At 41.9% G+C, this 231,662-nt stretch overlaps 5 protein-coding genes and 1 pseudogene across 11 annotated transcripts; 3 read left to right on the top strand and 3 right to left on the bottom strand.

Annotated features, from left to right (window-relative positions):
* Nucleotides 1-37,590: 37,590 nt before the first annotated feature.
* LOC128758191 (CMP-N-acetylneuraminate-beta-galactosamide-alpha-2,3-sialyltransferase 1-like) lies at nucleotides 37,591-48,444 on the bottom strand. 2 transcript variants are annotated; one of them, XM_053864091.1, is made up of 7 exons: nucleotides 48,380-48,444; nucleotides 44,154-44,480; nucleotides 40,492-40,688; nucleotides 40,238-40,405; nucleotides 38,750-38,777; nucleotides 38,525-38,644; nucleotides 37,591-37,925 (listed from the first exon to the last, which is right to left on the bottom strand). In XM_053864091.1, the coding sequence occupies exons 2-7, from the start codon at nucleotides 44,379-44,381 to the stop codon at nucleotides 37,758-37,760; spliced, it is 909 nt and encodes a 302-aa protein (XP_053720066.1). In that variant the 5' UTR covers nucleotides 44,382-44,480; nucleotides 48,380-48,444; the 3' UTR covers nucleotides 37,591-37,757. The 2 variants fall into 2 exon arrangements, with proteins under 2 accessions (XP_053720066.1, XP_053720067.1); XM_053864092.1 differs by having other exon boundaries at nucleotides 40,492-40,685.
* A 5,237-nt stretch (nucleotides 48,445-53,681) lies between these two features.
* On the bottom strand, nucleotides 53,682-62,009 carry LOC128758211 (CMP-N-acetylneuraminate-beta-galactosamide-alpha-2,3-sialyltransferase 1-like). Its single transcript, XM_053864133.1, has 7 exons — nucleotides 61,560-62,009; nucleotides 60,779-61,052; nucleotides 57,975-58,171; nucleotides 56,841-57,020; nucleotides 56,114-56,159; nucleotides 55,918-56,037; nucleotides 53,682-55,019 (listed from the first exon to the last, which is right to left on the bottom strand). Exons 2-7 carry the CDS (start codon nucleotides 61,025-61,027, stop codon nucleotides 54,852-54,854), a joined length of 960 nt encoding a protein of 319 aa, XP_053720108.1. The 5' UTR covers nucleotides 61,028-61,052; nucleotides 61,560-62,009; the 3' UTR covers nucleotides 53,682-54,851.
* Nucleotides 62,010-103,358: 41,349 nt separating this feature from the next.
* Nucleotides 103,359-171,665, top strand: LOC128758027 (CMP-N-acetylneuraminate-beta-galactosamide-alpha-2,3-sialyltransferase 1-like). The gene is made up of 7 exons (XM_053863779.1): nucleotides 103,359-103,562; nucleotides 142,702-143,294; nucleotides 145,710-145,903; nucleotides 163,591-163,770; nucleotides 168,437-168,482; nucleotides 169,256-169,375; nucleotides 170,539-171,665. Exons 2-7 carry the CDS (start codon nucleotides 143,010-143,012, stop codon nucleotides 170,710-170,712), a joined length of 999 nt encoding a protein of 332 aa, XP_053719754.1. The 5' UTR covers nucleotides 103,359-103,562; nucleotides 142,702-143,009; the 3' UTR covers nucleotides 170,713-171,665.
* On the top strand, nucleotides 121,535-126,676 carry LOC128757225 (uncharacterized protein K02A2.6-like; annotated as a pseudogene).
* Nucleotides 171,666-174,350: 2,685 nt separating the features above from the next.
* Nucleotides 174,351-182,408, top strand: parp10 (poly(ADP-ribose) polymerase family member 10). 3 transcript variants are annotated; one of them, XR_008414368.1, is made up of 12 exons: nucleotides 174,351-174,442; nucleotides 175,404-175,585; nucleotides 177,339-177,575; nucleotides 177,661-177,891; nucleotides 177,954-178,954; nucleotides 179,507-179,719; nucleotides 179,978-180,098; nucleotides 180,180-180,911; nucleotides 181,265-181,389; nucleotides 181,455-181,629; nucleotides 181,710-182,090; nucleotides 182,121-182,408. XR_008414368.1 is itself a non-coding variant. In XM_053862417.1 (11 exons), exons 2-11 carry the CDS (start codon nucleotides 175,405-175,407, stop codon nucleotides 182,015-182,017), a joined length of 3,321 nt encoding a protein of 1,106 aa, XP_053718392.1. In that variant the 5' UTR covers nucleotides 174,351-174,442; nucleotide 175,404; the 3' UTR covers nucleotides 182,018-182,408. The 3 variants fall into 3 exon arrangements, 2 of the variants coding, with proteins under 2 accessions (XP_053718392.1, XP_053718390.1); XM_053862417.1 differs by having other exon boundaries at nucleotides 180,183-180,911; nucleotides 181,710-182,408; XM_053862415.1 differs by having other exon boundaries at nucleotides 181,710-182,407.
* Nucleotides 182,409-182,743: 335 nt separating this feature from the next.
* On the bottom strand, nucleotides 182,744-227,158 carry fhod3a (formin homology 2 domain containing 3a). Of its 4 annotated transcripts, XM_053862799.1 has the most exons (29): nucleotides 226,686-227,158; nucleotides 219,429-219,538; nucleotides 216,509-216,576; nucleotides 204,546-204,613; nucleotides 202,043-202,148; nucleotides 200,454-200,548; nucleotides 200,208-200,319; nucleotides 200,036-200,130; nucleotides 199,668-199,811; nucleotides 199,338-199,573; nucleotides 198,299-198,415; nucleotides 197,729-198,109; nucleotides 196,311-196,370; nucleotides 195,778-195,912; nucleotides 195,609-195,659; nucleotides 192,997-193,220; nucleotides 191,998-192,315; nucleotides 190,916-191,595; nucleotides 190,467-190,607; nucleotides 189,517-189,675; nucleotides 189,252-189,434; nucleotides 187,833-187,952; nucleotides 187,605-187,766; nucleotides 187,123-187,313; nucleotides 186,849-187,053; nucleotides 186,732-186,755; nucleotides 186,376-186,577; nucleotides 184,972-185,136; nucleotides 182,744-184,396 (listed from the first exon to the last, which is right to left on the bottom strand). In XM_053862799.1, exons 1-29 carry the CDS (start codon nucleotides 226,848-226,850, stop codon nucleotides 184,320-184,322), a joined length of 4,794 nt encoding a protein of 1,597 aa, XP_053718774.1. In that variant the 5' UTR covers nucleotides 226,851-227,158; the 3' UTR covers nucleotides 182,744-184,319. The 4 variants fall into 4 exon arrangements, with proteins under 4 accessions (XP_053718774.1, XP_053718775.1, XP_053718776.1 ...); XM_053862800.1 differs by lacking the exon at nucleotides 186,732-186,755; XM_053862801.1 differs by lacking the exon at nucleotides 198,299-198,415.
* Nucleotides 227,159-231,662: the final 4,504 nt, after the last annotated feature.

Raw genomic sequence — 231,662 nt, 5'->3', positions numbered from 1 at the left:
TATAACAATAGTAATAATAGACAGTAAGAATGCTCCCAAAGAAAAGAAAAGCTTTTCTCAAAGAATATACAGTGCCCCTGAACGCACCAGTGGGTATGAGTGTGGCACTGCCAGCAAGAGATGGAAGGACGAAGAGCGATGGTTATTGAAACTGTAGTTCGTGTGTCTTCTTGTGATGAGGAAGTTGTCCTGAATGTTGTTCTCACTCTCCAGAAATGACACATGTCTGGAATTTAGCATTACTGTTTGGTCTTGCTGCAGCTGGAGAAGACATGGACAGTGAGATTTCACTGCTGAGTTACCATTGTCTCGTCTCAAAACACTGATATTACAAGTTTTCGCTCAATATTTTGATGTCATTGGCTAGAAAGCACCAGAATTCACCATTAGCACTGCGCTGCATTGTCAGAGCAGATGCTGATGCAGGGTTCCTTTTGAAGCTCAGCTTCACATGGGTGCTAGGAGTTCCTGCAGGAAGATGCTATGACTGGTTTGCCTGCTCCACAGAACCTGATCCAGGTCATTAATTACCATACCGCTCACCGCTCGGTGTCGCGCCAGAGATTGTTGAGGTGCTGACTGAAGCACGGCTCCAGGTCTGGGAGGAGGTTCCCTCAGGACATCATTCATTGTCTTCAGGACCATTCACAGGCATTGTGACTAGTAGAGAGTCCATACAGTAGTGTACGGTATTGTAGTGTTGATTCCGGAAAATCAGTCTCTGATCATATATTTTTTTCCACTTTTATTTTGAGTATGACTCAATATGTGAAATTGATTTGTGTTAATTATGGTGAAATAAATCCAAAATTAGAGAAATAAAATGAAATAAAATCATGATGTGTGACTCTTTGTTTCATTAGACTATGCCTCACAGCCTTGATATGATAAATATAACTGTGGAAGATATAGAATACGGTGCAAGATGTTTCATCAGGAAAGGAAAGGAGACCGTCTTTCCCTTTACAGGCAAGCAGCGGAGTCTGCATTCTGCAATTGTCCTCTTGACTCATTTAGACCATTGATTGCTTGTAACTGTTTGGACAACATGTCAATAGAATTCAGGAAATCCATTCACCTTCTCATAGGTCGAGCATGGTTTTGGTCTGTGCGTGCTTATGAATTAATGAAAAGAAAATTCTCGGGTCATCTCAAAACAACACGCTGCAAAGTTCAGTAAGCTTTCAAAAGCTGGTGTATTGACATGGCACAAGAGTAGAAGGGACAACTAGAGGCTTTGTCCATTGCTTCGCCTTATTGTTTGACTGACGTCAATTGGTTTTTCATTTTTGTCTTGAAATCAATTGTGAACTGATGGACAATAATTTATAGAAATTTGAACCTCGAAAATATCAAGAGTGAATGGTCCTGATAAGGAACATGACAGAGAATAAGAATTAATAATACACATCAATCACATGACTACAAATGAATTACCATCAACTTACCTGGCATTTTGAATTCTGTTGGAAAACAATTCAGAAGAGTCACAATCTACAGGCGGCAAACTGTCAGCAATAGCAGCTAAAGATTTCCAAAGCAGCGTGGTGTCATCATGGAGTGGGCACAATCCAAGGTCAAGGACTTGCTGGAAAGTATTACTGCAACTCTCCAGATGACTCTCATACAATCTGGCAAAGAAATGTTTGCTGATCACACAGGAAGTCGGTTGTGGTAACAGTGGTGGCAGTGCCCTGGGACAAGCACAGGAATCCCCACAGCAACACTGAGTAAAGGTCACTGCACATGAAGGAGCTGTTTACACACTTGAGGTGAGGTTGTCTGAGAGTGTGGAATGCAGGAACATGACAATAAGCAAGCTTTTTATTTCTCAGAAATGGGAAAAAACATAAGATATCTGTCAATATTTGTGCAGGATGCTGCTGTAACCTCGGGTGGGCGACTATCTGTAGGCTGAACGGCACCAGTTACATAATTGACTTTTTTTTTTAACAATTCTATTTCAATAAGCAGGAAACTGAGAGGCAAAACACCGAGTTAAGTCTTTATATTTATCAGCATCACATACACCATTCATACACTCCCATGTCTTACCTCTGCATGTGCTGGAGTAGCGTGACTTATATGAATTATATTAAGTTATTAAAGTAAAAGAGGTTAAACGGTTTCATTAAAACTGTTAAATGGACAAGTTGATTCCGCTGTGACAAGCACACAAAAGTTTGCTTCCAGCCTCCAGCCATGTTTACTATGTGTATTTACTGTGCGTACTATCATGTGACTTCTTGTCTAAGGCATGTCAGTGACACCTCCCCATCATACGCCACCCCCACTCACACACTCACTGATTCATCTGCCTTTTAAAGAGTGATTCACAGCAAAGAGAAGCGCATTATGAATCAGCTTACTTCTAATCTCCACCGGAGACCATTAAAAACCAGCTCAAATGTACTAATCGCCTTTAAAGAGGAGCAACTTATTTATAGATATGCTTACCATCTGTTACTAAGAGTCTTCATATCTTCATATCGCGGCATCAGAGTGTGATATGTGTGTGTGCGTGTGTGTAACTTTTTCACTCAGCTGTGTCTCTTCAATTTTAATATGCATGTCTTTCAGTGATATATCAGCCCATATTTTGTTTGTTGTAATTATCATAATGGTTATAAGTACTGTAATTATATTATAGTAAGTATGTAACTGACAGTTATTACCAGTAGTGTAACATGATCTTCCCCTGACTTTTTTTTTTTTGCTGCTTCATTCCCCTTCACCGCTGTCTTATGGCTTATAAGTTACACTTCTGTTATAGGCTTCATTGTTTACAATGGAGTATTTTTTTGTCAAGCTCAAATGCATTAAGGGAAGAAACTGATATTGAGTGACATGAATATGACCAGTGCAGTATCACAGGCATGAGCAAAGCTCAGAGAGATGACGGATGGTCGTAATTACACGCTGAAGCATGGCTGCAACATTGACAAAGTGTTATTTTGATCACCAGAGAAAGGCCGTGCACTTTGGAGCTGCCACTTCTGATGAGCGTGCTGGAACATAAAGGTGAACCGCTTTAACATTTCTTATTACAAATCTGGGATCTGTCAAGGTTTTATTTTCTTTGCATGGAATGTTGTTGTTGTTGTTTTTTTTTTTTTTGTTTCCCATTAAAATATACTTGATATTGTCTCTGAACGCCTCCAAACTGAAATGAGCTTTTTCCTGAGAAACGAACCGGTCTTGACCAAGGTGGATAACGTGCTGCTCCTGAGCGGTGTTTACTTTTTCTTTGGAATGGTTGTATCCACAGTGGCAATAGTGCCCCCTGGTGATGTTGTGCACACACAAATTAGAAGAAGAAATTATATACACTGCGTGTGTGTGTGTATATATATGTATATATATATATATATATATATATATATATATATATATATATGTGTGTGTGTGTGTGTGTGTGTGTGTGTGTGTGTGTGTGTGTGTGTGTGTGTATCACTGTGCCTTTAATCTGTATTTATTTATAATCAATTTCAGAATGATTCAAAGTCAAAATATTGGTGGGAAATCAGAGTTCAAAATGATTATGATCCAAATTTGACCTCGTTATTCTTCTGGTGGATCATGCGTTTCCAGAAGTGTACGCTTCTTAAAAGTGAGCTGATGACCAAGTGTTTTGAATGGCTTTGGAATGAATGGATCCACTAGATCCAGCTCCCTTCAATGACCCATTAATCCCATCATGAATGAAAACAGCTTTCTCTTCCTTAATTCTCTTCCACTAATTTCAAATTTCAACTACAGTATTTGTAGAATGAAGGTCATGAAGGTCAGAAGTCTTCAATGAGTACTCATTTGCGTGTATCCATTTGTGCAATGTATCATGTCAATGTGGCCAGCCCCAATTATATGCTCAACTGACTTGGACTGACTTGTTACCACTAACAACAACAACAATAATAATAATAATAACAATAACAATAATAATAATAATAATAATAATAATAATAATAATAATAATAATAATAATAATAATAATAATAATAATAATAATGCTGTAGGACGGAAGAGTAGCAGCTGGAGTAAACGGAGGAAAACTTCATAATATCTGGGGCAATAGAAATAATTCATTTTGACTTTGGTTAAGAGTCTTGGTTAAGGTTAGTCATTTGGTTGACTGGTTAAGTTTTGGAAAACAAAACAAATGTGTGTGTGAGTGTGAGAATGTGTGTGGGTGTGAGTGTGTGTGTGTGCGCGTGTGTGTGTGCGCACTGGTTGTGAGTACACAATCGCCAGCATCCATCAAACAAAAACAACCTAACTCAAATCACTGATAAGCGTCTGTCGTATCTGTGAAGTCATGGCGATATGAAAACACTGAAATAAACAACCATAAAATGGAAAATCTTTGCCGTTGATTGACAGTCACAAAGTCAAACCACGCTGTTCACCCTCGTGGCCCAGAAAAGGGAAATAACAATAGAACACTACCTTGAAAAACGCTAGCTGTAGCAAATAGCTGTCTCAAACAAAGTGGTGCTGTCTTCCTTCACTTTGAGTCCAACAATGCTGCCTTAAAGACAAAAGACGCCTTATTGTGGTGACTCAATGGAGTGCTCACATCCATTAGAAAGGCATTGAGCAGAATAATATTGCAGGTGCCAATCTGTGGCGGGCATTGATCACGCACTGTCGGCTTTGAAGTGCAGACTCTGCTCTCTCACTCGGAAGTGTTGTGCAGAAGAAATCTAATGAGAAAGTGTCAGTGGTGCACAGGTAAACAAATCAATGGCACCCAGCAGTTTCAGCAAGGTCAACGCACACATCCACACAAATACACACACAAATGAACACACGCTTAAAGGGAGGACGACAGTGTACTTACTAACAGGGATTGGAGAACTGAAGTCAAGGGTATGAAGATATGACTCTCAAGGATGGCGTCAAATGGCAAGGATGACTGCAGACATTATCACTTGGGGCATGTATTAATACAAAGATATCACAGTTTAAGAGGCTAGTTCACTAAAATCCCTGTTTGTGCCCACTAAATTGTGCGTGCTGTGCTTGCAGATTACATGTGATTTACTGAGATGTATGTACAATCCAAAACGGGTACCTTGAAGGAGACAAGCCAAATGTGACCTTCTGTGTTTCATGGTGTGCTGCAACCTCTGAGATACACAAGAGGAATTTGACCACACAAGGAACTGTCCTCTACTCCCAGCAAGGTCCTCACAGCTACTACGCAATGTTTGTGAGCAGCTTCCTAATATGCTGTAACTGTTGGCACGCGTTTCAGCGCATGGTTTGTCAGACATTAGTAGCAGTGCCGTTCAGAATCAGGAGTTGATCTTGCATTTGCTTCAACAGATCGTCCTCCTTGTCAAATCTGACATAATCCTCTGTAATTTCCTATCTCTTTTTTTATTGCCATGTACAACTGAACTTTTAATTTATTTTTATTTTATTCTGCACAATAGGTATTGATGTACTTTAACATGTGCCAATGTGTAATATTGCATTGGAATGATTTATTTTATATTATATTTATATATATATTGGCCAAAGGTCCAAGCACTAGTTCAACCTGACCTATAATTCAAAGTTAGAAATTGGAGGGGATTACCACTGAGATGAAGACTTACTGTAGCTGGTGGCTAGTTGCTGAACAGGTACAGTAACTAATGGCCTGGAAAGTCAAAACAACAACAGAAATATACTGGCGTTGAATGTATTTAACAGTAACTTTGAATCCAAATTGTCTGTGGATGTTTTCATCCTTCCATTCTTATTTCTAATTGTCACCGTACTGTAAGTGCTTCCTGAAACAGTGGAGCACGGACAGTACATGGTTCAGGTTTGTGCTGTAACAGGGAGACGACAGGAAGGTCACTGTTTCGATCCTCACAAATGTCAATATGCGTGCAACTCATTCAAGCAATAGGTCAGAGGTAAGTCAGTTGCCTCAAAATCTGATACCTTTCACCTGATTTCTCAGAGATTGTTTTTTTCTGGAATTGATAATTTATCATTGTTACTGCAAATACAGCACATAGCGAGGCAAACTTGAGCTGAGCTCTTACCTGAAAGGTTGTATATTAGGGCTCATTTTGTTCATTCTGACTTAGGAGTGAATGATTTTGGTGACGTTCTGTGGGTTCATTTGGATTGACACAAGTGTCCCCTTCTCTATTTCTATGGGTGGTCAGAGCAGCTGCCTTCATTTCCAGTGCTGGTAAAAATAAAAAATAAAAAAGAGCATAAAACGGAATACTTTGCTTCATAAAACACAAAATACAATTGAATGATGGGAATACACCTGAAATATAGATATTCAAAGATATCAAGTAGGGAAGATGTAATATGGCAACTTGAAGGAACACATGAGCGAATGAGGAGATTAACTGTGATGGCTTGCCTGGCTGGATACTGAAAACCAAAAAATTAAGCTTGGTATTTGTCACAAATAACAGAAATTTTATCTGTATTCGATTTGTTTTACATCTTATTGTTTTGGTTTTTTTTTTACATTTGATTGCATTTGGTTTAATTTGCCTATTCCTCATTTGTTTTTGTTTTATTTTGTATTTCATTTTCTGTTTTTTACTGCCATTCAACAAAGCACTTTGTGACCCTGGTGTGTCTGAAAGGTGCTCTATGAATAAAGATCTGTTATTATTATTATTACTATTATTATTATTACGTGTTTCTTACTCTAAATATGAGAGTTCAAGTAGTTTCACCACCATCTTATGTAGATGGTTGAATGTTTAAATATTTTGTTTTACTTCCAATTGGTATTCTACACTATTTGCGGCGGAAAATAAGATATTCTCTTCTTATCAACAAATAATAACTGCCACACAAAGCCACAAGCCCATAGTTCCCAACTGGGAGTGGAGATACACTGGTAAGAAAATATCTATCTTTCTCAAATGGTTAATGGACACAATGTCAGCAGAGGTCAAGTGATGGGGTCAAAACACAAACTGCAAATGTAATAATGCCAGTGAACTTTCAACCTGGATGTTTGGAGGTCTGAAAAATGATACAATTGAGTGATTTATTCCAGACATGTCAACCGGCCGACAAACATAATGGCAGCTCAGATTTCAATATCTTACTCTGCCGGTTAACCATGCCAAGTCCCAGGAGGAGTAGCGATACTCGTATGTCAATATAATTTCTATATCAGCTCTTCAGTCTTTACATCTCTTTCAGGGCTCTTCTTTATTCTGTTGTTTTATTGCAATCTCGTGCCTCATCTTCATGGCCACCTGTATCACATCCATAAACCTGAGTGGTTGTCTTTCGTTGCCTCGTACCTCTGTTCCTAACAAACTTGGTCCAACACGTTCCCTCTCTCCCCTCTCCATGTGTCGAAACCATCTGAGTGTGACTTCCCTTCCCAACTCTGTCTCCAATCCTTTCTACATGATCTGTCTCTCTGATAAACTGGTTTCTGATTTTGCCCTTCCAAGTCAGAGTTGAGTCGTGTTGTTTTTCACTTTTCAATTTAGTCTTTGTCTTAGTCCTGTGCCAAAGTTAACTCTTAGTCTTAGTCACATTTATCAACATCAAACATTTCATGTTCTAGCTGGCCAAAAGTCAATTTTGTCTAGTTTTAGTCAAACAAAAACTCATTGTATTTTAATCGTGTTTTACTCAGAATATTTTCATGCCAGAGGTGATTTTGTTTAGTTATTCCAGTTGACTTATGTTCCATAGCTAAAACATTGACTAAATTGTGGAATAATGAGCATCTTGAATAAACAGAATAAATGAATCCTCAACTTGCCACTTTGCTGCAGTGTTTGATTGTTGACTCAATATGCATTTACAAGTGATACACTTGTTCAGTTATTCATGTTTTATATCAATTAGAAACACCAACAAAAGAAAATAAAATGAAGTCATCAACTGGTCTAAATAAAATACATACTGAAAATGCAGGGTTTCTGCCAGGATTAATAAAACAGAAATAAATAGAACGGAACTAGGAAGCAGCCATTTAAGAAGCGAAGCAAAGTCTTGACATTTATTGAATCAGTGACAATAAAAAGGCTGGTTTTCAATGCAGTCTGCTGCATCTTCATCCCCTCCGTTTCTTCTTTAGTTCCGCAAGCATCATTTCCCAGGCAAATGAATGAAATTATCTTCAACCCCTAGCTCCAGCTTCTCCTCCAACTCATCTCCACTCTCACTACAGATCACTATATCCTCAGCAAGCATCATAATCTGTGGATACTCATCTGTCAATCTGTCCATGACAATACCATTCAAAAATGGACTGATCCCTAATAGATCCCTGCTCTCAACCTGTGGCCCTCCACTCTCTCGCTGTCCTCATACATTTCCTGCATAACCCTCACATACCCAACCTATCTTCACTCCCACAGCGTAATATATTGACGCCAGGGAATGGACTTATGCATCCCATACTGATGCCAACGGCAGCCTTCAGCGTTGCATGTTTACGAAGAGGCATGTCAAAGTGTTCAGAATCACCACCACGATAAGGTGATGGTTCATGGGAAGGTTAAGCCTCATACAGTTTTTTGTTTTTATTGATTGTATCTATTCAGTTGCTGCCAAGTCGTTATTCTCCTCCTTATTCAATCACGACTATCTGCTCACACTGATCCTCTTGATGTCCTCCATTATCACATTCATGAACTACAGAGGTTCTCCTCTCTGAGACTTCTGCCCATGTGTCCAAACCATGAGTCTGTCCACGCCTAACTTAACTAACACATGTATCTGCATGAGCTGTCCCTCTGATATACTGGTTTCTAATCTTGTCCCTCCGAGTCACTCCCAATGAAAATGGAGCATCTTCAACTCTGACACTTCTATCTCTGCTTCCTGTCTCTGAATCATAAGTCTGTTGTTACTAAGACAGAAATTCTGGTCTGTTCCTTGTGTAACAATATTAAGTGACAGAGACACATGAGGCAACGACTAAAGTTCAAAAACAGGATTGTCTCAAGATTCAGATAACAGATCGACACGACAGCATCCCACCTCTCTGAATATATTTCTGACTGCATCAGCTACATCAGTGGTTGAGGACTTAAATCATTTGAAACCTGCACAAATAGACACTATTTGGTTGCTCTCTAACGGAGACAGTGCAGTGGGACAGTGTTGGAGTGTGGGTGGAGGAAATGTACTGTGAGCATGACGGCAGACGATAATAAAAACAAACACCTATCAGAGTGAGAAAGACAGAGGTAGATCAGCAAAGCAACTGTCTGCCTTTTCATTAAGATTACTATCCTGCGTAGCATTGAAAACTGCTAGTCTGTTTTTAAGATGTCCGCTACGAATGTTTGAGGGTGTTGGATGAAAGATAAAGGATGAAAGAGTGAGAGAGATGTAGAGAAAATGTCCACGGACGTGGGCACCCATGTCATTTCTCTGCTTCACCTCAATTTTAATGCGACAGTGAATCCTCCTGATGCAGCGATCAAAGACTCAATTTCATCCCGGTTCAGCCATCCAATGTCAGAAGTGTTTGCTTAAGCCTTAGCATACGCTGACATCCACTGCTATGAGTACCTGCCCCTGATGATGTTTGCTGCGGCGGACATTATCATAAATCCTTATTCGATATTCCCAAGATTTGAATCTTTCTTAGAGGCACATTGACACCAATCCAACATGGACTTGCGTTCTGCCAGTGATTGCTCCATGACTGACCTCCAGCCTCTCCAAGGGCAGGAGCTGAGAGGTTGTAGGACTTGCTGACGCCTTCACTTTTTCCTCCATGATTATCTGCTTTAGCGTGAACTCCTGTTTATACAGCAGCTGCCGGAAAACCAGCACTTCTTCTTTTTTGTGTGGGTAGAGGTCAGGAGAGGTTCATGCGCTGAGAGGGAGGCTGCTGTTTCTGTCAGCTACTAAGATCAGAAACAGCAATATCTGCTCCATTGAAAAACCAAAGTAAATGTTTTCTTCAACATGCTGAGAATTGTAAAGAAACCAAAGAAACAAGTTAATGGACAACAGACGTTTGAAAGCTGCGCCCTCGAATGTCATGTTTGTATGTTCCCATAACACCCAAAATATACCCATTGTGGGAAGAATATCAAATCTAATCTTCCCAGGAGGCAGGAACATGCACAACGTACGAACATGTTCTTGCATTTGCAACACAGTTGAAGGCAACGAAAGGACAATGCTCTTAAGCTTCATATTCATTTGCAAATTGAGTGGCAAAAACAAGTTAGTCAATATGACACATAGCTGTCCAGACATTGAACAAGAAAATTGTGTAGTGGCATGGAAGCAAGAAGCATTCAAATGCTGACACAGCATATGGAAACAAACTGTGACCTAAGCTGAAGCAAGGTCTTAAAACTTGTTCACTGTGGTGAGGAGAAACTTTTTTTTTTATTGGTCTTTAACTTGTTTCATCCAATGAGGCTTCTAAAGATGCTGTTGTGGACGTATATTAAGGTTGAAAAGGCTAGCTACTGCTGTCAGATACATTAGCCAGATGCAATGAACTTGATATTGGATCCTAATATGTAAAAAAAAACGATTTTATTTGCTCAAACTGAGAGTAAAATTAAGAATTTTCATCCAAAAACAGTCGTTCAGAATCAGAATCAGAATCAACTTCATTGCCATGGTCAGTGGAGGTCCCACCAACTAGGAAAGTGCTTTGGAATAAAGTTCTGTCATCAATAAAATTAAGTTAAATTAAATTAAATTAAATGTAACTGACACTGACAATAAAAAAAATTTGGGTTGAGTCTGCATTCCATACTTGTTTCCTCTCAAGTGACCAAATTCAATTCAAGTTCAATTGGTCAGAGAGAGTGCAAAGAATTGTGCTGGTTATATCTTAACCATTTGAGTTTTTTCAATAATCAAAAATCAAAATATTCCACTTTTATATCACTTTTTCAAAAGCTTGTAGCTTGAAAATGATCAGTAATAAAACCATACTGTAAAAGAGCAGAATCCTTAGCTAGTGATGGGTCTAAAGCGACTCCTTGAATTTGTGCATTATGATATCACAAGGTGGCGGGAATAGTGATTTACACACATGTTTATCTGACGCACTGGAAATACAGTATTCTTACACATATCTCAAGCAACAACAATGGCTGGTGAACAACGCTGCAGCATTTTCTCCTGCGTCTTCTAATGCGTCTGGCACTATTTCCACGGTTTTCCACAGCACCAGTGTGTACCGTACCATTGGACTGTGTTGGCAAACAGACAGACTCACCCTTACTACATTAGCAGTATTCCTTCTACTGCAATGATACACTTCAGCAAGTGAGTGAAATGCTACTCCCTGAAAAGAGGATGGTAGTTTAATTTATCCTCGATTGTTCAGCAAAAACATCAATTATCGACAAAATGTTGAACACTAAGCGTTCACATGAAGAGTAAAAGGATTTCTGGAAATTGTGACTTTCTGTTGCTTCATCTTGACAGCAAAATTCATAGCTGAGCCACAATTAGACATCAGCCACAACAGATGAAAACCACTTACCAAAACACATTGTGTGTTAAATAATGCCACTGTAAACAGCACTTGCTACGTATCTACAGCAGTTATAAACAGCAATTGTAGCAGTTTTGGGTCATCAGCGCTTCCACATTGGGACACAACTTTGGAGCTTTTCAGCATGTAGAGACTTCTTGTTTAGCGGCTGATGTGATTTGTAAATCTTTGGTCAGGCTTCGTCAATGATGCATTATTAGTAGATTATTATTAGTACAATTGTAAGACATCATTTCAGGCATTTATAAACCTTTGCTGATCATCAGATTGTTTACCATCACATGTCAACTTCTAACAATGTTTCTTTAGAGCAACAAGTTGCAGTGTGACCTGTTAGTGTTGTTTGCAATGACATTATACTGCGTGGTTATCTTAGGGTTATGGTTTATGGCAGGAATGTCCCAATACCACTTTTTTGCCGACCGAGTATGAATACTGACAGTACTTGCAAAGTAATTAGTAATACCATAACAACCATCTTAAATGATTATTTATGTATTTTATTTTTGTTTTATTTTTCAGCATGTTCCCTGAACAAACCTGACACCACTATCACAGATTTCCCTTTTCAAGCTGTATATGTTAATATGGAATATCTAAGATCCTGGTACTGCCTACCGCTTTTTGTATACAGTGTTAGCTTGTTTATCATCGGTGTTGTGTTCCAGGACCACACGCGATAGTTGAAGCACCACTACGGAAGGTGCAGCAGTACCATAAGGCAACCCCAGGTTAGTGTGGGGTAGCACAATTCATCAAATAAAAGCAGAGTCTCTGTTACTACTAATGTCATTATTGAACGTTTTCTTGAATTAAACACATGAGCGTTGACAACCTTGTAAAAACTGCACTGAATCCACGGGATATACAGAGGAAACGTAGTGGTAGGCATCAGGTGCGGTCATGAGCAAGTATTTGACAAACACCAGTTGAAATAAAATGTCTTAATTGAAGTGCTACTGAATAACAACAACAATAACACAAAATACATTTCTTTATTTCGATATTTTCATTGACAGATGAGTCACATTTCCTATCATCTCTTATGTTAAGTAGGACAAACTACTTTATCGCTGGATATGGGAAAGGACATTGGGACGACAGACGGCAGATTGGTGGTGAATAGGGGGACAATAAAGGCAGACAGGGCTTTAACCCGAGACAATGATGCATTCTGAAAGTAAGTGTTAGGTGATGTCTCGGTGAAACCGAAGAATGCCAATGCACTTATCAGAACAGATGGTCCTCAAGGAGATAAATGAGGGATATTTATGATCAAGCATTTCGAGTGTTGGGAGGGAGTATTTAAGATGAGGACCCTGACGTGAGGGTGGCTCAAAAAGTCAGAGATGGGTCATAATTGTGGCAGCTGGTTTATATTTACCAGTGATGAATGCTAGGACAACGCCAAAGGAGGGTGTGTGAGACAGACTGAACAAAAGTGCTAATAATACTACACCGAATATACCAGAAGGAGAGCTTCAGCAACACGTGTTCATATTATACAATAGGTATTTATCAAAAGTCCATTCACTTACCAGTACCCCGGCATAATCTTGACAGCAACTGTTACATCCCCGGTATAAGGAGAGAAATTAATGATGGATGTCCTATGTTATAATTTACTTACCTCAGTACACTTTTGGAGAGCCATCAATAGTTTCCATCCCACTGCATGCACCATTTGTCACAGTTTTAATTTATTTTTTCTCTGCACTTTATTTTGTACTACATGTATGTACATATTTATGTACGTTGTTTTTATGTTGTTTGTATGTTTATTGAGCTGCTGGGCACCAGACTTTCTCCATTGTGGGACAAATAGAAGCAATCGTAACCTTGGTGAACAGCACCTGCACGGCCCATAGCCCCTTTGATCTGGCTTGTTATTTCCGCAGATTTCATACACGAATGGACTTTCAAAATGGACTGACAAAGCAAGAACACTGCCTGGCACTGCAGCACCTGATCTAGTAGAGAGACAAGCACTGCTGGTCATTTTTAGAGAAATGGACTGCTACCGGATCATCTCCAAAGTGTGCTTAAAGTAACTCCTGATGAGGAGGAGCAGAGATGAAGAGGGAACTTCTACCAACACCCACTACTAGTCCCACACTGAGACAAATGTACACTGCAGTAGTGGGAGTGAAGATGTGGAACTCACTGACAAAGGGAATGAAAAACCTAAACAATGTTGAGGGTTTTCAAGAAAATGGAGAAGAGACTCTGGAGAAGAGACATCAAAGATCACAGGTAACTTACTGACAGTAACAGACAACACATCATAGAAGACCTCAGGCAAACAGTAGCTTACAGAGCACCACTCAACCACTGTTTGGAAAAATTGGGAAAAGAGGGAACAAGGACCGAAAATAACCAGATGGGCCAGAAATAATAAGGACTGTTCTTCACTCTGCTCCTTTTCAATCTGTATGATGCAAGAAAAAATATCGACTCTCTTCTTTATGTCAGTCCTTGGCTTCGCAGCTGTGTAGGATTTTTTTGGTTGATGCATTTCGAGCAACATGAAATAAGTCATTGAATACATTACAATAAAGAATAACATTCCGGGGCAGTATCACATTACTTTCCTCATCTACTAATTATAAAGTTCTGCTGTAATACTGTGTGTGGCGGGTTGTCATTTAAATGTCAATATTGGTTTAGGTTTTTCCTGTCATGAACCAGCGCTCACAATATCTGTTACCCCTGTCCTCTTCAACCTTAGAGGACATTGTCCGTGTTTCCCTGTGAAAGGACATGACTCCAGCCTTAGGCTGCACACCCTCTCTGTCTCTGTGAGGCCTTCAGGGACCTCTAAGATGACAGCGTCACTCGAGCTCGGGTTTGAGGGCTTCCTCCAGCTTGGCTGCCTGCCTGCCCCTCTTCCACCGTGTGCTGAATGGACATTGATCCACCATCAGCGACACTGGGTCCCAGGGAGAGGAAAACAGATACACCTCGTTGCCCAGAACAATCATTCTGTCCCTGTTGGGACAGGTCTCTGTAAATTAATAGTGTGCTTGCAGCGACTAGATATTGTTAATGTATTTGCTATTGATGGAGTGAGATAACATGAGTAGCTTCAGCTTTACTTAACACAAAACATAAATCCTCCAGCACAGTGAGGATCAGTGGCACAGGTGCTTGGGGTTTTCAGGCTTTTAGCTAATTATATTCAACACGGATTTCAACATTCTAACTGTGTGAAATGAATGGAAATAAGAAGTAAAAACAATATAATTGAAATCAATAATGGTGCGCGGAGCTGGACGGGACTGGGAACAGGCACAAGATGATGCCGGCCATAACACATTTTGGGCTGAGGCAATCCAAATCCTTCATTCACTCCAGCAGTCCTTGGAATGCACGCAGGTCTGATTAAATGTGTTAGAACACAGCTTCCACTCAGCTGCCAGGCCTCATGACAAAGAAAGCGGCCCATAGGTTCATTTTCAAACTCACCGCAGGCTTGTCCAACCACAGCTGGACCCACACACCTTGCTTCTCCCAGGGAGACCATGGAGTTGCCTTAAGTTTCCTATCATTTACGCATAGTTCCTGGCATTTAGCGCCGAGTCGCCTGAGACGAGACGCTCACACCCCGCGGAGAGCTTCCCGGGACGAGGTGAAGCTCTCCAGCCGGGAAGTGCGTGGCCAAAACACATGTTCACATGTCAAACTTTTGAGCTGTCTTGAGTGCGCAGTGTGAAAAGCCCCTTAGATAAAATGCCAAATGTAAAGTGATGGGCTGAGTTACGTGAGAGAGGTGGAAGAGTCTTGGGAGAAGCCGAGTTGGGGACTGGGACATTTGCTGACACAGGCTGGAGTCAGACACAGATTTTAAATCCCACGGCTGGTACTGAAACTTTTCTGATGTGGGATGGAAAGTTGTGGGGCCACCTGTTCTAAGTGCTAGCTTCGCCATGTTAATGCAAATTAGCTTGTTAATAAAATAAATAAATAAATGACAAATTGTACACAGTACACACACTTAAGTAACATTTAAAACTGATGTGTGTGACCTTTAATACACAAGATGGATGTGTGTCTGCTACCTTATTTTTCAACACTGGCCCCACTGGACCACACTGCTATACATTCATAGGGTGTCTTGTATGTCATTTTAAGAGCCATTAGTTATAAGATTAGATTAGATGGTCTTTATTAGTCGCACAGGGGGGGAATTCAACAGCTTCAATAACTGTTGTTGAAGCAGGCGACAACTGAGATTTGTTTAAATGGATCTCAATATGCTTATCTACACATGTCTGGCCACAGTCAGTCACAGCAAAATTGCAGTGTGCCACCAAAGCAAAAAAAGGCATGGTTGCTATATAGTAATATCGATGCCTCGTGTTAAATACTTGTGGTAATACATTATGTAAAACTCATTCAAATACTTTATTGACAACATAAAAATTTCAACTGTGATTCTCTCTGTTACAGTCTATGACATCATCTCCAAGGCCCAGGGGAATCCAGCATGCAGGTTGGATGAGAGAGGACCTGCGTGGTCTGTAGAATCCCCTGGTGTACCATATACACCCAGGAGACTGCCAACAGCCATAGGAGAGAATGTTGAGGTTCCTACGACACTGACACATACCACCGTTAGCGTGTTCATAACTTTACATGTGCACTATGAAAGCTCTTGCTTTCCATCGAAGATCTATCAAGCAGGTGTTTGGCTGAATATCTTAGTCCAGCTGCTTAAATGGACGTGTATCATGGAAGCTATGCGTCCTTCTGCCCAAACGTATGAAACACAATTCTAAAGAAAAATTTACCAGTGGAGTACATTGAGTGATTTGCAAGAAACTTTGGCCAACGGACTGCACTGTTGGAGCCACGCTCATGCTGTAGGTGGGCACCAAGTGGCGCACCAATTGGGAAAGTGGGAATAAAGGGCAGAAATTATAAGAAGTGTAATGAGAGGAGATTGAAATACTCCTCTCATTACACTTTCTCATTAATGCAGTCGTGAGGCGGGGGCAAGCCAGTTTCTTCTTACGCCGGTCCCAAGCTCGGATAAATACAGAGGGTTGTGCCAGGAAGGGCATCCGATGTAAAAACTTGCCAAACTAAAAGATGCCTATCAGACAAATGAGTCTCTACTGCCAGGGAGGAGGTCGAGAGGAAGGTCAAAGAGGAGATTTACGGAGGTGGTGAAGGAGGGCATGAAGTTCGCAGGTTTGACTGAAGAGGAAGCAGTGGACAGGGTGAGATGGAGGAAGATGTTCCGCTGAGGCCACCCCTGAATGGAAAAGCTGAAAGGTTACACTTTATCATCAAAGCTTGTTTTGGTAGTCAAAAGAATGAACATTTCTTGTGTTGACTGACAGCATGTCAAAAATGTTCACTGCAAATGTTATCAGCAGCAGCAAACAATTCTTCACGAAAGGTCAAGGGCTTCATGGCTTTTGCAATGTGATCAATCGCAGAGAATCAAGCTGTCAGTACGGATGCATGCATTAAAGGTGTGACCCTGAGTAATCGCCTCTTCCTTCATCCTTTGTGTATTTTTCTGATAAAAAAAACTCAATGCAGAGTAATGCAGAGTGCTTTATCTCTGGAACGTGAAGTAATTGTTCGGCATTCATGACTATAGTCATGAATGCCGAACAATCTGTCAGTCTGCCCCACTGGTTATGCGGCGTGGATCATCTGTTGCAAAGCGTCAATAGTTTAAGCAGGACTCTTGGTTGTTTCTTTCAGATGCAGCTTTCATTCTGCTTCATGGACGGGTCAGCTGACTTCTGTGAATAGAGACGTGAAAGTTCAAATCCACAGGTAGTTTGAGCGACGTCTTTGTTCCCAAGAATCTGCCTCAATTGCATGGACTACTCTAAATGCCTCATCTCAATAAGATGCTTGATGTTAACACGTCTTTCTGAATGAAGTGGCCCAATGGGGCTCATTCCAAATTAGATTTCTCGCGGTTCGAGAGGTGTGGTTTATGTTCGTTGTCGGGGCCCTTGTGCATACCTGATCTGAGCTGTCTGGGATAATTTTGTGTAGGAAGTAGTGCGGCACAACAGTCTCTTCTGCCTGTCTACGCTCAGTGATACTTGCTGCATTAGCACACAGATCTGAAAGGAATTTCCCCGACCAGTGCATTCATTTAGACTGCGTAAAAGGGGCCCATGTAACCATATGAAACCACGTTCCAGTAGGCCTCATGGCTTGCGTACAGTGAGCCTGCGTTCAGGTTGGTTACCTGTCCAGGTGCTGGTGACCAGTGGAGCAGAGTTCAGATAGACAGCACTTGAGCTCAGGTTGCTTGTAATGCAACATTGTAGTGGTTAAAACTCAGACCATAAAACGCATCTGAATCAAGCCTTACAAGACTAAGATCCTGGCTTACGTACATCTAAACGTTCACGTTCATGACACATTTTGGCTATTGATGTTGATGTTGTTTCTTGTATTGGATAAGATTAGTAAAACTGAATGGCTGAATATAGTCAGACATTTCCTCCGGACTCCAGCTAGTGCTCACTATAACAATTCCAAAAGGCCTGACTAAACTGCAATCATTTTCATGCTTTAGAAACAGAGCCCATCAAGTCCAGCCCGCTAAAGCCACCTGACTGTCTTCCTCTATAGCATCACCCCATCTGATCTCATCTGGACCTAGTCAAACTGAGTCCCGCTCCACTGCACACAGAGATCACCTCATAATAGGTTGGGCCATTCCAGAACACACAACGACAAAGGAGTCGATGTTCCATTTTGTGAGTCAGAAATCAATGAGAGCTGTGGCGTGAATTGTGAAGTACAGTGACACTGTTCTCCATTTGATGAACATTTTTGCACAAGAATGCATTTTTTTTAGAAAGCACACATTGTGGACTTACTGTGAAAGGTCCGAATGAAAATTAAATGTTCTCAACTCACAAAAAAACAACTTACATTTCAGCCGCATTATTGAGATAAGGTGCGGCGGAGGGTATAGACTGACCTCGTGTGGTGAGTTTTACTATTACAATTTTCAAGTGGCGCGTTTTTATTTATTTATTTATTTTAATTTTTGTTTTTTTTTCTGTCCTCTTGCGTCACTGCCAGCCTCGAGGAAGCTGGTTTGTGCCAACACCACCTCACCATGCAGTTCCTCGACAGAGTCTACTCCTGTGCACTCCACGTCCAGAATCTTGCCAACAACATGACTCTGCTGTTGGTGGCCATGGACACAGACAAGGGGATGTTCCAGAGGGCTGCAGGAGCTCCTGCAGCAGTTCCAGGCGACAGTGGCAGCGTTCCAGAAGATGGTGGCCCGCAACATCTGGCTGTCCAAGATGGGCCTTGGACCTGACAGACCCTCGCTGGGTCACAGACGACACACTGTTTGGTGCCAACGTCCCGGAGCTGCTTGAGAAGCTGAAGGTGAAGATGACGTCCACGCACTTCCAATCCAAGCAGCGGGCCTTGTCAACAAGACAGAGGGCGGAGCACATAGGACAGAAATCTGGGTTACCTTATGTAAGCACAGTTCTGTGAAGATGCGCATAGCCCTCTAACTGGCTGCCCAAGGCCTGTCTTCTGCAGCTGAGTTCCAAAAAGGGCTGAGCAGCGGATGACATGGGGGTTATAGGTAGTGGGCGGTGCCTATGTGGGCGGTGAGCCAACCAATCACAGTGTCAGGCCAAGGCCAGTGCCTCGATGTAGCCCTTAGATGTCTACTCACAAATTCATAGAACTTTAAAAGAAATTCAACTGCTTTAAACTGCATACTGGGGAGCTGTTACAGGTCTTACATTTGCACCAAGGAGAAAAGGACTCAAGCAGCCGAATGTAGTTCTGCCATGCGTGTGTGTGTGTGTGTGTGTGTGTGTGTGTGTGTGTGTGTGTGTGTGTGTGTGTGTGTGTGTGTGTGTGTGTGTGTGTGTGTGTACAGCGACAATTGAGCTAAAACGGAAAAAAAAAGAAATAGTCTGTGTGATAAACTTGCCAATTATTCACAAAAAATGAGTCCTCAGACTAAAACTTTTTGTTTCAGTGTCATAACACTTTGTTGTCACTGGTTTTTTTTCCCATCCTTCAGATGAACTAATATGAGTCCACCATCTTTATATTCATTTTCTAGGATTTCTTTTTTAATTCTAGAGGTCTTTCCATCCCAAGCAAAACAGACGCAGGTCTTTAATTCAGCTCCGAAGTAACTCAAGCCAGTTCTGTCACGCAACTCACATACGTCATCCAGTGCGCAACAAATCGACAAGAGGCACCAAACCCGAGCATCCATCGCCACCCCCTGTGCAGATTTGTAAGAAAACAAAATGTTTGAACAAACTTGAAATCTCAACAGTTACACTGCCACCAAAATTATGTGACCTCATTACTGAAAATAATAACTCAGGTAACATGAAAAAATATTAAATTTACTACTCAACTTGTTTTCAACTTGGACCACTGGCTTCTGGACTGGATGCTCAAGAATAGATGGTTTTGTCAAGTGTTCACCTTTCCAGCACAGTAAGTTTGTAACCTTCCATTCATTTCAAGTGACATTGTCCTCCTAGGTGATCACCTCCTACTTGAATGTACCTTCGGGTGAAAGCCATGTACCCCCCCACCATGGAGGGGTACAGACATTTTCATAGTGAGGAAATGACAAGGCGTCAGTGGCTCCAAGCCTTTTGGGTCAGTGAGTGTATTCTGTTGTGAGAGGGCAAAAAATGTCCTTAGTGAGGTCTTCTGTTGGTTTGTGTCAGGACAGAACTCATTGCACTCCTCACTGTGGGTATCTGGCGTTCCCACACACCTCCCATGCAACCCAGTCTCACTGAAAAACGTACAATAACCCCAGTGGACAAACGTCGTTATTGTACGTTTTTCAGACTGGGTTGTCCCATGTCACTCGCTCCAGGAAAGTCAAGAAGTCACACTGTTTTCTTGCAATCCTTTCCTAACCTTAAACATGGTTTCCTTCCATCATGTTTCATATAAAAAGGACCAAAAAAACTGTCAAGCCTAATATAAGACAAAGGGGCCGAGGTATCTACTCGGCAAGGTCCGCCATACTTTGCTCTTTGAGTCGTCCACGCACCTTTCTGCAAGTGAGTTTTTTTATGTGTTTGGCTACCGTCTTGCTGCTACGAATGATCCAATATTTGCTGGCCCTGATCTCACCCAGTGTTTAACCATGATCCTGGTGTTGAGTTCTCTTGTGACAGTCATCCAGTATCAGACGTGTGAGAATACCTTCCCAAGGTAAGATCACTGCATGCTTGAGCTAAAGAATGCAGAAGATTTTCTTAACTGCCCTTCGACCATCGTCTTTGAATGGTGTTGTTGCTGCTTTTCTTCTCTCCTCCAGACTAATTGGCCCCCGATGGGTTCTCTTAGCCAGTCTTTTAATTCCAACAATAGTACAGAGAGCTGTATTCCAGTGGGAGAATCTTGATAACTGCTCAAGGAAGTTTTCACTCTCTCCGGCAACAGTTTTCATGACTTTGACCTCTGGGTCACCCAACAGGAAGCTTTGGTGGTCTTTGTTTTGCTTCTATCTCTTGTTGCCAGAGAAACCTGGGACCTGTGAGCCAGTTTGATTCACACAAGTTTGCCACCTTGAGACGCCTGGATGCATGGTCTGCTGGATTTTGATTTGTTTCAATGTAGAACCATTTGTTTGGGTGTGTAGTGTCTCAAATTCTCTGGACTCAACAGATTAATTTATTAAGTAGCATATTATCACCGTCTCTGATGAAAATATTGTTAAATATCAGTGGACCAATTATTTGTTTCAGTGTCTCACATTCACACCTTTTTTCTAAACGCACTTCTCCCTACGCTTCCGACATTTCTTTATAAAATTCTGTAGCTTGTCGTAACATTGTTCTAACATCGTTCAAGCTTTCAATATAGTTAATCAATCAATCAGTTAATCAATCTCTATTCTTATCGGGTTTTTTTCCCATCCTTCAGATGAACTAATATGAGTCCACCATCCTTATATTCATTTTCTAGGATTTCCTTTTTAATTCTAGAGGTCTTTCCATCCCAAACAAAATCTCTCACCAACGTCTATCTCTTTTAGAAATATTTCCCCCATTCCCCCCACTCTTAAAAAATAGACAATTTTACTCATGACCGAAAAGTAGCGCAATTTTCCCTTCATTTTCCTGGTTTTCCATACATCTAACTTTCTCTTTATACCATTCATGAGTTCTTCACATTGTAATTTTCTCACCATTCGTCTTTGTTTCCAAATATATATTCCTAAAATCTTCATAAAATCATTTTTTTTCTTTCAAACACAAGCCTTAAAATGCCTTATTTTTCCCATGCCCATTATTTCCAACTTTGTCACTACACTGTTTTAATTTTTCATGAGAAATGTAGTGTTATCTGCATATAAATATAGTGCATTTTAACTTCCACTTCTTCTATTTTACCTTCTATTTTATGATTCTTTTTCATTGCAACTGCTAAGGACTCGGTTGTCAATTGGCAATAAAGATGATGCTGATCTAGGTTACCTACTGTAACCATTGTTCTCTGAAGTGTGTGAAGCCCTGTAGTGAGGCTTCGCTATTGGATAACCCCAAGAGCAAAGCGAGGGGAGAAATGGAAAGGGGAATTCTGGTCTCATCTTCGCTGACCCAGCTAGGAAGACCCTGATCATTGAAGCAGCTCTTCATCTGTGCAAAAAGCACAGAACTATAAAAAGGACAGGGGCTCAGGAACGAAGAAAGAAGAAATAATGACTGAGTTCTCTGCAAACCAATTATTAAAAATGACGCCAGATGTTGGTCCACCCAAGTTTACACTTTGACAGCTAAGCTGATGAAGCCGAGTGGATGTGACGCCACCCTGGCGACTGTGGTGCTGTTGGATCTGACCAGTACGTGGACTCGACATAGAGAAGGTGTGAAGTGGAGTAGAGCTCTGTAGATTGCTGTCAACTCCAGCAGTTTGATGTGAGGGGGAAGATCTCACATGTTGAGCAGGCCCAGCCGGACCACTGCATGGGCCACTGCCATGTGATCCAGGAGAGACATCATGGTGTGAGCAGGGACCCCCGTTAGGCGTTCAAAATAGACAATGTCTGCTGTGTGATGGGGAGAACGTGGGCAGGGGGAAGGCAGGCCTGACCAGAGACTGAGTCCAGCATGCAGCCCAGGAATCTTGTGCTCTGACTGTGTGCTCTTCAGGAGGTTTACTCTCAACCCCAACAGTGCGATATGCTCCAACACCAAGCTGGTGTGGGCTCGTGACTCCTGTTCGGACCTGGCTAAGATTCACCAGTCTTCCAGGTACGTCAGAATCCACAAACCCTGTCTTCTAAGTGGTTCGAGCCTCCTCATACTTGACAAAGGTGCGAGACGCTAGAGCAGATGTGGGCAGGTTGAGAGGGGCCTGGCGAAAAGAGGGTAAGAGAATATTTAAAATAAAAATCAAGCGATGACATCATGTGTGATCAGGAAATTACACTTTAGAAATGCACAGAAAATGTCGGTTTGTTGTGTTTTATTTAGTTGAAACCACATTCCATTTAAAGATTATTTATGTTTCTCATACATTTCAAAATCTACTTTCAATACCGATGTATTTTAAGGGACAAGAAATACTCCTAAAATAGCCAACAGAAAAGACAAAAAGAAAAATAGTCAAATGAGAAAGTTATGGTTCAGTTGCATAATGAACAAAAAACAATGCACAAGACAAAAATGTCAGAGACAATGACAGTTTTATAGTTTTACTCTGACTCCAGGAGGGCCACATAAATATAGTCAAAGGGACGCATTTGCGATCGGGCCTCACTTTGCCCAGGTCTGATTGTAGATGTGTGTACTGAATAACCTGACCCTCTAGAAACTTCCTGTCCCACTGGCTCTTCAGGAACAGACTCACTTTCGTCAGCAGAGCTGTGATCAGAGGAGGTAGGGTCCTCAAACCCTGTGATAGTTGGGGCCAGAAGCAACCCTCAGGCTGCGGTATACCTTGATCTGACTCTGCAGTTCTCCTAACATGGAGACCCGAGGGACTGGTCCTGCTTCCCTCTGAGAAGTCTGGCGAGCTGATGAGAACAGAAGCACAGTGAGACATTGCATCAGACATTGCACGAAGGAACTGAGTAACAGAACATGCAGTGCCTATTGTGTGATCATCAGAGGAGGCTACTTTCGTGTTCCTGTGGAAAGTGGCGAGTCTGAAATACGACAAGTTAATGGCAAAATTGAAACTTGCTCCTGACTTCCGGCTGGAACTGGGATCTGTTGACAGACGGGAAAGAGTTATTTGACTTCTGTGTGCCTTATTGCGCCTTAACCTCCAAAATCTCTGGTGGAGTGAGAAAGGTTCTGTGATGGATGAGCCTGTCCACAGAGCCCATGAAGAGCACCATGTGGTTTGCTAGCACAAGGAGCTGGTTACCGCCTGCATAGACACCATTCCACTGCACGATGGTGGCTCTATCAGGGCCAGGTACAGACTTACTCTCCCCGCCAAACCTCACAAGAGGGCGTAGCACACCAAATTATCTTTTTCTCTATCCCAATGAGTTTCTTGAAAACATATGTCTGCTTTAGTTATTCTTATTAATTTCTCCAATTTCCTTTGAATCCTAACTCCTTTAATATTAAAAGAACCAACAATTGAAACCACATTGAACAAAAGGAAACAACATGAAAAAGAATCATAATTTTCTAACTTAAATTTCTCATTTCTGTTTCCCTCCTCTCCTAGCCACATTCCAAGTAATTTTCCTTTCTCTTTTTCTTTCCTGTCTTTCACTTATAATCTTTCCTTCCCACCCGTCAAATCATCCACCGCTGATAAACTGTCCTTTTTTTTTCTTCTGATCACTGCCCTCTTCATCCCGTTATTTGGTTCCATTTTGTTCCGTCTTCCTAATTGCAGGGAGTTCAAATACTTATTTTTCTCACTGTGTATTTTTTAGTCTTTAATTTTCTGTTTTCCATCTTCATCTTACTATCCAATCATATTTGTACCATTCATTCATTTTTTCTGTCCTTCACATTTAAAGACGGGTTGTTGTGATGGCTCCACTCCCTTTTCCTCCAATCAAATGTAATAAAAAGCATCCAACCTTGGCGTCCTTTGTTTCTTCGGTTTGAGCTCTTAGAACAAACGTTCTCTCCTGTCCCGCAGAGTGGTGGTGCCCTTCTGTCAACTCCTTTAAGTTTCAGCTTTGCAACCATACTGCCCCGGTTTCCCGTTTTCTGCTCAGGAAGTCTTGGGAATAACACCGTCAGATCGCTAGTCGACATAGTTTACGGATGGAACTATGATGGTATCAGACCGTCTTCGAACTTTGGACCCCAGTGGACACTCAGCTAAGAGCATCGATGGGGCGCCGAGAGGCAGGGGCTGGGACAAGCGGTGGCACATCTCACAGTGGACCGTCAGCTCCATCCAACTATGAGCTTTTTAACAGCAGCAACTTTATGATATGCTATTGGAGCTGGAATTAACAAGTACCTATTTACATATAGTCATCTTTATTTGTCCAATTACTTTTGAGACCCCAAAATGAAGAGTGTCGAAATGTAGTTGTTTCATTTCAAATCCAATGTGTTGGCCTGCAGAGCCCCATAATTCTGTAATGGCTATTCTACTGCATCCAATAATTGATCTTGACACTGTACTGTCTTAAATGTAAAATGTAAAACATTGTTCTAAAACCAGAAGGAGAATGTCCGATATGATATGGAGATCTGGTTTCCAATCTCTACTTTTCATACAGAGGACTGCGATACACCATTGGTGTTAACTTATATGCTTTGAGATCTCTGAACATAAAACTGGAAGTTCACATTTGTTCACTAGCCGCTGCTGGTTAAGGGCAGAAACCACTGGAGCTGCAACAACAGCAGACAAAAATGAAAAAAATGAAACGGGTGTCAGGTTTGCTCATGTCCAATAAGCAGGTGTGACTGTTGATCTCACTGTTGACATTAGCAGCTTATCTCCTGCATCATCCTAATGTTGCCACCACAAACAGAGACTGGAGACTGTAGACATATTCATGAATAGATAATGTGGTTGTAAGTGCTTTTTCTTTCTTTGGAGTCATTTGAATGGTTTACAAATTTATTGTATATATATATATATATATATATATATATATATATATATATATATATATATATATATATATATATATATATATATATATATATATATATAGTGATGGTCAAAAGTTTACATACACTTGTAAAGAAGATAATGTCATGGCAGTCTTGAGTTTCCAGTTATTGATTTTTCTCTGATATAGTGATAGGAACAGATCCTTCTTTGTCACAAAAAACATTCATGAAGTTTGGTTCTTTTATGATTTTATTATGGGTAAACTGAAAGTGCGACCAAATCTGCTGGGTCAAAAATGTACATACAGCAACATGAATGAGCAATTTTGGAGACTTTGTGTCAATGTTGTGTCAATGACATGAGCTTCATAGCATGGCCTCTTAACTTCTTGTGAGTGATCATGAGTGGCTACAGCTGATGACTTCTCTGAGGCCATTTAAAAAGAGCTCATTGGATAAAAACACCCGCAAACGCTACAATGGGAAAGTCAAAGGAGCTCAGCACAGATCTGAAAAAGACAATCATTGACTTGAACAAGTCAGGAAAGTCACTTGGAGCCATTTCAAAGTAGCTACAGGTTCCAACAGTGCAAACAATTGTTCATAAGTATAAAGTGCATGGCACTGTTTTGTCACTGCCACGATCAGGAAAAAAACGCAAGCTGTCACCTGCTGCTGAGAGAAAACTGGACAGGAGGGTGTAGAGTCAACCCAGGAGCACCAAAAAGCAGATCTGCTGGGACACAGGTGTCAGTGTCCACAGTCAAGCGTGTTGCCTCGCCATGGACTGAGAGGCTGCCGTGCAAGAAGGAAGCCCTTGCTCCAAAAGCGGCACCTTAAGGCTCGACTAAAGTTTGCTGCTGATCACATGGACAAAGATAAGACCTTCTGGAGGAACGTTGTGTGGTCAGATGACACAAAAATTGAGCTGTTTGGCCATAATGCTCAGCAATATGTTTGGAGGAGAAAAGGTGAGGCCTATAACCCCAAGAACACCATGCCTACCATCAAGCACGGTGGTGGTAGTATTATGCTGTGGGCCTGTTTTGCTGCCAATGGAACTGGTGCTTTACAGAGAGTCAATGGGACAATGAAGAAGGAGGATTACCTTCAAGTTCTTCAAGAAAACCAAAGGTCATCAGGCCGAAGGTTGGGACTTGGGCGCAGTTGGATGTTCCAACAGGACAATGACCCCAAACACACATCACAAGTGGTAATGCAATGGCAAAATCAGGCTAGAATGAAGGTTTTAGAATGGCCTTCTCAAAGTCCTGACTTAAACCCCAATGAAAACATGTGGACAATGCTGAAGAAACAAGTCCATGTCAGAAAGCCAACCAATTTAACTGAACTGCACCAATTCTGTCAAGAAGGGTGGTCAAAGATTCAACCAGAAACTTGCCAGAAGCTTGTGGGTGGCTACCAAAAGTGCCTAACTGAAGTAAAAATGGCCAAGGGACATGTAACCAAATATTAGCATTGCTATATGTATATTTTTGACCCAGTTGATTTGGTCACATTTTCAGTTTACCCATAATAAAGTCATAAAAGAATCAAACTTCATGAATGTTTTTTGTGACTAAGTATCTGTTCCAAACACACATATATATATATATATATATATATATATATATATATATATATATATATATATATATATATATATATATATATATATATATATATATATATATATATATATATATATATGTGTGTGTGTCTGTGTGTGTGTGTGTAACTGTTAAATGTTTTACTATTTTTCTAAGTTACTGTGTTTTGCATACTATAGAACATAGTATACTATGTATACAATGTTCTATTATTATTATAAATGGCAGCGAGAAATTAAGAGACGTACATAGTTGCCCATACTATTGCTATTATTAGACATAAATGGGTGAAATGACCGGGCACAAGCAGACTCGACTACATTCGAGGGCTGAAGTACTTCCCTTCAGTTTGTCGGAGTAGGCGGGGCTTCGTTTCCATGACAATGACGTCAATGTTGGTGTCGAGTAACCAAAGGTCAAAATAAAGACAAGTGAATGAAAATGGAAGGAAACTTCGCATGCTTCGCAGCCGTACGCGGTGCACAGACACCTCGACCCCACGTCCGAGTGACCTGAGTAAAGGGAGGACGCTGACACAGTGGAGGAGAGCCTTTGTGGCTTTGTCTGCTGGTGAGTGAACGTCAGACAGCAGGAAGGTTAGGGTCACCGACGAGCTAACGGAAGCTAGCTCTGTCATGGAGTTAGCGGTAGCTCCGGTCGTCGGCTAACTAGAGCTTCTGCCGTTATCTGTTGAGCAGAGGCAAAGTTTGTCACAGCTGTGAGCTAGCCGTGCTTGGTTCTGCATATGTGTTCGGCGGCGCTCTCAACTTTTATTTGTTCGACTTGGCATGTGTGGCGCTGTCGTCACGCAGAACACCGTTATTAGCGGTGTATTCGCACAGCTGGCTCGCTGGTTTGAAGTCACACACCACCGCTGTGTCCCCAAACCATGTGACCTCTGTGGCTAATAAACACGACTGAGCTAGCTGCAGCGGCGACCAGACAACGCCAACAAAGTTGGACCTCGCCGTCTATGGAATGTGTTTCAGTTTTAAGTTGATGTTGGCCAAATTGTGAGTATCGTGGTCGTCTTCAAGGTCCAACATTAGCATCCACATAAGGTCACATTGACTTTGTTTTTCTCTCTTTAGGTTTGAGTCTGCAGCTGATGTCGTCAGCTCCACCTGACTATGTCAAAGAACTGAGGATAGAACCTTGCAGCGTTTGATCACGCTTGGTCCTGAGTGGACTGAAAATCATCTGAGGTGAAGGTCATCAGCATCTTCTTGTCAGCTGCTTCCTGTGGTGTTTAGTCTGTCTGCGCGGGTCATTTTCAGTGCCAGTGGTGATTTGAAGTGGTTTGAGGCTGTAAACATCCCCGACTGGAAGCTTTAGTGCCAGCCAAGCTTTCAGTCTGATGTTTGCTGCTTCCAGCTATGTCCAGCTCCATTCAAAACACAATCCTGTTGCAATGTAACATCAGAAGCAAGTTATTGTACTTTTCTAGCGTGCTTCCTCTCCCAGTGGTTCAGACTCCGCTCATGTAAACATCCTACACTCAGCTGAAATCAGTCACAGTCGAGGCTGGGAGAAGGTTGTTTACTTGAGCTGGCCTGAGGTGACGTCGCATGGACACGACTGAGCGTTCTGAGCGTGTCTTGCCAAGGTCATTACAACTTCACATCATCATTTTATCATTTTATATTCTATGATGTTGTTAATCAATGTTTAAATGGCATTAAAAAACTGAATATGAGGACAAACCTTTTTTCTATACAGATCACTTGTTGTCGTATTCTTCATCCAAAACACTGAAGTCTATCCCAAGAACTTAATCTAAAATTGTTTCCCATCCTCTACCTCAAGTGCCATTGTCAACTCTAGAACTTACAATTAATATCTATTTTTTTCTATTTATTTTTTCAATTACCCAAGATAATGTACCTGATTTTAATATTCTACTGTGTTATTGTTTTAAGCTCCCTTGTATATACATTTTTTGACATATCTTGTAACTACTTCTTTGTATATACATGTTAAATCGCTGGACAGTACTGGTAAATGTTTTTGTATGAGCTGTTGTATTCTAGACTCGTTTGTAAATGTTTTGGGAATAAATAGAGGAAAAAGCATTTGCATCCTTTCAGCTTTTCTTTATTTAACCAACCATTTGTTTTAACCCTGAGCTAAATGAATGTTTAAGTAGACAGACCTGTTTTTATTTTCCAAAACACATTATGTCTTGTTTTCTCTTGACTGTATCAAGTTATTTTCAGTATATTTAGTTCATCCCTCAAGTGGAAGTTCATGTCTGATGCCTCACATTTAGCACACAAAATTCTCTTACTGTGCTCAATGTATTGAAATGCATGAGTCACCCTTTCTAGTGAGTAGAATAGCATTACTCCATTGTTACACAATGAGAACATCGGAGCAGTAATAGAGTTCAGACTGAACCATGGTAAAAATAAGAAACAAAGCAAAACTAAAGTTGTGTGACAGAGATGTGATGATTCTTACTTTGATGCAAACGATCATGTATGACTAAAACAAAGTCACCAGGGTTTAAAGGTTTTATCGATCTGATCTAGACTTTCTCTGAGGAAGCCAGTTATGAGTTGTAACTGAAACCATAGAATGCTTCCACACAGGCCTGTTCTTCAAATTTGACACAAAGATCAGAGGTACTGAATTGAACTTCATGATCTCATCTTTGGAATGATTTTATTTGTTTTATTTTATTCATTTATGTTTTTGTTTTTACTTGTTTTCCCACCTTCATTTTTCACCTTCATTCCTTGGTTAATTTTTTTTTATTTTTTTTTATATGTTCTGAAAAAATGTATCCGAATTCATTCGCAGTCCCTGACCTTCGTTCTCAACTGCACGATTGGTCTTCCGCCAGTAGATGTCAGCATTTAACTTTTTTTAACTTCGCACATACAGTATGACTGAAAGGTGAAAATGGTCAAATGAAATGGGCTTTATTAACTTCTTCTTTCCAGCACTAAGAAATACTGGTCTTGTTTTTTGACATTTTTTGACACAATTAAAAAGGACCAACCTAGTCTGAAATCTCAGCAGGCTTTAAGAGGTGAGTCTGCAATGGATCAGATCCAGCGATGCAATGTGTCATACAAGTTATTTCAGCATTTCATTTCATGTGTCACATGAGAAGAGGAGGGTTTTTGTTTCTGGAGACAGAGAGGAGCTAAAGGAGGCACAGAGACGGCTGAAGCCGAACATTCAAGTGTACAGGTTGTTGTTGTTGTATGCTGTTGTTGTTGTTGTGTGTCTTACATGTTTTTAGTGTCTATAATGTTGCTGTTACTTCAGTGACACATTGAATTTCCCCACTGTGGGACAAAAAAAAGGAAATTTAATCGAATCTAAACCTTGCTGCCTTGCTCATGGGTGTACATTTGTTTGGTGAGTTACTGCATTCCATAGACGCTTCAGTAGCATCATGAGCACCCCCTCCGCATATCTTTGTTTAAAGATGACACATAAGCAGGATGATGCACATCACCTTGTTTCTACTGACAGGGATGGGGACCTTTGGCTGCGAGAAGGGTTAACTTACAAGTTTTACAAAGCAGCTACATGTTTCTGCTCTGACCAATGCAACCCTGAGTGTGAACCTCACTCTGGTGTAATGGGAGTGAGGATGTTGAATGTTGACGCACAGGCGTTTCAATGGAGGAAAAAGGATTTTCTTCCTGTGTAGTGCTGCAGGCAGGAGGAGTATTGGAAAGTGTGAGACATGGGGATGTGGGATTTCTTGACTTCAATAGAGAGAGTTGTCTTTTATGAATATTGATTGAAGAACCTTTGCAAAGAGAGTGACAGTACATGTTCACAGTATGAAGTTGACGCTCTCACTGAGGGCTTCTCAGCGAGCATACACTTTAATCACAGGACAGGAAGGCTACACAAGCAACAACAAGCAAGAATGTAGCAATAGTCTGCACTCCGAGTTCTGCAAACAATGAGGACTGGTACAGCCAAAAACACTGAGGCAGCATCCACCCGTAACTTTCCATTAGTCTGAACAATGTCAGTAACTTTCTAATAATCTGAACAGTAACAATAAGAGCGCCACCCTATGGCTTACCTAACCCCAACCGTCGCCCACAGCAGCAGGATATCCCACGGACGGCGAAACATATGCTTCAATTGAAAACCTAATGCGTCAGTATAGAATGCAAAAGTCCTCTTTCCAGACGTCAATATATTACGCCATGCGAGTGCAGATGGCTTGACCAATGTGATTCCTTCAAATCATGGTCTCATGGCAATTGGTTCATCCTGTTACTAACATTTAATCTGTTGCATTGTGCACGTGGGCATGAAAAACGCTGTTTTTTCATTCCGAGGAGAACGGAAAAGTATAAATGGGGCTCCAATTGCGGCTCATCTCGTTCCTGCAAGAACGGAAAAAAAGTAATGTTGCTCGAATTGCGGCGCATTCACGTGCTCATTCACATGCATCGTACTGCTGCAATTTATCTGTGCCTCGCCAACCTCTGATATAACATTGCAGTCGCACAAGTTACTAATTTCACCACCTGGGTCTTTATTCACTGCTCTCCGCTCTCCAATGGATCAGCAACAACACTGGAAACTAACTTCGCGTTTTGTGCGCGGATGTTTCCTCACCACTTCAGAGAGGAAAACGAGTGCAGACTCATAACATGTTCATGGTTTTTATTGGTTTAAATTCATCTGAAACAGTTAGTGAATGCGGCACATTTTCATGGAAAAAAGTGAAACAATTTTTAACAGGCGCTGTCAAGGGCTACTAAGGTGCAACGCTCCACCTTAAGGACCACAGGCACTCACAACAGTTGTGATTACCTGGACAAGTGGACGTACTTCTGACCAGGACAGTTAATATGAATTATTTTAGTGCTCTAGTAGGATTGTCAGGCTTTGTATTTGTGTCATGTGCCAATGATGAGGACAAAGTGAGGACATTCTGCCCTGTCCTCATTTCTTCAACCTTCATTCTGAAGGAAAATGACTTAAACAGAACTAGGTTATTATAACAACGATTTTAACAAGATTAAGGTTAGCCATTTGTTTTGGATGGTTGGATGTGAACGCAGTATGTCGTTGACGGACGTTAACATAGAAAGACTAACGTGTATTTGTGAGTGTGTTAATACATGGTCTGGCTGAAGCACTTTTCTATAACTGATGCAAACTTTGTGTGCAGTAAAGGAGAGGCCTTCCAAGACTACCTCGGGACATGCGTTGAACATTGTTGAAAAAAACAAATCGCAGAAGTGCAGACATGAGTGACGGTGAGGTGGAAGATGTTCATGTATTCCTGAATTTTTGCTAAAAGGTGAGGTCACCGTTGGTGAGCAGCGGTATGGTTTCATGACAGAGCACCACAGATCAGAATCAATCAGAATCAGAAAACTGTATTCATCCCAAGGGAAATTGTGTTCGTAACATGCTCTGTACACAACATATCACAATAAATTAAAAAGAAATAATATTATTAAGTGCAAAAAAAGCGATACAAAAGAGCTTAAAAAACGGTGTGCAACAAAATGCAGTTCAAGAACAGAAAAACGTGCCAAAGAACCCTTTCCTTTTATTTTTTTCAGAGATTAATTGTACTTTTTTATTGCCACAGGAAGAAAGATGGGTAGTCTCAGTCTATTGGTCCACGTGCTTTTGTATTGGACCAGCAGCTGATGGAGGGGGTGGGTGATGTTGTCCAGGATGCACCTTAGTTCCAGGAGCATCCTTCTCTCCATGACCGTCTCTACGGAGTCCAGTTTCACCCCCACCACATGACCAGCTTTGCAGATGAATTTGTTGAGTCTGCTAGTGTCTGCCGCTGTTAATCTGCAGCCCCAGCAAACCACAGTGAACAGAATTGCACTGGACACCACCGACTTCACAAAACATCCTCAGCATTGCCCCGCAGACGTCGACGGACCTGAGCCTCCTCAAGAAGAAGAGACGACTCTGAGTTTTTTTGTAAAGGGCCTCAGTGTTCCGAGCCCAGTCCAGTTTATTGTCTTTGTGGACCCCAAGATATTTATAGTCCTCGATCATATCCACATTGACCCCCCGGATAGAAACAGGGGTCACAGGAGACTTGGTTCTCAGTAGGTCCACCATCAGGACTTTGGCACATTGAGCTGCAGATGGTTCAGCTCACACCAAGTAACAAAGTCCGTACATCCAACTATGGCAGAGTTGTCAGAGAACTTCTCAAGGTGGCAAGTTGAAGTCCGTAGTGTAAATGGTGAAGCGGAATGGAGATGTGGTGTTTACACGCTGGATGTTTATATCAAGGTACAGAGAAGGTCAGGAGTTACACTGGTCTTTGTAGTTCAAGAGGAAGCTTCCCACAGTTCCTAGAGAGGAAGTGTGGTTAATAGAAGAAGCATGCGAGGGCCACTATGAGCTATGCAGCAGGAGTTAGGGAAGGCTTCAAGTGGAGCCTAAGATTACACCAGGAATGGCGTAGTGAGAGGAGATGCTGTAGAAGTATGAGCTGGACAGGAGAGGAAATCTTATTATCTTATCTTAATGTCCTCACTTGGCAAATAGGTCCTCAGTATTGGTAAAAAGAACTGGGCGCTTAACTGGCACTAAGTTAATATGAATTAGCCCATGACAGCGCCTGTATAAAACTGAGTTGAGCGTGCTTGCGTGTGTGCGCATGCATACAAAGTTTCGTTTATTTTCGCGAAAATGTGGTGCATTCACTAAACTGTTTCAGATGAATTCAAACCAATAAAAACCATGTACAAGTTATGAGTCCGCACTGGTTTTCCTCTGTGAAGTGGTAAGGAAACATCCACGCACAAAATGCAAGTTTATTTCCAGTCTGATCCATTGGAGAGCGGAGAGCACTCAGGAACCTGTGAATAAAGAACAACAATCAAACCCAGGTGGTGAAATTTGTAACTCGTGTGGCAGTAATGTTGTAACAGGGGTCGGAGAGGCACAAATAATTTGCAGCAGCACAATGTAATAGCATGTGAATGCACCATAATTGGAGCGCCATTCTTTTTTTCTTTTTTTGTTCTCCTCGGAACGGAAAAAAGGCATTTTTCGTGACCGCATGCACGATGCAATAGATTAAATGTTCATGACTGCATGAACATTTAATCTATTGCCTTGAGACTGGGTTGGTATTTCCTTCAGAGTTTTCATGCGGTAGGTTCCTAAGGTTGGCTGCAGCATTCCATAGAGCTCCGATCATATTTTTAAAAGACTTTAATCCATATGATTGCTCCGCTTTCAAAATATCTCATGCATGTTAAGATGGACATGAAGAGAATAGGTGTGACTAGGGAAGAAGAGGACGATAGCTTATGGCAGAGGACACAGACTAGCTGTGGCATCCACTGGCGGCGTACGTTTGAAGACAAAGAAGATCAAGAGAAAAAGGGAATTTCAGTTTGAATGTGTCAGAGAGCGCACTATGGCTGTTTAATGACACTATAGATTAATAAAAAAAAAGCTTTTTGTTCCTTTCTTTCTTTGTTTTGTTTAATGCCCAGGAGTAGAATCACTGAAAGCAGTTTCGTAAGCCACTTTTGGCTCCTGGCCCATCAGTTGAGAGCCAATGCTCAACAGTATCTTAGACTCCTCTCTGACAGTGCTCTCAGATCATCATCACAGATGGTTTCTGTGTTTCTGTGTTATTCAGAAATCATGACACAGGCCTGAAATTGAGGAAGCTGTCTTGAATCAAATCCTGCGGTAAAGAGAGAGGGTAAAGAGAGAGGTAGTGTGACCAACCGTGCTGCAGAATTGCCGTGTGTAGCCAGGCAAAACAGTTATCTTACTTGTCCAACAGGTTTCACCACTTCACACCCCCCATTTTAATGAACCTTTTAGGTGTTGGAGACTCACTGAACAAGCAGGGCAAATAATTCTCGAGGTTTTGTCAAGAGTCTGAACCTACTCTGTTGCAGTATTGTTCTTACATTTTTCTCAGTAGAACACGGAGGGTTTAGGGTTGTTTTTTTTTTTTACTTTATATTCATTTAAATTGAATCATTTTATCGAGTTCCCCTTTTTAGTGACACAAATATTTCAAGAATCACCAAGGAAAATTCAGAAAATTCCATTTATTTCACCACAAGAAATATAAAACATAACGTTCTTAGTCTTATATTTTAAAAATGGATTCATAATTTTTAAATCTACTTTTTAAACCAAGTAAATGTGAGCACCTTTTAAAGCTGCCGATGGCCCAGTTTGAACATTAGTTGCAATAAAAATGTAGTGTGGGTTGTTTGCCCACAATTTCATTTCAACACACGGATGCAATAAAGAAGCAAGTGCACATTCACTGTCCTTCACTTCACTGTTTTTGCCATGAATGAGGAAGCGATACATGATGGTCTTCCTGGAATGGTGTGTTCCTGGCTGCATGCTACTTGCAAAACTACTATGCTGTGGTAGTTTTTTAATGATCTGCATTCTTTCTTCATGACCTGTCTAACTGCCTAATTCTTGTTTGCTTGTCCAAGGAGCCAGAGAACAACAGCACTAACAGGAAGAAGAGAATATGAAGCCTCTGCTTTCAACGTAATACAAACTTGTGAAGATTTGAATGGGATTCTGAGTAAGCCTCATCAGAAACCGCTGCAGCATGGAAGGCAGCTTTATGCAATTAGTCCGACATATTCATGTAGTCACAGCAAATACAGTGGTACCTACATATACAAGTATAATTGTGAAAGTGGATCATGAAGCAAACTAAACTGGAGCAGTGGTGGCTTGGGCAGTGGCAAGTTTACCGCCACTAAACCTCATGCTTTCATTTCATGCATTTTCATTAGTGAGTTTGCCCTGAGTGTTTTCTATTTGGATAAAGGTTCCACTATAGATTGATACACACTTGGGTGGACATTCACTGTCTGGCTTTCACATCCAGGCTCCAGTAAAGGATCTTCCCCTCTCCTGAAATGTAACAAACTGAAGCTCCGGTCAACAGAAGCCTCAAGATAAATAATCCATGTCCTTTTTGCAATGAGCAATGAAAAACAGCTACAAGAGAAGAGAGCCTGTTGATGTGCACTGGGCCAAAAAGAAGCAGAACTGTCAAACACTTTTTTGGCAAATGGAACAACTGGTTTGCTAAATTTCACATAAAGAGAGCGGAAGTAACCATTGCGCTGGACAGGAGGGTCCGATCGATAGTCGAACCTCGGATTCAAGAGGAACAATGCGGGTTCCACCCTGGCCGTGGAACTACGGACCAACTCTTTACTCTTGCGACTGTTCTCGAGGGTTCCTGGGAGTATGACTAACACGTCTACATGTGCTTTGTAGACTTGGAGAAGGCGTATGACCGGGTGCCCAGGGATCAGTTGTGGGAGGTGCTTCGGGAGGATGGGGTGAGTGGTTCTCTACTGAGGGCTGTTCAGTCCCTGTATTCCTGGGGCGGGAGTTGTGTTCGTATACTTGGATGCAAGTCCGATGTATTCCCAGTGAGGGTTGGTCTTCGCCAGGGTTGTGCTTTGTCCCCAATCCTGTTCTTGGTCTACATGGACAGGATTTCGAGGCGCAGCTCTGGTGAGGAGGGTTTGCGGTTTGGTGGCCTGAAGATCCAGTCTCTACTCTTTGCAGATGATTTGGTTCTGATGGCTTCATCATCGCGTGACCTACAGCTCACGCTGGATCGGTTTGCGTCTGAGTGTGAAGCGGCTGGTATGAGGATCAGCACCTCTAAGTCCGAGACCATGGTTCTCAATCGGAAACGGATGGGTTGCTCTCTCAGGGTAGGGACTGAGATCTTGCCTCAAGTGGAGAAGTTTAAGTATCTCGGGGTGTTGTTCTCATGTGAGGGGATTAGGGATTTGGAGATTGGTCGGCGAATTGGGGCAGCAGGGGCGGTATTGCAATCCCTTTGCTGCACTGTTGTCCATAAGAGAGAGCTGAGCCAGAAGGCAAAGCTCTCTATATACCGATCAATCTTCGTCCCGACCCTCACCTACGGTCATGAGCTTTGGGTCATGACCGAGAGAGCAAGGTCCCAGATACAAGCGGCTGAAATGGGTTTTCTCCGAAGGGTGGCAGGCGTCTCCCTTAGAGATAGGGTGAGAAGTTCTGTCACTCGGGAGAGGCTCGGAGTAGAGCCGCTGCTTCTCCACATTGAGAGGAGTCAGTTGAGGTGGTCCGGGCATCTCATCAGGATGCCCTCTGGACGCCTCCCTTTGGAGGTGTTCCAGACACGTCCAGCTGGGAGGAGACCGAGGGGTCGACCCAGGACCAGGTGGAGAGATTATATCTCTACACTGGCCTGGGAGCGTCTTGGGATCCCCCAGTCGGAGGTGGTGGATGTTGCTCGGGAGAAGGGCGTTTGGCGTGACCTCCTGAAGCTGCTACCCCCGCGACCCGGCAACGGACAAGCGGACGACGATGGATGGATGGAAGTAACCATTGTGAAAAAGAGCTAAAGAGAGATGAGACAAGGCGGATTGAAAGGGAGAAAGTGTAACATTAAATAATACAATACTTTACAATAGAAGACATTTGCTTTTATTAAAAACATATGACAGCACTCGAATGATAATTTTCATTGCACTTGTAAAAATCAAGCATGTGTTCAACATAACATCTTGAGGAAAAGACATTACAGACATTACAGCCGCCTGCTCCATCGTGTGTTCTTAAATAATTAAATCAAAATCCTTGAAAAAACTGCAGCTTGGCTTCGTCATGTAGCTGCAGGATCACATTGTACTCATGAGTTCCAGCATGTGGGCCCGTCTTGAGACGTCGGTTTCGCAGAGTTTCAAAATAATGATACCAGTTTCCGTGACTGTCAGCCCCAAAGCCGAACACACTCACCTGCCAGGACACAGATGCGTGTGAGGGATGATTTGGTCTCTTTATTCAGCGTGTCAGCACTTTGGAATGGCTGTTTCATTTGTCACCATTGATAGGAGTTGTAATAAGCAGCATCAGGAATGTGCAGAAATTCATTTAGATTAACGTTTAGCGTGTCTATAGCCATGCGTCATGGCAGGTTTCACCACTGTCCTGTAAAGTTTCCTATCACTCTGACCTCTCTTCTCTCTGTCACAGAGATGACAGACGTCTTCAGTCAACTATCACAGACGTACTTATCACTACTCCATCTGGTGAGTCATGGATGCAGCCAACATTCAACACCAAACTCTCATCACTCACTTCTGCGGTCTCTGCATTGGCTTACCCACTGTGCCACAGTCCATCATCCAATTTCTATTCTATTCTTAAATTATGTTGCCTTCTGCATTATTATTCATATTATGCGCTTTTATGAGATTTGTGAGACAAAACCCTGAGAGGGCTGACTGGATTCTTATTTGTTTTTCAGACAGTAATGATCAGTCACCCTCGTTCTTTAGGATCACTACAGTAAAAAAAAAAAAAAAAAGTATAAATGAATTGATTGATCACAGTACCTGGTCACACATTTGCATGCTGAAGGCCACTGACAGGAAGCCGGTGGAGGGGTACCTGCCCCTTTTCTGCAGCAAAGTTTCATGAACATACCTCATGAAGGCAGGGTTCAGGATCATCACCTGAGCGGAATCACATGTTAATGCTGGAGTGGATGAAAAACAACAGCTACTGTGCCACCATCACCATCGTAGTACTGCGTTGTTTCGCTCCCTTGAAACACTCACCAAATCCTTGTTGGCTCTCCACTTGGCCCTGTTGAAACGGTGAGTGATTGTTAGAGACAGAAACTTAACTTGAAGCTTTTTCAGAATAGCTAAAAAGTGCAGATCATTTTGCACCTGAGGGGGAATAACCTTGCTCCTTGATGTTATACTCACATTTCAAACGACCAAGTACTTTGTCGCACATTGAGGCAGTTAAAAAGGTAAGTTGACATTAGGGCCGGGACTTCAACATCTAGAAACTAATGATTAATATTCATCCCACATAAACTTTCAATTAGAGGCCCAGCACATTGTGCAATGTGATGTCATGATCAAAACATCCATGATGAAGAAGACTAAGGGAGATGAACCGATGAACGGAATGGGATACTGAGGTTTAGTCTGAACAGGTTCGCACATCACTGGAGCACTTCTCCCTGGAAGAAAGCCTACTGTACATATAAAAATTGACCTTAAATGTGATGATTCTGGTGTCAAATATTGAAATGTGCCGAATTGAGATTTGTGATATCAATCATTATTATTATTATTATTATTATTATTATTATTATTATTATTATTGTTATTATTATTAGTATTGTTATTATTATTATTATTATCATTATTATTAGTTGAAACTCAAGAGGTCAACAAGTTAACTGTTAAGTTCAACAAGTTCTTTTCCAGTTCCAAAGTTTGACTGGATACCAATTGTGTCTTTTTTCTTTTGTTAATACATTCTCTGGCAATAACAGTATACATTTAATAATTTGTAAATACACATCAAAACAATTTAATATGCTTACTAAAAGCACTTACACTTACTGTTAAACGACATTTTATTACGGTTGATTTGAAGGTATAGAAATAGGCATGTTCACTTATCAGTGCACTTTATTGAGTTGAAATGCTCAGAGGCACGTCACATCTTTGTCTTGTTAATAATTGTTTGTGATTTTAAAGACGTAACTCTACACATAAACACGATCTGGTGACCAGTTATATTGCACAAACATCTTGGTATAACGTCCGTCTAATGAAATATGAAACTAAAAACAATTCAAGTGAACCTGGTTATTTGACACTATGCCTCACATCAGTTCGTTCAATGAGCGACAGCGTTGAATGGATGTTGGTTGTGCCATTGGTATTTCAGCAGAGTCAGTATTACACAATCGCTCGCTGTACTCACGAAGCATGACAAAGGGGTGGGACTTATTGTCTTCCAAACAAAACTTGTTTGACAGCCCACATTTCACTGCCCGAAACTACATGGCAAACTGCCACTGTTGTCTCATGAAGCAGGAGCCAAACCTTCAGGAATTCCAGTAAATGAGCTAGATAAACCACTGACATCCATCATGTTCTCTACTGATCTAGATCAGGGAAATGATTAGGAATTCAGCCAATCAAATCATTAGAGTGAATCCTTCTTTCAACACTAGCTACTGTACCAAAGCCAAGGAATTAGCAGATTTGCATGCATAATTTTTCCAGTTACCCACCTACCCAGGGACGAAATTTTTCTGAAGCCACTGTAAATCCTTTATCTTGAATGGAATGAAGACCAGATGGGTGGTGTTGACCAGCATTTTGGCACTCTCCGGGTACATCACATGATGAGTTGTTTTCGAGCCAACATCCACTTCATAGCCTGTGGTTACCCCACGGTTCATCCTGCGGACAGTGTCGAGGAAAAAGACTGCAATATGCTGTGTATTACATGTAGTGGTGTCGATGAAGGCCAGGAGAGCATGAGCTACCTGATCACGATATCATGGGAGTCTATCAGGTGTCCATAATGGGAGCCTCTCAAATTACCAGAGTTCCCCACCACAGCACACGTCCTGCAGCGGTCTGGACTGGGCCCCACCAGATTTGGACTGGGCGGAAAGATCTGGAACAGCTCATCTATTTTTGTTGTGAAAACGGAGAAGGTTTTTTTTTCCCTTTGGACCTGCTGAAAAGAAAAAAAAGAAGAAGAAATGGCGTCGGGTTTCCATTGGTGTCACATTACATCTGTGTTTTATCGCAGATGTAATGACACTCAAAATCAATCTTTTTTCATGCTTTATCAAAGGCCTTCACAGTATTGTATTGTATTGAACATTAACCCCACCCACCACCTTTCCCTTCCACCTTTTACAGATGACACTTGCTGTAGCTGAATAAATTAGCTACATCGTAATGTAGAGCACACAATGCAGTGAAAACAAACTGCAGCAGTGGAGACAAAAATGTCAGTGTCACTGACCCAAAGCAACAGTTATTTTCAAATGATACATGTACAATCCACTGGCACATGCACAAAGAGCACAAACAAAAATCTTAATACAAATAATTAACCAGAGATATGTAATCAAACATTTAAAATTTGTCCTGAAACCTCACTCTCGGATCTCGACTGCTGTTAACAGTAGATTGTATGCCATCTTTTTTTTATCTGCCAAGACATATAGTTCTTTAATCCACCATTGAGCATGTGATGTGTACACAGTTCCAAATGTTTGGTAGCAAAAAATGCATTCAAAACAAATAAAGGGCCGATGGAGGCATGTCAACAATGTGCGATAATGCGCTGCAGAAGTGTAGTCATGCAGACGAGTCACGGATGTGGAAGAAAACTCCGCAGACTGAAATCTAAATTGTGTTTAATGTCTGTCATTGAATATTTGTTTGATTTTTGTTTGCACTGATACCTTTTTTTCCTTCAAATTGTCAGCATTTCATGAAATGGTTGATGTGGGTTTTTTTTCTCCCTTAAAGTTAGTGTAAAAACATGATCAATGTTTAAATAGTTCTGGGTCAAATAAATCAAACACCATACCAGTTTCAGCCAATGAGGCCCTCTGACCAACTGGTCAAGTGACAGTTAGCAATGGCAACCTGCTCAAGCAATGCAGCATCAGCCACTATTTCAACTCGGACAGGAACTTTAGGACATTCATTTTGATTTATTTAATAGCAAACAAAAACGTTTTTGTTTTGTTTTTTCAATTCCAAGGGCACCACATTTTACAATTTGGTGTCATAACCAAAACACCTGTGAAGGAGACTAAATGAGAGTTTAAGAAGTTTAAAGAAACTTCTCTTCCACCCTGAGGGTCAGGATTATGTTTACCAATTCAAATTAAATCATCATTGAAATAACTATGATCATTCTTGTGTCAAATACTAAGAGCTGATGAATAAGACTCACATTATTACCAAACCTCAAATCCATTACTTTGTTTTTGTGGTTGTTGTTTTTTCTTTTCTATATGATTCCCACTGCTAATTTAAACTCTTTTATTTACCTTCAGTGGAATCACAGTCACAGACATTAAAGTTGAAGCCATCATCGGCAAAATTTTCCTTCCAGTTGATTTGCTATTCCTACATGTCCTGTGCATTGTGGATTTATTTGCACTGATTTTTTTTTTTTTTGCACAACACACAAAAAAGTTATATAAAAAGGCTGTTGAGGTGCAAGTCTCATACCTCAGGCTCAGAAGGTCACACTCCACTCAAACCGCAAGCTGTAATTTCACTTGTTTGAATGTATTGTAGAAACCATTAGAGTCATATTCATAGAGCCAGTCTGCTAAATGATTATTGAGTAAGTGATGACAAATTAGTGACTTCAGCACTACTGAGCTGTGACATAATCCAGGACATGCCGTCAGGTTAGCGTCTCTTCAATCGTGACACAGCTCTGCTCTATTGTTAACTCTGGCACTGATGCCACATGCACACACTCCTCTGACTTTGTCCTGAGTCAAAACACTGCTATCTAACTGTCATCAACATTTCCTTAGGTGGAACACATGAAAACCTGAGCCACAGAATTTAGATCTTCACTAACAGGCCTCATCTTTACAACCCATAAAAAGTGTCTTGTTTCTAAAAGCCTGTCCTGAAGGAGAAGTCGGTGTGACAGAGGACCAAAGCACAAGAAATGCCTTACTGGACTCAAATACAGTTTTAGCAGTTGTTTACTGTATTCAAGCCAATTGTTTTATTCATGAGCACTTTGGATTTTCACTCATCCATGTGTTATAGTAGCCTTTAAACAGCTGAAACCTAATGTCTGGGTTAAAGCGTTCTTAATCAGTTTTAGCTCAACATCGCTACAGCTGTCTCGATCATTTATGACCAGGTGAAGTTTTTTTTTTTTTTCCAGTGTACAAAGTGATTTTTTTCTTTCTCTGCAGCAGATTCTTTAAGAACACAAGATGCCAGAGATCTCTAACAGTTTCCCTGGAATCTCAGAGATGTGTCATGGTTCGTGCTTTTACTTTGTCACTTCCTGTGTTCCAGTTCCTTGTTTTCTTGTTTGCTCTCACACCCCCTACAGCTTCATGGCAGCACAGCTGGTTCTCATTCCACTGATTGCCTCTGCAGAGATTTATACACCTGGAGAACCAGCGTGTGCTGCCAGATGATCGTTTTTTGTTCTCATGGTACGTTCGCTTGTGACCATGTTTATCTCTCTGTCTCCGCTACTTTAGTTCAGTCTGTGTGTTAGTTATTGCTTAGAGTGTTTGTTTTCACCTCTACCGAGTGTCTTTAGTTTTGTATTAGCCTTGTCAGTCATATCATAGTTTTCTGTTGCCCCTGTTTGCAGCGCTGTGTATCTCACACCTGTTTTCTGTTTTAGGTTTTTCCCTCTCCCTTCGTGTGTTGTCCTCCGCGCGCCGCTTCTGGTGTCATCGCCTGCGGTTCAGATTTCTGTCTATTATTTTGTGTTTATTGTAATAAATCTAGTGGTTAACAGAACTCTCGCTTTGTCCGAGTCCTGAGTTTGGAGTCATCTGCTCTTGGGTCACCTTACCTTAGCAGTCATGACAAGATGAAATTTCACAGGCATTTCTGAGATGCCTTGGCGTGAGCCACTGCTTGTACACATGGTCAGACCAGCTCTTAATGAGCACCATTGCATGTTTGTCCAGCAAAGACTTTTAAAATGCATGTGCTGTAAAGGGCTTATACAACCTGGATAATGCAGTTAACAGCTGGACTAAGCGAGCGTGCAGCAGAGAAGCTTGACTATGACCGGCCTGGCTGATGTGAGAGCTTCAGCTACGCCGTCAACGTAAACTAACTCATAGACTGATCATGGTCTAGTGATGTCTAATAACCTTGTATACAATGGAGCACTCGTGCATGTAACCTCATGTATGTGTGATCTGAGCCAATGTTTGTGGTGAACACCAACACCAAAGGAGAACATACTACAGCAACTTGAGTTGAAATAAGTGAAAAACGGCTGTGGAACCTCCTGTGAAGGGTAGTATTCAATTTGTACTTCAGTACTTTGTACTTTATCAAGCATCAGTTGCTGGCGATGGTGGTACTCATTCACTGGGTGTGAGGGGATCAAGCATAAGGAAAGGGGTGACCGCAAGTGAACATCAGCAGTCAGTTCCCACAAGGTGATATTTACCTTCCACCAGTTAAAGTCCTCTTCTGTTGTTTTTGAGCTCTTCAACAGAAACGGTTTGGGAGCAGTCCTGAGGACTTGACTGAACTCATCAGTTCCTTCTGTGAGACATCTCGGGCAGGCACAGTGAGTGTTGCGTCCACCTGGGAGAAGAGGCAGGACCAGGCCCAGGGTTGTGAGGGATGACAGGAGTAGAATGAAAGCTCTGGATTTTCTCATTCTGGAGAGCATCTTCGTTCAAATCAGGGATGAGGCAGCAGATGGATCCACTTGGAAACAAAGTCCTCAGTTGTGTTGATTCATTGACGAAGGAGACTCCTGTCTTGGACCCTGAAGCAGAGAAGAGACCAGTTATTTCAGGCAGTGGTTCTTCAAGTTCATGCAAGTCACAATTTCCACATGTTGCTGTGACGGCCAAAGACACTGAATCGCCGGCATTAATGAAATCACTTTTGTTACAGCATCTGTATGCATGTCCCCCCATAAGTCATATCTAGTATCAGCTCGCGACTGGTTGGGGACCAAACGAAACTTTTGAAATTACTGACAAGCTCTTCATCGATTGAAATCTGGTGGCATCAAATTCATCACCGCTGAATGCACTTGCCCAGAGCAGCTTCTCTGATAAGTCAGTTTGACAATAGCTGTGCTGGTTAGTGGCATGAAGGTACGCAAACAAGATTTTCACCAGAGAGGCGGATTAGTGAGAGCACTGATGGAGCATTGATAGCAGAAAACTGGTTTCTCTCTCATCCGATCAAGATCAACAAATCAGCTAACAGTATTTTCACATTTCTGGAAGTGTCATGACCTGTTACCTTCCGGGGTGACTGGCGTATCTGTTCTTATTAACCCTTCAGAGGACATGCATCGAAATACTTCTTGACTTGCGTCACCAAGAATTCAAGCAAAACAGTGTTTGACTACTGTCCACGTGGTTAGATTTGCGTACTGAATTCAACGTATGTTAAATGAGAGGACTGCGCCTGGTCACCGTTGTCTGAAGGTGCCTTTTAGTGAACATGGCCATTTGGCATTTCCAATTCAAAACTCAAACCAGTCCAGGCTTATTATGCATGGTGCTACTGAAGGGGAACATAACTGTCACCCTTTGGGTAAGTGCTGCAACATTCTCAAGGATTAGATTCATTCTTAACTTTTGTTTGTTTGTTCCTGATACGACAGCGTGGGTTAATGTAACAACGGTGAAGAGTCACTTAGAATGGAGACAGAAGCGTGCTGTGGGCTTCAAATAACCCCTGGGAGGAGTTGTGCCAGTTGATGATGCATCATATTTGGGTTTAATTGCAAATGGAATTTGAGCAATGTGATATGTCAAATATTTATGGTGACAATAACATTCGGTTGAGTCTTTTTATATTCTAAGTATATAATAAAATGTTGACAACAAATGAGTCATTTTTCGTCTTCCGCTTTGCTGGTGTCTGAAGCGTATCTTTGGCCCAGCACAGACAGTGCTGAACCCCAGAATACAAACAGTGAGTAACACATTCGCTCAACACGGAAATCATCAGCTCACAGGAAAGTTTTCAGAACGATCCATTTCTGATCTCTTGGCTCGAAAGCTAATCATTTGTTTAATGCAAATGAGTCTTTTGCAGCTTGGCTGTTGTCCCTAACAGTTGAGCGCACCTGAGATGGACCTTGTCCTCAATGACTCATACAGGCAGTAAATTATTTTACACCACAATTATTTTTTTTAAGGGGGCATCTAGTTAATGTTTGCGAAGTTAATGATCAACTTATTTAAAAATCAGGTGAAGCGATCCAATCCAAGTCGTGACTCCTCACTGCCCAACGCTCCACACATGCTGTTTTTGCTTGCGAAACTCCCAGCCCATGGATCAGACGATATACTGCCGCCTGCCACTTGATATCCAAGTGTAGCGTAGAGCAGTGATTCTCAACCATAGGGCCGGGGCCCATGATTGGGCACCCAGCGCCCCCTAGAAGGCCGCTAGAAGTTTTGTGTTTTACACCTGTGGGCCGTGAGGGCCGTGAGACGGTCAGTGTTCATACACTTGCCACATATGGTGGCAGCACTGTGTCATTGAATTGACTTGACAGCTGCAAATCTGAGATATTTACCAACTATGCAGAAGTTCTTGAAAAGAAAAAAATGATAAAGAAAGAAAGTGATGGCGATGGAGCAGTTTTTAAAATTAATTAGAACATTTTATGCCAATACTTTCATTTACACTTTACATAGCGTCTTCTAAAATAGTGTTTATTTATGAAAAAGAAAATATTTTATGGTACTTAGACATTATTTTATTATATTTATTCTATTCAGAATTTTGTTCATAATGTACTTTTTTTTGTTTTTCAATTTTCTCAACAGTTTGCATCAAGTGTATTTTTCTTCTTTTTTTTTCTTTTGTAGATGTGACAAACATGACTTGGACCTGGTTCTGCTGCTGGTTGGACTTTTCGATGACAAATATCTTTGCACTGATCACATGGTTTCATGTCGTCTCACTAGGTTTTGCATGTCTGGTTATTGAACACAAATGAAATCAGTCATGAATCGGTTCTATTCCTTGTATGGGCCCCGGTTCCATGTGGTCTGGAAAAAGGCATGTTCCTAAATTACGGGAAAGAAAACAAATCCAAGACTGACTCCTCCTTCACGTTGTCTTTGTGGAAACAATAGATGCTACTTTTATATACGCTGTGTGGTTCCTGATCAAATGAAACTTGCTTTGCACCGTCTTCGACTGGCAGAGCAGCAGAGGCGCATCCCAGGAGATCTGGCGCAGCAACTCCGACCTCAACACAATGTATTCCGGCAGAAATTACGACAATCTTCCGGTGTCCTGCAATGCTGTCCCGAACGCTGTATCCAACTAAATACTGCTACAAGGTAATCCACCACACCTGCTGATTACAGCTTCATACATCCTTTGTTCCCATCCTGGCCCAAAAAAGCTGGTGATTATGAAAGGGATTCGGCCTCTGGTTGCACAGGGCACTCATCATCTATGATTATATTATTTGTTTCCATCCAGGACCTGTGCAGCTGATGCATGTGAATATTACAGCTTGTTGATCCACAACAATACGCTGTAATATGAACAGTAGGTGAGTTCAACCTTGCAGTCCTGCAGAGCTAAAAAGACTGGCACCTTGCGTATGATGTTTGATTTCATAGTGACATTCGTATCATCTAACTATTTCACATGTATGTTATATATGTTATATATTTTAAGCTATTTAAAATGTGCATTTGTCATTATTAATTATCATACATTTGTACATAGTCTTAAAAAGTGTATAAATTCAGCACAAACGAAACAACATCAGCAAACATAACAAATCAAAACATAGATTAAAGCAAATATTCGAGCCAAAGGTCAATGGTAAGAGATTCCTGTCATAAGGCAATAAAAACAGGACACACACACACAGAGATGTTGGACATGACGTGGGTCATTCAGACATGTTGCCAGCCTCAACATTTACGCCTGGTTTTGTGGACACTTGAATTACACGTTGGTGTGTTTCATAGTGGTCAATGGAAATTACTTTTCTTTTTTGGTTTGTTTTTTTCTCTCAAAATTAAATTCACTTTAAATATTAATTAAATTCATGTTTTCTGATTTAGAGTCAATTCAATAACATTGAAATTTTGAAAAGCTAACTAAAGCATTGTTAATAAAAATGTACATAATATTTCAAAACTTTAGGGAGACAAATCAGAACACCTGCTCCCCAAAAGTATATCAAACCACAGCTTTACACAAAAAGATGTGTTGTGACTGTTGAGGTGAGAAGCAGCAATTGAGAACCGTAGCGTCTAAAAAACGCGGCGCTCTTTTTCGCAAACATTCAGTCTGCATGATTTTCAAATGAAGTTGACCATGAGCCTCCTCACAGCAGACTCAGTCTTTGTCACACTGGGTTAGCTGGAAGCTTGTTTCACAGCGTGGTGCATCACACCGTAAACAGCTTCCATAGCATCATAGTTCTCCTACCAGGTCGTGACAGATCACTACAGAAGACTCATCAAACAATTGAATCTATATGAACATTTTCTTTTTTGTCCGATTGTTGTTCATTTATTCTGCAAAATCATGTTCTCGGAACCTAGAAGTAAGTGGCCGAGTCATATTTCTACAATCAAAATGCAAAAAACAATAAAAAACAATGATTGATTTTTTTCGGTGAGATTACACAATTGGATTCAATATTTGAAAATATCTTCTTACCTGACAACCTGGAAGCAAACATGCAAGTTCTGGACTGCAGTGTTTGACAAGCAGGAGTGAGTATGACTCTCTTGTGTCACCTTGACTGATTCGTGGCCCCTCCTTCTTTGCCTCCCTCCCATTCTCCCCCCTTTTCATGAGCATGAGTGTGAGTGTGCCTGCGTGTGGTTTGGGCGTGTCACTTTGGCAGGTCCCTGAAAGCACATGATAGCTGGCTTTTGCTGGTTTGTCTGAATAACAGTGATCATGTGTCCAACACATCAAATAAACTTTTTTACCAAGAAGGAAATAAGAGAAACAAGCCACAAGATGAAGCAAGCTAGTATCAGGATGAAAAAACATCTGACTCAACAGGTTTTGCTGGTAGAGGTCTGGGTCTGTAGGTGTGGCTGAGTCTTGTCGCAATCATTACCGCAACTGGGGATGAAACCCACAATAAAGGAAGCAATGCCTTATTTACAAGAAGTTGATTTTTGTATTGAGTCACACGGAGATGGTGTCATAAACTTGAAAAAGCAAATTAAGAACTCGTGGCAGAGCATATGCAGTTCAATGTCCATTACCAACTCGGGCATCGAGGCCTGTGATTGGTCGACCAGAGCTCCACCAATCACGTGATGTCAGCTGAAAACTAGCTGACTGGTCTTCATGGTCAACATTTTCCAGTCATTTGTAATTTTCTACGTTTGTCCACTCCATCTCTCTCTCATTCTGTATAAAAAAATCTTGCTGAATTTAGCTTTTACATACATGCATCTTCAGTGAACCACCTTGTGTCCCTGAGGGAGGCACCTAACCCCAGTTTGCTCCTGGTGGTTCAGGTGATGCGCTGCGTCACAGCCTCCAGCTGCTTGGTCGTGTGTGTGAATGGTTGGTTGAGTGTCAACCGCTTCAAATGCTGGATAAGCATATATAATGAAGAGCCATTTTATTGACCTTTTTGCTGCCTCCAGGCAATGCAGGTGGTGCGGTGCAGAGCATCTCAGATGAGCACCGATGATGATGAGGAAGGTGCTTAGAGAATATATGTGTTTGGCCCCGCCAGTGGTAAGAGTTCATTTGTAAAGAGTAAAACTGGCTCGCCAGTCCTGCCTTGCACTCCACATGAACAACTCTTCACAAGGAAGGATCACGGCAAAATCGTCACCACAGGTGAATCAACCAGATACTTGTGAAGAGAATTGACTCATGATGGGTTGTACAAAGAGGAATTTGTCATTCAATCTACAAAGTGAATCGGCTGGGGGTCCGCCATGGATCTCTGATGAAATTCCAGGTGGAAGTAATAAAATTCAAGGTTCTCAGGCAGCATGGCCGGCACATCACGGTCAAAGATCAAGGTATAGGAAGACAAAGGCAAATGACGAAGACAAAGACAAACAAGAGAAGAAAAGAAGACAAACAGTGGAGGGAGGAGGTCACAGTTAGACTTGCATCATGGGCACAAAGGCGGCCTTAAAGAGAATGGGCTCGTGCCAGGAGTGATGGTTGCCAGGCGGCATAGGCCAGTGATGCAACAGGTGCGATCCACAAGGGACAGGGATGTGTTGTTGAGCGAAGTGAGTGTGAAAGACATTGAGGAATTGGTGAAGGAAGGGAAAGATCGAAAGGTGAGGTGGCAGGATTAGCATGTGCAACTGAGAGCAGCTCAGTTTCCAAGGTCGATGACTGAGGAGCCAGTCACGGTTAAGGGAAACCATTTTTTGATCCCTTTGGAATGAAGACACTTCATTATGAAATATTAATTTCTTTTGTGTGTGTGGTAGAGAGGACATGTGACTTGTTTTGATTGACGTGTCATTGTTCTGGCGAGACAATGTGAGCCTTAACCCAGTAACATCACCTGCATCAAGGGCAAACATTTACTGGGGCGTCTTAGCACTGATGGATTGTCAGCCTCTCTAGACCTTATCATGAACCGTGTGACCCATGACGTCGCACACCTTTGAGCAAATGAATAGCATTCCAGTTAGCACCTCTGCCTTCTGATGTTACCACAAATGGACCTGAGATGTTGAGACGGTACGGTACAGCGGGGGCCACCAACTCTCACACAACAGGGGGTCAAAGTCATGCAACTGTGCAAGTGAGAAGCCTCAATATGTTGGAGAGTTAGCAGCCCTGTTGTACTGAAGAACATCCCCAACGTTTGTTCGCACCCAATTCCTGAGATGACACTCTTTTCCCTATAGTGTGTTAAAAACTCGACACTTAGACGCCACGTCTGTCAACAGGCTAAACGCATCACACTGATTTCACCTGCTGATATTGAGAATCAAAATTAAAGTTGGATGTTGACAGTAAAATTTGGATTCTGTCAGGGCACCTCAGCCATTTAATCGTTGTGTAAGAACATTGTGGAGCATTCAGGAAACAATGTATATATCTCATACAACCTGATCCTCAGGTTTCCCCATCACTATACACAATAGGAAATGACACTGAATTATATGCTGTGCCATTCTGCTCCCTGGTGAGGTGCGCTTATTAGATGTTCTTTGCCCCGCTTCACCCAGATGAAGTCTGTGGGAAAAGTGTTCCAGCCTTGCTTTCAATTATTCACTTTCCACTCATTAGATTCATTTTTTTTGTTGTTACACTATTAGATATTCAAATGGTTTGTCTTGGTTTCCAGACAGATCTGCTCAAATATGTCGATCATATTTAAATAAAATGCAGCTTGATCTATGAAACTGAGGCATAATTGCACACATTTCTTCTCCTGATATAGATTTTTATTTTATTTCATTTTATTCACTTTTCCAAATGATGTAAGAAAGTGAATGGTAAACACTGTAATCTTCACTTCAAGGTGAAATGATGTCCCATTTTTCTTTATTTATCTATGTTACAGCTCTCATGGTTGGTTATCTCCTGTCCTGAAAGGTCGAATCATGATTTTCTTATTATGATTTAGCACTAGCGTACAAGAGCGCATGACAGTGTTCACATTTCAATATGATTCTGCGCGCACTATTGCGAGAAACGATTGTCTTGACAGTAGAAGTGAAGAAAGAGCAGGGGGCGCGCGGAGTGCTGTGAGGTCTCAGGGGAAGCTTCACCTCTGAGTCGGACGGACGGGGATCCTCCATATGGCGCTGCACCTCGGATCACTCGGTCTCTCATACGCGTTATTAGAAGTACAGACCTCCAACTCCTGCTTGTGTTATTAAAAAAATAAGCACGGTAAGTCACCAGTTCGTTTTTCTAATTCACTTGTGTATGTGTTTGTGAGGTATAACTGTTGTAATAAAGAGAAACAAAAGGAAAAACGAGGGGGATACGTGTTCGTATGGGTTCGTGTTCGCGAGGCATTGTTAAGTGCTGATAGATGATCCGGGTTTGTGTCGCGGGTTTGGCACCCCGTGCGTGTTTTCAAACCGCCGCAGGTCTTATCTCGCGACTCCGCGTTGACACCTGGGTCTTTCATTCCTGTCGACTCCTGTTACCGTTCGGGGCGTCATCTGTCAGCGCGAGCTCAAGGAGCAACCGTCGAAAAAGAACAGTCGAACAACCGTCTGGTGAGGGAGATAACATAACGTGTACCAAGGTACAACAGCGAATGAATGAAATTCACACATTTCAATGAATTTATGGTGCATTTTTAAGCCATGAAAATATTTTTTCCCCACACATTGAAAAAATCCCGACTTTTTTTTTAAATAAAGGGGTGAAGTTCGTACTTTAAATACTTTACCACTTTACAGTTTCACGTCCATCGACTTACTGCATTCACCCGGTTGGAAAGATTGCCCTCTAGTGTGGAGTAGCCGCCTCATGTATTGCGTGCCTGTACGTCACGTGGGCACTGTATCTGTCACATTTCGCCCTGTAGTCTTAACAAATGTGGTGTTGTTAACTATTTACTGACAAAGGTCAAATGCAACCAGTTCTTATTCCCCCATTTTTAGTAAGCAGGTTATTGTCCTGGCGTTTATTCTGCAGCAGCTCAATGTTCTCAAGAGAGATGTCAATTATTAGTGTGGCGTCGCTGGTTGGATGGGCAGATTTGACAACTCCAAACTTCAGTATGACATCTCTCTGACAGCATTAGGACAGAGGACTCCCTCACGTTCACCATCTGTCAGCAAACACAAATTCACTCTTTCTGTGCACATGCAGACGGAGAGAGGAGGATGCAAAGTTTCTGGAGCTCACGAAAAAACCATTCAGGTGTCACTGAGGAAACGTGGCCAGATATCAGAAAACACACTGAAGTGCCACGTGTTATGGGGCCCAAAGATTTATTGCCAGCAAACTTAGTGTCTGGATAAACGGCTGGCCACCAAAAGAACATGTTTGCACAGCTAAAAAGTGTTTGGTTGCTGAATGTTCTGTCAGAGATAGGGGAGAAGCTCTGACATCCTTTGGAGACTCAACTGCTGAAGTAGCTCTGCAAACATCTCAGCAAGTTTTTAACTATCATAAGCGAAACCATTTCTCATAACATTTGTTTTGGGTTTCCCATGGTAAATTCTTCTAGAGAAATTTAAGTTGTATCAAGCCTGCAAAGTGAGAGGTACAATTCAATCTAGACAAGATAAGATAGGTTTTCTTGCATGGATGATCTGCAACCAGTCACTGTTTCGATGCAGAACTCATCAGTTCTGAGTTGATAGAAATCCTCAAGAGACTTAAGTTTAACGTTTTTTTTTTTAAAGATCAATATGGACAGACTATTATTAAGTACATTTCTACCAGGTCTTTACGACGCTCAGAGTGGAGAGAAACTGGTTGAGGCGGCTTGGACACCTCACAGGACGCCTCCTTAGTGAGGTGTACCAGACATGCTCGTAAGACGTCTGTTACTTGACCTGGGAATGGCATCTTATTGCCCTGGAAGAGCTGAAGGTGCTTTCTAGGGAGACAGGAGTCTGGGCCTCATTTGCTGCCCCAATGACCTGACCTCATACTGTTTTTATTATGGCACTTAACAATGCGTTGGTGAGAAATTGAAATTCATCATTCCCTCACGGGGATGAAAAAAGAAGCCCGCAGACGTGCGGCATGTTGCAACAAGAAGCTAGCAATTCAACTGCTGAGTCAGAGAAGAAATGGAATTTCAGGGAGCCTTGAGCTGTTTCCTGCTGCCGACAGCACTGGAAGTGAAACGTCCTGCTATGAAAACTGTAGGGCAGATTCTCTGTTTGAACTGAAATCTGTTAATCTTCACATGCTCGTCACTAGTGACGGGGCAGTTAGAACATCTGACTTTGTGTGCAATGATTTAGCGAGAGAAAGTGCAACATTGTCAGACTCCAGTGTCTAAATATTTACTGCATGTTCATCCATTTTTTAAAAATGTTTCCACAATACCTGAAGTCGCAAACTTTATCAGTGGCACATTCCTTGTGGTACTCGGTGCCTTTGCCTGTAGCTACTGTGACATGTTGAATTTCCCCACTGTGTGAATAAAGGACATGGTATCTAGTCTAATAAAAGGCCAAATAACATCATTACCTTAAAAGCAAAGTCGTTTTTATAATTCCTGTCAGATTGTCAGTCAGCTGGAAAAACATTCAAATGTTCTGTCGCATTTAAGGTCACAGGTGATTTCCATAAGTCATGCAAAAAGACAAGCCCACACATTTGTGTACCCAATACAATGTCTCCATGAAAAAAAAACAAACATCTCATCCTCGGGGGGTCTGCAACCGTCCCCTCTTCTCACCTGCCCACTGAGCACGGAACCTTTCAGTAACAAGTGGTCAAACTCCTTTCAGAGGGGTGAGAGAACAACACCAAGACAATACAAGACACCATTTTACATGACACTATCCTTTCCAGGAATGAACAAGACCTGATGTTGTACCAACAACATGGCACTGTGTAATTACATGGATATGACAAAATGGACTGATAAAATACTGTATTGCACACATAGTTCCCAGTGTTGAACAACACCTGTATCACATTCTTTTGTGTATAGAATATTAGGCGTCATAACAGACTACAGAGTCCAAATAAGCATCACATCGCACCACGAATATCACACTGGACAACAATATTGTTCATACAGGAGCTCAAACAGAGTGCACTCAATCAGAATTTGGAACATGTGAAGAAGGCTAGAAGGCAAGAAGGCAAATCTTGGGACGACAATTCATTGTGGAGGACAAACCAATCTTCATAAATTTCACACATTTAGAAAGAAGGTTGCAGACCCCTGCTCTACTCCTATATTCCCCGAAATGAGCTTTTCATTCACAAATAAATAATCTCTTTCGAACATGAAAATAAAAATCTGTACATCTGTATTAAGGTCACAGCCAAGCGGTCGGACAGAGCTAGTTTCAAAGACCTGCATCAGAAAGCGATTTAACTCAATTTAAGGCTCATGTGACTGAACATTCCTGATTCTGACTTCCTGTGAGACGGCACTTGAGGGTGAAGGAGTCTCAAAGCCACGGAGAGATTGTCCAGCCACATCTTGTCTTTTAAGGCCTCCAGTGACCCATTTTCATTTGGTGGATCAGGAGCCTGTATAAAAGTGAATTTTGTTCTCTTTGTCCAGCAACCTGATGAGCTCATACTCGTGTGATCCAGGATGTATTCCAGTTTTAAGGTGCAGGTTTCGAAGTGGTTCCCAGTAATGACTCCAGTTTCCATCCTTGTCCGCTCCATAGCCGAACACGTACAACTGAAGGAGACAGACACAAGAAACATGACACTGAGTTCGCCCAAAATAGCATCAGAGTGCAAGTGAGCGAAATCACAGTCCACACGGGAAGTCATCTCCCAACGCATCTCACACATTCACATCCCAGGATGTGAATGATCGTGAGCACCTCTGCCCCGGTTTTGCTGTGAAAACAAAATGTAGTCCAACAGGTTTAAGGATGTCGTCACACTGAGCCGACTGGCTTGGCAGTCAGCTCCCTGCTTTTGTTTTTAGTCACCATGTTTTGTTGTAACCTCACAATAGCTCAACAGGTATGGGATTAATACTTAACATCAGTCGAGAAAAATATAGATATTGAAGGGTGCATAACTAGAATGAAGGTTCAGCATATGAGTAAGAAAAAAATATTACAGAGCAAAGCATTAGATTAGATGTGGCGATGAAAGTACAATGTATTTGAAGGCTCAAAGTTGGCACACGGTAAAAACAAAAACTAACCAACAGATTCGTGGGCAAGACAGAGGATTTGAAATATTCAGAAAAGTGTATAAATAACTGAACAAATATATCCAGAGAAAAAGGGAAGCTTCTGTCATTTGAAACTAATTTTTCAACACAATCCTGTCTAAAGTCGTTCTCATGTCCTCGCCAAGCCCTCTGCCACTCACAGCAATTAAAATGGTGTTTCCTTCTTGATGTTGTAAAGGTATTTGTTTAGTAGGAGGAGCTGCTCAATGATCTCTCTTTGATCACCAAATGGTCTTAAAGGTCATATTTGGTGGCATAAGTGCAAGGCGACAGTTAGATATTAGCACCACACCAACGGGATTCAGCGCCTGAATATTAACAGCTATGGAATGAGATGTTTAATGGGTGTTTGAAGGCTGAGTAACTGCGCACACAAAGGTGAGCTCACCTCATCACAGATGTGCAAAGAAAGGATCAATGCCATGAAGCCAGTGGATGGATACTGGCCCCTCCCATTCAGCCACACTTGATGAACGTACTTCATGAACGCTGGATCGATCACCATCACCTGTAAATTACACAATGCCTTTCCAAATCCGACCATGATGTGATGCCGTATGTTTCCACAATAAAGGGGTACAAACCAGATTCTTGTTGGCTACAATCTTGGATTTCACAGGCATGTACGACCTGAGGGGAAAGAATCATCAGCTCAAGCAAGATGAAGCAGACTGAACCAAGTCAGATACAATGGCAGAAGGATGAATATGGCAGGAATCTGCTGCGTTGACACGGTTCTCTCTGGCCCCAGAACAGGGCAGAATATGTTCACACAGTACCTGTAGAGCACCCTAGATCCTGGGGTTTACCTCACATACCATGTGTCATTATAACATAGCATCAACTGAAGACGCATAAGCCTTTCTGTCCACATGAAGACAAATTCATATTCCTTCCTTGTTACACTTCCTGTTCCCCGACAAGTTTGGTTTGAATCCAGCATTGTCATTATTTGCATTTGAATTTCATTGTGCAAATGCCTTTTGATTTAGGAAGCACCATGCAGTCAAGCTGAGACAAGTCTGCCTCCCTGTTGAGACCGGAGTTTCACTATGCACGTTTTTGTTTTTGGTTTTTTTCCCCAGAACAAAGCTTCATCTTTTTCTAAAGAAGGATATGGGATCAGGTGCGTGACAACGCTCTTCTTCTGGTTGGACAGCAGACACACCAGCTGGTGTGTGTAGTCTCTGAATTGCCAGGTGTATTACCCATAACCATATAAACTACATAAACAAGGGAGTGGCTGATTAGCTGGCGCTATTTTGGGAAGACCAAATCCAACTTGTTTACATAATGAATGAGCAACTTCACCTCCCAAAAAAGCCTGTGGTGAAAGCCTTGTTGGCCCACTCTATGTCCTGAATCTTGAATGGAAACAGGACAAGATGAGTGCTGTTGTCCAGGTCCACGGCGCTCTCAGGGTACACGATTCGATGAGTGGTTCTCCTCCCCACGTCTTCCTCATAGCCTCTCACCTGAGCGGAGTTCATTCTGAATAATTCACAAGACATGAATAATGAATGTCATTGTTGTATTGATTGAAACTTCACAACTTCACCATGCAAAGTGTCTAACAGAAGCAGAACAACCATTTTGAATACACAGTCTGGCATCCAACACACAGTTGCATCCAGTTTTAAGTTTCCTCATCCATTCAGGTTCCACACTTCCATTCACAGCCAGCTTTGTAAAAATGCTATGTGATATATAATTCGGAACCATTCAGAACACACAATGGCATTGAGGAACATTTTTCTGTGGAAAAAGTCAGTGTTGTTGCTTACAGCGCAAACACTGTACACAGTATAATAATTATTTCTGAAAACTTTGTGCACCACATTGATTCGGATGCTTGCCAATCAAATCAGTCAGTGTTATTGACAAATCATGTTATGGTTTAATAAATGCAGATAACACTGACTCATCACTGATCATGTTAAACAACACACAAACTTAAAACATCCAATTGTAAATACAAACATGCAATTTCACAGAGTGTTTGAAGCAATGCAAAACACAGCAACATGACGCTGATATTTTCAGCTGACACGAGGCTTTGTGTTTGTCTGTTTTGGCCCATGTAGAAAACCAAACAATTTGTCATTCCATTGTGTTGTGTTTGAGAGTGCGTTCAAACAATGACTTCTCAGGAGGATGCCAGCTCCAGGTGTGTAAGCAGGTGAGTCACAAACGTTGACAAGATTGAACATTTAATGAATACCTTTCTGAAAATCTAACATTACTTCAGATTTCAGGCACACACCTGGACTCTGTGTAGTTGACTGCAAGAACCTGGTCCAGAGGAGACATACATGCAAACCTTCTTCATCATTAATTAAAGACAGAAACAAAGCTGTCCAACAGGTTTCTTTTTTTGGTTATCCAAGGCATTTTCAGAGTCACCCTAAACACTACAGGCACGGGAAATGGATTTCACAGACTTGCCTTAGAACAGCATCATGGGAATCGATGAGTAGTCCATATTTTGACTTCTTTAAATTCACAGAGTTCCCCACCACTGAGCAGGTCCGGTAGTGGTTGGGTCCATGTTTAGTGACATCCGCAGGGGATGGAAAGAGCTTGAACAGGTTGGCCACAGTGTCCTGGTAGAATTTGAAGTCACGACGCTCATGCTGTAAACGCTGACATAAACAAGGCTGGTTAAAAGAAGCACAATGTAGATCCCGGTAGATTGAAGTAAAACAATATGGCATATGGCTGCCTAACGTTGATGTTTGAAGCCATTCATCTCTTTGGGTTTAGGACTGTATATATTGACATAAACTACCCACTCATATTTTTGACTACTTCCAGGATTTGCATTGTTTTCAAGGATGACATGCTACCTACCAAGTTTATTTTAGTAAAATGAAATGAACTGGTTGACATCAATGCTCCACTGTTTTCCAGGCAACAAAGACTGTAGACACAATTGTCACAAAAAGTACAGTGATGTGGTAGAACAAAGTTCATTTTTTACAACTGAAATAAACTCAACCTACTTTATTAACTTCCACGTTTACACGGATCAAACAGCACATGCTAATTTAAAGTTTGCAGAGAGGGCAGGACCACAGCTCGAGGGCCAATAATTAGGACTAATATAAGAGAGAGAGTATATACAGATAGGTGGATACTTTATTGGGATAGTTTGGAGATACTTTATTATACGTATGGGACGACATCTGGGATGCAGGTATCTTGTCTGATGCTGTCGTCTCACTAGTCATTAAGCAGTTCTCAACTGGTATAGACCAACCACCACTACATGACAAGCTGTGACAGAAAAGACAATAGAAAACCTCACATATAAGGGCTGTTCGGAGCACCGACACTGGATTCACAAAGCACAATGTCATTTTTTTTCTTACATACTTCAGCTATTTCTGGTATTTCATTCTACTGCTGCACATAGGTAACTACTTGGATCTTTTAATGGACCATGAAGCGCAGGTAACAAAGCCTTTGCAGCCAGCACTTCCCGCTGTAAACAACGGTTTCAAGTTCAGTGTCCTCCTCATGCAACAATTGGAACACAAATATATGCACATGCCAGTGAGATAGAATGTAGAGAAAATGTTCCTGTATGTCTCTATTCTACATGTCTCACATAAGTGGGTAACAGATAACTCATTCCTGCCTATGCAAAATGATGAGTTACTTTTATACTCAGTTTAAATTCCAAGCCGACTTTTCCTAGCGACTGGTATGTTACGTTGGTGCCTCAGTATGCAATATGTGTATGAAATGTGAATAAAAACCGTCCATGTCTTATTGTGTGATAGACGTTGTTGCTATATTGTTCACTTGTTTTACTAGTTTGAGTGTATCACCAGTTACCAACAAAACCATCATATAGAACCAGGGAGATCAACAAAGGCTGAAGCATGATACATTTTGTGAGCTACGGCAAAGTGATGTATTCTTTAGTGAGTGTTTAACCACTGAGAATGAACCACTAGCCTCAATTTACACATCTGACGCCTCACCACACAAAAGTGAATTTGAACACAGCGACATACATGTAGGTATGACCGTGTAATGTGTGTGTGTACCGATTTACTTACTTTGTGGCTAACTGTACTGTATTTAGGTAGGTAACAGAAAGTTTTATGAATCTAAAGTAACATGGCTCCTAGGAGGCCAGTTAGGATCCCTGAAGACTTTGCCCTACAAATGAGGACGGATGAGAGGGAGAGGCCATCGGAGACACTGACTCTGAATCTGAGACCTCAGGTGTAGAGGACCCTGATTGCTGTCCCTCCACTGGTTGAAAGTTGGAATACCATGTCAACTTTAATGTTATTGGACAGCTCTGGGTCACAACAAACTTATAAACAAACAAGAAAGCCTCATTCTTGTTTGATTCAGGAATGAAAATAAACATTTGCCTCAAGTGTTAAACTTACTCCTTCTACTAATCAAGGAGTACTAGGCAAAAATTGCTGTGGGAAGCTCTAGTTGAGCGAGAATCACAAAAGGGGAAAACTCTCAATTTCAGCTACAGTTCATTTTCTGTTACTCGCCCATCCCTACTGGAGATTGACTTTAATGGCGTCAAATATTTTGCAATAATCACTGACCTTAGGTCATGTCTCTTATCTGAGCCATAACAAATTCAACTGACCGGGAATCTTTAAAGATGTTTGCACACCGTGTATTTTGCCAAAGTAACTGAAGAGGCACAGGAGGTTGCAGTGGAATCATGATGCCTTACCTCCAGGTGTGCGTCACAAGAGAACATGAAGTACATAGTAAAAGGTATTAGTCTCAAAGGCCAGACTGGACTGCAGTGTTTCGGTCACTGTGTACAACAAAGTTCATTTGTAGCATTCAAAATGACACGAGTGGAATAACAATCTTGGCGTGGTGAGCTGAGATATGAAATAGCAGATTCGATATCCTTTATAAGTCCTGATGTGTACTGGTTAAGAATGCTAAAAAACACTGACCATATTTGTTGTACATTTGTTCTCCACACACCATAGTCAGTGGAACAGTCAACTGAAGAAGTCATGCTGTCAAGGTGCTTGCACTTTTTCAACTACTACTCCAGATGGTAGAATAAGTAAAACAAAAACAGGCCTTCACATGCTGAGTCTCAAAATAATACACTATAACAATCACATAATGTTGATTTATCCTTGGTGGAAAGCCTGTTACACTCTTTTTATTCGAGTATTGAACGCTTTTAAATTAAATTTCAGTGTACAATAAGCAGAATTGACCCACACGCTGTGCCAACTTACCTTCCACCAGTTAAAGTCGTTCTCAGACAGTTTGCTTCTGGTGGACAGTACTGGCTCCACAGACTTGTTGATGCATCGCCTGAACCAAGCGCTGCTCTCACTCAGACAGATGTCACAAGGGCAGGACTTTGTGTCAGCCAAAAAGTCAGGCAGAGGCTGGTGGATATAGTCGAGGACACGTTCTCGCACAAAATAGCAAACGGTGGTCAGCAGAACCAAGACGACGAGGACCTTCAGCTTTGTATTCATCGTGGTCACGAGTGTGCAACACTGTCTGCAACAGAATGATTCAGGAAGCATCAGAAGGTGGATGTGTGAGTCACAGATCCACATGAGTCACAGAGACAGTTTATATACACTGTTGTTCAAGTTCCATTATGTTAAAGCTCATTTTACTTTTGTCTACTTCAAACTTATTTAGGCCTTCCTGTAATAAAATAGTAATAAGTAGGTTTTACCACGTTAAGTACCGATATACTAACGGCATGCTGTTTACAGTTCTGGTGGCTGAAACCTTCAGCCGTCCATGTTTACCCTTCCAAAATCACTATGCAGAAAAGGACATGTGCGAACAGACTATATACATATCAGACCACATCTCATTGAAGCCAGTGGTCAACAAGGGTATATTAATCACCGTAAAACCAAAAGCACACCACGCCACAGCCTAAATGACACGTGAGATGTCTCCAACCCTTAAAGGGGATACAACCAGAGAGCTTCCCTCTACATAAGACACCAGGGAAACTGTCAAAACACTAGGGACCAAATAGTTTCTTACCTTTAAGGCGACAGAGAGGTCCGGTTCAGTTCGTTACTGTGGAGCAGGAGGCAGTTCGCATCCCATCGTGTGGCAGTGATAACTAAATATGAAGAGATCAAACTAAGCTCCCTGAGTTCCGCTTCATTGGGTATCAAAGACCGTGTGCGAGGCAACTCCCCACGAAGCGGAGAGACGCCGCCCTGCTACACTCCGACAAAGAACATTTCAATGTTGCAAGACTAGTTCTGTTACTTCAAATTGCGCCGACACGCCATGAGGACACTTTAAGGCTTAATTTCAGCCACGCGGTACGAAAAAAGCTGCAATTCTTGAAGCATTCTGAGTCAGTGACGACAAAGACGCACCCTTCAACAACACTAGTCAGTGCTGTACCGCCGTTACAAAACTACGCATCGATCGGAGCAGTGATAAGACTGAAGTAAAAGTGGTATCCGGGAGGAGGTAGTGATGTTTTCCGCTGTAGATGTCAGCCTCAGGCCTGACGTCACGCTGGCGTCGGCAGCTGATTGGATATCGCGTGACACCAAGTTTCTCACACTCAGACAAAAATATTTTCAGAGAATTTCAGCGGCATAGAGGTAAGAAAAACAAAACAACAACAAATTATATTTGCCAGTGTTTTATTCACAAACATTCAATAGGATTGTCGATTCTATTCGAATAAACTCGGGTGTTAACTCTCTTCAAAGGAAGGAAGGGGGACTGTGTTTGAATACTGGGCGGTGTTACACACAGCCACACAGAGAGACAATGGCAAGAGATCGTTGTCACTGCAAATATGGTGACCCTGAAAAACAAGTATGGGAACCTCTTAGGTTTCTGTGAAAGACCATTCATCTCCACAGCTGTGGTGGATGTTGAAACCTGTTCCATTTACAAGAAAACTGGATGGCGCTATGCATAGAGGAATCAGACGGGAGTGACACTGGTTTGCATGGACTGTTCGCCAAAGGCATTTACTGACAAGTATAGGAACTTTATGACACAGTCCAGCATAAAAAAAGATATTAAAAATTGCAAAATTTCTTCATTGTCTACTGAATGCAGGCAAGAAGAACCAGAAGAGGCAGAAATTAAATCAAAAGCAGGCAAAGTATTAAAATAAGACTAGTAGTTGAAAAAAAAAAAATATATATATATATATATATATATATATATATATATATATATATATATATATATATATATATATATATATATATATATATATATATATATGATAAATATGATAAATATATAAATATATATGGTGGTGGGGGTGAAACTGGACTCATTGGAGATGGTTATGGAGTGAAGGAACTAAGAAACTAAGGTGGGTGATATCCTGGACATCACCCACCCCCTCCATCAGCTCCTAGTCCTAGACAAAAGCACATGGACCAATAAACTGAGACTACCCATCTCAAAGACCAAGCGCCACAGCAGGTCCTTTCTTCCTGTGGCAATAAAAACATACAATTCGTCCCTGAAAAAAATACAACGAAGGGTATTTTGGCACATTTTCTGTTCTTGAACTGCATTTGTTGCACATTGTTTTCTAAGCTCTTTGGTATCACTTTTTTTTGCACTTTATAATATTATTTCTTTTATTATTATTTATTGTGATATGTTGTGTATAGAGCATGTCACAAACACAGTTTCCCTTGAGATTAATAAAGTTTTTTACTGACTTTCTGATTCTGATATTTATATAATGAGCGAGTTACATTGGACACTGGAGGCACTAGAGTTGAAGTAAAAAGGACATTGCAGAGGAATTCAATATTTTGTGAACATTATACGTGCACTAACCTAGTTCCTGCAGTCACATAAATGGTCATTTGGAAAACTGGAGTGGGAGGAGTCAGTGCCTCAAATCCATGTTCATAAGTGGAGCAGTTAAGGAGGACACTGTGGATGTGGTATCAAGTTTTGAGAACAAGACATGTGCCGGCATCACCATCAATATTGACACATACCGTGTATTTAATCTTGGTTGACCGCTTCTTTTTTTTAGAAAGAAAGGTCACCAAGGTCATCCCTGAACACAAAGAAATTGACAAAGCAAAACTTGAGTCACGGAAGACCTGTGTCAGTATAAACAATAATTTTGTCCAAAGACAAGACAAATCGGGAGATCAACTGCCATGTCATTGATGAGCATGTGAGAGGATATAACCGCAGCAGACATACAGATCTCAAAGCTAGACGGTTATGGGATCAGAGGCATAGCAGTACCTGATTGGATAAAAAGATACTAAAGCAGGGGTAGAGTATGTACAGGTAGGAAATATTTGATCATGAACGAGGGGGATTCAATTGTTTATGATATCTGTTGATATTGTCTATGAGGGCCAAGAACAAATGAGTGCCATTTTCGGTAGACAAAAACTTCAACCACTTTTAACCGAGAGCATGAACCGAGAACACCGAAAAGTAAATGGAAAAAATTCAAAATTGGCTGGACACAAAGTCATGCGTTCATTTTTTTTACAAACATAGCATGATGTGTGAGCATATATGGCACATCAGATGTAAAATTTCTGAATTTCTGTTTCGACAGCTCTAGCTCCCATTGAAACAGCACATAAACAGCAGAATGAAACTTTTGAGACATTTATGGATAGTGAAGGTTGTGGAGAACACCACTGTATCTAGATACTTCCACACTCATTGTACAGAGTCGAGGATTTGGGGACAACTACCAAAAGTACCCACCATAATAGTAAAATGAAAAAATAAAGTGACTGAAAAATGTTTGACAATGATTTACTACTGTGCAACCTGTCAGCAGTGAGCAGGAAGGAACGACAAAAGGGTGGATCAGTCTGTTGCTGAAGATGCTGCCTGGTGTCCGAGAGAGGTGGCACAGCACTTTCAATTTCACTTTGTCCTTCCTAAACTGAACATCGATTTCCCCTTTTGTTCCATCCACTTGTGCATCTTGTTTTGTATCTGCTCCTCCCATCTTTGTATTTCCAGGTTCAGCTCCTGAAGATGGGCTTTAATCATTTTGGTTTCTTTCTGATGTTTTTCATTCTTATGGTCTACTTCTCTTCACATTTGTCATCTCACCAATGGCCTTTTTGGGGCATTTGGCTCATCCTCATTATTTCCATTGTCACTGGTTTGTTGCTTGTGCTTGACCTGCTAGCTGGGTTAGCAGTGACAGCCCCAGCATTTTATACTTCTTTTTTATCCTGCATTGTTGGCAACAGTGGAGATCAGCATGATTCAATTGCCTGTGTTTTCATTGGTCATTTTCAGGTTTTGTTTACAGTATGTGTGCCAGATATATCCCTCCGCCAGCACCGTGGTGTAGGTTGACATTGCAGCATCATGTTTCTACAGCATCTATTATTTGACTGATTTAATGATGCAAATAGTGTGTTTGTTGAGTTTATTGAAACCTACATCTACGTCTGATGCTCGTTGGAAGAATCCAGCCCATCATCTGATAAGAAGAATAGCCATCTCACCTTCCGTGAGATGCTCCTCAGGCTGCAGTGGCTTGGACAGCTTATCAGGATCTCATTTCCGTGGTGAGATGCTCCAGGCATGTCCCGAACCAAGAGGGTGTTACTGGGTAGAGGGAGGTCTGAGTCTTGTGACAAATGGAATGGTTGTGTTGTGGTCAGACATTTTTCATTAAAAACTTATTGAATCATTTTAGTGCCTTATCTTACTAACTTCTCACATGTTTGGTTTGACTCATCCAGTGCTTGAAAACCAATGTGCCAGGGTTAATACAATAGCTCCATGCAAATCACCTGCCCTCAATATCACTTTGAAACAGGACCATGATCTTGACCTCAGGGGAGGGTGGCCTACTTAAATGCTGCTCAACGAGTCTCACCAGCTCTGTAGCGTGACACCTAGCTAGTATTTTAAGAGAAATAGCACAGCACTGAGCAAAGCCTTAACGCCGGCATGAGAAATGCTGCCATGTGAAAGTATCACTAAGGCAGACTTAGCAGAAAGATCCAGCACAGCCATTTGCACCAAAACACTTGAAGAAGATCAGTGGTGTCACCAGCTCACTGAACCCAGGTTCCAGAGAAGTTCTTAGAAGAGCTGCAGGCAAAAAGCCATACTGGCATGAAACAAGGCCCAGCAATGTAGGAAAACATACAGGAAGAAACAGGTTGGATACATGGGTCAGACAGATCGGTGGCAGTTCACAAAGAGCAGTTCAAGAATATATCTTTATTTATTTCATTTATTGAACTAAAAAGTTATTTTAATTTTAAAAAATCGAGCATTTTTTATATGAAAGTTAACTTTTCAGATATTTGAGAAATATATGCTTACTTCCCGGCTAAAGCGATAACGTACCAAAGAATGCTCTTGGTAAAATCCTTACGTAAAAAAAATCACAAGAACCAAGAACCACTTCAATATGAAAATAACATGAATTCACAATTAAGGTGTGGCCCTTTCATATTCCATTAAAGCAATGGTGGTCGATCATGCATCATGTAGAATATTAGATCAGACTAGTCAGCTGGTTCATTTTTCTCATTACGGTTTTGTGACTAAAGTAACCGTGAACTTCCGGTTAGATTCATTGAATTGTATTACAATGTTTATACAACACTGACAAACAGGGAAAATAACGATTCCCTCTACATCCACTAAGTGGCAGCAATTCCTCGCAGTTTACAATTCCATCATTACTAACTGGGTATTCAAACCCGACGCCCTTCACAGTGACATCATTGATGCATTGTTTGAAAGAGGATGTTTTTAATTGAGATACATTTCATTCCAGATCAAGTGCCGGTTCTTTGTGAATAACTCAACACAGTGATCATAGTTGTACACTTGGCCATGATAAAACACCTGTAAAATGTGTCAATAATCCTAAAGTGGAAAATGTGTGCACCATCCATTACAATTAAAAAGTACATAGATATAAACAAAAATAAACATTTTTAAATACAAACCTTTTTCAGTGACTGTTATTTATCTCTGTTCTTTCACATGTACAGTTTTTGGCATAATAATTTGTCATAATACTTCATTCTTGAGTTCCATGGAAAACACCAGCATTTAAATAACATGACTGCAAGAGAAAAATACAAGAGTTAATACTGATGTCAGTGACACATACCTTGCCACACAAAGCTTCGAGTCCATCTTCATTGAAAAAGGCCCGAACCCCAACATCAACCCACCCCACACCCCACACCCCAGCCTGGGCGTCGTTGGCTTCATCTGTGCAAAAATATATTCAGAATGAGCTCCAATTAAGAAGCCAATGCGCTGCCATGAGTGGTAACAAGATGCTCATGAAAATCCCCAGCTCATTATGGGATGGGAAATTGCATGGGCCGCCTGGTTCTGTGCGACAGGGAGAAATTAGACAGCTTGAGTCTGGTGAAGGGAGGTTGGGACTAATTCTTCTCATCTCCTACTCACATCCTATTGTGGCCATAATTGACTTTGTCCCTCACCGGCTGGCGAGATGCTCAGTCTTCAACCCGCCATGACATATTGATCAACAGTTTTAACAAAAAGCTGTCAGTGAGTGCACATCAAAAAGATTGCCATGAATGAAAGAGCTCTTCAGTCATTTTGTGCGAGTTAAAGGCCCAACATTTTGCTCATTTCGGGAGTGTTGAAATTGATTTAGGAGGTTTCATCCTGATGAGCTAGGTCCCAGCCATGTGGGAAGAGTAGGCAAGACACTAACCTTGTTCAATCTGACGCGTTTCAGTAGTGGCAACGCCTGCTGCTTATTGGCCTTAGATTGTAGAACAACACACAGAGTAGGAGCTTGCCACCCGTTCAAGTTAAATTGGGCACTTTCTTTCTTGTCTTAGTTATGTTCATTTTTGTCAAATTCAATTGGCATCTTCCAAGTTGAGCTGTCTCTGATTTCCACCATCACAAATAACTTCCATTCCTTCTGTCATTTTTGTAGCCCCAGTTAAACACCTACCAACAGTAATGGAATTCCACAGATTTTAAAAGCATTGTTAAAGTGCATGTGTGTCTCTGTCAAGCTACTGAATTCCCTTGGCTATTCTTCTCTTTGTGAGCATTGAATTGGACGCAACCTTGGAACACTTGTCTAAAAACTTGACTATCATTAAAATTCTGAGGAAGACATTTCCATAGGCGTCTTAATGGAAATGAAATCTCACAGCAATCCTTTAAAGAACAACTGGAGTGTATCGTTGCCCTTAGCATCCGTTAATAGATTTTGAAAGGCACTTTGAGTGAACACACTGTGATGCTTTATCATCATAAATATGGCCTCTGGTTTGGCTAAAAGTTTGCATCTTTAATAACCTGCGGCTCGTCACTAATGGCTTTTTGCTGCATAAGATTAATTACATTTCACACACAATCCGGCATCAAAATGGCAGTGATTTGCTTTCTGTAGCATAAGTGCTGTCAATAGATTTCAATTTTATTTATCAGACTTTGTATCTGTTCTCAAGGAAACTTAAAGGAAGATTTTTATAGAGCCTTGTCCAAAGAACCATCTGGTATGACTTGAAAAGTAAACTGTGCTGTTCAAACAACCGTCTCCCCTTGGCTGTATAACCAGAATCAGATAATAAATAAGATAAAATAAAATAAAATAAAATAAAGGTTCTGGTCTGGATCGACCGTAACATTCCTGCCAGAGGGAAGAGGAACAAACCGTCTCTGGGTCGTGGAGTCATACAGGTCCTGAAGAGGTGGCAGGCTGCCATCGATCACCTTCTCAGCAGAACGTATGATGCGCTGCAGTCTGCTCTTGTCCCTGGAGGTGGCGCTGTTGTACCAGACAGTGATGGAGGAAGTGAGAATGGACTGGGTGATGGCTGTGTAGAACTCCACCAGCAACTTCGTCGGCAGTTGTAGTTTTCGTAGCTGCCTCAAGAAGAACATTCTCTGCTGGGTGCCTGGTTTGGGCAGATGTTCTGGTTGACTTTTTTCAATTGTGATACGTATTAATTTCCTTTCCAGATTAAACTCCTTTAATTTACCCCAAAATATTACACGCCCACACACGTGACTCTGTGATGCTGCTGAAGTACAGTGGTACCTCGGTTTTCGAACGTCCCGGACTTCGAACAAATCGGAGTTCGAACAAAAATTTTGAGATCTTTTTGCTTCTGATTTCGAACGAAAATTCAGAACTTGAACGCCCCTGAAAAAAGCCGGAAAAAAACATAACATGCGCGGACCGATCAGCTGACCCACGACACGCTTTGTTATTGTGTATAACGCAGCCTCTGTACGCAGAGTGTCATAGCTCTCGACACCTCCGAGGCTGGAGTGCGCACTCCAGGGTTTGATGTCCTGTTGTCGGCTGGAGCTGGGACAGGGATGAGGCGAGTCTCGGACAGAGCGTTACTTGGCTTATGACTTTGTCACAGCCAAACCGCACAGAAGCGCACATTCAGAGCTGGACACACACCGGGCACCTCTTCACTTCTGGAGAGACGTCACTCACTCTGCAACCCCTCCCACATGCAGCGGCCACTCTACATTCACTCCTACAAAAGACTATTTTAAGGCTTGGAACGCATTATTTTTTTTTCCATTAATCGTACTGGGAAAAATCGATTCAGATTTTGAACAAATCACTTCTCGAACAGCCATCTGGGACGGATTGTGGTCAAGAAACGAGGTACCACCGTAGTTCAGTAGAAGTGGTAAACAAAGCAGACGAATGAGAGTCTGAGCGCAGTAGGACCGAAAATGTTTCTTCATGGAGTCATTCTCTACTGGGTCTTCTCGACTGGAGTAAAACTGCTTTCCTGCTGAACGAGCTGTGTTTGCTGTTTTCAGCATATCAGCAGACCTCAGGCAGTAATTTGAGGCCAAGATCACAGGGAGTGTGTTGGCTGTTACAGGTCGGCAGACCGTCAACTCACAGTAGCGACTGGGGAGCATAATTATGCACGGGCTGCACGGCGTCGCTCATTCCTCTTCCTCCTCCAGTCTGTAGCTCTGAAGGACATGAAAAAAATAAATCACACGCCAACAATGGAGACGCTCACAGTTCCATCACGCGGCAGCTTTTTCAATCCAGCTGCAACACAAGGACAGAGACCCATCTGCCACAGCCATCACAGCTCACTTCTCACTGCTGACACCTTTCTCAGTTTTCCTACCTTCTCCCGGAATTGAATCTTGCATCTTTACTGTTGGAAGGAATGAAGCTCACAGAATCAAGCAAGAGTGGACCAAGGTTCCATCCTGTGGAGGGAGGAAATTACTTCTCCATCAGGCTTGATGATTTATTGCCCCTAATGAATAAACATGAAGCACGGAGAATTTCACCTGGCAACAGTCAACCTTTTCTTTGTGCTACCAGTTGTAGTTCAATGTATGAATAAAGGCAATTTATTCTGCCTTAAAACATGGACCTGATTACTCATTTGAGAGTGCAATCACTGTGGTGAGCAGAAGCTCAAATGTATAATGTTTTAGAAATAAAATGTGGTGCACGAACTAGAATAATACAAACCTGGCAGAGTTACAGCAAAGCAAGTGCTTTATTGGAAAACAATTGTACAATTGTAGAGCAGTCATCAGCCAGTCTGGCTGCAGACCTCACCTCTCAGGCCCCAGTCCTGGAGACCTCTACCTGATCTCCCAGGCCCTTTCTTCCGCAGAACTCCACCGTGCCTCTCAGGCAACGCACGTGTAAAATAAAGATAATGCAAATCAATGACGTCATGTAGTCAAACTAATGAAACAAATTCCTTCTGTAGCTTCATACCCTTGGACACATTTCATCTCAAACCTTCACTGTTGCCCATGTCACCACCCGTCCTAGCCTTCCTGTTGCCTTTCTGCCTCCCTGCAGGTGGTTCATGACCACAGACGGACATCTTCATCGAAAACTGTGTCAACAAGTCTTCAAAGGAAACCTCAACTCGGACTAAAATGTTCAAGTGAATCATGAAAAATAAATTTTCCATGACTACATTACTATGAAATATCTGATGGGTACTTAGCAGAGATGGAATTATGTTATAAAGACCACATTTTCTGACATAAAATAAACAAGTTGTTTCATTACATTTGACTCAACTATTAAGTCAACATTTTATTTTTAAATGACACCTAGACATGGAAGTAATATGACAAGACAAGACTCAAGGTCAAGAATGCTCAGGTACTGTAGGCCTCCAGCTGCTCCAGCACTCAGAAGCAGGCTTGGTTACAAGAGACTGCAGATGTTAGATTTGACACTGGTCTTTGCATGCCCTTGTTTTGTTATGTTTTGTTTGTAAAGCACTGAACTGTTTTGTGGAATGTGCTACAGAAATAAATATTATTAATATTATACGCCCATCCTTAATTTTGGACGGTTTGTTACCATCACCATGGTAACAGTACCCAAAATGTGTACGACCGACAGGTTGTCTGCGACCCCTGGTGGAGGGGTGCGTCATCACAATCCAGAGCATTGTTCATGCGCCCACCTTATCAAAAAACCTGTCAGATGCTGTTCCTTTAGAAATCTCATAGCCAATCAGCATTTCTGTTTAAAAGTGAATGTTCTGCTTTCCTCAAAATTCAAATCACGTTGATCAATACACCACGAGAAAAGCCCTCAGAGAGCGCAAACCTACAGCAAGGATGTCATGATTCTGCTTGTATTTTGTCCCTTGATCCCTGTTTTGTTTCTCCTTCCTTCCTGTTCCTGTGGCACACGGCTGGAGCCAGTCACCCTCTGATCACCTGTCTATAAGAACACCTGGTTTTCCAGCAACGTGTGCCAGATGGACTCCTCTTGTTGCTGTGGTAAATTGGCTCTCCTCGTTCGCTTTGCTTTCTGTGCGCTTGTTAGCTTATGGCGATTACTTGTCTGAAACTCTGGTGCCTAAGTTAGTGCTCTGTTCCTTCCTCTGACTCCTCGAGTTTCCTGCACAGGCAATAATAATGAAATAACATTTCTGAATCCAGATCACACCCAAAATTGAATTATTTGTTGCACATATTTCTAGAAAATGTAATTCCAATCTGTCCTCAGTCACAAACAGGATCAGGTTCCTGAACAGCTGACACTCACCTGCATTCAAGTCCGTTATCAGTCAATATCTGAGGTGACGACGACGCTTAGTGCTAAGAATTGACATAGAAATCAGGTGGTCAAGCCAATGGTGGTAAATAGGTTGTTGCGTGGCTCATGAAGACTTCCTTTAGACGTGCTTCCTCGTGGGTCACAAACCAATGCAGAGCGCCGCCAGATGGGAAGGAAATAAGGGCATCGCCTGAGGTGCATAGGTTCGAGGCTGCACAGCAGGGGGCGAATCAGACTCAGGCCACCTGAGACAGAACCCGTAGCGTGAAGGCACCCTTCAGGGCTTTTCACGCTACGGGTTCTGTCTCGGGTGGGTCTTCGTCTCCATTGCAACTGAATCCAACCTTTGAGGCCAAGGTGTGAACTTTTCACACCTCTCCCAGGAGGCCCCTGGTACATTTCCGAAATCCACCAGGACCCTTTTTTTTATTTTCATCATTGTTGATGGAGGTCCACATGTCTGAAATAAGGTTACTGGTGCTTTCATCACAGCAACTGTAGTCTTCTCCTCTGAATCATCATATTTTTTTACCACCATCGGTTTCATTGGCGAACTTCAAGATGAAAAAGCAATAAACGCAATCCACAAGCAATAGTAGACATATATATTTATGTATTAATATACATGTTTTCGTATGACACACAGCACACACTCCAAACCACTTCCAGAATCAGTCACGTGGTGCACTTCAAAGTCTCGACACAGACCATAGCATCTCTATGAAGCACTGCAGTGATGACAGACAATGGAAACAGAGCTGTGACTTCAGCCCCGTTTAGATGTTAACTAGTTTTAGAAAAGAAGAAATATTTTGCATAGATAAGATGCGTAGAAATACTTTATTTTAGCCAAAGCCAAAAGAACTATGCTGCCAATTATTAGTATCATTGTGTTTACTAGCTCTGGCGATTCTTGACTGGTTGTTAGAAACATGGCGAATAGACTTGATATTTATAACTCGCTCATGCTATAATGCATTAATAATAGTAATGCATTAAATGTCCAAATGTCGCATTTGTCAACCACCGCTAATATGGGTAAGAGAAATCTTAATATCGGACTATTGGACAGAATTTCCTCATCTGCGCAACACAATGAATGTGACTTGAAAAAATAAAGGCTTACTCTGAAAGATTTAGCTTGTTTGCTTTCAATTTTTTTAAAGAACACAATCTGCAACAGAAACAAGTAACTTTTTAAGTTTTTCCAGAACCTTGTCAGTCAACAAGTGGACAGCCCACCAAGCTAGTGAATGTCAATTGGTTTTTTTAAGTTGAAAGAAAAAGGAAGCAAAAAGAGATTTGCAGCAAGAGACAAATCATCTGCCATGAGGGTCTTCCTTTTTGCTTTCTCGCACAGAACGCCGGCGAGCGCAAAGATGCTGATCATCTCCTGCTCGGCCACCTGATGGAAAGGGAAGAAAGTGTCTGAAATATCAGGTGATGGAACTTAACTCAAATGCAGTCATGTGCATTTCAATTCATCCTGAGCAGAGCAGGGATCTGGGGGAGTTGCCACTAGAGCTGCCGCCGGTGGTAATATTTCACTTAGAAGGCTTGTTGGGCAGTGGGAGACTCAAAACGCTGCCAGTCAGTCAGTGACCAGCTCACCCAGGCTACAAAGTCTTGCCACAGACTGGGACATGGCAGAAACAAACATTGTCCAAAGATAACTGTAAATGCATTGTTTCATGAACGTGGCACTACGACCAAACACTGGGTGTCAACAACAAGAAACAAATCCAATTTCTCATGTATTTCCGTATAAGGTGTCCCCGGGACCCTCTAGATGGAAGCAGCATTGAAAAATATGTAAAGTCAAACTGTTGTGCTACAATATGGGAGCAGGGAGGCAACATGTTTGGAACGCTAGGGTCACAGGTTCAATGCGTTTCTGTCACATTCAACAACCCTGAAAAGTCCCTTTCATCGGGACAGAAGACAAAAAGATGTAAGTGAAACGGTGGCCATTCCTGACGAGTTGTGCCACTCAGGTTAATTTCTTCCTGATAGCGACATCAAAGAATTGTATTGTGATGTGAGATATCATTGATGGACAAAGAAAATTGCACAACAGGGTTGTCATAAGTTTCCAAATAAATTGCACACTTTCTTGCTTGTTTTTCTCTCCATGTCTCTGAGTATTCAATTTCGTAATACACTTCACTAACACAAGTATGTTTGATTATGATTGAAGTTTCTCTTACCTCCTGCAACACGCACAGCGCAGCAATTTTCCATTGCTTGATCCCCCCCAACTTATCAGAAAGCTCAAGGACCTGAAGTAACAGAAAAGAACATTCACATGTGTCTGCCGCAGCTAGGCATTGGTGCCAAATCCGGTACAATGGTATTGACAGAAATCCGTCGGTACTACAGAGGACCAAATCAGATTCACGTAAAGTCAACAGTATTATGTTTCAGCAGTTAAACACACGCTTGTGACTGTGAGGGAGTGAAAGGTAAGTCATTTTTAAAGCCGGACCTGAACACACTATTGCAGGCTCTGGTGCAGGAGACTCAAACAGGTCCTCAGAGGGCCACAGTGGGTGCAGGTTTTAATGCCAACCACTCACCTATTCATCAATCAGGTGTCTCAAGACTGTAATCATTTGGTTGTCAGTCTGGTGCTGTTTGTTACAGCTGAACCTGATTGGTTAACCAATGTGTGCTTGTTTTGTTGGAACAAACACCTGCACCCTCTACAGCCCCTTTGTGGGTCAGTCAGTAGCAGCAGCTCATCCATTCCACACTTTGCAGCCGTTTAGCTCGCAAGCATGAAGCATCAAAACCTTTTACAAACACAGCTGAGTAGGATTAGTTCACTCTAATACACTCATCTGTGTATAGTAGAAGTGAGTCAGTTCAAAACCAAAGCGCCTGTAAATTAAGTTTTTGCCTGGAGAGCTGTTGCCTGTATGTTACTGTACTCTTTTGACTACTCCTTGGACACTGGTTGTAGTGATGGGCAAATGATACCGAGGCTTTGGAGCTTGTGTTGCTCTTCTTGACACGAAGTGATTCAATCTACTGTGTCTGACATTGAATGACAATGTTTAAAGGTTTGGGATCATTTTGATCTTGTATCACCAAATACGGTATAATGCAATTCATGGCATTTTACATTTTAGGTGTCCATAAATGAATTCTATTTTTTAAAATGGGTCTCAAAACTACAGTTGCTTGTAGGTGTGATGTTTGCTCCATATGCAAGACCTGTCTTACAGCACTAATACGCCATCTGTGCTGAGACTAGGGCTGAACGATTTTGGAAAATAATCTAATTGCGATTTTTCTCTCTCAATATTGCGATTGCGATTATTTTTCAAGGTCCTCTTCTCATGTATTTTACAGCAAACACAACTAATAAATCAATCTGTGTTATAATAAACCATATGTGATTCAGTATATATAATTGTTCTTCCTTATAGGCTACTCTTATGTTAAGATAAAGGCAAATGAAGCATGAATTAAAATGAAAGATGGTTTATTTGTCTACTTCAGTTTCAACTGTAGACTTACTAAACTGATAAATCACACAAACTAAAGTGCACATTACAACAATAATGCAAACCAATATGTGGCTTTACCACTCTAACACGTCCAACTCTTCATGTAAACGTAGATTGAACTTTTTAAGCACTGTCTGAACATAAACAGCCCATAATTAGTAATAAAAAAAAGCCGATTGGACAATAGACGTCACGTGACTACCGGGAACGCGCATGGAGTAACAGGCACGTATTGCCGCCACTTCTACGAGTGCGCATCAGTTTTATTTACAGGTGCGAGAAGAGGTGCAAAAGGGGGCATGCGCATACGGATCGTGTTCTACGAGTATGTGGAACTTATGCACCCGTTTTGGCGGTGGTTGAGGTGGAAAACTTAGCAATGTGTCACAATTGCAGTTTCAAGAGCTTGTGTTGAGCCACTTGTATCTGTGCACTTAGAAAATGAAGGCGAAATTACTTTTCGTGTTTGTATGAATGTAAATCTTCTTTTACACGCACGTGCCACGGGGTTTACGGATGCAAATGTGCAGTTACGCGTATGTGCCTCTGACGCATGGATACGAGTCTTGTGTTACGGGTATGTGCCACTTTTGCACCCATTTTACCTTCATAGGCTAAAGCCGTAATTTACAGCTCAATGGCTAAAGCTCACCGTTGCGCTGGGTCACCAACCTGAAAGTCACGTGACCAGTCAAATCGCAGCCTTACGGTTAGAAAATCACGCTTTATTATATTGCGGTATAATTGCAAATGCAATTAATCGTTCAGCCCTAGCTGAGACACTTGCGTGGCAGACGTGAGACCAATCATACCCAGCAAACCAGTGACCCAGTCAACTCTGGAAATCCTGAGAATAAGCTAAATATATACTGCATGCATGTATGTGTGTCTATTTGTTGTTGATATTGTGTGTCATACTCATATTGCAACCCCTCTCCCACACAGTGTCCCGAACACAGATGCTGAATGAGGCCTTGGGAGATATGATTGGAAAAGACAGTCAGCCTTTTTCCATTATTGAGAATGGAGGGTTCCAATGAAGGGGACCTATCATACTCCATACCAAGCCACAAAACCGTGAAGGCAATGTTGGAAGCAAGCTACACTGAAACCAAAGAGAAGGCCTTGGCAGATATTAAGCATGTTCCAGATGTTAGTCTGACTGCTGACATGTGACTCAGTAAATGCCATTATGTATCACACAGCCAATCTGGCAACTGTGTTTTTAGGTGTCCTGTATTTTCCTTTGGCCCACACAGCAGCTAACATTTCAGATACAATAGCAAACTAGATGGCTGAGTGGGGAATCAATGAGAAGTTTTGTGAAATAGTTACTGATGGAGCTCACAATACTGTGGCAAGTGTTAACCAGTTAAAAGTCAGACATATTTATTGCTTTGCCCACATGCTAATTGTAGTCATTAAAAACACCACTCTGTCAGACCGCTGAGGTGGAAAACACGCAGCAAATTAGTGGCACGCTTCAAGTCCAGTACACAGGCAAAAGAAAAGTTTTATTCAAACTAATACGGCATGAACCAAAAAAAGCTTGTTCAAGAGGTTGAAACAAGATGGAACAGCACTGATGCCATGCTCCAAAGGCTTTGTGAGCAGAGAGAACCTTTAGGGGCAGCCCTAGCATCTCTTGCTGCTCACATAGTGCCTTTCACAGCAGATGAATATGAAGCCATCAGCCAGTGCCTGACGGTGTTAAGGCCATTCTATGAGGCAACAGTCTGAAGAAAAGAGAATGTCTGGGTCAAAAGCAATACCTATAGCCAAAATGTTGAGGCATGTCATTGCGACTGAATGTGCCCAAATGGCTCCTTCAATTAGTGCCACTCTTGCCAACCATTTAAATAATAATCTCAATGAAACATTCAGCTGCTTGGAAAAGGTCACCTCTCTCTCAACAGCCACCACTTTGGATTAAACAGGCTTCACAAACCAAGGCAGTGCTCAGGCTGTTACTGATGAATGTGAATGTGCCAGTCTTATCGATGAGTCGGCTGAAGAAGATCGTAGGTATAGATGTTGATCACTGTTGAAAGATCTTTTGTTTTATTCAGTCATTCATTGTCTTGCTGTCGGCGTCATAGATAATTAAAAGAACAGCAGAGGCAAAGAACAGCAAAGCTCAACTTGCACTTTGCATCCCCAAACATTTGTTGCCATTTGTTTGCACTTTTTTTTACACAGTTAATGATTTTTATGATCCTTTTTTAATCCAGTTGATTGATTAATTAAAAACAATCATGGGCCGATGAATTGATTCTTAAAATAATCGGTAGTTGCAACCACACAACTAAAGACGAGCTGCATTGAAGGGAAAAAAAAGTTGTGACTTACAATCCTTCGAAAGGCTGCGGTGCCAATCATGTAGGTCATGTGCTGATCTTTTTTCATTTCCTTCAAGAGCATCACCCACTTGCCCTGCTTCGGCTTCGCTCTCACTGCCGCTGTTTGACAGAGAACAGAGAGTTCGAGAAGTTCTCCTCAAAGAACCAGCAGAATCTCCACAAAGAAATCAGTTACACAGGTGATAAAAGTGTCATGACAGCATTTTGAGGGCAGCTACCTACTTATGCAAACTGTATCACACAAATAAAGAAAATGAAGACATAAGTCTTGGTGTAAGCAGTGTACATACACATAAATGATCACAGATGGGGGATGCACCAAATGCTTGGTGGCCAAACATACTCAGGCGAAGAACACAAGAAAGCGACGCCGAAGCCAAACAGTAGCATGAAACACAATGAAACAATAAACCATGCAGAGCAGGCCTGAATGATGATTTCCGCTTCAAACCGCCAACACACAGTAACAGAATGTGTTTTTCAAATACAGAAATGGGCTGATCATACATCTCAACATTTACTTTCTTATAAAAAGGTTTTCCAGACTATCTAGGAAATTTAAAAAAAACATTCAAGCACTCTTGACTTAGTGGTGTAGTTGCAGGAGACGCTTTGCTTCACCGCCATTTTTGCGAAACAACTTTTTATGGCTACTAAATCAGTTGAAGGCGCAGATGCTGCACCGTCAGTACACTCCACGCTCATGCTCATATTCTCCACTCTGTATGTGCCAGCGTCTGTCTCACCCGCACATACAGAGTGGAGACAATGTATAGCGTCAATTGGAGGCAAATTTCACCATCAACTTTAAAAAAAAAAGGGAGACGGACAGAACGATGGTGAAAACCATGAACAGCTTCCATTTGTTAATTTGCAGAATCAACTCGGGCCACACTATTATAGCAAATTAGTTCATAACTGCAATGGAGAAAATATGAGCTAGATGGAGACATTTCGTACTTCATGAGTACTGTACATACTGTACAGAGACAATCGGTTGCTTGCTAGAAAGGTCTTAAAACTACAGTTTAACCAGCAAAAGAGTCACTCACTATAACCACTGACTACTAAAACAACAAAAGATCACATTTTGTCATAAATACATTGTTTTCATATTTTATGTGATGGTAGGTCTGATACTGAACTGAGTTTGGCTTTTGACAACATAACTTTCTCTGGGCGACTAGACAATGTGCGTGCCCTGGGAGTGACGTGGCAGTCACCAATGAGCTACTCATTTCACTGTGTATTTTAAAGTATAGTGTAGCTATAGCCGGCAAAACAAGTTAGCCCCGACATTAGCTGCTGGTCCACGCATATTTACTGGACAGAAAAGACAGTTAAGCCGCTTCAGGTGTCATTAGCAGTGTTGGACTATCTGGTTTGGACGAGTGTGACACGTTCTATCACAGCCGGGTTCTTGCAGCCGCCGCAGACTCCAGTGTTCTGGCGGCTGACCTACACCAAGCTGCTGTGAGCCGTGAACAGCTACGGTCCTTCCTCTAAAACAAGAGAAGGAGGCAGCAAATGGGAACAATGCAGCTTTACCACAGTTTGCTATTATACTCTTCTACCAGCAGCGACTGCAAAAACAAATATAAACAAATATATACAAGTAATGTTGCTTTCATGATGTTGTGAGGGTGAGATGTCATTTGAGAGAGCAGATGCTCGATAACCATCAGAGAGATGAATACAAGGAGAATGACACAAATACAGTTACAGTGTTCTCGCCTGGAAGCCACAGTTCCAACTTGTAATCGGTGGCCAACCACACTAATATTCCGAATGCATGAATCGAAGCACCTCAGTATAATAATGGCTAATTGTGTCACATTTGATCTGTACATTGAACGAGTGTTGTGGTTTTGAATTATTCAATGAATGACGTTGCACGCACCGTGTGTGTGTTGAAAGTTGGCTGCCGGATATGTGTGTTGTTCATAGTGTCATGTTGTGGCTAAAACAACGCGTACGTTTCTGTTGCTTCAATTTAAAAATAAGTCATTTTGATGTGGAACACAAATGCATGGCCATTACGAAGAGAGCACGGATGATACAATATTCACTATGTGACGCAATGCAGGCGATTGATCCGATTATAAAAGGCGTCGTTTAATAGTGCATCAGTGTTCATCTTTACGCACATATCCTTGTCTACTCACTAGGTGTCACCTATGAATAACAATCCACGTGTGTACTCCACCTGACGTAAAGCACCGCACATATCCATCGTCATTTCACTCTGATACAAGCGAACTTTGCCGTGAAAGGTGTCTGAAATGACACACCAATCAGTCCATAAAACACAACGACTCTGGGGTAAATGTGAGGTACGTCACTTACCTGGGGCATTGCCCTGCCTCACAGGGGGCCGACGCCTCGGGCTGTCCTGCTTTCTTCTTGCCATCTGGAACGAAAACGAAAATAAAGTATAATAATGGTAATAATAATAAAAGAAAAACAAACTGCACAATATGAGTAATGGGGAGACAAACGATGCATATGTAGTGCGTAGAAGTTTTATTTGAAAAACAATATCGTATCAAAGCAACAATGAATAATGCATAATCCAAAAAAAGGGGATTACAGCACCACGCAACCGTGAAATACCCTCACCACCGCCCGCCAACTCCCGCGACCTCCCGGGCTCTCGAAGAACGCACCAATCACGTCATCCTCACAATTGGTCGCTTCGCTTCGAACAGCGTCATGAAATAAACGTGAAATTACTGAACATTTAAAACTTACTACTTACTCGGCTGATGGAGGAGGTAGATAGAGAACAGTTTTCCGGCACACAGTTGAGGACGTTTTAACCGTCGTGGCGTTCGTCACGTGATTTCCAAACGTAACGTAGCTATCCAAAGTATGCGCGCTGAAACCACAGGCGCAAAATTCTGACCCGGAAGTAATGCGTTCATTTGGTAACATTAATAATTAGACGAAATAAAACGAATAAAATTGGTCTAATTCTTTCTTTCTTTCTTTATTTTGTCAACTGCTCTTAAGGTGTATGAAGAAACACGAATGTCATGCTGTCAATGATGAAATTAGAGATGGGGACGTGATTCATAGAGACTTGTTGATTCAAGTCTCTGTTTTGATGACTTGTAACTTGACAAAAAAAAAAGACTTGAGACTAAACTTGGAAGTTAATACTCGGAACTTGAATTGACGTCAGACAGCATCAGACCATGACATAACTTTTTTGTTTGTCAGTCTTCTATTTTGGGCAGTCATTCCTGGTTTCCTGTCATGTTTTTCTCTCTCTTGACAGTGTCAGGTGTAATTGGCATCTGCACATTGATCCCTTAAGGAGGGACACACACTTAAGGAGGGGCTGGAGGGTGTTGAAGAGCCAGATCGTTTTATTCCCAAGACAGTCTTTTGCCGATCATGCCCTGCCAACTTGTGGATTATTTAATTGGTGTGTTTTTCTTGATTTTTTGCCCTGCGCCTGAGTATTTTGGTTAGTTTGTTTTCCAATTTCTGCTCTCTCATTCTCAGTTCCTGCACCTCGTGCCTGGCTTGCCGAGTGATTTTCTGTTGGGACTTTTTTCACTGTGATCACCCCGTTTCTCCATTGGAGACTCAAATACTTCATATTTTTTGGGCAAAGTCGCATTTGTTTTGACTTTGCCTGTTGTATCAAATTGTGTATTTATGGACTTCGTGTCTGACACTTCCTACTTCTTGCTTGTGGGTCTCTACCTTCCTCTCAGCTGTTACCGTAGCATCTGGCCAGACAATGGATCCAGCAAGAAGTCAGGATTGGCATGTTGCTGCAGTTGTTTTTGGGCACCAGCATCTCCACTCCGGAGAATTTCTGTCATGACATTTAGAAGGTGTTTTCATCTCTGTTTTGACTCGATATAATCTGGCCTACAGATGACATGACCTATGACTTGGCCTGACTTGCCCATGAAAAAATGACTTGGGACTTTCTTAGGCCTTAGTTTAAAACTTGAGACATGACACATGCATGTGTGCAACTTGGTCCCATGTCTGGTTAAAAAACACTTTCATCAGAAAAAAAAAGTCCTCTTCATTTTTATTTTTCATTTTTCTTATTCACTGCAAATTTGTAGCAGGGAGAGCATGTGCTCATGCTAGAAGGTCCAAATATTTATGCAGCTAGTCACTAAATGTTGTTTGTTGACCATTTCTGTCATATTTTCCAGGCACCACCTGCAAGAACAAGTAGACAAGGCAGTCGCATAAACTTGAAAACTAACTTTACATTGTTTTACATTACATTACAAACATTTATTTCCTGATTTTCTACGGTTGCCCGAAACGTTGATGAGTGACATCTGCAAAAAACTCTTGTGTCAATGGTTCATGATGGTCGCTTGAATATAATCAGGTATTCATTTAATGAGACAAAGCAGAACCAGTCATGCTAACTTGTGAGCGAGGCAGCACTAGTAGAGAGCAGATCGTGCTCATGTGAATTCATCTCATGGAATAAAAAGTGGTTGGATACAATGGCCAAATGTTGATGCAGGCTGTTGAAGTAATACCTGTATTGGAGGTTACTGGGTGTCACGACTGCAACAGAGATGAGCAATATGTTTGTGGCTGAAGAAGAACCAGGGCAATGCAAATGACTTCATCACCTTAGGGAGTAGAATCCATGCAATCTGTTGACTGGTGAACAGACGAAGATGCTATTTATAAACAGGAAGAACTACGCGATTGCACTGGATAATGAAAGGAAACAAATTAGCCCGAATACAGATTCCATGGATGTTTTTTTTAAAACCCTACGTCTGTCCATACTTTTGACTTTAACATACATGAGCTTTACTATAAACTGGTATTTATTTGAAGGCACTTGTGTTATTACTTCATGTTATTTCTTAATCCAATGAGACGCTATCATGACAGTTAGGATGATATAAAAAATACACACAATGATGATCAGAATTCAGCTCATTGAGATCTAATGCCAGATTGTGTAACAATAACAAAGGCTGAACTGATGGGGACAAGAATAAATGAATGAATGTTTATTTCAATCTGCCATACACTGCAATTACAGTTGGCATTTGTATGACCTCTCCACATTGTTTCAGATACATTACATATAGTACTGTCTATTTTTCTTACATCCACAAGTATAAAATAATCTTGCTGTATCTCTGCCACTTTCTTGAAAAACCTCAGTGTTTAGGGTTTTCATTCTCTGTGTCAAGTCAGTTCCACATTTTCACTCCTACTATTACAGTGTACATTTGTCTCACAGTGGTTCTTGCATATGGTTGGAAGAGGTTCCCTGTTCCTTAACAAGCAGCTCATTCGAATGTGTGCTGTAATCTATCTATATTGTAATTACCGTCTTGTCTTTCCTTGGCATGTGTTTCCCCCCCACATCTCTACTCCATAGAGCAGTCAAGTATTGTACAAAGCTGTTTTGATATTTTTATTCTGTGTCTATGATGTGCTGTTTCCAAGTGACCTCTAGTGAAATCTGATCTAATCTCTTTCAGTCAATAGACAAAAACGAGGCACTGTCCACATTTCTATTTAAAAAAAAAACCATTAATTTAGTTTTATTCTACATTTAGGGAAAGTCTGTTCATATCGAGGCATTTAAAAACATTCTTAATTTCAGTGTTTTTGATCCTCTCCACTGTTGATAAAATGGACACATGGCTCATTTGGCCTGACACCTCACAGGTATCATTAATATATAGTGTAAGCAATTTCAGTCCCACAAACTGAGCCCTGAGGGATGCGGCATACCGTTACCTCCTGCTCAAGTAGTTTTTTTATCCAACCTTTTACTAGGCCTCTGATCCCATAACTTTCTAACGACGACTGTTGGTGTTATGTAACCTATTAGAACCTTAAGAGCCTTGGTGGACGATCTATCTTGAAACAATGTATCGTTTTTGAGCCATTTGTTTTTCAAGCATTTTGGACAATTGAGGTACTAGTCTGTAATTACTTTACACTACTAGCTTTTGCTTGTCACGTGATGACCTTTAAGACCGTCTGGCTGTCAGGAAACATTGCTGTTTGTAGTGAGAGGCTACAGATGTATGTCAAAGGCTCACAGATGCAGTCTATAGTCTATAGTTTACAATGACCATGTCGGTACTGCTGCGCTCAGGAACATGGATGAACACCTGAGGCTCTGACTTCCTAATGCTGAGAAACCTTGACTACTGCATATTTTTGGTGTTATGAATGATCAGAAAGTCAATGAGGCTCAAAATGTGTCACAATATGTTTGGAAGAGTAGCCAGCTGACACAGGCAACACTGATACAGCATCGCCTTTAGCTCAAGGCTGCAGATCTGCTAGCAAACATCCGTCAATCGCAACACGAACTGGCTCTAGCAGACAAATTATATTTGAGTGCAAAGCTTCCTCTGCAGTTTCAAACAAGAAATCCAATTTTAAACATGGCACTTTCATTTGCAAACCATCAATAGTATGCAGAAGAGCAATGAATGTGATTACATAGAAAGCCTTTCAGTGGCAATACCTTGTTAAACGACAGCAGGAATCCATTTCTGAACTCTGCACATGTTGTAATGAAAACTGTTCCACAGACAGAAACCATCTCGATTTGTCTGTCGAATATTTATTGTTGTCCACATGGACACTTTTTAAAACATATATTAAGAATAGGACGTAGTCAATTTCACCTCCTCATCAGCCATTTTTGCTTTACCAGAAACACCCTTCCAGTCTCACACAGATATCAGAAGATGGGTTGATGTATTTTTCACATGATCATCACCAGAAGGTGGGCTGTGCTCTGAGTGAAGGTCATAGGAGCAGAGTCGGATGCTTACAGATCCAGATCCGTATTCAAAGTGACAATGACTGAATGAATGCAGGATGTGAAATTGATGCTAATGGCACGGGAGTGAAGGGACGAGCCCTGGGAGTGTCAGAAGCTGCGCGCTAAACCCCAGTGGCATGTTCACATTCCTGGAAGAGCCCTTATTTGTTCCACTTTGATTGTCAAAAAAGTGCGGATTCAATTTAAACGGAAAGTATGACTTGGAGCTTAAAATTCTTCAAAGAGAAAATGTTGCCAAATTTAGATTAGGTTAATTACACTAATTCAGTGGTCATTTTTATCGAGAGTAACTTCCAAGGGAGGAACAACAATTCGAGCAACAGTTCAGTAAAGGAGCTTGACAGAAAAGAGACATACAGACAAGAAAGCCAATGTGTGGCTTGGTAGACATATAACGTAACATGTAGTGAACTGTACTCTACTCACTCTGTTTGAAGGTAAAAAGAAGGATGAGTGCCGTCCAAGTACAGTATTCCTACAGTGCAATACGTGGCGGAAACATCATGCTTTGGGGGTGCTCTTCAGCAAAGGTGACAGGACGACTGCACTGTGCTAAGTAGAGGATGAATGAGGCTATGTATGGCAAGATTTTGAGCAATAACATCCTCCCCTCAGTTAGAGCATTGAGTGGCTCTGTCGGAAGCATGTTAAAGTTTTGGAGTGACCTAGCCAGTCTCCAGACCTAAATCCAACAGGAAACCTTTGGAAGGAGCTGAAATTCTGTGTTGCACAGTGACAGTTGTAACAGACCTAGAGAAGATCTGTGAGAACGAGTGGGCCAAAATCCTGGTCAAAAACTCCAGAAAGTATTTGACGTTTGTCATAAATATGAATAATGACTTCACATACATATGTGCAGTAATAAAGCAAAAAAAAAAATTAAATCATGCAAGGTGATTCCTGGATTATTAATTGTAATTCCTTTTACACATTGCAGAATGAGCTGTCGGTGAACTTCATGTGTTCAGTGTTTCTCCAGTTTATTCATGTTTGTTTATAAGGCTCTGGTAATTAAGCTCACCTCACCCTGGCATGGAATGGAAAGCGTCAACATGGCAGCTGCTCTTGACATTGTACTTTATGGAATGGAAAGCGTCAACATGGCAGCTGCTCTTGACATCACAAAAATAAGAATCTGACTAAATGCATTTAAAGCAACAATGCGTAGCATTTAGACATAAATTATTTTCATATTTCCTGAGATGACAGGTCAAAAACAGTCAAAAATCCTGGATTCAGACTGTCGTTGCGTTCCTTTGTTTACAGCATGGTAGAAGAATGAAATCCCGAAAAAGAGTCAATATATGAGATAGAGGAGATGTAGCCTGGCAATAACTGAGAGCTACAAATTGCCTCTCCTCACTGGCTGCATGACAGAGTACAGTTCCTGATGTTGAATGAAAGATGCTTCTAGAGTCCCTTTGCAAGTTTGAGCTTGACAGTGTTGTGTATATTGCCACATGTGATTACATTTTTTGCTGTCTTGCCACAATCTTTCCTCATCAACAAATAAATATATAAAAACTTGTGCTGAAGATATTACAGCTGAAACTGACATTGCAGCTGAAAATACATCTTAAGGTTTTGTTAGTAGTAGTACTTATCTCATTCAAATCCTTACAAATATGAAGTAAAAGTTGCATAAACTTCTGTAAATAAAATATTATCAAATATAATCATAAAAACTTTCCAAATACTCTCTTCTCCATTTGGACTATCGCGGTACACAGCTATTGACTGCGGTGTTGAAATTTCAACATTATGTTAAAAATGTGAATATATGAATATATGTGAATGCGCCCCACACCAACAGCGACAGTGATTGAAAATATGCGAGACACCCTCGCCAAGCCTGAAAAAGTGGAAGAAGTTTTCACACTTATTACATCTGCAATAACAGAGCAAGACAAATAAGGGATGAATTAAATTTAATCTTGAGTCATTTCTACATCAAATTTGAGAGTGTTCTGTATTTCCAGGAAAGTAGAATAATTTGCAGTATAGAGCAGTGTATTGTTTTCTTGTCTTGTTCTTTCTTGTCTTGTTTCCCCACATTCTGCATCCCCACAATACCTGCTTGCCATTCCACCGATAATTTGACATCTCATTTGTCATGGCCACATCACTCACAGAAAGCAGAGATTAGACCTTAGCAAGTCCAACATTTTCAAGAAACAGCAACTACAGTAATAATGTCCATTTAGGGTTTTCTTTAGAAGTTTTTTGGGCCGTGAGGGCAGCGTGATGCTTAGTTTTAATGCATTAGCCACGGATGGTGGCAGTAGTGTGTCACTGAATTGACTGGCTAGCTGCATGGAGAAGTTCTTGAAAATAAAAAATCATAAAGAAAGTGATGCTGCTCCCCCCCAACAGTAAAAACTGTTAATGAAAGCACCTATTGAAGCAGTTTTTTAAATTATTTTGAACATTTTATGGTGATACTGTCACCACTTTATATCTTCTTCAGAGTTTAAATAAAATATATCATTGTTATTTTATTATATATTTAGACATGGTCTTATTATTTATTTTATTTAGAATTGTATTCAGTCTTTCTCAATTTTCTCAACAGTTTGCATTTGTTCTTTTTTTTTTCTTTAGTAAATTTGTTGGATATGACTTGCACCAGGTTCTGAGGCTTGTTGGATTTTTCAGTGACAAATAAATATATAATAATTACGATGATCACATGGTTTCATGTCATTTCACAAGGTTTTGGTTTGTTTACGCGTAAGTAGATTATGTATCATTGTTGATCACAAATGAAATTGAGCATTATGTATCAGTTCTATTGAATGGTCCCCAGGCCCATCTGTCCCGGGAAAGATGGGCCCCGAGATCAAAAAGGTTCAGAAGCCCTGATTTAGAGCATCCCCACCCCACTATGAACTCCTACCTTGCCTCACTTCAGCACCCTCATATGCGGGCTGAAGGGGTACATGCCAGCAGAGTGGACACTGTTATTAAGCACAACCTGCCGTGTGCATTTTCTTTTGTTCCTTTCGTTTTGAGAAGCACCATAGAACCCTACATAGCTGTGTGCCTTGAACACTTCCTTGTTTATTGATCTGTTTTGAACTCCTGGCTTCAGTCAGAGACCCCGGGAGATCTGTCTTTGTCATACTGGTTTGCGGCACCTGATGCAAAAACATCACTTTTCTTGTTTTGGTTCTCGTTCTGCGGATCCTCCTCCCCAGGGGACCGCGTTACTCCAACTGCACTTGTGGGAGAATTAAAAGATAAACAAAGAAAAGTCCAATTAGCACTAATGAGGAAGACTGCGAGGGGAAAGAGCCTTGACTTAGACTTTCCAAAGCCTGCTCTTCTTCTGCAGTTTATAGTGAGTATAATCCAACCGAATGAGACTCTAGTCGAGTAGGAGGTGTTCTTACAATGGACATACTGTAGTTTTCATCTCCAAGGGATGGATGGCAAGGCTGCCTAGATGATTCATTGCAGGTCTTTCTCTGCTAGGAAACGCTAAAATAGAGTGTATGCTTACTATCCACTCATTGCCTGGGGAAAACATTGACATTTATTTTCAATAAATGTCTTCTTTTCTCAATTGGTCAGTTAGCACCCCCTCCACAGTGCACAGTACGTACTGTAACGCATCAAAGCCACCAGCAGATTTAGAAGAGATTATTCTCCGTTGTGTTGCACTGTTGTCACTATGCAGTAATAATCTTTGTTTTGATTTGTTGGAGGTGGAGGAAGGACCGCAGCAAAAAAAAGCAACAAATGTCATTACTGGAGGAAATGGACACCATGCAGTGTTTTATGATCATTACAAATGTTGGTTTCCAGTTGTTCTATTTCTTTTCTGCTAAAAGTGGAGAGAGAATTCAGAGGAGCAGTCTAATCTTCTTCAAAAAGTTACATACTACACAGCGCCTCAACATGAAATGAAATCACCTGTACTTATTGTCTATCTTAAGTAGCAAGGAGACTTAAGTTGCCCACAAATATTGCCGCAAAGGGTTGCGATTCCGACGTGAACCATTGTGAATCGGTTCATAAATGTTCAAAGTCTAATTATTTACAAGTGTAATAGACAGAACTAAAAAAGCGGAACTCACTTGTGTCATCACACTTTCGCGCATTTCTGGCATCCCGAACCCTGTGTAACGTAACACCAGTTAGTGTTTTAATTTGTTGTATTCATGAGCACGTGAACAACTCCGGTCACACACATTTCCTCACAGACTCCACTCATCCAACATCCATCAGTCTGCAGCCTTGTGAGGCGCTGCGTAACAAAACAATGAGTACACATTGTCACCCCAGTAACTACACCACGGTGGAGTCCGTACCTAGTCGAAGTGGCAGAATTCTATCTTGTACGCTGTCTTGTAAAGAAAACATAGGTTGGTAGCTATGGAACTGACATAGACTTACAATGAACTACCTGATGAAGACACACAGGAGGTTTCTAGGGATTCTATTACCTGTATGTAGTTTCAGAGTAATGGTCCTTTGAAGATGGCCATGTGGCTCATCATTTTTATTTTTTTTAAATGCTCTCCCTGGACAGATGCCAAACTCTTCCCAGTTACGCTCACATTACTCACATTGTTTTTTTCCTTGATAGCTGATAATGCTAGGCTGAGATGAAGGTGGTCGATCAGCACAGCATTCTAGATCTGTCTCCATCGAGACAAAGGTTTAGGTCAGCCAGAAAGGTGATGTCCATGTTCCGCATCAGTACAAGGAGCCGGCGAGCAGGGCTGCGTTGTGTTGCAGCACAATCATCTTCACTCTGTCCTGACTGATAGAGTGACTGTGGCCCACCTGACCAGGGGATGATTGGGTATTTAGCTGCACACTGCCGCGCACTTTGAGGCTCCCTATGGACCCGCCGGGGGGATGACATGGAGTTTCCTGGGGAGGGCAGGCAACAATAGTCGGTGAGTCAGTGATCTGCTGCTGTTCTGCTAATGTCATATGTCATGATTGTTTTATTATATAAACATCTTCCCCGACATTATATGAAGGCTCCGGAGATTTGAAGTTTAGGATTTATCTAATGCACTGTGTTGCTCATCCATGAAGTTGTTGATTTTCATGGAACGTCTGTTTGTTCCATTTGATGTCCGCTTTCTTGTTTTTGTAAATTGGGTGTCAGAGTTGGGGCGGCAGTGAAATAAAGACTCTCCTTCAAAACATAGAAATCATGATGCATGAAACAATCTTCAGGGAACTGAAGGGACTGGGAGCTTTTTTTGTTCGCAGCGTTAAATCCTGAAAAAGCACCACTTCTCTGACTGTCAGAAGAAATTAACAGAGGGCTCCCTCACCTCTCCCTCTCCCGAAAGGAAAGGGTCTTTGAATCAATACGGGCAGATGCACACTTGGCAGCAGGAATAGAAAGCAACATGTAGCATCTCAGATGTCAAGTATATGCGAGAAAGACTTGTGTTTATTGATGTGTGAGGTTGTCTGAACACAGAAATACCATCTCTATTTTAGACAGAATACATTTTCATGAAAAAGGTGTGTTAGACTTTGACAACACAGCATGAGAGACTTTAACTTCCAGTGTGGGTCCAATTCTGAGAAGTCTGGAACAGAGAGCGCAATAAAATATTGTTGTTGGGAAGGTGGACTTTTGTATGCCATAGTGACAACAGCAGACTGCATGCGAAGCATGTTGGCACAAAGGCGTTTCAATAGATTAAAAAAAGTTTTCAGACAACTTATTATAATCATACCAATAACAAAGTGCCAGAAAATCTTGTGATTGTGTCCAACAGTTTTCATCCAACTCTTGACACTTTCCTTTGTCACAATATCCTACGTCCTCAAGTCATTAATTTTGACACTTCCCTCACTTACTTTCCGTCAACTGTGTGGCCTTATTATTAGCTTGATATAGCAAACTGCGAATGCATTAATTAGAAAAACAATAACAATGCATGAAAGACATCAGCTGGACGCCAACCGGTGACCTTGTGAATCACGAGGATGTGCTCTAACCCTTATATCATAATGATATGCTAAAAAGATTGGAAGAGGTCAATTTTTTAACTGACCACAAAAGTATGTGAAATGAAACAAAACATATATAAGTAATTTCATGGAACTCAATATTACATCAGCTTAACTGTACTTAACAGAATAAGCTTGTCACTATAATTTTTTTAAAGGTCTTCTTGCAGTTCCAAGCTGATAATAATAATAATAATAAGAAGAAGAAGAATTTGAAAAAAACATCATAAGAGAATCTTAATGTCCTTGTCATTATGAAGACCTTTCCTTTTTTCCTTTTATTAAAGACAAACAGTCATATTCACAAGGTTTAAGACGCTCTGATGTAATCCTTTCAAATACATGGATGCATGTGAGCTTTTTAAAACATGTTTCTTTTATCAGTTAATGGGTTCAAAAGGTGGTAACAGCTACTGACTAATGTGAGTTTTGTGTTTTGAACCTCCAGTTCAGGTCAGTAGCATTCTTTGCCACGCATGGAGGAATCCCACTGTGTGAGGGAGAAAAGGGATTATCGAGGCTGTCCCTTTACAGGCACCGCCAAGGAACAAAGAGGCATGTGCTGAAATACTGCTGTTTGATAAGGTGACCTTGACTCTGCCAGGGACCAGAGTGAGATTAGTGTAGTTGTTTATCTAACAGGTAGACACCACATACACCATAATACCAACAGTATTTGCTCACCCACCCATCCAAATGATCAGAATCAGGTGTCCTCATAACTTGGCCTGGCCACAGGTATATAAGATCAAGCACCTGGGCCTGCAGACTGTTTAGACTGACATTTGTGAAAGAATGGGGCGCTCGCAGGAATTCCAACGTGGAACTGTCATAGGGTGCCACTTGTGCAACAAGTCCAGTCATGAAAATTCCTCGCTCCTAAATATCTGTCAGTTGTCAACTTTATGATAAGGACATGGAAGAGTTTGGGAACAACAGCTACTCAGCCACCAATGTACTCTGCCATGTAAAGTGACGGAGAGGGGTCAGCGGATGCTGAGCACGTAGTGACTTTCTACACAGTCAATTGCTACAGAGCTCTAAACGTGGCCTTTTTTCAGATTAGCTCAAGTACAGTACGCAGAGACCTTCATGGAATGGCTTTCCATGCTCGAGCAGCTGCATCCAAGCCATACATCACCAAGTACAATGCAAAGCGTCGCATGCAGTGGTGTAAAGCAGGCCGCCACAGGACTATAGAACAGTGGAGACGTGTTCTCTGGAGTGATGAATCGCGCTTTTCCATCTGGCAATCTGATGGACCCCTCTGGGTTTGGAGACTGCCGGGATAACGGTACATTTTGGAGTGCATTGTACCAAGTGTGAAATTTTGTGAAGAATTATGGTGTGGGGTGGTTCTTCAGGAGTTGGGCATGGCCCCTTAGTTCCAGTGAAAGGAACTTTGGACAGTTGTCTTCCCGATCTGAACCTGATAGAACACCTTTGGGATGAATTTGAGCGGAGACGGAGAGCCAGGCCATCTCACCAACATCAGTGTGTGACCTCACCAATGTGCTTTTGGAAGACACACTCCCCAGCCTTGTGGACAGTATTCCCAGAAGAGTTGAAGCAGTAATAGCTGCAAAAAGGTTGACCAACATCATATTGAACCCTATGGGTTAGGAATGGGAGGCACTTAAGTTCATATGTGAGTCAAGGTAGGTGAGCAAATACTTTTGGTAATATAGTGTGAAGCACAATGAAATACAGCAAACTTTGAAAAGCATTTTGCATGTACGACACTTATATTATTATTATTGTTATTATTACAACACAATGGTGTTGTGTTTGATGCTTCAGCCTCATAGCAGTAATGATGCAGCTTCAGTTCTAACCTTTTCTAATTTGGCGTGAATATCTTCTTGCCTCACTTATGTGGGTTTTCTCTGAGTGCTCCAGTCAGTTGTGTGCCTGTCAGGGCCCTGCTGTCCAGGGAATTCCTACCTCTCGCCACCATTACGTGTGTTAAGGGTCCAGTCCACACCCATCGAAGGAATTGGGTGGTTGAAAAAAAATGAATGAAAGGAACGTCATTTTGTAATAATCTGCTTTGTGTCTGCTTTGATTTTGTTTTGTTCCTTGTTTCTTTTCCTTGTTTATAGTTAATGACTCCCACAATCACTGCATCTGTCTGAAGCGTTTACATTTCCAGATCATTCCATCTGTGTGCCATTATGGCCATTTGCATGTTTGACCATGCCATCATTTACCTGCTGCACAGGTGACAAAGTGGGGACTCCTGTGAGAATAACTTGCTTGCTGAAGCACATGCTGTAACGCTTCTCCCTGTAAAAGGATTGAAAAAAGCTTTATTTCACCTTTTTGATACTTCATTTTCTGCTTCATCTGTCAGTTTTCCAGTGAAACATGAACGCTTGTTGAGACCTTGTTTTGTCTCGCCATGCTTTTTCAGATAGTTTTCAGTAAGTTCTCACTAACATTTGCAAACCCCCAACACACAATGGTGATACCAACTCAACTAACCTACGTGTGTTGCTTACATTATTACAACTGGAGCTAAACTTGAAATATCAACACCTCCTGCTGGTCTTTCAACACTAAGGTACCAAAGCAATTGAACAGGGTTTATGGACCTCTGGTCATGTAATCCAAATAGTGCACCAAAGACTGCAACAACTCAATGATTGTCACTGGGTCTGAATTATTCAGTCTTCACAGCCAGAGTGGCATCATTTCCAGCAGTGAGGACTGGTGCCAGAAACCAAATCAAAGAAGCTACGGAGCATAACCTTGAACTTGTGAACTCTAGTGACGGCTTGACTGGGCCAGCACAGTGATGTCATTTTTACAATGGAAAGAAACCAAAATATACTTATGAGTCATCTGAATTTATCAGTATTCTGAATCAAGAGAAAGAATCTTCTTGACATAAGATGAAGAAACAATACAGCTTATTCACTGCAACTGAAATCATTGGACCCCAGTGTTCCATAAATCTGAACATGTGAACATTTTTAGTGGTGGGACTTTTGAGCTAATTACGATTAATTAATTACAACATTATTACATTTAATTAATTACAACAAAAATAATTTAACTCAATGTAATTTAATTTAATTTAATTGAGCAGTTTGCTCTCCAGACAACAGGGAACCTTTGTAAGTGCAGGAGTTCCTGGTCCACTGATCCACAAGACACGTCGCAGCTAGGATGATAACAACAACAACAAACATGGAGGAATCCCTGAACAAAAGCAAATAAAAGCAGTTTCTTTGCTTTTGTTCAGGGACGTTTTCGCAACACAATGGCCAGGGTTTCCACTACTCTGAATGTATTTGAAATTCTTATAACATTGAAATTCTCATACAAATATTTTCAAGACATTAAAAGAGCTTTACTTTAAATAAGGTGATATAAAAACTTATATATAGCCACCATCGTGATTCATTGTGCTTTTGTCAAACTGATGCAAAATAAATAATATTTTGTAGTTTAAATGTATGTGTGGGTCCATCATTTGATTCATTAATATACCAAATTCATTAAAATTGAAAAATGTGGCAACAGTAACATGTATATTCTTTATGCAAGGTCTTTTTTCAAGATCTTTTTTTATGTACTGTATGTACTGAAGTACAAATCTTTGTCATTGTTTTCAAATAGTCAGATTCTGTATTTCCAACTTTTCTGACAAATGTCCAACATTTGCGCATCCTTATAGACAAGTGCTATTTCATGCATTTCATGCCTGTCAGGGCCCTGCTGTCCAGGGAATTCCTACCTCTCGGCACCATTACGTGTGTTAAGGGTCCAGTCCACACCCATCGAAGGAATTGGGTGGTTGAAAAAGAATGAATGAAAGGAACGTCATTTTGTTATAATCTGCTTTGTGTCTGCTTTGATTTTCTTTTGTTCCTTGTTTCTTTTCCTTGTTTATAGTTAATGACTCCCACAATCACTGCAGCCGTCTGAAGCGTTTACATTTCCAGATCATTCCATCTGTGTGCCATTATGGCCATTTGAGAGACTGCTTCAATAGTAGCTTTGACCCAGGGTCAATGACCAGGTTGCATGTTTGACCATGACATCATTTACCTGCTGCACAGGTGGCAAAGTGGGGACTCCTGTGAGAATAACTTTCTTTAAACTCTCCTGCAGAATCAACAGAATCAGCACAGAGGAACTGTGGGGAAAATCAAATATTTTTTCAAATATTGAATATCAAATGTCTAACATTTGCGCATCCTTATAGACAAGTGCTATTTCATGAGGTAGATGTTTTGAACCTTGTGAATGGCTTGAATTTCTCTCCTCCTACAGAACTGTAGAATGAAGCATGCTGACCAGCTGCAGCTTGAGAATGAGACTTTGAGCAAAAATGTGTGGCAAACCTATGTGTTTTCTAATGAACTCACACGCATGATTGGTGCATGACCTTGACCAAAGTGTGGCAGCACCAACTCTCAAATCTCATTTCAAGCAAACTCTGTGAAGACTGCTTTTCAAATTATAATATATACAATTTTAATTTAGCACTTTTATTGAACGAAAGTTATTGCAGTCTACCTCAGGGGTTCAATATCTTTTTAATAAACCATGAAATGAGCAGGATAGGACCCCTTAAACTAATTTCTCCACGATTTCTACTTTTGCCTACACTTGGACTTTACTGCATTTTAAATACACACACACACACAGGTCAGAGAATCAGAAACAAGAGAAGATCAGTAAAATGTAGCTGGAATTAAGGTAAAACAATGAAAAAAAAGTACAAGGTCTCAAATGTCATTAAAAGCTGAACTAATCCCCCTTTATTTTGAAAGAACATTTCAACATTTCCCCCTTCCCCCCCCTGAATTATATCGAATGCTCTTTTCAAATTACAAAGAATTATAAAACTTTAAAAAAGTTGTAACATCTTTGCAAAATGGCTGCCTCACTCAAAACAGTGTTGACTGGTGATGGGTAGATGAGGCATCATGAAACAGTGTCCTAAATGTCAGGGACCAGTAGGTGGTGATCTTGCTTTAGAATTGATGTGAGGTTTCATTGAATTACTTGTTCAAGGCCAAACATTTTACAGTAGACAATGTAATCTGATGCACACTTGTTGAGAATTCCTCTCGCTGCAGCGCCGCTATCGTAGCTGCCGGCGTAATCATGTTAGTTACGCAAGTTCAGTCATGAATAGCAGCAACGGATAATTTATACATATTCATTTTTCTACTTATCGCACGTTCTGGAAGTCACTGACAATCTAAGTTTCAGTTCTCTCACATATATTGTAAATACTCATGGCTAACTTTCATTGTTGCTGCGTGTGTGGCGATGAGTGCGGAGCTGGCAATGTTCACTTAAACTACGGTTTGGTTGGTTAGTAAAAGTTACGGAGCAGTGCGGTCACCATTGGCGTGTTGCGCTATGCTATTTGCGTCTGTGTCCTGTGGAGCGGGGTGAAACACTGGTTTGTTTGGGATTGGTTACATGTCAAAGATGACATCTCCACTCGTTGTGGATGTGATCTGAATGACACAGTTTGCGCCCTGCACTACCTTTTATACAGTACTGATCTCACTATGATTATGTTGTTTATAGAAAGTTCCTGGTGATCATCACACCCATCTGTGGAAATAAAAGTTTGGATTTCTTCTGACGTCTCCAGTTCTCTGACCGGAACGCTGCAGGGGTCAATATCCCATTCACCAGCAGTCACAGGGTTAACTGTTTCATGAAGCCTCATGTACTCATCAATGCTGTTTACATTGAAGGACAGCAAAGGACAACAAATAATCACACGCATGTTTCAAGAGATCACAAACGCCAAACTCCGAACCGTCTATAGCAGCTTAAATAAATCTGTTTGTCATTGGACGTCCAACATGGAAGTTAGTGTAACAGTGACACCACGTGATGCCACATAAACTCCCAACTGAGATGCGAGCGCTGAGATGAACGCAGAGCAAACCAGAGAGATAAACATGCCAACGGAGCAATCGAGAGAAAACGTACCATAAGAACAAAAGATGATCATCTGGCAGCACATGCTGGTTCTCCAGGTGTATAAATCTCTGCAGAGGCAATCAGTGGAATGAGAACCAGCTGCGCTGCCATGAAGTTGGAGGGGATGAGAGAGCAAACAGGAAAACAAGGAACACAGGAAGAGACAAAGTAAAAGCACGAACCATGACAGACCACATGGTTTCAAGTCACTTCACAAGGTTTTGGTCCGTCGTTAACGGAACCTGTGATAAAGAATAGTTTGTGTTATAAAGACACTGTGTGTTATACAGACATTACTATATCAGACTTCATCATGTATGTCCCACAATCTGAAAACCCTCTACACAAACACACAATTAGATAGAACAGCTGTTTGGTGTGTAACACAATGATGTTTGAGTTCCTGGAAAACAGATTACTTTTGTGCAGACAAAGGAACTTTGACACATTACACTTTACTAGCCATTTGCAGGGTCGAAACCAAAGCAGAAAAGTTCTCAGAGTCTAGATCACAGAAAGAAGGAGAATCAAGGCATAGGGAGGATCAAGGCATAAGCTGAGGTCAAATGTTCATGAACAAGAGGCAAGTAGAAAAACAAATGCAGCATAAATTGCATCTTGACTTCCTGGAAAGGATTTTGAAACAGATGTGTAGTGGGTTCAGCAAGTGCTGGGTGATGGAAGTGGTAACTCAGGTGGTGTCAGGCACATTTCAAACTTAGAGATCAAATTTACGAATCTTTGTACTTTGCAACGAAGTGGACAGTTATGATGAAGAATAATCATTAAATGTTACAGTGAAGCCTCTCATTTTGGATATTTATCTGATTTTGTTGAGCTATTTTGTCATTATTTGGGAGCTGGCCAAGTCGTTCCAGGACAAAGCAGGGGACAAGAGAAGAAGTGGAACGCTTGTGTGAGCACAAAGACTGAAGAAGCACTGTGACCCCTTTTTCTCTCAGGTTTAAACCTGAGAGATTAATAAGAGTCTGCAGCTCACGAATTAGAGCGGGTTGTTATGGAAGCTCTGTCGAATGGATGCGGTCACGATGCAGATTAGCAATCAGCACAAGAGATGTGGTGAGAGGAGAGAGATACATTGGAGTGAATTGACCTTGGCGGTGTGTGTGACGGACATGACTCCAGGGCAGCGAGTCTCTTGCTGAGAGCAGGTCGGTGTGCAAATCAACAAATTGCATTTATTCGTCAGCCAAAGGCATTTTTACTCAGCAAAATAATATTTTGCATTGGGCAGCAAATAACCTTGTTTGATCTGGTACTGGACAGCATGGTGGCGCAATGTTTAGTGCTGCAGCATCACCTGCAGCTGGTGGATTCGAATCCTTCTCAGACAGCTGTGGGTCCACCCAAACATTGGTTGCTTTCCAATCTTCATTTCAGATGGTTAATGTAAGTCCCCAATCATGACTGTCTTGACTGAAACGGAGTGTCGTACCAAAACACAATGAATGTGTGTTGTTGTTGATATTTAATTTTCTTCCTATGGTTTGTTTTGTTTTGAACATCAACAACATCATTTAGAGTTCACGTTTTTCTTCTCCTGAAGTGATCTGGATGGGAAAGAATTCCATAATACTGAAGAACTAAAACATCACAATCAAAATCCAAATGCATTGAAACTGCTCCATATAGTACTCTAGAACAGGTTCTTAAGCTTTTTGATCTCGGGGCCCATCTTCCCGGGAACAAATGGGCCCGGGGCCCATTCAATAGAACTGATTCATTACTCTTGATTTCATTTGTGATCAACAACCATATTTAATCTACTTTCCCGTAAACAAACCAAACAACACCAAACTTGTGAAATGACCTAAAACCATGTGATCATCGCAAAGATATTTATTTGTCACCGAAAAGTCCAGCCAGCTGCAGAACCAGATGCAAGCCATATTCATCAAATTCACAAAAGGCAAAAAGAGGGGAGAAAAATACACTTGATGCAAACTGTTGAGAAATATGGAAAAACTGAATACAATTCTGAATTAAATAAATATAATGAAACCATGTCGAAATGTCATAAAATAAAAATAATATATTTTATTTAAACTCCAAAGAAGACATAAGTTTAGTGTAAATGAAAGTATTGCCATATAATGTTTTACTTAATTTTCAAAACTGCGGAACAGGTGCTTTCATGAATAGTTTTTACTGTTGGGGGGCAACATCACTTTATAATTTTTTTCTTTTCAAGAACTTACATATGGTTCAAACTCTATAGTTGTTCACTATCACAGATTTGCACCTGCCAAGTCAATTCATTGACACACTACTGCCACCACACATGTATTAAAACTGGCCTCACAGCCCAAAGGTGTAAAACCAAAAAATTTTTAGTGGCCCTCTAGGAGGCCACCTATGGTTAAGAATCACTGCTCTAGAACACTGTTGGCAACCGTCATGATTAGTGTTGTTTAATTCAATTCCCTGGAGGGGGATAGTAAACCCCCTCCAGCACAGGTTTGAACAATATCATGGCAGTAATTGCATTAACTGCATTAACATTAGTAAATGCAATGAGATGACCAAAAAAGTGTACCTGGCTAAATGGACATGTCCTAGTTGGAGGCAGCAGTCGATGTTCAGAGTATTGATTTGTCCTCTCGTCTGTTTCAGGGGAATAGCAGGGTTGCTAAAGAAAGAGCACCAATCCAATATTGGCCGATTTTGTAATTACAAGTTGACATTAGCCGCTACATTAAAATTTCATGACCTGAGGGGCAGCTACTCCTCAGCAAAAGACAAACAGAAAGTAAGAACGACATAGGCTGAATTGATAGAAGAAGAAAAATCTCACTTTTAAAAGTAGGTTCCAGGTCCACAAAAGAAACATTTGTGAGATACAGTGATATTAACGTTAATTTAGACTGATGTGTGAGGCCCTGCGAGTGAGGATGCGTTTGTCTTTGCGTTGTCCCTCTTTGGACACAAACACTTCTAATTCGCATTACATAAAGTTCCCTTTTTTCCACAGGTTCATGACATTGCTATTCTTTTTGATTATAAATTCATACAGAGGGGAATCTCAAGCGCTTGGCTCATTAAAATATAATTTCCATGTTTAAATGGTGGTGTGGAATAGAGGGGCACTGTACTACAAGATTTGCGGTCCGTTTGACATTGATTGTGATGTACAAAGGAAATGTGTGCAGATCTAGACAAGTCCAAGAAGTGTCAGACTGTACAGAAATAGGAATCCGATCAAACGAACAAGCATGTGGTGGTCCAACTCACACACGACTGAACACAGGCAATGAACACAAAACTAGCTGCTACAACAGCAACAAAAAGTTCAAGTACACAAAAATTTTGTGAAGCAGAACATGGAACAGTTGAGAGGCCAAGTTGCCAGCATGGGAGCAAATTTGATCTGGACACAGCTCACAGAGAACAGGAGCCAGGTTCACCCTGAGTGTGTTGCCTGTGTGTACCTATAACTGTCAAATATTTTGTGACTTTACATATTCTCTTCTCTCTAATGACATTTGACTGTGACAGTGGAATTATAAAGGGATATTTAAGCCGATGTCAAGAGGTAGCAGGCTATTTTCAGAGACAGTTTACGCTCTCTGTTTTAAAAAATGTCCATATTTCATGCACACATCCGTTTATAGAAAACATTGTTGCTGCAAGGATATTGCTAAACTGTAGGTGGCACTGTAAGAAGAAGCTGGAGCCCACAAAAGGCAATCAGAATCCTGAGAACAGCAAAAGCAGCAACCCATCTCTGCACCTCCATATGCAGTAATGGAGCAGCTCAATTTGCAAATGTGAACATGCATGATCAATTCTGCTGCTACTCTGAAAGAATCCACGAGATGAGAGCAAGTTCTGTCATATGCAGTGACGTCTACTGTCTGCCGTTTCTCCACATATACAAACATGCTTTTTTTCAACAACAACAACATTTTTCAACAACACATTCAACATCTCCAATTTGTCTGGCTGGAATTTTTGGATTTTTTTTCCGTTTCCACAGGCAAAGACTCTGTTTGTTTATAAATCAGGGGACATTTCTTTGTTACTAGAAGTTGCTAGCGACGTCTAAACAGTCCCACAAAACTGTTTTCACTTTACCACAGCTGTATTTGGAGCTGTGATAAAGTCTAAACTCAGACTGCTATATTGTTTCAAATCCTAAAATGATTCCATTGACAAATACATTTTACTTGCAAAGGTTAAAAACAGGCCCATTATTATTATTTAGTTATTTTTGGTCTTGTTAAATGCAGTTTAAACTCCAAGCTCTTAAATGGAGAATTAGCTGCAATTGGATGATATTTACTCAGATCTGGAAAACGGGGTCTGGAAAAATAAATCATTTACTGAGTTCCAACAAGATTTAGATACTTGATTTTCTTCAGCCTTCTGGCTCAGCTCTGCAAACCTACTCCCACCTCAGTAATCAGAAGCATGAGAGAGTGACCTGCTCTGCTGAGGAGATGCATGACACAAGAGGCAGGAGCTCAGAATAACTAGGTGCCACATCAGAGTTTAAACCAGGGGTGTCAAACTGGTCCTCAGAGTGCCGCAGTGGGTGCAGACTTTTGCTCCAACTCATCAGGAGCACATCTTAGACAGATAGATAGATAGATACTTTATTGATCTCCGAAGAGAAATTCCCACAAGCAGGTGTCTGACGGCCGTAATGCTGGATTGTCAGTCTGCTGCTGTTTATTTCAGCTGACATCTGATTGGTTAACCACTCTGTTTTTGCAGGGTTGGAACAAAAACCCGCACCCACTGCAATGGGCTTGACTCCCCTGCTTTAAACTATACTCTCTCTGTATCCTCTGTGCTGATTATGTGAAACCATTTACCTCACATTTACTAAAAAAGTGATCAGAAGTGCAGATGTCTTTATCTGACAGCCCAAAATGAATTGACGAAGTGGAGTGTGATCACAGAAAAACAGTCCAGCTTCAAGCACAGCTCAAGAGCGAGCCAATTTAACACCAATTTCTTATGAAATTTGCGCATCACATCCTCCTTTATTTGTGCAACACAGCTGAGGATTGGCTGTCGGAATAGCATCCCTGCTGGCCTGAAGCAAAAGTGAGATATGATGCCCAGAAGCATGGATTGGCCCCTGGCTACACGGACGCCGCGGGCTGTTATGCCTTTGTGCACTTCATTCTTTTTCTTTCACCTTCTTAGATGTTCCTCCGTTAATCTCCTGACTCCCGAGTGAATCCTATTAGTCTACTGGAGGTGTTACACTTATGGCAACAAGGACTACTGAGCCTATTAGTATAATATAGGGGGGGCCTGGGATCACAGCTGCCCTCTCAAACGGTTGGTTTCAGATAAAATACTCAGCCTTTTGTTAAAATAACTGTGAGTTGCTCTTCAATTACATCAAATGAGGTTTTTATATAAATCTTTGCTCAACAGCTTAACAATGAATTTCAGCAGTCTCTTGACTACATTGACATTCGTCCACGCTGTGCTACGAAATAAATGTGCTGGTAAAACACGCCATTTTGTGTGTTTTCAACACACAATCTTTTCCATACAGGAACTGAAAACGAGAGTAATCAGACAGGGTACTGCCTGATGGGTACTGCCAACACTCAATTTAAGAGTGTAGTGTAAATGTATTTGCTAGTGTGAATTGAAATGAATAAGTTTAAACGTAATGATGCTGTCACACAGTACATGTGTGGTGAACCTCACATGACATGAGCTTCACCATAAAGTAACTGGATGTGAAGATACAAGGGCATCTGGACGTCCAAGTATTTACCTTTTTCAGCAGTTGTCTGTGAAACTAAAATGATGTTTTTAAACAGTGATGGGGAGCAAATTCATTGGTGGGTCCTGTGTCATATGCCTGGCCACTGAGTGATTTCATACTCAGTCCTACCTAAATGAATGCACTTCCTAATACCATCAGTTAGACACCACAGCTAAGATACAAATGAATAAAAACACAACCGTAATATGTAACATGAAAAAAAAAGATTATGGAGAATAACCTTCAATCTAATCTTCATGTCATATTTACAAAACAAAAAGAGTTTTCTGAGCATTTTAGAGATAAGATTGTTTAATGACTACAGGATAACTACATCACACTTGCTGGTAATAGTATCATACCTCACCCATTTCAGTTCTCTCTGTACAAAGAAAAAGAGACTTCATTTTGGGTGGAGTCATTCAAATCTAAAGAAAATCCTGAGCCATGACAAAGAAGAATACTGGGACGAGACTGAACTCTAATGTGAAGAAACACCAGAGGAAGAATATGACGTTCCTTAAACACCAAAAGACCCTTCACTCCATACTGACACTGAATGCACCAGTCAATCTAGATCACAAAACAATCAGTACATGGTAAATTACCAGATCAAAAGACAAAGACAGACCTTGTTAGTCACATGCAGAGACAAAAATAGATCGCCATCAGAAAATGTATAAAGGAGATTTGATCTTGTTTGTTGTGCACGAGAACCTCAACCAACCACGCTGAAGCGTTCCAGTAACAGAGGTACAGATGTGGATGATGCTAAACCTCACTCATGTGGCTGTATTAAAAAGATGTCTTAAGCTTCATGGTTGTTTTGTAAAAGAGAAGTGAAGATTTATAACTGTGATTGAACGTTTTTCTTGCATAAGTACAGTAAGTGACACAAATAGATAGAGAAGACTATGGCAAAGAAACCAGATAGTCCACTGACCCTGTTGCCACTCTGCTTTTACGGAAAAAATAAACAAAACAAAAATGGAGTCAAGTTATGGACTCACAAAAGGAAATAAATGTGCAGGAACCAAAAGATGCTACATGTTTCTTATTATTATTCCATTCTTATTCCTTGTTTATATTGGTTTTCCCGACTGCAATATACTGTAGATGCGTGTATGACTTACAATAAATGATATTATCAAATGTCAATCGTTTAAAGAATAGGACATTTGGGTGATTTTTTTCCAGTACCTTTACAGAATTAGAATTGGAAAAGAAACGAAAGCGAGAGAAAGAAAAGGAGAGGGTGGGAGAGAGAATGAGGGATCGGGTAGGAAACGGTAAGATAAAGGATGTTCGAGAGAGAGAGAGAGAGAGAGAAGTGTCAGAAGGTGGCTGCAGCTGAGGGGCGTAGCATTGTGCAGCTCCAGAGCCGCATGCCTGGAAGCGCCAGCCCCACTCGTCCTTCGTCCTCTCAGCGTCAACTGCAAGGACTCGCAGATGACTGCATGGTTGTCGCAGGTCCGCGACTCGCTTCTGAACCTTGGAAGACACGGTGCGGGATACGCCGTTTGTAAATACCCGCGAAAATGCCGAACACTTAGCTGAACCTGCAGCTTCCAACTCGACTTAAGGTGAGTCCAGCACGTCACTCGAGCCTTTTAAATGCAATTAAAGTACCTTTAAACACAACTCCCCGGTCCAACGAGGGGTTTAGACGCGAACGTCTTTGACTTTATGTCCAACCGATCGTTTTGGTCTTAAAGTTGTGAACGCATCATTCAGCGTTCTTGATGCTGCGCAGTCCAACTCTATGAACCGCTTTTGTTTGTTTTTCTTTGCTCCGCTCTTGTTCCGTCTGCATTAATTTCACTTCATCTGTGCTGTCACTCAATCCCGGGGTAACAGTCCTGGCTTCCAGTTGCCAATCTACCCTACTTCCATACAAGTCTGTATTCTCTGTCGAATGGACTTATACTTCATATTTGGCTCACTGCAGAGTGAAACATTGACGAGACTAATTTGAAAGGCGTCTGCACTGAGAAGAGTTTGGTGTCTTGTTGTACGTTGAAGTGAATCCCTCAAGTCGGTCCATTTATTCTTAATTTTGTTTCAGCTTTGTCTTGTAGTTTCAGTAGTATACGAAACATCTGACTGCTTATACCCTTCGATTATGAAACATATCAATGTATTGTTTTTCTTTAAATGTCCTAGCTTTGCTCTTCATTTCCACCTTGATGCTACCGAAAATGAGTGACTTCATCCTCACCTCTCTTGATCTTCACTGAATAACACATAAGACACTGTGCAGTGTTGACTCCCGCTTGTTGATATTATTATACATTTTAGGAACCCATTTCAAATTGTTGCACAGCCAAATAAAAAACAAAAGCAAAAACCCAATAACTGTCAACAAACTACCTCCTTTTGGAATAACAAATGTAGAACTTGTAAGAAATATATGCATTTGTAGAAAAGGCACAGTTTGTGACATTAGGTGATAAAATTGATATTGAATTGGATTGAATTGGATAGTTGATAATAAATGGAGCTTTAACTGAACTGTCCACCTATGTATTCTCTGATCAAAAATCTAGCAATGTCCTGATACCACTTTTTTTGCCGACCAATTACAAGTACTGATGTTTGAGCACTTGCCGATACTGAGTTCAGATACAAGTAATTAATAATACCATAATAATACCATGACAAGCATTTTAAATAATGTTTTCTCACCATCCGGGACTACCCACTATAGTTTAAGTTAGGCCTGCATGATAAATCGTTAAAAAAAATACGATTTTGATTCATCCTTGTGTCTGATTTACTTAATTTACAAACTGACTGGTTTTGCATCACAAATGCTACTTTCTTTGTGAGTTTTACGCTCCAAAGTGGCACTGCAAGCCACTACGCCTAGCCAAGGACTAGTTACGAGATTCAGCCCAGTAGTCAGTCTAAAAATGAACCTGTTCCGAAAAAAAGGACGGTGCACGGAGGGCTTTCCGTGCTCATGAAAGGGAGACCACTCGTTCCTCAGCAGCTATTAGGGTTTAGTTGACGCTAAGCAACACCCGCCGGTCTGAGCGTGACATTCGGAACGCTAAGCAAATTGCCCAACAAATAATCATATATTTCACCCAGCCAGATGACCAGCCTTTCTCAGGTGTTGTTTATGCAGAGACGAAAACGAACGGATCCGTTGCTGTTTTGTAGTCGGGTGCAGCGTTCGTCAGCCACCTGAATCTGAAACGTCTGGAGTGGAAACTTTCATAGATGCAGTTCTCTCTGTTTCGGAGACACACTACAAGTGGACAGTATCTAAATATTTCACGGACATAAGTTAAGTCTCTAGAGATTCGACGTCTCACATCAAATTAAATGTTTTTCTGTTGTCCTTTTGACATAATAGTCTAGAACCTTTTGCTGCCGTAGCCTGGCCAGCGCGGTCACCATATTTGTTTATGGCGCAATCTCGCGGTTATCCACCTGTCATGAGTCGCTGCACCCGCTCCATTAGGAGGAAACCACAAATAAGTTCCGAACATGAAACAATCACTTACAAAACCAACTCATAGCTTTTTAATCAGAGGACTATTTTGGCATTGTTTTGGCATGAAGCTTGCTCCTCCCTCTCCCCACTGCTGTGCAGTGAATAACACTAGCATGTGAATGATCACCTGAATGCTAGCAAAATAGCTTAACAGTGATCAACATTCACATGGTTATATTTATTTAATCATGTGGCAAGCCTTTAAGTATATATATATATATATATATATATATATATATATATATATATATATATATATATATATAGACAGCAACATAGGCCACTGTCAGTGCAAGTAACGACACTGGTATTAGTGGTGGGACACTCCTATGTTTTTATAAAAGTAACACACAGTATATAACAAGTAAGTAAAATTCATTAGCCCTTCCTCATCTCTCTTGAAGGATTGGATGGTTTGACCTATATATATATATATATATATATATATATATATATATATATATATATATATGTACTGTTTAAATGAGTGAAAGTTTAAATATGTGAAAGTTTAGAAAACCATGACAGATGTACAGCTGGTACAACTGTATGTTTATCTTGCATAAATATATAAAAAGATGATCAAAAAGTAAGCACTTAGCATATAGTAAGGCAAAGAATCATAATAAAAATACGTATTTCATTTTAATTTATCAGGGTCAGTCAACTAAAACTGCTGTGGCGACCCATTGCATCAGAAAGTGTTGTGGCAGCAGCTACTGAGTTAATCTCTGTTAACAATTATTTGACTCAGATGTTTGTTTTTATAAAAAAGTAATTTTTGTCCAAATAGATAGCAACTTGTCAGTCGATGACCTGGCGTGTCGGGAGGGAAATGGGAGGCGAGGCTTTGGACGTCCTGTTTCATAATCTGAGCTAAAAGCCTGATAATAACTCAAGTCTGTTGCTCGCTAAACTAAAGTTGCGCATTCTGGTCAGACATACGAGGAGATGGATCGCTGCTGATCGGAGAGAGTGCACAATGAGTTTCGCTCTGCCGATGGAGCCGGTCCCGGACCTGCTGCTGTCTCCTGTCATTGCTGTGTCGGCAAAAAGTGTGTTCATAGGTACAGCAACATAGGCCACTGCCAGTGCAAGTAACGACACTGGTATTAGTGGTGGGACATTCCTATCTTGTTCTATGTTTTTATAAAAGTAACACACAGTATATAACAAGTAAGTAAAATTCATTAGCCCATCTCTCTTGAAGGATTGGATGGTTTGACCTTGAGGAGTGGAAATGTTGTATTGAGAAGCACTACAACCACATGCATTATCATGGAATAAGCATGCATAATGATAATTAAGTGGCTGTAAGTAATTACTGAAAGGTAGCCATAGAGAGCATCACGGATTTTAACCATCCATATTCATAACGTTTTCAAAAACCGTTTTGAATTGTTGAGGGACCTTTTCAAGGTTCCAGCTGATCATGGAGACGGGATGTACGTGAGCGGCGAGTCAGTGTGAATCATGGCAACATTTAACAGCTGCCGGGCACGTGGAAACATCTTGAGAGGAAAAGGAGCAGTTGTTGCGCTCCTCTTCAAAGCACCAAATTCATCCCTTCCAAAATCACAAGCCTATGGTGCCCCACGGGAGTACCATTAAACTTTCTTTAATGAGTCTGCTTCAAAGCATTACTTGAAGATGTTGTGCCCCTTTTCCGCACAAGTACCATGCTGCAGAAGTTGATCTGTCTTGTCAACATATACATGAACATTGAATTTGACTCGATGTGTACTTGGTGATCATTTCCTGTCAGTGACAGTTCAAGCTGCACACTTTCGCAACATGACCAAAGCTCAGGAAGGAGAATTTTTGTTATTCTGTAACTGGCAGTCATGTTTTCGTGGAACCCAACTTTCTTTCTGAACATGAACTTGCTGCGACATCACAAAATTTGTTGCCTACACTATTAATATGGTAATATTGATTGCTAGTTGACTACTGGTCGAGAAAGTACTTCATTAGATTTGCAGTAGAGCCATCATTTTAAATGTCTGTGTCGAAGATGATTATGTTAACTAAATTGTGGCAGCCAAAGTTGTATATCGTCATGCATTTCAGTGAATTGTGCTGTCCTTGTCTCAATCATTTCTTACTAAATAAACTGGTTGCTTTCATGATAAAGCCAGCTTGACCATGTTCAGTTATCCAGCAGGAGACATAGGAATTCCCTGACTCGCAATGGAACCTATCACACCGTGTCTAACCGCTTGGCTACCCAGCAAGGTCCTGATGCACTGCTCTAAGTGTGAAAATGTTTCCATTCCCTTGGGTGAGGGTCTGCATGTGAGTGAAGAACGTACTGTATCTTTCTTTCACTAACAATTTGTGTCTCCTGGTCGATATTCCAGACTCTGTCTTAGCCTCTTTCCATCTTTTGCTTCCTGAGGGATTTCTCTGTTCCTTTTTTTATATTTGCCCTCTGTTTTCACTTATCCGCTGGCGCTTGTCCAAGAAACACCTCAGCAATATTCTGTCTTTTTCTGTACACATGAGCTGATTTCTGAAACTCATTCTCAGATGTTTAAACCCTCTGCCACCTCTTTAATCCACTGAGTTTAATTAATTTGTGTGTAGGTATCCTCACTTAGTAAATCCATTTGAATCTAATAATTATGGAACGTCTCTGCCTTGAATCATATCAACTTTTTTCTAATTTGACTTTGTACCAATGATGATGTCAGATAAGCATCATTTACAGTCTTCACTGGGAAGATAAATGAATTAAAAAACAATTTTCCCAGGATAGGGCAGCATTTCCAATGGGAGGTGGAGGTGGCCATGTGTCAGAGTTTGATGACTGGAAAACATTGGACATCCTTCACCCTTCTCTTTTGGGTACTTTTAGTTAGTTTAAAGTTATGCTGGGGTAGGGGGTGAAATTCTAGCGAAGGGGGCCCCTAACCTGGGATTTTGCACTGGTGAGAACCCTGGTTTGTAAATGTGTGTGTGTGTGTAGGGTTTACGCCTGTTTTTTTTTTTTTTTTTTTTTTTTTTATGTGGCAGCGCCCCCGACCCTCCAGCACGAGGGAAAGTTTTGACATTAACTGAGTTGGTGACAATAAATAATTAGAAATAGACGTCCTCCAGTATGCAGCAGTCCTCACGCGGCCCATCTCTTCATATGTCTGGCCGTGTGGGCGATGTCATGGCTTGTCTAGAGAGTTTTGACCCAAAATTGCTGCATGTTCACAGATGACATGGAGAAGGGAGAATAAATTAACAATTTATTAAATACAATAATATAACACGAAGACGGACTGGAACGATAACAGAAGACGTCACACCCAAAACGCGGAGTGAGGGAACAACAAAAAAGGAGGACAACAAAAGACGCACTAAGAGTTAAGCTCGACAAGGTGGAATAAACGGAAAGTGCTCGGTGGTGGATCTAAATCACACTCATGCGAGGAACAAACTCTAAAAACCAGAAAACCAGAAAGCCAATTGTACTCACGCGTGCAACACCAGCGGAGAATAACAAAAGAGACCAGAATAACAGAGAGAAACTAAGAAGGCGGCTGAGAAAAGTCATCAGGCACACACGTAAACTTTTTAGATACAGGGCAACTAGAGAGCGAGAAATCAAAGGCGGTTAACTTGGGACGTAAATCGACCGTCTGGCCCCGCATCTGAAGCTCCGTTGTTTATATCCAGAATCGTCGATGAGGCAAACAAGCTCCAGCTGTGCGGCCATTAAGCTGGGAAAAACACAGGAAACGCAAACGAAGCAGGGAACAACAAAATAAAAGCATGGGAACAGACACAGAACATGACAGGCGAGTTGCAATGGACTTCAGTCAACATGCTGTTTGTTTCGGGATTCTTCCGTGGAAAACGCGCACAAAACCATCATGTTCATGTCCACCTCCATAATGCATTATGTGTTATCCGTTTGTGTGGATGTTACCACTTAAATCAATATCTATTTTTTACCTTGTGAGTATTACTTGTTTCGTGGACCTTGTTTTGTAATTCGTATCGTTTTGTGAGGTTGCTATTTAGTTACACCCCAATTAAGTACGTAATGTTCTCTTGGTACTGCTTCATCTGTTTGATTGACACATGGTTCGTCCTTGGTTTTCTTCTCTGTGCCGTCAACTCAAGATGAAAATTGTCCCCACACTGTCCAGATCACTTTGTGGTTCAATCAGTTAGGCTTGTGTGTACTTCATGCCCGAACGCTATGCAAAACCTCGAAGTGTATTCTCCTTTGGGCACTGCTGACAAGAGTTGACTGAGTGCGACCTTGTCAGGAAAATGTGCCCTTCATCCTTCACACACCTACACTCCACAACATGTGGCCATGCATAATCTCGTTCTCTGAAATATAAATGGCTGACCGGACTGAGATTATTATTCATATCAGAGTAGTAAAATGTCATTTTCCAGTTGTTTTGCTCATCTTTTCACTTGAGGGGTCCCTACATTCTGACAAAAGCTGGAATACTTTATAAGAATGAAACGTTATAGGATTTTTGCAGTTGCATTGCTTTTGTCAAAACACGGAATTGTGTTTAAAATTCAAATTCCATTTTTGCCGTACGATCTGAGCACTGTACCTTTAAAAACTAGTGCAATGTTGTAGCGTTGTAGAATGTGGACACCTGAGTCCACTGACACAAAAGCCTTGATGCGTTTTGGGAGGGAAAGTGGAACATGTGTTTTACTAAATTAAATGCCTTTCGCTGTCGGGCTGTACAATACAATCGTATTCTGACTGAAATAGCGATTTCAAGGAATGCAATTTTGAGACTTTTGACGCACAACTAAAAGGGGGCCACACCCATAAGGACTTTCAAAATCTCAAGTGATTTTTTTTTCATCTGTTCATCTGTCTAATCGCTGGTGCTTTCAAACACCAGTGATTATTGGGAAGTGGACAAATGCAAAAGAACAATCCCTTGCGCTCAACCTGAGATGGGGTGATAAAATCAAAGGCTCCTTGTCATTCATCATGTTGCAGAGACTCAGGAAGAGTGCTCAAATATGTTATTAAGTTTTATAATCAAAGGAGTGACTTCTTCTATCATGAAAAAATGAATAAAAAACTTGACATCAAAGCTTACGAATCAGAACCTCAGAAACATCTTTGCATCCCAGCCAAGTGCCTGCCCAGCTCGAAATACTGACTCCTGTCTCCACTGTTCTCTAAAGCCAGACCATGCAGATTGGTGTTTCTAGAGAGAAATATTTGACCTAATGCTGACTGATTTAATGTTGAAGACAGCTAAATCTTAAGTTGTTCAATAATCTTTTGAATGATCGTGATTATGATACAAATCAAAATAATCGCGGTTATCATTTTTGCCATAATCGCCCAGCCCTAGCTCTCACCACACAACTATTTTTGGTGGGGAATATTGAACACATTTCACATTTGTGATTGTCTGCACTGACCTTTTTTCAGGGCTGATTATCTTGACAAATTCACTCTTATCACACTGATTCTCTCATAGGATAAGTGACGATAATCACCATCCTGGCTTGGATCAAATCATCATCATTGCTCAGACTTTCCGCCTTTCAAAATCTTCAGTGATAATCTTCCAGACACTGACCTGATTCATATGCCTGACCCCCTCAACATTGACCTCATTCCTGTTGGTTGAGGCCATTGTACCCCTCTTGGGGTCGTCTTCCACCTCCTTACGTCCTTCTTTAAACCTGTTGCACCATTCAAAAAAAATCTGAGGATGACATTGTCTCATCTCTGTACACTTGCTGCAGCAATCTCAATGCTTCTGACGGAGTTGTCTTCAACCGTACCAGAAACGTATTACTTGACGACCTGAAACAGAGGGTGTGTAAATAGAATCGTGTGGGGGGAAAATGCTTGATGCTTGCAAAGAGCTATGATCACACTTACTTCACTCTTACCTTATTTTGTTGGACCTCATGTGATCGCAGTGTTCTGCCCCTAACTGGTTACAGTAATGACTGAAGTAAATTTGAAAATATTGTGTGTGCATTCTGTTGTCACAGGACAGAGACAGAATACATATAGAGTAGAGTACATTTATTAAACTAATCCTCGCAAGGGCGTGATCACACATGTTCAAATGCAGTGGAAATACCAAGCGGATGGAGGTAGGCAAGATTATGGTGGTTTTCGTAATGACTAAATAACCGGGACAAGAAAGTGGAGCATCCAGGCCGGACATATGAAGTGAAGGACTGGTGAGGATGGCTGCAGGTTGGAGAGAATTTTACTTCTCATTATTATAATGTCATCAATTCAAAAAACGTTCAGGAACGCTCTGGAGAAGCAGTACCTCAGTCAAAAACGATAACCAAATGAGCGACAAGTCAACCTGAAGACAGTTAGGACGGAGTACACGGAGTCTTCGGATATTGTGAATAAAAAAGGCAAGTCAGCAACAGGGCTGTTTGGCAATGGTTTGGTCTACAGATTGCTACCTTCTTGCTTTGCTGTATGTTTGATGCTAATAAAACTCAAATAATTCCATTCCGATATTAGAGATGCTTCAAAAACACATTCAAAAATGTTAAACACACTGTTCAAAATGATTGAGAATAGCATTGTGATATATATACATTTTTTATCACCCAGCTCTCCTTGATACGTACAAGTGCAAATAAAAGTTTGTAGCGAGAAGTCATGTCAGCTGTTAACTCTGCGTGTGGTCGAGTTACAGGTGCATCAGGTTTAAAAGCAACATGGAAGTTGTGCTTGTGCCGACTTGTTAGCTCTGAGTATGTGTGTGTGAGACAACATGCACAGTTCCCTCTGCCATGAGGGAGTCTGTGCATCGGTTCTATTGTGTTTCTGTATTGCACATCCCAAATGAGTAATTAGTTGAAATTCGATTATTTCCAAGAGCACAACTGATGGTGTCTCACAGCACACTAGTGTGCTGCTGTACACTGTTGGAAAAACACTCGATTAGGATGTGACAGCCACTACTGAAACAGACAGTAGAAAGCCCAAAGTCAATGCTAAAACATCTATTTAAACAGAGGGTTCTTCTTTGATTAATTTATGAAAATTAAGAAATGATTTTACTGAAGACCAACATAGAGGGTCCATCGTGTAGAGGGGGCACATCTATTTGAAAGGAACTAGAAAGTATACATCGTCTTAGACGTCTATCTGAATATAAATTGTCTTATGCGACTGGTGATGGCATTTTTATGAGCTCTCTGTGAGCTCCTGAATCTGATTTGCAGAATCATAGACAGTCAGATAAGGACATGCACTTCAGAAATGTCCCTGAAGGCAGTGAACTCATTGGGAGGCTGTTTTTAGGTAATAACTTTATTTAAGCAAGACTGTTATATACTAGTAGGTCAAAGTGAAAACAGGCTTTCTGCTGTCCTCCTCTACACACATTCTTGAACAAGTTATTCCAAGAATGTGCAGGCCTCAATGTAAGATTTCTTGAACATTAAATCAGAGTTTACTTTTTATAATTTCACTTGCCTGGGCACAAAAAAATGAAAAATAAGTATTTTTCCTTCAATTTTGTACTGTATGATATTGAATTTATTACGGATGGCTTAAATAATTTGGGTCAAGACCTGAGTTGACAGAGTTGTATACAGTAAATATCAGGGACCTACACAAAACAAAAACCTCGTCAGTCCAAGCAAGCAAGCAGACATGCACTTTCCCTGCTGCACGCTTGGTTGTTTAGAGATAAAAATACGCAGCGCTCCTGCTTTGGATCAGTGTGTTTTATGACACAATGACTGCTTTGTTTATTCACTGCTTCAGAGTAACTTGAGATTCAAAGTCTCCTTATAGTGTTGAACTTTGAAAATGTACTGGGTCAATAAATAACTTTTACAAAACATTCTTATTTTGTATTATTGTGTTCATGCCAAATCTGGATGACATTTGCCATATCACTTTTTTTTAGCCAGTGGGACAGGAGACCTAACGTGGTTTATATGCTGTACATATAGGCAGTAATATTAACAAATATGGGTGACTCCCGATTCAATACTGTGGCAATATTTGGCCCACGATAATGATAATACCAGGATACACAGTATCTGTGATAACCGATGTAGTGTAAGACATTTCATCAACGATATATCACAATGCATGTGACTGAAGCAGATAAAAATACCCTTAAAAGGTTTGGAATAATGCATTTATTCAATGTACAATGTACAAAGAAAATGGAGCTAAAAGAGATGTGCAAGTGCAAAGTGCGTGAAAATTCAAAACAACAACAATACAAAAGTTGGTAGCAATGGTTCTCCTGAAACCAAAATCCCTCATCATTTGCTGATATATCTGCTACTCCCACCTCTTCAGTAGGACTGCTCTGATATCTCCATTGACTTCATAACATGGAGGTTTGACCCACTTATGAGAACCAAGTCAGAATCACAACGAATTTCATGGTAGTATATGGAAACAAAATTGTTTTTATTTTTTTGTATAGTTAAAAACTACAGTTTTCATTGTCACCAATTCTATAAATGTCAAAACTCCCCTCTCTGCCTCCTTGTTTTTCTGTCGTGGGGTTTAATGGAGGGGCTTGCCACGGCTTTCTTCCCTTGTGGAAGGACAGATCCCCCTGACTGGAAAACAGAGATGGACTATGTTTCACACAATCTGTTAGCAACTCCCTTCCAAGAACACAGCACTCCTTTCAACATGACACACCAAACTCCGAAGAGACATTGCTCAGAAAGAGCAATGAAGTACAGACATTTCATAATCAATGACTTCTTTACTGAAGGAGCTCACAAAAACTGAAGTGCTTATATATATTCAATATACGCCTGCGTACCATGTGACCTGTGAAAGACTAAATCACAGAGACGACCTAGTGCTAGGGCTGCACCGATTGATTGGCATTAGGATGTAGAAATAACAAAAGAAAACGGGTACAGGCATTTCTCCAGTAAATTCCCTGCTTTGGTGTTTAGATGTAGAAGAACCACAGAACTACAGTATTTCATTGTAAAATCAGACAAAGATGTTGAGTGCTGAGTGCAACACGTCATATACAAGTGTCCTGTGGCAGCACAGAGTTGGGAAAGTTATATACGACCAACCTCATCGCGCATTTGAAGCAGCATCAGTAACACCAGTATTTTTGCAAGATGGCTGAGGCAAAGAAACTTCTGAGATGCTGCGTGACTGGAAGACAAAAAGATGGTCCATGTCGTTTTAAGAGAAAATGTTTTTTCAAGGTCTTCCAATTTATTTTTAATTTATTTTATTCAATTGTAGAGTACTGTAGATAGATAGATAGATAGATAGATAGATAGATAGATAGATATGGTGTTGGTTAAAATTCATTTGACAAACTGGTTAATAATTATTATCGTCAGTTTTTCCTCACAACTATTGAGCATGTCACGCCTGGACCGACGGGTGTTGCTAAGTGTTAGCTGTGCTAACAGCCTGCTACTTAGTAACCAACGGTCTCACTTTCATGAGCACTGTTTCTTTAAATGATGTATTTACTTTAAACGTGCTGTTTAAAAATGACAGATGGAAAGAACCTCCACAGCAGACATGCTGCTGCCGAGTGAGCAGCGAGTAGGGAGGAGCAACCAGCGGGGCTTCATCAGAATGCTGGCTGTCACAATTACTGTGATCGAAAATGGCAGGTAGTATCTTACTGATATCGGCCAATCATTATTGGCTAATCATGATGGGTGACCGATCAATTGGAGCATCCCCATTTTGAAGCACCGCTCCAGGACATATTAAAGAGAACATTTTGTTAAGTGATAGGTTCTTTTGCACTTGTATTTGTGGTAGTTGAATAGGGCCATACAAAGGCCTGTTGGTCTGAAATTATGGGAGTTGATTTTGATGGTGTAAAAAATAAAAAAAAGGAAAAAACAGTAATGGGAGGACAGTGTCCTCACTTTCTGAAGCTTCCTGTCAGTGCTGTTTTTATATGTTTATCTGAGCAAATAAATCATTTAACTCCAAGAAAATCTAACATTCAACTGATGTAAAAAATTGAAAGTACCTTTTAAAATGTACAAATAGGCCTTTTCTGAAGAGCTAAAAGAGTCCTACGTCATTCTGAGACACCGAGTGCCTTTTCCTGCATAATTAAGATGAAAGTGATGTTATTTTTAGGGTATGACTGTCATGCAACTGGACCAAGCTGGTCTTTAAATCCTCTAGAAATGAATGCTACACTATACTGCAAACTATTCAAAACTGTGTAAAAAGCAGTTACATTTAAAGAATTCAATATGTTTTTCGCTATTCATTTTTTAAGTTATTTTGCGCGTAATATACTTAATACATTATGTGGTAGTAAGACTTAAAGTATTTTCTCTCTGTTTCTTAATTCCTCATGATGCTGCACCGACTCACAGGTTCAGACTGTATTAGTAATTTTGACCAAATGGAACCAAGCAAGCCAGTGAAGCTCATTTCAGCAGATCAAAGCTCATGCTGCCACAGAAGCTCTGATCAAAGCTGAGGGAAGTAATAAAAAGTGAGAGAACTGAAATCAACCCCACCTTCCATTGATCAAATAGCCACAGTTGTTCGAGACAAGTCTGCTGCAACCAGCAAATATTAAATGATATTTCTAGCTCTAGTTTCTTGATCTTAAGAACCTTAATCTGTATTTTTCAGTTGGTCATCGCAGGGAAACTGATGATCTTGAAATGCAGCTCTCACTGTATTAGATTGTTAAGTTCACTTGTCGTTTTTGGCGAGCAAGACAAATGATTTTCACTTTTCTGTCAGAATAAATCGAATTAACTTGTTCCTGTCCTCTGTGAGTCTTGTGCGGAATTCAGCAGGTGCTCAATAAGATTTCAAGAACTGCAATAAGTAAAATGGGAATTCATGTTCGTAGGCTGTTTTCACATCAATGAGTAATGTCCAAAACTGTAGTTCTGCATTGACAAGAAAGATGAATCGTAGGCCATTTGCACATCCCACCCAAAAGGTTTGTATCCTGTTCATGACGGATCTACTTGATTATTTCAGTTTTTGTCGTCATATTTCATTGTCCCCGTCACTGAAACAACTGTCACTGATGACTGTTGACTCACAATCCTCTGCTGACTCAGTGTGTGGTCACAGATAGAGTTAGTTCGTGCTGTCTCAGCAGGAAGATTGAGACCTCATTTTATCAGCTCACCGTTTAAATTTAAACTTGAGACAGCGCTGGAGAGTGAGTTTGGATGGAGGTGTAGAATTGGAGTTTGGATTTTTGTATTTTATTTTAAATGCTTAGCATTATGAAGTCTCATTTGAAATTACAACATGCCTCTCAGTTACCAGTTTCTGAAAAACACTGTTGGATAGTAGCTTCTGGAAGAAGCATCTTAGCTGCATCAGTAGGTCTTTGGTCAAACAGTTATGGTCAACTTCCTCCGAAACAAAAGATGGGATATCTTACACTTAGTTTCCACCAAAAGGCTGATTTCACATTCTGCCTTGTCATTCCAGCATGACGTAGCAGGTGGTGCACAATATTTTCAGACAGAAGTAGCCACTAATTTAATGAAAATGTATAAAAACACAAGCACAGCCAGTTACCATTCTGAACCAAATGTATTTTGAATAACTCTTTAATGTCATTTAAAATAATAATAATAAATAAACTACAATTTAAAATATGCACTGATAGTCTTTGTTAAAGCACCAAAATGTCTGTTTACACTTTGTTTCGAGTTGACTGTGGAGACAGACGTCAGTGTTAGAAACTGGTCTTCTTCAATAAGTTGCAGAACTATTGCCAGGGAAGTTGAAATCTTGACCTTGGTTGCGTCTCTTGTTAGCTCCGAGCAGGTAGGTGGAGTAGAGGAGTCAGCTGCGGCTGCTGCAGACACAGTTGTGATACAACATGTTACACTTGTCCAAACCAGATAGTCCATCAACACTGTTAATGGCAGTGAATTAGCTAAACTCTTTTTGGCCTGAGGGAACAGACTTATCCACTATTGGCTGATGTTTCCGTTTTGCTGGCAGCACACTAAACTTTGATTAACACAATAAAATATCTAGCTGACACTGACACGTTAGCATCTGAAAATGATGTCCCCCACATTGGATAAGTACGGTGGCCCCGAAGGGCAAACGACAAACACAAAAGAAAAGTACGACTACAAACCAAAAAGCACATTTACAAAAACAGAATGGCAACCTCCAAAATGAAAATACATTTACAAAAACGGAATTGCAACTACAAAAACAGAATCGCAATTACAAAAACAAAATCGCAGCCCCCTAAACAGGAACACAATTACGACAACAGAATCACAATAACATTGATGCAAACCATAGGAAGGGGGCAACCTGCCATAAAGCCTGTTGTTGCTTGGACAAATTGCACAACAACAGTTGCGATTTCGTTTTTGTGATGGTGATTCCGTTTTTGTAAATGTGCTTTTTGGTTTTGGTCGTACTTTTCTTTTGTGTCGTCTTTTGCCCATCGGGGCCACCACAGATAAGACACCAAAGCTGTAAACCCAAAGAATGAGTTACCAGTCTGATACTAGGACTGTTTTTTCCGCATCTATGCTCTTCAGTCATCCTCGGTTCTCTTGCTCTGTCAGATTCACGCTTTCTCTACACTGCAAACTCTTGCTTCTGCCATGATGATAATGAATGATCGCTGCTGAGTTAGGCATAGGTGCCGTAAAATGATTTCCTCTCTCTCTGAACACGCCCCTGGCCGGGTTCGCTCAGGGAAACTTAGTAGTTGTGCCCAAGTTGCAGCATGAGTGATGAGTGAACCTAAGAAGTTCAACACCTGCAAAAGGTGATCTTAATTGCTTGCTTTTTATGTGCTCTTTAGTTGCTTTCCTTATGGTCCATGGCTTGGTCCGAGTGCCGCTGCCTCTGCTGTCATGTTGATACTTCTGAGTGACACATGTTTCAAAGTTTGTTTTACTTCTGAAATGTTTTGGAACCACTTTTTCATTGATGCTCATTGAATTACTTCCTGCTCAAACAATGCGAATGAAACCATCTCAAAGCACTCAGTGACAAGAATGTCGGAAAAAAAGTGTATTAGTCTAATCTAATCTTTAGCGCTACACCACGACACACTGGGACTTTGCTCAGGGACACTTGAGGGCTGGTTCTCTCCAAAATCTTTCACAGCATAGGCCGTACGGGGTCCGCCTCTTTTGAGGCTTGGACCACATTAATGTGGGCGCTGCACTTAATGATAAACCAAGGTTTTCGTGCTAGCAGATTGGACTGTTTTCCACTGAGCAGCTCTCAGAAAATAATTGTAACATCAAGTGTTCGTAAATCTTGTTGAAACTCGTGGAGTGACATGCAATACATATGAAATCAACTACAACTTATACGGCATTAACTCATATTGTGGCATTAACGATATGTATAGCAAGAGGTCGGCACAAATAGAAAACCAGCAAATGCGGGATATGGGCACTTTGTCTAGCATACATTTAAAGTACATGGTAGCATCTGTTTTAAGGGAGTGAAGAAGCTGTATCCAAATTTTCTCACCGCTCAAATCGAAGAGCCGGATGATATATCGGGGTTCCACATCAGCTGTGAACTCTTTTCCATCAATGTGCTCAAGTCAGCCAGTGCTTTTTGTAAGATGGGTTTTATATGCTCCTATTAGATGGAGTGGAATTACAAAGCATGCTTGATCTTTAGTTGAGTTCAGTTTGAATCCTTGAGCTATGTCAATATATAACAGACAACACAGGCTTCTCGCAGCAAAGGAATTGATGGATAGTCGAATCTCTAACGCTAAATCCCTAAAATGTTATTTTGTTGTGTTGTTGTGTGAGTGTATGCACTTCTAACGCAATAGCCACAGAGTAAATGTGTAACTATTCAGAATGTGTACAGGTCCTTGCAACCCAAGGACGAAAGTGTTGATATATTGTGTTTTGAAGGTCAGGAAAGTGCATGGATTTCTGATGAAGTGCAGGAAATTTTTATTGTTTTTCACTTATGTGTATTAGCTGTTCGGTTAACAGTTAATGTGTGTCTGTGTGTATGTCCACACATGGACTGAACCATTGTGATTAAAATGAAGGCGGCCCAGGACAGGAAACGTGAGGGACTGTTGCGCCGGAGGTGCAAATTTTAGATCTATAATACAGGACTGGTTTTGAGAATTTCTATTTCATGAATTGCATTTGGTTTGACTGACCAGCAGTGGGGATTTTAGTCACATTTTACTGTGGGGGTCAGATCCGGGCTGCTATTCACTCAACATGGCACAACAAAAAACAGCAACAACAACAACAAAATTATACCCAAAAAGTAAAAGCTTAATTTCATGAACTGTGAACCACAGAACAAATTAACATCTAAACTTTGCAGTGAAATTTCTACAAACTCAGTCACATGATATTACGTTGATCAATGATATGTGATGTTAGTTTTGGCTGATCTTTGCAAAATATTCACAAATTAACGTACAAATTACACACTCACTGTTTTTAATAAGAACCCACTCAGTGTAATGACTCCCGACTCAAATTTAATGTAAATAATCCCTATCTATGATGTGTTGTTTCAGTGAAAAAGTGGATCATTTCAGGATTCCAACAGAGTTATTTGCATGACACGAGAAAGACATTTTAATTCACAGAAAATCCATGAAAAGGATTCATTATTTTCATCGTGAGTTGGCAGTTTGTGTTGGTACCAAAGATACTGTCATCAGTGCTGGGCCCGGGGAGATGTCAGGTACCTAACTAACGAAGATCCAACCGCTTTCAAAAACGGCGGTCGGAGAGACTCCTTGAAACTCTGACAAAAAGAAACTGCAGATCAGAGAATTGTGAGTCATCATATTAATGCCGGAAAAAGCTGATCCTCACACACAGGAATGAGGCCATTGGAAAAATGTTCAGTGGCAAAATCTCGTAATTGATAGCCATGAGGTTCATCAATCAGCTAGAGAAAGGATGAATATTTACCCACGTCGAGTAGGTTGTCTGTTGTGTTTTCAGATTTGGATGCAATTTTCGGATATATGACAATGGGGAAGGAAAAAATGATTCTGTTTTATAGCCATCAATTCAGGCGTTCAGTGCAAAAGAGATGCAGACTTCCAAGGTCTCCATACTACCAGGAGATCTGGGGGTTAGGATTTAGGAATTTGGTTAAAAAAAAAAAAAAAAAAAAAAAAAAAAAATATATATATATATATATATATATATATATATAAAACACACAAGTAGTCTACTCGCTGCTCACTCAGCTGCAGCAGTGAAGCAGCAGTCTGCCGTGAAGATTCTTTCAATCTGTCATTTAAACTTTGCATCCTGCAGCGCATACACAGGAACAGGGATGAGCGTTAAAATAAAATATGCCATTTAAAGTGCCATCGGAGCACAGAGTTTTCCGGGCTCATGAAAGTGAGGCCGCTGATTTCTCAGCAGCAGGCTGTTAGCGCAGCTAACGCTTAGCAACACCCGCCGGTCCGAGCGTGACATTCGGAACTGAGAACTGAGAAATAATGATTCATATCACCGAGCTAGATGAGCAGCCTTTCTCAGGTGTGATTTATGTGGAGAAGAAACGACTGGATTTTCCAGCCCTTCATCCTCTCATGAATCTGGTGTTGTTCGTTTCAGCTGATGTCTGATTGGTTATAATGTGTGCGCTTGTTTGGTTGGTTTAGACCTTGATTACTGCTACTGCACATGTGGGTCAAGGACTGAAAGGTAGTCTACAGCGAACGGTGGAGTGGGACTTCTGAGCGAATGACTAAACTGAAAAGAAATGTGTTGTGTATGGGATCAATGGATGCTATGTTGAGACTAAACATTAGGGGGCGTCTGTATTGATTGAGTGTTGTTTGTGTTCTACCTGTATAATAAAAGAAGACCGAAGAAGTGTGCCCAAAAACAACAGCCGTGGTGTCGTTTCTCTCCGGGATATTTGAACGTGTGTTCCCATGAGGAATCAGTGTCGAGAGATATAACATAAATTGGCGACGAGTCGTGTAATCCTGAACTTTTCTCATCATCTGAACTGCCGGTGAGAGTCAAGTGTGGACGGACGTGAAAAGATCGACCACGCGCTGCATGAAGGCAAGCTACGGAGCTAAGGAGTGAACTTTTTTCGAGTTAATGAGCCAGTCTTCATCCGAGGAGTCCGTGGAGCTCACCGAAAGACGCACAATGGCGGGAATGATTGGAACTATGGAACCTTTCGATGAAACCAGAGAACCGTGGACAACGTATATTGAACGTTTTGAACATTACGTCCTGGCTAATGAGATCCGGTCCGCGAAGAGATTGCCGGTGCTGTTTAGTGTGATGGGGGCAAAGACTTATGGACTTCTCCGCAGTTTGGTTGCTCCTGACAAGCCGGGGGAACGGGACTATGACAATGTTGTGGATGTTTTGCGAACTCATTTCGCTCCGAGACCGCTCGTTATAGCGGAAAGATTCCGATTCCACAAGCGGAACCAGGGTGAAGAGGAAACTGTGGCACAGTATGTGGCTGTACTAAAGGGATTGTCAGAACATTGTGAGTTTGGTGCTTATCTGGAAGAGGCACTACGAGACAGATTCGTGTGCGGATTAAAGTGTGACACCGTGCAGAAGCGTCTTTTAACGGAGAAAGACCTCACTTTTCAGAAAGCAGTGGATTACGCAGTGTCAGCTGAGACGGCTGCGCGCGACATCCAGCAATTAAGCAGCTCGCTCAAAGTGAACGCCGTGTTGGCACAGAGAGGTGAAAGATGCCGCCGCTGTGGGAAAATGAATCACTCAGAAGAGGACTGCTGGTATAAGGATCGCGATTGCCATCAGTGTGGGAGGAAAGGCCACACCAAACGCATGTGCAGGGGTAAAGACAAAAGTAACCAAGTCAAAGAAAGGAAACCACAAAGACTGGAACAGAGAGGTAATACAAAGAAACACGGTGCAAAAAATAAAAAGAAAAGAATATATCATGTAGAGACCAGAGAAGGCAATAGTGAAAGTGAAGACACAAAATCTGACACAGACTGTGAGTTGGGGCTATATTCTTTGCCTCAGAAAGGCAGATATTCACGCATATCTGTGTTGCCTGAAATTCATGGAAAGAAAATGGAGATGGAGTTGGATACAGGAGCTGCAGTGTCATTGATTCCTTTGAAATGATACAAAAGTACTCTGAGTAAGCTGCCTCTACAACCTACAGATGTCATATTAAAGACATACACGGGAGAACCACTGGCACCAGAAGGGGTCATCAAAGTGCAAGTAAAGTTAAATAAACAACAGGCTAAACTGCCTTTGTATGTAGTGAAAGTGGATGCACCTCCATTGTTTGGCAGAGAGTGGCTGAGAGTAATTAAGTTGAACTGGAAAGACTTAAGAACTGTGTATACTACAGAGCAAGTAGAAAAAGAAAACTTGGAGACAGTGTTAAAGAGACACTCAGCTGTTTTCTCTCAACAGCTAGGCACCATGAAAGGAATTCAAGCCCGACTGACCTTGAGACCTGACAGTATACCAAAATTCTGTCCTCCACGAAACGTGCCTTATGCTCTTCGACCTCGAGTAGAAGCAGAGCTGAAACGTTTAACAGACCTGGGAGTGATTTCGCCAGTGGAGCATAGTGACTGGGGAACACCAGTGGTGCCAGTCAGCAAAAAAAGCTGGTACAGTGAGACTTTGTGGGGATTTCAAAGTCACCATCAAACCCGGCCCTCTGTGTTGATAAATACCCCATTCCACGCATTGAGGACCTTTTTGCATCACTATCAGGAGGTCAACATTTCAGCAAGTTGGATCTGTCAAATGCATATCTACAGATGGAGGTGGAAGAGGAGTCTAAAAAGCTGTTGACAGTCTCTACACAGAAAGGACTATTCAGATTTAACCGTTTGCCATTCGGTGTAGCGTCATTGCCTGCCTTGTTCCAGAAAGCCATGGACCAAGTGCTACTTGGACTGCCATATACTCACTGTTATCTGGACGACATCCTCATCAGTGGTCCTGATAAGCAGACACATCTGAAAACACTGGATGCAGTCCTGGGCAGGCTAGAGGAGTATGACCTGCACCTCAAGCGTGAGAAGTGCATGTTTTTCCAGGAGTCCGTGGAATACCTGGGCCATATCATTGATGCTGCTGGTCTCCACAAATCTCCAGATAAGGTACGTGCTATTGTGGAAGCACCAGCACCAGGTGATGTCACTCAGCTACGTTCATTCCTGGGAATGCTAAACTATTATGGTCGTTTCATTCCTGACCTAGCTACTGTCTTGCAACCATTAAATGAACTGCTGAACAAAGAGAAGAAGTGGCAGTGGACACCTGCCTGTGAGTCAGCATTCCAGAAAGCAAAAACACTACTAGTGTCACAAGAAGTGCTGACCCACTACAACTCAGGGCTTCCTCTTCGTTTGGCATGTGATGCTTCGCCCTACGGGGTTGGGGCAGTGCTTTCACACATCATGCCTGATGGTGCTGAAAGACCCATAGCATATGCATCCCGAACTCTAAGCAAAGCAGAGCGAAATTATGCTCAGATAGAGAGAGAGGCCTTGGCGATAGTCTTTGGAGTACGCAAGTTCCACCAGTATCTTTATGGTAACAAGTTCACGCTGCTCACTGACCATCGTCCACTGACCTCCATCTTGAGCCCACTGAAAAGTACACCATCAATGGCTGAGGCTAGGATGCAGCGATGGGCACTTCTCCTGTCAGCGCATGATTACACCATCGAATACAGGAAGGGTTCTTTACATGCAAATGCTGATGGACTGTCAAGGTTGCCACTTCCTCATGTCCATCACGAGACACCAAGCGCAGTAGAGGTGTTCTACACTGCCCAGCTGGACATGCTACCAGTTAGTAACTCTGAAATCAGACGTCACACCAAGTCTGATCCCATTTTGTCTCACATCCTAGAAATGGTCTCGACTGGTTGTTTTCCAGCTGCAAAAGATGCAGATGAGAAGTTGTCACCTTATATACTGCGTCGCCATGATCTCACAATACAGCAGGACTGTCTCATGTGGGGTGTGAGAGTGATAGTTCCACCTAAACTGCGCCCCCACGTTCTGAAGGAGTTACACGCAGCACATCCAGGTGTGGTGAGGATGAAGTCCTTGGCACGCAGTTATGTATGGTGGCCCGGCATTGATTCACAGATTGAGCTCCAGGCTAAATCCTGCCCCTCATGTCAGCGTGTACAAAAAGAGCCTGGGCTCGCACCTCTCCACCCACGGATGTGGCCCTCCAGTCCCTGGGAAAGGATACACGTGGACTTTGCTGGTCCATTTGAAGGACATATGTACCTGGTCGCTGTAGACGCACATTCCAAGTGGCCTGAAGTGCATATTATGGACAGTACCACAGCTAACAGGACTATTCAAGTGCTGAGGGAACTTTTTAGTCGCTATGGCACCCCCCACATTCTTGTCAGTGACAATGGACCTCAGTTTTGTTCAGAAGATTTCAGTACGTTTCTGAGGTTAAATGGAGTCAAACACATTCGATCTGCACCTTATCATCCTGCCACCAATGGTTTGGCTGAGCGTTTTGTGCAAACGTTCAAGCATGCATTGAAATCCTCCAAAGGTACAGCACCAGTGCAGCAATGTCTGGATTCATTTCTGCTGACCTACCGCAACACCCCCCACGCCACGACACAGGAATCGCCAGCCATGCTGTTCCTTGGACGCAGGCTGCGTTCGCGGCTGGACTGTTTGAAACCCAGTGTTGCTGGGGTAGTACACAGGTCACAGGAGGCACAACAACTACAGCGGCAACACGCTAAGGACAGACAGTTTGTTGTTGGGGAGTCAGTGTTGGTGCGTGACTACAGGAGGGGGGAAGAGAAGTGGTCACAAGGGGTTGTATTGGAAAAGACAGGTCCAGTGTCATACACATACATGAAAGTCGGTTTTCTATTTAACTTTGTAAAACTACAATAGACTAACTTACGCTAAGCATGGTGACCTACTGCCCTGCTAAAGTGGTCGTATGAAAGTTGGCTGCTCTGTGTTTACTGCTGCAGAATTCAGTTTTTTTTAGGCAAAACTACAATAGACTAACTTGCGCTAAGCATGGTGACCTACTGCCCTGCTAAAGTGATCGTATGAAAGTTGGCTGCTCTGTGTTTACTGCTGCAGAATTCAGTAACGTGTTGGTGTAATGTACTGATCCGTGTCATTTGGCATTATTGATTTCATCAGGAATGGATCTGCGAGCTGCACTATTTCGAAACAGATCATTTTGTTTGTTAAACTTAATACACTCAGCTCAACTTAAATTTGACTTCCGGGAAGTAGAGCAGTGTCTTGCTGACAAGAAATCATGATCTGTTATTTATAAGTACTCTCCAGAGGACAGTGCTGTCAGTGTTTTGCTGCTAACCCCAAGGAATGTATCTCTGTGCTCTGAGGTAGATGAGCCTGGATTTATGTTAAACAGCAGCCCTACAGGATCAACAAAGTGCCGCAGTGAAACCAAGTGGGCTTCTACCCTGGGCACCGTACGCTTCCAGATGTCATTAGAAATTACTTTGCCGCAAAGGAAAAGGTTTCTTTCTCTGAAACTAATTTAGTTATAGCTGCTGTGGTGGAGATATTAGGTTGAGTGAACACGAGACAAATCCCTGGGCTGGTGGGATTTAAACCTGTGACATTCCAATTTCCACATAGATATTTATTTTTGCCTTGTTTTATACAGTGAAGAAGAAGAAGATGTCATTATTATTCTTTTATTTCTTGTGATTATAACCTTAAACATCATAACCATTACGTAGAGATGAACCAGTGGGCCAATAGATGTGGTTTCTGATTTTGTCAGTCAGTCAAGGACCTCTGCTGTCTGTCTAACTGCGTTGCCAATGAAATGGACTGTGCAACTGTTGCAAGTGAAATGCCACACAAACATGATCCAACTGGTTGTTTTCCATTAACATGATTGATGATTTCACAAATACTTTGACCAAATGAGAATTTGTTGATGAATTTGGCCATAATCAGGGAAAGGATGACACAGCAAATAGAGGAGCAGATGTCCAACTGTTTTCACTGCTGTCTTTCACTAAGTGGCAGCATTGTGGGAGACCTTGGATGAGTTATGAACAAGGTACGACAACTGGGTCAGACAATGCACATATTATGTTATTAATTAATATTTTTTTTCAGTATTTACTGATGGTGGAGAGTCTCTTGTATTAAAAGTATAATGATGAACTACCATCTTATATGACTCACACGACAGGGTTGGCTTTCAAAAGCTGGAGTGCCCAGCGTGCCTTAATGGACTCCTCTTATTTGTGTATTAAAGCTGCATTAGTACTGTGAATGCACCGTGCAGTTGTGTTTATCACATTTAGCGTGAAATTTAACTTAAAGCAGCTGTAGGCAGAATTGAAAATGTTGTGCTTTTGGCGGCGCCACAGGTAAATGAGTGTAATTGCAGGCTGTCGTAAAACTGGGTCTCTGATCGCACGTTTGTTTATGAGCAGAGACTGTGACAAACGGCGAAAAATGTAATCACAGAAAGTCATATACCCAACACTGTCCAGCTTATACTTGCAAAAGCAACTTCTAGAAGCATCTATCATTCAACATCAGAGATGGAGCTCCGTCATGTGAGTGAGGACAGACAGGATCCAGCGAGAGGCAGAAGCAGCTGCAAGACCGACGGACCCAGATTATTAAACTTTACTTTGACTTCACGTTTCAGAATGACATAAAGGGGGCAGTTTGAACATTTACTGACCGGTATCTTATAGTATTGAATAATTGAATAATTAAATAATTTAGTACTTGAGTGTGAATATTTCACAAATGTTCAAGTGAGTTGAATGACTCGGGTGGGCTTGGTTTATTCACAGCTGAGTCAGTTTGAGCGTTAGATTATCTACTTCCACCACTTTTTTGGAACATCTCTAACAAGCCGTAATCACTGCTGTTGTGACTCAGAATAACCCCTGGTTTTCACTAGATGCATTTCAGCTGTGAAGCTAATGCGCTACGGTTTCACTGAGATTTCTGCCTGATGACATGTTCTGCCGGTAGACAAGTTCTGCCAAGGAGACAAGATCCAGTTGCACAGATTTTTTTATTTTTTATTTTTTACAAATGATTTGTAGCCATCTTTGTTGGAACAGCCTGTTGAATATTGATGTGTGTGTGATTCAGCATCAAAACAGCAGCACTCACGCTCTCTTTCTCTATGAGGTTCAACTACTGTAAAAGCTTTTATTGAGGTGTCAAGCTGCCATGCCTTCAGAATAATGATTTTTAAAGATGAACCATCATGCAAAAGATGGCAAGATAACTAGAGTTTTTATTCTCGCCAATTCCTTCTTAAATGGATGCTTTCCATTTCTGTTTTATTCATTTCGGTTTATTCAAGTTTTATTACCCTGCATTTTAGTTTGTATTTTTTCTGAACCTACTGATTTTCTAATAAATATAAAACATGAATCACTGAACAAGTGAATCATTTGTAAATGCATTGAGTCAACAATTGAAACACTAAGAGCAAAGTTGCATTGAAGATTCATTCATTCTGTTTTTTATTTTATTATTTTTTATTCAAGATGCTTATTATTCCAGATTTTTTTGTCAATATTTTAGCCATGAAACATAAATCAACTGGAAACAGTAAGCATCTCTGGGATGAAAAGAATCCCTAAAATGTTTTCAGTAAAAACATGACTGACCAAAAATATATGTGAATGACTAAATATATATCATATACACAGAAGGTCTCATCATTTTTAATTACAAATTCTTGGTCAATCAATGTGATCGTAGTGATCGGCATTCTGGCTGATCAGCATCTGTAATCGGCCGCAAAAATCCTGATTGCAGCATCCCTACTGAAAAATCTCCACCTCCATGATGTGTTATGTTTTCGTTGTTTCCACTTTGTTTAAATACGTTTCATCATGTGAGAGTACAAAAAAAGGGATCATTTTTCTGATAGCTTGGCGGGTCTCATTTAAGCTGTGGTGGTTCTGCTCATCCGTTTTGCTGGCTAAATCTACACTGTACTGTAGGGATGGGCGATTGTGTTGTGCGGTATATTGTTGTACACAATATACCGCAGAAACACAATCTCCACGATGACATTTCTGCATCTCACAATGAATGCCGCACTCTCATGCTCTGTGGCGTTTGACAGCAGACACCGCCGTGTGACAGTTGTGGAGAGTTTGGTGGACTTTGGTTCACGATCGTAGTTTTAAACATATTTTTGATACAGGGAACCTTTGATAACTACATTGGTCGACTCTGAGTCTCTGGATTGGGGTTTCTTTTGTTAGATGGGAGTAGTCCAAATAGGTAGGTCAGCTTTATTGTCAAATATGCTACAGTACAAGACATATAGCATGGATGAAATATCTGTTCTCTCAGACCCGGACGACATGACATCTGAAAATCGACAGACAGGAACAAATAGTAAATAGACACAGCAGGACAAATGGCAACAAAATCATCATCATCACATCAGTCCATCAGCCACTTAGCTCATGACAGCATGAGCAGCATGGCAACATCCTCTGCCCTAAACCCTCGCATCGGCTAAGGAACAATTCTGAAAAAAAAAAACCCTGTCGGGAGGAAAACAGAGAAACCTCAGGGTGAGCGTCAGAGGAGGGGTCCCACACCCAGGATGGGCAGACGTGCAATGGATGGAGCCAAAAGTGCCTGGTGCAGACCCGGGGGCAGAGCAGGAAGAGAGTTCAGCATCATGACAGCCTGGTGGACGAAACTGTCTTTCAGTCTGCTAGTTTGTGCACGGTGACTCTGGAACCTTCGCCCTGATGGCAGCAGCGTGAAGAGGCGATGTGACGGGTGGGTGGGGTCTCCTGCGATCCTCAGGGCTCTTTGAGTGAGGCGAGTCTTGTAGATGTCCAGGAGGGATGGAAGAGGGACCCCGATAATCTTCTCAGCAGTCCTCACCACACGCTGCAGGGTCTTGTGGCAGGCGATGGTACATGAGACGAACCACATTGTGATGCAGCTGGTCAGAACGCTCTCGATCGTACCTCTGTAGAAGGTGCACATGATGGGGGACGTAACTCCGGCTCTCTTCAGCTTCCGCAGGAAGTACAGGCGCTGCTGGACTTTCCTGGCCAGTGCTGTGGTGTTGGTGTTCCAGGTCAGGTCCTGGGAGATGTGAACACCCAGGAACTTGGTGCTGGTGACCTGCTCCACAGCGTCACCAGCGATGAGAAGCGGGGGATGCAGGACGGGTCGTTTCCTCAAGTCCACCACAATCTCGTTGGTCTTCTCCACATTCAGGCGAAGGTTGTTGTCATCGCACCTCTGGACCAGGCGGCTCACCTCACTCCGGTAGTTGGACTCGTCGTCGTTCTTGATGAGGCCCACCACGGTCGTGTGAGCTGCAAACTTGATGAAGAGGTTTGTGTTAGACACAGGTGCACAATCATACGTTAGCAGAGTGAATAGGAGAGGACTCAGAACACATCCCTGAGGAGCTTCAGTGTTCATCGTGATGGACCCGGAGGTATTCTGCCAACTTGAACCACCTGTGGTCTGCCTGCCAGTAGCCAGTTGCAGAGGTGGGGGGGTCAAGTCCCAACTGGACCAGCTTGAGGATGAACTGCTGTGGGATGATGGTGTTGAATGCTGAGCTGAAGTCCAGGAACAGCATTCGGGCACAAGAGTCTCTTGTCTCCAGGTGGGTGAGGACGGAGTGGAGGGTGGTGGAGATGGCATCATCAGTCGAGCGATTGGACCGGTATGCGAACTGGTATGGATCCAGTGCAGGAGGGAGGGAGGTCTTGATGTGATGCACGACCAGCCGCTCGAAGCACTTCATGATGATGGTAGTAAGTGCCACTGGGCGGTAGTCATTATGGCAGGTGGGAGACATCTTCTTCGGGACTGGAATGATGGATGCTTGGCTCAGTGAGGTTTTGAAGATGTCCGTGAGGACATCCGTGAGCACCTCAGCGCGGTCTTTCAGGAGCCTTCCCGGGATGTCGTCTGGACCCGAGGCCTTCCTCACGTCGATCCTTCTCAGTGATCTTCGCACCCTGCTCGGAGACAACGATAGTACCTGATCTTCAGGGGTCGGAGGGAATAATGATCACTGCTGAGTTAGCTCCGCATAGTTATGCATGTAAGTATGTTACCTCTTGTTGCTTTCAGTCCTGCGGCGTTTATAAGAAGAGGTTTAGCTTTGTGTCCAGGGCATTCTTAAAAATAAATATGAATGACCGCAGTCTTGCATTATTGTTATTATCATTATCAAGGATGTCTTGATTCCAGCACCAGCATCGGTGCTCGCACCAATACTTTGCTGTACTGCTGTCATCTCTCATGCAAATGACCCTGCGACCACCCTCTAATTCCATATTTACCCTTTCTCAAGTAATAAATATACTCTGAACTACTCTACTGAAGTACAGCACAGTGTCGGACCTCCACTGTGGAGACGCTTGTATTTGTGAAGACGGTTGTATTTGTGGAGACGGTTGTATTTGTTCGAGGATCATAGAAAATCCTAGGATCAGCCTATGAGAGATGTGAATCTGGGAGAATTCCATGCACTATGTGTAGATGTTATTCGTATTTTACTGTAAAAGATTAACCTGAACATGACAACATGGAGTACAGCTTGGTGCAATGTGAAACCTGGCACCAAAGCCGGGCCTGCTAGAGTTCATGATCATAATTTTAATTGTACTTTCAACACAAGAAACTCAACAGATGGTGTCCGCTACACCATGCTAATCCAGGGTTGCATTATGATACTGATACTTCCTTCCATTATATATAGCATTGTAATACTCAATACGTAAACCAGTAGGCAGCAGGCAGTACCACAACCTTAGATATTGTATGTCAGAATATGCAGAGATTGCACAGGCTAAACTTCAAATGGGGAAGTGGGATCTGCTACAGAGGAGCTACAAAAAAAATTATGATTTAAAATTGTTGTTATGGTATTATTACTCATTATCGGCAAGTACTTAAGTGTCAGTACTAATACTTGGTCATCAAAAAGGAGGTTAGAAGACATCCCGCATTATAGTCATTATATATGTATATATGATTATATTTTGTTTTAGTGTACTTGCCTACATCCTGTGCACTTTGAGCTGCTCAGTTGTGTTCATTTGTTCTGACAAATGAATCAAAAGCCTCAACAGTCGTACCCTTGGGGGGATTCCCATTATGACTAACCTGCTATGGTCTGATAACACTTTGGCAGTTGATAAGACGTGGCGAAGCTGGAGGTTCTACCTTGAGAATTTCAGGTTGTTAATACACATAGCCTACATCATTCACCATGTTACTGAAAAGTGAAAAATGTACATTTGTAGCTGTGCTCTGTAGCATATATATTTGGTATTTTTTTATGTTTGTATCCTCAATGAAGATGTTTATGTTTTACCTATTCGATATACATTTTGGAAAGAATCATATTGAGAAAATAAGAGATGTGACATGCTGATTAAGTCATGTAGTTGAAATTAATTTTTGTGTTGTGGGAGTTACATTCAGTGCTGATTTTGAGTGAGGAGCAGTTGGTTCTGGGGCACATTATCAACCTGAAACATAGCATAATGTTTCAAAGGTTTACTATTCGATGGTCCACTATCCCATAAAGCAGATACTTGCTTTACAGAACCTCAGTTTTCGAACGTCCCGGACTTCGAACAAATCCGAGTTCGAACACAAATTTCGAGATTTTTTTGCTTCGGATTTCGAACCAAAATCCAGAACTCGAACGCTCCCGGAAAAAGCCGGAAAAACATATGGTGCGTGGACCAATCAGCTGACCTGTATGAAGACGTGTCCTGTTAGCTACATTTACTAACTGTTTTTTCTTCATATTGAGGGATAAAATCTTTCCTGAGTGTCACAGGGGAGGTGCTCGCTCTCCACACCTCCGAGGCTGGAGTGCGCACTCCAGGGTTTGATGTCCTGTTGTGGGCTGGAGCTGGGACAGGGATGAGGCGAGTCTGGGACAGAGCGTGACTTGGTTTATGACGTTGTCACAGCCAAACTACACAGAAGCGCACATTCAGAGCTGGACACGCACCGGGCACCTCTTCACTTTTGGAGAGACGTCACTCACTCTGCAACCCCTCCCACATGCAGCGGCCACACACATAGAGGACAGCACACCTGCAGCAGACACTTTACATTCACTCCTACAAAAGCCTCTTTTAAGGCTCGGAACACATTATTTCTTTTTCCATTAATTGTAATGGGAAAAATCGATTCAGATTTCAAATGAATCGCTTCTCGAATGGCCGTTGGAGAATATTGCAATGCACCCCACATAGTTGCCCCAGCTATTCATGTTACCATTTTGGGAAATATTTTAATTCATTCAAAATCTCACGAACATAAGTCCTACAATATTGTTTCAAACAGTGTTTCCCTCTTACAGATGGCGCACCCCCTTCCTCATGGCATGGTCCGTCCACCGTGTATGATCGAATTAATTTAATTTTAAAAATTGTGCGAGATTACAACGGACGTGGTTGAAGGTCATCTTTCTGATGGAAGTGGTTTTTCAATTGTTCTTGGTATTAAATTGGGTGCACTGTCGACCCAGGTGATTTGGCCTAAAAATAAAATTTAAAAAATGGATTCATTATTATAAACTTTTTTTTTCCTTCTTGATGTTATTTCATTTTTTTCTTCTCTTATCACTTATTTCAGGACCAAAGACTGTTTTTTTAATTTTAACTTTTACTTTCTGATGTCTTGCAAGTCTGTAGTGAGCGCCACAGAGTCCACGTGCTGTGTTGAATGATTTTGTTGGACCTGTCACTTAACGCTTTGCCATTTTGTAGACCACATTGCAGAGTGTTGCGTGTTCCTACTGTGTTTAGCAGCTCAATGGTCACCTGCTCCGTGCTTCATCGACACCATAGGCGGTAGTCAGCTTGTATTTCAGTCCTGTAAGTTCCTCATAACCTCAACAGTTGCAAGCCACCTGAAGTGTGTACACTACTCTCTTGTTCACTGGAATCGTGGTGACTTTCTGGGAGTTTCAAAAAGTATCAGATACAGATCTGTGTGGAAGAAAGGCCTATCCGACATAGAACTTGTGCAGATACAGACTCTTGTCTCTGTGTGAATTAGGTCTGACTTGGCTCAAAATGCGAGCGTGCAAGAGGTAAGCCTCAGTTGCGTGAGTATCATTCCCACTGCGTGACACAAAAGTAGCTTTTTGGATAGCATTAGCCTGGTTTGAATTGAACTGTAGCAAAGGGTTGCTTAAGTGCTGCAGCGATGTTGGTTGAGCAGCCACTGTCTTGGCTCCTTGTCTGATGTAGCAGGTGTCACTATGAAACACGCCAACGAGTCTAGAGTGCTCCTTTCTTTGGTTTCGACGTTATGATGACTTTTTTTGGGAGACAACAAGGACTTGCGTAGGAACGTCCAGTAATTGGACATATGGACGCTCCCATCTGGGCATTGGCTCTCAGGATACCTGCTACGTTTCCTCTCTGTTAAATGGACTGAGGTACTGACTAAGTCTTTGTTTTAACTTCAGCAAAGATCGCCTTGGTGGTCGATGTAAATTCCCAATGTTGATGACAAAATTAAATTAAATTATGTAAAGCAGCTCTGGAAATACAGGATTGTGCATAATCTATGTTGGCAGAGGCAGCAAATGGAAAATCTATTCGCCTCCATCCATTGAATGATTAATGATCTCATTTCGGACAGAAAAGGTTGACGACAGCACATAATGATCAGCGCTGCTCCCCTGACAATGCAGCCAGTGGTAAGGATTTTATCTTCAAGCCAGAAGAAAACTAAGGATTAAATGTTGCAGCACCTCCATCGAAAGCATCCAGATTTTACCTGTGTACCTGAAACAAGATAAACCTTGCAGCGTATTGACTTTCCTGTTAATCTGCCAGCCTTACATAACTGTAGTTTTCGGTTCAATACTGTTGAATGTGTGCCGATTTAATAATGGACAAAGTCAGCGCTGTGGAGTTGAGAAGATGAAAATGAAAGAAAGTGATAAGATTAGCTGAGCTGTTGTTAAATTCAGCTCGATTAAGCTTGGCGGGTCATTTTAGCAGACAAACATGATTATAGCCCTAAAAAGTTTTGATTTGTGGGAATCCTCTTTTTATTACTTCAGCGCCAAGAACATGTTTTTTTTATTATCTTAGATTATTTATATTTATGTTATTTAAATGCTCAGTGCTTTTTAAAAATAAAACAAATTTTGTCAACATCTGCAGCATGGAACTTTTGTTTTTATGCTAAAAAGCGATTTTTTTAGACAAGCTAATTTACATGGGTCGGTTTTTCCCGTCATCTTCTTCCATGACCACAAATGATTGCAAATTTCATCGCAATTTAGAAAAAAAACATTTGGGCGCAACAATCAATAAAGTGTCAGAGACACCAGCATCAACTTAATATATAGATGAAATACATGCTGGGTTTTCATTCTGTGAATAAAAGACGTTATATTTTTTTCAGTTGGTCGAACACCGCCACCATCTTGTGACGTCACTGGAGTGATACCTCTAAATCTGTGTAACTTGTTGGCAAATACTGGCCTATAAAGCAGTCAATCCATGCAGTGTTCCTGCTAAATCTTTTTCTTTCCCTTGACATTCATTCCCTGCTTGGACAACAGATCACTCTCCTTAAGAGTTTTTTTAAATTTTCTGAGATTCCAACAAAATAGCCCTTGAGCAGGAAATTATTCCAGACCGTCATTCATATGAAAATGTAGTCCCTCTAGAAAACCGTTTGAAATGCTGAGAAAGAATATGTAGCTCTTTTCATCCTTATATTTTATCTTCTATTCTCTGAAAACTTCCACACCTATAGTCACAGTCACAGCCCTCCTGTCAGCGGCTCAGGCTGCAGTGCCAGTTCATTGTAGAGATGAGGAAATAAAACCTGCGAGCATGCACAATGCATGCTTTTAATAATTCCTGTCATCTAGTCATATCGTCAAAATCATGTTTTATAATATTTGACATTGGAGTAATTTGGTGGTTTTGCGCTGTGAATGAAAGATTTGGCTTTCTGGGTAAGACCTGGTCAGCCTGAGTTATGCACAGTAAACCTTACCGCTGGATACTACTGACTGGACACCTGTCAAGATGTGTGATGTGTATGAGAAGAGCTAGCACGTATACACGCATGCACACGCGCACGCCAATTTTTTTCTACCGTTATATGCTTTGATAAGGGAGATTGTTGTAGGAGACATGTTGGACATCTCTTCATTTATATCTTCTCCATCATGCAGTACCAGCTATCTATTGTTTCCCCGCTCCCTATTTCATGTCCACAATGCTCCATGGCACCTTTCCAGTGACATCAAATGGTATTTAATCATGCTACCACTTTGCTGTTTACTTTGCTCATAGTTTTGATTGGCAGGAGCAGGCGGCGTAACGCTGCATGTGCTTTGTAAACTGATGATATGGTGCAGTAAAGCAATATGTATTCATGAGCACTTCTCAGGCAGCACACCAGGGTTGCACAGTTTGATGCCTGGCATGTCCATATGATAAAAGATTAAAATGAATTTAAAGAGGTGTGGATGTGAGTGCCATTTAATTATTTCCGTACTTGATTGTTCCATGCTTTTCAAGATGAGGAATTGACTATAAAATTGACTATGTACAAAATGTAGTAGCCGCTATGATGAAAGGAAATAATTGAAGCACAAATAAAATTGTAAAAGGGAAAAAGGGAAGGGTAACAGGATGAAATGATTGTCTTTTTATTGTGATTTATTGGGACAGCTCACAATATCTCCAGCTGTCAAAGAAACAGTCGCAAAAAGTCAGAGCACCTGAATTAAAACTGGCTATCTCGCTAAAATTTGAGACAGGTTGGAGAGACTACATGAAACTCTGGAGAAAACCACTGGCTCAGGAGAGAACCATAACACATGGTAAATATACCGAAAATGCCCCCCCAAAAAAAAAAAAACACCGTCCTAAACAGCATCCAACACAGATGTGGAAGAAACCATCCAGTCTTAGGTGGTGGAATTAGCAATAATGGCCCAACCTCAGATTAAGCTCAGAACTGCAAGAGTGACTGAAATCTTTTGGACTGGCCTGTCTCATTCAAGCGTATTGGCAACATTCAAGCGTATTGCAACAGGTGTTGCATACTCGTTTTAACGTAGTGTGCAACTCATTTGAGCGTATTGCAAACCCGTTTTAATGTCGTGCAAGACGTGTAAGACAAATGAACAGTGACCTTTCCAATCATGCCGCAAGGTGGGGGCATGCGCCGAAGTTGTACATGGACATTATGCACGTAGCTGAGTGACGTACCTGTTGTGTTAATAAAGTTGGTATTCCTTCATTGATATTACTGTTATCTATTTTGAACATTCTCAAGATCATTCATCCTATCTTTCATTCATTGGGGACTTAAGGAACAACCAAACACTTAAGTTTTAAATGACATGTAGTTAATAATCATTAACAATTTCTGAACAGACAATTCAATGAATGCTACTAATGCCTTTTTTTAATGCATTGAAAGTATCAAACCTTCATAGCATCCAGGAGGTCTATGCGGGGGAACCTGGCTTGCAAATCCAGCAGCCTGTTGAGAGACTCTTCCTTTGTGGTGTCCAGGGCCTGCACAGGATCGTGCCCCCTACAGCCTACCGCATGCTGACTTGGGTCTCTAAGGATAATGCACATCCTACTTGACAATGGCCCTAAACCGCCCCAGTTTACCTCCCTCATTTTATCGATCATATTCATTCTATGTACTTCTGCTCTAAGCGATAAGAATGTAATGTCACGTTGCTGGAAGATGCAGGACCGGTGTTTTGTGGCATCCAGGACATTGGCTACCAGGTGGAGCCGGGCCACTGGCAGGAAGCTAGTTAGTTTTTGGTGAATTCCAATGGCACCAAGATCTCCTGCTCGGCGTAAACAGCCAGTGCCTGATATTTATGCAACACGCTGTCGACTGCCTTCCCTGTGCGCCTGAATCGAAGACATTCTTTGATTTGGACCTCCTCACCTCGGGCATCCACTTGAAATAACAACACAGGATGTATTAAAACTGTTGGTGATTGTTGGTCAAACTCGGTTGAAATGATGTACTTATTTACTGAGTGTCATATCTCACCAGAGACTTGAATTTCTGCCAGCCTGTTTGGTGACTGCATGACATAATTGTAGATGTTCCCAATCTGCAGGCTGGTGTTCTTGGCTGCATTATGTTCGTTGTCTGCGAGACAGCCAAGTGGAACCTGTGTCGCTCACAGAGTACTGCAATGGTAAAGGGGTTGTCCTGGTGCAGCAATCCTGTGACTCCACTGATGTCACTGGACATCACAGCTGCACCGTCCATCCCAAGTCCAAGGACCTGTTCGTCAGAAAGAGTCAAAACAGTGATCCGTGCCCGCAGCCTACATACATTTATTGAAGATACAGTATTTGAAGACACAGAAATTGCAAAGAAATTATGCTAATAATTCTAATTCATTGGCCACACGGCAGCCGGGTTGAACCGGTGGCCTTTCTGCATGGACTTTGCATGTTCTCTCTGCGTGCGCGTGGGTTTTCTCTGAGTTCTCCGGTTTCCTCCCGCAGCCCAAAGACATGCTCACTGTACTGTAGGTCTACTGCAGGTTGACACTGTAGGTGTACGTGTGAATGCTTTGTGTTCCCTGTGATGGAATGGCAACCTGTCCGGGCTGTATTCCTTGCCTTTCGCCCAATCACTGCTTGGCTAGGCTCCAACACTCCCTGAACAGGATTAAGCCGTGGTTACCTGAAGATGCATGAATGTACTAATTAACTAAATCAACTCGCCTTTCTCACTGGAATATTGTAGTTGTGGAGAGTGGCCAGCATTGTGTGGTTGATTGTTTCTGTATTCCCATCTGGCAGCTTCTCACACTTCAGAAAAGTTGTTACCAGCTCTGCTGTTTGAACATGGACATGCCGTATGACTAGCGCAATATGTTCCTCCCAACTCCTGCCCATGGAGTCATCTTTGCCAATAGCACCCCATCGGCTGGCCGCACTTCCCTTATGAGCTTTGTCTCAAACGCTTCATTTAGACTTTTAAGGAGGTCATTGAAGGTGGTGGGGCTGGTATGGGTCATGGCAGCATGGAGGTCTCGAACAGCTTCTACCCCCTGTTGCTGCTCTAGAAGACTACAGAAAATCAGTGACAGAAACAATCTCAGGTCACGTTTCATTTTGTGGATCATCACCTATCATCATATGACATGAAAAGCCACCTCTTCAATGGCAATCCAATATACATTCCTCAGTGCTGCCTCAACTGCCTTTGCTGTCTTGGTCGCTGGGGTTGGCAACCCCTGACCACAGACTACTGGCTGGGATCCGTGGTGGTCACTGTAGACCTGTGACTACTGGCTATGAGCTTCTGTCTTTTTCATGAACAGAAAAGAAAAAAAATTAATATAATGTGAGCATATGACAATAAATAATGGAAGAAAGGTGAAAACGACAAGTATCATATGCTGTCGTACCTGAAGATCTTTGTCCCAGCCTCTCATGCAGTTTCTCTGTGCTGTTCTTTGCACCACTTGCAGTACATGAGACTGCCATCCAAGGCCAGCCAAGGATAGCAATTCTGCCACTCTTGAGAGAAATTCTTCTCCATTGCTGTCTTCTTTGTTTTCTTCTGACTTACCCTCTTCTTCTGTTCCGTCTTCTTTATCTTTTGTCGTTTAGGGGCCTCTTTCTTGCACGTATAGTCTGATGGAGGACAGGATAGGATGCTCTCCTTCAGATGGCTGACTCTGATTAATTAAAAAATGAATAATTATTTCCCTTAGTGCAAGCTATCACATCTACAATTTTGTTCATCTTTTTTCGTATATTTATGCAAGATAAGCACAAAGTGGTATCAGCTGTGAATCTGTGATGTTTTTCAAACTTTCACGCCTTTAAACATTCAAACAAGAAAACAGTTCTCACCTGTTTTCCCTTCAGAAGAAGCTGAGTATCTTGTGTATTTCATTTTTCACACCACGTGTTTGTTTGGAAAATGTTTTTATATCCTTTACATGTAAAGGGTCAGCAACAACTGTAAATATATCTATATAACATGTGTACGCATTGTTCATCAGAAGCAATGTTAAACAAATTTAACAATTTAACTGATTTTAATATCTATCCTCTCTAGCTATCTATCTATCTATCTATCTATCTATCTATCTATCTATCTATATATATATATATATACACACACACACAATCCCTGTTCAGCTAATTCGCTTGCATTCAGCAAGAGCTATGTGAACCCCCCACCTCCAGTGCAGTTCTCGCTTAGTGACAAAAAATTAGGAAAATGCTTGACCGATTGCAAGACTTTCATGTTGTTTTGTAAACAATTGTTGAACTTACTTACTTGAACCAATCGCTTCCGTGCTGCGTCGACCAATCAAAATGTGAGTGTCGCAACTCACGAGATGTGAATTACTGCAAACACCAGCCCTTAAAAGAAAAAGAAATGAAAAATAAATGGACGTCCAATTTTTCCTCAGGATGCCCTGACACCGCCTAGCTAAAGTTTACAATGCGTTCAAACAAGTTTTGCACTACGTTAAAACAAATTCTTGCCGTGGAAATATGAAATATTGTCACAAGCAAAAGTTACATCTCACTTGAGTCATTGATGTGTGCATTGAAAAATGTTCTCACTTTTTTTTACATACGTTTTGCGTTGTAATGAACCCAGGCCCTCGTGGATTGTGCCAACTTGTGCATGAATGGAAAACATTGACATCATGACTCGACGCACAAAGTGGGCAGTCTTCAGTCGGCAACTCATTTAATGATTGATCATAGTTGACTACGTCAACTAGTTGGAGCACACCAAAGCCGATCTCAAAAATGCATGTTGAACAAGGCTAAACAAGAATTGTTTCATAAATAGTCGTGTTGTCAGTTGTCTTTGCAACAATAATCTAGCATGCGAAATCACTTTCTGCCACTGTATTTTCCTCTTCACCACCAAACACACATGGTTGATGAGCACTCATCTCTGTTTCTGAGCAACTTTGATCAGAAACGGGCTGTTATCCTTCAGTCAAATAAGGTCATGGGAGCAAGGCAGTTGTCGTCATGCTGTCAAAAGCCACCTGTGTAGGAATAATGCAATTCACTCCACAGTCTGCTTGGATTCTGTATGTCAGGGGCTTCAAAGCGATTGGAGTTAACAGCCTCGGTTACAGAGAAGGCCTGCTCATTGAAGTGTCAGTTCTAAGTGTCCCCAGGTATCGCTGTCAGACTTGGCTGCCAAAGACAATCTAAAGCTCCGCGCAAATCTCTAGTCAGCGGTGAGATACAGAACTCAGACGGACTGACGGGATCATTCCTAAGCCTTCCTGAGCGCTGGCCTGTGTCAGTGCTTCTGATAAGTGCTATTTGATTTCAGCTCTGAAAGGGTGAGGCAAATCAACAGGCGGGCCTCTGGATGCTGTTTCTCAGCCGCTTGTAAAAGCCTTTTTTCTGCTTCCCTCCAGAGGCATGTTTGAATGACCTGATCAATTTCTAATCAGGAAAGAAGAGCTCTGTTTTTCTTATTATGGTGTAGGTTTCTTCAAGTCTCCATGATGTTGTATTGACTGAAGACAGGCTTATTCCAATTCGTGTTAACATTTATTTCATTTCATTTCATGGAAGCGGTGAAGTTTTCATGTGCAATAAGCCGGGGGGGTTGCAGGTTTTGAAACATAATTTTTCTATTACACGCCGCAAATTTTGTCACCGGCTTGTTTCTGACCACCTGTGAAGGTTCCATCACACACAACAAATTGTGTTCAGTAAAGAAAGTAGCAATCTGTGAGCCTGCATTCACAGGCTGATCGTGTCTTTGTTTGTTTTCAATTAGTCAAGATTAATTCTGTTTGTCCTTTTTTGACGAGTGAATTCAGGATACATGAGGGATGTAAGGCAAGTATTTCCCCTTAGATATGTAATGGTGCACCCATTGCTGATTTTTTCTAAAGTGACGATTTATTGCACAAACGTATAAAATAATTATACTGAACAACACTGTAAAAACATTGCAACTTTTAAAGCAAATAACAACAACAATACAAAACGCCATGCTCTACATAATAAATAGCTTCCATTCCTTTTCAATGGACAGATCAAACCTTCAATGTGAGGTTCACTAATCACTTGTGAAATACCGGAATGTTGCCTTATAATCGGACAGACCGCTCCTATTTTATCGACTACATCAGGCCTGGCCAACCTGAGGGTTCCGAGCCGCATGTGGCTTTTTACAGAATGAGCCACGAACTGGCTACCATTTTGGTCAAGTTGCTATTCACATAATTGTTTATACAGGAAATAAGATGAAAAAGTAAGAGCTATTCCAACAAAACATCAAAATATTGTTCAAAGACTGTGACATGAGTGTAACTTTGGAACATAAACAATAAACCTGGCCGCACGTGCTCCAAGACGCCGCCCCCCGATGTGATCCACGGTCCTAAGACCGTCATCAGATCCACGATCAACATGATTTAACATGACCTAGTTCCACGTTTCACTTTGTCATTCCCTAAACTAAACGTATGGCATGTGTTTCACCTATTATTCGTTATTCAGTGGAGTGAAGATGAGACTGTCCAGTCTGCAGCGTCGGTCACATAACACAGACTGGGGTGATGTTATTGGTGACATGAGGCACGTAAAAAAAAAAAAAAATATATATATATATATATAAAAAATATAGAAGATAGCACACATTTCTATCGACGCCACTTGATATTCCGATTTTAAAATGTATGAATTTTAAAAATACATGCACAAGAGACATATGCCAGAAGCAAAGCAGCAACCTTGTGATACACAGGGATGTGCTTTAACCACTATAGAAGTCACGTGACCAGCTGTGTGAGGTGAGCCTTACAGCCTTACGTATTTGTAGGATGTGGCTCTTTTCAGCAGCACAGTAAAACAATGTGGCTCCAAGCCCACGACTGGTTGGCCACCCCTGGACTACATGTCAAGGGAATTTGTATTTTGGGTCCAGGTGTGCTATTATAATAGCTGCTGATAGCGCATCTCTGGTCTTCAATTCGGCAGAGTGATTTGAAGCCAAGAGACTTGTTTTAAATGCTCCATCTGACTCCATTGGGTGCACATGTTGCAAACTGTAAGTTGTTATTATATGTAAGTGTTTGTAAAGTGACCTTGAGTTTTTTTAAACCGCACTTCTGAACAACTTTTTGTACGTTGCTGTTAAAAAATAAATCATCAAGTGGTTTTGACAACTAAAATTAAGGTATAGAACAAATGTTTGTTTTGCATCTTCTAGGTGACTGAATGAAGGATGGACACTGTGGAAGTCAACGACCCGACAGAGTCAACACGAGGGCAAACAGACCAGGAGTCATCACCAAAGATGAACGAGGGGAGGTCTGTGACTGGCTGTTTCCGTTGAGGATTTCACAATAACAAGTCAAAGGCTGATTCTGTGGGGAGACAACTGCAGTGATATTCCTGGTGGAAATTACAGCATGCAGTCACAAGTGCTGCCTTCTTTCTACACCTTCAGCTGCAGCAGGCTGTTATTTTTGTCCGTTGCGCCGCTGAAGTTGACAAACAAGTGAATCTTGCTGCAACATGTCGCTACCGAAGCGCAGGAAATCGAGGACCTTTGCTCTGCTGGCTTGTGTCATTACGTTCACAACATTCTTGTTCAGTTACACCTTCAGAGATCCATCGCTATACTTCTTCAAGTACGCCTTCCATTTATCAGAATCTGCAAGAGGTTTTTGTGCCTGTGAACAGTGCATGACGGCGCTGGAGGACGACCCCTGGTTCACGGAGCGCTTCAATCTATCCATCCAGCCTCTCATGACCAGGGAGAACAGCGCCCTCACAGATGAAACCTTTAAATGGTGGCAGGTAAGATGTTATATTTATAGAGAGAAGATTTTTTTTGTGGCATGTCCGTGTTGGTTCAGTGGTGGAATTCTCTGAGAAACTGCGAAAACAGTCATCTGTCCAAGCAAACAAACAAAAGAATGACACCACGCCAGTCTTTATTTTTATTTAATTATTGGGTTTTTCTATTTATGCCCCTTTTATATCCCTGCTGATTCAGTTGCGTTTAAGTATCCAAGTGAAGAGACAAAATGTTCTTAAGGGCTTTTCAGGGCTAAAAATGCAATCTGCAATCTTTAAAAGTCTTTAAAGTCTGTGTCCATAAAGACCTACCACTGCACTAACTTTGTATGCAACATTCTCATGTGGTGGACATCGCCTCCTCATTCCACATTCACCTCACACCCTCTCCATTTACTGGCAAGAATATAAAAATTAGTGCAGCACACCTCCTGTCTCCCATTATCCTGCCTCCAGTCCAGGATGTGTCTCTCGAAGGAAGTCTGATGAGGTAACTGTTGGAGTCATAGTCCCAGCCAGATGGTTCACCTTGACGAGGTTCTGCGGATGGAGGTCTGTGTTGCAGATAACCATCAATGCCTGTGCTTTAAAAAAGATTGATAGCTTTGTTGCAACAGCCTCACCTGAGATACAATATATCATATCAACGGCCTGGCTCTTACAATTATGTACTGTACAGAGATTTAAAAAAAAAAATTAATGCACACATACACAAATACAGACATTGATTTCTGAACTGAAAAATATATGCAGCTTTTCAAGGGGCTCAGCAAGAGGACATGTGATTGGTGGCAAAAACATGCTACGCTTCGTCTTGTGTCGTAAACGAAAGCGAGCACAGTTTTTGTTTAGTTTTTATTCCTTGCAAAATGTGTTAGTCTTGTTTTTATTTGTCAGCTATAACGCATATTCACGGTGTCGTACGACAACTACAACTAAAATTAAGTCAACATAACAATAATACAGCACTGCTGCCAACTCACACGTTATTATACATTTGTTATGTGTGTCTTCGGTTATGCGGTGGTGACCATGCGCATCTGTCTATGGGATCTATAGGGATGACCATGCTAAGGTTGGCAGATCTGTTGCAGTACCTTCTTGTTAATCTGATCCAATAAGCTGGCACTTCATTGTGCTGTGGGAGATCTCTCGGGACGTTTGGCTCAGTGAAGGGGTGCAGATCTTGTGTAGTGCTGCAATTCAGAGAGAGAGTTGGAAAGCCTGACTTATTGTTCTCCTTATTCCACAGTTATACACTGGGGGGAAATCTTTGTCAGCACCATATAGTGAAATAGCCATCTTGAGAACTACACTATTGTATGTTCTAATATGTGTTATGGTTATTTGTATATTTTCTGAAGATGTTTTCTTCGTGGCAGCCTTCATCAAAATTATAAGAGGGAACAGCATAAGAACATTTTCAGGAGGGGAGTCCCACATTATTCAATGGATTTGTTAAACTGTACAATACACGAGTCTTAAATATGAATGAAAATACATGCTTTAATTGTCGTACGATCATGAAATAGATTGATTCTCCTAAACTGCCGGTGACAGTATTAAGACTAGATTGGGCCCTCAACAAGCAATAATGACGAGCTCAGATTTTACTTTTATTTTAAATTGATTGTAAAATTGTGCTTTGCAGTTGATCAAATTTTACTAGGCTTACTAGGCCGCGAATATGGAAACAAGATACACGTCATAAAATTGTTTTTGTGCTGTATGCCTATCTGTGCTGTGATGCACGGTGCGGCACAGGACACCCCGCCCTAACAAAAGCTGGACACACGTACATCTTTTGTTCCGTGTTGTCCTCCAGAGGAGGGTTTGTGTGGAGCTGCGCCAATCTCAGCATCAACGGACGATAGGCGGGGGACACCCTGGACAAGTCAGGCAACACAGATCTAGACAAACAGCTATTTTCACACACAGTGCTCAGTTACCTACACAAATAGTAGTTCCTCTTTAATTGTGTGTTGCTCACATTAAGAAGATAGACATTCAAGGTTTAGTCACGTAGGTGGGTTCTCTGTCTTTGGTGATGTGTGTGACTTGCTGAGAGCGCGACATTGTCATCCATTGAGGAGGACTCTTCCCCTTAAGGAAGCTTGGAAGCTTAAAAGCACATTATTTATATTTTTGTCACTGTACTCAAATATTTATGGACAGTTGAAAAGTCATCATTATTTTTTTTTGCCTTGGGTAAATATTGCAATTCAATTAATGTGGCCTTGAGTGAATGAATGAATGTGTTGTGCAGTGTCTGAGGTGATTCTCATTGAAGACATTGAAAAGAGTCTCAGCGGATGGAGCTCAAGGTTATTCAGCGGTGTGCTGTGTTGGATATTCGCATGTACTTAAACTGGCCCTAAAGACCTCCCGCTCACTGAGACTGTGCTCTGTCACCAGTGGTTGCAATCAGAGAAAGAGCCGGCCAACTTCAGTGACGTGGTGGACGAGCTGTTCCACGTCATCCCAGATGAGCTTCTCTACATGGACGCAAGCCCAGATCGCTGCAGGAGGTGCGCGGTGGTGGGAAACTCTGGAAACCTGAAGGGATCGCACTATGGTGGCATCATAGACTCCAGTCACTTTATTATAAGGTCAGTGTGGCATTCCTGAACTTGGACGTACTGTAAAGCAATGGTTTTCGCTCTCTTGGACCAGAAAGTCTATTAATGTGAGGTGAATTTGTAAATGATTTTCTAAAGCGTTGTCAATCTGGCATGTTTTAAATTCTTTTGCATCGGTGATCTCATGCAAAAATGATGAAGACACTTCATCAGTGTCTGCTGGGCAGACCATTGGTCTGGAACTCCATCGACCGGGGCTCACCAGAGGCAAAGTCTTGGAGAGGCAGACCACAGGTGAAGGGTCCTGTGGTTTTTGTGCCCATCATTGATTAGTTTGTTCATCTTAGCATGTAATTAAAGCCATTAGGATCATGAAACAGAAGGTACATATTTAATTGTATTAGAAATTCAGCTGCTTTCAGGGCTCATTTAGCAAAAGCATAACACCAAAAATCGAAACAGCACCAGGTATGTGACACAAAGTTGGCTTCCAACCCCATGTGTCACAAGGGCATCATGCTCATGATGCCAGCCTTCAATAATATGTCTCTCAAGGATCTTGTCGTAAGGCATCCCAGCATGTACTGCAAGGTTGAATGGCTGCATTGGCCTTCAGTTTGTATTGGTTTTAGTTTTGCTTTGAATGTGATCACATTATCAAAATCCAATTTAGTCATTTTGCATGTTTTTGATGAAATTTGACTGATTTGGTGGCTTTGCACCACAAATCAAACTTGTGCTTTCTTCGATAGTCTTGACCAGCCTGCATTGTACACATTAGGCAAGACCTAGTGTAGTGATGTTTGTGGACACATAGTATTGAAGTCATGAGTCCTTTCACCAAATATATATGTATCTGCACCTGCAATGTAGGAGTGGAATACAATCAACATCATATTCCATCTGTAGGAATTTACTTATACAGTGTTTTTCATCTGGGCCGTGCAATCGTGTACGTGAGTTTGAGACCCCAGACTTGGTCGTTGTGTGAAAGTAGTTCTTGCTGAGTTTCTTGAGGATTTATTTTTCATATATTAACCAAATGGCATCACCTTTTTTTAGCCTAATAGTCAAATAACACCAATTCAGTCGATGTGTATGCAATCTGAAATCAGAGACACTTGAAGACAATGCAATGATCATGCTGTAGAATGAACACAAAACAAAATGGTGCTGGAAGCCTTTTTGTGAAGATACTTGGACCTTGAAAAAGCCTCATTGCTGGAAAACGGTTTAGTTTCAATTTATAACTTTTATGTGACCTCTGGGTTTTGGACTGACAGTTATTGTTTGGAAACCCATCTTGAAGTTTACTATTGTACCTTATCATGTATAGTTTGCATTTCAATAATATGTTTATAAAATATGGTTATAAAATTGGTACATTTTAAAATGATTCTGCCTCAATAATACAGTACCTCCCAGTTATTTTCGCCTTCCTGCATTTCATGATGGACAAAATACAAAATCAGGGTAGATAGTCGTTTCAACCTACTCACCATTGTATGTGGTTTTAACTTTGCCGAGGTGTTGTAACGCAGGAAGTGCCTCACTCCATTTACTGGAGGTCATGTAGCAGCTGTAACCCTTCCAAGTGGAGAGAAAAATATTGACTTTGTCATTTCCAAAGAGTGTTATGGCCATTCTGCTTCTCTGGTGGAGTCCTGTTCGAAAACTTAAATGAAGATTGTGAGATAAAGTTGAGTGAGCAGTGAACTTTGTGAACCCTTGTGTTTGAATGACTAATAGAGTGAATTATGAATGTGAATAAGCTCACCCAAAAAAGATGGAATCTGGAATTTGCTCTTCTTTTAGACTGTGCTGGTGTGTTTGTACAAAGCAGTAGCGCCACAGTTTTACTTCACAGACTGGTTTATCTCCGCTGAAGTCAAAAATAAATCTTCTCTCTTGAATATTCAAACGTCTACTATGTGCTCGTGGCTGCAGGGGATTCCTCAGTGTTCCACAGTCGATGCCTCTAATCTTTCCCAGCAGCTCAGCAGAGAATGGACTGTGAAAGAGCAAATTATGTTCTCAAAGAGGATTGGGGGCGCACTCATTGTTGCGCTTTACTTACACGTGTAATGAAAACAAATGTGGGTGCTGAGTGGTAAACATTTGCTCATTTAATCACCTTATCTGGTGTCATGGAAGTTGATTTGTGTGCTAGAACTGCAGATGCTTTTGCAGACCTCATCACTTCCGAGGACGTCGTAACAAACGATAGATGCATCAGCATCATCAGGTAGATAGATTCCTGTGGAACAAACTCAATGGTGAGGATAAAAATGAAATCATTATGATGTTCCTTGAGTAGCTTTTGGGCTGACGGCTTGCAGTGCAGTGCTTGCTGTTTTGTTACGGAGCTCCCACACGAGGACGAAGACAGATGCACGTTTGGATGAAAGGTATAGGTGGGGAACGTTTGCGTGCCTGTGTGACCAGGTTGTTCAGTAGCTCATTTATAAAGCAAATGTAAACAGCAACTGGCGATGTGTTCCACAGGGTCGGGATATAGAGTGTCAGAAATGGGGTTGAGAGAGATGGATCTAGTGGTTAGCCATGTTTGTTTATGTCCCGCATAGTATTCAGATGATGGCACTCTGCACTAGTGAGTTTCCCTTTTTAGTGCCGTCTGTTGTACATTTCAGTCATGGGAATTTGGACGTTTATTCATGGCTTCAGAATCGTTCAAGTCTGAATCAAGAACCTTGGCGACAATATTTGTGGTCAGGTGTGAGCGTTTGCCGTTACACATGACTTCATCTCAATGAAGTGGTTGTGAATATGATGATGCACACGCAGTGTAACAGGGTGGGCGAAAGGAGAGTAAAATGATTGGTCTAGTTTGCAATTTTCTGGAGGGACTGATTCTTTTTTTTTTTTTTATAATACAGACTTCTACTGTCAGTTAGCGCACTTGGATCACACTTCTACTTTTAGAACAGATAAAAAATGTAGTTGTAATGATCAAATATTATATATTGGTGTGAATAACAAAAAGGGAAACTGAATGTCAAACCCAAGAAAAGGTTCAGACTGAAATACATTTCCACTCAGATTTAGTTTGTGCAAATGTGGCATTTGCTCAAATGTGTGCTGTCATTCCCGCGAACACATGCGAACGTGGCTTAGGTATGGAATAGATACAATTTCATTTCTGCAATTTTTAACTCTCATAACACACTAACCTTCAGTGGTTGAAAGTGTAATGCGTTTTCAGGTGATTCTTGACAGAACTAACAAAGCTCTGATTTTTTTTTTCCTTTTTTGACATTTCTACTGTCCAATAAGTAAAAATCTGTCTGTCTGAAGTTTGACCTGGTGGAGTGATAGCATCCTGCTTTTTAAAAGCAACTGTTCAAATGGGTATATGGAGTATAACTTGTGTAGTCCTAAACACTGTGCAGCTACGCCCTGTCTGCTGTGTAGCACCAGTTGAATGGACATTATCATCTAATTCTTAATCTACTCAAGTGTGAACAGGAACAGTCTTGCTGAATAACAAATAATGACAGACAGGATTGCTATTGAGGATGGAAACAATAGTAAAGATTATTGTTGTCATAGTAACGAATCCCGCGCACCAGGCTTTCTTCTGTCTCGCCACAATGGGGTTAAGTCACACTGAGCTTTTCTAGGTGGAAGAAAAAAAAAACATTGACAGAGTCGCATTTGCATTTAAGACAAATGACTGAACTTGTAAAAGCAGCTAAGAGGTAGCACTACACAAGAGACGTTGAGTTTGGCGCAGTAATAAAAGGAAAAATAAAATATGTAGAGAAGAAAATCTGTGTTACATACTATTGAAACCGGGAACGGGAACACTTAAAGCAAAATAACATTCCAGTAGTTGTGTTGTGATCACTGAATGTGTTTGACTCTAATAATTCTTTTCTAATCTAGGTAGGACATCACTTATAATGCAGTGGCGTTTAGTAATCGTTTAGTAAAAATAAATCGATCACTGTGCATTATGTATCAAACCTGCGCTTCATTTATCAATTATACTAGATAAGACAGGGCATCTGGCCAGTGGCAAGATGTGTCTTCTGACTCCAGGTGCAGACGTTAAGGTCTCACGACTGAGTCAAGACCAAGTTGTATACAGAAGCATAGGTTCATAGGTTATTATTGCAAAACATTAATCAAGAACTGAAATTCTATCTTTGGAACAGCCTATGTAAGAGACAAATTCTATTAAAGATTACAGGTATGTGCAGATTTTTAAGTAAACAAATAAAGCGTGTTGAGTGAGCAGTTCAAAGAAACACCAGGGGAACATTACTAGTCATGAGATCAAAAAGGCAATGTTTTCATGATCCTACAAGATGTGCTCAGTACAGTGTACATTGTGACGAAGTCCAAGCCACAGTTATCATGTGAAAATATATAAATAGTTTGAGTTTATCCTGTGATCAAAAACTAAAATAGTCTTTCAGATACATGTTTATCTTACATAAATAAATAACAAGAAGGAGGAGTGACAGATGTTTGTGACTCCTATAAGTGTAATGGTGATATCATGACTCAGTAACTCCTTACGTATTCAGAACATACACACATAGGCCTGTTCGAGTACACCTTTCAACTGCATGTGTTCTGACTTGGATGGTACTTGCAGAAGGATCACATCCATGGGCCCGTGTATTCAGTTTGTTTTAAATATTTCATATACTTCCCTCTAGAGACAAGCAGGCAAACTATCTGCTTCTCCCTCGGCATTGCATCATCATTTCAAGATGCACAGCCTCAGCTATTAGAAATTTTCAGGTGAGCTCTTTGTGATGTTAAATAAACAACACACACAAGATGCTGTTATGTCTGTGAACACAGACCTGTGTTGTTGCCTCTGTTGACATCAGATGTTTATCATAGAAATGGATTTCTGTTGGTCTTTTGTGTGTCTATGTGTGTGTACGTGTCTGTGTGTGCAGGTGTGCAGGTGTTCTTTTTTCTTTCTTTAATAATTGAATCTCACATACTCTTAGAGTAACTTAGTGACAAAATAACATTTCTGAATGTTTGCATTTGCTAAGATATGCATAGGAAAGTACACATCCTGCTCAATCACCTTCTTTTTCGCTTTCATTTTTGTCATGCTTCATCATGAATAAAATGTGATGCCATTTATAAATTAAGGAACGATACCACAGTTATTCTAATTAACTCATTCTAGTTAGACCTTGAGTTATATTTCACAGTCTCAGATTCCACCTTTGTAGCGGTTACTGTAGTCGACAGCTCGGTTTTGAACGCATGTGAGATCTTGTCTTGTTGTTGTTGAAAACATCTAATAAACAGAAACATATATTAGTATTTATTCATTAAAGGGCAGCAAATGTCCAAATCCAACTTTACTGACTCACTCATACTGTATGTTTCAAATATTGTATAGTATTAGTATTACAATATACAATACAGTATGAAAGCATTCTTCATTGACTATGGAGATTATAAGTAATGCAGCAGTTTCCTCCCTTGCTTGTTTTTTTTTTGAGTATTTTTTGAGACTAAGGACGATACACGTCCGCATGTTTAGATTGATGAGGAAGTGGGGCTGCAGCAGTGTCTGATTTTAACTTCCAAGTGTGGAGTTTATATGCAGTTTCAAAGTCCGACTTGTCTCGTGAAGCTTTGCGCAGGCGGTGAATTTCTCACCTCTGGTGACTCTGTGTTAGATGCTGGAAACTATGTGTACAGCGCGACTCCACACAAATGATAAATGTTATCCATCCCTTCAGTTTCAAAAATCCTGGCAGAAACCACATGAACGTGAACACTCTACGTTCATGTGTTTTGGCTTCCAACACGCTTACAAGGTGTTGGGAGTTTGCTTTTATAAACAGCTCGGTGGAAACACAGGGTTAACCATTGATTTTACTTTCATGTCTCTTCGAAGAATCTGTTTCAATTTCTTTTTCAATGGCTCCGGTCATAATTGGAGCATTGCTTGAAACGTGTCCCGCTTGATTTAGATTTCTTGTGCACAAGAGTTAGTTGTTTTGAATGCACTGTCATCTCAATTCAACATTGATCCTGCAAACTGTTAATGCTGAAAAGGCTGAAGAATTTGTAGACACTGCTGTTGTGCTGTTTGAAATAGGACCATCAGGCAAAAGACAAAGATTTAGGTGCTACCTACTATTGGAGCTCAAGTTCTCTGTTCCATGTATTGCCCAACTCCCGCACAAGCCTGATGCACATCGACACCAACCAAGTTGATCTGCTGAACATGTTCATAAGTCATTATTAGAATGCACACTTGACAATACTACTAGATCTGCTAGATCTGCGTAGGTCGCATTCATTTTACATATTCATGTTGTATGATAAGTTGTTCTTTCCATTGAGGTTTAATATCGTCCTATTCGGTGTCACTGATGGCTTCTCTCGAAAGGTTGAAGTTTAATATAGAAACTAACTGTTCTCAAATGTCAAATGCTTGTAATTTGAGTCTTTTTTCCATTTGTGTCATAGATCATGTATCTTGGTACTGCTCCCAATAATTTGGCTGCCGCTGCACTGGCATTTGTCCCAGAGTCCACAATGACGTTTGGCTTCCCTCTCAGGTAGTGTACTGTACAATGAGATGAACTTAACAAACTCCAACACACACACACACACACACGTGTGTGAGTGTGTTAAATTAGGCCAAATCCGGTCTTATTTGTGCCAATGGCAGCCTGGAGATCTTTGGCAAATACAGCACTGTCTTTGTAGTGACTGGGCAAGCGCAGGAACCAGACTATCTCCTGCTGTAAAAGAATATACAAAAAAAAAAAAATGAAATTCATGCTCACGTTCAAGCAGCAGTATCCACAGTAAATAATCTATCTCAAAAGAATAATCAACACATTACATTGTCAGAACTTTGTGGTGGGTTTGGACTGCTGGGCATATCCAGAAAAAGTCATGGTATGCTCACTTTGTGGCTGAACGATGGACTTTTTGCAAAACAATACAACAAAAAACTGGCATTATTAAACCAATGGGATCAGCACAACCCCTTAAAATTAACACAATGGTGGTTTTAGTCATAACGCTGGTTTCAAGTACATCTGCAGCCGTCAGTTCAGTGAGCAGACCATGTTCCAGTGATTTAGTTGTTTAGTAGAGGTTTCTTTCGAGATGCTTAAGTTTTTAAAAACTCATAAACCCACCATTATCCATTACACTTCCATGTTGTTTCCACTTTGTTTCATCGTGTATTCTGCGAGTTCTGGGTGGGTGAACAAGCTTATTGAGACCATCATGCACACCACAGACAAAACGATTTAATCTTCGTACAAGGTCTAAATCGCCTAAGATTTCGGAAATCATTGTGTGTGGCCATCTTTTCATAGCCAAATTCACAGCAAGCCATGAAGCTGAATAGTTGAAATCGTATCGATACTTTGGAATCCGCCACGACAACAAATGTCCGATCAAGTAGTTCATTGATATGACCTGGTGGCACTATTATGCCAGCCTTTTTATACTGAATTTAAAAGGCTACACGTTTTAAAATATTGAATTAAGAAAATATATTTTTATATATTTTTTTGAATAATTGGAATTAAAATATAAAACTGTGTATAAAACAATTCATTCATTTTGAAAATATTATAATTTTGAAATTCAATTGTTCAAAAAAAATAAAAAGCAACCTTTCAATAAATAAATTACTGAATTCAATTGTTCAATTAAAACAAATTTAACCATCCAGTGTACTGATCTCTCAATTCAACTATTCAAAAAAACATTTAAAAAAAAAAATCTGATTTGTTTGACTGACAGATTTACTTCAATGAATAATGCATGAGGACAATAGCCGAAGAGATAGAATGGATGGAAGATGCAGTTTTTTCCAAGTTACTGCAGATTACCAGACTATTCACTGATCATTTTTGACATCTGGATCTGTACTTCACTGATAAAAATCTTCTTGATCGTCAGTAGTCTCTCTCACTTTGTTCAACTTTATGTGAGAGCACCAAATAAGTTTGGGCTCGTGTGGCCCGGCTGATGACGATTTCCTTGAGAGGTGCTTCATCTTGGGTTCAAAAACAGCTATGTGGCACATAGTGCCGCCAGCTAAAAAGAAAAGATAAAGACATCGCCTGAGGCGCAGAGGTGGGAGGCTGCACAGCAGGGGGCGAATCGGACTCAGGCCACCCGAGAAATCCGCTGCGTGAAGAGCCCGTGAGCGAGCTGGTCCTTTTTCACAGCTGCTGTGAGCAGTGGTTGGTTGACGTTTTTTTCCTGACTGGGTGAACAATAGTTCAGCTTCTGGGAAACAAAGCTTTTTTGATGGACGGGGCCTATGCATGTTTTGTATTCATGGAAAGTTTTGTTTTGAACAGACAAAAACTGATATGTCCAATTCGGCTGTAATATTTTAAAAGACACTTGAAATGCCACATCAGTTCCTCTTTACAAATCAACATTGCACACTTAAAATTTCGATGAAGTGTGGCATCAGGCATCGCAAGACTTTTTTAAAATATTTTGTTACACCCCAAACCAGCTACAACTATGAAGAAAGATGGAGAACAGAACTCTGAGGTCTGAGGAAATGTTCGCTACCTTTGTTCCAGAATTGAAAAAAGAAATTCCACTCACAATGCAAATAAAAGAGCCACTTGCTTCCTGTTTGAAGTCCCAGCCTCCAATCAAATGAGCCAGATTGAGATTATTATTATCAGTAGATACATGTTGTGCATCTTTCAATGTGATCACAATGTTGTCCACATGATTTTTCACCCTGACTCACCTTTAGCTAGCTATTGTACATGTGGCAAGTCATGCATTTTGTGCTTTTGTGCTTCCACTCCATGGCAGTATTCTTGTCACAGAATTTGGATCCGGGCAGAACTGTGACCAAATGACAATTCTCTGTGAAAGTCCACATTTAAAACCACGCTGGGGATCGACGATGCAACAGTAAATGAGCCCCTTATTTAGACTAGCAGACAAACACAGGAGCTCTGAGTCAGCCCATCATTCACGGTGGCTTTTGTATTCATCATATTAGTCTGAAGAACACGCTGTGACGTGTTTTCTCTGCCAGTTGGGACCTCAACAGGACGTTTTTCAATGATCAGACGATGCAGAAAGCAGCTATTATTTTGCCATTAGTGGAGGGCACTAATATGTATGCAGCTCACTCTACCCTGACTGTGTTTGACTGTCAAACATGGTGAGATGCCAAATGCAGGATTGATATTTGAGCACCATTTGCAGAATCTACCATCTAACTAATATGTTTCCTGTCCAGCCAAAACACTGTGAGGCTGTTGCAGTCTCAAGTCTGCGATTGTCAGTCATATTTACCCTGCTGAATTGGGATCAGTCCTGCTTATGAGATGTTGTAATCTCTTTTAAATGACTCCATGGAAAAGATGTGGCAACATGTCAAACGTGTGCCCAGAAATACTTTGTATTCACACATTTATGAATCTAGAAAACAGATGGCTCTCTGCTCCTGCCTTCTACTGTTACATTGTTCTGCAGTATTACGTCCCTTGATTATCTGCAGTTCTTATAATAAAAAGACCCCTGCTCTGCATTTCATTGAGAAAATCCCACGTAAACTAGCAGCAGGCACTTGGAAGTGACATGTTTTTTTAAAGCTTTTCATTGTGTCCAAATCCTCCTAAAACACTGTTGTTATTTACAGCAGTTTACACTGTTCATCTGCCCATACTTGGAGCTTATGGTGGAGCAAGGTCACCATTCCTGCTATGAGGCCACACATTGTCTCTTATCACTGTCATATCCTTTATCAGAAACTGTGTTTTGTGTGTTCAATGCTAGGCATTGTAAGTACAACTGTGTTCTCCCATAGATACTAGATTGAACCAGCACCTGTCACCATCTCCACCTTCATCATCTTCAGTGGGAGCTTTCACACCACGAGAGAGAGATGTGGTCTGCCTTCAACAAACGTGAGGCCTCATTTAGCACGCCTCTTCTTTTTCATTAGCACTCTGAACATCTATTTAAGTGCATGAGATTCAATTACTAAAATGAACTCAGCGAGCCCATATGTTACCATGACATGGACATTAGAGCTTCTCTAACACCGTGTGAGTGTGGTAGGGACAAGAATCAGGTCGTCCATCAAAAATGCATCGCACGATATGAATTCAAATTCCGGCACCTTCTCTTGAAAGTCTTGGAGAATGAATAGGAAGACCGCTTTGATGGACGATCAGCGATTATTATTCTGACTTGCCAACTTACCAGCAGCTCAACCTCAGGCTGAAGAAAAAATCATATACATACTTCCATTCGTTGTTTATACTGCCTCGTGGGGACCAATTCCTGACAAAACACTATCCTCGTGGAGACTTTATGTCTTCGGGTCTCATCCTTATTTTGAGGATGAAGACTTCAAAATAACTGTGTCATTATAATTATGTTTCAGTTCGGTTCAGAGTCATGGTTAAGGTTAGCCATGTGTATATGTGTATGAGGATCTTCAAAGGGCTGCCCCCATGTTCATCCATTCGTTGGTGTTGTGTGCCCATCAAGCATGGGTCTTACATTATTGATTACCAGTCTGTTTTGTTGTCTACATCCACACAAAGGTGCATCTGTCTTTTCCTTGCTGACCTTCTTTCCTACCGGTTTCAATCAATAGTGCTGTGCTGTTTATATATATATATATATATATTTTTTTTTTTTTTTTTTTTTTTTTGCTAGGAATTATGATTTCTATTCAGTTTGTTTTTAAGGTGGCTGCCCTGCCTCACGCTCACTTATGCCATGAAATATACAAAAGATGATGGTGACATTTAAACACAGAAAGAGTTAATTTTATTTATTGTGATTCACTCTTTAACTGTGATGATGCATTATAAAGTATACATAGTCACTATATAGCTCACTCATCCAACCACTTTTCCACCCATGAGCCTCCCTAGTTTTTGCTCCTTGCAGTATTTTAATGATGTGGGAAGAAGAGGGTGTCATCACAACTCTGGGCTGACAATAGAATATCATTTTTACATCAGAACGGACTAATGTGCTTCCTTTGACTGTCGTGATATTGCCTCAGAGGTTGATATGACCTACATGTCTTTAGGGAAAGGTGATGCATACAGGAAACAAGAGCAACGACCCAAGAGCAAACCCCTTCAGTCCTGTTTTTCTCGTCTGCTGTTTTTCTCGATATGTCTAGTTGTGACAGGACCGCAGAGCAAACTCTGAAACAGATGGAGAACATAAACAGCTGGCAAAGGAGCCTTGGGGGAAATCCCTGAAGAATTGAATTGAATTACTCAAACACTGTCGGCACAGTGGGAGCAAACTGACCTGTCAGCTGGACAGAGTCATCATTTTTAGATTGTGAGTGTATTCATATAAAGGGACTACCAGGGACCTGGGAGTTGGAGTATTTTGAATCAAGTGAGGGACAACTAAATATACTGCCTGAAGGGCATCAAATCTAAGTCAAGATGCATTCTTGTTTTCAAAAAACATTAGGGATGCCAGCAATGTTCCCTGTATTTACTCATGTGTCCGAGCAAACACAGAAACTCCCTGAGCCGTCCCTTGGACCACTATGAGTGATCTGTGGCTGCGGTGATTCCCACTTTATTTACTGCTTTAGTGGGTACGAAATGCGAGCAGAGTTGGAGACAAGAGCTTGAAGTTGCACTGGCATCCTTCAAATCTCCTGTGTGCAAAATAAAAGCAGCCATGCCTTCAGAATTCTGATATTTTTATCTGTTTTCTTGAGATGAATGAAGCAATTATCACCATGTCGTTTTTCAATGGCTCATTGCATCTCACCTGAAATTTGCTATATTAGCCATACCAAATAATGAGCTTCCCGTGTTTTGAAATGTCTTGAAGTGGCCTTTTAGCAACCCATCATGCAGGGGATGGATTAATTCAGCGAATTTAAAGATGAATCATTGCAACTCTGTTGTGAAGGACTGTTGTCTTCAGCCTTAACATCAACTTTACAAAAGACGTCTTACATTGACAGGTGTGCTGCAAAAAAAAGAGAAAAAAAAATCCCACATCTGCTCTGTGATGTTTCATTGATGCAAAGTAGTGCGTGTTGGCGTGAGTGTGTGAAGTGCACTCATTGATGTTTTGAGGTCGGATCATCTGAGCCGATGTCTCAGTGGTATTAACCCACTGAGGACAAAGGATTTTGCTTTTAAGTCTTGTGTAAAAATAGTTTCCATCAGTGGAGGCTGGAGAATTAAAATGCAAGTCAAGAATCTCTCTCCCGAACAACTGACATTTTTTTTTTTTTTTTTGGCATTTTGAAAACATAACTTTGAAAGTGGAACTAAAATCAAACAGAATCCATTCTGTCTTTACAGAAAGAAACATGAAAATCTAAGTACTTTTCACATCACAATCACCTTCAAGGTGTAATGAAAGTGTGTGTTGGTTTTTCATGTAATGTGTGTTGTAAATTGTAGCGAAGCAGAAGTAATCAAGCGTAGTTAAACAGTTCACTACAAACCACACAGCGTGAGGTCAAATGAAACAAAAGCAACTGGCCATTACTGACCCATATAGGAATTCTTCTTGCACAATGGTATGAATATTAGATGATTTGTTTGAATGTGTTTCTGTATGCTGGTAATCATAGAATTCCGTGTATCAACTTATCAACTGGTAAGCAGATTTAGTATTGAAAGAGACCATTTAGGATTTTATTTTTGAGGGAGAAGTTACCTCTTGTTCTGGTTGGGCTGGCAGGTGGATCATCAAGGAAAAGAAGGGAGACGGTGGTGCAGTGATAAGGTGCAGTAGCATATTGGACTACTTGGAGTCAAGGCTCAGGCGATGAGAGAGGTTGCTAAGGCAGAAGCTTAGTGAGAGATCGATGAACTGGACAGCAAAGAATGAGAATGTATACAGGACATAGGGAGGAAGCGAGAGGGCAGGAAGAGATGTGCAGCAGGTGAGGTTAGTCAAGGACAGAGATGCTTTTCTGCCGACAACTGAAGAGAGTGTGCAAGAAATGGTTCAAGGAGGACACATTGAGGTGAAAAAGGCTGCTCTGGAGTTTAGCAGGGACGTGAGGGCAGCTCTGAAGAGGATGAAGGGTTCGTCCTAGCGACACATTGGTTGAAATGTGGTGTACAGGAGAATCCAGTGAAGTTTCTGACTTGGCGATATTACATAACGTTGATGCCTGATTACTTGCTGAAGTTTGACCCATTGTCATGTCCCTAAAAACCCAACCACAAAAGAATCTGCAGGTTGTCTGTGTGATCCAGGCTGTGCCCTGATGGGCCAGTATTTGAAATGCTGTGTCGTCCTTTGCCTTGTCTTGGTGTACCACATGAATGTCTCCCTATTTATTTACCAATTTATTTCCCTCTCTATCAAATGATCCACTCATCCTTGCACAGCAATAGACCGGCGGTTTCATTTATTTTCCCCTGTGAATGACTCGCTTTAACACTTTGCAGACTCATCACTCCGATTCCCAATCCATCTGCAGATCACAACAAAAGTCCTAATCACCCTTCTGAGATAATTCAGCTTCATCTCACGTTGCTCTCTTGTATCCTTGGATTCCATCGTCGTGCTGGGATGGTGCGATATTTAAGTTCTGAATACACCGCGTCATAATCCCCAGGGCCTGCAGCTCTGAGCACCATCTAGAATATTGATTAAAGCTATCTAAAATATTCCACCCCCTTGAGCAGGTAATGTCACAAGAGGAAGTGAATGTACAGTTCACCTCATTTTCTCATCCATTTGCATTATAGCTGCATTGACCCCTGGAGGGTTAATAATGTCGAATAAAAGACACAACCTAATAGTTTTAAAATGATGGAGCGCTGCTGCTGGAGCTGTGACAGAGGCTGTTTGTGACAATGTGGAATTCAACCTTCAGGAACCCAGTAGGCTCTCGTGATGTGCAAGTAACCTCCACTGTAATCAGCCCATGAGACACAAGTCTGTCTTTCACGGACCTGGACTGGTTACCTGTCTGTCCTTCAGCAGCAGGACGATCATATGAGGTTCCCTGCTCTCAAAAGCAATGTTCCATGTCTTGGACGTCTGCAATGCCTGCAGCTTGAACTGCTGGAACCTGAGGTTGTATGTGTCTTTTATATACAAGTAACATCCGACTTGCGACCGGGATTGGTTCTGACCAACCGGTCGTAAGTCGGATTGGACGTTGAATGCCATTCGAAATAGCCGACACGAGGGTTATTATAGGTACGACTGTAGTGGTAGATCGCTGTGTGAATGAGATGCTGGGATACTGTGCTGCCATAACTGTCGTACGCTTCGCCGGGCTGCTACGTGCTGCGGTGCCAGACATTGAATTAAAAAAAATATAAGCATCTGTCATAAGTCAGATGTTACTTGAATATACAAATATCCTTCTCCTTCCTTCCTTCTTCCTTCTTCCTTCTTGTGTTTTGGTAACTACTTTTCCTAAAATAATCTAATACTGATGGCAAATTAAATTTGAGCACTGCTTTGGTGGAAACTTGAACGTGTGTCCGTGGTGTCTGCTGACCACCAGAAGCTGGTTTGTGACCCACAACGAAGCACGTTTCAAGGAAGTCGTCATCAGCCACCCGGCATTATGCTGGCAAGCCGAACCTATATAGTATATACGATCCATCGGCTGGAACACCTTATTTCTCTGTCATGTCATAACACTACAAGCCATTGGAACTACACCACAGATATAACAGAATGTGCCGTTTCACAGCCAAAAGTATATGTGAAAGGGTGTTCTCATGTTTATTTAAAAATCTATATAATAAAATAGCAGAATCAAGCTGCTATTTAGTTACCGGGAAGAACAAATAATGTGAAATGTTCATGTGAAATCACACAATTTGTGGAGAAATGCAAGTCCCACCTAAATCATAAAGGTTGTGTCCTTATTTGATTGAGTCAATCTTCATGGCATGCTAAGATATAGCCTTCACTTCATAGTCAAGCTAGACTTCAATCGACTGTTATGCCACATTAAGTGATCTGGATCAAACCTGCTGCGGACAGATGCTCACAATTCTACATTACCGAAGGCATCAACTGCACCAAACTTCCCTCAAGGAATTATGACCCAATCTTGATTTTTAACTGAGTTTTATGGAGAGAGCTGCAGTGAAAGTTGTACTTACACAGACAAGAAATGATGACGCAGAGTTGGGCTATATGTCTCTGTCATGGACCCAATCCACATGAGCACACCCAGTGTGACACTTCTCATGGTTTTAGAGTTCAACAATATTGGAGAACTGACTGCAAATCTTTCCAAATTTTTGGAAGTGGGAAAACGCTGCAGAGCAGCAAACACATCTGTGACTCTGACCACCCATGTTACCATTAGTATAGATGAAGAACTAAATGGCCAGTGATAAACGTCAAATAAAGACAGTTGAGTGACTTATAAAAATGCGTTCTGTAATCAAAATTAGTGGCAGATTCGCATGAAGGAGCTAGTTGCACATTAGCATGAAGGACCCACTGAGTGAAAGTGTAAGGCCTGTTTAACCCCAAAAATGATACAATATATAACAGTTTTAGTTATTACCAACAATATTGTTGATATTGTTTGGGTAATGGGTCCCATTGCAAGTCACTCATGACAGTTGTATAGTCACTTTCACATCACTGTTTCAGAAGTCTATCTTGAAAAACAAATGAAGACATACAGTAAAATGGAAGAATCTTCAGCGAGACTCAAAGTTTGGGATGGAAGTAAATTGAGTCATCTAATTTGTGTATTATGATGTCATGTGGTGGTCACAATGAATGACCTAACTCTCCCAGATGCATCAACTGGAGATACTCATTCACTCATCTCTCAATGATGATGGCTGGTCATCGTCGTTGTTTACGGCAGGACCTCAACTGTAATCAGCAGCCTTTTCTCCTGCAGCTTATCTGCCACGTCAGATCTGCTGCTGTTTCTGCGGTGTATAACTCTCACTCCAATCTGCAGCCATCTGCAGCTTTTGAACTGTGTTCTTCTGTCAACACATAAGAAGAATCATCCGATGCACTTCTGCGTTGAGAGCTGTGTTTTCTACTTTGTGAAGTTTCTGTTTTGTTTTATCACGCATGATTTTGTGGGATTTCTGGCAGGGAGGGCGAGCTGCTCGCTTGGTGGCAGAATCTTTACTGAGCTTTACTCAACGATTGAAAAGTCACTTTTGAGTCACTTCAGATTTTGAAAAATCCTTATGGGTGTCACCCTTCAAACATTTCATATTGACAAGGATGCATACAAGCTGGTGAAACAGTTCATGTTTCCCCTACTAAAATGATTTGCCAGAAAAACTTCACTGAAAAAGCTGCTCAAATGTGCAGACTTAACCCGCTTTTTATTTCAACCAAGAAGTTGCATTTTGGATTTTGTCCATTTCATTACAAAATACAGTGGTACCTCGGTTTTCGAACATCCCAGAATTCGAACAAGTCGGAGTTCGAACAAAAATTTTGAGATTTTTTTTTATTCTGATTTCGAACGAAAATCCGGAACTCTAACGTCCCCGAAAAAAGCCGGAAAAAACACAATGTGCGCAAACCGATCAGCTGACCCACGACGCGCTTTGTTATTGTGTATAACGCAGCCTCTGTATGCAGATCTGTCCCGTTAGCTACATTTACTGAATGTTTTTTCTTCATATTGAGGTGTAAAACCTTTCCTCTCTCCGCACTGGACCGTGCTAGAGTGTCACAGGGGAGGCGCTCGCTCTCCACAGGGGATGAGGCGAGTCTGGGACAGAGCGTTACTTGGTTTATGACTTTGTCACAGCCAAACTGCACAGAAGCGCACATTCAGAGCTGGACACGCACCGGGCACCTCTTCACTTCTGGAGAGACGTCACTCACTTGGAAACCCCTCCCACATGCAGCGGCCACACACATAGAGGAACAGCGCACCTGCAGCAGACACTCTACATTCACTCCTACAAAAGCCTATTTTAAGGCTTGGAACGCATTATTTCTTTTTCCATTAATTGTAATGGGAAAAGTCGATTCAGATTCCGAACAAATCGCTTCTCGAACGGTCTTCTGGAACGGATTGTGGTCGAGAACCAGGGTACCACTGTAAATCTAATTATTAATGAACATGCCTTTCCTGACTGATCATCACTCATTTTTCAGTTCTGCCTCTGCAAACAGTTGAACTGCTGGAGCCAGTCATTACCAAGGTGGATGGAGTCATTGTTATGAGCCTGCAATTTGGCATTTTGAATGTGGGACAACGTTAAGACACATATCACAATGCCTGAGAAAAGTTGTACCTCAAAAGAGAAGCTTTCAGAGCTGTGTGGAGGTGCTGTTTGCAAGGCACCGTTCTGCTCCCGGTCTGTCTCCCAGGCTGAAAATGTCAAGCTCAGTTTGGCTGCCATGCTGGAGTCAGACGTAATGAGGAGGCTGATATTGCTCAGAATTCACAGGCGAGGTCATGACTCCTCTTTTCTCTGGCTCGCACTTTCAATAAGCAAATAGAGCCACGGCCACATTCTGTCCAATTACACTTCAAATGAATGTTGCTGGGCATAGAGCGATGGTTCAGTCTGCGCGGCCCGTAATTGAGCAGAAAATGGACATGGGCTTTTTCTCAAGTTGAATTTCTGTGGTCATTAAATGGGACAAATTGCACCTTTGTCTTCTCTTAGTGCTGTTTAAATGGGTTGTGCGTGTGTGATTGCAAATGAACCAAACAGTGTAAACACGGTGTATGTGTGCAACTGTTGCTTGTTTCGTTTCAGAATGAATCAAGCTCCGACCTCAGGGTTTGAAGAAGATGTGGGCGCTAGAACCACTCACCATGTCATGTATCCCGAAAGTGCCATAGACCTGGACAACAGCACCAGCCTGGTCTTGATCCCCTTTAAGACCCTGGACCTGCAGTGGATCATAAGTGCCCTGACCACTGGAGCCATTAAGCAGTGAGTTGACTTGAATTTGTTTTTGACTAGATTTTTAAAAATGTGTTGGCTTCAGGATCTGAGTGGGGCTGGGGTCGATGTGTTTCCATATCTGTATTTCCAAACGAAAGAGAAAAGATAGCCGAGTAGTGCATCACAGATGAGCCAACAAGAGGAGCTCAGTACAGAATAGCAAAACTATATATATACTCCAGTCAGGGTGACACAAAGAGAGGAAGCAGGGAAATTAAAAGCAGGGTGAGGAAAGTCATGCTGAGACCGAGACGAGTCAAGATAAATAAGATAATAGGACAGCTCTAGCAAGGCTACAGAAAGATGAGATGTCTTTTGATAAGTGGAGATGCAAATAGATGAGTTCTGACAAGGACAGCTAAGTGCAGTGCAAGAGGGAGAAGCTGTGGTGAAGCCAGATGTAGCCAGACATACAGCTGAGTTAAGACAAAGGCAAATGGAGACAAAGAGGAGCGAGGCTGGATGCGGAGAGGCAAGGGGATTAAGATATGCCAAGGCAAGTGAGGACAGAGACATATGCTGCCAAAGGAAAACAGTCGGTAAGTAGAAGAGGGACAGGTTAGGACAGTAATTGGCACAGAGGAAGGTTTCAAAATAAGACTGAGAAACAACTAAATGCACCCTGGTCAAGAGAAATGAGAGAAGGCCTCGTTCATCAGACGTGTTGAAACATTCATGCATCACTCCCCCAGTCCATTGATCATCGGTCTGCACCAACCACTGCATTGCACTGATCTGTTGTTGATGAATGTGTCGGCTGAAAACAGCGTGTCACGTGACCAAATATTCGTAATGAGCAAAGTGGGTGCCGCTGCACAAGACCAAATATGGTAAATGAACAAAGTGGGCGGTGTGTTGCGTGACCAATTGTGCGTAATGAGCAAAGTGGGCACCGTGTCACGCGACCAAATCTGTGTAATGAGCAAAGTGGGCGGCGTGTCACGTGAACAATATGGTAAATGGACAAACTGGGCGGCGTGTCATGCGACCAAATATGGTAAATGAGCAAAGTGGGCTGCGTGTCATGTGACCAAATATGGTCATGAAAAAAGTGGGCGGCACGACACCTGACCAAATATGGTAATGAAAAAAGTGGCCGTTATGTCACGTGACCAAACATGGTAAATGAACAAAGTGGGTGGTGTGTCACGTGACCAAATATGGTAAATGAACAAAGTGGGCGGCGTGTCACGTGACCAAATATGGTAAATGAACAAAGTGGGCGGCGTGTCACGTGACCAAATATTCATAATGAGCAAAGTGGGCGGTGTGTCACGTGAACAAATATGGTAAATGAGCAAAGTGGGCGGCGTGTCACGTGACCAAATATTCGTAATGAGCAAAGTGGGTGCCACTTCACAAGACCAAATATGGTAAATGAACAAAGTGGGCGGCAAGACACATAACCAAATACGGTAATGAGCAAAGTGGGCAGCGTGTCACGAGACCAAATATGGTAAATGAACAAAGTGGGCGGTGTGTTGCGTGACCAATTGTGCGTAATGAGCAAAGTGGGTGGTGTGTCACGTGACCAAATATGGTAAATGAACAAAGTGGGCGGCGTGTCACGTGACCAAATATGGTAAATGAACAAAGTGGGCGGCGTGTCACGTGACCAAATATTCATAATGAGCAAAGTGGGCGGTGTGTCACGTGAACAAATATGGTAAATGAGCAAAGTGGGCGGCGTGTCACGTGACCAAATATTCGTAATGAGCAAAGTGGGTGCCACTTCACAAGACCAAATATGGTAAATGAACAAAGTGGGCGGCAAGACACATAACCAAATACGGTAATGAGCAAAGTGGGCAGCGTGTCACGAGACCAAATATGGTAAATGAACAAAGTGGGCGGTGTGTTGCGTGACCAATTGTGCGTAATGAGCAAAGTGGGCACCGTGTCACGCGACCAAATCTGTGTAATGAGCAAAGTGGGCGGCTCGTCACTCGACCAAATATGGTAAATGAACAAAGTGGGCGGCGTGTCACGTGACCAAATATTCATAATGAGCAAAGTGGGCGGTGTGTCACGTGAACAAATATGGTAAATGAGCAAAGTGGGCGGCGTGTCACGTGACCAAATATTCGTAATGAGCAAAGTGGGTGCCACTTCACAAGACCAAATATGGTAAATGAACAAAGTGGGCGGCGTGTCACGAGACCAAATATGGTAAATGAACAAAGTGGGCGGTGTGTTGCGTGACCAATTGTGTGTAATGAGCAAAGTGGGCACCGTGTCACGCGACCAAATCTGTGTAATGAGCAAAGTGGGCGGCGTGTCACGTGACCAAATATGGTAAATGAGCAAAGTGGGTGGTGCGCCACATGACCAAATATGGTAAATAAGCAAAGTGGGCCGCGTGTCACAAGACCAATTATGGTCATGAAAAAAGTGGGCGGCATGACACCTGACCAAATATGGTAATGAAAAAAGTGGCCGTTATGTCACGTGAGCAAACATGGTAAATGAACAAAGTGGGTGGTGTGTCACGTGACCAAATATGCGTCATGAGCAAAGTGGGCGGCGTGTCATGACACCAAATAATTCATAATGAGCAAAGTGGGCGGTGTGTCACGTGAACAAATATGTTAAATGAACAAAGTGGGTGGCGGGTCATGCGACCAAATATGGTAAATGAACGGCACATCATATGACCAAATATGGTAAATAAGCAAAGTGGGCGGCGTGTCACGTGACCAAATATGGATAATGTGCAAAGTGGGCGGTGTGTCACGCGACCAAATATGGTCAATGAACAAAGTGGGTGGTGTGTCACGTCACCAAATATGGTCAATGAACAAAGTGGGCGGAGTGTCAAATATCCCTCGAGGTCTTCAAGCCCAATCTGGAGCAAATAGAAAGTCAACCCAAACCAGGGGAGAAATGTTCATTGTCATTGAACAATGAACAAGCAGCCTGACTGAATCTGTGTTTATCTTCATTTGGGAACAAAAGACAGAAATTCCAGTGTTGGCCTCTTTGCTGCCAGACTGTGGTTTTAATCACATCCACTTGTGTCTGCCAAAACAACGACACTGTGTCTCAGAAAAAGAAAATAAAATCATCTCTGCATCCGTAATTCTAAGTGGCGTGTCATTAAGCAGATGACTGGACTCTGGGGGAACATCACCAAGCCCACGATTGTCTGAGCCAACAATTCTGACATGCAGGATGTTAGATGCTCGAGTAAATCCAAGCAAATATCTCCTCAAAACACAACTGTGCCAAAGCAATTGTTCCGCATCATTAAGTTTCATTTTTCTGGCAGTTGCCCAACAGCTATTATATCCAAACCTTCCCCACTATTATGTCACATCTGCAAGTCTTTAATGCAAGCCAGTGTGTCTGTGAGGTCTTTTTTTTAACACCATAATTCATTGGCACCAGTGCAACTGTTGCCTATAAACGGTTTGTTGTTTTGCATTTTAATAGAGCAATACCGTTGATAAAGTCACTCACTTTAATTAGGCACATTTGTCACTATGTGCTATGAGAATGAAAAACATTTTGTGTTTAATGCTGTGGCTGCGCCCGACTTGTTATCACGGTAAAATAAAAAAACATTGTGAGTCTCTGGGAAAACAGATGTTTTGCGACAAGCAGTCACTAACCAACCCACTCCAAATGAATGGAATCAAAAAGAAATAAAGAAACATACACAACAAAACTTGGCAGCATAACCTGTTGACAGCATACGTATGCTTGAATGTCACACAGTCACGCGGCTAGTGTTTCATTTTCGTGCCTTGGGATGCAAGATCCTTCATGAGCAACTGTCAATGTGTGATGTCACGTCTACTGAAGAGACTGTAAACCGTTGCATGGGCCAAGACAGACAGACAGACAGGCAGACAGATAGATACTTTATTGATCTCACAGGCAGAAATGCACTTCCCAAGCAGGAGCTTGCTCAGTGTTGTTAACCCCGCCCCTCCCAGTTTACACAAGTGGTTGTGATGAGAGACTCTGCTTCAGAATTATGTTATTAATCAGCAGTAATGTCTAATAACTCCTGGTATTAGCTGTGATTTAATGTTGTCTGTTTTTCATCATCATTATAGGAAGACATAATTTATTATCTTTGACAGCATATAGAAATGCTTGTAAAGTCAACATGGCTCTCTGCCATGTGTTTGTCTATAAATAAGACCTCCTCTCTCATCTTCCTTCAGCACCTCGGCAGCAGTTTGAGTGGGCTTGGTTCCACTCTGCCACAGACAAACAATGACTGCAAAACATCAAACAAGGGATAATACGAACACAATGCAACAGAAAAAGCTCAGACATTAAGTAGATTCAATGATTCCTCAAACAAGGTTGCATTCAACAGTGAAACTAGACTTGACACAGACAAAACCCAGCACAGACGAAACACCCACCCACTGGTGCATGTTCGAAAAACATCATTGTGCTTTTCAAAATGATTGGAGTGATGCTTCTTTTCGACCTTTCTCAAGTTTTTGATACTCCTCCTGTAGCCAGTGTTGGTGAAAGACTGCACTTTGTTGAAGTCAAAAATATTCATCCTATTCAAGCGTCATAGCTTCAGTTCAGTTCAAGTGCAAGAGCAGAGCTGAGTGTCGTCTTGCACTTCTGAACTCCCAAATGGGAAGATGGATTTATTTACAGCTGCCGGTTCTTTCTTCTGTTGCAGGACGTACATTCCAGTTATTCCCCGGATAAAGGCAAATAAGGATAAGGTGAGTGCATCTTATAACACTGTATGCTGTGGTAAATGAAAACACTCAGCACACACCAGTTATATTGTGCCTCATTCCTGTTCGGTGGTGGAACACAAAGACTTGGAAGAAAAATGAGACAGCACCACTAACTAAACTAAGTTGATATTTGCTCACAGTGGCTGTGGCAGAGAACATGTGTGTGTCGTGACTGAGTGCTCGCCCTGGGGTTCCACACATCTCAGTGTTTTGGAGGTCTGGGGGAATTTCTGCAGCCCGCGTGGTGAGGTGGAGCACATGCACGCACTGCATGGCTACGCCAGACAGTTATGTTTTCAAATTGCATTTCACATCAACCTGTTGTGTGCTCTGTGTTCTTAGTCTCTTTACATCGCTCATCTCACTCTGTGGTCTCGTCTTTTCAGGGTGCAACGAGAGGGAGTGTTTCCAAATTTAAATTGCTTGCAATCAAAGTGTGAGAGAAAAACAAGCCAGTTGGGTGATGCTGAGCGGACTGGACATTTATCCAGTTTGCAGATCGACACTGAGCCTGAGTTGTTAGCTTGTTGTTGTCCCTTGCCTGGTTGGCTAGTATCAGAGTTCTGAAACCCAGGGTGGAGGTCAGTCAAGAAAGCAGAAGGAGTTCTGTTGTGCACCGCCTTCTGGGTTTGATGACTCGATGATCTTTGCTGCTTGAGAAAGAGCGTCCAAAGAGTTGTATAACATAAAGCCGTAGCCAATGAAAATAAAACTTTATTCTTTTAAAAATGCCTATTTTTTGTCTTGTCTTCCAGGTTCTTATTTATAGTCCTACATTCTTCAAATATGTCTACGAGTCGTGGCTTGAAGGACACGGCAGATATCCATCCACCGGCTTCCTCAGTCTCCTGCTCGCTATTCACATATGTGACGAGGTAAGACGCAGATGATCACAGGAGTGATCACTGTGAAGTCTCAGGAGCCCCAGAATTCAAACTAAGAGAAGAATGGAACTGCTGAGGTTGAAACAGTGGAGCTGACTATTAGGACTCATGGTGTGTTGCAGCTTGGTTTCCCAAGTGTTATGGAAGATCTTTTGAGATTCTCAGTGAGTCAGAAGGAGAGGCAGCCTCAAAGGAGTCACTGTCACGTGTGCCTGTTTTTTTAAAACTCAGTTGTTGACTTTTTTTATTCAGAGTAATGCTAAATCCAGGTGTCTCACTTAAAGGTCCCACTGGATCCTTTAAGTTTAAGATTCACTCCTCACTAGTCAAATCTCATACACCAATAGGGTAGCTTCAAAATAAAGTAAAGTTTGTGAATTTCGAAGTTATAATAAGTTAAAGTTTGCAAAATGGCTGCCTCACACACAACACTAAATACTACAAACATGGGGCATGAATACCATCCTGTTTCACCAGATCACACAGGTCAATCACTGACGCTTTAAAGCAGCTTTAACAATCCTGCTTGTTAGTCAAAAGAAATAAAGCTGACTCGTGTCATGTTGGTGAGACGTTGTTTTGGTGCGTGTCCAACTCAAGTTGACAAGTTCAAGTTGAAAAAGTTCCTAGATTGAGCATTGGTGGTTCTCACCACCGGTAATGCAGCTCCTCATGTCTGTCAACTAGTTCTCACTGTGTCTTATCAGTCCATAGAGTCGCTGTGGTTTGGAATGGCAAATACACTTTCCTCCTCTTCACAGATAAACACACTCTTTTTCGTGTGTTTTTCGTCTTTCAAGACAATATTTAGCTACAATTAAAATGTGACTCTCTGAAGTCCATAAGTGGCTGTGTTTACAGCACGTGGCACATCATCAATCCCTTGATTCTTTGCGGGTCACATGAACATGGATCTGCTTGACATCGCGGGCCGAACAGATCACGTCGGGGTAACATATTTTTAGAATGACTTGAATTACTCAAAAATTGATGAGCATGGTTCTTTCACTCTGATACTATTAGTTAAAGTGATATTTCCTCTTGCTAACACTGTAGATGACTCTGAGACCGTGGGTTAACATTCGCTCCCCTTTAAGTATCCATCAACATTTTTGAAAACATCTCAGCTCAAATTTATTTCTGCTCTGATTTAGGTCAGCGTGTTTGGATTTGGCGCGGACCAGTATGGAAACTGGCACCACTACTGGGAAGATAACCACTTGGCCGGAGCGTTCCGACATACGGGAGTTCATGATGGAGACTATGAATACAACGTGACCCTGCTGCTGGCCGACAAACACAAAATACGTATCTTTAAGGGCAGATGATGAAAGTGCAAGTAGCAGGTGATTCAGCGGCCTGTCCTGCATGTTCCATCTGGCCTGGGCTAAGAGGCAACTCTCCTCATGAAGCCAGATCATGAGCAGGACTGTGGTGCTGGCCGTCTGTGCTGCAGGCCAACTGCTGGTAAAAATAATACACTGGTGGTTTGTCTAAAAGACAAACGTCTGAATGTTGGAACACATCCGTTCATACACCACCTTTGTGTTAACTCACAATGTAATATCAGTGTGTTCCACTTTTTCCCTGTTGTGTTACAATGAATGTACTGTGCTTGTGCACACAAACTGGAGACATTTGAACGGAAGCAACCAGGAGACCAGAGAAGCATTTGTGGTGCAAGTGTGAGTCTGGGAATGAATTATTGTTTAAACCATTTATCATACATGAACATATATGAACCGAGACGCTTTTAGTATCCATGGATCTGGTTCTTCTGTTTGTGATCCAGGAATGACAAGGCCTTGTCACTTTTCAGTGGACTGTGGATCAAAGAATCAAAACAAAAAATATTACAGTTTTGCATTAATCAACTCAAAGTGTGTCTTTCATCAGTGAGATCCCTCACTGTTCTTGAATGTTCTTCAAACAAGCCGCACACACTTGCGCTCACACAACTACACTCTTCAGACATTTGACAGATGTGTTGATTTTTTTTTTTTATCACTGCTATTCTTAGGACAAAAAGGAAGTACAATTTGAAATGAAAAAGAATTTGTCTGAATAAAGTGAAATTTACAAAAATGGGGAGCTGTCTTCGCTTCAATACCAAAACTAGATCACTGACGGGGGAGGAGCGAGGGGTAGAAATGCCCCCTGCCCCTTTTCAATCATGCAAACCGATTGTATATTTGTGCGTGATGTTGTGCTCTAAATATTATTATTATGACAATGATTATTTACAAAAAACTTCAAATGGTTTCAGAGGTAGGATAGTTCAAGGACAGATACTAAAGAGGACTTTATTGGAGAAGAACAGATTGGGTTGTTTTACTGGCTGAGATGTAAAAATGGTTTCTTTACGCAAGACAAGACAAGTTTGGAGACTTTGTCCTAAAATGTGCTAAATAATTGCATAAATCAGGCTTCACCACTGGAATATTGTACTTTGATTCTGTTGTTGGTCTTCAGTCTCAGTTTTCACAGTCAAATTAAAACACCAAAGGATCATTCTTACATGAGGAAAAATCTCATTTTCCATGACTTTAGTCTTTTACAATATTGTTTGAAGTGGGAAATTGTGCATTCAAAATGGATCCCCAGATGTGTGAACAAAACTGTGGTTCAGTTAGTGATTGCTGCCTCTGTTTTGCTTACAACATATCTGACACCGGATTTGTCGCCAACGTCCCCATACATCATTGCCGTGAGTATCTTGCATCAACGACCACTGTCTAAGTATCTTGTCTGAGAAGAGGACAGACAGCACATTTCAAGGTATAGAGGAGGAATACATGTATTGGGGAGATGGCACTTTGAGAAACCAATTCTGGTGTTCTGATTCCCATTTGTAGTTCATTTATATGCGTTAAAACAAGATAATAATACAAATTAATATAGTGTAATTCCATAAATTCCATTTTAAAAATTAACATTTACATTTTGCTGAGAAGCCAAGGTATGGCAGTTGGCATACACAATTGATGGCCCGGGTCATCATCACATTTAATACAGGCTATGTTTAAACGGCGAGGCCACCACTGAAAACGCCAGGATGTGAGAAACCGTGATCAATTTTGCATCTCCATAGCTCACCTGACCTAACATTCCCTGTGTTGAAGATGTGTTATGTAAAGTGCAGGTGGGATCCTCACTGATACTGGCAATAAAGCTTTTTCCTATGATTCTGACCGGGGATCAATGAGCCATTACATGGGTTATCAACTGACTTTCTGCAACAGCTAAAAGAACATGATAGTTTGCTCTGGGTTTCATCTTAAATAGATATTAAACTCACCATGAATGTCTGCGATATTAGCTTTGATTATATATGTGCTTTATTTGTCCCACAGTGGGGAAATTCAATGTGTCACATGAGCCAACGCAAACAAATAGAAAAATCCAAAACATATAAGATGCCAAACAAACATCAAGGACATCTACAAAGCGCACAAAAAAACACAAAGCAAAAATAAATAAATATTGTGAATTCAAAAGCTGTCAACAACAACACAACAAATAAATACCCCTAGTATATAGAGTAATAAAATATCATGACAAATTTAATATTATATGTGTGGGTGTGTGTGAACAGAATCACAACATTAAATACTGTGCAATATAAGATATACAACAGATAAACCCGGAAGTAGTATGTTAAAAAAATAAATGAACATGATTGTATTTCATATTCGCTTACATTTACCGAGACTTTCCCGTGACGTCAATAGAAAAGACACACGTTGCGATCAAATCAAAGATTTTACACTACTATATACTAAATATTACCCTGCTGGCATCAACGGTGAATTTCAACAGATAGGCTCTGCAGTTTCTTGACTGTAAATGAAAAAATCAATGTAAAGATTAGAGTAGCCAAGAAAATAATTTACCTACACCGGGCAGGTTTTGACTGCGCTGCTTCTCTCTTGCGCCTTGATGAAAGATTTTTTTTTGTTTTGTTTTTGTGCCGATGGTGTCACTTGTCCCTCATTGTTATTAGTTGCTTCACCCATTTCTTATGAGGCTCTACATCAGCTGCTTACCTGCTCGCTGGCACTCAACAGTTCTGATACGGAGGGTGAAGAGCTTGTTTACCTGCACCTAATGCTGCTGAGTCAAACTGATCCACTAAAGAGCAGCACTGGGTGCAGGTGTACACACTGTAGGTTAATCAGTCAGGTGTCAGCTGAAACAAACCAACCATCTGATGACAGTCTCTAGACACCTGAGGGGTGAAAAGGTGTCCTCTTCATTGGTTGGAACGCACCCAGAGCCGTGGTTTAGACATCCTCATATTGCATATTTATTTTAAAGTCCAGTTGTGTTGTTGTTCCACACTCATGTCGGTGATTCTTTAACTCTAGTTTTGAAGGAAAATCTGGAAATACAATGACTGTGTAGTGGATTTTTGTTCAAGTTTAAGATATTTTTAAGTATAAATTTGGTTGCATGCACATTTGTGTACAATTGAAATGTAAGCACTGCTTCTGGAAAACGTTCGCCTGGATATGTGTGCAAAATAATGCAAAAAAACTCAAGAATTTTGGCTAAGTTTGGCGGGTTGTGAAATCATGAGTACACTTTTACATGCTTTTTAGCCTCTATTATTTGTAACCACTCTGGTATGACTTCTACCCTGTTTACATTCCCAGGCGATATGTATGATTTACAGGTTTAATGCTTGTTTCTAGCTAAAGACGTGCTTCTTCTGGCGTCCACGGAGCAGTGTTTTTGAATGTGAACTTCTGTAATATAAACATTGTGATGTACAATGATACAGTGTGCATTGGTTGCACTGCACCTACCTCAGTTACCAATACGTGTTATTCATTTTTTATTCAGTTTTATTCCACCAAAAGTCAACTCATCCGCCGATGTGGGATTTTGGATGCACACTATCGGTGAAACTGTACTTCATAAGAGAAGATTACGAGTTGACTTTTTGAAGTTCGCGATGCGTTTCCGTAGTGACGTCACCGTCCAGTAAACAGGTGGTCACAACACGGAAGTGCTTGACTTGGCGGAATATTTACCCATGTTTTTCACTTGAAGCAGGTCAGTGTTTTGAATAATTAATCTACTTTTAAAAGATAGAATACCTTGTAGCGTTTTCATGGTATTGCTCCAACAAATTAATACAATCATTTTACTTTCGTTTTAGATGTGCGTATCGCCGAAAACGTTGTTTTAACTTCCATTCGTTTCCATTAAAAACAACACGGTGCGATGTTTTAGTCTTTAAAGGGTTGTAATTTAAGATTGTGTGGGACACAGTGAATTCATGACATGCGAACACCCCCGCTGCAGCTCACCAGCTCTCACTGACAGAAGGGATATTGTCGTTGTAATGTGTTCCTGACGTAGCTAGATTAGCGACTTGTTATTTTCTTTCAGCTTAATTTCTCGGCCAAATTCTGAAGTACACACTAAGTCAAAACCATTGATATTGTGTATTTATTTTATATTTATATCAGTGTCCCTTGGCACAGTGGCTATAACACACTGTCGCTCTTAAGTGGGTCATTTTTTCATGAACGTTGCTACTGCGTTGGTTATAAACTCAAAACCTTAATCATTGTCAAATACAAGGTGAAGGAACCTGTCTAGAGTCCCTGGTAGTGATATGAACATGACTACCAACGCCATAAAGAAGTCATTTATGCTGCCTACTCCAGACAACGAAAAAAAATCCAACATTTTTATTTTCATTCAAGGTCGTAAAGTATGCTTGAAATGCTTTTCCTAATCAGATTATGCTTCCAAAATTGAACTGCTATTTCATGCAGAAACACATTAGAAACCAAGAGTTTTTCAAGTGCCTTTGAGATCTGCCTCAATCCTAAAATAATAGCAGCTGGAAAGAAATGACCTTTGCTCTGTTTGGCGGATTAGGAAAAGGTGCTGTGTGAAATGAGAGGGTGAAGATGTACTTATAAGAAGACGTAACAAAAGTTAGAGAACATAAGTTGAGACAGGTGACTTTCACCTGACCATTTCTGTTGTCTCTGTGGTGCAGCATGGCAGCAACCGGCCAGGAAGAGCGGTTGGAGGAGCGGTTGGTGGAGGTGCTTTGTCACCAAGTGAATGAAGACCTGCTCTACCTATACTTTGAGAATGCCAACCGATCCGGGGGAGGTACCCTGACTTCTGTGACTTGTAAAGGAAATTCCACGCTGCTGGAGTTTGCAGATGCTGAAGGCAAGTTACCTCAAATTTCCTGTCCTACTGAGTCAAAATTGCGTAATTGTGTTTGGATCAGACAGTATTCTCCAGAGACAATTTACCATTCAACCTTAGGATTTTTGTCCAAGAGCAATATTTGTTCTGATCTGTCCCGGCTGGTCAGGTAACAAGTAGTTTTCATTGAGGGAAAGTCCAGGCACTACCAATAAAACCGGCTCATTACAGCCCTGCAGTTGCAGATTTGCAATTAAAGCAGTGATTCTTAACAGTAGGACGGAGGCCTATGGTTGGGCCGCGTGCGCCCCCTAGAGGGCTAGACGTTTATTGTTTTACACCTCTGAGCCGCAAGATGCTCAGTTTTAATACATAAGACACAGGTGGTAGTGTGTCATTGAATTTACTTGACAGCTGCAAATATGTGATAGTTATCAATTATGGAGAAGTTATTGAAAAGAAAAAAATAATAAAAGATAAAGAAAGTCATGCCGCCAACAGTAAAAACTGTTCATGAAAGCACCGGTTGGAGCAGTTTAGTTTAGAACATTTTATGGCCATATTTTCATTTACACTTTACTTATCTTATCTTTACTTATCAGTTGTCCAGGCTTACGATTATGAACACATGAATAAATTTTTCGGTATGTTATGTCATGATTATTGAGATGATTTTCAAATCGAGGAAATGAGACTGAAATGTTTTATTAATGTGAGGAAAATGAGGAGTCAAATAGGATGCTGAAGTTTGGGCTATATGAGTTGTGTTTATATTTTGTTTTATGTTTGTTTTTTTTCTGTTGTACAACTTTTATTGTGTTTCAATAAAATAGAGAACCACGCAGAACTGAGGTTTTGTGTACCGTTACATCCCTAATACAGTATATACAGCACATCAACGTCCAAAACGTTTCACCTTCCATGTTTCCTCAGAGGCCAGTGAATGTCTTGTATAGCAACAGTTTTCATTTTGCTGCCAAAACTGTGGGTCTTGTGAGCAATCTTGTGTCTTGTTTGTGTCCAGCCGAAAACCTGATCTTTTTGGTCTAACATCACAGCTCTGACCCACAATGGGAATTGAAACAGAGACCAGAGCTGTGTCTCTGTGCTAATAGTGTACTGGCAGAGTGATGTGTTCACTAAAAATAGTGTCCTTTGTATTTGACTGCAGCATTGGAACTCAAAATGAAATCACAAATAGGAACGACAAATATACTGTCAACTTGTAAGCATTGGTGGTGGACACTCTTCAACTTGACCTAGGTTTCTGCTCTTGGAGAGATTACACACTTTTACTCATGTAGTTGGGAGTTGTGTCTGTTTGTGTGATATGAAATTCATCTGTGTTACTCTCGGTATACAGATGTTGAAAGTGCTATTATTTTGCAGTCAACATGCAGTTATACCATGCTTAGAAGTTTTGTTTTGTTTTGTTTTGTTTTGTTTTGTTTTGTTTTGTTTTGTTTTGTTTTGTTTTGTTTTGACATTTTCCCCCTTTTCACTTCCATGGAACTTAGTTTAAGATGGATGTAAGGAAAACATATCCAAACATTAGACTATAACAACACCTGAAAGAAAACTGAACAGGAAAATTAATAATATTGATAAAGGCATTGTGAAGAATCATTGTCCCCAAACAAGGCCATTCTTCTTTGTATAAACAACTTTCCTTACAAGACAAAGTCCAGTTATTACTACTTCTAGATAATTCTTCTTGCAAAAACCCAATGTCTATATCCTACCTTTAAATACTTCTCATCTCTGTGTCTCACAGCCGCAGCCCGGGTGCTTTCAAGAAGATGTCACAGCCTGCAAGATATTGAGTTCATTGTAAGAAAACCAGCCTCTAAAGACAAATACAAGCTGTTGCTTAGAGGGGTCACTGTCACTTGCCCTCTTTGGACGGTAGAGTTGTATCTTGAGAACATGATGGGGATGTCAGCCTTTACTTTGTGTCTTTTGTCTACAAGTGACCTAATCATTGTTCACTTCCACCAACCGTTCACAGAAGGTAATGAAAATGCTGTTGACCTTTGCAACATTTTCTGTCAGTGTTGTGTTGTCCTATTTCACGAATGCTGTACCATTTGCTTTAGATTTACCGAAGCTCAATGAGAAAATGTCCAAACGTTCACTTCAAGGAGCTAATTTGACACTTGAAGAGATAGAGCAAACGGACTCGATTTTGGTGGAGAAGCTGCATCCCGGAACCACTTCACAGCAGCTCTTGAACTACTTCAAAACCCACCTAAATGATGGCCATAGCATCGTGCAAGTGTCACTACTCTCCGAGGATTCTGCCACAGTGTCCTTTGTCAACTTTGAGAGTAAGTAGATTTTTCACATTCTCTGTAGTTGCTGTTCTTATGAACACGGTCTCTCTCACCAGGCGTTGATGCTGCCCTGAATATTCCACACCAGTCAGGTGACATGGATGTCTCCATCAAGCCCTTCTACAGCTTTCTGCAACCAACAAAGGACAAAACGTCGCAGGACATTCCAATGGACCGTGGGTCTAATGACAGCATTGAAGATTCAAATGAGACTCTAAGTTCCTGTGTTGCACGCAGCGCTGATGTGACAGTGTCTCACACGGTGACTGAGGCTGCCTCTGAATCAGCAGAGTTAGCTGAAGATGAAGTCTTGATGCACCAAACAGCAGATACATGTCTGTTCTCAAGCCGCATCTCTGTCACTGACTCAGTGAAGCTTTCCTTGTTGCAAACCAGCGGGCTTCTCCCAGAGATCGAAAAGGCTAATGCAGATTGTGCAGTCCAGATCAAGGATGACGGCGTGCACATCACTGGTCCTGCTGAACAACCAGTGAGGCAAATGAAAGTGTCCATTGTGGAACTTGTTGAAAAAATGGCTGTGGTGAATTTTGTCCTGGAGAAAGACATGGCTGATTTCTTAACTTTAGAAAATGTTGAAGAACGCCTGCGTGGTATCCAACTCCAAAATGGATGCCCTATGATCTACACCGTCTCCACGAACAATGTGGCTCTAACATCCCTGTCCCAGGATATGGCTGACCTGGCTGCTGGCTTTGTGAAAGCCCAGCTGTTTAAACTCAGCATTCCAGTGAGCGAGACTTTACAGTACATGTTCTCTTTAAGAGAGTGGCCGGAGTTCCTACAGACTCTCGACCTGTCTCTCGTGAAAGTCTCAGAAATGGGTGACGCCATCCACGTTGTCACTCTTAAAGATCTGTCCGATGATATTCATGGGCTCATCCAAAAGTTTTTGGCAACACCTGTCCAAAGAGAGGCTCACATTTCAATGGATCCATATGTCTTGATGTTCGTCCAGAACCATTATCATCAACTGCTGGCCGACATGGGCGAGGTCTCCATCATACCAATAGAGGACAAAGACATGTGCGGACTAAAGGTGTGTGACTATTCTTTTTTTTTTTTTTTTTTTTTTTTCATTACTTGACCTTACAGATAATATTGTGTTCAGCCCCTGCGTCCATGAGCCTTTTGGATGACTATATTGCTCATCCTGTCTCTGAGGGAGAGTCACTTCAGTCACTAGGCAAAGCTGCTGATCACAAGTGAGAGTAGGTGGAAGGTAGGTATATAGTACCTGCCGAATCAGGCGGGCTGATATTCAACCACACCATTAGGAGAGGACTGATCTTCTTCTTCAGACATGACATTCCATATCCCAAGACAGTATGGAGTCCAGGCGCGAGTGTACCAAGGCAACACACTCTCACTCCCAAGCCATCAAGTACCTACTATTTCCAAGAAGGCACTGTGCATGATCATTTCTGAGTGTCATTTTTACCAAGTAAGACGGAAGTGCCACCGCGTGGATTAAGCCTAACCTCAACCTTGGTCTTTGGTGGTGTATGCAGCGGTGACAGCTTGCTTTCATTGAACACGTATTGCTGTATTTTTTCTGAAATACAACTGTTGTTGTCCTTTGCTCTTCCAGATTTATGGCCCTGTGTTGGCTTGTCAAATGGCCGAAGAGGTCTTGCAGGGCGTCGTCTCTTCAGTCCTAACCAAGAAACTCAAGATGCATGCTCCTGGAATAGTTCGCTTCTTTTATGACACGGAGTGCAGCAAGTTAGTCGAGCAAATGCAGCAAAAGTTCAGGGTCCTGATCAGGTCAAAGCAGCAGCCATGGACTCCTCCTCCTGATCAGGTATGCGAGCCAGGCAGTGTTTTTGCCATGGTGGGAGGCAACTTCCTGCCGACTAAGCCATGAAACAATGTGTGGTTAATTGATCACTCTTGCCTTCTCTGACCCTGTGTTGCTGGCATAAACCACTGACACCCTGTTATGGGAATAAGTTGGACATTACCATTACTCAAAAAACTGCAGTTAAATACTCAAGTGTTTATTGTGGGATGTAACTTAAAACTTCATTTGGGGACAACTCTAATTTCCATTCCATTGTAGGACTTGTTTAAGGTGGCGTGGACAAAGATGCCACCGAAAAACTTTCAAAGACACTGTTCACGTGATACGACACCATCAGACTTTTGCGTGCTCGACTACCCAATGCTGGACTTAGAAGGAGGTAACGGCCTGTCATATACTATCAATAGACAGCCTGAGAGACCTGACCAGATAGATTATATTTGATTTGTCCTTCCGACAGAAGCTGTTTCTCAAGAGAGAGTAGACGAAGGGAACCTGGAGGAAGAGGCTCAGCTGTCACTTGCCATCCAGTACTCTTTAGAGTCCGTGACATCACCCAGTGATGAAGAGGAGCAACTGAAGCAGGCCCTGGAGATGTCCCGACAAATGATCCAGCAGGAAGTTGTTGTTGTTGCTGCTGCAGAAGCATCAGCAGACACAATTGAGATCGATGTATTTGCGGATTACCGCATGGACTTGATACGTGTGGACGTGGCTCTGGATAAAAGGCTGGGTCAGAGAAAGGTGAAGGAGACACTGGAGAGGAAGAGCAGGCAGAAGTTAAGCGACTACCAGCAGCAGTGTCTGGACTTAATCATGCGGAAACATGCAGTTGACATCGAGACAGAGGGCAACATGTTTATCATATCCGGCTTCGTAGACTATGTGAATGAAGCAGTGAGCGATGTGAGGCTGCTGATCCAGAAGGAGTCCAGCCATGCGTCGGACCAGACGACGCTGGATAGTGTCGAGTGGGTGTGGCATGACCCCATCACCTTGAAGCAGAACCCGTACTCTTGTGACGCTGCGTTGTTAATTGAAAAGTATTACCAGATGAAGTTGGAAAAACTTGATATCATGTTTAACCATCAACCGTACGTGCTGCACTTTGACACGATGGAGGAGTACAACGTGACGACAGGAAAGTCGGTGAAAATCTCACGCCGGCAGGATTACGTGGGGAAAGTGACAGGTAAGGATGATGTCTTCATTTGTGCTATATGCAGTTGCCGCTGCGAACAGGTTGACTGTGTATTGAGGTACAGGCTGAACACTCACTAGTGCACATCATATCCAAGTGTATCTTCAATGTTGCGCCGTGAAAAATCTAGAAAAATCGAACTGTCTTTTGTTCAATTTGGTGTAAAGTAGAACACTATTGGAATTTGTACACAGAAAAGCTACAGATGCACCTCCAGGAGAAACCAGCAGAATGTAGTTTCAGGCGTATGCTGTCCTCACAAGAGAATTTACCACAGCAGAACACAAATGAGTGCTTGCTGAAGCTACAGCAATCACATGTAGTGACACTGAACTTTTTCACAGAAGAAGAGCAGGATCAGATGCTTGGACCACCAAAACTCGTCCGGCTGCCCTGCGACTCTGAGGAGTACAAGAGTGTGGTGGAGAGGTTCCTTCAGACAAGTTCACGGGAGATCCATGTGGTCCAGGTGAGTATAGCTGTAACTTGGTAGTTTTGTTCTCGACCAGAGTAGTTACGCTGCTTTGTCTCCAGGTGGCGAAGTTTCAAAACAATCTATTGCACTGTCAGTACAAGCTGAAGAAGGCAAGTGTTCTGCTGCAAGCTGGGCAGGACAAGGTGGAGAGGACGCTGTACCATGGCACCAGTGAAAGTGCGGTCAACGAGATCCTCTTTCACGGGTTTAACAGAAGCTACAGCGGTAAAAATGGTCAGCTCCATCACTTTACTGTATTTTACTGTTGGTTTTCTGGCTCTCCTCCATTGTTTTTTTTTTTCCCTTCCACACAGGCGCCGCTTACGGCAACGGAGTGTATTTTGCCGTCAACTCCTCCCTGTCTCTGAAAAACACATACTCATCCCCAAATCTGAGAGGACACAAGTTCATCATCGTTGCTAAGGTTCTGACCGGAGCCTTCACTTTGGGTGCGCTTGATATGAGGACCGCTCCACTGAAGAAGACAAGTGGGGCGTCAGACACGCCCATCAGATACGACAGTGTCACCGACAACCTGCTCACTCCAACACTGTTTGTCATCTTTAACGACACTCAGGCTTATCCGGAGTATCTCATCACCTGTGAGGAAATCTCCAGCTAATTTCTTCTCTGGCTTCAACATGCCGACTCACACTTCTTGTCACTTTTAAAGCCGTATTTTTCTCTAGATCTTGCCATAGGTCGTGTTTCAAATCTGGCTGTTGGGATGCTTCCTTTCTCGCTTGTGAGGCAAACAAAGGTGTGCTCTTTCATCCAACTGATTTTATTTTGAAAAAAATGGGAAGACCACAGGTATTCATATTTTATTAAGTGCTATGTGAAATGACAAAAAAAGCTGAGTGGAATGCGGTTTCACTTTCTTTGAGTTTAATCATTCAATCCTGTTTGTGGTGAGTCCCTGGACACCTGCAGCAGTTTAAAACTGTGTTTACTGCATTTTCACTCGACGGGCTTGAAGGGCTTACCTCCAGCTGTTGGTTGTTTTATGCTTGGAATAAAGTGATTTCACAAAATGTCCTTGCCCTTTGTTCTGGATTTAGAACACCATCAAGAGAAATATACAGTCCAGTATCACGTTCTCCAACTCACAATACACTTATATTAATGGTAAAATTACATTTAACTCCGTCAACATAATATATTTAATTTCTCTAGAAAGTAAGTTACTCTCTTTTCCATCAATTCCATTCAAGTGATGCCACAACGAGAGACGCCCTTGACATCTGGACAAACTGTTCAATGAACCAACTCTCAGGAGATGAAGGAACACTCATGGTGCCACCGAGGCACCAGTTTGTGTAGGAAAAACAGACCCCTGTGACTGTCACTCAGTGGTTTTTATTGATGAATGTGTTGACACAGCATTTCAAGTGGAAGTAACAGACAACTTGTGGTATTATTTCAGTGATGTTCCCCGGGTTGATGAGCTCTGACATCACTTCTGTCCCTTCATTTCATTACAAGAATTCACAGAAAATAAAATTCTTTTCTGGTACCGTATTTCAGCTATAATACAACTTCTCAGCGAGATTAGAAAATATTACACAACATAAACACCACACCTCTACTACAGTACAGTTGTCGCAGCTGACAAGGGCATGTATGGACTCAGCTTTCCTTCATATTTCTCCTTAAATTATAAAAGCCTCGTTTTTCTGTCTTTTTACACTTTACAAACAGTAAACTTTGTTTGGAGTCACCCGTTCTCTTCTGCGTTCCACAATTTAAGGTGCCAAGTGTGTTTTGAAATTAAAAACAAAACAAAGCAGAAGCTAATAAATACTGTATATGGTGTCGCCAAGACTCCATCCTGGACGAGTCAGCTGGATATGAATGTGAACGGAGGAGCAGCAGGGGAGCGTAATAGGAGCCAGCCACACTGGAAAGGTGAGGCTTCCCTTTTAAAAGTACAGGCACACGTTTGTTTGGAAACCTCTTTGAGTGACAAAACTGTTCGCAGCTGACAAAAGGAGTTCAATCCCCTCAATTTAATATTTGCAAATCACGGAGTCATAGTGGATGTCGTAGATCACATGACCTCAACAACATCCTTCGAGTCCTGTGATTTCACAGACTGGATCCATGTTGCAGTTGATTCAGTCAGCCAAGTCTCTGCGCTGTCCACAAGACAAGTGAGTACCCTTCCTTTTGAAGTGTTTAAACTCCTGATCAATTTGACTTTCTTATGGCTGAGTTGGTTTAATAAATATTTTTTTTAGGTTCATCTAAAAATGTAATAATACTACTAATAATACACATTTTGTAACCTACTCATTTTGGTAGTATTTTCCAGAAGATGTAAAGATTGAAATTCAGTCAAATTTACAATATAAATTAATCCTTTTAAATTGTCATACATACTTGCTTGTTCAAATTGAATCATAAACAATATCCATTGATATTTGTCCCCAAATTTTAACTTGTTTTAAAGTAATCATGTGGAAAAAGTGAAAAACATTTTGACACTTTTAAATGGAGATGTGGAAATGGAGAATGTGAGAAAGTAAAAGGTCTTCAACCCAACCTTCTGCTAAATACAAAAATAGTGGAGAGTGAAGGGGGGGTCACCTGTCGTGTTGTCAACAGAGGGGCTGACTTAACTAACTTGACTTTGCCTGGGATATAACGTGCTGCAGACCTAATGTACGACAGCTACGTCCTCGTCTCATTGGCCTGCGAGTTGTTATTCGTAACTGTTTAATGCCCAGAGAGAGACAAGGTTGTTCACAGCATGTCTAAATATAAAGTCGAGGCAGCATCTGATCCGTCCTGTTTCATGACAACGCCCAGCAGATTCAGCACTCAGGCACCACCACAGACAGAGGAAGCTTCGGGCTGGAGCATGAGGAGAGGAGGCCAGCAGTGACGATGAGGCGGAGGCAGCGGCAGGGGCAGGGTGGCAGCTACGAATCTGGGGAGTCAGTCAGACCTAAAGCCAGAGCCTCCTCAGGGGTCAGACCGTTCTTCAGCGTCCGTCTCACTGCAGGAGAGACACACCAGTCAGAGCAGGTTCATTGGAAAACAGGTCATTTCCCAAGTTCTGTTTGATGCATATGAGACAAACAGCGCCACCTGCTGCCTTGATCCTAAAACAAAACTGTATATGACTGAGACATGAGAGACATGCATTGGAAGGTAAACCTCCTGGGTTTTTGAGTGGTCGCCGCCTCAACGTCTACCAGTCCTTTTCAGGCAAAAGTCTCAAAACCTATTTAAGATTTCCAATGATTCCTATCATTTGACTGTGTTGTTGTGCTGGCTCCCAAATACTAGCCCATTAACCATACATTCACGAGAAATTGGTAGGAAATCAAATGAGATTGTTTTGCTTAAGAAAACTTCAGAATGGCGGAACAAAAACCATTCTGTGCCACTCATCCAGCATTTCCACCCTGAGGCTTAAGCTTTTGTGTACAGATGCAACTTACACGTGATCAGTCAGGTGTTAAAATGTGATAACACAAGACTAGTTTAGAGTTTAACAGCGTTATTATTTTGACTGACTTTTTTTCATTGAAGATTTGGACCGTCATCCCCCGCCCTTCTGGCACTCACATGATTTGCGGTTGGCCCTGGATCGTCTCCTCTCTCTGGGCTGAGTTCTGGTTCCAGGACCCTGCGTGGCCGAACGGACGATTCGCTCCATAATCTCGTCGGCAGCATCGTCGCCGCAGGTCTGAGCGTCGTCCACAGGTGGAGTCCATGCTGGCATGGTCCGCCCTGCGGAACAAGGTACCATCTATTGTCAGCATGTGCGTTTGAATTCCGGATAAAAATGCACAAGATAACCAAACACCTGTGACCAACCTTTGTATCTTCCTTGATAGATAGTACTAGTGCAGCTGCTGTAGTTCAGATGAAGGTCATATTAATAGAAAAGCTTCAGAAAAGTGTTATGATAGTGGACTCCTGAGGACAAGGAGACTGCTGGAATAATAATATTTCAGATGTTCAATAATTTACTCACCAAACACACCACAAAGGTGATGCCATGTCATAACTGGTAATCGTGGTTGCCTCAGCCTGTACATACTGTATGAGGTAAGCAAACCCATCCTGGAATCAGACCAGGAGTTTGCAGTGTTGGGATGCTTGCTCTGTCCTGCCAACTGTTGTACACCCCGAGTGTATGTTAAGTTGCAAGCCATGATCATCAGCTTGATGGCTGTCGACCCACCCAGTCCCCCTTTTGGTGCTTCCTATCGCGGCACTGTTGTTCTCACAGTGGTGCCGTGCTTTGGGAGTATTACTTATGACTATTCTCATGCTGGGAGCCGAGTGATTTCCTTGGTGGTATCTCCATGTTGTGAGAGACTCATGTTAATCGCTCCGTCCCAGGGATTATCCAGGAAACAGCCACGTTTTAGTTTAGGAGAGTGGACAGCAGGAAGGCTGCTGGGGTGCACTGTGCTCAGTGATGTGGTGTGATGTCCAACAATAATCCCTGTGCCAAGGTCAAATGAGTACTTCCACCTCCTTGGTGATGACAACACTTCATGAACGAGGTCAACTCCTGAACTTAGCAAGTTTATTTTTAACATTTTAGACGTCTACAGACACCTGGAAGAGCCAAAACCGTGAGCCAGGCTTTTATTTGCTGATTTAAACAGCTTTTCATAAAATGCAGCCTCATCTTTTATTGCCTGTAATTTGAAGTTCCCCAGTCCCAGTTTGCTGTTGCTCTTTAAAAAAGACAAAGCCCAGCCGTTTGTTTCGTGGATGACCATGAAACCGTGTTCTGAGTCTCCCACACTGGTTCTGTCCATTTGTCCCTGCCTGTTCTCAAGTTTACAGCTCAGCTACAGAACAGTCAGGGACCTCCACCTGGAGCCAGCATCATGCATAGTGAAGACGTAAAGATCGCTGATCTCAGAACAGTGTTTGACTCTAGTCTAGATCCCTGAGTCAACACCTGCTGCTGTAGCTGAACATTTCCAGTCTTGTTTTTATCACTCTCACCTCCTCGTCCTGGTCGAGATCGAGTTCGTGTCCGCAGTCCTGGGACACCGCCACCCTCCTTGTCTCCACCAGTCAAGCTGGTCCTCAGCACCGCTTTCATCTGCTCGTGCTCCGCTGCGTCCTCAGCATGCCCCAGACCCCGAGGCTGCTCGCCATCCTGACTGCCACTAGGGGCGCTGTTGCTGGAAGCATATTTGCCAGTCTGAGGAGAACAGACATGCGTGTTAATGTGAGCAAAACAACCCACATTACAACTACATGCAGAGATAAAAGATTGGGAAAAAAAACGTGTCTCAGAGAAAGGGTTATTTGTTTCATGCACACGCACACATATACACAAACGCACAAAACGTCACCTCAATTTCCTCTTCATCATCAGACTACAGGTGGGAGGGGGAGGAAGCGGGAGAGGAAGAGTCAGGGCAGAAAAGGGAAAATGAAGGATCTGGAATGGGGTTGTGAGCCATGCTTACTGGATCGTTTACATCCATGATCATCTTTCCTCTGGTCTTGTTGCGTTCCCGGTGGTCGGCCCGCTTTTGTTTCTGTTGCAGTACTCGGTCTCGGGTGGTCCGGTACTCCAGAGCAAACTCACTGAGAATCTTACTGAAGCGGTGGACGCTGATTTCTCGGACGCCGTAGGCCGGGTGTCCCAGGAAGATGAGGAAGGAGTGGAACCTGGAGCATCGAAGGCATTCAGTATGCACACACCTGGTGAATCAGCCTCAGATTATTTTAGAGCATCACCTGTTAATGATCCTGCGGTGGACAATCTTGAGGATGATGATCCTCTCTGCACAGTCCTTCAGGAAGTCTGACATCTTCTGCTTCAGCTGAGGCTTCATCTCATGCTTGGCGATCATTTTCAGATGGTCCCATGATGCTTTGCAGCGCCTCTCCATTTGACACAAGTTCTCCTGAAGCTGGTCAAAGTCCACCTGAGGGAGGAGAGACGACAAATACTGTCTTCATCTTTACTTCAGAAGGTCTGTGCAGACTGCAGATGAGTTTTTTACCCACAGGACTAGCCAACAATCATCTGTTCCTATTCAGCGTAATAGCAGGGACTCAGCAACTTCCTGTCGTGGGAGTTTAAATCTGCTGAATCTCAGCACCTGGGCTCCACTCAGCAACGTGTCCTCAATAAGAAAACCCTGACCTATCTGATGTATGTCACGAGATGAAAGCTGGTGTTCAGGCAGACGTGTTGACTGGGCTCAAGCACCAACCTTTGCAGAGCGAGTGATGGCCCCGATCTCAGAGTAAAGGTCGGTGCTCTGCGGGAAGTTCTCCACCACCACAGAGCAGGCGTGATGAAGCAGAGACTGCTTGTGCACAGTGTCTTTGACCTCTGGAACCTTCTCCAAATATGTCAGTTCAAAGCCTTTGGCCTGAACATAAAAAAACATCTGTTAAAAAAAAAGTTCAGTTTGATGACTCCACTAGCTGTAACTCACATTCGTTCCATTAAGGAAGTTCCCAATTGACAGCAGTGTGGACAGAATGTAACCCAGAGTTTTGTTTTTCTCCAGCTGCTCCATACCTTCTTTCAAATCCTGCAGTGGCTCGGCGACTTCCTGGAGATAAGAGGCACATCATTAACTCAGACTGGCGAGACAGGTGTCTTCAGGCCATTTGGGTCCTAAGCAGGTGCTCTGAGGTTTCCACCATGAGGTCACTCAACTGCCTCAGACGTCCTGTGTGGCAGCATCGAGTTAAATGACTCTTCACGATGAGCGCAGTATTGTTCAACTTCCCCATGAATCCCTCACTAATTCAAACCATCCCTCATAGCAGAGCTTCAACCACTCTGAAGATTTGTGGTCAGGATACATGCCTGCAGTTGGCTGATGCTGTATCCTGCAGAAAGTCCTAAGAATCATAGGGAGTGTTTCATGCCCAAGACATGAACCAACAGTTGTCGTGAACTAGAAGAAGGCACAATCACTCAAACGCTAACTCCATTCCTTGGCGGCAAACAGATTCATCATGGTTGTGTACATAGACAGTCAAGACTCGGACAGTGGCACCTGGATGATGGCAAGAAGTTGGACTCCAGGACAGGCATAATGTAGGAGAGACAATAATGTCATGCTATTCAGAGCAACTCAGAGCATTTATGTCCAGAACTGCGGTGAGATGCATACAAAAGTGATGGAAGGAACAGTGCATCAAGAGAGCATGGACACACAGCTGACAATGCACGTCAATGTGCGGCCGGAAAGGAAAATGGCCGACACTTGGTTTGCTACAGGTGAGCCAAACTCGTGGCACAGTTCAATAAATCATGTTCAAAATCCCTCCCAAATAAGCACTTGTGAGGTGTTTTCAGTCTGTAACACAAAATGGGTTCAAAGTGAAGCTTTGCAAAAACAGCACATTGGGGAGGTGTAAATTACCACTCAAGTGAACTTTCAGGTGAAATGTAGACACAAAGTCAGCCATCCGCTTTACATGTTGATGCATAGATGATTCAAGACAGTAACACGTTTCTACTACCTTGTGATATTCAATTGGAAGGGGCTGGGGTTGGGAGCCACATGGGGGGTGACGGGTACAATCATCCCCAAATGTCAGTATCTCCATTCACATTGTGAATCCGCCCAATATATTTGCCCATTTTTGATCTATTGACCCAGTCGGACAGCGGGTGCTACTAAGGTTCTGGAGGTCCCACTACACAAGGACACTACACAAGTCTGACAGCAGCACAGTGATACTTTCTGCGTGAGAAAACCTTCAGCAGCGTTTGCAACATCCAGATGAAACGACAGAACACCAAAATCAAATCACTTCCAGCCCATTTCTACCACACCCTGAAAGTTGTCGCTGTGAGACACACCAGCTAGAAGTTGTGATTCCTGTTGAAAACAAACCTTCTCCGTCGCCTCATAGTCCATCTTGAAGGCCCAGAGTTGAAGTCTGGCTGACAGCTCACTGATGGAAGAGAGCGTGAGGAGGAACTGCTCTGCTGAGCCCAGCGGGATGTCAGGGTTGGCTAGCTGCGCCTCCTGGATCTTCTGCTTCTCCTCCTCCGTGGGAATCATCGTCAGGATTTTCTGGAGGGATGCAAACAAATCAAGATTAGCTTGCTCTGACGGTGCTGATGGTTGGTAGTGTACCACCACCTGAGTCCCTCACCTCGATTCCTTCCTTGTTGAGTGCATACTCATCGAAGTTGAGAATGGCCGTCTTGATGGTCCGAGGAGGTGGCAGCACCGTGAGTCCGATGTTTATTGCGTTGCTCCTCTTGGAATCCAGGACGATAATCTCCTGCCGCTTGCCGTCAGCCGCAGTTTTCTGGGAAACCAGAAAGAAACGCAGCAGCAGGGTCACTGCGGGGTCAGCAGCATCGCTCCTCAGCCCACCACTGGTCTCATGTGTGGCCCTGCTTTATGAGCTTATGAAGAATAGCATATCCAATCGCGCTGTGTTGACTACAGACGCCGGCGGCTGTATGTTGGTCTGTGCCATGTTTACAGAGGATGAAAGGGTGTTTAAGCCTTGAGACCAAGCTAACCATGTGTTGGCCCTCTAAGAACCACTTGAGCCTACATTAACTATTAGTGGGAAGAATTTAAAAAGTTCCACCACGTGAACTGTTACAGAGACGGGATGAGACTTGTCGCACCGCTAACGTGCACACTAGAAGGCGGCTACTTGAGAGCGCACAAATAGCCGTGCGAGCTAACGTAACTGAGCTAACTGTTGACAGCAAGTCCAGGTAGGTATTGAACTTTGGCCTGCTCTTCAAAAACAAGCCCAACAGCACAGCTCCACATATAGTACAGTGCTTTAGCGTGTGGTCAACACACTTCTCCTCTGTTTCCTGGATGGCACAGAATTGAGGGGAAATTTTAGAATATGCAGTTTTGCTATTCTTAATCAGGCCAAATATGTAGATTAGACAGCGGCAATTCCAGCAGCGTTATTTGAGTTATCCCTCTGATCAATGCTAGTTTCTTATTTGTTTGGTCATAAACGCTGCCTGTGAAGCTCGTCGAAATGTTCTAAAGTCAAATCCAGTCCTCTGCCGTGCATGGTCGATCAAATGTCTTGGTAAATTGAATTGCTCCTTCCAACTGAACTACCTTTGTCACTGGCATTTCCTTGGACTTGGTCTCGAACAGGTGCTCCAGTTTTGCTGTATCAATCTTGACTGAGTCCAGTTTGGACCAGAATGAGTCCCCACTCCTCTTGTAGTCCCGGTACTGTGCATCTGCCGGTCGTATCTAGGTGGGAATATGAGGATTAGAGCTTTCAGGCCCTTGACATTAGCAATCAATATAAACCTGAATATTTTTTCCACACGACATCAAGAGCTTATGAAGTAAGAAAGATTGAAGATTGGATTCACTGTATTCTGCTAATGTTTGGCTTTGTCTTCAATAAACCTCCTGGCATTAACTTGTATAATTTCTATCCAGTCTAATGCATAAATGTTGAATTACAGTGTGCTGCTGTCATCATTTGGTGCAATTAATTGAATTCATGACTCATGAAAGATTGATGTTTTTGTTTCAGTTGTTTTAGGTCTCACCTCACTCCAGAAAAGCCTGATGGTCTTCTTCTTCTTATTGAAGAGAGGAGGCTCTGGAGGAGGAGGTGCTGGCATAGGAGAGCTAAAACAGGGAGGAGGAGGCCTCATAATCCCAGTCAAAGGAGGAGGAGGAGGACATATTCCAAGAATGGGTGGGGGAGGGGGTAAGCGTGGGAAGGTGAAGGGAGGCGGCGGAGGGGGCGGGAGGTCACCACAGCCTCCCATGAATACGGAGTCTAAAATGTCTTTGTCGTCTTCATCCGTCAAGTCGGTGAAGTTGATATCACCGATGCGCAGCTCCCGAGGACTAGCCAGGAGCTGGTCCCAAATAGTGTCTGATTCTTTCTTGGGTGGCGGGGCGGGGGGCTCGCTCGCCTGGCAGTCCAAGTGAGGGTGGGGCGAGTTGAGGTCTTTGATCAAGTCTCCAAACCGCTCAGCAATGGGCTTGATCTTGCTGACTTTGCTGCTGTTCTCCTGCTGGTCGTCCACCGACTGCCTCTGCCCCTCCTCATAGGTCTCTTTGTCCCCCCCCTCATCCTTCTCCTGCTCCTTCTCTGCATCCTCCTCTTCCTCCTCCTCATCACAGGGCTTCTTGTTCTGGGAATACAGCATGTCCAGCATGAAGAGCTTACTGTTGAGGAGCTTGCTGCACGGCTCGGTCACCTCTTCTTCCTTGAAGCCTGGGGAAACGGCGAGAGGTGCCAGCATGATAATATTGTCTGGGCAGTTAAACGCTTGTCCTCCTGAGAACATCAAACTCATGTCCTGCAGGAGGAATCGCTTATTCATTCCGTTCCCATATTTTCCATTTAACTATCCCCCCCCCACAGAAGACCTGAAAGTACACTCGAAGCACATTGTCTGTTTTTAGTGAATTGGCTGATGCTTTCTGATTTCTCAGTAGTTACAGTACAGCTACAAGAAATGTCAGATGAGTGATCAGGATTATGAGACTGAAAACAAGTGCAATTATTTGGTTATTTAACCAAGACTTTTGTTTACCGTGTGACAACTACGTCATATCAATAAAGAAACCATTCCAAAGTAACACCACATGACAAGAGTGAGGAAATATGACTCACCATTCTCATTGCTCGCCCGCTCCTCTCTCTCCAAAGTGCTGCTGGCGGAGGAGATGCTGGAGGCCGAGCAGTTGTCCTTCTCATTCACCTCCTCATTCTGCCGCTCCTTGTCACTGAGAATGCCACTGTCCTCCTCCCCAGCCTCCTCTCTCTCCTTCACCGGCTCCTGCTCCTCCTCTTCACCTTCCTCTTCTGCTTCCTTCTGCACTTCCTCCGCCTCTTCTACCCTCACGTCGTCCTCCTCTTTCTCCTTTACTTCCGTCTCCTCCTCTTCAACAGCAGCTTCACTCTCCTCTACGTTCTCGTCATCAGCATCTCCTGCCACACAGATGTGGAGAGAATGTTATCTTTAAACGAAAAACAAACGTCTGTTCATACTCAGAGCCGTCCACTGCGACATGACCACGGTGAGCGTGATAACACAAACACGTGGGCCAGTGTAAATAATACAGCCACTACTAAAAGCTTGGCTGTTGCTGAAACCAGGAAATGAAGAATTAAGTTCCTGTTTACGTCAAAACAAACTCATGTACACGGTACACATAGCTACAGTCGGGCCACTGATGCCGGCAGGGTTAACATAACATGGCGCTCTGTGGCCTCCTGTTTGAACTACAGTGCCGCCGCTCAAGGGTCTCCCTTCACCCTGCGACAAGGCTGCACTCTCACGCAATATGTTTTGGATCCAGCACTCAAAAAGCCCTTTGAGAAGCCAACACTTAAAAACAAGTCCATTTCCCACACTTTGTTGTCTAATTTGACAGGTGATGATGATAAATCATTGTGAATCAGCCTCACAATCTTATGTGTGGAGCAAGCATTTAAAGCAGAACTTCATGTTACATTTTCATATCTCATTTAACATATATGATGGATAGATGGATAGACGAATGGATGGGCAGATGGATAGATACTATGGCAGCCAAAGTAAATGTCCCAACAACTCTCGTGATGCTACTAATGCCAAATCTATCTATCTAGGAGCTTCAAGTCACCTACCAGTCTCAGACACGGCGCATGAGGTGGCTTCAGAGACGACTTCAGCATCATGGTCAGCTTCTGCGTCTTCCTGTGAGGCCAGGGAGCAGGGAGAGCTGCTCCGGGACGATGAAGGCCAGGTGTCTGACGGCTCAAAGGCCGGGCCAAGGTCGGGGCGAGCCCTGGATGTTTTCACACGGTCCCTCTCAAACTCCTCAGCAGCCAGACGCTCCACGTTTTTATACCTGAGGGGGAGGATCACAGGAGACAGAAATAGAGTTTGCTTTTTTTCGCCGTCTGTGTTGGAATTTTCCCCATGGATCCAAACTTTGCTGCAATTGTATAAGAACTCCTGGTAAGATTGTCTATGCTTTGATGCCCACTGACTATTTGAAGGGAAAAAAAATACTGGAGAGCACCAGACAGAAACAAACAAAAAAAAAAGAAAATCGGATCAGGAAGTACTCGTTCCCTCTCTCATCCTTCCATCTCCTTTGCTTGAACTTAACTATTCAACCTGCAGGTCAGAGCCAAGGTTTTGGGGGCTGAAGGATCGACCCTCGCTCTCTCTCACCCTTGTCTTATTTTCTTAACCCCTCCTCTTTTCCCACCGCTAGTGAATGTGTGGAGCTTCTGTTCAGGGTTCATTAGCATCAGGCCACTTTGGAACGGACAAAGAACTGGATACTAATGTGTTTGTAAGGAATTAAGTAGAACCGGAGCAGAGTGGCTGACTGTGAGTCCCCTGCTTCATTTTATGATGCGCTATAGATGTAAATATAGAAGTGCACATTTGTTATACTCTTTCACTAAAAGTTGTAATATTTTGGCCACAAATCATGACAAAATACCAGGTGTACTCAGAACGACTAAAACCTTAGAGCAGATTTTCAATACAAAAGTTATAACAGAGCTTAATGGTATGTTATTGAGTCTTTACAAAAAAGAAGCTGTTTTTATTTGCTCCAGACTATTACACTTATTTCAACTATTTTCATCTATTAAAACATTAAAACATGTATTTGTCAATCATCATCATTCTACACTGAAATGATCAACTCTGCAACATATTTTTGTGGTAAATTATGTCCCATTTGTAGTCTCCACCAGTATTTTTTTTTTCTTCCTTCAATCTATTGTAGTGTCCAACTCAAAACCAACCAGCTCATTGCATGTCCACTGACAACGACAACAAACTCATGCTGTTGTTGTAACCCACAAAGTGTGCAGTGTTCATGCGATTGTTCTTCTGTAGAGACTCTTATGTCGCTCTCTCCAGACTGTATTTTACATTTTGGCCCCACTCAAACTCAAGAACGTACTGAAGCACAAATCCTTCAGATTTGAGATTTTAAACAAATCCCATCACACTTTGTGTTCATGACCAAACAAACTTATTGTGGCTGTTGATGAAGTTATTTTTCAGACAATATAAACAGATGAGTAATCTCATCATATTTTGGGGAACAGGCCCAGGGGCTGCTAAGGCAGCACATTGAGACCAAGACATAAAAGAAAAAGAGGGAGCAACTCAATGGCACCAGCCACCAGTGTAACTACAGCTTCATGAAACCGCAAGTTTTGATGGAGAGAAATTGATTGAAGTCAATTTATTTGAAAGAGTGAAAAATGCCATGTCAGCGCTCTAATTTCCAAATAGGAAAGGCATGTTGCCGTGGGGGGAACTATTTACGGTACCTCATTCTCCATTTCTGTAAACAGTGGGATTGTTTTGCAGTTGCGGCTGTCTTGTTGTTGTCTTTTATTTGCAGCTACATCCCTCTTCCATTAACACTTGTTTACTTCCACAGCTGTTATTTCCTACCTGCGTCTCATTAGTTTGATCCCTCTCAGTTCCCCTGCCAGCTGGCTCCCACCACTGCTCATGAGTTACCACTGGAGTATCACTTTCTGTTTTCAACCTCGCACAGATTTGAGCCATGTTACCGCCACTCGGCATTTATGCAGCGCGATTAGCCATTCACCTTTCCACTTAATGCAAACTTAGTTCCTGGAAGTGTCCAAAGTTACTTCATAATAGTTACCTCATAATAGCTAATTTGTATTTTACCTCCAGTAGCAAAAACAAGACATTGAGACCTGCTAATGTTCTCGATAACTGACAGCAAAACACTTTAACAGTGGACATAAAAGGTAGAGAAAAGATGCTAAGCTTTGAATTGTGCACACAAACATGCTTCCCTTAATCCGAAATGAGACTGCACATTTGACAAGGATGTTGCACATCGTAGGGCAGGTGGAACAAAAGAGGTGGCTCTCTGGAATTGTACAAAAATTCTAATCTAATTCTAATCAGAACATGTGTCAAAGTGTAAAGTCAAACCAATGTCCAATCTTCTGACTTCTTGGCATTCAGATGGATTGAGAAAATGAAACCAAGAATTTCTTCTCAGCAAGAGGCACAGCACCAAACGTAGGTGTGAGACAGTCATCTCATACAGTTTTGAAGTCTTTAGTCAAGAGTAAATGTACAGCATGAGTCAATGGTGTCGCACTTGGCCCTGCCAGCACAGAGACCACTTTCACCTGACAACTATTACAAGATTGAAAAACAACCATGACCTGAAACACCATCCAGTTTTTTGCTTAGTTTGTTTAGGGCACACCATTACCTCTCTTCCCGCGCCTGCCGAGCCTCTTCCATCTTATCCACAAAGTCGCGGCTGACAGATGGAAAAAAAATAAATAAATGAGAATAGTCTTCATATTGCAAAAAAAAAAAGCACAGGTGTTTCATTGACAAGGAACAAAGTACTCTCTTTTTTGAAAACGTCTGCCTACCTGTGCTTGTTTCTCTCCTCTCTCTCGATCCTCTGTAGCCTCTCCTCTCTCTCCACACGACGGCGCTCTCGCTCAGCTGCCAATGATTCCTGATGCTGTCGGTATGAGGAGGAGAGGAGACCTCCTAGTGCTGGTCTAGGGTCGTGTTGGTACAAGAAGATGTATCAAGCTGGTGAGCAGATGTTGCATCCAATAATTTGTGTGACTACAAATGTTGTGTGCCTCTCTCGACCTCTGACAGCCACATTTCCAGCTATGTGTCATGACCCCTACTGCACAGTCAAAGCAGTTGACTGAAACTAAGGTGTGTCACTTTATAGCAGAGTTCACCAAACTATTCCAGAAAGGGCCGCAGTGGGTGCAGGTGATTCCTAAATAATGTTTTCCACATTGGACACTTTATTCTGTACACATGTGCGACCACTCCGTGGTGCCACATATGTACAGATTAATTCATGTGTTTACAGCTCCACGGTATTTTGGGGATGTTTTGATGCGTGTGTTTGAACATGAGGGATGTAGAGCGCTCCCACCTGGGCATAGTGGGCGTGGAAGGAGTGCTGAGGGACGTGTAGGCTGCCAGACCACCATTCCTGTGGGACAAAATAGATGACAGTGAGTAACCCCGGCATTCAAGCAGTTACATGAGCCGACGTTTGCAGACCAGTCAGCTGAAAGAAAAGAATGTGACACCATTTTTTAGTCTTGACAGAGCAGTGATTCTTAACCATAGGGCAGCGGCCCATGGTTGGGCCGTGAGCGCCACCTAGAGGGCCACTTGAAGTTTGTTTGTTTTACACCTGTGGGCTATGAGGACTGCGAGATGCTCAGTTTTAAAACACTTGCCACATATGGTGGCAGTAGTGTGTCATTGAATTGACTTGACAGCTGCAAATTTGTGATAGTTAACAACTATGGAGAAGTTCTTGAAAAGAAAAAATGAGAAAGAAAGTGATGGCTCTCCAACAGTAAAAACTGGTCACCTGTTGGAGCAGTTTTTAAACAATATTTTATGGCAATACTTTCATTTGCACTTTACTTATCTTCTTAAGAAAAAGAAAATATTTTATACTCAGACATTGTTTTATTAGATTTATTTTATTCTGATTTTTATTCATGATGTACAGTTTCCAATTTTCTCAACAGTTAGCATCGAGGGTTTTTTTCTTTAGTAAGTAGTAGTTCTTTAGTTGCTGCTGGTTTTTGCTGGTTGCTGGACTTTTCGATGAGAAATATCTTCATCATCACCACTGACTGCGATTTACTGTCTCCCTTCAGAGGACAAATATTCAAAAACACTTTGCCGCACGTCTGTCTTGATATACAGTTGACCCAGCCGTTACATGGCCACTTTGTTTTCCCCTCAGGAGCATGTTTGAAATGAAATGTAACTCAGTTTGAATTTATAATTTGTTGCCTTGCAGCTCTGAGAAGAACTCTCCAAATGGACACTACGAAACTCAGCACTGAGCCATACTTATTGTTTCACTTTTGAACCCAAGCAAATTTCTTCTCATTTCCAGTTTCATGTTGCTCATGAGCAAGTCTTTTCTCACCTGATGCATTATTCAACAACTTTCTCCCTCTTGACAAAACATTGCTACAAACAAAAACACCCTCGACTTTGAAGGATACAGTGAAAGTGCTAGTTTAGCAAAAAGAAACCATCAGAAAGGTGCTTCAACAGAGGTTTGGTGAAGTGTTTATGTGAAATATAAGAAAAGCAACATAGTCGTGAAGGCAAGGCACTGAACGGTGAAGGATGTAAAAAGAAATGAGGAGAGAAGATATACTGTAGGTGTTAAAAAACATGAATAGAAGTGAAAAGCAGGGGTTGTGACAAGCATAAAAAGGATGGAAATAAAAGTGAAGAACTGAGCTCATGGTCAAAGCCAGAGAAAAGTGACGGATATAGGAGAGATGTCATCAGAGCTTCTGTTGTCCCTCTGACCTTGGAGGCGTCACTTTTGAATCCTCACTGGTTTTGTCCGGCGTCTGCTCATCCAAGTCATAGGAGAAAAGGTGGAAGGGCGAGTGGGGTTTGTAGGGCACATAATCTGAGGAGGAGCAGGTACTTCCACGCAAGGGGGGGCTGACCTCCTTCGTCGCAGGGACAATCACCACGGACCTTTTTCTGGCCAACAAAGAGGCCAGAAGGGAAGGTTGGGCCGGGGGGCTCTGAGGGGAGCTGATCTCAGCTGGGGACTTTGGTGAAGGTGGTGGAGAATGGCTGGTGGTTGCAGCAGTCTCATCTGTGTCATTTACTGTCTCGTTCCTGGAAGTGATGTTGACTGACTTGACAATTGTCCTGTAAACTATGGATAATGGATTGCTAGGAAAAGAAACGTGTTACACAGCATTAAAACCAAATAAATATTTCCAACTGTATTTCACGTGTGCAATGAGGCAGGACCAAGGGGTCAACAGAGATAGCACCCACAGCAGTTGAAACCACAACCTCTTAACTTCCCACAGAGCCCAGCGAAAGGAATTATGTAGCTCCAGACATAACCTGAAATACCTGGGCTTCCTCTGATCAGACACTGAGACATCCCCCATCTGTTCATCCCAGTCAGACTCAGTGATTGTTGGAGTCTCCTGTGACGGCGCCGCAAACACATCCTCACATTCCTCCTCGCTACGGTCAAGAGGATGGACGACATGAAGTGATATTGAGCAAGATATATTGAGATAAACTGAGAGTCACAGACACATGGCTTTCTGGTGTGGAGAATTAGTCAGCACATGCAAGGTATGTTTCTTCACCTTCAGTGAGACCTTGTTTTCTTGAAGTACCGGCGCCAACAGTCCTCCAGAGGAAAACAGTCTACACACATTTTGTGCTTCTCCAAGAATATAAACATAGGTACAAACTAATGGCTACAACTTCTTGGCAGTGCTTTTGTTCCGTATTCATAGTGCACCATGTTCGGCAGTGTGTGATGAGTACCAAGGATCTGCCAGTCTTCATGTGAGCATCTGTTGTGCTTGTAATTGTGATGGTCGTGGGAGATGAAATGTAGAAGCCTCAATTTCTGCACTGCAGCCTCAACATACATGGACATGTCTTGAGAACAAGCAACAATGTATTCAAGAATCAAACAGAACACGAGGCAGTGTGCTTTTTGCTTGCCAAACAAGACTGTGTCGGCAAAGTTACGCAATAACGACAAGAGAAAAGTAGCTTTACCTGATAACCTCTCCAGATCACCATTTTGCTTCAGAAGCGTGACATACTTGTGACTAGTTGAAAGCAGGTTTGCATCACACAACTACATTTTTAGTCTTAAAGACATGTCATCTGTTACCATGTCATTGTGGGCTTTAAGTGTCAACCTCTCAAACAACATGAACTTACATGGATGGAAGACACCCAGACAGTGCTCTGCAGGAGAACACGCAATCAGGATTGTCAATGTGCATATATACTGCTATATATATATATATATATATATATATTTACACAGTAAAAGGAAACGTCTTGCTGGACATTGGTAGTGTCAAATGAAAGACAAAATTTAAAAGGGTATATCTGTGTGGCAGGAGACAGCCTTCCTCACCTTTCACTCAAGTCCTCTATTCTCTGACTGTGAAAAGGGTGGAATCCAGCTCTCCGTGGTGAAGCCGGACTGGCAGGGGACGCGTGGCCGGACCGTCCAAGCGATGCTCTCCGGCTACGCCTCCTTTCCAGGCCACATCTCTTGTCCCCGCCTCCCAGACTAGCTCTGCGACGGTCTCTGCGTCCCATCGGTGGTGGCTGGCTGTCGTCGTCACCGTCCTCGTGTCGCAAGGTCATCTGGAGAGAAATTACATGAGTAACCTTTAATGGTCTGTATTCACTATGTGGTGTGAATTTACTAGGTGGTTTCATGGAACGCTGAGAATGTCACCTCATAGATGTTGAGTTGTTCGATTAAATCCAGATCAGTGCCCTTCCTCCCGAGGTGCCTTTGGGTCACAGTCTCCATGCCTTGCTCCTCCAGACCATCCACCATGTCGTAGAAGGAGTCCTGGTCCGGTAATGCTGCCAGTGTCTTTGGCAAAACACATAGATCCATGTTAGTGACAGGCAAAACAAAGGCTGAGATTGGGAGCTCAAAAAAAGCTCCTTTCCTCTTTCACCTCCGGTCGAGCTGTGCCAATAAATTTCCCAGATGACTTTCCATATTGGTAAAAAAAAGTAATAGCAATTAAACAAGTAAAATAAAAAAAACAATTAATATTAAGTTGAGTTAAAATCATTCAAATATCTCAGTACCTTATTTATGAGAGTCATTGCATAGACCAGCAGCTCTGTGTCCACCCCGTCTTTCTCATGTAAGATCTCCATAGCGTTGGACCACGGCTTGCAACCTGAGAGTGAGAACGCCACTTAGCCAACAAGGATCACACCCTTACTATGAAGCACTTCAGCCTTTAAGATTGTGTACTTTGCTTTGTGTCCACACTGCTGATGGCCTGGATGAGCAGCGGGGCGTTGGACTCGGAGTACTCAACGAAAACAAGCAGCAGCTTCAGCGCTGTTTTCACTACAAGGCGAAACTGATGAAAGACACGTCGTCAAGACAAGACAAGATGGATGGATCGACAGATGGATATAATAATCTTGTGCAAATGCACCAATAATCAAATCTAGAGAGAGAGGTATTTTGACATCAGGGGTGATGAGCGTGTACCTTTGAGCCCACCAGTGTGTACAGCCACTGGATCGTCTCTGCGTGGCCAATGACACCATTCATCCCGTCCACGTAGAGCATGATCTGGCCCAAAGCTGGCGGGAAAACACGTCAAAAGAGATGCAAGAATGGAAGTCAACAGAAACGGCTTTCACACTCTCTGACACAAGGGGGCGGTGATGCCCTATAGTGCACTCACAAGGTCGATCTACTAGGAAGAAAAATAGAGACTGCACTATCACTACACCATTAAAAAGAAGATGGATGTCCTCACTTTGAGAGGAAGAAACTTGAGTCGACCCTGAATCGTCAACATCCACGCTGCATTAGGAAATTACAATTTCTCTATAAAGAACCAACAGTCCATTGGTTCATGACCCACTTCACTAGCTATGGCTACGTACTGGCATGTTGTCAGTCTGACCCCAGACCCTTAGTGAGGAAAGAGTGTGCGTGTCAGTATTTTAGACACCCATTCCACAGAATGATTTTACAGAAAAATACAAATTTAAAAAAGTAACTAACAATCACAGTTGTTAGTTATACATTGTTCTCTTTTTTTTCAGAGATGGATTTGTTTTTTGATCTGAAGCAGGTGATGAAAATCACATTGACCTAAAACAATTGCATCGCTTTGACTCAGCTGAGTACTTACAGGAAACCAGCGTGGACTCTCATGACCTGTTGGCTCAGTCGCTCAACTTGTCATGGCAAGGATCAGATTCTCATACGAGCGTCAGTCAGTGGGGCTCACTGGTATCAAAGCTTAGCCAGAAATTTAAGTGGAGCACTGATTATTATTGTTGTTGTTGTTATTATACACAACTGTTTTCTATACTATGACGTAAGATGGTAATAATTTACTTCCAAACAGTTGCAGTTATTACATCAAGTCCCTTGGTCCCTTGTACTATGGTATGTTTTGCTCGTGGAAGGTTTCCAGAATTGTTGCATGATACAGTACTGGTGTTTCAAGTGAGTCCAGACTCAAGGCTGTTGGCACTAAATTCATGGCCCTTCACTGCCTCAAGAAAGAGCTAACATGGAACGTATTTACATTACTTTTGGAAGTCAGAGGAAACACTGACCTTAAAAAAAATGCACAGAAAAGAACACAAGAAAAGATAAGAACATAAAAGGAAAAGCAGAAATTATTCTCTCAAACTGAGTTATTCAGAGATTTGCAGCACAACATGTCACTGTCATGAAAATATCAAAAAGATGGTGTATAAAAACAGTTGAGCTGGTACTTTCACTAAACCTTAATCTGCCTGCTGCTGTGATGGACACAAGTGGCACACAGCGTGAATTAAAAAGAGAGCAAAAGATTTCTAATAACAGCTCAGCTCTTTACAAAAAGATAATCTAAATCGACATGGACAGAAGCATTATCTAAATCTCTGTTGCTCTCAGGAGGCTTACAGGGAGGTTTGATTTGCTCATGTTTACTTGCTTCGTGTTGTTTTTGAGTCATTTTTGATATTGTTTCTCCCCCATCGTTTATATATCAAAAAAATCATCTTAAATGCAAAACTTATTGGATCAGCCCTGTGAGTGATTTTGAAATATCAGGAGTAAAGTGACTGTACCTCTCAGTATATAGTTCTGGTAGTTCTGGTCCGCTTCTGCTCCCACTTTGATCAGACATGTCAGACCTTCAGCCATCACAAACTCGTGGACCAGATCTTTATCGTCCTGAAGCAACAGAAAACACACTGCACTTGCATTCGACTAGTTGCAGTACCACTGATGAACACCAGGGGCCAGTACCGAGCAGCATGCAGATGTGGGAGAAAAAAGTTTTCATCCGCCTCATACTTTCTAAGTACTTGGTGCAAAAGGTATTACTACCAGATATTGACTTGATAATGGGATGGTTCATTTACTTTGAGTTCCGTTTTGAACACATTCTTGTTATGCAAGTTTTCTTGTAAACAATAAACAAATGTAATCTGCATTTGTTTGTGTCTATAATGGAGCTACACCTTTTGAAACACAATAAAATATTTTTCCTCAGATTGTGTCAAAGTTTAAGGGAGTCGGGAACCTTACTCCGCTAGTGATTTAGCAGCAACATAAAAAAAGGTAAATGCACTATACATACATAGAGAGGGCAATCAAAGATTTACAGGAAAATTCAACATAATATACAACCAACCAAGCACGGCTGCCATCTTAATATTATTACGTAACCGTTACTACGACTATAGTCTGCCTGTATTTCTACTGAGCCGAATCCAAAAACCTCACATGAAAATGACACGAGTGAAGCTGGTTGTCTAAACAAAGTTGGGTGAGTCACCAAGTGCACTGTCAAAACATCCACAAGGAAACAAAGCTCCATTATAGCCACTGTCACTCGACAAGTTCTGAGAAAGTAACACTATATGACACACCTGCTGCTCACAACAGCCACTCATGCTCATTTCCTATCACCAAATATTTTAGGTTAGACAACATTAATGGAGTTTCATCACCTGCCAGCACTACATGAAGGTATACTGATGATCCTGCTATCATACTCAGGCTCAAACTACGGAAACTACAACTCCCATTCTTCAATCTGATGCTAACAGTAGACAGTATTTGAGGAAAACGTTCTCTTGCCTCGATTACAACAGGTGTCGATCAGGGCCAAATCTGCCTTGCTAAGTCATTTAGAGAGTCAAATTGTCTTCCTTGGCACAAGATCTACCACCAGCGTAAGTTGCTTTTGTGACTATGACGATTACGTGAAGGCTTCCTTTCAGTGGGCTGTTTTCTAGGCAGAGATATTAAATCTCAACAATTGATCTGGAAACTGGAAAAAATTGCAGCAGATGGAAGAGATTTTGACAAAAGATTGCAAACTATAGTTCTGCTTTCAGTAGATAAAACTGTGTCTTTTTCTTTGAGGCATCACACAAGTACAATGAATTTATATTGACAGCAACTACAGAGACGCTCAATGCAAAAGCTAGCCTTCAAAAATGAAAATATTTGTAATAATAAATCATAATTTAATAATAAATAATTAATAATAAATAATTTTTCCCTCCCTGGACTCATAGGGATTTTAGCCCTGTGAATGTTGAATGATTAAGTGGGCAGTGATATCTCACCACAACCAGACAATATTGGTGACTGGAGGTGGTGATGCTAAGCCAGGGGCGCACAACGACCGCAGCAAGTCAGGAACGGAGGAACAAAAATTCACATGTCCTAATGATTCCAGAGAATCCGATCATTTCTCACTGCTCCTGAACACAAACAGTTCTCGATCGTACGAGAGTATAACATCTCCAAACGCGTCATATGCTAAAATCAACGATATTTAATCTACGATCTCTGAGATGCCATAAAACAGCAACACACTGCACAATCCAATATGAGTTCGCCACAGAAATTATAATGTAAAAAAAAGCGTAGATAGAATATATATTTGACCTGGGAACTGGGGGGTGCTCTGACTCAGTCACTAATTTTAAGTCACTTTTGGTATTGTTACTTGTATTGAAACTGCTGTTTCTAAATATCTGTTTCGTTGTGGTTTTTTAACAAACAGTTCCCGACGTGGCCGATGTGTTTGCACATAGAGCAACATGACACATCGATGCACAGATTTTGACATGGACAAATGTTTGTCGTCACGGTAATCGATGACTTCAACTAATGATCACAGCCCAAACATATTTTATATGACTCAAGTAGCCACATCCGCCTTCTTAATGAGGGTCATGGAGTCACCTGTTGGAAAACCATTTCAGGTGATGACTTCACTTCAAGCTCATCGCGGGAATGCCAAGTCATTTCTCACTTGTTTGTCTACTACACAATTCCATAAGTGTTCATTCATAGCTTTGATGCATTCAGTGATACCCTACACTGCAAACAGCCATGTAAATATTTTTTATTCTTCTCTATTTTTGGTCAGTGTACCACGTGTTTAACACACAACAACATGAGGTCATACTACAGTTTCGGACGGGAGAAGCATCTGATTCTCATGCTGAATCATCATGCTGGGTCATGAAGCGCATCCAATAATCACATGAGAGAAACAGATGTTAATACACGCCAAAAAAACCTAGGTGGATGGATTTTCCTTGTTACCTGAAATATCTGCTTGAGCGAGAAGAGTGCCCGTCTCAGGTCACGTCCATTGGAGTTATACAGCCTTTCTGCACAGCAAAAAAGGGAGACAAACACCGATTATTAGAGAGAGAATCAATAACACAACAGAGATTCAGACTCTTCATAACGCTCACGAGGGATGAGCCACACCTTGAATTCCACCATGAATGATGTTCTTCATTTTAATGACTCAGTAAAATGAGACATGCTTTCTCTGTTGTTCAGAGAGGAGAGTGAACACAACTCTTCTGATCACCTGAGGTGACGGCTTCATCCCAAACTCTCCTCTTGTCCTCACAAGCACTGCAACACGTGCATGGCCTTGCGCCTTACACAAGCGCGTACGCACGCACGCACAGACACACACACACACACACACACACACACACAGCAGTGGTGATTAGAGTTGAAGCGGAATGTTAATGAGCTGCTGGCCGGTCTTCAACGGTGAGGTATTCAGGTCGCACAAAGAGCTAGGAGTCGCAACCAACTCTTCAATATAGTTACCCTTCTTACTTCAAATGTTGCACTTTGTTTCAATGCATTTGTTTTTTACTTTCAGCTGATACAACATAGAACTTCTAAAAGGAAAATTCAGACTGTCACACATTATTATTATTATTATTATTATATGTCCTCAAAAAATAGCCTTCTTGAATAAGTCTGCCAAAAAGAAGAATAAATATACAGTATATCACCAGGGCTGACATTTTGCTACAACTCAAGCTCATTTTAATGTTTGACTTCCGTCACATTTTAAGACCCAGCTTTGTCAGTGGGTCTCAACTCGTCTTTGAATCTTTCCTTTCAGGTGGATAATGCACTAAGCCTAAACCGTAAAAAAAAAAAGTTACCATGAACACAAACAACAAATTCTCATATCAAACTGTCAGTGTCATGTCATTTCTTAATATTATTTATTATTAAACTTATGCAGCCATGTCCTGTCTGTCTGTGCAGATGAGGTAGACCTGCAGCTAGTGATGGGTAGATGAGGTATCATGAAACAGATTTGCAGGTGGGTGAAACAGTGTCCTAATCTTCAGAGGCCACTAGATGGCTCTTTAGCTAAGAACTGACGTCAGGTTTCATTAAACTTTCAGTTGTTCCACGACCATTACATTTTTCAGTCGACAGTGCAATGTGGTGGCCTCTGAATATCAGGAAACTGTTTCATGAAACCTCGTCAACCCATCACTACCTGCAGCTATCATGAGGTTCAGCAGGACAGAAGGTGAAGGTTGGTGTCTCCCTCTCATGACCTGGGAACTTGGGGGTGCCCTCACCCAGTAGCTCAGTTTAATCAGGCTGAGCACCAATTTGAGGTCAGTTTTGGTATTGTTCCTTGCATTGAAAATGTTTTGTTATATTTACATTCCATTCTCATTTCTTCCTGAGTGAAGGAACAAGCTTCTCTCACTTCAGACTTCACCAAAAAGATTTTCTGGAAATGAATGGCTTCTATTGTTTGAATGGTCTGAATTCATCTTTGAGAATTATTCCATGGCCAGGGATAAGCCAGACATCTGCATACGCGGGTGCTTCCATTGGCCATTTGAGCTGCTTCACAGCAGGGGTGAAGACCCTCACGAGTAAATCCAGGGTTTGCGTGTTGGTTGCAAATGCTTTCGACTATCATAGGAAAGAGGACAAACAAGATAATAATGTGGAGGCAGAAGAAGGGATTAACAATGAAACAACCTCTAACTCAGCATCCTTCAACTTGACTTAACATTCTGTTGATTAAGGTTCATATGAGACACAGCTTCTAGACCACAGAGACACCTCGACCAGAAAGCCAAAAAAGTACTGAGCTATCTATCAAGCCACTCATCTCACATGAAAAACATCTTAAAAACAAATCGACTTACATGATTCAATAACTGTGTTGGCTCTTGGCAAAAGCCATGTTCCAGGATTGGACTATTTGGGGAAAGTGCAGTGTTGTAACAGCTATGCAGCTAGAAATACACTCTGCTGCTCAAACCTCAACAAAGTTTTTCCAAACAACAGTCATTTGTGATGGAGCAGCAGGAAAAAAGAAGAATCTTTTCTGTAGTTTTCAATCGTAGGAAGAGACACTTATCATTATCACGGTATAATTCAGTACAGCATATAACATTGGCTAAAGATAACTCACATCCATTGTAATAGTGTAATAACACATTCTGTATGTGAAAAAAAAGAATTGTGTAAAGAGGTTAAAAATGTCAGCGATGCAATAGCAAAGGACCTTTCAATCTTAAAAAAAGGTTTTCAAAACCATATTCAGCAGATTATCTGTCCGTCCATTTGAAAGAGCAAAGCCAGTTATTAGAAGCCATGGCCATGAGTGCATGACTCCCACATGCAGGTGCATACACTGTAGTGTACTCCTTTATTGCCGCTCACCCTTTGGTGGAGTCAGTGCTACTATTTCTCTTGATTTTCTGTAGGTGACGCTTTGGCCTGAATCACTCCCTGGCAAACTGGCAGTAACATGAATTAACATATCCAAGGGTGAAAAGCTGATTTGACCCAAGTGGCATCAGAGATGTCTGCGATCAATCAAAAACAAGTCAGTGACAACGATAAGGCTGGACTTGAGCGACCGCTGGCCCACTTCCTGGCCTCAAAAGCTTGGTCCCAATTCATATTTTTAGACTTGTGTGTCTGCCACAGTTTGCCATGATCACTGTAAAATGCTTCTAATATTCGCCTTCACTAAGAGAAGTAAATACAAGGGCAAATATCGCTAATATAATCTACAATGTGCGCTGCTATCTGGTGTCTCAACATTCATGTCACGTTTATAGAACACTACTGTACTCCAGAACAAGCACAGGTCTCTGGCCTTCACACACATTTTACAAGACAAGTTTCTCAACCTGAAAATGTCATATGCCACAGACATTAGTTCAGATTTCCTCTCAGAAATTGCTGGTTGCCTTTGTGCCTTCAGCAAAAACACTGTCGTCTGGAATGGATGGAGGCGTGAGATAAGGATTTGATCGACTGAGCTGAAGAGATTGATAACATAGTGACAGCTTAAATAGCTCTTGGTGGGTTAAATTCATGAAGACAAGCGTGCAGCTCAAAGGTGTACAGAAAGGCCTCCACCTGGAAAATAAATAATCCTGAATGTATTCAGTTTTTGCATTGTTGAATTCATCAAATGACTTCCAGGCCTTCCATATGTGACATATTGCGGTACAACAATAGGTGAAGCAGAGACACGACTCCTTTGAACTACACACCATTACACAACATAGAAAACAGCATCAATAACAGCAGAGTGGGCAGGAGTCTCATCAGGTAGAAACAGGGATTCCCCACATCAGTGCTGTCAGTTAAGTCGATCAGCCGTCCCTCCTTCTTCTCAGCCATAATGAGATTAGTGTTGTGACCCTTCAGCTTTAACTAATCCCAACATTTGCAGCATTTTCACATCACACAACAGATGCTGGGTCCAGATAAACCCCACAATCATGTTGTTATTTTATACATAGCTTTGCATGGAAGTCAAAATCAGTTGACTCACTCTTCTTCAATGGCTTGAGATGTGAATACAAATAAAGACTAGTCTGTGGCTGTGAGTGATACATCAGAGAATTTTGTGAAAATAATTTGTACTGCACAAATGATGCTGGGATTTGATTGTAAAAGACAAACAGGAACTAGATTGGGTTTACTGTTTCTGATGTTACAGCCTTTCAGCAGCCCAGATACTGAACCAAACTAAACACACTAATATATGACCCTCTGTTTTTTTCTTCCCCAACATGTGCCAAGACTGACATCTAGTGTAGCAGACAGCACTTACCTTATATATCTGAGCATACCTCCAGAGATGGAGAATGTTGATCACAAATTTGAATCTGGTAAACTTGAATCTCAATATAAATATATATCTGTCAACCTCAAATCATCAGTTGTTCAAATGGAAGGTGTCTTGCGACCGAAATGTAGTTGCTGTTTGCTTTTGTCATCCGCTCATTTTCCCATTTAATATCATCACGGGAGAAGCAACCTAAACAAAGAACCTCAGATGAACTTTTCTTTAAAATGCAGGAAAGAAATAGTAAAATAATAATGAGAAGAAATAATCGCTCCAATGTGTCCTGCAACACTTTTTTCCAATTGTCCACTGAATCACAATAAAAATTATTTGGGGATCATGTGAAGCCAGACGGCAGCCTTGTTCACACTCATGGAGGTGAGTCACAGGCCATGTTTTTCTGAGAGTCAAGTAGGAGGTAGGCGTGTCCCAGCTGCTTCTAAATCCCGGCTATAACCGCTGACTTTGATTCTGGAGGATTTTGATGTCCAAAAAAACCCACCCTCGAACCAAGCGGCTGTCCAGGCCAATCAGTCAGCTGGCTTTTAACTCCGCAGTGGAGATCTAAAATAAAGCCGCACAGGGGAGCAAAGAGGTGTAGTGGCATGTCGCTCAGTTGGATTTAATCCCAGGAAGTCTTTCCCCCTTCATGGTGGCAGCGCTTCAGTTTATTTGTCACTCTTGTTTGCTCTCAGATCAACTTGTAGCGCAGGCAATTATTTATTTATTTATTTATATAGAGCATGTGTTCATAAATCCTCTGTCCATCTGTCAGATATCTGGCAGATACTCCACCAATAACTTCATCTGAAGAGCAACAGAAACAGAGGAGGAAACACTGGCGTGGGTCTGAGGCCACGCTGCTGAGGACAACTGTCTATTTTCTTTCTGTTGCTCTTAGCCTTGAAGCTGAGCCTTCAACAGAAGTCATGGAGAGGGAGAGAGAGAGGGACTGGGAGCATTCTGGACGTGGGATACATGGGATTAAGAGAATGATGACAGATCCAGACCGATTACACACACACACACACACAAAGTGAAAATGCAATTACATCACCGGCTCCAGCGATACTTCTGATGGGAACAGCATTTTAAGATACACAAGTTTGTTATATAGTAGCAACAAACAAAACGATGTGATTTCACAAATAAATGATGTCAAAATAAAGCCTGTTGCTTTCAGACTATCAATGTTTTGTTCCCTTAGTCTGGGGCAACTGCAACTACAACATTTGTGAAGCTGCCTGAACCAAAAATCCTCACAAGAACTTTGTTTCAATAGGCTGGGTATATACAACTATAACCTCATTTAAATCTGCAGCATGTAAGATTGTCGAGGCATTATTGATTCATAACTTCATTGGAAATATAATCTTAAATGATATTGCACTTCAATAAATAGACCTTAGCTTTGACAAGACAGATGGCAGGTAAGAAGCGGCTACCCATCTGCTCACTGTAGTTTCAAGCGTGCAGGTGAGAAGAACACAGTATTGGCACCACTGTCTGATATGTTATTAGAACAAAACGTTTACATGCATGTCCGGTGAAAAAGCCCAAGATGAGACCCAACCCTGTGTGGACGAGAGCCGTTGAGAGTCAATCATTTTTGTGAGGTTCCATAATGCAGATTGAACTCTCTACTGTGGTAGTGGGGTGAATGGAGTTTTTTTCTTTCCTCAGTGTTGGACTGATGCGGGCAGTCTGCCAAGCGAGCTGTCTGGAAACAGGGAGTGCTGACAGGTGCCTTCCTTAGCAAAATCTGAGGCGTGGCTCTTCTAACATTATTTTGACAAAAGCTGGATTTCAACTCAAAACACCACCACCAATAAGTAATAACTCACGTTGTATGATGATGCAATGAAAAAATCATCATCACTCTCACTGTGATGGATGACTGCCTAGTGTTTTCCCTAATACCTGCCCAGCCAGCAGCCATTCTGTTTTCCACGCTGCACGAGACACTGTCAACGCCCTTCATTTCTATGAAATAAATAAAAGCTTCTCAAAGATTTTAAGGTTACTTGAAAATGATATCCTCCAAGGAAGGCTGTCGAAACAATCCGACACTAAAACATGACATGAGGGTCACAACAAGTGCAGAGAAGTAGGAGGAGAGGATGCTCTGCAGAGGGAGGATGTGCTCTACTGGCTGAGTGGATTAGCTGGTTCAATCTTTCACTGACCCACAAGTGAAATGCCTTTGTTATGGCCCTCTGTCGTCAGTGTCTGCCAGTGTGCATCCATCCGACAGCCAGGGAAATAGTTAAGGGGAGCAATGTTTTACACACACAGAGGTGAGGGCTGTCAGACGCAGTCACATAAACATCCTGTCAGCAAATAGGAAGCGCACACACGGTTTGACTGGTCAATGGCAGGGCAGCAGGTACGATAAAAACAGTGGGAAGTTACTGGCTGTCACTGGCCTCAAAGCAAAACTAATGACAGTTGATGGTGGCGTACATGAAAGTGTCTTGCATGCTGACACATGTACACACAATTTAACCAATGCGTTTCTATAATGGATAGGCACTCAGGGACACAGACATGTAGTAACTATGTTATACACTGTGCCGTGGCACGCACCAATTTTCAGTCCAGAAATGCAAGGCACAGTGGGCCAAAGTGAGCCGCACCTCTTGACTGAAACATTTGCAAGTGAATTTCCATCTTATCACATCCCTGAGTGTCTTGCTCAGATATCAGCATCATTGGAAGATTCCGCTGGTGACGATATTGTGCTGCTTTTAAAGTCAACAATCAAAGTGTTCCACTCACTCTTTTATTGCATTATGTAAGAGAGAAAATGATTTAAACAGAGCGGGCAGAGCCTTGTGTCGACACACAGGGGCACACACACACACACACACACACACACACACACACACACACACACACACACACACACACAGACACACACACACATATGGAGATCTAATTTTCCTCCAGCAAGCAGGAGAGCAAACCTCAAACAGCAGAGGACTAAGCCACAGCCACAACAGTTGTCAGCATAAGTAGAGCTGAGGGAAAACCCTGCCACATCCACAGTGAAAGCACTGGGCACACAGACATACAGCTCAGTGACACTTCCACACTCACAGACCCGTCAACGCACATTTAACCTCTTAACACCCAAGCTTTTCTTGAGTTTTCCTTTTGCCCGTTTGAGATCGAAACTTTGTCATCTAAGGAAAGTTGTTTTTGCAAAGAATGACCTTGTTTGTTTGCATTATTATTCATAATTCTGTTAATATTTGTCAGATTTCCACATCATATGAAGCTGGAGACTTGTTCATCTTACATGCACACTTCCCTTCTCAAAGCTTGTGTTGTTCTATTCTGGTCTGTTTTCATTCAGGTGTTGCACCAATCTTGTGTCTTTGTTCCTTCTTTTTTATCACGGACATGGCTCTCGGGGTTTCCACCACATAATGTATAAACTAGTGAGGTGATGGGCCCCGGCTTGAATGACAGCCGTCATGGCATCAGAAAAATGATCTCTTTTTAAAGATGAAATCTCACACGACCAACGTATTATAACATAGTGGAAACATTGAAACAAATGAATAACACTTAACACATTAAGGAGGTGGATATGAACATGACAGTTTTTACCGTGAAACAAACACCACAATGACTGATGTCCATTGCTCATGGAACTCAAGTTGCACATTTCATGGGGGATGAGGATATGATGCTCCGCTCGAACGTGAAAATCGGTGATACACGAATGTCATATCAGTGTGATCACTCTAACATGTCAGCGTACATGAGTGAAAACACATTTCATAGCCCTGTGAAGTGGGCTATACAGCTCATCGCATATGAGGAGAAACGAGAAGAAAGCTCAGAAGGCCACACAGCCTTTGCTCCAGTACATGCCAAACAGACTCACCAATACACACAGCAGCCTGGTTACACATGCAACAACATCGATACACTCACAAATACACACAGTCAATTATACAAACAACAAAGGAACATATACAAACACACTCTGCTGCTCCCACACACAAGCACAACATTTTTGGATACACACAAATAAACTTTCATAAATAACTGTCCGCATCAACAAGAACACACTGGAAAGAACACAAACAAATGACGCATGATGGAAAAGAGACTCACAAAAACACACAAGTGCACAGTATCGCAGAGTGGCAAGCACACAGGTGAACTTATGAAAGAAATGCTGGCCACAGTTTAGTTCTGGTGAAATCTGGATGGATCACAGCTGTAGAACTGATGTCACACACAGATGAACCAAGAGCTTCCACTGCTCTCTCCTCTGCACCTCCATCCCAGGTGCCCCATCAGTCCACTCTCCACAGCAAGCGGAGAAGGATGACTCATGTGGGTGCAATGCTAGCGTTTGAGCCGGTGGTGAGGGCAAGAGGAAACTATTCCAGTCGTTTTCTCTCTCCCTCAGTGGGAACGTCATGTCCAGATTCATGATGCCGAAGGGCTCATTTCACCGGAACTTCATACGCAGCGCAACACATTGTTACATGCGTATGCACTTTTCGAAGGGCAGGATTTGCTCTTTGCTTTCTGGAAATAAGCATGGTTCAAACTAGCCAAGACTTTCAACTGTCTAACAGAAACTATAACCACATAGCCACATTACCATTACCACTGTTGCACCAGACAGGTTCCAATTTCACCATTTTTTTTCTACAAGCCTCATTCGCCACAGGATATAGTAAAAACCGTCATCGATCGTGACTCAGCGTTGTCTCTCAGATTGCTTCCCAAAATGTTGCCACATGCACAGTATGCGCACAGTAAAAATGTTTATCTTGCGCCTAACCTTGAGCCAAAGCCACAGGTGTCTGAGAGAACAAAGAGACAGGCACATGATGGTATGTTGGTCAGAATAAATATAGATTGACAAAGTGAGAGGCCAGGAAAAGAAAGATATGCGTACACAGAGGTTGAACAGCAGCAGCGGTTTCTCCCGCCGAGCCGCGGAGCACGTGGAGGAGGATGGAGTGCAAGTACTGCTCGTGCAGCTAGTGCAGCGTGCATTGTAGGTCATCATGGAACCAAAACCGTGTAATGTGTCATTGCCATGCAGCCACAGATGTCCCACTCGAAAGCCCCGTCCGAGCTTACCCGATGCTAAACCTTATCTCCCTGTCACACCATGCCATTACCAAGCCTTATCTGCTTTAGCACAGGCTGGGGGGGTAAATCAGTGTTGGAGCCAGCTGTGGTCATCTCAAGACCAGACTGCTGTCATGGCTGCTGCAGCATGTTGAAGCTTGAACTTCAGACCAGTGCTGAGAGTGGCTTACAGGGATTTACAGACCAGCAAATCCTCCAAATATCTCCCAGTAAACACAGTTTGTAAATCTCAGCTTTTAAAAAGTGGATATCTACACTTATCGGAATAGGACAGTGCATTCCATTTTGGGATGTTAACCTTCCCTCTTTAGGGAAGATTTTACCTTCAGGTCAATGTGTGACGCTATATTGTCAAAGAACGGACTTCGGTGAACCAAAGACATGACGGACTGGTTGCTTGCTTCTTGCTAATTATGAATTGGTAATTGGTTTGTGACCAGTCCTGGGGAGGACTGAGGATTGGGCGTCCCTCTTTCTTCAGGAGAATTAGCACTAAATTTTCAATATGGTGAAAAACATTAGCCAAACCAGAAAAAGGATTTAGACAGTTAGGTTTTCTTGGACAAATATCTTCTGGAAAATTGTATCTGGAATGTAACTAACGTAAAATGTGAAAAAAAAACACAGCATGATGATTTAGCAAATATATAGTTAGGGGTGCATACTGTATTTATTTCCCATTTAATATCTTTTGGTGGGGTAATTGGTGGTCAATGTGGAGAAGGTCCATGGGAAAAAAGCTTAAAATTCCACCTCAGCTGATGAAAACCTTGAAACAGACTCCTCAGTCCAAGGTTCGGAGACTGAGCAGAGTCACAACTAGAGAACTGAGATGTGGGAGATGGAACGTTAGCACGAAGCAGTGGGGAAACTGATTGACTCGGGGAACAAAGGGATCAGGATAAGATGGTACTGATTAACAAAGAAGAGGTAGAAACCTGAGGAACTAAGTGATCAGGGAACAAAGTACTACATTTGTCATAAATATGACTGCAACCAAACACAGTTCAAACATAATGAGTTAGTGTTCCACGTCAATAATGTCAACCCGAGTGTTGGGATCTGCGCTGGGTACCTAACGTGTTTGTGTGCCGTCAACACTTTCTAAAGATAACAGCAACAATTCACCCCCCACAGCAGCTTTGGCTCGCAACAACCCTCTGTTGAGGTGCTAAAATTAACCGGGTGTTCTGGTCGGGAGGACGATGAGACGACAAGATCAGGTCAGCAGAGCTGCTGAACTATGGCCGGGAGGTCACACGCTTGACAGCCAAATGCGGATGGCAACATGGAACAAGACGACCACCACTACAGTAATTGTATTAAATAATATTGGTGAGTCAACAACCAAAGACGATGTAAAATGTGTAAACAATGACTGGTGACACATAGCAAAAGTCAACAAATGCATTTCATTGTGATTGACTCATGATTCATTTTTCTGTTTGTGCCGTGTTTTTTCTTTGTTTCTGCCGTGTTAATTATGCAGTTGCTTTGTCTAAGTTTACGCCTTTAATGTTTGCATGCTGCCCTAACAACCCAAATGTCCCCATTGTGGGAGGAATAAAGGCAGTCTAAGTCACGCAGCGACCTCTGAGACGCTGGGGGCTGGTGTCTGCCCAGTGCTGGATAGACAACTGCCACTACCTCTGGCTGGAAAACAAAGGAGGTTCATGAGTCGCCTGGCCTGGTGCGTCGGCTGCATACCTGATGTATGTGAATGTGGATGGTAGAGCTGAGGCAAATGTGCTGTTCCAAAGCCAGCGGTATCTAGAGAAGATCAATGACTGACACTTCTCACACCACAGGATCAGAGCGACGTTCGACCCTGTTTCAATCCAATCCCCTCTGTCTGAGCAAACAGCTTGATGAAGAGATTAGCAGAAGCTGGAAACAATTGATTGCTTCCTCAGCTGTAATCACAGGACAGTTATGGTCATCAACGTGCCGGACACCTGAGCGCTGACTAGTGTTCACCGGAAGGTTTTACGCCGACAAGCCCATCCACATCCCTGCTGGTGATGGACGATCCGCTCACCCAATAGCACGCTGACCATTACTTGAGTGATTCGCAGGTCAAGGCCCAAGAGGATTACTGAGCGTTAAACAGGCGGATGAGTGGACAGCTGAGGGGAATCACCCAGGCGTGGCCCGCAGGACTGCTACCAGAATCTGGACGCCGATGGCGCGGGTTTATGCAAGTGCCTGTTTAATGCAGTCAACCGTTGCATCGATCAACTTATCAGGTTCTACAGCATGTTCATTCATACCACACCAACCAGAAATTATCCCATCAACCGCAGGTCTTTACCAAAATATTCATCTATAGAATGAATGAGCAAATGTTTAAAACTCCTCAATTGCATTGAAATACCTCTTACACACTACACTTGCATGTCCATTAAATAGCACGGCTACATTAGTGTTACACTGCAGTGACATTTCACAGAGGTTGGAGAGGAGCAGAGTGGAGAACAGGTTGTATCCACCCACAAAAATAGATAGAAAAGCTCACAAATTGTATGTATTTACCAGACTATATATGTACTTCCCTTATTAGTTGGGTGCCATATTGGAAGTCAAGAACACGACAGAGGGAGGCAAACAATGTGTTTTTTAAATTTATAATCTAAATGGTTCAATTATGCAAGGGTGTCATTGAAAGAAAATCATTTTTCATGCACATTTTCTGCCCTCTATTTCCCAGCTGACCTTTCAGCTGCACACATATTCCACCAATCAGCAGAGCCAAATCCCGATTTAGCAGCAGCTATCACTGACACACACAGAATGTTGACAGTGCAGACAGCTCACGTGGGAAAGGCGACTGACTCATGGGAAGTGGAGAAAGATTTTCATGTTTAACTGAGTGGAATCAACATGGCAATTCAGATTCAGCAGGCAGTCCATTTTGAAGTAGAATATGCCACACAAGACACAGTCTTCACTGCATTTCGCTGCAGACATGCTAATGTGTGTGTGTCTCAAGAAAACTCACCAATGCAAGCGTGCACCCGAACTGTCAGCTGAGTTCGTAAAATAATGCTGTGCTTTTTCCCTCGACACCTATGGAAGAAAGAGAAAGTTATAGTCATGAACTAAAAGTGGGTCCAAGTGTAAACTCTACTGTAGCCCACTGGACTCAGAAACTAAATCATAGAACTGTCTTGAATCTTCAAATGAGGATCTACAGGCATTGTTTTTTAGATGCAAACAGTAACCTTACAGCATTTATGGTAAACATGATTTGATGACACAGGTTTATAGTAGTAGAAGCATGTCAACCATTGTTACTCCCACCTTTTCCAACATAACTTGGGAAGTTAAGATAAACTCAGGTTCTACTCCCCCATCGCTGGATCTCTTTTGCATGCAGGCAAATGGAGACAAATCCACACAGACTCAGATGTTGTGAGGCTATGCTGTGTTCAACATTATTGAACAATGTATTCAGCTGGATATGATGTCACCAATGTTACCAGGGTCATTCGGTTATTTACCCAGAAGGTTTTGAACCCTTGAGAAGAGTTGAGCTGCACATTTCTGGTGTCCATGAAATCATATTTATCCAAACGTTGAATTCACAAGCACATCTTGTGCCTACATGTTTGAAATTTCAAATGGTTCCAGGCCTTTCATTACACCAAACTATATTTGGAGTAGCAGTGGATAAATGTCCAAATATGTCTGATCAGGAATGTTTATTTTGGTCAGTTTCTCTCTTGGGCACATTGAGAGTATTGAACTAGTGAAGTTAAAGGAGCAGCCTCGTTCAATGTCCAGCTTTGCCACTTTCATCTAAAAGGGAATTAGAGGAGCCACAGATGATGACTGGAGTCTTGTGAAAGCAGTGATGGGTGCAACCACCCACTGATACTCATCTTAAACCAGATGATGATGGAGGCAGACACAACATCCAAACCCGCCCTCACATGGCTTGCAGCCCAAACTCGGAGTGATGTGAATGAAAATATAATGGCGAGTCCTTATCTTAGCTGTTATCACTGGAACTCTGGGTAGGCCACACCAAGACACTGATAACATCTGATCCATCACAGCAGGGAAAGTGTCTTCTGATAACACACACCAGCATCATACCCTGTTTTAAGACAACACTGTTCTGCTGGGAGCGAGAGCTGATGGAGGAATATTTTATCTTTACCGTTAATTACAACTATTGTGCAAGACAATCCAAGTCATCACATGATGCTCAGGGCATTCCTCGTCTACTTTTCAACACTGCATGGCTCCATCGTTTATGATCAGGTACGTCAACAGTTGTGGAAAGGTCTCAACGTGAAGTCAGACCATAAGTCAACAGCCTGATAAAAGGCTTAATGTCTTTGATAATATTTACCGTACCCATTCATCACTGGAACAATTCGACTGGCCTGTGTGGCTCAACTCATATGAAGCACTGGGATGGACGGCAGGGTTTGTTTTGACCTGTTGTGTCAGTGTGACACAATAGCAGCAAATGCACATGCAAAATAGTGGTCTGAAAACGGATTAGTGAGTTGATGCAGAGCAAATTAATTCTATTTGGTGTGCGGTAAAATTATCTACACGGCCAAAGTGAATGTTCACTGCAAAGAAACGATTAAACAGAAATATCACAGAATATCATGAAATCCAATTTGTTACTGTCCCAGATTTACATACTGGTGCTATATGAGGTCAGATCAGTGGTGGTGATGTATTGTGGATGGACTTGAAAGCAAGGTAGTGAATAAAAAAATGAGACTGACATGAAATGAGACTCTGGTTTACATAGCGATACCTCAGTCCATCACGCTTGGTAACACGTTACGTCAGATTTTGACAGGCCTGACATTTCAAACAGCATTCATGTGGTAGAGGAAGGTTCCGAAAGGCGTGGCATCAATCATCTGTTTCAGTGACCAGACCAGCCCTCTACTGTATTGTGACTCATCTCCAGCAGTGCTGAACTCGGAGACAGACCAGCCGGGATGGCAGTGCTGAACAACCTGTTTATCAGGTTCCCATCCACTTCTGAAACACCTGAGTCTGCTCACCTGCCTGTCTCCAAGGAAGTAGGTCAATGGCACCCAAATACAAACATATGCACATGCACCTGCAAACACCTGCACACACACGCATTAACAGTACACAAAGCTCTGGAGTTTTGCAACTGTCAAGAGTATTCACTGATTTTTCAAGAGCTTACCTATAGCTATAGAAAGGTGTGGTGAAGGACATGAACCTTCAGAGTTAATAGGAAACATGGTTCCAGCGCTGTGACATACAGTAGTTAAAGGCTTCTGCCTCACAACTTTAAGGTACACTGTAAATTTCCAGATAAAACCCAAGGTTTGGGGCGAACCTCACTCCTGTGTGTTCAGATTGTACTGTCTGTTCTCTCTGTGCTCATGCAGGGTTCCTCCAGGCGCACCAGTTTCCTCCCACCTGGTGGTGCTAACCAGACTCCAGCAAACATGCTTTAACAACAACAATACAATAGTTTATTAAAAGCATAAATTAGCGGTCTCACACTAGAAACAGAATGCTTTCAGTGTTTGGATGAAAATACTAAATGTTTGAACAATTCATTTAATTTTGAAAAAAAAAAGTCACAGGTTTAAGAGTCAGTTTTTGCAAATTTAAGCAACAGCCACAGACAACAAATCATTCAGTGTTAAGGAAATATTTGAGAATGCTGAAAAAAAGCAGGAGTGTCAAGTCACTTCATACAGTGTCATAGTCATTGGGGAAACTATAAGTTGTATGAAGTTGAATAGAATAGTTGTTTTGTTTCAGTACATAAACACATTACCGTGACCTTTTCGTTCTACTACATTTCTTTCCTACACTGACTTCCTTCCATAAACGTTAAGTAGAAAGCCAAACATTGAATGTGAAATCAAGCAGAAACTGCGAGTGTTCTTAGCCCATCTTACCCCGTGTCATCCTGCTGGAATCCCTCCAGCTCGTCTCTCTGCTCGGCCAGAGAGGACTCCAGGTCCAGGTAGGTGCCATTGTGGGACAGCTGCAGCGCACAGTCGTCAAGCTACAGCAATACAACACAACACAAGCAAGGAATTACTTGACAAGTCTTTGACAATCACACATATAGTGAAACTACAGGGCAGAGTTATGAATGGCAAATTAATTCATTATAAATGTCAAATGTGACTTCGAGAATCAGATAATGCAGTACAACATGATGTGCATGAAAACAAGTTTATAGCGATGTCAGTCCAGTTAGACTTTTACATTTTGCAGTCCAACAGAGGGATGGATCGTTCCCATGATCAACAAAATAACTCCAGTGTACAAAAAGAAAACCTTAGTTTTAAGCACACGTAACAAATGACGGAGCAAGTATATATGTATTAAATATTGATATGGATTCATATATAAAATACATGGACGTGTCCATGTACTTGCTTGACAAAATTCTTCCACTCACAAACCAAGTTTAAACAATGTATCTTTATTTTGCGCTACAGTCTTCACTAGTGATACATCATAATGACCTTTGGAGTCAGGCTCACAATTTAGCACAAGATATTCCGCACTGCAATGTCCTGCCCAGGTGTGACCCACTCTAGTAAAACTTCCATGAGGGCATTCGGACGAGAGAGAGACCCAGAAAGCAGATCACAAGATCTGCTCCCTGATCTTGACCTCAGTTTAACTCGGAAATGGAGAGACGGGCTGTCGAGCATGTAAATATAACCTTGCTATATTTAACCCCCTTGAGGCAGCATGCACACAAGCGCTCTGGGGTGGACACGTCCAAAGAGACGGGGACTGTTTCTCAGTTCAAATCTGGACTGCAGTGTGTTGTTGGATCCAACTGGATAATGACAGTTAAAGAGCAAAGTTATTCATTTGGGGAATTTATTGTCATTTCAAAAAAGCATACATTTAATTCCGTGATTTTACAGGGCTGTTTACAGTGACTGCTAATTGTTCATTAAATCGGTTACGTTCCTGTGATCTTAAGTTTGAGAGGCCAAATTGCATCTTGAACTGAAGTTTCTGAGTGAAAAAGAAAATCACTTTTGATACAGTTTATTACATAACAGGCTCCCTATCATCAATTGTCATCTCAACAAATCCCAAAATGAAGTCCAAAGGAATTACAGGCAAATAGGAAATGATGTTGGATTCTGCTCTAGTTCCCTCGCTTACTCTCACATCCTTAATCTGAATGAAATCCTAATCCACCACACACACCACACAAGCACTTAAATATCCCCACAGTCTGTTCAAATTCGGCCGCTGCAGTTTTTCTCAGTGACGACAACGGCAACTGGAAAAATGTAAACGTGAGAATTATTGTGAAAAACTGTGCACATCTTTTGCAATCTCACCTTTACACTCAGTCAGTGCAAAACGAACTACAATAACATTAGAGTTTTTTCATTTTAGAAAGCACATGGCTAAAGCCAGAGTGCCAGGTGAGACTCGTCTGATCAGGCTCTCGACACAAAGAGAGTCTGGCAATGAGGGGGGTCACTGTAATCACCCCGTGTCCCACTGCCCCGGTTTCAAGCGTAATTAAGACAAAAGAAATGGACTGTGAATAATCCACTGGCATTAATCAGCGTTTCTGTAATTCCACAACTTCCACTACTGAACTTGATATTCGTCAAGAACCAGTGTGATGAAGCAGCCACATAAACAGCCCTTTTCCTCCAGCCACTACAGGACAGAACAGCAGCTATTGCTATAGTTTGGAAACACTCTGGTGATGGACGGAGGGTAAACCGGATAAACCAGACTGCATAATGTCCCATTGACATTCCACACAGCAGAACAGCACGATGAGCAGCACGGCTCATTAATGCAGCACATTTTAATTGTATAAATGACACTCTAACTGGTTGGTTCTGGGGTGTCAAACTCAATCACGCAGCAGGACGGATGTGGACCAGTTCAAGTCCTGGGAGGAATGATACATGAGTACTTAGTGGACGGTTTATTCCTGGCATCAAGTCTAAACAGACTGTGATATTAGAGGCAAATTCTTGCATGAAACATCAGTGTGCAACCACAGCAGAGTGCAGCTCTTGACATGCCACTCCACATAAACACCCTTTCATCAACATCAATGACTCAGTTTTCAGGTGAAGTACAGTAAAAGACATGCTGGTAAAAAAAAAGGCCTGTTGCGTGCTTGACCACTTGGTCTTGCTGACATTTTTCAGCCAACTGTAGATGGTAAATACAAATACACCACATTAACCATATTCACTCAGAATGCTCTTGCGGACCACGCAAAATGGCAAGATGTACGCAACTCTGACCATAATAGTTACAGTGTTGGAGTTCCCCGTATGGGTTAAGATTGATGTAATTTAGGAATTCTATACTTCCAAAACTTGTAACCATTAGATTCGCCAAGTAATTTCACAATTTCAGTGTTACACTGTGAAATGGCATAGTGCCATAGTGAACGCAGCAGTGCCAAAGCTCAGTTTTTGACTTACTTCTTCATCCATAGTGACACGGCAACACGACTCAGCGACTGGCTGCTGTTCTTCTAGTATCAATATGTTTAGCCGTTCAGTCCAGGAACGTGAAAATAATGCAACAACAATGCAATGCTAATCATTGTTGACTGTACTCTTTCAACTATGAATGCTGTATAGCATGACTTGATAGCTATGTATAGCCTGGAAAAGGTTTGCAAATATAAATCCAGTGAACTTCACTGCCAGCTACAGTGTGCAGTGTTCAAGTGTACAGCCCATGTGATATGTGACATACAAACAAGTATCAAAACAATTGATATTTAATCCAATATGGATGGCAGTGAGTGCAGACGATGGGAACATCGTGACTTGCAAAGGTCATCCCAACATCTTCACATTTACTAGGCTGCGATCTAGCGTATTGATAATCCAACCACCTGATTGTCAGGTTTCTGCTACTTGCTTTATCTGTGACTAATGGGAGACATTTTTGTCTCAAAATACAGTGTCATTAAAGCTTTGCAGAAAGTAAAGAAGGACGACCTCTGTACTTAGCCAGTCAGGATCATCTTCATCGTACGGTCTGTGTTTGTGTACTTTGTCCCTTCTTCATTCTTCCATTAATTTCAGTTGTTCTTGTACAGTATTGTTCGAGGTGGAGCCATTCAACAGACAGACAAGTCTGACAAGTCATAATTAAGCACTTCCAAGTCAAGAACAGGTATGTGTGGCATCAGAAAAGTTAATAACATTCCTGTATTTAATTCACAGAGATGGCAAAAAGAGGGAAACAACGGAAGATGCAAGACAATTGCAAATAAACTAAACAAGTAAACTAACAGCCAACTGCATGTGCTCAGTACACAGGGATTTTAACCTCTGCAAGTTCCTCCTCACCTACATCTGTTTCCCTCTTTCAAATAAGTCTATGAAGTTGAGCAAAAACAGAATTACGAGTCATGGTGTGTATAACTAAGCCATGTAATGTCCCTTTGTTGCTTTCATCCGAACCCTCTGGAAATGGCATAAAGTTTCAGCGCTGAGACTGGCTGCACTCAGATGACTGCCAGACTGATTTAGCCAAGGCTCATCGGCCAGCATGTGTTTGCTTGTATGTAAGAACTGGTCTGATAGAGTGAAGGAAGGACTTAGTGAGAGGTCAGGGAAACCACGGAACAAAGTGCAGCAAGGATCCAGGCTTCTGGCCACAGGAATTCTGGGACAAGTGACCTATACTTTACATGCTGCCCAGCCAGTGCCCCGCCATCACATCAAAATAACACAGTCCTTCTCCAACACAACAGTGCCGGAGTCAGTGCGACAAGCCACTGCAAGAAAACTCAGGTTTTCCACCCATGTGCATCCTGAGCACATGGACAGCCAGATGAGTCCATTTGACATTTTTCAGTTTGATCCCTGTAATCTAAATTCAATATCCCAATGCCGTTGCGCAGCAGAAAGGCCATGCCATCTGTCCTTGAATAGGTTGTAATCATGAGCTTTGCTGTGATGCCAGCCATTTTTCATTTGTCCTGTGGCTTTTCACGATGAAGCAGCGAAAGATTCAGGAAAACCACTGCCGGCTGGTTTGGTGTTGAGGGTCTACGCTCACAATTTGGGATCAGAGTGTTTGTCTAAGCATGTCCACATAGTTTCAATGATTCAGACTGCTGTCTGGTCTAGACTGACAGGACCTGGAAGCTCATGAAGACACAGTCCTTATTGAAAACATGAGGGTTTGCTAGGGAAATGACAAACAAGTAATTCCACAACTAATCTCAGTGAGGTTCTGCTCTATGATTAGGTGAAAGGGCTCCTGTCCTGCTCATAAAAAAGCCTTTTAAATAATATTGGACCCTAATGGGGCACTGTAGTTTCAATTGACAATTCATGACTTAGGTGGCATGGACAACGAAAGCTTTAAAATTGTTCAATAAATTATAGGATCAAGACAAAACCAGCAATCTAGACCTCGCTGCCAGTAACTATGTTCAAGAGTTTTACAACCATCATGGATGGGTTTTTGTCAAATGACTGTGGCCAAAGTGGCACTGTGCATCTGAGAAGCTGCAGCAGTCCACGCTCAGAAAGTATTTCAGGGTAGCGGTGCCAGGAACTGGGTCATGAGCTCATTGGCACATGTATAGTGAGAAGGCATTGACGTCCGACACATAAGAGGTCAGATTGCCTGAGAAGCTCAACGTGGGTACCTGGACAGGCCCCCAAGTTGCCCCCTAATTAAAGTCTCAAATGTCAATCATACAGCCAAACTGTGATGCTGACGTTCATTCAAGAACTGTGGTGGCTCATGGCAATGATTTATTTTATATATTGATGGCCATTCAATTGTACGTTGAGTTTTATAAAGTCAGGGTAAGAACTTATAGCTGCTTCTGAATGGCAACGGTGGTGAGGAGCCATGCAAGTGAAGACAGTATCCCTCCTAAATCCACTACAATGAGCTGTTTTTGTTGTTACGCTACTGACAAACAGCCACATCGGGCTTTTCATATATTAACAAAAGTCATGAAGACTAGAACAAATGCTAGAAAAGCACTCAAAGCGCACCCACCTCTGCCAAACAGCTTCAGTACACTCCCCACACATGACTTCCATCCAGAACCAGGTTCATGAGCCTGGTCAGTGACTAACTGAAGCAGCCTTAAGAGCTGTCCACCAAAGCCACAGTCTGCAGTCTGAGAACACCTCCACGGAAACCAACAGCCAGCTGTCCCATTTGAATATTTAAAACATTTAAAAGTTACCAATGACAACACAACTTTCATCCACAGTGTCAAATGTGGCAGCCACATCCAATATTTGTCGGTCAGGGAGTGTTGGAACCTGCATGATGGCCAAGCATGTGTCAAATGTTGCCTTGCCTTGTTTTGTTACCTACTGGTTTGGCTGCAGAAGCGTTGGCCAACTTCATTAGAACAGATTTGTTTTTCAATCCTTGAGTAAGATGAGCCAGAGGGCAGAGTCTTTTTGACGTTTTCACGGATGTTTTATCGAGAGGGACTAATTCAGGGTTCACTTTCAAAGCAACACAATAGATTTTTCAGACTCAGAAAAATATTTTAAAAGTAGCTGAGACGATATAGTCATCAACATTAGCTGTTTATGAATGACAGAATCAAATTACTAAAGCTTGTTTGTCCAGAAAAGATCATGGAACAAACATCATTTTAGGAGATGTTTGATATTATATTTACTTATTTAAAGTTAGTTTATTTCGAGCTTTTGGAAGACAAGTAAGAACTAGATGCCCAATTTCATCACAAGAGAGAAGGGGAAAAGCCTTCAATTCTCCTGCCTAGCACTGGTGAACATTTTATTTATTTATTTATTTTCAAGCTTCAAACTAATTTTACATTGCTAAGCCATAGTTTGATAAAAAAAAAACTAGATGTTTTGCCCAAATCATGTCTTTAAATCCTTTTGGTGTTGTACCTTCTAGCGTCCATTAAAATATGACGCAGGCAGAAGATGATCCCCTCTCAGCTCTGGACTGCTCTGCTGTCAGCTATGAGGCATGAATGAGCCAACTCTGGGTGTATCTGGTTGCACTGATTCCTCTGAGACCACCTGTCACTGTGACAAGCAGAGGAGGCCACAAAACATGCACTGTATAATTAGCAGATATGACACTTCATCCCAAGACTCTCCGTGAGGCTCCAGGGTCAAAGTCAACTCACACGTGTTGCCGATGGTCAGTGCTCTGGAACCATTCCAGAGCACTGAACATCTGGAGTTTTCTACTGTGTATGACATGCAACATCATGTCATCATTACAGTCTGTCGTCATTTTCTAGAGCAGAATTCACTATCTCTACACCAGTCTACAGAGTGAATGCAGGTCAAAATGTTAAACATTTGTCTGGTGTTTCCCGTCAGAATTATTCCCTGCGACAGAAGGAGAAGGTAGCAAGATCTTCTAACCAGGTGGATATTATTGCAGACTCTAGGGTGTGAACGTTATATGAATGTTTCTTTTTTTGTTCAACTCATGACACATCTGACTTAAGTCCACCAAACACAAACAACTTTTGTTGGATGTGACACTGACTCACGGCAACTGAAGCAGAGCATCATTCTTGGATTAACTGTCTCATATTGCGTTGTGCATTTCCGACAATGATATGTACTTGAGATGAACAAAAGTTCCTCAAAATCCTCCAGCCATAGTCATCTTGCTGGTGTTGGCATCAGCAGTAGCTTCTCATTCAAACTCTCAAGCACTCAGTGTCATCATTAACACACAATCCTCACACTCAACAGAGTTCAAATAAATGGACTTAGAGGTGACACAAGCCTCTGTGAGATTTGGTCCAATATATTCGCCAATGAAACCAGTAGGCAAACAGGTAGTTGCGTTGGTTTTGTTTTCCCTTAACATGGTAAGTTCATTTGGTGACATTAAAATGAGAACTAAAATGTCATTGAGGAGTGCTCAGGTTTTTATAGAAATGGCTGGTTTATTGTTTGCCCAGGCACAACCTGCAGAAGAACATATATATATAGTGTACACACAGTCCAGTGCTTCTGGAAGCATGTTATTTCCAAAGCTTTACTGTCGTTCCTAAGCAGGTTTATACCGCCTCAGTCCTCGGCACCAGAGCCGTGCGGGTTAAAAATAGCCCCTGTGGTGGACAGGGCATCAGGCGGAAGAAACCTAATACTCTCTCCGTTTGGATGAAAGTTAGAGTTGACGGCAGTCTAAGGTCTTACCTTGTGCGGAGCCTTGAGCAGCCGGTGGACCCCGGCCAGCTGGTTGATGAGCGGGATGTCCTCCCTGAAGGTGTACAGCGGGGGTCGGGTCGGCTCTGGGAAGTTTGTACTGTTAAACGGATCGGTGTCATCTAAAAACTGAACCCTGCACACAAACGTGGCCATTGCGCATCCATGCAAGGGTCCCCCTCCTTGCCCCGTGGAAGCGAGTCCGCTCAAAGCGCGCTTATCTCCGGGTAACTACTCCAAACAAACCGGCGTCGTCAGGCGCGTCCAGCGCGGAGCCTGATCCGACACAGGAGACGAGCGGATGAAACACGGGATGTTTGAGCCTTCTCCTCTTATTGACTCACTCCTGCGCGTGTTTGCGGTGCGTTAGGAGAGGCAGGTGCCGGAAGACAGCAGGACTCCAGCCTGGTGCCGGAGAGTGACGGATTCGAGCAGCTTGGGACAGCCGGCCTGCTGTCTGTCTGCTCCCACTAAATCCACCCCCGGATCTATTTCCCCCGGTCATCCCGCCACCTCCCCGCCCCCTTGGTCCATCCCGAGCTTCACACGTGGAAGTTAAAAATAAAGAAAAGTCATCACTCAGAAAAAACGCATCAACAACTGTATGAAAAATAATAAACGCAGTGAGTGTAGTAATGACATCCGTATTACTGCGTTTGTTGTCTCGTTGGGCAACAGGCACAATACAAGCACAGATGAGCGCTGCACTAACCAAAACTAAAAGTGCTTGTTTACCTCCCTCGTGTGGCGAGAGGACGTCAATGCAGCTTTATTTCCCTCTGTAGTCCTTCTTCACTGATATATTTTTCATTTATTCCGCTGGGAAAATGCAGCAGTCTCTTTGCGAAGTGAAATAGAAATTTAATGGCGATGATATGGGAATTAGTAGATTCACTCACATGTACTACGTACCAGTCATTTAGTGGATAGATAATTGCTCCATCAAGTCATAATGGAGGTTTGCCAGGTATATTTCCTTTTTTAAATCCATTTTTTCACGGTCGAATATGATCTATAGATCTTTTTTCTTTCAAGAATTTAATATTCTGTTTCTTTTCCATCAAGTGTCAACATACCCCCTATCCAAATTGAAACATACTGTGGAATAATCTATGGATCAAACACCTCTTGTGAATTTTGCAGTGAGGCATTTAGCAATTTGTGAATGAAGAATTAACACTAACCTTAAATTCGACCCGACAGTCGAGAATCCCTCGTGTGGCGAGCAGACGTCATTACAGATTTTGTGGCCGCTTTTTAAAAATAGAAAATGACATCAAAATGAAATGATTTGAATAACCTTTCAATTATTGAAAAAAAAGAAAAAATCAATTATACTTCAGTCACAGGCGGATCGCGATGATCCAAGGGTCGCTCGTTCAATAACTTATTTAACCGTGATGATATTGGTGCTATACTGGCAATATACTGCTGTTTTAAAGACCAATTTAAAAAAGGTGGGTGGACTCCCATAGAATTGTCTTCTTTAAATGTGGAGTGCTAGATGAACCATTCCATGTCATTGCATTTAAAACAAATGCAGCGTTGTGTTTTCTTGCAGTCAAATGAATTATTATTATTGCCTAAAAGCAGCATCCATCATTCCAGTCCCGAAGAAGATGTCTCCCACCTGCCATAATGACTACTGCCCAGTGGCACTTACTACCATCATCATGAAGTGCTTCGAGCGGCTGGTCGTGCATCACATCAAGACCTCCCTCCCTCCTGCACTGGATCCAGACCAGTTCGCATACTGGTCCAATCGCTCGACTGATGATGCCATCTCCACCGCTCTCCACTCCTTCCTCACCCACCTGGAGACAAGAGACTCATGCGCCGGAATGCTGTTCCTGGACTTCAGCTCAGCATTCAACACCATCATCCCACAGCAGTTCATCCTCAAGCTGGTCCAGTTGGGACTTGACCCCCCCACCTCTGCAACTGGCTACTGGACTTCCTCACAGGCAGACCACAGGTGGTTCGAGTTGGCAGTAATACCTCCGGGTCCATCACGATGGACACTGGAGCTCCTCAGGGGTGTGTTCTGAGTCCTCTCCTATTCAGTCTGCTAACATTTGATTGTGCACCTGTGTTTAACACAAACCTCTTCATCAAGTTTGCAGATGACACAAGCGTGGTGGGCCTCATCAAGAACGACGAGGGAGGTGAGCCACCTGGTCCAGTGGTGTGATGACAACAACCTTCGCCTGAACGTGGAGAAGACCAAGGAGATCATGGTGCACATCTGGAGATCCGTCCTGTATCCCCCGCTTCTCATCGCTGGTGGCGCTGTGGAGCAGGTCACCAGCACCAAGTTCCTGGGTGTTCACTTCTCCCAGGACCTGACCTGGAACACCAACACCACAGCACTGGCCAGGAAAGCCCAGCAGCGCCTGTACTTCCTGCGGAAGCTGAAGAGAGCTGGAGTTCCGTCCCCCATCATGTGCACCTTCTACAGAGGTATGATCGAGAGCGTTCTAACCAGCTGCATCACAGTGTGGTTCGTCTCATGTACCATCGCCTGCCGCAAGACCCTGCAGCGTGTGGTGAGGACTGCTGAGAATCGGGGTCCCTCTTCCATCCCTCCTGGACATCTACAAGACTCGCCTCACTCGGAGAGCCCTGAGGATCGCAGGAGACCCCACCCACCCGTCACATCGCCTCTTCACGCTGCTGCCATCAGGGCGAAGGTTCCAGAGTCACTGTGCACGAACTAGCAGACTGAAAGACAGTTTCGTCCACCAGGCTGTCATGATGCTGAACTCTCTTCCTGCTCTGCCCCTGGGTCTGCACCAGGCACTTTTGGCTCCATACATTGCACGTCTGCCCGTCCTGGGTGGGGGACCCCTCCTCTGAGGTTTCTCTGTTTTCCTCCCAATAGGGTTTTTTTCCTCCTCCTTAGCCAATGAGGGTTTAGGGTAGAGGATGTTGCCATGCTGCTCATGCTGTCATGAGCTAGGTGCTCCCCCCGGTGATTGATGGACTGATGTGATGATGGTTTTTGTTGCCATGTATCCTGCTGTGTATTTATCAATTATTTATTTGTTCCCGTCTGTGATTTTTATGTTGTCTGTGATTTCTATGTCATGTGTCCAGGTCTTAGAGAACAGATATTTTATCCATGCTATATGTCTTGTACTGTAGCATATTTGACAATAAAGTTACCTACCTACCTACCTACCTAATTAGATAGAAAACACATGCAACATGCATATTTTACCTGCCAGGATGGGACACGGGGTCAACCTTCAACCTTCCAAAGAATTATGTACTGTGTTACCAGGATGAAACGTCAGCTTCACTAAAGGTTTGTGAAAAAGCCATGTTCATCCTCAGTCAGCACAACACATTACCTCTCGGTGATCCGTTTGGTTCGTGATGTCAGGCGGCTTTACATCACCAAGTGCGCTCATGTGACCCGAAAAGAATCGTGCGATTGATGGCGCACTGCTCGCTGTAAACAGTGTCACTCACAGAGCAACCTTTTAACCACTGTGAAATATTGTGTATTGTGTGAGAGATGTAGAAGTATGGTTTTATCTGTGAGGAGGAGGTGCATGTATTTGCCGTTCCTAAACACTACAGTGCTGTGGATTCATAAGACTAGCATGGCTGCCTGACAACATCTCAGCAGATGTTTTTACACCTGAGGACTGTTTGACAGACATGAGCGACTGCATTACCGGTATAGCACTCATTCAACGTTAGGAGTTTGTGTGGCGTCATGTGTTATTGTCGCTCAATCCATGCTCGCACCAGCCTCCTGCATTGGATGTCACTTGCTATATAGAAAACCCCTTGAGTGGCATCCGGCACTAAGGAAAGCGATAAGCCAATTACAATGAGGCGTATTTGTGTGTGTGTGTGTGTGTGTGTGTGTGTGTGTGTGTGTGTGTGTGTGTGTGCGTGTGTGCGTGCGTGTGCGTGTGTGTGTGTACGATGCTTGTCTCATCCTTATCATTGACTTAAAAGGCACAATATGTAGAACTTTTTTTAGCAGCATGACAATTGATGATGGTACGTCACCACGTACCAGGAGTTTTCAGATCTTTGGATAAAAGCCCTATAAAATACAGTCCATTGACTAGATGACAAGATCCAACAATAAACACCATCTGTGCAGGTCAGCTTCCTCTTAGATGATCCATTTTGGTCCAAACATCAACCTGCCGAAAGATATTCCATAACAACACCATGATGTTTAAATGATGGTTGAAATGTCACCCATTATTGCAAACAACGGTCGGTAAAATATTACGGGACAAGTTTTGAACAACAACACATATCATTTTTAGACATCTCTCTTTAAGACGGTAGTGAACTGGCGGTTGACATGGAAGAATAAAGCACTTTTATGGCAGCTATTAATTTTAGTAGTTATTAAGTAATTTAACAAAACAAACAATTCATGCTCTGCACTGAGCAGAGGTGAGAAAAAGACATTTGCTGTGGCAGCAACAATAGACGAGTTGTCTGGCAGTGGTCTGTTGCTGACAAAGGTTGCTTGCTTGCATATGCCATAAAACGTTCAGCCTCATTTCTACCCACCAATAATTTGATGATTCAACATATCAGCTGATTCAAATCTCTGCTATCTGAAAATGTTCTGGTGACGCTGAACTTTCAGCCTTGAGCTGACTACACGTGCAGCGTCACCTTTGATAATGACAACAGTAAACACACGCATTTAGTTTATCTCATGTAGTAAATAACTCCACCGAGAGACACATAAATAAATTCCTTTTTTTTGTGGTGGTACAACAGAAACGACGATCAACAGGTTTCATATACTGATGTTGGACAAATGTCAGTAAACAAGCAGTTGTCACGCACATCTAGCTGGTTATCTCTGCTCATCTTGATGTGCACACATATTCTTTTATGATTGGTTTTATCATTCGAAAAAGCATCCATCAGCCAACACCTTGGAAACTGCGCTATGGAATAAACCCCTGATGGGGAAAGAAG

The sequence above is a fragment of the Synchiropus splendidus genome, chromosome 4 (assembly GCF_027744825.2).
Source record: "Synchiropus splendidus isolate RoL2022-P1 chromosome 4, RoL_Sspl_1.0, whole genome shotgun sequence".
Taxonomy (NCBI): domain Eukaryota; kingdom Metazoa; phylum Chordata; class Actinopteri; order Syngnathiformes; family Callionymidae; genus Synchiropus; species Synchiropus splendidus.
The sequence above is the reverse complement of the archived record's forward strand: the minus strand, read 5'-3'. Positions and strand labels throughout refer to the sequence as shown.

Bases quoted from the DNA above. Each gene is read 5' to 3' on its own strand.
- LOC128758191 (XM_053864091.1), bottom strand. From the start codon at position 44,381: ATGCTCTCCAGAATGAGAAAATCCAGAGCTTTCATTCTACTCCTGTCA. The intron at 38,778-40,237 runs GTAGGTGGGTAA...CCGTTTCAACAG, and splicing joins CAGAAAAATTTCGTCCCTGG to GGCCAAGTGGAGAGCCAACA. The intron at 38,645-38,749 runs GTGAGTGTTTCA...GATTCCGCTCAG, and splicing joins GGAGAGCCAACAAGGATTTG to GTGATGATCCTGAACCCTGC.
- LOC128758211 (XM_053864133.1), bottom strand. From the start codon at position 61,027: ATGAATACAAAGCTGAAGGTCCTCGTCGTCTTGGTTCTGCTGACCACC. The intron at 58,172-60,778 runs GTAAGTTGGCAC...TGTTTATGTCAG, and splicing joins ACGACTTTAACTGGTGGAAG to CGTTTACAGCATGAGCGTCG. The intron at 56,038-56,113 runs GTTTGTACCCCT...TGTAATTTACAG, and splicing joins TTGTAGCCAACAAGAATCTG to GTGATGGTGATCGATCCAGC.
- LOC128758027 (XM_053863779.1), top strand. From the start codon at position 143,010: ATGTCGCTACCGAAGCGCAGGAAATCGAGGACCTTTGCTCTGCTGGCT. The intron at 145,904-163,590 runs GTCAGTGTGGCA...GTTTCGTTTCAG, and splicing joins TCCAGTCACTTTATTATAAG to AATGAATCAAGCTCCGACCT. The intron at 168,483-169,255 runs GTGAGTGCATCT...CTTGTCTTCCAG, and splicing joins TAAAGGCAAATAAGGATAAG to GTTCTTATTTATAGTCCTAC.
- parp10 (XM_053862415.1), top strand. From the start codon at position 175,405: ATGGCAGCAACCGGCCAGGAAGAGCGGTTGGAGGAGCGGTTGGTGGAG. The intron at 177,576-177,660 runs GTAATGAAAATG...CATTTGCTTTAG, and splicing joins CCACCAACCGTTCACAGAAG to ATTTACCGAAGCTCAATGAG. The intron at 179,720-179,977 runs GTATGCGAGCCA...ATTCCATTGTAG, and splicing joins GGACTCCTCCTCCTGATCAG to GACTTGTTTAAGGTGGCGTG.
- fhod3a (XM_053862799.1), bottom strand. From the start codon at position 226,850: ATGGCCACGTTTGTGTGCAGGGTTCAGTTTTTAGATGACACCGATCCG. The intron at 202,149-204,545 runs GTAACAAGGAAA...CTGTTGCTTCAG, and splicing joins CGCTCAAGCAGATATTTCAG to GACGATAAAGATCTGGTCCA. The intron at 189,676-190,466 runs GTAGTTCAGTTG...CTGGTTTCCCAG, and splicing joins AGGAAATGCCAGTGACAAAG to AAAACTGCGGCTGACGGCAA.